This window comes from Lepisosteus oculatus, chromosome 8 (assembly GCF_040954835.1).
Source record: "Lepisosteus oculatus isolate fLepOcu1 chromosome 8, fLepOcu1.hap2, whole genome shotgun sequence".
Lineage (NCBI taxonomy): Eukaryota > Metazoa > Chordata > Actinopteri > Semionotiformes > Lepisosteidae > Lepisosteus > Lepisosteus oculatus.
In genome coordinates this window covers 53,190,012-53,478,369 of record NC_090703.1, presented here as the reverse complement: position 1 = coordinate 53,478,369, position 288,358 = coordinate 53,190,012, and the positions used below count along the sequence as shown (strand labels likewise).

General features: G+C 36.8%; 2 protein-coding genes across 5 annotated transcripts; one reads left to right on the top strand and one right to left on the bottom strand.

The window, feature by feature from the left end:
• Positions 1 to 51,017: 51,017 nt before the first annotated feature.
• Positions 51,018 to 59,170, top strand: ids (iduronate 2-sulfatase). 2 transcript variants are annotated; one of them, XM_006633044.3, is made up of 9 exons: positions 51,018 to 51,305; positions 51,810 to 51,946; positions 52,188 to 52,365; positions 52,626 to 52,714; positions 52,984 to 53,184; positions 53,982 to 54,152; positions 56,011 to 56,137; positions 56,777 to 56,950; positions 58,414 to 59,170. In XM_006633044.3, exons 1-9 carry the CDS (start codon positions 51,188 to 51,190, stop codon positions 58,878 to 58,880), a joined length of 1,662 nt encoding a protein of 553 aa, XP_006633107.2. In that variant the 5' UTR covers positions 51,018 to 51,187; the 3' UTR covers positions 58,881 to 59,170. The 2 variants fall into 2 exon arrangements, with proteins under 2 accessions (XP_006633107.2, XP_015207246.1); XM_015351760.2 differs by having other exon boundaries at positions 53,970 to 54,152.
• Positions 59,171 to 88,656: 29,486 nt separating this feature from the next.
• Positions 88,657 to 281,972, bottom strand: aff2 (AF4/FMR2 family, member 2). Of its 3 annotated transcripts, XM_015351809.2 has the most exons (22): positions 281,763 to 281,972; positions 235,114 to 235,234; positions 226,800 to 226,859; positions 225,435 to 226,319; positions 181,228 to 181,272; positions 172,872 to 172,958; positions 169,477 to 169,513; positions 169,188 to 169,242; positions 153,236 to 153,287; positions 146,644 to 146,681; positions 116,406 to 116,565; positions 113,876 to 114,904; positions 113,379 to 113,494; positions 109,896 to 110,124; positions 108,577 to 108,713; positions 108,110 to 108,173; positions 106,016 to 106,152; positions 103,382 to 103,453; positions 101,311 to 101,404; positions 100,864 to 100,913; positions 97,735 to 97,949; positions 88,657 to 96,509 (listed from the first exon to the last, which is right to left on the bottom strand). In XM_015351809.2, the coding sequence occupies exons 1-22, from the start codon at positions 281,813 to 281,815 to the stop codon at positions 96,388 to 96,390; spliced, it is 3,858 nt and encodes a 1,285-aa protein (XP_015207295.1). In that variant the 5' UTR covers positions 281,816 to 281,972; the 3' UTR covers positions 88,657 to 96,387. The 3 variants fall into 3 exon arrangements, with proteins under 3 accessions (XP_015207295.1, XP_015207297.1, XP_015207298.1); XM_015351811.2 differs by lacking the exon at positions 181,228 to 181,272; XM_015351812.2 differs by lacking the exon at positions 226,800 to 226,859.
• Between the last annotated feature and the right edge of the window lie 6,386 nt (positions 281,973 to 288,358).

The window sequence follows — 288,358 nt, the reverse complement described above, 5'->3', positions numbered from 1 at the left end:
AACTGAGTCACTCAGATCACACGAGCAACCAAGCATGCTTGAAACTCATTCAAATGCAAGTGCTTCTACCTGTTGTCTTGATTGTTTCCCACTTATTCCTGTTGGTTTGGGGAATATGTCAAAATCCCATGCCCAGAGAACTTCAGATAGAGTTCGCGGAAATGCTCAGTGGACAACCCAGGCAGGGTAAGGATCAGCATTTCCACACTACTCAGAGAATTTTTATTTTCAGGGATGGATTTTTAGCCCAATTCAAGTTGAAGAAAAGTGGTTTCGTGAAAATCGCAGAAAATTTTTTTTCAGAAACTCCGGGGTGCCTGGAGGTCGCGGTGCACCACGCGACAGTTGTATTCCAAAACCGAGTCACTCAGATCACACGAGCACCCAAGCATGCTTGAAACTCATTCAAATGCAAGTGCTTCTATATGTTGTCTTGATTGTTTCCCACTCATTCCTTTTGGTTTGGGGAATATGTCAAAATCCCATGCCCAGAGAACTTCAGATAGAGTTCGCGGAAATGCTCAGGGGACAACCCAGGCAGGGTAAGGATCAGCATTTCCACACTACTCAGAGAATTTTTATTTTCAGGGATGGATTTTTAGCCCAATTCAAGTTGAAGAAAAGTGGTTTCGTGAAAATCGCAGAAAATTTTTTTTCAGAAACTCCGGGGTGCCTGGAGGTCGCGGTGCACCACGCGACAGTTGTATTCCAAAACTGAGTCACTCAGATCACACGGGTACCCAAGCATGCTTTTAAGTCATTCAAATGCAAGTGCTTCTATCTGTTGTCTTGATTGTTTCCCACTCATTCCTTTTGGTTTGGGGAATATGTCAAAATCCCATGCCCAGAGAACTTCAGATAGAGTTCGCGGAAATGCTCAGGGGACAACCCAGGCAGGGTAAGGATCAGCATTTCCACACTACTCAGAGAATTTTTATTTTCAGGGATGGATTTTTAGCCCAATTCAAGTTGAAGAAAAGTGGTTTCGTGAAAATCGCAGAAAATTTTTTTTCAGAAACTCCGGGGTGCCTGGAGGTCGCGGTGCACCACGCGACAGTTGTATTCCAAAACTGAGTCACTCAGATCACACGAGCACCCAAGCATGCTTGAAACTCATTCAAATGCAAGTGCTTCTACCTGTTGTCTTGATTGTTTCCCACTCATTCCTGTTGGTTTGGGGAATATGTCAAAATCCCATGCCCAGAGAACTTCAGATAGAGTTCGCGGAAATGCTCAGTGGACAACCCAGGCAGGGTAAGGATCAGCATTTCCACACTACTCAGAGAATTTTTATTTTCAGGGATGGATTTTTAGCCCAATTCAAGTTGAAGAAAAGTGGTTTCGTGAAAATCGCAGAAAATTTTTTTTCAGAAACTCCGGGGTGCCTGGAGGTCGCGGTGCACCACGTGACAGTTGTATTCCAAAACTGAGTCACTCAGATCACACGAGTACCCAAGCATGCTTGAAACTCATTCAAATGCAAGTGCTTCTACCTGTTGTCTTGATTGTTTCCCACTCATTCCTTTTGGTTTGGGGAATATGTCAAAATCCCATGCCCAGAGAACTTCAGATAGCGTTCGCGGAAATGCTCAGTGGACAACCCAGGCAGGGTAAGGATCAGCATTTCCACACTACTCAGAGAATTTTTATTTTCAGGGATGGATTTTTAGCCCAATTGAAGTTGAAGAAAAGTGGTATCGTGAAAATCGCAGAAATTTTTTTTTCAGAAACTCCGGGGTGCCTGGAGGTTGCGGTGCACCACGCGACAGTTGTATTCCAAAACCGGGTCACTCAGATCACACGAGCACCCAAGCATGCTTGAAACTCATTCAAATGTGCTTCTATCTGTTGTCTTGATTGTTTCCCACTCATTCCTTTTGGTTTGGGGAATATGTCAAAATCCCATGCCCAGAGAACTTCAGATAGAGTTCGCGGAAATGCTCAGGGGACAACCCAGGCAGGGTAAGGATCAGCATTTCCACACTACTCAGAGAATTTTTATTTTCAGGGATGGATTTTTAGCCCAATTCAAGTTGAAGAAAAGTGGTTTCGTGAAAATCGCAGAAAATTTTTTTTCAGAAACTCCGGGGTGCCTGGAGGTCGCGGTGCACCACGCGACAGTTGTATTCCAAAACTGAGTCACTCAGATCACACGAGCACCCAAGCATGCTTGAAACTCATTCAAATGCAAGGGCTTCTACCTGTTGTCTTGATTGTTTCCCACTCATTCCTGTTGGTTTGGGGAATATGTCAAAATCCCATGCCCAGAGAACTTCAGATAGAGTTCGCGGAAATGCTCAGTGGACAACCCAGGCAGGGTAAGGATCAGCATTTCCACACTACTCAGAGAATTTTTATTTTCAGGGATGGATTTTTAGCCCAATTCAAGTTGAAGAAAAGTGGTTTCGTGAAAATCGCAGAAATTTTTTTTTCAGAAACTCCGGGGTGCCTGGAGGTCGCGGTGCACCACGCGACTGTTGTATTCCAAAACTGAGTCACTCAGATCACACGAGCACCCAAGCATGCTTGAAACTCATTCAAATGCAAGTGCTTCTACCTGTTGTCTTGATTGTTTCCCACTCATTCCTGTTGGTTTGGGGAATATGTCAAAATCCCATGCCCAGAGAACTTCAGATAGAGTTCGCGGAAATGCTCAGTGGACAACCCAGGCAGGGTAAGGATCAGCATTTCCACACTACTCAGAGAATTTTTATTTTCAGGGATGGATTTTTAGCCCAATTCAAGTTGAAGAAAAGTGGTTTCGTGAAAATCGCAGAAAATTTTTTTTCAGAAACTCCGGGGTGCCTGGAGGTCGCGGTGCACCACGTGACAGTTGTATTCCAAAACTGAGTCACTCAGATTACACGAGTACCCAAGCATGCTTGAAACTCATTCAAATGCAAGTGCTTCTACCTGTTGTCTTGATTGTTTCCCACTCATTCCTTTTGGTTTGGGGAATATGTCAAAATCCCATGCCCAGAGAACTTCAGATAGCGTTCGCGGAAATGCTCAGTGGACAACCCAGGCAGGGTAAGGATCAGCATTTCCACACTACTCAGAGAATTTTTATTTTCAGGGATGGATTTTTTGCCCAATTCAAGTTGAAGAAAAGTGGTTTCGTGAAAAACGCAGAAATTTTTTTTTCAGAAACTCCGGGGTGCCTGGAGGTCGCGGTGCACCACGCGACAGTTTTATTCCAAAACCGAGTCACTCAGATCACACGAGCACCCAAGCATGCTTGAAACTCATTCAAATGCAAGTTCTTCTACCTGTTGTCTTGATTGTTTCCCACTCATTCCTTTTGGTTTGGGGAATATGTCAAAATCCCATGCCCAGAGAACTTCAGATAGCGTTCGCGGAAATGCTCAGTGGACCACCCAGGCAGGGTAAGGATCAGCATTTCCACACTACTCAGAGAATTTTTATTTTCAGGGATGGATTTTTAGCCCAATTCAAGTTGAAGAAAATTGGTTTCGTGAAAATCGCAGAAAATTTTTTTTCAGAAACTCCGGGGTGCCTGAAGGTCGCGGTGCACCACGCGACAGTTGTATTCCAAAACTGAGTCACTCAGATCACACTAGTACCCAAGCATGCTTGAAACTCATTCAAATGCAAGTGTTTCTACCTGTTGTCTTGATTGTTTCCCACTCATTCCTTTTGGTTTGGGGAATATGTCAAAATCCCATGCCAAGAGAACTTCAGATAGAGTTCGCGGAAATGCTCAGTGGACAACCCAGGCAGGGTAAGGATCAGCATTTCCACACTACTCAGAGAATTTTTATTTTCAGGGATGGATTTTTAGCCCAATTCAAGTTGAAGAAAAGTGGTTTCGTGAAAATCGCAGAAAATTTTTTTTCAGAAACTCCGGGGTGCCTGGAGGTCGCGGTGCACCACGCGACAGTTGTATTCCAAAACCGAGTCACTCAGATCACACGAGCACCCAAGCATGCTTGAAACTCATTCAAATGCAAGTGCTTCTATCTGTTGTCTTGATTGTTTCCCACTCATTCCTTTTGGTTTGGGGAATATGTCAAAATCCCATGCCCAGAGAACTTCAGATAGAGTTCGCGGAAATCCTCAGTGGACAACACAGGCAGGGTAAGGATCAGCATTTCCACACTACTCAGAGAATTTTTATTTTCAGGGATGGATTTTTAGCCCAATTCAAGTTGAAGAAAAGTGGTTTCGTGAAAATCGCAGAAATTTTTTTTTCAGAAACTCCGGGGTGCCTGGAGGTCGCGGTGCACCACGCGACAGTTGTATTCCAAAACTGAGTCACTCAGATCACACGAGTACCCAAGCATGCTTGAAAGTCATTCAAATGGAAGTGCTTCTATCTGTTGTCTTGATTGTTGCCCACTCATTCCTGTTGGTTTGGGGAATATGTCAAAATCCCATACCCAGAGAACTTCAGATAGAGTTCGCGGATATGCTCAGTGGACAACCCAGGCAGGGTAAGGATCAGCATTTCCACACTACTCAGAGAATTTTTATTTTCAGGGATGGATTTTTAGCCCAATTCAAGTTGAAGAAAAGTGGTTTCGTGAAAATCGCAGAAAATTTTTTTTCAGAAACTCCTGGGTGCCTGGAGGTCGCGGTGCACCACGTGACAGTTGTATTCCAAAACTGAGTCACTCAGATCACACGAGTACCCAAGCATGCTTGAAAGTCATTCAAATGCAAGTGCTTCTACCTGTTGTCTTTATTGTTTCCCACTCATTCCTTTTGGTTTGGGGAATATGTCAAAATCCCATGCCCAGAGAACTTCAGATAGAGTTCGCGGAAATGCTCAGTGGACAACCCAGGCAGGGTAAGGATCAGCATTTCCACACTACTCAGAGAATTTTTATTTTCAGGGATGGATTTTTTGCCCAATTCAAGTTGAAGAAAAGTGGTTTCGTGAAAATCGCAGAAATTTTTTTTTCAGAAACTCCGGGGTGCCTGGAGGTCGCGGTGCACCACGCGACAGTTTTATTCCAAAACCGAGTCACTCAGATCACACGAGCACCCAAGCATGCTTGAAAGTCATTCAAATGCAAGTGCTTCTATCTGTTGTCTTGATTGTTTCCCACTCATTCCTTTTGGTTTGGGGAATATGTCAAAATCCCATGCCCAGAGAACTTCAGATAGAGTTCGCGGAAATGCTCAGGGGACAACCCAGGCAGGGTAAGGATCAGCATTTCCACACTACTCAGAGAATTTTTATTTTCAGGGATGGATTTTTAGCCCAATTCAAGTTGAAGAAAAGTGGTTTCGTGAAAATCGCAGAAAATTTTTTTTCAGAAACTCCGGGGTGCCTGGAGGTCGCGGTGCACCACGCGACAGTTGTATTCCAAAACTGAGTCACTCAGATCACACGAGCACCCAAGCATGCTTGAAACTCATTCAAATGCAAGTGCTTCTACCTGTTGTCTTGATTGTTTCCCACTCATTCCTGTTGGTTTGGGGAATATGTCAAAATCCCATGCCCAGAGAACTTCAGATAGAGCTCGCGGAAATGCTCAGTGGACAACCCAGGCAGGGTAAGGATCAGCATTTCCACACTACTCAGAGAATTTTTATTTTCAGGGATGGATTTTTAGCCCAATTCAAGTTGAAGAAAAGTGGTTTCGTGAAAATCGCAGAAAATTTTTTTTCAGAAACTCCGGGGTGCCTGGAGGTCGCGGTGCACCACGCGACAGTTGTATTCCAAAACTGAGTCACTCAGATCACACGAGCACCCAAGCATGCTTGAAACTCATTCAAATGCAAGTGCTTCTACCTGTTGTCTTGATTGTTTCCCACTCATTCCTGTTGGTTTGGGGAATATGTCAAAATCCCATGCCCAGAGAACTTCAGATAGAGTTCGCGGAAATGCTCAGTGGACAACCCAGGCAGGGTAAGGATCAGCATTTCCACACTACTCAGAGAATTTTTATTTTCAGGGATGGATTTTTAGCCCAATTCAAGTTGAAGAAAAGTGGTTTCGTGAAAATCGCAGAAAATTTTTTTTCAGAAACTCCGGGTTGCCTGGAGGTCGCGGTGCACCACGCGACAGTTGTATTCCAAGACTGAGTCACTCAAATCACACGAGCACCCAAGCATGCTTGAAACTCATTCAAATGCAAGTGCTTCTACCAGTTGTCTTGATTGTTTCCCACTCATTCCTGTTGGTTTGGGGAATATGTCAAAATCCCATGCCCAGAGAACTTCAGATAGAGTTCGCGGAAATGCTCAGTGGACAACCCAGGCAGGGTAAGGATCAGCATTTCCACACTACTCAGAGAATTTTTATTTTCAGGGATGGATTTTTAGCCCAATTCAAGTTGAAGAAAAGTGGTTTCGTGAAAATCGCAGAAAATTTTTTTTCAGAAACTCCGGGGTGCCTGGAGGTCGCGGTGCACCACGTGACAGTTGTATTCCAAAACTGAGTCACTCAGATCACACGAGTACCCAAGCATGCTTGAAACTCATTCAAATGCAAGTGCTTCTACCTGTTGTCTTGATTGTTTCCCACTCATTCCTTTTGGTTTGGGGAATATGTCAAAATCCCATGCCCAGAGAACTTCAGATAGAGTTCGCGGAAATGCTCAGTGGACAACCCAGGCAGGGTTAGGATCAGCATTTCCACACTACTCAGAGAATTTTTATTTTCAGGGATGGATTTTTAGCCCAATTCAAGTTGAAGAAAAGTGGTTTCGTGAAAATCGCAGAACATTTTTTTTCAGAAACTCCGGGGTGCCTGGAGGTCGCGGTGCACCACGCGACAGTTGTATTCCAAAACCGAGTCACTCAGATCACACGAGCACCCAAGCATGCTTGAAACTCATTCAAATGCAAGTGCTTCTATCTGTTGTCTTGATTGTTTCCCACTCATTCCTTTTGGTTTGGGGAATATGTCAAAATCCCATGCCCAGAGAACTTCAGATAGAGTTCGCGGAAATCCTCAGTGGACAACACAGGCAGGGTAAGGATCAGCATTTCCACACTACTCAGAGAATTTTTATTTTCAGGGATGGATTTTTAGCCCAATTCAAGTTGAAGAAAAGTGGTTTCGTGAAAATCGCAGAAAATTTTTTTTCAGAAACTCCGGGGTGCCTGGAGGTCGCGGTGCACCATGCGACAGTTATATTCCAAAACTGAGTCACTCAGATCACACGAGTACCCAAGCATGCTTGAAAGTCATTCAAATGCAAGTGCTTCTATCTGTTGTCTTGATTGTTTCCCACTCATTCCTTTTGGTTTGGGGAATATGTCAAAATCCCATGCCCAGAGAACTTCAGATAGAGTTCGCGGAAATGCTCAGTGGACAACCCAGGCAGGGGTAGGATCAGCATTTCCACACTACTCAGAGAATTTTTATTTTCAGGGATGGATTTTTTGCCCAATTCAAGTTGAAGAAAAGTGGTTTCGTGAAAATCGGAGAAATTTTTTTTTCAGAAACTCCGGGGTGCCTGGAGGTCGCGGTGCACCACGCGACAGTTTTATTCCAAAACCGAGTCACTCAGATCACACGAGCACCCAAGCATGCTTGAAACTCATTCAAATGCAAGTGCTTCTACCTGTTGTCTTGATTGTTTCCCACTCATTCCTTTTGGTTTGGGGAATATGTCAAAATCCCATGCCCAGAGAACTTCAGATAGCGTTCGCGGAAATGCTCAGTGGACCACCCAGGCAGGGTAAGGATCAGCATTTCCACACTACTCAGAGAATTTTTATTTTCAGGGATGGATTTTTAGCCCAATTCAAGTTGAAGAAAATTGGTTTCGTGAAAATCGCAGAAAATTTTTTTTCAGAAACTCCGGGGTGCCTGGAGGTCGCGGTGCACCACGCGACAGTTGTATTCCAAAACTGAGTCACTCAGATCACACGGGTACCCAAGCATGCTTGAAAGTCATTCAAATGCAAGTGCTTCTATCTGTTGTCTTGATTGTTTCCCACTCATTCCTGTTGGTTTGGGGAATATGTCAAAATCCCATGCCCAGAGAACTTCAGATAGCGTTCGCGGAAATGCTCAGTGGACAACCCAGGCAGGGTAAGGATCAGCATTTCCACACTACTCAGAGAATTTTTATTTTCAGGGATGGATTTTTTGCCCAATTCAAGTTGAAGAAAAGTGGTTTCGTGAAAATCGCAGAAAATTTTTTTTCAGAAACTCCGGGGTGCCTGGAGGTCGCGGTGCACCACGCGACAGTTGTATTCCAAAACTGAGTCACTCAGATCACACGGGTACCCAAGCATGCTTGAAAGTCATTCAAATGCAAGTGCTTCTATCTGTTGTCTTGATTGTTTCCCACTCATTCCTTTTGGTTTGGGGAATATGTCAAAATCCCATGCCCAGAGAACTTCAGATAGAGTTCGCGGAAATGCTCAGGGGACAACCCAGGCAGGGTAAGGATCAGCATTTCCACACTACTCAGAGAATTTTTATTTTCAGGGATGGATTTTTAGCCCAATTCAAGTTGAAGAAAAGTGGTTTCGTGAAAATCGCAGAAAATTTTTTTTCAGAAACTCCGGGGTGCCTGGAGGTCGCGGTGCACCACGCGACAGTTGTATTCCAAAACTGAGTCACTCAGATCACACGAGCACCCAAGCATGCTTGAAACTCATTCAAATGCAAGTGCTTCTACCTGTTGTCTTGATTGTTTCCCACTCATTCCTGTTGGTTTGGGGAATATGTCAAAATCCCATGCCCAGAGAACTTCAGATAGAGTTCGCGGAAATGCTCAGTGGACAACCCAGGCAGGGTAAGGATCAGCATTTCCACACTACTCAGAGAATTTTTATTTTCAGGGATGGATTTTTAGCCCAATTCAAGTTGAAGAAAAGTGGTTTCGTGAAAATCGCAGAAAATTTTTTTTCAGAAACTCCGGGGTGCCTGGAGGTCGCGGTGCACCACGCGACAGTTGTATTCCAAAACTGAGTCACTCAGATCACACGAGCACCCAGGCATGCTTGAAACTCATTCAAATGCAAGTGCTTCTACCTGTTGTCTTGATTGTTTCCCACTCATTCCTGTTGGTTTGGGGAATATGTCAAAATCCCATGCCCAGAGAACTTCAGATAGAGTTCGCGGAAATGCTCAGTGGACAACCCAGGCAGGGTAAGGATCAGCATTTCCACACTACTCAGAGAATTTTTATTTTCAGGGATGGATTTTTAGCCCAATTCAAGTTGAAGAAAAGTGGTTTCGTGAAAATCGCAGAAAATTTTTTTTCAGAAACTCCGGGTTGCCTGGAGGTCGCGGTGCACCACGCGACAGTTGTATTCCAAAACTAAGTCACTCAAATCACACGAGCACCCAAGCATGCTTGAAACTCATTCAAATGCAAGTGCTTCTACCAGTTGTCTTGATTGTTTCCCACTCATTCCTGTTGGTTTGGGGAATATGTCAAAATCCCATGCCCAGAGAACTTCAGATAGAGTTCGCGGAAATGCTCAGTGGACAACCCAGGCAGGGTAAGGATCAGCATTTCCACACTACTCAGAGAATTTTTATTTTCAGGGATGGATTTTTAGCCCAATTCAAGTTGAAGAAAAGTGGTTTCGTGAAAATCGCAGAAAATTTTTTTTCAGAAACTCCGGGGTGCCTGGAGGTCGCGGTGCACCACGTGACAGTTGTATTCCAAAACTGAGTCACTCAGATCACACGAGTACCCAAGCATGCTTGAAACTCATTCAAATGCAAGTGCTTCTACCTGTTGTCTTGATTGTTTCCCACTCATTCCTTTTGGTTTGGGGAATATGTCAAAATCCCATGCCCAGAGAACTTCAGATAGAGTTCGCGGAAATGCTCAGTGGACAACCCAGGCAGGGTTAGGATCAGCATTTCCACACTACTCAGAGAATTTTTATTTTCAGGGATGGATTTTTAGCCCAATTCAAGTTGAAGAAAAGTGGTTTCGTGAAAATCGCAGAACATTTTTTTTCAGAAACTCCGGGGTGCCTGGAGGTCGCGGTGCACCACGCGACAGTTGTATTCCAAAACCGAGTCACTCAGATCACACGAGCACCCAAGCATGCTTGAAACTCATTCAAATGCAAGTGCTTCTATCTGTTGTCTTGATTGTTTCCCACTCATTCCTTTTGGTTTGGGGAATATGTCAAAATCCCATGCCCAGAGAACTTCAGATAGAGTTCGCGGAAATCCTCAGTGGACAACACAGGCAGGGTAAGGATCAGCATTTCCACACTACTCAGAGAATTTTTATTTTCAGGGATGGATTTTTAGCCCAATTCAAGTTGAAGAAAAGTGGTTTCGTGAAAATCGCAGAAAATTTTTTTTCAGAAACTCCGGGGTGCCTGGAGGTCGCGGTGCACCATGCGACAGTTATATTCCAAAACTGAGTCACTCAGATCACACGAGTACCCAAGCATGCTTGAAAGTCATTCAAATGCAAGTGCTTCTATCTGTTGTCTTGATTGTTTCCCACTCATTCCTTTTGGTTTGGGGAATATGTCAAAATCCCATGCCCAAAGAACTTCAGATAGAGTTCGCGGAAATGCTCAGTGGACAACCCAGGCAGGGTTAGGATCAGCATTTCCACACTACTCAGAGAATTTTTATTTTCAGGGATGGATTTTTAGCCCAATTCAAGTTGAAGAAAAGTGGTTTCGTGAAAATCGCAGAACATTTTTTTTCAGAAACTCCGGGGTGCCTGGAGGTCGCGGTGCACCACGCGACAGTTGTATTCCAAAACCGAGTCACTCAGATCACACGAGCACCCAAGCATGCTTGAAACTCATTCAAATGCAAGTGCTTCTATCTGTTGTCTTGATTGTTTCCCACTCATTCCTTTTGGTTTGGGGAATATGTCAAAATCCCATGCCCAGAGAACTTCAGATAGAGTTCGCGGAAATCCTCAGTGGACAACACAGGCAGGGTAAGGATCAGCATTTCCACACTACTCAGAGAATTTTTATTTTCAGGGATGGATTTTTAGCCCAATTCAAGTTGAAGAAAAGTGGTTTCGTGAAAATCGCAGAAAATTTTTTTTCAGAAACTCCGGGGTGCCTGGAGGTCGCGGTGCACCATGCGACAGTTATATTCCAAAACTGAGTCACTCAGATCACACGAGTACCCAAGCATGCTTGAAAGTCATTCAAATGCAAGTGCTTCTATCTGTTGTCTTGATTGTTTCCCACTCATTCCTTTTGGTTTGGGGAATATGTCAAAATCCCATGCCCAGAGAACTTCAGATAAAGTTCTCGGAAATGCTCAGGGGACAACCCAGGCAGGGTAAGGATCAGCATTTCCACACTACTCAGAGAATTTTTATTTTCAGGGATGGATTTTTAGCCCAATTCAAGTTGAAGAAAAGTGGTTTCGTGAAAATCGCAGAAAATTTTTTTTCAGAAACTCCGGGGTGCCTGGAGGTCGCGGTGCACCACGCGACAGTTGTATTCCAAAACTGAGTCACTCAGATCACACGAGCACCCAAGCATGCTTGAAACTCATTCAAATGCAAGTGCTTCTACCTGTTGTCTTGATTGTTTCCCACTCATTCCTTTTGGTTTGGGGAATATGTCAAAATCCCATGCCCAGAGAACTTCAGATAGAGTTCGCGGAAATGCTCAGTGGACAACCCAGGCAGGGTAAGGATCAGCATTTCCACACTACTCAGAGAATTTTTATTTTCAGGGATGGATTTTTAGCCCAATTCAAGTTGAAGAAAAGTGGTTTCGTGAAAATCGCAGAAAATTTTTTTTCAGAAACTCCGGGGTGCCTGGAGGTCGCGGTGCACCACGCGACAGTTGTATTCCAAAACTGAGTCACTCAGATCACACGAGCACCCAAGCATGCTTGAAACTCATTCAAATGCAAGTGCTTCTACCTGTTGTCTTGATTGTTTCCCACTCATTCCTGTTGGTTTGGGGAATATGTCAAAATCCCATGCCCAGAGAACTTCAGATAGAGTTCGCGGAAATGCTCAGTGGACAACCCAGGCAGGGTAAGGATCAGCATTTCCACACTACTCAGAGAATTTTTATTTTCAGGGATGGATTTTTTGCCCAATTCAAGTTGAAGAAAAGTGGTTTCGTGAAAATCGCAGAAATTTTTTTTTCAGAAACTCCGGGATGCCTGGAGGTCGCGGTGCACCACGCGACAGTTGTATTCCAAAACTGAGTCACTCAGATCACACGAGCACCCAAGCATGCTTGAAACTCATTCAAATGCAAGTGCTTCTATCTGTTGTCTTGATTGTTTCCCACTCATTCCTTTTGGTTTGGGGAATATGTCAAAATCCCATGCCCAGAGAACTTCAGATAGAGTTCGCGGAAATGCTCAGTGGACAACCCAGGCAGGGTAAGGATCAGCATTTCCACACTACTCAGAGAATTTTTATTTTCAGGGATGGATTTTTAGCCCAATTCAAGTTGAAGAAAAGTGGTTTCGTGAAAATCGCAGAAATTTTTTTTTCAGAAACTCTGGGGTGCCTGGAGGTCGCGGTGCACCACGCGACAGTTGTATTCAAAAACCGAGTCACTCAGATCACACAAGCACCCAAGCATGCTTGAAACTCATTCAAATGCAAGTGCTTCTACCTGTTGTCTTGATTGTTTCCCACTCATTCCTGTTGGTTTGGGGAATATGTCAAAATCCCATGCCCAGAGAACTTCAGATAGAGTTCGCGGAAATGCTCAGTGGACAACCCAGGCAGGGTAAGGATCAGCATTTCCACACTACTCAGAGAATTTTTATTTTCAGGGATGGATTTTTAGCCCAATTCAAGTTGAAGAAAAGTGGTTTCGTGAAAATCGCAGAAAATTTTTTTTCAGAAACTCCGGGGTGCCTGGAGGTCGCGGTGCACCACGTGACAGTTGTATTCCAAAACTGAGTCACTCAGATCACACGAGTACCCAAGCATGCTTGAAACTCATTCAAATGCAAGTGATTCTACCTGTTGTCTTGATTGTTTCCCACTCATTCCTTTTGGTTTGGGGAATATGTCAAAATCCCATGCCCAGAGAACTTCAGATAGCGTTCGCGGAAATGCTCAGTGGACAACCCAGGCAGGGTAAGGATCAGCATTTCCACACTACTCAGAGAATTTTTATTTTCAGGGATGGATTTTTAGCCCAATTCAAGTTGAAGAAAAGTGGTTTCGTGAAAATCGCAGAAAATTTTTTTTCAGAAACTCCGGGGTGCCTGGAGGTCGCGGTGCACCACGCGACAGTTGTATTCCAAAACTGAGCCACTCAGATCACACGAGTACCCAAGCATGCTTGAAACTCATTCAAATGCAAGTGCTTCTACCTGTTGTCTTGATTGTTTCCCACTCATTCCTTTTGGTTTGGGGAATATGTCAAAATCCCATGCCCAGAGAACTTCAGATAGAGTTCGCGGAAATGCTCAGTGGACAACCCAGGCAGGGTAAGGATCAGCATTTCCACACTACTCAGAGAATTTTTATTTTCAGGGATGGATTTTTTGCCCAATTCAAGTTGAAGAAAAGTGGTTTCGTGAAAAACGCAGAAATTTTTTTTTCAGAAACTCCGGGGTGCCTGGAGGTCGCGGTGCACCACGTGACAGTTGTATTCCAAAACTGAGTCACTCAGATCACACGAGTACCCAAGCATGCTTGAAACTCATTCAAATGCAAGTGCTTCTACCTGTTGTCTTGATTGTTTCCCACTCATTCCTTTTGGTTTGGGGAATATGTCAAAATCCCATGCCCAGAGAACTTCAGATAGCGTTCGCGGAAATGCTCAGTGGACAACCCAGGCAGGGTAAGGATCAGCATTTCCACACTACTCAGAGAATTTTTATTTTCAGGGATGGATTTTTAGCCCAATTCAAGTTGAAGAAAAGTGGTTTCGTGAAAATCGCAGAAAATTTTTTTTCAGAAACTCCGGGGTGCCTGGAGGTCGCGGTGCACCACGCGACAGTTGTATTCCAAAACTGAGTCACTCAGATCACACGAGTACCCAAGCATGCTTGAAACTCATTCAAATGCAAGTGCTTCTACCTGTTGTCTTGATTGTTTCCCACTCATTCCTGTTGGTTTGGGGAATATGTCAAAATCCCATGCCCAGAGAACTTCAGATAGCGTTCGCGGAAATGCTCAGTGGACAACCCAGGCAGGGTAAGGATCAGCATTTCCACACTACTCAGAGAATTTTTATTTTCAGGGATGGATTTTTAGCCCAATTCAAGTTGAAGAAAAGTGGTTTCGTGAAAATCGCAGAAAATTTTTTTTCAGAAACTCCGGGGTGCCTGGAGGTCGCGGTGCACCACGCGACAGTTGTATTCCAAAACTGAGTCACTCAGATCACACGAGTACCCAAGCATGCTTGAAACTCATTCAAATGCAAGTGCTTCTACCTGTTGTCTTGATTGTTTCCCACTCATTCCTGTTGGTTTGGGGAATATGTCAAAATCCCATGCCCAGAGAACTTCAGATAGAGTTCGCGGAAATGCTCAGTGGACAACCCAGGCAGGGTAAGGATCAGCATTTCCACACTACTCAGAGAATTTTTATTTTCAGGGATGGATTTTTAGCCCAATTCAAGTTGAAGAAAAGTGGTTTCGTGAAAATCGCAGAAAATTTTTTTTCAGAAACTCCGGGGTGCCTGGAGGTCGCGGTGCACCACGTGACAGTTGTATTCCAAAACTGAGTCACTCAGATCACACGAGTACCCAAGCATGCTTGAAACTCATTCAAATGCAAGTGCTTCTACCTGTTGTCTTGATTGTTTCCCACTCATTCCTTTTGGTTTGGGGAATATGTCAAAATCCCATGCCCAGAGAACTTCAGATAGCGTTCGCGGAAATGCTCAGTGGACAACCCAGGCAGGGTAAGGATCAGCATTTCCACACTACTCAGAGAATTTTTATTTTCAGGGATGGATTTTTAGCCCAATTCAAGTTGAAGAAAAGTGGTTTCGTGAAAATCGCAGAAAATTTTTTTTCAGAAACTCCGGGGTGCCTGGAGGTCGCGGTGCACCACGCGACAGTTGTATTCCAAAACTGAGTCACTCAGATCACACAAGTACCCAAGCATGCTTGAAACTCATTCAAATGCAAGTGCTTCTACCTGTTGTCTTGATTGTTTCCCACTCATTCCTTTTGGTTTGGGGAATATGTCAAAATCCCATGCCCAGAGAACTTCAGATAGAGTTCGCGGAAATGCTCAGTGGACAACCCAGGCAGGGTAAGGATCAGCATTTCCACACTACTCAGAGAATTTTTATTTTCAGGGATGGATTTTTTGCCCAATTCAAGTTGAAGAAAAGTGGTTTCGTGAAAAACGCAGAAATTTTTTTTTAGAAACTCCGGGGTGCCTGGAGGTCGCGGTGCACCACGCGACAGTTTTATTCCAAAACCGAGTCACTCAGATCACACGAGCACCCAAGCATGCTTGAAACTCATTCAAATGCAAGTTCTTCTACCTGTTGTCTTGATTGTTTCCCACTCATTCCTTTTGGTTTGGGGAATATGTCAAAATCCCATGCCCAGAGAACTTCAGATAGCGTTCGCGGAAATGCTCAGTGGACCACCCAGGCAGGGTAAGGATCAGCATTTCCACACTACTCAGAGAATTTTTATTTTCAGGGATGGATTTTTAGCCCAATTCAAGTTGAAGAAAATTGGTTTCGTGAAAATCGCAGAAAATTTTTTTTCAGAAACTCCGGGGTGCCTGAAGGTCGCGGTGCACAACGCGACAGTTGTATTCCAAAACTGAGTCACTCAGATCACACTAGTACCCAAGCATGCTTGAAACTCATTCAAATGCAAGTGCTTCTACCTGTTGTCTTGATTGTTTCCCACTCATTCCTTTTGGTTTGGGGAATATGTCAAAATCCCATGCCCAGAGAACTTCAGATAGAGTTCGCGGAAATGCTCAGTGGACAACCCAGGCAGGGTAAGGATCAGCATTTCCACACTACTCAGAGAATTTTTATTTTCAGGGATGGATTTTTAGCCCAATTCAAGTTGAAGAAAAGTGGTTTCGTGAAAATCGCAGAAAATTTTTTTTCAGAAACTCCGGGGTGCCTGGAGGTCGCGGTGCACCACGCGACAGTTGTATTCCAAAACCGAGTCACTCAGATCACACGAGCACCCAAGCATGCTTGAAACTCATTCAAATGCAAGTGCTTCTATCTGTTGTCTTGATTGTTTCCCACTCATTCCTTTTAGTTTGGGGAATATGTCAAAATCCCATGCCCAGAGAACTTCAGATAGAGTTCGCGGAAATCCTCAGTGGACAACACAGGCAGGGTAAGGATCAGCATTTCCACACTACTCAGAGAATTTTTATTTTCAGGGATGGATTTTTAGCCCAATTCAAGTTGAAGAAAAGTGGTTTCGTGAAAATCGCAGAAAATTTTTTTTCAGAAACTCCGGGGTGCCTGGAGGTCGCGGTGCACCACGCGACAGTTGTATTCCAAAACTGAGTCACTCAGATCACACGAGTACCCAAGCATGCTTGAAAGTCATTCAAATGGAAGTGCTTCTATCTGTTGTCTTGATTGTTTCCCACTCATTCCTGTTGGTTTGGGGAATATGTCAAAATCCCATGCCCAGAGAACTTCAGATAGAGTTTGCGGATATGCTCAGTGGACAACCCAGGCAGGGTAAGGATCAGCATTTCCACACTACTCAGAGAATTTTTATTTTCAGGGATGGATTTTTAGCCCAATTCAAGTTGAAGAAAAGTGGTTTCGTGAAAATCGCAGAAAATTTTTTTTCAGAAACTCCTGGGTGCCTGGAGGTCGCGGTGTACCACGTGACAGTTGTATTCCAAAACTGAGTCACTCAGATCACACGAGTACCCAAGCATGCTTGAAAGTCATTCAAATGCAAGTGCTTCTACCTGTTGTCTTGATTGTTTCCCACTCATTCCTTTTGGTTTGGGGAATATGTCAAAATCCCATGCCCAGAGAACTTCAGATAGAGTTTGCGGAAATGCTCAGTGGACAACCCAGGCAGGGTTAGGATCAGCATTTCCACACTACTCAGAGAATTTTTATTTTCAGGGATGGATTTTTAGCCCAATTCAAGTTGAAGAAAAGTGGTTTCGTGAAAATCGCAGAACATTTTTTTTCAGAAACTCCGGGGTGCCTGGAGGTCGCGGTGCACCACGCGACAGTTGTATTCCAAAACCGAGTCACTCAGATCACACGAGCACCCAAGCATGCTTGAAACTCATTCAAATGCAAGTGTTTCTATCTGTTGTCTTGATTGTTTCCCACTCATTCCTTTTGGTTTGGGGAATATGTCAAAATCCCATGCCCAGAGAACTTCAGATAGAGTTCGCGGAAATCCTCAGTGGACAACACAGGCAGGGTAAGGATCAGCATTTCCACACTACTCAGAGAATTTTTATTTTCAGGGATGGATTTTTAGCCCAATTCAAGTTGAAGAAAAGTGGTTTCGTGAAAATCGCAGAAAATTTTTTTTCAGAAACTCCGGGGTGCCTGGAGGTCGCGGTGCACCATGCGACTGTTGTATTCCAAAACTGAGTCACTCAGATCACACGAGTACCCAAGCATGCTTGAAAGTCATTCAAATGCAAGTGCTTCTATCTGTTGTCTTGATTGTTTCCCACTCATTCCTGTTGGTTTGGGGAATATGTCAAAATCCCATGCCCAGAGAACTTCAGATAGAGTTCGCGGATATGCTCAGTGGACAACCCAGGCAGGGTAAGGATCAGCATTTCCACACTACTCAGAGAATTTTTATTTTCAGGGATGGATTTTTAGCCCAATTCAAGTTGAAGAAAAGTGGTTTCGTGAAAATCGCAGAAAATTTTTTTTCAGAAACTCCTGGGTGCCTGGAGGTCGCGGTGCACCACGTGACAGTTGTATTCCAAAACTGAGTCACTCAGATCACACGAGTACCCAAGCATGCTTGAAAGTCATTCAAATGCAAGTGCTTCTATCTGTTGTCTTGATTGTTTCCCACTCATTCCTTTTGGTTTGGGGAATATGTCAAAATCCCATGCCCAGAAAACTTCAGATAGAGTTCGCGGAAATGCTCAGGGGACAACCCAGGCAGGGTAAGGATCAGCATTTCCACACTACTCAGAGAATTTTGATTTTCAGGGATGGATTTTTAGCCCAATTCAAGTTGAAGAAAAGTGGTTTCGTGAAAATCGCAGAAAATTTTTTTTCAGAAACTCCGGGGTGCCTGGAGGTCGCGGTGCACCACGCGACAGTTGTATTCCAAAACTGAGTCACTCAGATCACACGAGCACCCAAGCATGCTTGAAACTCATTCAAATGCAAGTGCTTCTACCTGTTGTCTTGATTGTTTCCCACTCATTCCTGTTGGTTTGGGGAATATGTCAAAATCCCATGCCCAGAGAACTTCAGATAGAGTTCGCGGAAATGCTCAGTGGACAACCCAGGCAGGGTAAGGATCAGCATTTCCACACTACTCAGAGAATTTTTATTTTCAGGGATGGATTTTTAGCCCAATTCAAGTTGAAGAAAAGTGGTTTCGTGAAAATCGCAGAAAAATTTTTTTCAGAAACTCCGGGGTGCCTGGAGGTCGCGGTGCACCACGCGACAGTTGTATTCCAAAACTGAGTCACTCAGATCACACGAGTACCCAAGCATGCTTGAAACTCATTCAAATGCAAGTGCTTCTACCTGTTGTCTTGATTGTTTCCCACTCATTCCTTTTGGTTTGGGGAATATGTCAAAATCCCATGCCCAGAGAACTTCAGATAGAGTTCGCGGAAATGCTCAGTGGACAACCCAGGCAGGGTAAGGATCAGCATTTCCACACTACTCAGAGAATTTTTATTTTCAGGGATGGATTTTTTGCCCAATTCAAGTTGAAGAAAAGTGGTTTCGTGAAAAACGCAGAAATTTTTTTTTCAGAAACTCCGGGGTGCCTGGAGGTCGCGGTGCACCACGCGACATGTTTTATTCCAAAACCGAGTCACTCAGATCACACGAGCACCCAAGCATGCTTGAAACTCATTCAAATGCAAGTTCTTCTACCTGTTGTCTTGATTGTTTCCCACTCATTCCTTTTGGTTTGGGGAATATGTCAAAATCCCATGCCCAGAGAACTTCAGATAGCGTTCGCGGAAATGCTCAGTGGACCACCCAGGCAGGGTAAGGATCAGCATTTCCACACTACTCAGAGAATTTTTATTTTCAGGGATGGATTTTTAGCCCAATTCAAGTTGAAGAAAATTGGTTTCGTGAAAATCGCAGAAAATTTTTTTTCAGAAACTCCGGGGTGCCTGAAGGTCGCGGTGCACCACGCGACAGTTGTATTCCAAAACTGAGTCACTCAGATCACACTAGTACCCAAGCATGCTTGAAACTCATTCAAATGCAAGTGCTTCTACCTGTTGTCTTGATTGTTTCCCACTCATTCCTTTTGGTTTGGGGAATATGTCAAAATCCCATGCCCAGAGAACTTCAGATAGAGTTCGCGGAAATGCTCAGGGGACAACCCAGGCAGGGTAAGGATCAGCATTTCCACACTACTCAGAGAATTTTTATTTTCAGGGATGGATTTTTAGCCCAATTCAAGTTGAAGAAAAGTGGTTTCGTGAAAATCGCAGAAAATTTTTTTTCAGAAACTCCGGGGTGCCTGGAGGTCGCGGTGCACCACACGACAGTTGTATTCCAAAACCGAGTCACTCAGATCACACGAGCACCCAAGCATGCTTGAAACTCATTCAAATGCAAGTGCTTCTATCTGTTGTCTTGATTGTTTCCCACTCATTCCTTTTAGTTTGGGGAATATGTCAAAATCCCATGCCCAGAGAACTTCAGATAGAGTTTGCGGAAATCCTCAGTGGACAACCCAGGCAGGGTTAGGATCAGCATTTCCACACTACTCAGAGAATTTTTATTTTCAGGGATGGATTTTTAGCCCAATTCAAGTTGAAGAAAAGTGGTTTCGTGAAAATCGCAGAAAATTTTTTTTCAGAAACTCCGGGGTGCCTGGAGGTCGCGGTGCACCATGCGACAGTTGTATTCCAAAACTGAGTCACTCAGATCACACGAGTACCCAAGCATGCTTGAAAGTCATTCAAATGCAAGTGCTTCTATCTGTTGTCTTGATTGTTTCCCACTCATTCCTGTTGGTTTGGGGAATATGTCAAAATCCCATGCCCAGAGAACTTCAGATAGAGTTCGCGGAAATGCTCAGGGGACAACCCAGGCAGGGTAAGGATCAGCATTTCCACACTACTCAGAGAATTTTTATTTTCAGGGATGGATTTTTAGCCCAATTCAAGTTGAAGAAAAGTGGTTTCGTGAAAATCGCAGAAAATTTTTTTTCAGAAACTCCGGGGTGCCTGGAGGTCGCGGTGCACCACACGACAGTTGTATTCCAAAACCGAGTCACTCAGATCACACGAGCACCCAAGCATGCTTGAAACTCATTCAAATGCAAGTGCTTCTATCTGTTGTCTTGATTGTTTCCCACTCATTCCTTTTAGTTTGGGGAATATGTCAAAATCCCATGCCCAGAGAACTTCAGATAGAGTTTGCGGAAATCCTCAGTGGACAACCCAGGCAGGGTTAGGATCAGCATTTCCACACTACTCAGAGAATTTTTATTTTCAGGGATGGATTTTTAGCCCAATTCAAGTTGAAGAAAAGTGGTTTCGTGAAAATCGCAGAAAATTTTTTTTCAGAAACTCCGGGGTGCCTGGAGGTCGCGGTGCACCATGCGACAGTTGTATTCCAAAACTGAGTCACTCAGATCACACGAGTACCCAAGCATGCTTGAAAGTCATTCAAATGCAAGTGCTTCTATCTGTTGTCTTGATTGTTTCCCACTCATTCCTGTTGGTTTGGGGAATATGTCAAAATCCCATGCCCAGAGAACTTCAGATAGAGTTCGCGGATATGCTCAGTGGACAACCCAGGCAGGGTAAGGATCAGCATTTCCACACTACTCAGAGAATTTTTATTTTCAGGGATGGATTTTTAGCCCAATTCAAGTTGAAGAAAAGTGGTTTCGTGAAAATCGCAGAAAATTTTTTTTCAGAAACTCCTGGGTGCCTGGAGATCGCGGTGCACCACGTGACAGTTGTATTCCAAAACTGAGTCACTCAGATCACACGAGTACCCAAGCATGCTTGAAAGTCATTCAAATGCAAGTGCTTCTATCTGTTGTCTTGATTTTTTCCCACTCATTCCTTTTGGTTTGGGGAATATGTCAAAATCCCATGCCCAGAGAACTTCAGATAGAGTTCGCGGAAATGCTCAGGGGACAACCCAGGCAGGGTAAGGATCAGCATTTCCACACTACTCAGAGAATTTTTATTTTCAGGGATGGATTTTTAGCCCAATTCAAGTTGAAGAAAAGTGGTTTCGTGAAAATCGCAGAAAATTTTTTTTCAGAAACTCCGGGGTGCCTGGAGGTCGCGGTGCACCACGCGACAGTTGTATTCCAAAACTGAGTCACTCAGATCACACGAGCACCCAAGCATGCTTGAAACTCATTCAAATGCAAGTGCTTCTACCTGTTGTCTTGATTGTTTCCCACTCATTCCTGTTGGTTTGGGGAATATGTCAAAATCCCATGCCCAGAGAACTTCAGATAGAGTTCGCGGAAATGCTCAGTGGACAACCCAGGCAGGGTAAGGATCAGCATTTCCACACTACTCAGAGAATTTTTATTTTCAGGGATGGATTTTTAGCCCAATTCAATTTGAAGAAAAGTGGTTTCGTGAAAATCGCAGAAAAATTTTTTTCAGAAACTCCGGGGTGCCTGGAGGTCGCGGTGCACCACGCGACAGTTGTATTCCAAAACTGAGTCACTCAGATCACACGAGTACCCAAGCATGCTTGAAACTCATTCAAATGCAAGTGCTTCTACCTGTTGTCTTGATTGTTTCCCACTCATTCCTTTTGGTTTGGGGAATATGTCAAAATCCCATGCCCAGAGAACTTCAGATAGAGTTCGCGGAAATGATCAGTGGACAACCCAGGCAGGGTAAGGATCAGCATTTCCACACTACTCAGAGAATTTTTATTTTCAGGGATGGATTTTTTGCCCAATTCAAGTTGAAGAAAAGTGGTTTCGTGAAAATCGCAGAAATTTTTTTTTCAGAAACTCCGGGATGCCTGGAGGTCGCGGTGCACCACGCGACAGTTGTATTCCAAAACTGAGTCACTCAGATCACACGAGCACCCAAGCATGCTTGAAACTCATTCAAATGCAAGTGCTTCTATCTGTTGTCTTGATTGTTTCCCACTCATTCCTTTTGGTTTGGGGAATATGTCAAAATCCCATGCCCAGAGAACTTCAGATAGAGTTCGCGGAAATGCTCAGTGGACAACCCAGGCAGGGTAAGGATCAGCATTTCCACACTACTCAGAGAATTTTTTTTTTCAGGGATGGATTTTTAGCCCAATTCAAGTTGAAGAAAAGTGGTTTCGTGAAAATCGCAGAAAATTTTTTTTCAGAAACTCCGGGGTGCCTGGAGGTCGCGGTGCACCACGCGACAGTTGTATTACAAAACTGAGTCACTCAGATCACACGAGCACCCAAGCATGCTTGAAACTCATTCAAATGCAAGTGCTTCTACCTGTTGTCTTGATTGTTTCCCACTCATTCCTGTTGGTTTGGGGAATATGTCAAAATCCCATGCCCAGAGAACTTCAGATAGAGTTCGCGGAAATGCTCAGTGGACAACCCAGGCAGGGTAAGGATCAGCATTTCCACACTACTCAGAGAATTTTTATTTTCAGGGATGGATTTTTAGCCCAATTCAAGTTGAAGAAAAGTGGTTTCGTGAAAATCGCAGAAAATTTTTTTTCAGAAACTCCGGGGTGCCTGGAGGTCGCGGTGCACCACGCGACAGTTGTATTACAAAACTGAGTCACTCAGATCACACGAGCACCCAAGCATGCTTGAAACTCATTCAAATGCAAGTGCTTCTACCTGTTGTCTTGATTGTTTCCCACTCATTCCTGTTGGTTTGGGGAATATGTCAAAATCCCATGCCCAGAGAACTTCAGATAGAGTTCGAGGAAATGCTCAGTGGACAACCCAGGCAGGGTAAGGATCAGCATTTCCACACTACTCAGAGAATTTTTATTTTCAGGGATGGATTTTTAGCCCAATTCAAGTTTAAGAAAAGTGGTTTCGTGAAAATCACAGAAAATTTTTTTTCAGAAACTCCGGGGTGCCTGGAGGTCGCGGTGCACCACGCGACAGTTGTATTCCAAAACCGAGTCACTCAGATCACCCAAGCATGCTTGAAACTCATTCAAATGCAAGTGCTTCTATCTGTTGTCTTGATTGTTTCCCACTCATTCCTTTTGGTTTGGGGAATATGTCAAAATCCCATGCCCAGAGAACTTCAGATAGAGTTCGCGGAAATGCTCAGTGGACAACCCAGGCAGGGTAAGGATCAGCATTTCCACACTCCTCAGAGAATTTTTATTTTCAGGGATGGATTTTTAGCCCAATTCAAGTTGAAGAAAAGTAGTTTCGTGAAAATCGCAGAAAATTTTTTTTCAGAGACTCCGGGGTGCCTGGAGGTCGCGGTGCACCACGCGACAGTTGTATTCCAAAACTGAGTCACTCAGATCACACGAGTACCCAAGCATGCTTGAAACTCATTCAAATGCAAGTGCTTCTATCTGTTGTCTTGATTGTTTCCCACTCATTCCTTTTGGTTTGGGGAATATGTCAAAATCCCATGCCCAGAGAACTTCAGATAGAGTTCGCGGAAATGCTCAGTGGACAACCCAGGCAGGGTAAGGATCAGCATTTCCACACTACTCAGAGAATTTTTATTTTCAGGGATGGATTTTTAGCCCAATTCAAGTTGAAGAAAAGTGGTTTCGTGAAAATCGCAGAAAATTTTTTTTCAGAAACTCCGGGGTGCCTGGAGGTCGCGGTGCACCACGCGACAGTTGTATTCCAAAACTGAGTCACTCAGATCACACGAGTACCCAAGCATGCTTGAAACTCATTCAAATGCAAGTGCTTCTACCTGTTGTCTTGATTGTTTCCCACTCATTCCTTTTGGTTTGGGGAATATGTCAAAATCCCATGCCCAGAGAACTTCAGATAGAGTTCGCGGAAATGCTCAGTGGACAACCCAGGCAGGGTAAGGATCAGCATTTCCACACTACTCAGAGAATTTTTATTTTCAGGGATGGATTTTTAGCCCAATTCAAGTTGAAGAAAAGTGGTTTCGTGAAAATCGCAGAAAATTTTTTTTCAGAAACTCCGGGATGCCTGGAGGTCGCGGTGCACCACGCGACAGTTGTATTCCAAAACTGAGTCACTCAGATCACACGAGCACCCAAGCATGCTTGAAACTCATTCAAATGCAAGTGCTTCTACCTGTTGTCTTGATTGTTTCCCACTCATTCCTGTTGGTTTGGGGAATATGTCAAAATCCCATGCCCAGAGAACTTCAGATAGAGTTCGCGGAAATGCTCAGTGGACAACCCAGGCAGGGTAAGGATCAGCATTTCCACACTACTCAGAGAATTTTTATTTTCAGGGATGGATTTTTAGCCCAATTCAAGTTTAAGAAAAGTGGTTTCGTGAAAATCACAGAAAATTTTTTTTCAGAAACTCCGGGGTGCCTGGAGGTCGCGGTGCACCACGCGACAGTTGTATTCCAAAACCGAGTCACTCAGATCACCCAAGCATGCTTGAAACTCATTCAAATGCAAGTGCTTCTATCTGTTGTCTTGATTGTTTCCCACTCATTCCTTTTGGTTTGGGGAATATGTCAAAATCCCATGCCCAGAGAACTTCAGATAGAGTTCGCGGAAATGCTCAGTGGACAACCCAGGCAGGGTAAGGATCAGCATTTCCACACTCCTCAGAGAATTTTTATTTTCAGGGATGGATTTTTAGCCCAATTCAAGTTGAAGAAAAGTAGTTTCGTGAAAATCGCAGAAAATTTTTTTTCAGAGACTCCGGGGTGCCTGGAGGTCGCGGTGCACCACGCGACAGTTGTATTCCAAAACTGAGTCACTCAGATCACACGAGTACCCAAGCATGCTTGAAACTCATTCAAATGCAAGTGCTTCTATCTGTTGTCTTGATTGTTTCCCACTCATTCCTTTTGGTTTGGGGAATATGTCAAAATCCCATGCCCAGAGAACTTCAGATAGAGTTCGCGGAAATGCTCAGTGGACAACCCAGGCAGGGTAAGGATCAGCATTTCCACACTACTCAGAGAATTTTTATTTTCAGGGATGGATTTTTAGCCCAATTCAAGTTGAAGAAAAGTGGTTTCGTGAAAATCGCAGAAAATTTTTTTTCAGAAACTCCGGGGTGCCTGGAGGTCGCGGTGCACCACGCGACAGTTGTATTCCAAAACTGAGTCACTCAGATCACACGAGTACCCAAGCATGCTTGAAACTCATTCAAATGCAAGTGCTTCTACCTGTTGTCTTGATTGTTTCCCACTCATTCCTTTTGGTTTGGGGAATATGTCAAAATCCCATGCCCAGAGAACTTCAGATAGAGTTCGCGGAAATGCTCAGTGGACAACCCAGGCAGGGTAAGGATCAGCATTTCCACACTACTCAGAGAATTTTTATTTTCAGGGATGGATTTTTAGCCCAATTCAAGTTGAAGAAAAGTGGTTTCGTGAAAATCGCAGAAAATTTTTTTTCAGAAACTCCGGGATGCCTGGAGGTCGCGGTGCACCACGCGACAGTTGTATTCCAAAACTGAGTCACTCAGATCACACGAGCACCCAAGCATGCTTGAAACTCATTCAAATGCAAGTGCTTCTACCTGTTGTCTTGATTGTTTCCCACTCATTCCTGTTGGTTTGGGGAATATGTCAAAATCCCATGCCCAGAGAACTTCAGATAGAGTTCGCGGAAATGCTCAGTGGACAACCCAGGCAGGGTAAGGATCAGCATTTCCACACTACTCAGAGAATTTTTATTTTCAGGGATGGATTTTTAGCCCAATTCAAGTTTAAGAAAAGTGGTTTCGTGAAAATCACAGAAAATTTTTTTTCAGAAACTCCGGGGTGCCTGGAGGTCGCGGTGCACCACGCGACAGTTGTATTCCAAAACCGAGTCACTCAGATCACCCAAGCATGCTTGAAACTCATTCAAATGCAAGTGCTTCTATCTGTTGTCTTGATTGTTTCCCACTCATTCCTTTTGGTTTGGGGAATATGTCAAAATCCCATGCCCAGAGAACTTCAGATAGAGTTCGCGGAAATGCTCAGTGGACAACCCAGGCAGGGTAAGGATCAGCATTTCCACACTACTCAGAGAATTTTTATTTTCAGGGATGGATTTTTAGCCCAATTCAAGTTGAAGAAAAGTGGTTTCGTGAAAATCGCAGAAAATTTTTTTTCAGAAACTCCGGGGTGCCTGGAGGTCGCGGTGCACCACGCGACAGTTGTATTCAAAAACCGAGTCACTCAGATCACACGAGCACCCAAGCATGCTTGAAACTCATTCAAATGCAAGTGCTTCTACCTGTTGTCTTGATTGTTTCCCACTCATTCCTTTTGGTTTGGGGAATATGTCAAAATCCCATGCCCAGAGAACTTCAGATAGAGTTCGCGGAATTGCTCAGTGGACAACCAAGGCAGGGTAAGGATCAGCATTTCCACACTACTCAGAGAATTTTTATTTTCAGGGATGGATTTTTAGCCCAATTCAAGTTGAAGAAAAGTGGTTTCGTGAAAATCGCAGAAAATTTTTTTTCAGAAACTCCGGGGTGCCTGGAGGTCGCGGTGCACCACGCGACAGTTGTATTCCAAAACTGAGTCACTCAGATCACACGAGTACCCAAGCATGCTTGAAACTCATTCAAATGCAAGTGCTTCTATCTGTTGTCTTGATTGTTTCCCACTCATTCCTTTTGGTTTGGGGAATATGTCAAAATCCCATGCCCAGAGAACTTCAGATAGAGTTCGCGGAAATGCTCAGTGGACAACCCAGGCAGGGTAAGGATCAGCATTTCCACACTACTCAGAGAATTTTTTTTTTCAGGGATGGATTTTTAGCCCAATTCAAGTTGAAGAAAAGTGGTTTCGTGAAAATCGCAGAAAATTTTTTTTCAGAAACTCCGGGGTGCCTGGAGGTCGCGGTGCACCACGCGACAGTTGTATTCCAAAACTGAGTCACTCAGATCACACGAGTACCCAAGCATGCTTGAAACTCATTCAAATGCAAGTGCTTCTACCTGTTGTCTTGATTGTTTCCCACTCATTCCTTTTGGTTTGGGGAATATGTCAAAATCCCATGCCCAGAGAACTTCAGATAGAGTTCGCGGAAATGCTCAGTGGACAACCCAGGCAGGGTAAGGATCAGCATTTCCACACTACTCAGAGAATTTTTATTTTCAGGGATGGATTTTTAGCCCAATTCAAGTTGAAGAAAAGTGGTTTCGTGAAAATCGCAGAAAATTTTTTTTCAGAAACTCCGGGATGCCTGGAGGTCGCGGTGCACCACGCGACAGTTGTATTCCAAAACTGAGTCACTCAGATCACACGAGCACCCAAGCATGCTTGAAACTCATTCAAATGCAAGTGCTTCTATCTGTTGTCTTGATTGTTTCCCACTCATTCCTTTTGGTTTGGGGAATATGTCAAAATCCCATGCCCAGAGAACTTCAGATAGAGTTCGCGGAAATGCTCAGTGGACAACCCAGGCAGGGTAAGGATCAGCATTTCCACACTACTAAGAGAATTTTTATTTTCAGGGATGGATTTTTAGCCCAATTCAAGTTGAAGAAAAGTGGTTTCGTGAAAATCGCAGAAAATTTTTTTTCAGAAACTCTGGGGTGCCTGGAGGACGCGGTGCACCACGCGACAGTTGTATTCAAAAACCGAGTCACTCAGATCACACAAGCACCCAAGCATGCTTGAAACTCATTCAAATGCAAGTGCTTCTACCTGTTGTCTTGATTGTTTCCCACTCATTCCTGTTGGTTTGGGGAATATGTCAAAATCCCATGCCCAGAGAACTTCAGATAGAGTTCGCGGAAATGCTCAGTGGACAACCCAGGCAGGGTAAGGATCAGCATTTCCACACTACTCAGAGAATTTTTATTTTCAGGGATGGATTTTTAGCCCAATTCAAGTTGAAGATAAGTGGTTTCGTGAAAATCGCAGAAAATTTTTTTTCAGAAACTCCGGGGTGCCTGGAGGTCGCGGTGCACCACGCGACAGTTGTATTCCAAAACTGAGTCACTCAGATCACACGAGTACCCAAGCATGCTTGAAACTCATTCAAATGCAAGTGCTTCTACCTGTTGTCTTGATTGTTTCCCACTCATTCCTTTTGGTTTGGGGAATATGTCAAAATCCCATGCCCAGAGAACTTCAGATAGAGTTCGCGGAAATGCTCAGTGGACAACCCAGGCAGGGTAAGGATCAGCATTTCCACACTACTCAGAGAATTTTTATTTTCAGGGATGGATTTTTAGCCCAATTCAAGTTGAAGAAAAGTGGTTTCGTGAAAATCGCAGAAAATTTTTTTTCAGAAACTCCGGGATGCCTGGAGGTCGCGGTGCACCACGCGACAGTTGTATTCCAAAACTGAGTCACTCAGATCACACGAGCACCCAAGCATGCTTGAAACTCATTCAAATGCAAGTGCTTCTATCTGTTGTCTTGATTGTTTCCCACTCATTCCTTTTGGTTTGGGGAATATGTCAAAATCCCATGCCCAGAGAACTTCAGATAGAGTTCGCGGAAATGCTCAGTGGACAACCCAGGCAGGGTAAGGATCAGCATTTCCACACTACTCAGAGAATTTTTATTTTCAGGGATGGATTTTTAGCCCAATTCAAGTTGAAGAAAAGTGGTTTCGTGAAAATCGCAGAAAATTTTTTTTCAGAGACTCCGGGGTGCCTGGAGGTCGCGGTGCACCACGCGACAGTTGTATTCCAAAACTGAGTCACTCAGATCACACGAGTACCCAAGCATGCTTGAAACTCATTCAAATGCAAGTGCTTCTATCTGTTGTCTTGATTGTTTCCCACTCATTCCTTTTGGTTTGGGGAATATGTCAAAATCCCATGCCCAGAGAACTTCAGATAGAGTTCGCGGAAATGCTCAGTGGACAACCCAGGCAGGGTAAGGATCAGCATTTCCACACTACTCAGAGAATTTTTATTTTCAGGGATGGATTTTTAGCCCAATTCAAGTTGAAGAAAAGTGGTTTCGTGAAAATCGCAGAAAATTTTTTTTCAGAAACTCCGGGGTGCCTGGAGGTCGCGGTGCACCACGCGACAGTTGTATTCCAAAACTGAGTCACTCAGATCACACGAGTACCCAAGCATGCTTGAAACTCATTCAAATGCAAGTGCTTCTACCTGTTGTCTTGATTGTTTCCCACTCATTCCTTTTGGTTTGGGGAATATGTCAAAATCCCATGCCCAGAGAACTTCAGATAGAGTTCGCGGAAATGCTCAGTGGACAACCCAGGCAGGGTAAGGATCAGCATTTCCACACTACTCAGAGAATTTTTTTTTTCAGGGATGGATTTTTAGCCCAATTCAAGTTGAAGAAAAGTGGTTTCGTGAAAATCGCAGAAAATTTTTTTTCAGAAACTCCGGGGTGCCTGGAGGTCGCGGTGCACCACGCGACAGTTGTATTCCAAAACCGAGTCACTCAGATCACCCAAGCATGCTTGAAACTCATTCAAATGCAAGTGCTTCTATCTGTTGTCTTGATTGTTTCCCACTCATTCCTTTTGGTTTGGGGAATATGTCAAAATCCCATGCCCAGAGAACTTCAGATAGAGTTCGCGGAAATGCTCAGTGGACAACCCAGGCAGGGTAAGGATCAGCATTTCCACACTACTCAGAGAATTTTTATTTTCAGGGATGGATTTTTAGCCCAATTCAAGTTGAAGAAAAGTGGTTTCGTGAAAATCGCAGAAAATTTTTTTTCAGAGACTCCGGGGTGCCTGGAGGTCGCGGTGCACCACGCGACAGTTGTATTCCAAAACTGAGTCACTCAGATCACACGAGTACCCAAGCATGCTTGAAACTCATTCAAATGCAAGTGCTTCTATCTGTTGTCTTGATTGTTTCCCACTCATTCCTTTTGGTTTGGGGAATATGTCAAAATCCCATGCCCAGAGAACTTCAGATAGAGTTCGCGGAAATGCTCAGTGGACAACCCAGGCAGGGTAAGGATCAGCATTTCCACACTACTCAGAGAATTTTTATTTTCAGGGATGGATTTTTAGCCCAATTCAAGTTGAAGAAAAGTGGTTTCGTGAAAATCGCAGAAAATTTTTTTTCAGAAACTCCGGGGTGCCTGGAGGTCGCGGTGCACCACGCGACAGTTGTATTCCAAAACTGAGTCACTCAGATCACACGAGTACCCAAGCATGCTTGAAACTCATTCAAATGCAAGTGCTTCTACCTGTTGTCTTGATTGTTTCCCACTCATTCCTTTTGGTTTGGGGAATATGTCAAAATCCCATGCCCAGAGAACTTCAGATAGAGTTCGCGGAAATGCTCAGTGGACAACCCAGGCAGGGTAAGGATCAGCATTTCCACACTACTCAGAGAATTTTTATTTTCAGGGATGGATTTTTAGCCCAATTCAAGTTGAAGAAAAGTGGTTTCGTGAAAATCGCAGAAAATTTTTTTTCAGAAACTCCGGGATGCCTGGAGGTCGCGGTGCACCACGCGACAGTTGTATTCCAAAACTGAGTCACTCAGATCACACGAGCACCCAAGCATGCTTGAAACTCATTCAAATGCAAGTGCTTCTATCTGTTGTCTTGATTGTTTCCCACTCATTCCTTTTGGTTTGGGGAATATGTCAAAATCCCATGCCCAGAGAACTTCAGATAGAGTTCGCGGAAATGCTCAGTGGACAACCCAGGCAGGGTAAGGATCAGCATTTCCACACTACTAAGAGAATTTTTATTTTCAGGGATGGATTTTTAGCCCAATTCAAGTTGAAGAAAAGTGGTTTCGTGAAAATCGCAGAAAATTTTTTTTCAGAAACTCTGGGGTGCCTGGAGGACGCGGTGCACCACGCGACAGTTGTATTCAAAAACCGAGTCACTCAGATCACACAAGCACCCAAGCATGCTTGAAACTCATTCAAATGCAAGTGCTTCTACCTGTTGTCTTGATTGTTTCCCACTCATTCCTGTTGGTTTGGGGAATATGTCAAAATCCCATGCCCAGAGAACTTCAGATAGAGTTCGCGGAAATGCTCAGTGGACAACCCAGGCAGGGTAAGGATCAGCATTTCCACACTACTCAGAGAATTTTTATTTTCAGGGATGGATTTTTAGCCCAATTCAAGTTTAAGAAAAGTGGTTTCGTGAAAATCACAGAAAATTTTTTTTCAGAAACTCCGGGGTGCCTGGAGGTCGCGGTGCACCACGCGACAGTTGTATTCCAAAACCGAGTCACTCAGATCACCCAAGCATGCTTGAAACTCATTCAAATGCAAGTGCTTCTATCTGTTGTCTTGATTGTTTCCCACTCATTCCTTTTGGTTTGGGGAATATGTCAAAATCCCATGCCCAGAGAACTTCAGATAGAGTTCGCGGAAATGCTCAGTGGACAACCCAGGCAGGGTAAGGATCAGCATTTCCACACTACTCAGAGAATTTTTATTTTCAGGGATGGATTTTTAGCCCAATTCAAGTTGAAGAAAAGTGGTTTCGTGAAAATCGCAGAAAATTTTTTTTCAGAAACTCCGGGGTGCCTGGAGGTCGCGGTGCACCACGCGACAGTTGTATTCAAAAACCGAGTCACTCAGATCACACGAGCACCCAAGCATGCTTGAAACTCATTCAAATGCAAGTGCTTCTACCTGTTGTCTTGATTGTTTCCCACTCATTCCTTTTGGTTTGGGGAATATGTCAAAATCCCATGCCCAGAGAACTTCAGATAGAGTTCGCGGAATTGCTCAGTGGACAACCAAGGCAGGGTAAGGATCAGCATTTCCACACTACTCAGAGAATTTTTATTTTCAGGGATGGATTTTTAGCCCAATTCAAGTTGAAGAAAAGTGGTTTCGTGAAAATCGCAGAAAATTTTTTTTCAGAAACTCCGGGGTGCCTGGAGGTCGCGGTGCACCACGCGACAGTTGTATTCCAAAACTGAGTCACTCAGATCACACGAGTACCCAAGCATGCTTGAAACTCATTCAAATGCAAGTGCTTCTATCTGTTGTCTTGATTGTTTCCCACTCATTCCTTTTGGTTTGGGGAATATGTCAAAATCCCATGCCCAGAGAACTTCAGATAGAGTTCGCGGAAATGCTCAGTGGACAACCCAGGCAGGGTAAGGATCAGCATTTCCACACTACTCAGAGAATTTTTTTTTTCAGGGATGGATTTTTAGCCCAATTCAAGTTGAAGAAAAGTGGTTTCGTGAAAATCGCAGAAAATTTTTTTTCAGAAACTCCGGGGTGCCTGGAGGTCGCGGTGCACCACGCGACAGTTGTATTCCAAAACTGAGTCACTCAGATCACACGAGTACCCAAGCATGCTTGAAACTCATTCAAATGCAAGTGCTTCTACCTGTTGTCTTGATTGTTTCCCACTCATTCCTTTTGGTTTGGGGAATATGTCAAAATCCCATGCCCAGAGAACTTCAGATAGAGTTCGCGGAAATGCTCAGTGGACAACCCAGGCAGGGTAAGGATCAGCATTTCCACACTACTCAGAGAATTTTTATTTTCAGGGATGGATTTTTAGCCCAATTCAAGTTGAAGAAAAGTGGTTTCGTGAAAATCGCAGAAAATTTTTTTTCAGAAACTCCGGGATGCCTGGAGGTCGCGGTGCACCACGCGACAGTTGTATTCCAAAACTGAGTCACTCAGATCACACGAGCACCCAAGCATGCTTGAAACTCATTCAAATGCAAGTGCTTCTATCTGTTGTCTTGATTGTTTCCCACTCATTCCTTTTGGTTTGGGGAATATGTCAAAATCCCATGCCCAGAGAACTTCAGATAGAGTTCGCGGAAATGCTCAGTGGACAACCCAGGCAGGGTAAGGATCAGCATTTCCACACTACTAAGAGAATTTTTATTTTCAGGGATGGATTTTTAGCCCAATTCAAGTTGAAGAAAAGTGGTTTCGTGAAAATCGCAGAAAATTTTTTTTCAGAAACTCTGGGGTGCCTGGAGGACGCGGTGCACCACGCGACAGTTGTATTCAAAAACCGAGTCACTCAGATCACACAAGCACCCAAGCATGCTTGAAACTCATTCAAATGCAAGTGCTTCTACCTGTTGTCTTGATTGTTTCCCACTCATTCCTGTTGGTTTGGGGAATATGTCAAAATCCCATGCCCAGAGAACTTCAGATAGAGTTCGCGGAAATGCTCAGTGGACAACCCAGGCAGGGTAAGGATCAGCATTTCCACACTACTCAGAGAATTTTTATTTTCAGGGATGGATTTTTAGCCCAATTCAAGTTGAAGATAAGTGGTTTCGTGAAAATCGCAGAAAATTTTTTTTCAGAAACTCCGGGGTGCCTGGAGGTCGCGGTGCACCACGCGACAGTTGTATTCCAAAACTGAGTCACTCAGATCACACGAGTACCCAAGCATGCTTGAAACTCATTCAAATGCAAGTGCTTCTACCTGTTGTCTTGATTGTTTCCCACTCATTCCTTTTGGTTTGGGGAATATGTCAAAATCCCATGCCCAGAGAACTTCAGATAGAGTTTGCGGAAATGCTCAGTGGACAACCCAGGCAGGGTAAGGATCAGCATTTCCACACTACTCAGAGAATTTTTATTTTCAGGGATGGATTTTTAGCCCAATTCAAGTTGAAGAAAAGTGGTTTCGTGAAAATCGCAGAAAATTTTTTTTCAGAAACTCCGGGGTGCCTGGAGGTCGCGGTGCACCACGCGACAGTTGTATTCCAAAACTGAGTCACTCAGATCACACGAGTACCCAAGCATGCTTGAAACTCATTCAAATGCAAGTGCTTCTATCTGTTGTCTTGATTGTTTCCCACTCATTCCTTTTGGTTTGGGGAATATGTCAAAATCCCATGCCCAGAGAACTTCAGATAGAGTTCGCGGAAATGCTCAGTGGACAACCCAGGCAGGGTAAGGATCAGCATTTCCACACTACTCAGAGAATTTTTATTTTCAGGGATGGATTTTTAGCCCAATTCAAGTTGAAGAAAAGTGGTTTCGTGAAAATCGCAGAAAATTTTTTTTCAGAGACTCCGGGGTGCCTGGAGGTCGCGGTGCACCACGCGACAGTTGTATTCCAAAACTGAGTCACTCAGATCACACGAGTACCCAAGCATGCTTGAAACTCATTCAAATGCAAGTGCTTCTATCTGTTGTCTTGATTGTTTCCCACTCATTCCTTTTGGTTTGGGGAATATGTCAAAATCCCATGCCCAGAGAACTTCAGATAGAGTTCGCGGAAATGCTCAGTGGACAACCCAGGCAGGGTAAGGATCAGCATTTCCACACTACTCAGAGAATTTTTATTTTCAGGGATGGATTTTTAGCCCAATTCAAGTTGAAGAAAAGTGGTTTCGTGAAAATCGCAGAAAATTTTTTTTCAGAAACTCCGGGGTGCCTGGAGGTCGCGGTGCACCACGCGACAGTTGTATTCCAAAACTGAGTCACTCAGATCACACGAGTACCCAAGCATGCTTGAAACTCATTCAAATGCAAGTGCTTCTACCTGTTGTCTTGATTGTTTCCCACTCATTCCTTTTGGTTTGGGGAATATGTCAAAATCCCATGCCCAGAGAACTTCAGATAGAGTTCGCGGAAATGCTCAGTGGACAACCCAGGCAGGGTAAGGATCAGCATTTCCACACTACTCAGAGAATTTTTTTTTTCAGGGATGGATTTTTAGCCCAATTCAAGTTGAAGAAAAGTGGTTTCGTGAAAATCGCAGAAAATTTTTTTTTAGAAACTCCGGGGTGCCTGGAGGTCGCGGTGCACCACGCGACAGTTGTATTCCAAAACTGAGTCACTCAGATCACACGAGTACCCAAGCATGCTTGAAACTCATTCAAATGCAAGTGCTTCTACCTGTTGTCTTGATTGTTTCCCACTCATTCCTTTTGGTTTGGGGAATATGTCAAAATCCCATGCCCAGAGAACTTCAGATAGAGTTCGCGGAAATGCTCAGTGGACAACCCAGGCAGGGTAAGGATCAGCATTTCCACACTACTCAGAGAATTTTTATTTTCAGGGATGGATTTTTAGCCCAATTCAAGTTGAAGAAAAGTGGTTTCGTGAAAATCGCAGAAAATTTTTTTTCAGAAACTCCGGGATGCCTGGAGGTCGCGGTGCACCACGCGACAGTTGTATTCCAAAACTGAGTCACTCAGATCACACGAGTACCCAAGCATGCTTGAAACTCATTCAAATGCAAATGCTTCTATCTGTTGTCTTGATTGTTTCCCACTCATTCCTTTTGGTTTGGGGAATATGTCAAAATCCCATGCCCAGAGAACTTCAGATAGAGTTCGCGGAAATGCTCAGTGGACAACCCAGGCAGGGTAAGGATCAGCATTTCCACACTACTCAGAGAATTTTTATTTTCAGGGATGGATTTTTAGCCCAATTCAAGTTGAAGAAAAGTGGTTTCGTGAAAATCGCAGAAATTTTTTTTTCCGAAACTCCGGGGTGCCTGGAGGTCGCGGTGCACCACGCGACAGTTGTATTCCAAAACTGAGTCACTCAGATCACACGAGTACCCAAGCATGCTTGAAACTCATTCAAATGCAAGTGCTTCTACCTGTTGTCTTGATTGTTTCCCACTCATTCCTTTTGGTTTGGGGAATATGTCAAAATCCCATGCCCAGAGAACTTCAGATAGAGTTCGCGGAAATGCTCAGTGGACAACCCAGGCAGGGTAAGGATCAGCATTTCCACACTACTCAGAGAATTTTTATTTTCAGGGATGGATTTTTAGCCCAATTCAAGTTGAAGAAAAGTGGTTTCGTGAAAATCGCAGAAAATTTTTTTTCAGAAACTCCGGGATGCCTGGAGGTCGCGGTGCACCTTGCGACAGTTGTATTCCAAAACTGAGTCACTCAGATCACACGAGCACCCAAGCATGCTTGAAACTCATTCAAATGCAAGTGCTTCTATCTGTTGTCTTGATTGTTTCCCACTCATTCCTTTTGGTTTGGGGAATATGTCAAAATCCCATGCCCAGAGAACTTCAGATAGAGTTCGCGGAAATGCTCAGTGGACAACCCAGGCAGGGTAAGGATCAGCATTTCCACACTACTAAGAGAATTTTTATTTTCAGGGATGGATTTTTAGCCCAATTCAAGTTGAAGAAAAGTGGTTTCGTGAAAATCGCAGAAAATTTTTTTTCAGAAACTCTGGGGTGCCTGGAGGACGCGGTGCACCACGCGACAGTTGTATTCAAAAACCGAGTCACTCAGATCACACAAGCACCCAAGCATGCTTGAAACTCATTCAAATGCAAGTGCTTCTACCTGTTGTCTTGATTGTTTCCCACTCATTCCTGTTGGTTTGGGGAATATGTCAAAATCCCATGCCCAGAGAACTTCAGATAGAGTTCGCGGAAATGCTCAGTGGACAACCCAGGCAGGGTAAGGATCAGCATTTCCACACTACTCAGAGAATTTTTATTTTCAGGGATGGATTTTTAGCCCAATTCAAGTTTAAGAAAAGTGGTTTCGTGAAAATCACAGAAAATTTTTTTTCAGAAACTCCGGGGTGCCTGGAGGTCGCGGTGCACCACGCGACAGTTGTATTCCAAAACCGAGTCACTCAGATCACCCAAGCATGCTTGAAACTCATTCAAATGCAAGTGCTTCTATCTGTTGTCTTGATTGTTTCCCACTCATTCCTTTTGGTTTGGGGAATATGTCAAAATCCCATGCCCAGAGAACTTCAGATAGAGTTCGCGGAAATGCTCAGTGGACAACCCAGGCAGGGTAAGGATCAGCATTTCCACACTACTCAGAGAATTTTTATTTTCAGGGATGGATTTTTAGCCCAATTCAAGTTGAAGAAAAGTGGTTTCGTGAAAATCGCAGAAAATTTTTTTTCAGAAACTCCGGGGTGCCTGGAGGTCGCGGTGCACCACGCGACAGTTGTATTCCAAAACTGAGTCACTCAGATCACACGAGTACCCAAGCATGCTTGAAACTCATTCAAATGCAAGTGCTTCTATCTGTTGTCTTGATTGTTTCCCACTCATTCCTTTTGGTTTGGGGAATATGTCAAAATCCCATGCCCAGAGAACTTCAGATAGAGTTCGCGGAAATGCTCAGTGGACAACCCAGGCAGGGTAAGGATCAGCATTTCCACACTACTCAGAGAATTTTTATTTTCAGGGATGGATTTTTAGCCCAATTCAAGTTGAAGAAAAGTGGTTTCGTGAAAATCGCAGAAAATTTTTTTTCAGAAACTCCGGGGTGCCTGGAGGTCGCGGTGCACCACGCGACAGTTGTATTCCAAAACTGAGTCACTCAGATCACACGAGTACCCAAGCATGCTTGAAACTCATTCAAATGCAAGTGCTTCTATCTGTTGTCTTGATTGTTTCCCACTCATTCCTTTTGGTTTGGGGAATATGTCAAAATCCCATGCCCAGAGAACTTCAGATAGAGTTCGCGGAAATGCTCAGTGGACAACCCAGGCAGGGTAAGGATCAGCATTTCCACACTACTAAGAGAATTTTTATTTTCAGGGATGGATTTTTAGCCCAATTCAAGTTGAAGAAAAGTGGTTTCGTGAAAATCGCAGAAAATTTTTTTTCAGAAACTCCGGGGTGCCTGGAGGTCGCGGTGCACCACGCGACAGTTGTATTCAAAAACCGAGTCACTCAGATCACACGAGCACCCAAGCATGCTTTAAACTCATTCAAATGCAAGTGCTTCTACCTGTTGTCTTGATTGTTTCCCACTCATTCCTTTTGGTTTGGGGAATATGTCAAAATCCCATGCCCAGAGAACTTCAGATAGAGTTCGCGGAAATGCTCAGTGGACAACCCAGGCAGGGTAAGGATCAGCATTTCCACACTACTCAGAGAATTTTTATTTTCAGGGATGGATTTGTAGCCCAATTCAAGTTGAAGAAAAGTGGTTTCGTGAAAATCGCAGAAATTTTTTTTTCCGAAACTCCGGGGTGCCTGGAGGTCGCGGTGCACCACGCGACAGTTGTATTACAAAACTGAGTCACTCAGATCACACGAGCACCCAAGCATGCTTGAAACTCATTCAAATGCAAGTGCTTCTATCTGTTGTCTTGATTGTTTCCCACTCATTCCTTTGGTTTGGGGAATATGTCAAAATCCCATGCCCAGAGAACTTCAGATAGAGTTTGCGGAAATGCTCAGTTGACAACCCAGGCAGGGTAAGGATCAGCATTTCCACACTACTCAGAGAATTTTTATTTTCAGGGATGGATTTTTAGCCCAATTCAAGTTGAAGAAAAGTGGTTTCGTGAAAATCGCAGAAAATTTTTTTTCAGAAACTCCGGGGTGCCTGGAGGTCGCGGTGCACCACGCGACAGTTGTATTCCAAAACTGAGTCACTCAGATCACACGAGTACCCAAGCATGCTTGAAACTCATTCAAATGCAAGTGCTTCTACCTGTTGTCTTGATTGTTTCCCACTCATTCCTTTTGGTTTGTGGAATATGTCAAAATCCCATGCCCAGAGAACTTCAGATAGAGTTCGCGGAAATGCTCAGTGGACAACCCAGGCAGGGTAAGGATCAGCATTTCCACACTACTCAGAGAATTTTTATTTTCAGGGATGGATTTTTAGCCCAATTCAAGTTGAAGAAAAGTGGTTTCGTGAAAATCGCAGAAAATTTTTTTTCAGAAACTCCGGGATGCCTGGAGGTCGCGGTGCACCACGCGACAGTTGTATTCCAAAACTGAGTCACTCAGATCACACGAGCACCCAAGCATGCTTGAAACTCATTCAAATGCAAGTGCTTCTATCTGTTGTCTTGATTGTTTCCCACTCATTCCTTTTGGTTTGGGGAATATGTCAAAATCCCATGCCCAGAGAACTTCAGATAGAGTTCGCGGAAATGCTCAGTGGACAACCCAGGCAGGGTAAGGATCAGCATTTCCACACTACTCAGAGAATTTTTTTTTTCAGGGATGGATTTTTAGCCCAATTCAAGTTGAAGAAAAGTGGTTTCGTGAAAATCGCAGAAAATTTTTTTTCAGAAACTCCGGGGTGCCTGGAGGTCGCGGTGCACCACGCGACAGTTGTATTCCAAAACTGAGTCACTCAGATCACACGAGTACCCAAGCATGCTTGAAACTCATTCAAATGCAAGTGCTTCTACCTGTTGTCTTGATTGTTTCCCACTCATTCCTTTTGGTTTGGGGAATATGTCAAAATCCCATGCCCAGAGAACTTCAGATAGAGTTCGCGGAAATGCTCAGTGGACAACCCAGGCAGGGTAAGGATCAGCATTTCCACACTACTCAGAGAATTTTTATTTTCAGGGATGGATTTTTAGCCCAATTCAAGTTGAAGAAAAGTGGTTTCGTGAAAATCGCAGAAAATTTTTTTTCAGAAACTCCGGGATGCCTGGAGGTCGCGGTGCACCACGCGACAGTTGTATTCCAAAACTGAGTCACTCAGATCACACGAGCACCCAAGCATGCTTGAAACTCATTCAAATGCAAGTGCTTCTATCTGTTGTCTTGATTGTTTCCCACTCATTCCTTTTGGTTTGGGGAATATGTCAAAATCCCATGCCCAGAGAACTTCAGATAGAGTTCGCGGAAATGCTCAGTGGACAACCCAGGCAGGGTAAGGATCAGCATTTCCACACTACTCAGAGAATTTTTTTTTTCAGGGATGGATTTTTAGCCCAATTCAAGTTGAAGAAAAGTGGTTTCGTGAAAATCGCAGAAAATTTTTTTTCAGAAACTCCGGGGTGCCTGGAGGTCGCGGTGCACCACGCGACAGTTGTATTCCAAAACTGAGTCACTCATATCACACGAGTACCCAAGCATGCTTGAAACTCATTCAAATGCAAGTGCTTCTATCTGTTGTCTTGATTGTTTCCCACTCATTCCTTTTGGTTTGGGGAATATGTCAAAATCCCATGCCCAGAGAACTTCAGATAGAGTTCGCGGAAATGCTCAGTGGACAACCCAGGCAGGGTAAGGATCAGCATTTCCACACTACTCAGAGAATTTTTATTTTCAGGGATGGATTTTTAGCCCAATTCAAGTTGAAGAAAAGTGGTTTCGTGAAAATCGCAGAAAATTTTTTTTCAGAAACTCCGGGGTGCCTGGAGGTCGCGGTGCACCACGCGACAGTTGTATTACAAAACTGAGTCACTCAGATCACACGAGCACCCAAGCATGCTTGAAACTCATTCAAATGCAAGTGCTTCTACCTGTTGTCTTGATTGTTTCCAACTCATTCCTGTTGGTTTGGGGAATATGTCAAAATCCCATGCCCAGAGAACTTCAGATAGAGTTCGCGGAAATGCTCAGTGGACAACCCAGGCAGGGTAAGGATCAGCATTTCCACACTACTCAGAGAATTTTTATTTTCAGGGATGGATTTTTAGCCCAATTCAAGTTGAAGAAAAGTGGTTTCGTGAAAATCGCAGAAAATTTTTTTTCAGAAACTCCGGGATGCCTGGAGGTCGCGGTGCACCACGCGACAGTTGTATTCCAAAACTGAGTCACTCAGATCACACGAGCACCCAAGCATGCTTGAAACTCATTCAAATGCAAGTGCTTCTATCTGTTGTCTTGATTGTTTCCCACTCATTCCTTTTGGTTTGGGGAATATGTCAAAATCCCATGCCCAGAGAACTTCAGATAGAGTTCGCGGAAATGCTCAGTGGACAACCCAGGCAGGGTAAGGATCAGCATTTCCACACTACTCAGAGAATTTTTTTTTTCAGGGATGGATTTTTAGCCCAATTCAAGTTGAAGAAAAGTGGTTTCGTGAAAATCGCAGAAAATTTTTTTTCAGAAACTCCGGGGTGCCTGGAGGTCGCGGTGCACCACGCGACAGTTGTATTCCAAAACTGAGTCACTCATATCACACGAGTACCCAAGCATGCTTGAAACTCATTCAAATGCAAGTGCTTCTATCTGTTGTCTTGATTGTTTCCCACTCATTCCTTTTGGTTTGGGGAATATGTCAAAATCCCATGCCCAGAGAACTTCAGATAGAGTTCGCGGAAATGCTCAGTGGACAACCCAGGCAGGGTAAGGATCAGCATTTCCACACTACTCAGAGAATTTTTATTTTCAGGGATGGATTTTTAGCCCAATTCAAGTTGAAGAAAAGTGGTTTCGTGAAAATCGCAGAAAATTTTTTTTCAGAAACTCCGGGGTGCCTGGAGGTCGCGGTGCACCACGCGACAGTTGTATTACAAAACTGAGTCACTCAGATCACACGAGCACCCAAGCATGCTTGAAACTCATTCAAATGCAAGTGCTTCTACCTGTTGTCTTGATTGTTTCCAACTCATTCCTGTTGGTTTGGGGAATATGTCAAAATCCCATGCCCAGAGAACTTCAGATAGAGTTCGCGGAAATGCTCAGTGGACAACCCAGGCAGGGTAAGGATCAGCATTTCCACACTACTCAGAGAATTTTTATTTTCAGGGATGGATTTTTAGCCCAATTCAAGTTGAAGAAAAGTGGTTTCGTGAAAATCGCAGAAAATTTTTTTTCAGAAACTCCGGGGTGCCTGGAGGTCGCGGTGCACCATGCGACAGTTGTATTCCAAAACTGAGCCACTCAGATCACACGAGCACCCAAGCATGCTTGAAACTCATTCAAATGCAAGTGTTTCTATCTGTTGTCTTGATTGTTTCCCACTCATTCCTTTGGTTTGGGGAATATGTCAAAATCCCATGCCCAGAGAACTTCAGATAGAGTTCGCGGAAATGCTCAGTGGACAACCCAGGCAGGGTAAGGATCAGCATTTCCACACTACTAAGAGAATTTTTATTTTCAGGGATGGATTTTTAGCCCAATTCAAGTTGAAGAAAAGTGGTTTCGTGAAAATCGCAGAAAATTTTTTTTCAGAAACTCCGGGGTGCCTGGAGGTCGCGGTGCACCACGCGACAGTTGTATTCCAAAACTGAGTCACTCAGATCACACGAGTACCCAAGCATGCTTGAAACTCATTCAAATGCAAGTGCTTCTACCTGTTGTCTTGATTGTTTCCCACTCATTCCTTTTGGTTTGTGGAATATGTCAAAATCCCATGCCCAGAGAACTTCAGATAGAGTTCGCGGAAATGCTCAGTGGACAACCCAGGCAGGGTAAGGATCAGCATTTCCACACTACTCAGAGAATTTTTATTTTCAGGGATGGATTTTTAGCCCAATTCAAGTTGAAGAAAAGTGGTTTCGTGAAAATCGCAGAAAATTTTTTTTCAGAAACTCCGGGATGCCTGGAGGTCGCGGTGCACCACGCGACAGTTGTATTCCAAAACTGAGTCACTCAGATCACACGAGCACCCAAGCATGCTTGAAACTCATTCAAATGCAAGTGCTTCTATCTGTTGTCTTGATTGTTTCCCACTCATTCCTTTTGGTTTGGGGAATATGTCAAAATCCCATGCCCAGAGAACTTCAGATAGAGTTCGCGGAAATGCTCAGTGGACAACCCAGGCAGGGTAAGGATCAGCATTTCCACACTACTCAGAGAATTTTTTTTTTCAGGGATGGATTTTTAGCCCAATTCAAGTTGAAGAAAAGTGGTTTCGTGAAAATCGCAGAAAATTTTTTTTCAGAAACTCCGGGGTGCCTGGAGGTCGCGGTGCACCACGCGACAGTTGTATTCCAAAACTGAGTCACTCAGATCACACGAGTACCCAAGCATGCTTGAAACTCATTCAAATGCAAGTGCTTCTACCTGTTGTCTTGATTGTTTCCCACTCATTCCTTTTGGTTTGGGGAATATGTCAAAATCCCATGCCCAGAGAACTTCAGATAGAGTTCGCGGAAATGCTCAGTGGACAACCCAGGCAGGGTAAGGATCAGCATTTCCACACTACTCAGAGAATTTTTATTTTCAGGGATGGATTTTTAGCCCAATTCAAGTTGAAGAAAAGTGGTTTCGTGAAAATCGCAGAAAATTTTTTTTCAGAAACTCCGGGATGCCTGGAGGTCGCGGTGCACCACGCGACAGTTGTATTCCAAAACTGAGTCACTCAGATCACACGAGCACCCAAGCATGCTTGAAACTCATTCAAATGCAAGTGCTTCTATCTGTTGTCTTGATTGTTTCCCACTCATTCCTTTTGGTTTGGGGAATATGTCAAAATCCCATGCCCAGAGAACTTCAGATAGAGTTCGCGGAAATGCTCAGTGGACAACCCAGGCAGGGTAAGGATCAGCATTTCCACACTACTCAGAGAATTTTTTTTTTCAGGGATGGATTTTTAGCCCAATTCAAGTTGAAGAAAAGTGGTTTCGTGAAAATCGCAGAAAATTTTTTTTCAGAAACTCCGGGGTGCCTGGAGGTCGCGGTGCACCACGCGACAGTTGTATTCCAAAACTGAGTCACTCATATCACACGAGTACCCAAGCATGCTTGAAACTCATTCAAATGCAAGTGCTTCTATCTGTTGTCTTGATTGTTTCCCACTCATTCCTTTTGGTTTGGGGAATATGTCAAAATCCCATGCCCAGAGAACTTCAGATAGAGTTCGCGGAAATGCTCAGTGGACAACCCAGGCAGGGTAAGGATCAGCATTTCCACACTACTCAGAGAATTTTTATTTTCAGGGATGGATTTTTAGCCCAATTCAAGTTGAAGAAAAGTGGTTTCGTGAAAATCGCAGAAAATTTTTTTTCAGAAACTCCGGGGTGCCTGGAGGTCGCGGTGCACCACGCGACAGTTGTATTACAAAACTGAGTCACTCAGATCACACGAGCACCCAAGCATGCTTGAAACTCATTCAAATGCAAGTGCTTCTACCTGTTGTCTTGATTGTTTCCAACTCATTCCTGTTGGTTTGGGGAATATGTCAAAATCCCATGCCCAGAGAACTTCAGATAGAGTTCGCGGAAATGCTCAGTGGACAACCCAGGCAGGGTAAGGATCAGCATTTCCACACTACTCAGAGAATTTTTATTTTCAGGGATGGATTTTTAGCCCAATTCAAGTTGAAGAAAAGTGGTTTCGTGAAAATCGCAGAAAATTTTTTTTCAGAAACTCCGGGGTGCCTGGAGGTCGCGGTGCACCATGCGACAGTTGTATTCCAAAACTGAGCCACTCAGATCACACGAGCACCCAAGCATGCTTGAAACTCATTCAAATGCAAGTGTTTCTATCTGTTGTCTTGATTGTTTCCCACTCATTCCTTTGGTTTGGGGAATATGTCAAAATCCCATGCCCAGAGAACTTCAGATAGAGTTCGCGGAAATGCTCAGTGGACAACCCAGGCAGGGTAAGGATCAGCATTTCCACACTACTAAGAGAATTTTTATTTTCAGGGATGGATTTTTAGCCCAATTCAAGTTGAAGAAAAGTGGTTTCGTGAAAATCGCAGAAAATTTTTTTTCAGAAACTCCGGGGTGCCTGGAGGTCGCGGTGCACCACGCGACAGTTGTATTCAAAAACCGAGTCACTCAGATCACACGAGCACCCAAGCATGCTTTAAACTCATTCAAATGCAAGTGCTTCTACCTGTTGTCTTGATTGTTTCCCACTCATTCCTTTTGGTTTGGGGAATATGTCAAAATCCCATGCCCAGAGAACTTCAGATAGAGTTCGCGGAAATGCTCAGTGGACAACCCAGGCAGGGTAAGGATCAGCATTTCCACACTACTCAGAGAATTTTTATTTTCAGGGATGGATTTGTAGCCCAATTCAAGTTGAAGAAAAGTGGTTTCGTGAAAATCGCAGAAATTTTTTTTTCCGAAACTCCGGGGTGCCTGGAGGTCGCGGTGCACCACGCGACAGTTTTATTCCAAAACTGAGCCACTCAGATCACACGAGCACCCAAGCATGCTTGAAACTCATTCAAATGCAAGTGCTTCTATCTGTTGTCTTGATTGTTTCCCACTCATTCCTTTGGTTTGGGGAATATGTCAAAATCCCATGCCCAGAGAACTTCAGATAGAGTTCGCGGAAATGCTCAGTGGACAACCCAGGCAGGGTAAGGATCAGCATTTCCACACTACTAAGAGAATTTTTATTTTCAGGGATGGATTTTTAGCCGAATTCAAGTTGAAGAAAAGTGGTTTCGTGAAAATCGCAGAAAATTTTTTTTCAGAAACTCTGGGGTGCCTGGAGGTCGCGGTGCACCACGCGACAGTTGTATTCAAAAACCGAGTCACTCAGATCACACGAGCACCCAAGCATGCTTTAAACTCATTCAAATGCAAGTGCTTCTACCTGTTGTCTTGATTGTTTCCCACTCATTCCTTTTGGTTTGGGGAATATGTCAAAATCCCATGCCCAGAGAACTTCAGATAGAGTTCGCGGAAATGCTCAGTGGACAACCCAGGCAGGGTAAGGATCAGCATTTCCACACTACTCAGAGAATTTTTATTTTCAGGGATGGATTTTTAGCCCAATTCAAGTTGAAGAAAAGTGTTTTCGTGAATATCGCAGAAATTTTTTTTTCCGAAACTCCGGGGTGCCTGGAGGTCGCGGTGCACCACGCGACAGTTGTATTACAAAACTGAGTCACTCAGATCACACGAGCACCCAAGCATGCTTGAAACTCATTCAAATGCAAGTGCTTCTATCTGTTGTCTTGATTGTTTCCCACTCATTCCTTTGGTTTGGGGAATATGTCAAAATCCCATGCCCAGAGAACTTCAGATAGAGTTTGCGGAAATGCTCAGTGGACAACCCAGGCAGGGTAAGGATCAGCATTTGCACACTACTAAGAGAATTTTTATTTTCAGGGATGGATTTTTAGCCCAATTCAAGTTGAAGAAAAGTGGTTTCGTGAAAATCGCAGAAAATTTTTTTTCAGAAACTCTGGGGTGCCTGGAGGTCGCGGTGCACCACGCGACAGTTGTATTCCAAAACCAAGTCACTCAGATCACCCAAGCATGCTTGAAACTGATTCAAATGCAAGTGCTTCTACCTGTTGTCTTGATTGTTTCCCACTCATTCCTTTTGGTTTGGGGAATATGTCAAAATCCCATGCCCAGAGAACTTCAGATAGAGTTCGCGGAAATGCTCAGTGGACAACCCAGGCAGGGTAAGGATCAGCATTTCCACACTACTCAGAGAATTTTTATTTTCAGGGATGGATTTTTAGCCCAATTCAAGTTGAAGAAAACTGGTTTCGTGAAAATCGCAGAAAATTTTTTTTCAGAGACTCTGGGGTGCCTGGAGGTCGCGGTGCACCACGCGACAGTTGTATTACAAAACTGAGTCACTCAGATCACACGAGCACCCAAGCATGCTTGAAACTCATTCAAATGCAAGTGCTTCTACCTGTTGTCTTGATTGTTTCCCACTCATTCCTTTTGGTTTGGGGAATATGTCAAAATCCCATGCCCAGAGAACTTCAGATAGAGTTTGCGGAAATGGTCAGTGGACAACCCAGGCAGGGTAAGGATCAGCATTTGCACACTACTCAGAGAATTTTTATTTTCAGGGATGGATTTTTAGCCCAATTCAAGTTGAAGAAAAGTGGTTTCGTGAAAATCGCAGAAAATTATTTTTCAGAAACTCCGGGGTGCCTGGAGGTCGCGGTGCACCACGCGACAGTTGTATTCCAAAACTGAGTCACTCAGATCACACGAGTACCCAAGCATGCTTGAAACTCATTCAAATGCAAGTGCTTCTATCTGTTGTCTTGATTGTTTCCCACTCATTCCTTTTGGTTTGGGGAATATGTCAAAATCCCATGCCCAGAGAACTTCAGATAGAGTTCGCGGAAATGCTCAGTGGACAACCCAGGCAGGGTAAGGATCAGCATTTCCACACTACTCAGAGAATTTTTATTTTCAGGGATGGATTTTTAGCCCAATTCAAGTTGAAGAAAAGTGGTTTCGTGAAAATCGCAGAAATTTTTTTTTCAGAAACTCTGGGGTGCCTGGAGGTCGCGGTGCACCACGCGACAGATTTATTCCAAAACTGAGCCACTCAGATCACACGAGCACCCAAGCATGCTTGAAACTCATTCAAATGCAAGTGCTTCTATCTGTTGTCTTGATTGTTTCCCACTCATTCCTTTGGTTTGGGGAATATGTCAAAATCCCATGCCCAGAGAACTTCAGATAGAGTTCGCGGAAATGCTCAGTGGACAACCCAGGCAGGGTAAGGATCAGCATTTGCACACTACTAAGAGAATTTTTATTTTCAGGGATGGATTTTTAGCCCAATTCAAGTTGAAGAAAAGTGGTTTCGTGAAAATCGCAGAAAATTTTTTATCAGAAACTCTGGGGTGCCTGGAGGTCGCGGTGCACCACGCGACAGTTGTATTCCAAAACCGAGTCACTCAGATCACCCAAGCATGCTTGAAACTCATTCAAATGCAAGTGCTTCTACCTGTTGTCTTGATTGTTTCCCACTCATTCCTGTTGGTTTGGGGAATATGTCAAAATCCCATGCCCAGAGAACTTCAGATAGAGTTCGGGAAATGCTCAGTGGACAACCCAGGCAGGGTAAGGATCAGCATTTCCACACTACTCAGAGAATTTTTATTTTCAGGGATGGATTTTTAGCCCAATTCAAGTTTAAGAAAAGTGGTTTCATGAAAATCGCAGAAATTTTTTTTTCAGAAACTCCGTGGTGCCTGGAGGTCGCGGTGCACCACGCGACAGTTGTATTCCAAAACTGAGTCACTCAGATCACACGAGTACCCAAGCATGCTTGAAACTCATTCAAATGCAAGTGCTTCTATCTGTTGTCTTGATTGTTTCCCACTCATTCCTTTTGGTTTGGGGAATATGTCAAAATCCCATGCCCAGAGAACTTCAGATAGAGTTCGCGGAAATGCTCAGTGGACAACCCAGGCAGGGTAAGGTTCAGCATTTGCACACTACTAAGAGAATTTTTATTTTCAGGGATGGATTTTTAGCCCAATTCAAGTTGAAGAAAAGTGGTTTCGTGAAAATCGCAGAAAATTTTTTTCAGAAACTCTGGGGTGCCTGGAGGTCGCGGTGCACCACGCGACAGTTGTATTCAAAAACCGAGTCACTCAGATCAGACAAGCACCCAAGCATGCTTGAAACTCATTCAAATGCAAGTGCTTCTACCTGTTGTCTTGATTGTTTCCCACTCATTCCTGTTGGTTTGGGGAATATGTCAAAATCCCATGCCCAGAGAACTTCAGATAGAGTTCGCGGAAATGCTCAGTGGACAACCCAGGCAGGGTAAGGATCAGCATTTCCACACTACTCAGAGAATTTTTATTTTCAGGGATGGATTTTTAGCCCAATTCAAGTTGAAGATAAGTGGTTTCGTGAAAATCGCAGAAAATTTTTTTTCAGAAACTCCGGGGTGCCTGGAGGTCGCGGTGCACCACGCGACAGTTGTATTCCAAAACTGAGTCACTCAGATCACACGAGTACCCAAGCATGCTTGAAACTCATTCAAATGCAAGTGCTTCTACCTGTTGTCTTGATTGTTTCCCACTCATTCCTTTTGGTTTGGGGAATATGTCAAAATCCCATGCCCAGAGAACTTCAGATAGAGTTCGCGGAAATGCTCAGTGGACAACCCAGGCAGGGTAAGGATCAGCATTTCCACACTACTCAGAGAATTTTTATTTTCAGGGATGGATTTTTAGCCCAATTCAAGTTGAAGAAAAGTGGTTTCGTGAAAATCGCAGAAAATTTTTTTTCAGAAACTCCGGGGTGCCTGGAGGTCGCGGTGCACCACGCGACAATTGTATTCCAAAACTGAGTCACTCAGATCACACGAGTACCCAAGCATGCTTGAAACTCATTCAAATGCAAGTGCATTTATCTGTTGTCTTGATTGTTTCCCACTCATTCCTTTTGGTTTGGGGAATATGTCAAAATCCCATGCCCAGAGAACTTCAGATAGAGTTCGCGGAAATGCTCAGTGGACAACCCAGGCAGGGTAAGGATCAGCATTTCCACACTACTCAGAGAATTTTTATTTTCAGGGATGGATTTTTAGCCCAATTCAAGTTGAAGAAAAGTGGTTTCGTGAAAATCGCAGAAATTTTTTTTTCAGAAACTCCGGGGTGCCTGGAGGTCGCGGTGCACCATGCGACAGTTGTATTCCAAAACTGAGTCACTCAGATCACACGAGTACCCAAGCATGCTTGAAACTCATTCAAATGCAAGTGCTTCTACCTGTTGTCTTGATTGTTTCCCACTCATTCCTTTTGGTTTGGGGAATATGTCAAAATCCCATGCCCAGAGAACTTCAGATAGAGTTCGCGGAAATGCTCAGTGGACAACCCAGGCAGGGTAAGGATCAGCATTTCCGCACTACTCAGAGAATTTTTATTTTCAGGGATGGATTTTTAGCCCAATTCAAGTTGAAGAAAAGTGGTTTCGTGAAAATCGCAGAAAATTTTTTTTCAGAAACTCCGGGGTGCCTGGAGGTCGCGGTGCACCACGCGACAGTTGTATTCCAAAACCGAGTCACTCAGATCACACGAGCACCCAAGCATGCTTGAAACTCATTCAAATGCAAGTGCTTCTACCTGTTGTCTTGATTGTTTCCCACTCATTCCTTTTGGTTTGGGGAATATGTCAAAATCCCATGCCCAGAGAACTTCAGATAGAGTTCGCGGAAATGCTCAGTGGACAACCCAGGCAGGGTAAGGATCAGCATTTCCACACTACTCAGAGAATTTTTATTATCAGGGATGGATTTTTAGCCCAATTCAAGTTGAAGAAAAGTGTTTTCGTGAAAATCGCAGAAATTTTTTTTTCAGAAACTCCGGGGTGCCTGGAGGTCGCGGTGCACCACGCGACAGTTGTATTCCAAAACCGAGTCACTCAGATCACACGAGCACCCAAGCATGCTTGAAACTCATTCAAATGCAAGTGCTTCTATCTGTTGTCTTGATTGTTTCCCACTCATTCCTTTTGGTTTGGGGAACATGTCAAAATCCCATGCCCAGAGAACTTCAACTAGAGTTCACGGAAATGCTCAGTGGACACCCCAGGTAGGGTAAGGATCAGCATTTACACAGATTTTTAGCCCAAGTCAAGTTGAAGAAAAGTGGTGTCGTGATCCTGAAATTTTTTTTTCTGATACTCTTTGGGGTTTGGTTGTCGTGGTGCACCGTGCAGCTGTTCTATTCCAAAACTGAATCAGTCGGATCACACGAGTAAGCAAGCATGATTTTAACTTATTCAAATGCAAGTGTTGTCATTGCATCATCCAGGCGGATGCTGCACATTGGTGATTGTGTAGGGTAGTCCCCATTACCTGTAAAGCGCTTTGAGCGGAGTGTCCCGAAAATTATTATTGTTGCTATTTTTGTTTTTAAAATTAACATGGTGCTTTTTGTAACAACTTACTAACTGAACTATAAGAATATGTAGTACATGCCTTTGTCAGTCATTGCTCAACACAGTGTAGATTTAGTTCATAACTTCAAACGGTGAAGATCCACATGTGATTTACACTATATAAACTCTTAAAATTAAAGAAATGAAGCCTCTAAACGTTGATAAGACTAGTGCAGATTTTTAAATCTATTAATGGAAATAAAATCCGCTGTAATACATTATCAAATTAAGACCCGCAGCTCCTGTACTCGTTTGTGTCGTTTGGATCGCATTAGTAGATATTGTACTTATCCTCATCTGTTATATTTTTTACATAAATGCTATTAAAGAATTAAATAATTAAATACTACCATTAAATTTTCAGGGACCCCAAAGATCAATGTCACTCAACAACAACAATAATGATGATGGCATTTTAAAGAAAGAATGGCAATTTAATCATGAAAGTAAATTGACATTTTACATGCAGGTGGAACACAGCCTTTCACGTGTAATCATACGTACAGTATAGCCTACAGGCACAATGTACTGTTATCGATTCTTAATTTCTTATTTTTCCAATCAAAATGAAACCTATTTAAAATGTTAGGTCTTAGCCCTCAAATTGCCTTCATGTATGTAAAGCAAATCTCAGAGTTTTTCCGCAAGACACAGTCAGCGAATTGAAATTTGAGAGAACAAATGACTAAGCCAATAAGCTTTAAGGAAAGAGGAGGAGATTTGTTGTGCAACCAGGAAGGCAAAACGCAATGGTGAAAATGTTTATCATCGTCTCCTGTGTTTCCAGTTAAGCCTTCATTCCGAAAATTACTTTCCTTAAGGAAAATGCTAATGTTTCAAGAGAACCCGAATGTATTAGTTATTTAATTTCCGGTCACAGAAAGGACATTAGGATGTCTTTTTTTATGGTATGTTTGTCTTTGCATGGGTTCCTTGTCGTATGCAGCATTCTCCAAATCTGCTTTGCAAACAGGCTTTCAGGGGTCAGCTTGCTCCCGCAGCACAATAAAGGTAACTATATATAATCAACATATTAAAGTTTTAAACTACAGCATTAAAAATTGCGACTGGGGCACTTCGATTGTACACGTGAGCAAAGTACTTTACTCGGAGTTCTCCAGTAAAGGCCGTGAAATAGGTACATTATATTCCTTGTAGCCTACAGTAGTCATTGTAAGATTTTTTTTAGTTGATTTGCTTGTTAAAATTAAGGTGTATATATAAAAACACTAGTGTATGGAACTGACTAGATGCGTTGGCTACTTGCATTTTCCCCACGTGTTAAGTATTTAAGGCAAAAAATCATAATTTGTGAGTTAGTGTTATAGCGTAATGATTAACGTTTCTTCTACTACTAGAAACCACGAAGGAGCATATTCGCATTGTAGAGGTTAAAATATGTGATTTTAAAAGATCTGGAGATGGTAAAATGTTTTAATGTCATAAACTGTCATCGTATGTCATTCCCATTACCACTAGTTTTACTTAAGATTTATTTTAATCGTTTACTTTCAGGCAACCTTTCTGTCCTCTTCATTGTAGCGGATGATCTGCGACCAGTTTTAGGATGTTACGGTAATCCTTCTGTGAAATCGCCGAACATAGACAACCTGGCTTCAAAAAGCAACGTCTTCTACGACGTTTACGCTCAAGTAAGTGAAGTTCACTTGAGTTGTGCTCAAGCTCAAAGAATAAAAAAATGGCTTGCCTTACTGCTGTTAGTGATTTCTTTCCATACCAAATCATTTTCAATTTCTGGTTTAGTCTGACATTTGCAAGTACCTTTGGTGGACTGTAAATGGTACCAGTGTCAACTTTATGTATATTCTTATGAACCTTTGGTGGATCACTGTGAATGAAAAGTTTGTTTATAATTCCTTTTTTTATGTATAGCAAGCTGTATGTGCCCCTAGCAGAATTTCATTTTTAACAAGTCGGAGACCAGACACCACAAGACTCTATGACTTTCACTCATACTGGAGAGTCCATGCAGGAAACTACACAACACTGCCACAGTATTTCAAATCCAAAGGTTACGTCACCATGTCTGTGGGGAAGGTTTTTCATCCAGGTACTCTTACTTCCAACTGAGAGTGTGTGCGTGTGTGCGTGCGTTATACTACAGAATAATCAAAAATTTTAATTTGAAATAAAATTTGGTTACTCACATACAGAAGGCATTTAGATAATGATTTACCTATTAAATATGTTTTTCAATAGCATGTTCTGGGAAGTTTAAATTCATGGGTGTTTCATCGTTTGGTTTGTTCTTTTACATTTTCCATTTGCCTGATGGATGTATTTGTTGTTTCCTCTCTTGTGCTACTGGAGGCATTGTGTCAAATTACACTGATGATTATCCGTATAGCTGGTCTATTCCAACTTATCATCCTTCATCCTTACGTTATGAAAACAAGAAGGTCAGTAACTGAAGTGTCCTTTTGTCAGAAATAATCTTGTACCAGTGTGATAAAGAAAATCTATAATCTGAAAGTTATTGTAGATAGGGTCAAGTACAGTAGCTATCATCATCAGAGTAGCATTTCCCTGTAATTTTTGTTCCAAATCATCATGGGTTTGTAAAATATGAAAATAAGTTTAGGATAAAGATTTTTATGTTGTGTTTCAATAATAATAAAAAAATACTAATAGAAGTACTAATTGCTTTTGAATATATTTGTCCTTTAAGGTGTGTACAGGGAAGGATGGCAAGCTGCATGCCAACCTGCTTTGCCCTGTGAAGGTTTCTGAAATGCCAGAAGGGACTTTGCCAGATATACAGAACACAGCAGCAGCTGTTAAATTACTTAAATCAATGAAAGATAAAGGAAATCCCTTCTTTCTTGCTGTGGGATATTATAAACCTCACATACCTTTCAGATATCCGGAGGTAATCTTTCTCTTTATACTAATGTGTCCTTTAAGGAGGAGGGTGTGAGGGGGTGCTATTAATGTGCACGGTATTCTCTTTAATTTACCAGTAGAAATCTTTTACTGAATGAGGATTAGAGGTATGTCCACACTTCGTGGATTTTGTTAATTTTTTTTTCTTCAGGCTTAATAATATTCTATGATCATTAAAACACTTTTCTGTTGGCTCTAATGGAAATCATACAGTGGGTGATAGTGTAATGAGCTTTGTCAGTACTGGGATGGAAGGACTCTAAGGAGAAACAGGCAGTTTTTTGAATGGTGTTGGTGGACCAGTAAGTGGCGCTCCTCCATTAGGACTGGAATTTTTTAAATTATTGCCGAAGTATGGTGACTGGGAACATGGTGCTTCCTACAGTACAGTCCTTTGGATAAGACATTATACCAGGGTCTCTTGTAGCACAGTTTGGACTAATGGGGATGTTAACCCCATTGCCCTAGCTAAATTCCTATCTAGCCTCCAAAGAATCCCCCTTAATTCAGTTTCTCACTTTTTTCCTAATCTGAATCTATGTATTGAGGCAATGAGCATGTTATGAGTGCCACGTGTAATCCAGATGAGTGTACTTCAGTGGTGAATTAAATGGGTCTACTCCTTAATGTCAAACACAAAACTGTTATAAATATGACAAAACCATAATGAGGATGTAGGGAATACTGCTTCCTTTTTAGGTAAGTTAATATAATTGTTGGACCTCACATCTTTGTTTTAAGGACATATTCTTCACTTTTAATGCAAAGTAGTTTTTATTCCAGCAATACTTAGAGTTGTATCCACTAGAAAACATGACGATGGCTCCTGATCCGTACATCCCCAGTGGAATGCCAAGTGTTGCCTACAATCCTTGGATGGACATCCGGAAAAGGGAAGATGTGCAGGTGCTGAATGTTAGCTTTCCCTATGGACCACTCCCTAAAAAATTTCAGGTAAACATTTGGAAGAAAGGGTTATTGCCATTATTCCTGTTAGACTCAGTTTGTGCCAATTCTTTAACCAAGAAGTCTTTCTGCAAAGACATTGCAAAAATTGTGAGCAGATCCTTTTTAATCTTTTAAAGATTAAAAGAGTGTAATCTTTTTTTAGCCTTCCTATTGAGTTAAGAAATATTCGTGTGCACACTTTTTTTAAATGTGACCAAAATTGTCACCTTCATAGAATGACAATACAACATTTCATATGGTCTGTTTGTATCCATTGGAAAATACAAGATTCTAAATCCAGGTGTACTATACCTGAGAATCCTGTTGCCATTAAGGTGATCCTCTTAAGTTCTAATTATCAATTCCATAGCCAGACATGTAGTAGAAGTAAGATTTATTGGCCTTAATTACTTGGTTCACTTTGTCACCAGTTTATGGATTGGAGTTTTTCAGTCAATTGGTATTTCAACCTGTCTTTTATGACAGGAGTCATATCTTGAAGTGCTAGAAGTATTTTGCTAAAAGCCTATGAGTAATATTACTTATTTCTTTTACGTGCAAGTGGTCATCAGATACTTGAGATTTTACTTACATTAGTACATCTTGAACTTCTGTCTCTGAATACAGAACCCTTTTTCTCATCCTGAAGCATGTTGTTGATTCCTTTGATGTGAAATTAATACCTCAGAGAAATATTGAAATACCAGTCATCTAACATTTTCCACTATTATCCTTGTGCTTCATCCTTTACTGTTCATTTGTTGTGATACAAACTTACACTTCTATTTTGGAATAGAGGCTAAAAAGCCTTATGTTTCGAATTTTCTTATAAACCTTTTTCAAATGTGCTTGCAGTTTTGTGTATTCTGTTTCTTCTATTTTTGTTGCTGCATTTAATATTTTTAGGAAGTGTTTTTTTTTTCTGTTTGTGTCTTAATTGATTTATTAAACCATTTGGGCCAATGCTTTTTGCACTCTGCTTTAATAACTCTAAATTTAATCTGCTCTGTATTTCATGCAGAATGCCTTTAAACTAGTGCCATCTAATCTATCCCTTAAACTCTCTTACTTCTTCATAGTTTGTTTTCCTGAAATAGTAAAGCTTTGTTTTAGACCTTTGCACTTACAGTGTAGCTAGAACGTTTGTGGACCCTTTAGAATTTTCTGAATTTCTGCATAAATTTCACCTAAAATGTGATCAGATCTTCATCTGTCATAAAAATAGATAAAGATTACCCAATAAAACAAATAACACACAAAGGGATATACTTTTTCATTAATTTATTAACTTTCATTATTAAATATTAACTTTATAGCACCACTGTAAATATGCTTCAAATCATGCCATTGTACAGTTCCTAATTGTTCTCACACACCTGTTTTCCTTTCTCTGTATTTATTTGAAAAGATTAGAGGCTTACAAAGTTTTCTTTAGTAGGTACTTTGACAAAGTGAGAATTTAGCAGTTGTTAGTCAAGTGTTCCATCATTAAGCAGCTGTGAGTGGCACTCCCCTAAGGTGTGGTGCAAAATTAACCAATTACCAATGAGTCAGGCTGGGCATGAGTTAACACTTGGTTTCTGGGACATTTCACATGTCACTCCAGTCAATTCCAGCTCCCCTGTAAGGTATGGAAAATATCATAACGGTGATGACCAACATGTCAGAAACTGTTGATCCCAAATTAGGATGATGTGAAAAATACTTGAAAGTGTTTTTGGATCGCAATATACAACAGTTGGCAAAAGTGGACATTATTTAAATTACCATAACAGTACTTTTATATTTTTCTTAGCCATAGAGATTATATTACAGACAAATGTTTTAAGTGAAACATGCTGTAAATAATTAATTTTGCTTTCAGTTGCAAATCCGCCAGAACTATTTTGCTGCTGTGTCCTACCTTGACTCTCAGGTTGGACAGCTTCTAAATGCCCTGGATGATTTGGGTCTGGCCAATGAAACAATTGTGGTGTTTACTTCTGATCATGGTAAGTGCATTGTTCCTTATTTCCATTTTTTTCAAGATCTTTAGAACATTTTATATTCCTGTTATCTTGAGACCCTGGAACTTTTCTTCAGGATGCCCTTTGATCTGTATTAAGGCAATTGTTTTTCTACATTTTTTTACATGAAGGATCATATTGATATTGCGATTCACCTCATATTTGAAATAACAATTACTGTTCACAAAATCTGGAGGAATAGTTCATGCATCAAAATCAATTTTGTACCAAATTAAAAGAATGAGTACCACATAATTCTACATTACTGTGTATCTTATTATTTTTGTGTGCTGGAATCTACATTTTAGAGTTGATTATGGTGTTTGTGTTTTATTTCACTATGGTTAAAACTGAGGACCTGTGCTGGAAGTTGTTTTATGTGAAATCATAGGTGGTACAATCTTATTCATAACTGCCTGGATTTGACAGGAGTTTAAATTCCTCTTGCCTGCTGATGTTCAACATTTGTCTTTTATTTATTTTATTTTTTTCCACCAGGAGCAGGTTAAATCAGAATGAGCAGTAGGAGTTTAATCATTTGAAAGTATCTTCAGTGTTGAGTGAGTGAATTAATCTGTATAAAAAAATTTAATGACGGTTGCTTTTGTTCTCACTGTACTATAGGCTGGTCATTAGGTGAACATGGAGAATGGGCTAAATACAGCAATTTTGATGTAGCAACCCGTGTGCCATTAATGATTTATGTACCAGGATTAACCACATCCACCAAAGAGCCCAAGACAAAAATCTTCCCCTATTTGGATCCGTTTCATTACTCGTCTGACATGTCATTCAAAGGTAATAAAAATACCAGAAGGGGAAAGCACTGTACCTTTTGTAGAATTTCCTTTTCACCCTTCTAAAAAACATTTAAAACAAACTTATAACTATTAATTGTTCTTTCAGACTTTTTTTTAATGTTAAACCTCCTACTTTTCTATAAGTTGTTTTGAAAGATAACAGCAGAATTGACCTCTGTTTGTGGAAAGCACTAGGCTTTACGATTCTCATTTCAGAGGAATAAAGTGGTTAAGAATATACTTTTTCTAGAAACTAGAAAACTCTATTCTTTCCATCACAAGATAATAAGTTCTAACACTTTCGTCTTATTCATTTCCCAAGTGTCATGATTAATGAGAATTTTTTATTGAGTCAGTGTTTAGCCAGATTTAATTATTGTACCCTTCAGTGCCCTGACTTTTATGTGTATTGTTTGTGGTTGGATTGTTTTGATACAATCCACTGTCTCTCCAGCACTTAGTGTTCGATATACAGTACATTGTCTATACAACTAGTAGAAAAGGGCAATTTGTGGGCGGAGCGGTGGCTCTGTGGCTAAGGATCTGCGCCTGTGACTGGAAGGTTGCCGGTTCAAATCCCGCGGCAGGCAGAGGAATCCTACTCCGTTGGGCCCCTGAGCAAGGCCCTTAACCCTAACTGCTCCAGGGGCGCCGTACAATGGCAGACCCTGCGCTCTGACCCCAAGCTTCTCTCCCTGTCTCTGTGTCTGTCTCCATGGAGAAAAGCTGGGGTATGCGAAAAGACGCATTCCTAATGCAAGAAATTGTATAGGGCTAATAAAGAAACATTATCTCATTATCAATGTCACCATAGGTCTTATCTTGTATCGTGAGTAGTGGTGCCAAGCTGCAAACATCAAATACATTTGATGAAATCTCATAGATCTGTCTGCTTAAATCCAATGTGTAGTATTCCTATATCTTATATCTGCAGGAGGAATCATAGAAGAAAAAAGTTGTATGAAATTTCCTGTGGTGAGGCACAGGATACTATAAAAGGAATTTTAAAAATTCTTCCCTTTTAAATACTTTATGTTAGGATCTATAGACTTTCAATTAAAATATCTGCTAAAGATTTCGTGGTTTAGAATCATTTATGTCTTTATCGAAGTTTTTAATTAGCAAATATGCAGCTCCTCAGTTGCTGACGAGTGAACGTCTTCAGATAAACACAAACTGAACTTAATTATTTGTTCATGTTAATTTATGCAGGTGTAATATGGTGTAAATTTTGTGTTATTGCAGAATATTCTAGAATTTCCCACGTTAACAGTGCACAAAGTAATTAGCTTGCATATACATGTAGATACATGCCTGAATGTTGTCTGATTTATACTGTTATAAAGATGTTTCGGTCTTGTTAAGTCTTAAAACTTCTGTATTGAGCTTATTTATTAATTTTCACTGAAAGCACTTAGCTTTGTACTGGTGATAAATAATGTGGGCTGTCAACCTTTGCAGGGAAAATGGTGAGAAATGTCATGGAGTTGGTGGATCTATTCCCCACAATCTCTGAGCTGGCTGGGCTGCAAGTGCCCCCTCCATGTCCTGTTTCCTCTTTCAATGTGGAGCTTTGCACGGAGGGACGAAGCTTGGCGCACAGCTTCAAAACACCTGAAGGGAACATAGACGCAGAAGCTATTGCTTACAGCCAGTATCCTAGGCCTGCTGATGCACCACAGCAGGACTCTGACCTTCCCTTACTCAAAGACATTCACATCATGGGCTACTCCATCCGTTCCTCTGACTACCGCTACACTCTCTGGGTAGGTTTCAACCCAAACACATTTGAAGCCAACTTCTCAGATGTATGTGCTGGAGAGCTTTACCTTATGGACAGTGACCCCAACCAAGATGATAATTTGTTCAACAAAACTAAATATGCGAGTGTGGTGCAAAAGTTCTGGCAGTATTTAGAAATCAAATAACATTTATCTTTATCCTTATCCTCATCTTGCCAGGATATCTTGTCTATCATAGTTGTCTGTAAACCCTTTCCTCTCTACTTTTCAGTTTAATGCAAAAGATACAGTATTACACCTGTAATAATAACGCAATCAGCTGTAAACATCTTAAGTGATCCTGTTGCATTTTTTATATATATTTATCATTGTTTTTTTTTTTCTCTGATGCACTTAATTTTTGTAGTGAAGGTTTTGGTGTGACCCTCTTTTTTTTTCTTTGATCCAAATTGTCATTAATAAATTGTCACATCTCATACCAGTTCTATAACATTCATTTTTCATGATGTCCCTGAAAATCGAACACAGAACACTTGTATCTTTGAATATGTCTAACAGTAGACCTAGAACAGCAAATGAGGCATTTCATTGCTCCATTGTGAAAACACCCTAAATCAGGGTCCAAAAGACCATTTGAATATTGTAGGTTTCAGCCTTTTACTCTAAAGAATAAGTCAAGATTGTCACTCTAGAATTAGACATTCGGTAGTTATAGTGCAAAGGGACAGAGTGATGATTCTGTATTGATAGACCCTTGCTAGTTGCACTTAACTATCCCTTCCTCTATGTCTTACCATTTTCAGTATTTTTATTATTCAGTGCATGTGTACATATTCGTTTTTTATTCCTTCCACAACTTAAGTAAAAAAAATATTTTGTGTGTACTGTACCAGTTAATTACCTATGTCTCACCTAGTGTGGTGTTAGGGTCTGTGTAGAGCCCTCTAGTGGCAATTCAACAGTTTCAACCCATTTTACAGCTGACTTGTCATATTGGAGTAGAACTGATGAATATGGTGAGTATACTTTAACCACAACTATAGATCATGATTTTTCATCATTATGATAACTAAAATTAAGACTAGTATTCAAATCATAGAGAAATCATAGGGAATCATAAGAAAAGTTAACTTTTAGCTATACATTTTCTTCAAACAAACATGGTGCATGGGTTGCTTACAAAGTAGTTTGTACCAAGCTAACAGAAATATTTTACTATTTGTAATGTGGTTGTCAGGTTTTCTTTGATCTCTGTATTGATTTAGAATCCATGAAGTGAAGTGTATGTTTATGCTTTCAGATAAAATAATTTTGGAGACTACAATACAGTGTCATTAACGTTAAGGCAAAGTACATGTCTAATCTGTGCAGTTATCACTCATTAGTGATTTTTTTTTTTATGTTGTCAGTTTACACAAAGTTTACAGGAAGGCCACAAAGTGAGATCCCAGGACTTGATAAATGCAGTGTCATGCAATTATTTTGCCATAAACAATAGTTGGTATGATGGGTTTATACTGTTAATTATTCTCTCATTAGTTTTACAATTAATATTTTTGGGTGTGTATGTCTTAATATACTGTTTAAAGGAAAAGGTTTCAGTGAAATAATGTGGATAAAGAGAGATAACATCAATTTATTAACCCTTTACAATTTCTAGCATTAGGAATTATCTTTTTGCATACCCTAGCTTACTCTCCATGAGACACACAGACAGGGAGAGAGCCTGGGGTCAGAGCACAGGGTCTGCCATTGTACGGGCCTTGCTCAGGAGCCCAACGGAGTAGGATTCCTGTGCCGGCTGTGGGATTTGAACTGGCAACCTTCCACCCAAAGGTGCAGATCCTTAGCCACAGAGCCACTGCTCCGCTCCTGTTTCATTATGAAACAGATGTGGATACATTTTTCCATAAGATAATCTTTATCAAGTGTTTTTTTAACATAAAGACAAAAATAGAGGAGTACTAAGAACTTGAAGAATCTTCACATACTATAGAAGTTCAGGTGGGTAGCTGGGTCAGCATGCGTAGGCTGCAAAGGAGCAAGTAATAGGTTTATTCCATGCTGAAAAAACACGTTTCGGCCGCGGAGCCTTCTTCACACCTGAAGAAGGCTCCACGGCCGAAATGTTGTGTTTTTTCTCTCTCCTTTTTTTCAGCATGGAATAAACCTATTACTTGTTCCTTCACATACTGTAGATATCCTTGCCTTTTCTTTCCATATGTATCTGTAGATGTGTCATTTACAGCTTCATAATCTTGGAGAAGCTGAATTATTTGAATTTCTGTTGTGTGTTAACAGTAGATTGTATGGCAGTTATCTCGAGTGTTGTCTGCAAGTTATCCATCTGTCACAAGGAGTCATTGTGCCTGAGGTCAGAATTTCTGTTACCACTAGGCATAGTCTTTGTGGTCTGTCACAGTTCCACAATTCCTTTTGATTTCCTTTTTGGTTTCCTGCTGCTCTTGATTGGCATTTAGTGTTTTCTGCAGTAAACATACAGATATCCACGGCTTCTAATAATAATCAGCTCTCGGTATTAACTTGCATAGTTTTTTAATTAAACTTTTTTTTTCAGAACTATCATGTGAACATGTTTTATGCCATCTATGCTTCATTATCATATTTTTTGTGTGACTTCTAATGTAATATAGAATGTTCTAAAAATCAATAGGTGACAATAAAAACTTCAGATTTCTTTTCTTTTTTATGCACATCACAAGAAAACTCATTTGAAAATATAACATTTTATTCCAGCAATGTGATGCAGTATATCCATATATATTTTTTTTAATGATTTATCCAATACAGTTATAATAATATACAGTGGTGTGGGGGAGCCAGAGCCTATCTCAGCAAACAATGGCCATTAGGCAGAATACACACCCAACTTGTTGTTAATAAAGTGCTTTTCAATAATGGTAAATTGTTTTACGATTGTTCAACATACAGTACAAATTTATTATACTGGAGATTGGGTGGTGCGGTGGCTCTGTGATTAAGGACCTATGCCTGTGGCTGGAAGGTTGCTGGTTTGTATCACGTGGCTGGAAGAGGAATCCTACTCTGTTGGGCCTCTGAGCGAGGCCCTTAACCCCAACTGCTCTGGGGATGCTGTATAAATGGCTGACCCTGTGCTCTGAACTCAAAGCTTCTCTCCCTGTCTTTGTGTCTCATGGAGTACAAGTTGGGGTATGTGAAAAGACAAATTCCTAATATAATTAATTGCATATGGCAAATAAAGTGACCTTATCAATTACTTTGTTAAAATTAATAAACAGTACAGTTACTTAGTGTAATTCCTATCTGTTATAAATGTTAGAAATGCAATCATCTTAAAATATTACAACCTATATTTCAATAGTAAGATAATCAATTTCATATGCAATACCCATTGCCTAAGGTAACTAATTCATTCTTTCAGTCCAATTTGTCATTTTTAACTTTAAAAAAAAACAGACTTTTGTCTGATATTACATATAATATTCATGTGGAATGAAAAATGTCATGTTTTTGCAGCATGTGAAAAAATAAGGTAAATATAGTTTATACAAGTTAAAATTAATTTAATATATAAGATGTATGATTATTAAATTGATCCATGTAAGCCATATCACTTGTCGATAGAGCACAATTCACCCATCACTTCATTTGATTGTTTGCTCTTTTTTTGCACATTGAAAGTAGTTGCCTTTTGGGATGCCTGGAACTTGACTGATTTTTCACCTGTAGTGTCTCCAGCTAAGACAGGAGTCAAAGAACCACTTTAGAGGCTAAAAGTTCTGAAGAATGAAATGTTCTGTTTTGAGAACAGAACGTCAAAACTCTGAGTCCAAATGAGCATTGGATTAGATAGATAGATACTTTATTGATTCCGTGAGGGAAATTTCAGAATGACATGTAACACCGTGATTACTGGTCTAGATGTTATTTTAACAGTTGGTCAGCAACCAGTCTTAAGTTGGTCTTTTATTCTTTAATTCGGTTTGAGAAAATGAAGTCTCTGTGGACCTTTTCACAAATGTGCAGACCTAGAGCACAGATCTAGTACAAAATACATCATGTCAACTGGTAATATGACGGAGAAGGAAGAAGATAATATTGAAGGACTTCTGCAAAAAAAAGTTGACTCAATAGATGTCTTCCTTCACAACAGGTGCCTGTAAAAGAATAAGAGTGTTAATATCTATTATACATTCTCTGCAGAAGAAAATACACTTTTTTTAAAAGTTATTTACTTATTACAATATCAACTGATGGCAGAACCTTGTACGTCTTCGAATCGTACAGTACTGCTGCATCCCAGCTCTGCAGAGACTGAGATGAGGAAGCTTTATAATATGCGGTGTGCATGTGCAGTATTCCCAGTTACTTGAGGAGTATTTCACAGCAGCAACCACAACTCTGATGAATTTATTTGTGGTTTTTGTACCTGAACTGAATTTCACCATTTCATTCCTTAAGGCTTTAATTTTACTTTATTAATGGTAAAACTTCCTGCAGTGTTTATGACTAATGACTCGGGGGTAAGAGTGCTACTGTATATCAACTTACCATTAAAATATAACTGCTGTATATCCTACTAGGAGAGGGCTGTGCAGAAGAAGGAAGTTGATATTTAACTCCTTTGCATAAGGATTTTCTTCAGAATTAGGAAAGGAAAAAGGAGAGCAGTTAATGTTTATATCTCTTTTTCTGTTTTGGTTGGAGAGATTTTCTGTGTACAATTTTTCTCTAAGTAAGAGGAGGCGAGAGGATTGAGCTACCTAGGATTGTTTTGAACTTTAATTTCATTTATGTAATTTCTATCCTTGAATTTATCTTCCGGTATTGGAGGGGCCTTAACCAACTTCACAAAAATGTATTATTCATTGAACAAGAATAAACTTAATGTTACTTCATGCGTAAGCAATTGCTTTTTGTTTGTCAAATTTGTGAATTTGATCATTCACAATACCTTTAAAACCTGAAAACCAAAAAATGCGCAGAGTTAACCTACTATACTTAGATTATGACCTATTTGTATCCAACTGAAGTGCAGTGCCATCCAGCTTTGTTTTTCCATCCATACCCCAGTAAGCCACAAGATGGTGCTTTAATAACTCTTTACTACAAAACGTCTATCTTTAAGGAATGTTAATCAGGGTTTGGTAGATAATCCAACCTGCTGTAAGTTTAAATAAGGAATATTGCATTACTATCACTTTGTGTCTTCATACTACCTTATGCATTAATAACCATGTGTTAACCATTTAAGTTTTAAATTTAAACAGAAGTTTTTTTTAGGTATAGCTCTTGTAACTTTAGAGCTAAATGGACAATATAATAAAAACCAGATATAATGAAGGGTTGAGCTTGTTTTAAGAGTTGTAAGCCTGTATGTCACTAGTGTGAGATTTCATACTGAACGAGTACAATGACCTGCACAATCATTCAGACCCATGCATAGTTTTCACATTTTGTTGTTTTAAAGCTTGCAGTCATTCATGTTTCTATTAATATTTCTAATGAACATAAGCAACTCCAAACATTTAAAGCAAAAAAACATAGATAGTTAATATGGAAAAGTACTGATAATAGTGGTTCATATTATTTCAAGATAAATACATCTCTATGTACGGTCATTGAGTCATGTAATGGATTTCAAGCAAATGTTTAGCCACGGAGACCAAGACACTTTTAAAACCACTCAGAGATAAAGTTAATGAGAATGTTATAAAAACATTTTAAAGCCTCTTAATATCTCTTTGAGCATGGTAAATCTGAACGTCAATAATGAAGGAAACAGGCAACCATATCAAACACTACCTACTGTAGTTTAGACTCTCCCTTCAAAGAGAGCAGCCAGGCAGGGAGAAGATTTATTCAAGATGCTACTGTGATGCCAATGGCAACTTTGAAAGAGTTTAGTGACTGAGATGGCAGAAAATCTTCATGATTCAGCAACATCCTGGTCACTCCACAAATGGAGCTTTTGAAAAAAGACATCTGAAATCCCACATGGGGTTTACAGCAAATACAGTAGACTTGCATTTTATACAGTACTTTTCCTGACATAACACATATACCTAAAATCGCATATAATCTGAACATCCCCCCTGTATTAGTATGTGTATGTAGTTAAACAGTATTAAGAAAACAGTAATATAACTGTATAGTATACAAAATAATACAAAATTTAATAATACTAAAATGCAGGGAACACTCACATAATCTCCTAGTGATGATGATAATGATCAAGATGAAAAGGAGTGCGCAGGGGTGTGCAGATGAAGACAACGATGATGACGAAGATCCTGCACACTTTCACATCTATTCAGTTGTTCCAGTGAGACAGTTGGAGAGGGGTCTTCAGGGTTGGAGTCACTAGAAGATGGCAAAGGCCGATAGTGATGCTGCTTCCTGTAGTGTTATGTGTAGAAATGATAATCCAGAGGCAAATAGGCATTTAAATGGCTTTAATAAAGTAAATAAATAACATAACACTGGACTGAATGAATAGAGATGCAGACTGCTCTCCTTCCTCTCTATCCTGATCTCTGACCCCAGAACCCAGTCATAAATAATAACCCTGCGCACTGTGTTCTAATAAAGTAGTGCCAACACAACACACTTCCCATAGAGTAGCTCAGGCTCATGCCGTGCCGGTTTGGAATTTGTGAATTTACAACATTTTTTTATTTTTCCATTTATTTATTCACCAACCATGTAAAATATGTGAGTTTGCATAAAAATGTTTAGTATAAGTATACTATACTAAACATTTTGCCTGTTGCCTATAGTATATATACGTTTTTGTGGTTTTCCTCTGGATGTGTTTTTTCCTGCAACAGTCCAAAGACATATTTGTAGGTTAATTGGTTTCTGGGAAAACTGGCCCTGGTGTATGGGTGTGTGCCTTGTAATTACTGGCATCCCATTCAGGGTGTACACCGCTAGGCACCTATTGCTTGCAAAGACAAGCTCTCACTCCGTCGTGACCCTAAATTGGATGGTTAAAAAGGGATAAATCTAAAGCATTACAAACCCAGCATAGTGGACTGCTCAGTTAACACTATTCCTACTATCAATCACAGTGGTGGTATGGTGGAGACATGCTCTGTGTGAATGGCCTGTTCAAGTTCCTGAAGTTAAGCCCTTAAATTAAAAGACTTCTACCACTTTTAAAGAGTTTTGGAGATTTTGTGATTATTATATGATGTCATACCATCATATAATGATATCATTATATGATGTGTCTCCATACAGAAAATTCTGAACCAGGCTTATTCCATTTGGTAGATTCATGATACCAATATATATTTCTTCATATGATTTGAATACATCCTGATGTTCATTCTATCTGTTAACACGTTGCCTTAGTACTTTTGAGGTTATTGCTCAAGTGGAGCTCTTGCTTTTTGTTCTCAGTGATGATTCAGCACTCTAATTATCTCATTCTCAAAGGATTTGGTCAACAGTAAAAAGTAATCCTTCCCATTAGCTGCCTTAGTGTACTGGATAATTACATGTAAGGGTGTTGCCTAGCTAGGCCTCTCTACAGCTCCACTACAGAATCCAGCTGGAGATATAAGAGAGAGCATTGCTTATTACTGATGTTAACTGCAGTTCTCTCAATGTGTTCCTCGAAGTCCATATTGAGTGAAAATGTATGAATGACTTTGGAGAGGGTGTGTGTGCTAGAGGTTGTTCAAGGATGGATTTTGTTCTGACTATGTCAGTATGCAGAATAAGTATAAATATTAATTAAAATGTATTTGCATATTTGTTTTATTAAAGCATAATGCAATTGGAAATATACATGTTCTCCAATGCAATCTTGAGTGCACTCTTTTCCATTGGACAGCATTGGAGAGAGACCCATGTTGTTTGCATGTCAGTGTACTGTATGTTATACCAAAAGAAAGGTACATTTTCTAGAAATGAACAAGTACAACCAGGCAATTTATTTATATTTCCAAATATATGTTGATATCAAGCTAAAATTCAATCAAAGCTGTTCATTATGTATAAGACACACACACATTTTTACACAAAAAGAAAATATTTACTTTGTACAGTATTTGCAATTGTTCATCCTAAACTCTTATCCCTTATTACTCATAATAATTGTTTCGATAACATTTCCTTTTAAATATTGTTTTCCTTTTTTTGTTCCACAGACATACATTTACAGTATATAACATTTTTTAGCATGATTAAGATCCTTTTACTAGTGGTTTGTGTTCAGCTCATTTTCAGACAAAAGCCCAGTGCAGATAAATCTTCTTTAAGAAGTAAACAGTCTGAACTAGTCAGCTAATTCGTGGCTCCTTTCCTAGTGTCTTTGCTGCAGGAATGCTGTTGTCACATTAATTTCACTCTTAAAAATGTATCTGCTGTTTTGTGCCCTTCTGATTGCCATCTGTTCTGATAGTCTACAGTCTCAAAGTGTGAGAGACCATCTGTTAATACTTTGCCAAGGAAAGCCGTTTCACAAAGCTGTGAAGTGGCAAAGACGTAAAACTGCATAATAATGTCCACAGAGAGATAGGGTTAGGAATGAAGATACTAATAGCAAGCAGGACCCTCCTAGAACATTGGAGATAATAATAAAAGACCTTGACATTAAAGGGATTTATTCCCCAAGGTGAGGTTAGTTTTTATGGCACTCAAGTACTGTACATAAGTGGAAAGAAAACTTCATTACAGCAAAGTAAAGAAAACAACATTACAGTGGTTTGAACCTGTCTGTCTATGCATTTATGTATTTATTAAACATGATAATACAATGTTATTTGTAACATTGAGAGCTATGACTTTCAAAAAAGATAACTCTGTATGACTTATATTTAGGTAATGTACCTCATGCATGTATTACACAGGGGTAGCTTGATCCTAAGCCTGCAAGATTTTGTTCCAGCTAATCCTTAATTATCAAAGTCATCTGCAGCACCAAGGTTTACTACCTGTACATTAGAGAGACTTGTAATGGTGTGTTTCATTGAGCACTCAGGTACAAAGCAAAAGTCAAACATAATGTACTATTAACTGTAGTTCAGTACATGTACTGTAAGACCATTTTATAATAACTGTATGCTCTATGACATCTCCATAATACCACACTGCCAGTCTCAGAAACCAGTCTTGCTGCAGATGTCTAAGCCAGGAGACATGTATTTACTGAATTCACTGTCACAGCCCAGTACAGCAGTTATGGATGTACAAAAAAGTCCATGTGGAAACCACACCTGTGAATAACATATTAAAAGCATTTTCATAAATCACTAGGTGACAATATTCTATATTAATAAATTTACCCCTTCCCTGGTTTAAGGTAGTTATGCAGTTATTAAGAATCTATTGGATTAAGATAAATATAATCACAAACCTGTTTGTTTACAATGTAATAAGGCCGTTTCACTTCACCAAACATTTGTTTGCCTCACTTTGAGTTGCAGAATATGGCACTGAGCATACTTGAAAATTTTGTGATAGAAATTGGAGATTTTACATATTACTGTTTACATTTTTCTTTCATTGTAGTTTGAAACGCACTCATCAGTGCTGATTTTTTCTAACCCTGAAATATAAAAACGGTAATGCAGTTCCCCTCTACTGACAGGATCAGACATGAATCTGATCAGTGACCATTCTTCCCTTAACCACATGAAGTTCCTTCCAGGTGAAGTCTATAGTGAAGTTGTAATAGCTTGTTGATGCTGTTTAATTCTAGTCAAGATGCAAAGTCTAAAGAATGCAATGCAACTTTGTAACTACTGACTTCTACCTTTTGTGCAGTGATAGAATAATCCAAAAATGGTGCAATACTTCAGCAAAAGGACCTCCATGAATATTATTTCCATTCAGTGTTATGTGCCATGTTTTCTCTGTTATCTGTAATCACAACTTTGATTTTCTGATTAATGGCCCCTCTTGTAAATTTTCTAGATCAACAATGGTATCAGCAGTGTGCTTACCACATCTTCATATTTGTGGTAGATCAACATCAGCTGCATTTCGTATTCTAATCTGTATCATAATCATATCCATCTCCACTTTGTCATAAAGTTGGGGCAGTTCATTGTCCGTGATAGATCTTATGTTTTGAATCCTATATATGGGGAACTAAGCAACTTCAAAACTATCAGACAAACGTATGTGCAAACTCAACACTAGTATTGCTCTAAGGTTGTCAGAAGTGCCTTTTGACAAATTAAAATGCATTAAATAAATAATGTAATGTAAATATAAGAAGAGTGTTTAACTGCAGCTGTACACTAGGCGCAGCTGTGGGCATCTTTGGTCAGAATCCAAGTGCAAGGGACCAAAGGGTTATGGAGTCCTGAAGAGACCCAAATGTAAGTAAATCATGTACAAGCACTCTAGAACAGCAGAGGGAAAGTCAAGATGGAGTTGGTGGCTAATTGAATAAGTGAACACTGGCTGACATGCTTAGATAGCCCTGTACAAACAGTTGAGCCCTGCGATCCCAGATGAGTGAAGCTGCTAAGAGATGAAGCCGAGTTAAAAGAAAGTGTGAGACAGCAAGAGAAAGGTCTGGGATTGCAGGCGGGATTGGATGGGTTGTGAAGTGAAGGCAGCTTCAGCGATGGAGCGAGGACAGTCTGAGATGAGTCCTGGACGAGTGAATCTGCTCGGGGAGGAAGCCAGATTAACAGAGAGAGTGAGACAGCAGGAAAGAGGTCCAGGGTTCCAGTTAGAAAGACTCCCTGTAGAAAGGCCACTGACAAGGGATCAGATCAGAAGTTGAAAAAGATTTTAGCTTGGCAGTACTGCCTTTGAATGATTAATGATGAAGTGCCGCATTTCATAGAACTACTTTCCACTTAATCAATCAAAATGTATGAACATTTTCACATAATTTGCTAACTGTGCAAAAATGTTAATTTATTTTTTAGAGCAAATTTAAGAATAATATTATTAATGCCAAAATAATATCAATTCCAAAAATAAAAATATATACACAGAATATATATCAAAGGTATTTATTATCTGCCCACCTAGTCTACAGCACAATTTAATGTCAGTGAACTCCGTACACATGGAAGGCATCTTTATAACTGCATACAGTTATCATAAAATGTCATAATACATTCTGAACAACAGTTTGCTATACTTTATGAATTATTTGTAATACCAGATTTATCTTTAATTATTATAGATGCATGATATACAATTTCTAGGCATTATACTGTATTGTGCAAGAGAATCACACTCTGTACCATTAAATGGAAAACTGTCCAATAGAATTAATGGATTCATGATGTTCATTATTGAAGATACAGTTCTAATATGTGCTTTTCTTCAGATGGATGCATTTTGATTTGTTTTGATTCATACCTTTCCATTATAATAGCCATTAGTGTAGCATGAATCATGGTTTGGAAGAGAGATATACCACTTTTTTATAGAACTTAATTACCTTTTTATAATTAACCATTTCTTTATGGTCCTAGCAGGCCAGATGCAAAATGAATCACCCTTTTTGTTTTTCTGTAATCTTTATTTCCATAAAAGTATTTTCTATGTTGCCGGTAGCTACATTTCTCAAATTCTGAGAAGCAGGAATTCTGAGAAAATTATACAGTATGGGGTTTGTGCACTTCAAAATGTGCATAGTCAGCATCATGTTTTCATTGGAATGTGAGAGTAATTAGCACAAAGTGGGTGTGCATATAAAGTAGTCCTTACTTTGCAAACAGATTCCTCTTTTCTAGAACAGTGTAGCAATAACATTCTAAGAAACTGCTAAATAATTCAAGGGGCTCAGGGACAGAGGAGCTATTTACAGCACTGATGTAATGATTTTCAATTCCTGCATTAGTTTGAACATGGTGGCAGCATTTGCTCTTTGAATTAGCCTCAGTCTCCTTATGTTTTATCAATTTTTATTAATAGAGATGAGGTAATTATTGATAAAAATGCACTTCACATCATTTGTGATGGAAACCTTTTATTCCAAAAGATGTGGCAGTTCACCATCCAAGGCTTTCTAAAGTTTTTGATACCAAAGTCCTATAGTTATGCCCTCAATCTGTTAGAGTGCATTTCCATCTACCTTTGATGATTGGCTAGTAACATTAAGGAAAAAACAAAGCTTTTGCAGTCGGACTCAGGCAATACTGACTCAAATCATTCTCTTTCAGGCCTTTGCAATATCAGAGGCACATTAGTAATTTTGTATTGTATTGTATTGTAATAATGATTGTATTAATTGGTCTTAAGCATATTATCATATTATTATCATTTTATTGAATATTATTTTTGTTTAAGTAAATTGTACAAATCCTAGGAAATATGAAAAAACAGGATCAATTTGCAACTAAGGTAACATTAAATGTTAAAAATGTTCAACATTTTGTACTGTATATGATGCCAATTTAAGACAAACTTTAACCTGCATTTAAGAAAACTTAATAATTTATATTATATATTTTAATATATTAAATAATTTATTTTGTTTATTTTGCATATTCAACACACCTAATATAAAATGTTTTGTACTATTTTATGTCATGTAATGGTTTTTATAATTTGATTCAATTCTTTAAAAAATCCACTGTATCATAAAAACACTTGTCTACTGCACGTGTTGCTCACTGTCACATATTTTACATATATCTTTATCCATACTGTATGTGTTTTGTTTAATCATAACTTCCTCTATAAAATCACACAAGGAATTCTCAGCACTATCATTACTGCATTTAAATGTGTACAGGCAGGGATGCATCTTGATATTGCTACTCTAGGTTTAATCATAATGTAATGAATGGAAATCTAACACAGAAACAGTTTGCTATTTTTTGCTGATAATTCATCACATCTGAGGCTTAATTACACCCTTTCAGAATATAACCTTTCTATTAATTTAAATGTCACTCTAAAAGCATATGCACATTTTGTTTCCACAATTTGCACAAATGTGCAAAGAAATTAGGATCTTTCAAATAAAACTATGCCTGCAGTAACATTCTTAAGTCTTAGAACCCCTAGTGACCTTTAAGGTTTATATTATAGTAGGTCTAACTCATTAAAGTTCAAAGTAAACTGTTTTGTTAATTAATTCATGTATTTTTATATTTTGTATTATTTTAAAAAAGAAAGATTTGTATTGAATACCACAAAATGTCAAATCAATTAAATGGCATATTTTATCTGTAACTTAGATTACATTTTGATATTGTTGTTTTTGATGCTTAAACTGTTGTAGCAAATGTGAAATGTATGATGTTATTAGTAATCCATTAATGGTTACTTGTTCTTTTTCTTAGAAGTTTCTTCTTGTAAATAGCCATTTTTAGATACCCGAAATGGTCTTTTTTTCATCTGATGTAAATGTTTTCTATTTGCCCATACCGAGCCCATGCCACCATTCATAAAGGAAACATTGATTAATGGAAAATAATTGTATAATTTTGTACATGTGGCAGAGACACATCTTAAATGGCATGATTTATTAACTATACCAAAATTATTTTATAGGCAGAACAAGAGAAGACAGCATGATTAGTAAATCTTAAATTTGATTATGTGCCTCATTCATTAACTCAATTCTCAGTGCACAGCATGTGAACACCACAACCGAAAGCAATAAAAATGTAAATTATTAAACAACAGTCATTTAAAAGGGATTGAAATAGCTTTTCATAGACTTTATAAAGGACCTTAAGTCAAAATCTGTAAGTGTCCTTTGGGAATCAAAGAATTTTAATATTGTACTGTTTGAGAAGACAAACAGATTTTGTTATCAAAGAGGAGAACTACTGACTGATTTGAGTTATAAAATATTGACTTCTTTTTCTTCTCTAACATGTTGCTGCACTCATTTAAACCTCATTTATAGTTTATTGGACCAACCAGTCTCTCACAGATTTATTACTGATACCTGATAAGAGGATCTCCAGTCTTTTGTTTTATGCTGAGATCAAAAGGAAAATTACTCTAATTACTGTGCACTGGACTTGTATAATTTTTAATTTTTTAGAGCTGGAAATTATTTCATTTCAACTTCTGTTACTGTCTCATCAAGGCTTGTCAAAAGTTTTTATGTTAGAATGGATCATATTAACTTATTTATGTATTAGGAGTAATTAGGAGTTAGAAATTTGAGTTACAGGTACCAAAAGCAGTTTAACTAGCAAAGGCATACTGGTTTATTTGTTCATATGAAAAGTTAATTGAGTGTATCTGAAAGAAAAAAAGTGTCACATTACCAAAGTGTGGAGGTAGACTGTGCCAATCACATTAACAGGCTGAGAAGTTTTTATCATCTGTTAATTATAAGTTGTCAATTCCAGAAGATGGTGGTAAAAAACTAAATCATATTACTGCAGAGGGAACATTATTCTACATTTGTCTTAAGAGTTTTATTAACAATACATTTCTAGTAAGGTGCCTATACTATACTACCCATGTACAAGGAACACAAAGCTAATTGGGCTAATTATTATTCAAAGAGCCTACATCAGCAACTTAGAGCATCTACAGTAGCAGCAAGGCAGTAAAGCTTTTTGAATAGTTATTTTTCTAATTATGACATATCTTTGCTAAGTTACCATTTCTGATTTTGTGAATGTGGATGCTAATACAACTGATCAAAGGTTAAGCATAAAATCAAGGTAAAAAATAGTCAAGCACAGTTGCATTCTTTCTCAATAAAGTTATCAATTTCTTAAACTGGCAGACCATCACAGCATTAACTAAAAGGAAGTCACTAGGTATAGTGATGGTAGTCCGTAATGGCCATCACAGGGACTAGGGAAAAAATGTAATTGTTATTGACAGATGATCTTTCTATTAGAGTGCTTTTCTTCAGTAAATAGTCGGCCTGTTTGTCCCAGAATGTCGGCATATTTGTAACTTTCGTTCTCATGTCTGGCATTTATAGTAATCTACAGGCTATTATAAGACATTAACCTTATATATGAAATGTCTGTCAAAAATAAAATAAAAATCTAATGGTTTATACTGCACTCTCAAACAAAAATCACATTTATCCATTTTCATTCCAGTTTAATTTCAGCTTCCACCAAAGGATGAATGTATTAAATGTATGATTTTTTAATAATCTTTGTATTCTATTTGAGAAAAACATTTGAAAAATGCTATAAATATTCAGTGATTTTAAGTGTTTATTTTTTGTTTCTCAAGAGTATTAAGAAACATTTAGTTAAATCCATCCATTCATGAGCAGAAAGTTGCTTAAGTATGATGAGGATCAAGGCAACCTAGAGCCCATCCTGGAAATCCAGGACCATACCCTCTAAATGATGCCAGTCCATCTCAGATATCTATGTTAACTGATTTTAAAAAGCAGTCATATTGCTAAATTATTAATATATTTAATGTTTAACCTCCTTAAAGTCTTTAAGTATATATTGCAAATTTTGCTTATATTGTATCTATACAGTATATTATGTTCCCTGTTAATTGTTTCAGGTCACAGGTGCATTGCAATCTTTCTTTTAATAAAGAAAACAACATGGCACCTCAACAATATCCTATAATGTGTGGGTATTTTTCAGCAAGTTAAATTATTTGAAACAGTTTGGTACATGTGTATTTTTGTCACTCGTGCACAGCAACCATTGTACTCAGTTAACATGAAGTTCTTGTGATAGATCACTACAGATAAGAAAACAACACAAATGGATTTACTGCATAATACATGTTAATTGATAATGCAAATATACAATGTTAATGTCAAAACTTAAAACCTACTTCATGTATTTATGACTTTTAAAATGGTAACATTATAATAGGTTGTGTTATTGTCTATATTTCTGATTTATTTACTTTATTTAAAGTTAATTCAAATAATTTTGACAAAGATTTTGACAAAGAATTCAACTATGTAATTATTTTGCAATGAGATACTACTAATAACAAGTGACAAGGTACAACTAATTAATACATTTATTTTTGGATCTGCCATTTTCAGAGATAAATATTTTCATAAGTAGTTCTGTTTCATTTATATCATTTATATTCATTTAAGCTGTACTGTGTGTGCAGATTTAACTATCTGATACATTTCCCCAGATGGCTGATCTGTAAAGCAATCTTTTTTTTTTTGCTTTTTATAGTTCATGTTTTTCAAAATAAAGTTTGTCATATTTTCCTGATATTCCTTCAGAGGATGGAATATCTGAAGTGCTTTTTAATAGACCATTGTGTGACTGTATACAGTACATTAATTGTCCTAAATGTACTAAAATGGGAGAAGTTATTTAATGTGATCATTTTAAATGAATACTTTTAAATGTTATTCACTGATGCTCTTTCAGTAATGTTCTAGACATTGGAGACACATGCTAGATATTTTGTTCAAACACAAGCAGTGCTAAACAGTACACAAAATGACAGGGGTGACTTGACACCACAGCTCATGTGTAGTGCCATAACAATTGGTACAGAGGTATAACTTGAATGAGATTTATTCAGTGCTGTTAAAGGTTGAGCCACATGGAATAAAAAAGGGGAAGGCTTTTGTCTTTGTATGAGGCTACAGTTTTGAACTGGTCTCTTTGTGGAGTATAGAAATGTACTGTATTTTAAATCAGGCAGACAAGACTATATTCCAAACTCATTTTTCAATGTTTGACATAACGCTGTGTCAGCATGTGTAGGCTGCAAAGGAACAAGTTATAGGTTTATTCCATGCTGAAAAGAGAAGAAAGAAAACACAACGTTTCGGCCGTGGGGCCTTCTTCTGGTGTGAGAAAGACAGGACAGTAAGCAAAGGTAATGTAGCGGGAGAACAAAAGCTGGGAGTGAGGAGGAGCAAGGGGCAGGAGCAGGGGACAGAAAGAGAGGCCAATCAGGAGGTGTGAAGTCAGGATAGGTGAAGAGAGGTGTGAAATGAAACCTACAATGAATAGAAAAATTTAAGAGGAAAAGTAGTCTGTCGTTAAGAGAAGGGGGGAGGTGTGATCCTAGCTGCAGGATAATTTTAGTTTCTGTGGTCTTTCTGATGTATGAGTCCGGAAAACTGTCTTTGAGAACACAGACGGAGAGATTAGTGTGATCATGGCCATCAGAGGTGAAATGAGAAACAATGGGCTCGGAGAGATCTTTAATTTTCACAGCCCTAACATGTTCTCTGAAGCAGTCTCCTAGTCTCCTTCCTGTTTTTCCAATGTAGATGGCTGGGCATTTACTGCAAGAGATACAGTAAATAAGGTTGCTGGAGGTACAAGATGCCATCTAGCCTTGAATGAATGTGGTGTTAGATATGTACTTGCAGGTGATACAGTGAGCTCTGTTGCAAGGGAAAGTGCCTGGTGTGGATGGTTGCTGAGATTGGTCAAGGGAGCTGTGAACAAGAAGGTTACGCAGATTAGATGGTTGGCGATATGAAATTATGTGGTGGTCAGAAAAGAGGGCCCCAATGGAGGGATCATCTTGTAGGATGGAAAAGTTATCTTTAATAGTCTTGGGGATCGGAAGTGTGTTGGGGTAGTAGGAAAGCACCAAAGAAATGCTGTTGTTACTGCAGGAGTTCCTGATTGAGTTGATGGTCCGAGGGGTATTTTTGGTTCGGGCAAGGGCCCTGTCAATAACACTGCTAGGGTATACTCTGTTGATGAAAATGGAGTACATTTTGAGGGCTTGGTTCTGGAAATTGATATCGTCGCTTCCAGAAGGAAGCCGGAGGAACTGTGAAAAAGGGAGAGAGTCTTTTGTGTGTTTGGGGTGAAATGAGCTATACAGGATATAGCTGTGTAAATCCATAAGTTTGTAATTGACCGAAGTAGAGAGTCGGGGGTAGTTAATGGAGAAGTTGATGTCTAGAAATGGAAGAGTTGTGGAAGATATGTTAACTGTATATTTGAGGGACAGGTGGAAGTTGGTAAAATGATGCAGAAAGTGCTCAAGCGTGTCGTTAGAGCATGTGGTGGCACCAACGCAGTCATCAATGTATCGCTTGTTGAGTTCAGGGACATAGCCAGTGTAGAAAGTGAAGAAACGTTCTTCTACCCAACCGATAAAAATATTGGCATAGCTCGGTACCATTCTGGTGCTCATGGCAACTCCACTGACCTGCTGGTAAAAAAGGTTATTGAATAAGAATGCATTCAGTGTAAGAACCAATTCTACAATGTGTACCAGGGTGTGGGTGGGTGGATCAAGCACTGTGCGTTTGTCCAGCGTGTGCTTGAGGGCTGTAAGGCCGTCATTATAGGGAATTATGGTGTAAAGAGATGTGATATCCATGGTAAAAATGTAGCATTCGGGGCCCTGAAATTGGAAATCATTAAAAAGTTGGTGAGTGTGTGTGGTCCTTGATGTATGAGGGAAGACCTTCAACCAGTGGTCTAATGAGGCTGTCGAGAAAGGGCAAGATGTAAGTAGTCGGACAGTAGAATGCTGATATGATGGGGCATCCAGGGTTGTCCGGTTTATCGATTTTGGGGAGGAGGTAAAATTGAGATACAGTACCTGCAGATGTTCAATGATGAGCCGGTTCGCTTCCTGGGGGAGCTCCTTGCTGCTGATAAGAAGGGAGATGGTGGATACCACTTCCTTATGGTAGTCAGTGGTAGGGTCCTGTTGGAGAGGGAGGTAGGCAGAAGTGTCAGTTAGTTGTCTAGAGGCTTCAAAGATAGATATATATAGGTCCTTACGCCACACCATAACAGCACCTCCTTTGTCCACTGGTTTGATGATGATATCATCTCTGTTGCGGAGAGACTGGAGCGCCTGAATTTCTCCATGGGAAATGTAATTAAATGTAAATTCAAGATAAGATCACTTTATTAGCCATATACAATTTCTTGCATTAGGAATTTGTCTTTTCACATACCCTAGCTTGCTCTCCATGAGACACACAGACAGGGAGAGAAGCTTGGGGTCAGAGCGCAGAGTCAGCCATTGTACAGCACCTCTGGAGCATTTGGGATTAAGGGCCTTGCTCAGGAACCCAACAGAGTAGGATTCCTCTGCCAGCTGTGGGATTTGAACCATCAACCATCCACCCACAGGCACAGATTCTTAGCCGCAGTGCCATTCTCCTTATCCATGTAAATTACATGTTCACATGGGCATTTACCTGTTACCCATTTGGCAAAGAGGAAGAGATTTTGTATGATTTTTTTTAATTGGCTGAGATTTATTTAAATTATTTTAAAGTTTTTATTTCATACATTACTTTTTGTGAATGCAGAGCCTGACAAAAAGGGGTACAGGTCTTTGGAGATGCAGGCCTACTATTTTTTTGGCAGAAACAAAGGCTTGAATTCTTTCTTTTAATTGCTTTGGTTTTCATACCACAAAGCTCCAGGGTGGACCTCTTGAGTTTCATCTTTCATCTTTTTTTTTCACTTCTGGATAGAATCTCAGATTTGGCGACCCTCTCTGCTTTAGTAAAAAAAACATCAAGATCAGAGGTTTTCCAGGGAATTATAGTGAAGGTTTATGATCTAGAGATATGTTCAGAAACACTTTTGATCAATTTTACTTAAAAAGAATTTGGCTGGGAACGTCTAAGTCATTCTTTCATTGCTATTTTTGGATAAACCAAACCTTCCTCAAACATAACTAATCTTCATTGTTTACCATAATGCATCTTAGTAGTTTGATTAAATTTTGGTTGTACTAATATGCTGTACTGTAGGTCTCAGGAAACAGACTTGGTATCCAATGTTCATCTTATGCAGCCTTCTCCAACAGTCTTGAGATGTCAAAAACAAATATCATATTCATCTACATGGTTTACAGAAAACATGTTACCTCAATTTACATACTATTTACTAGTTCAAGTGGGTAGCTGTGTCAGCATGTGTAGGCAGAAAATGAACAAGTAAAGGTTTTTTCCATCCAGAAAAAGAGAAGAAACTTCTTCTCTAGCAGAAAGGTCTGCACGTGAAACATAATTTTAGATCTTTTTGAAATTTTCCAATTAAAATATTATTGTATGAAGTCAGCAACACAGTTTTAATCACTGCCTTTTGCATTGACAAGTGAGTTTTCATCTGTTGTTGAATCATCTTGAATCTCTCCCTGATTTGGTGACTTAAAATACATTCACATTTTAAATATTACCTTTAAAAAATATTCTGCATGTTAAAACATAATATAATATCACTTGGGGATGTTAAATAAAAAAAAAACAGTTCTAGTAAAGTAGTGTAGCTGTATTGTTTCAGTATTCAGTAAAGATTGTATGTGCACTGTGAAGGATTCCTGCAGCTGCAGAAAGCCATCTTGTTCATGATCCCTGATCTGTACTCTCCAAGAACTATTATGTATAAGATGTGACATGAATCAAAGCTATGGCAGCAACCCAGGCAGTGATTTTGTTCCATTCAGGAAATCAACCTGCTTCAGTCTCTGAACTGTAGTCAGATAATGGCAGCTCTTGACTGAAATTTTTCATTTTATTTTCTATACAAGGGTCATCTTTTAAAAAGTAATCATACCAAACTTCAGCAGAGACCTGGGAAATGGTTTAAACAGCCTAGATTTTCTGTTTACTACTTGGGGGTAAAGTAGAGAAGTAGTTCTATCCTTTAAAAAAATTAGATCACTTTTAGGCGAATTGAACTCTTAGAATGATAGTATTTCCTATTTCTGACAATTTTCACAGCTTTATTTTTTAAGCTATTTGAGTGAGTAAACAAAGGAATGTATATGAACTATCTGAATACAGTAGGAGAAGATTCTAACAATTTTCAGCAAATGTATGTTTTCCTTCTCAAAATATGTTTTCTTAAAACTTATTTCAAGTTTTCTGTAACTTGAGATATTGAGCAAAAATAATCTAATTAAAAGAGATGTACTAATTTATATTAAATAAACTGTAAATTTCTTATTTTCTAGTGAATACTTCAAACTATTATATATTTTTCAAATAAATCTGGTTTGATATTATTAATAGTGTAATCTATTTGTCAATATTGAAAAACCCTCATTGAATCCGTTACAATTAATAGCTCATACTTTTGAAATGACAGGCATTTAATAAGATTTAGAAGTAAGAGCATGCTCTTCTCCTTAAAGGTGCTTGTATTTTGTATTGGGACAATGAAAAAATGTAATTAATTAATAATTACTATACTATACTATAAATCACAGGCATGGTGGCTCCAGAAAATTAACCCTGAATCCAACCATTCCTAGGTCTGTGGTCCACATCTAATGCCATGTGAATTGATCTGTCTCTCTCTGGGTCAGTCCTTTGGGATTGGTGGCAGTCCAAATACTTGGCCTTGTGAATTCAGCAGGAGTTTGATAAGATAAGATCACTTTATTGGCCGTATTAGGAACTCGTTTCGCATACCCCAACTTGCTCTCTGACACACAGACAGGGAGAGAATCTTGGGGTCAGAGCGCACTGTCAGCCATTTATACGGCACTCCCGGAGCAGTTGGGGTTAAGGGCCTCGCTCAGGGGCCCAACAGAGTAGGATTTCTCTGCCAGCCGCAAGATATGAACTGGGAACCTTCCAGCCACAGTTGCAGATCCTTAGCTACCACACCACCCAAAACATATGTGTAACGAACAGTTCTTTCCGGACCCTATGAGGATGACAAAATCCGAAAAAGTGGGGAAACACTGGGGAAACGTCATGCAGGAATACGGGGCTGAAAACAGGGGGGCGTGTCCAAGATGCGCTGGTGCACGGGGGAGGTGTGGCCGAGGCAAACAATCCAAAAGAATAATCCTTAGAGGGTATCCAAAACACAAGGGTAAGTCCAAAACCAGGAGATCCATCAAAACACGGAACTAAAACCAGAAACCGGGTCGGAACCGGCGGACAGGGAACGGGAACAGAGATTAAAACCTTAACGGGACCAGGCGCTTCCAGGTCCCGGACTCGCACGGTACAGAAACCAGATGCAGATCCCGGATGAGCGTCAGCGCCTGGCTTTTAAGGTGGGCTGGGAATAGGAAACAGGTGCACAGAATAAAGTCTCAAGTGAAAGGGCTGGAGCACCCTTAAGGAGGGGGGACTATAATCGTGACAATATGGAATGCTTCATGAATTTGTCATATGTGGAGTTTGTCATATGCCTTTCATTCTGTTACTGTCCTCAATCTTTTAGAAGTGTTGTTCCAGACTAGTATTATTTTTCATTACCAGTCATTGTTAAAGAATGAATGCCTGAAATATTGAGATCTTTGCTTTGCATGACCATTCTCCACAGCTACTGCTCTGTTTTCATCACTGTCAGTACAAAAAGAAGACCCTTGCACAGAGAGACAGTGAAGTTTCCCAGAGAGACAGTTACACTACCTTGATCTTATGGGAGCAGCACCTGTTCAATGAGCACTGAAAAGTATTTTAACAATATTTTAAACTGATATCACAGACCAGACCCCTCTAGTGAAATGAACAATTTGGCTGTGACTTCATATTAAATGGTTATTGAAATCTTTATTGTTAGTAACAATGGGTTAGATTTAATTGGGTCCTAATTTCATTCAATCCTCTTCCACTTAAATAATGAAATTCTGCCAGACTAAAGAAAGTGGCTTCTATAAGGAAAACTGCAGTTCTAAAAATCTTAAGTATCATTACAATGTGAATCTTTCTTAGCATTTTCTGAGAAATCCTCTGAGTAATTAAAGGATTTTCTGTAAGTATTGAAACAAAAATTAGGCTGCATTTTTTAGATTTTGAAATTAACCAAAATATGTATCAGTTTTCTGAGAAGGGACTTTTAAAACAATGAAAAGTGATTTTTCATATTTTCATATATATTTCATATATTAACTTATTAATGGAAAAGGCTGAGCTTTTTTTTACTTGATAGTGACAGAAATGATTCTAGAAAGAACTTTGTATTATTCTTTTCTGCTTAGCAGTAAGATAAAATAATTTCTGTGAAGACTTTAGACACTGCAACAGCCATATGAAAATATGGGTATTCATGTTAGTGTGGCTTTAAAAATAAAAGAGCTAGTGTTCTACAGAGGTTGCACAAGAGGTCATGCTGCAGGTTTGATTTGTCAGCAGATAAATGATGTGTTCACATCTGGAACAGTTTGGTGAATAAATAATGTGATGGCTCATACATCACTGCCCTCCTTCCAATCTGCAAGGGGAAAGAGAAAGTAAATTCTTATTATAACCTTGGGAAGTGCGGTAACTATTGTTAAACAAATCCTGTGTAATTTTCAGGAGAGAAAACTGTTCTTTTTCAAGCAAGAAGTGTGATAAGGGTGAGTGAAGTGCCATATTCTAAAGCAGTATTATTTTTTTATCTACAACCTATTTCCAAATTTTTAATCTAGACAAACGCACTGCTGGTAAAGGATAATAAAATTCACCCGTACAGATCCTGTTTTAAACAAGTACTGTACATTGTGAAATTACAGAGGAAAAATGAAAACAAATGGCTATCCATATACTTGTGGTTTGGTAGTGTCTATGTGTGCACCACATATATTTTGTAAAAAGCATAAGCTTATATGTTTTCTGCCTTTTTTGTTGTCTCTAGGTATTCTTTGTTACATCATTACATGCCATTCTTTCTCAAACTTTACTAAATTGAATATTGGATAAGCATTGAATGTCTTCAGTGCTGCAGTACATTCAATTTGTAATAAAATAACAGGCATGCCATCTTTTGGCATCTATTGTAAATTAATACAAGAATATTTAAAATGCTGTCTGGATAGTTGTACAAGTAAACTTTTACTTTTATTTTGTATAGGTGATAACTTGGCATCTTTTAAGAAATGGCAGAAAAAAATCTTGGATCAATGTTATTAACTTCCAAACAGGATGCATGGGCCAGATGGCCTCCACTCTTTTGCAATCTTTCTTAAGTTGTTCTTAACTAGGAAACTAGGAAACACATTTAATTAAAGATATTTCAATTAAATGTTTAAAACCAGTTTAGTTAAAACTGGTGAGTTGAAAATGCATGTGAATGGACCTCACCTTGCATCCATATATACAGCATATTCCTTTATACAGTATTGAAAATGTGTAACAAATTGAGTTTATAATGGGAATTAGTAAAATAGAAAATAGTTACATTTGGTTCCTTAAAACAGAACTTATGTACTTTGAATGAGTATGCTTTGAATACTGTGAATGTGCCATCTACATTCCTATGTACTGCTGTACCAGTAACATGAACTCATCTCATGCACTTTTTATCTGTTAAAACAACCTGTTTTTCAAATCAATTTGAATATTGTACGTTACCACTGCTGGAAAAGAATGCATTTCCTGCAGCAGCAAGACATTACAAATATCAGGTTTAGTCTTTTGTAATGTGGTTTACTTACCATATGAAGGCCATACTGTAAATGCAATTTATGTTTGTCTTTCATTATATTTAATATAAATCTCTACTACTAATCTACTTATCAACCTCAATAGCTATATATAAATATCATTTTGATGTATTTGTTCCCACAACATACATATTAGAGGTTTTATGATATTTGCTCTACCAATATTTTATATTCATAGCAGATGTATTGCACTCTCCCCACCAGGATTTATATACACCTCTTTGTCGTCCACCACTCACATAGATTGTCTGTCACAGAAGATCAATTTACCCCGTGGCAGATTTCAGTGCTCTTTAGGTCCCAGAGTGTGATGTCACCTTCTGTCGCAGGCTTGATGTCATAAAACACTCATCCATTTAGTCATTGATTTGGATCCAAAGAAAGTACTTACAGTAAAAGTTATTTTAGATTTTTCTTTTGCTCAAGAATAGAAAATGCAATATGTTGTTAGCAAAATTATGAAACTGGTATTTCACAGGTTGGAAACAGTTTTGGAAATTCTCTTATAGCTCATGAGAAGTGTTTAAAAATAGTCTTGGTTGTTAAGAGGGAACTTGTGACTTTATTGCCAATTTTAGCTCAAGAGAAATGGAGTAGTTAAGCAGTGAGATGGAAAACTCAGATGTAACTGAAAAGGGCAAAAGGATGCTCTTTCAAATTTGAAACAAAATGTAATTGGATGAAATGGGAGACAGTCAAAAGTTCATTCTCACTTTCCCACAGGAATTTGGAACCACTAGACCTCTAGTGATATACAGATGCAGCCATTCAAAGTGAGCGGTACAGACACGTACCGCAGGTAAGATGACATGGGGTACCGCGGTGCGTGATTGGTTGACCGACAGGGGCACTCGTGGTCCGTTGGTCTGTCGTAGAAAGACTTACTGTAAACGTCTTTACTGTGCCCGTTGTAGATATTGAATTTTACCACTGAAGGGAAATCTTAGTAGCTGAGCATAAAAAGAATAGGAGCATACTGTAACGCATGTGAAGGCCATAAACGATATTAATTTTGGAACGTAAACATACAGTATATAGCTGGTCTTGGTACTTTAAAGAAAAAAATACACACCAGTATTCCATTTCTCCCTAAACATTGTAAGCTTCGAAGTCTTTAACTAACGTGATACCTGAGTCAACAAGCATACTTTTAGAATTTGATTAAAAGGGAATATAATATGGAATCGCGTATCTCAAGTATTTAATAACAGTATGATTATATCCGTGTACTGCGGCAGGGCTGTGTAGGGCTGTTTCGCCTGCCTGTTCACGCAAGCTGTCTTGTAGCCTACTGGTCTAGGTGCGTGACTACCAACTGGCAGGTTGTGTGTTCAAATCCAGCTGGTGCTGGACCTTCAAGTTTTATTTATTTATTTTTTAATCGCGTAACATAAACATATTACCGTATGCAAACTGTACTGTATACAATATGTATATGTATATTTAATGTCTTAACTGTGCCCGTTTAAGTATTGAATATTCATATCTAATTTTACCACAGAAGGGAAATCTTAACATAAACATACAGTATATGGCTGGTCTCGGTACTTTAAAGAAAAAAATACACACCAGTATTCCATTTCTCCCTAAACATTGTAAGCTTCGAAGTCTTTAACTAACGTGATACCGGAGTCAACAAGCATTCTTTAAGAATTTGATTAAAAGGGAATATAATATAGAATCGCGTATCTCAAGAAATTAATAACGATATAATTATATTCATGTTGCAAAAGAACTGCAACGGACATAAAAACTCCCTTGCTTTTAACAGAGCGTTCCATAATTTCTAACTACGAAAATGCCAGGTGAAAGGATTTGTAAACATATTTTGTTAAAGCAAGTCAGTTTTTTCTGCAACACATAAAATACATTTTTCCAAGAAAGTTTAGCCTTTGTCACTAATGAAACCACTAAATAAAGACATAAATATAGAAATCTTAAGATTTGTTTTATTTAATATTGGTAGCAGGATGAACTGTCAGAGTGTATATTTTGTCGCAAAGTTGCTGCAAGATGTTAAGAGTGAAAAAGGTATTTAGAAATGAGTTATTTCAAGATGAAAAAGAAAACATACACGAAACATGGTTTCATTACGACTAGAATCGGTCTTGAGATATTTTTAACTTGATTTACAGTATTTGAGAGGTATGTCTTAACACCGATACTACAGTGCTTAAGTACTGCTCACGTATATGTTTCTAGGTTTATATTATGCATTTCATACGGTCAAATTACTTTTGAGCAACTAATAAGAAGCACGAAACGGTATGCGTTTTACTTTCGTTTTGTGCTGGGACCCGTGGATTGATTAGAGATATCAAGTACATACAAGTCATTTTTTAAATGTTGTAGTTCGTCTTGAAAAAATGTTACGAGTACATCATCTATCAACAATCACACAGGTTCTGTTTCCATATTGCGGATTTTGGTTAGGTATTATCAAATCCAGTGGCGCTGTTAGTTTACTGAGTCCCATGTCACATGGTCTGTGATTGAAACCTGTAAAACCGGTTTAATTCGTCACAGCCAGCACTCTTCAGGTGCGAGGGTCTTCTGCTCAGAATGAAACGCTAAAATGTTTGTGTAAAATTAGATATGAATATTCAATACTTAAACGGGCACAGTTAAGACATTAAATATACATATACATATTGTATACAGTACAGTTTGCATACGGTAATATGTTTATGTTACACGATTAAAAATAAATAAATAAAACTTGAAGGTCCAGCACCAGCTGGATTTGAACACACAACCTGCCAGTTGGTAGTCACGCACCTAGACCAGTAGGCTACAAGACAGCTCACACGAACAGGCAGGCGAAACAGCCCTACACAGCCCTGCCGCAGTACACGGATATAATCATACCGTTATTAAATTCTTGAGATACGCGATTCCATATTATATTCCCTTTTAATCAAATTCTAAAAGTATGCTTGTTGACTCCGTTATCACGTTAGTTAAAGACTTCGAAGCTTACAATGTTTAGGGAGAAATGGAATACCGGTGTGTATTTTTCCTTGTGATATTTTAAGCTCTAGTTGAATGATAGGTGTCACATTTTAAATCATTTTCGTAGTTAGAAATTATGAAACGCCCTGTTAAAAGCAAGGAAGTTTTTATGCCCGTTGAAGTAAAACAAAATGCCTGACAAAGTATGGCTTGGACAGATTCCAAGTGCTTGTACAAATGTGCTAAAGAAATTATACTTTGAGTATACAGCTTGTCCAAAGTCATCCATTATTAATACTATTAGTAATATCTTCAGTAAAGGCTTTGATGCATAAATATTTCTGATAAAGGTAGGTTGTGTACTTTTGTCCAACTGAGCAATCTTGCTTTCATAAAATATACCAACATTTTAATGACTGATGATTAACATGCTGTAATACACAGTTATAAATACATGTTGTAATACATGTTGTAATACACAAAATTAAAGGCTCAAATGCTGTACATGAGAGGTTAAGCTCCCCCTGGCGGTTTTACAAGGCGATGCCGGATAGTTAGTCACGTGACACACGTGAACCGCGTGATACCCCGGTGGGCGTGTCGCGGTATGCCGCGAAATACCTCACCCATTTTGAATGGCTGCATCTGTATTCTTTTATAGATCCTGTATTGATTAAATAGAGTACATTATAACCCCATTACAAATGTGGATTGGCAATGTTAAGTAACATCTACCTTTAAACATTGTTCAGAATACACTAAACGGGAATTCGGTCAAGCCAGAGACACAATAACGTCTCTCAAACAGCTATGCTTTCTGCTCTGTAATATCAATTCAGTTCCTAAAAATTCTGCAGTGCCTTCAGTGGAACTGAGACTGAGTGATTGTAGCATTGCCACTTGGAAACAAGAACAGAAGGAAATGACTCTAGACATTTTTTCATTTAAAAAGACAATGGAGAACAGCAGTATTTATAAATTTTCCCCTCTACATCTTGTAGATGTGCTTTTTGCAAAGACAACATAATCATTCCTTGATTTCTTTCAGACCTCAGAAAAACAGATTTAGGTTTTAAGTGGTTTAAACAGACCAGTAGGTGGCCATCAACCCTCTGGACAAGAGTTGTCCAAAAATGAATGACCCTGTATCTATACCAGTGTGCTGTGGAATCATTTAGGATAAAAATTGTTCTATAAATGCAATAAAATGCAATAATACCTGAATTCTCTTGAACGGTGCCATACCGATACAGTAACTCTTTACAGATTTGCACGAAGATTGTCAGATATTTCAAGCTACAAAATGTGAATGAATAATTTAAATCATTAATCATGCAACCTCTCATCCTTATATCATGATTGTCTAGGTTTCTACCAAGAATGTTCTGGCATTGATTTTTGTTTGACTGATGTGGATCAGAAATGGTAGGTGACTGAATATTTAAAGGTTATTTGCTTTACTTGGAATAGTTCCTTATCTGAACTTGCGTTTATTTCTAAATACAATGGAAAAAACTGTAAGAGAGCTTGTTTCTTTTATATAGAAGGTTCTCTTCAAAGTAAGTGCTTTGAGAATCATAGACCTAGAAACTGTATTTCAATATGTCCGAATTGGTGTCACTACATTTTAAAAAAAATGGTTAAATTAACTTATTTCACATTTTGAAAGCATATATGCACTGAGCCATGATATATATCTATATTACAGCAGGATATAAAATGAATGTTTTACTAGAGTAAGTGAATTCCTGTCTCCGTCCTAATTAAATTTGTATAAATGTTTCATGGGCGAAATACCAAATCTTCCCTTAAGATCAGGTCTGCTTCATTTTTTTTTATTAAAATGATTTTAAAAAACTCCATCCACACAACTTCTCCAAAGCTTACTGCTAATGATGTTTTGACTTAAAACAAATTTTCACCTGTAACCTGTGGAAATATAGCCATAGCAATTGAAAAATGACCTTAATGTTGTGCAATGCCATGAAAATTTATCTTTGAGATTATTTTATTGCATGGTTACCCTAAGCAATTAAATAAATAAATTTCAACTGTCAGGAAAACTGGCTGGTTGCCAAGAATGAATGAAATGATGGGAATCAGTAAATAAAAGATTTTGACACTTCGATTTAGAAATTATTTAGCAGGTGGAATTCATGTTCTACTGAAAGGTAACTGTCTTGTTTTATAAATCTGTCTAAGGAAGCCCAGTGTGTACAAATGTACCAAGCTCATGAGGGTGCTCAAGTGATGAATAAATATCTATTAGGTTGATAAAAGATGTAGTTTTATGAGGACCAGCAAAAAAGAAAACTAATTTATATGAAAATGTCTGGTTTTAGAACTATTAGATATATATTTTTTTATTTTGCCATGATAATACAGTACAGATATTATATTCTAGTTGTCCTGATTGTTTGACACTCATAGTTATATTTCTGGCCCATTTACCTCTTCATTGTTTTTGTCACTGGATTCCTTTATTCATCACACCGGTGAATTAATGCTGGATAAATGTTAATTAACAGGTGTTAGAATCACTACTTAACCATAATCTGGTGGAAATTGAGAATACAAAGGTTTTTTTTTAATTGCAGCACAAGAATACTATACTATAATAACTATGACAAATAACAAATGTAACTATAGAAAAGATATAAAGATTATATAAAAGCTTTGTCTGGAGCCTGCCAAATTTTTTCATAGGGTGGAACACATAAAATTAACCACAGGGTGCCACTTCAAATGGAGTGGGAGCTATGTTTTATTATAAATCATGTTGTCACAGTAAGCCATTCAGAAAGGGTGTTTCAAACTAATGTTTGTTTTCTAAACTAAAGTGACAGTTTTAAAAGAAACCAACAGAAACAAAATAAGTGATCAACGCAAAAACATTTACTGTCATGCCAAGAGCGTAAATTAATAACATATTGGTGGGATAATGGTAAAAAAAAAACTTGGCACTATTACAAAAGAGAAATACTAACCTTCTATGGCTTAACTAGTTCTTCTGGTGTAATAGAATTCCCGATTCAAGAAACATAATTCACCGGCTTACTCAACAAGTAAAATGTTGTTATAGAAAATAAATATGCTAATACATGATGTAATGAATTTGCAGATTTTTTAATAAAAACTGTTTGGTTTTTTAAATTTCTTTATAATCCAATGTTCCAATAGTATAATTGGGCGCTGTTTTAGAAAAGGAATTATACTGCTTCATACAATTTTATTTTTACAGAGACATTAAACATTTAAAAACAACATATCTACTGTTAATTTTTGTACATTACATATGACTGTTATTATAAAATAAACATACAATAGGCAAAAATAAAAACAAAATTAGCTGAACTTGTGCAACACATTGAAATATAAAGCAAAACAAGCAGGATACTTTCTTTGTACATAAAGCAATAAAAATCAACCCTTACGACTATACAATATTCAATCAATAGATTCACAGTTACCCTGCTCTGCAAATAAACTAAAAACTTTACAAGGATAGCATGCCTGAACAAAGACATTATGTGTCATTGCAAATCATGTTTACAACATTTTCCTGCTTTGACTGGCAACCAAACCTCAGTGAGAGCAAAAAGGCTGTTTACTCTGAATGGTACCTCTGTTCATCTCTTGTTTCATCATTGCTAAGCACACGTTTGGGAATAGATTGCAACGGATCGTTTACACTGTACACAGTCTTCGGGTAAACAATTCTTATTTGGCTTACCATTTTAACATTAAGTGTTCTCTGGACATTGCAAAACTTCAGTGCTTGTTGTGAACAGTTTTCACATACTGTGGGCCTAATTTAACTGTTTATTATTACAGATAATTATTTAATTTCAGGATTTCTCTTTGGTTTGTAATACAGCAAAAGATGTTGAGTTTTAGATTCTTATCTTAAAAAGCTGTTGTTCCCATATCAGTTTTTTTTAACCATATTAAATTTGGGTTGGCCTTTTAAAACTGTAGAATTATTAAAAAAAATAATTGATGTAACTGCAAGAAAATGTTTTGCTTAGTTATTTCCTGATTGTAAGGTAAGTTCTTCATAATTTCATGGAAATTACGTATGTCTTGCAGGAAGTACAATCATGTAAAGTAAATGCCCTTTTTGCATCAATAAAAGGGTTTATTTGTCAATCAAACTATACACATTTTTATATAGAAAATAAAAAACAGAAAATGAGACACGCTGGGTCAGCGCAAAATTACATGAATTTTGGGCATCACACTGAACTGGATAAACCTAAAAACCTCTAGGGAATGTGGAATATGAAATGTCATATGTCATACAAGAATCCAGTATTTCCAAGGCAGTGGATTTCCAATTCAGCCATTTACATGTTCCAGGGACTCCCTTATTACTTTTATAGTACAATTCTTAATAGGATAGAAAATGAACCACTTTGTTTCACTGTACACATGTAAACAATTACAACAACAGAAGTATGAACAGACAATTCTAGATTATTTTATCATTGGAAGTCATCCAACTGATTCAAGATAACTAAGGTGCTTTAGGGTTTTTAGACCCAAGACCTTTAGATTAAACCTTCAAGAAGGTTTGCCATATAATGTCTTTAATTTGCGCAAGTTACCTTTGGTTAAATGAAGGTGTTGATACAGCAATGCCATGAGTGTAGTAGCAAAATATCCCAGTATCTACATAAAACAGTGCTAAAAGATGCTGGCATTTAAAAAAAAAAAAGGTTTAATGTTCAATTAATAAAACCTTGCACATGTAACACTTATCAGTTATTTTTGTAGATCATATATAAAGATTCTCCTGCCCAATAATTGTAACACTTTAAATTGTCATGGTACCTATTAAATATTAATTAAAATTGAATTATTTGTCCTGTAATTGACCAACATTGCATGTTATTATATGCTAATTAAATGCTATTTACAATATTTAATTTGTTGTGCTAACAGAAGGTTTCCAGCTGGGACCATTTAATCAGAGATAATTTCTAGTGCTACACTTTTATATCCAAGGAATCAGAAACAAGAGGGCAAATGAAAAGGAATGTCAGGAACACAGATCAGAGAACGTACTGTGCAGATGTTTTCAGTTTCATTTGAAACTGAAGCATTTAGAATTAATAGTAAAAAAAAACATTTTTGTAATTACTTTAATATTATACTGTAGTTTTGGATGTTGTTTATAATACCAATAACAAAGTAAATTATAAGGGGTTTGACACTATATATTTTATGTCATTGTGTCTCCCTTAATAATCATATAAATAAAGAGAGATATGTACTGAGAAGTCAAGTCTTTTCAAGGGTGAAGAATCTATTAAAAAATGATTACGATTATAATAAGCACATATTTTGATATCAGCAATATGAAAGCTGTTAATAAACTAAGGCTAATAACCAGGTTACTGTCTACTCCTATGAAAAGTTATTTGATTCAACTTAGTTTGTGCTAATATTTTATTACGTTTCAGTAATGTTTTTCTGAAGAGTGCGAGTGATGTATGATTTTAAATAGAATCTGCATGGCCTTGACATTGTTGTATTACTATTTCCAAAGTCAAAATTTTGCAAATCAATCAGTCAAAACAAAATGCAATTGCTACAAAGAGAGATTGTGCATGTTTTCAAATCAATAAATATTTTATATTGCAATATGTTTTACCTTTACATTCATCCATACAGATTTCCATGTATAACTTGGTGATAGATCTCCATTGATCTATACAGTATATTATCCTCTAAATCCTATGTCCATGTAATTATACATATATTAAAATAAAAGACTGAGCCGTAATTTCCATAGCAGTGTTTTGTTTTAGTTAAGCTTAAGGTAAACCTTGGGCTAAAAGTTTCAATTTTCAGAGATTACTGTCTTGTGTACTGTCTTGTGTGCCAAAACTCTTTTTGTACAGTTGAAAAGATGTATTTTAAAATTTTATTTCATGGTTCTTTCATGTTTATAAATCAAATGTACTAAAAATATAAAGATACAGTATAATAAATCAAAGATAGGATTAATGAAAACTGAAATGAAAATCTAATGTATTTTCCAAAATAGTTTCTAGAATTCAAATTGATTTGTCAAAATGTTTTAACCTGATCTGAGGAAAAATATTATATCTAGATCATTTTGCTTGTTTAAACTGATGTTGATTAGACATTTATTTTAAAAAAGTCCAGGATGCGTCAAAAGCTGATGAGTTAATTAAATTGTATGTAACATTTGGCAGTTCCAGTCTTGTGACAGATTTTGTGACAGAATCATCCTTTACTCCAATGCATCTTGTTTAAGTACCAAAAAACAAAAACAAAATAATGACTAGTACTGTACAGTATGTGACATTGCCTTTACTTGACTTTCTTTACAACCATCAATTCATTTGTAGCATATCTCTGTTCACTATATCTGGATATTTGGATTTGGCAGATACATTTTGGGATGCTTCTCTTTACAAGTAGTTGGTCGTATAATGAATGAATGTTATTTGTTGCAACAGCTGTTTTATTTATATTGGTTATAGACTTCATTCAATTCCCATATGATTTCACTGTTTTTAGTATTAATACTGTATATTTAATGGTATCATAGGAAATAAACCAGTTAACAGTTCAAATAACCATATCATAAAAGAAATGCAAGGTATTACTTTTTTGCCCTTTCTGTCAGACCATGCTTTTATCCTTAAGTTGGTTTTACCAAACAAAAAACAATGCTATGTGCGTGCTGCAGTGCTGCCAAATTGGCACAGATTTTACAGACACAATGGACTGTTTCTTGTTTGTGCAGGAACAGCTGTGAAAAAGCTACTCAAAACATACAAACCATTCTTTAAACAGGATGACAGTCTATAATGTTGAATTGCGAAAGATAGGATTGGCTTTGTCTAAAGCGAGTGCACATATACAATATTGTATCTGTACCAAATTTATTTGTTTTTGAATTTTTACAATTTCTCTCACTATAGTAAAAAAATCCTGTATGTTGGGAAAATAATGTTAAATGGGCCAAAGGGATGAGTTTATAATTTCAATATTCTCGGAAGGCAATTTTGTGCCTTTTCTGATAAATGTTCCTTAGAGATCTTTAGCTTTTTTCCAGTATTATGTGTGTTTTTTTTATTATAAATATTATATATACATCATGGGACTGTAGCTGACACTATACCTTTTACTCTATGATTTCCCATCAGATAGTCTCAGAAGTATGCTGCATTTTAAATCGATATAATTTCTACTGAAATATATATTAAGTGATTAACGTACAGTACATAATTTGTTTACAACTAATTATCCATAAGGCATCAACATTAAATTATCACACTATTTCATTCTATCTCCAAATTTTTAAAATATTCAGTATAATATGGCACTCTGTAACATAGAAAACTGGATTTTATGAGATGAAATAGAAAAGCTTGCATCTTCACATAGATTAATGACTTGCGAGCAAGAAGTTATTTGCTTTGTATGTTTTTTTAAATTTGATTACTGTTGTCATCTCAATAGATAATAAATTACAAATTTGAAATCAATTACACATTTGCAATTCTTAAAGCCAAAACTGTGTTCAGTAAAAACCGTATATAAATAAAAATGTCTTTATGAAAACAATGTACTATACCAATATGGTATGGAAAATTAATACTTGCTCATAAACATAGAATGTATTTTTTTTCATTGATAACGAGGCACTTTGCTTCATCTCAGAGAAAAAAAAGTGGATCTAACACACATATTTACTGTCTATAACATCCAGCAATCGTTATTTAGTCTTCTGAGATAAGAACTATTTTTAACAGGACAGAAATAATGAATGCAGATACTTGTTTGATGGGAATATCTTTGTTTTCTAGTAGCCTTTCCATTTGGAGTCATTAGTGGGTGATTAACGCAGCTCACTGCTGGCCATCTGATCCAGCTGTGGAGAACTGTGGACTATCTGTGCTGCTCTTTGAAGCATACCCTGGTAATGTTAGCTCCACAGTGCCCTACAGTTAGACAGCACTAACCATTGGAACCATTTCTTTATCAATAATAACACCACAGGCTCCTAGCAAGTGCTGGAGGTTTATGTTGTGCAGCAAAGCAGTGCTACCCTCACTGACAGGCCTTAGTAACCCTGGCTGTGCTCACCCAGCTGTGTGCTTCTGCTCTCAGAATCCTGTGCACAGCTGGTTAACACCATGGCCGAGGTTTGACCAGGCAATGTATGGATCATAGGGTTTAGCTAAACAAACATCTTTACTCATTGCACAGAATGGAAAGCCCCTAGAATGTCCAATTATAAAATATTTTACTCTGGAAATTGCTTCTTTTCAAGACTATTAATCATAGGGATGAGGAAAGTTTTACACACACAAGAAAATAAAAAAAGCATAATGAGAAATTTTACATAAGATTATTCCACCCCCTTGCCAGCAGCTATATCACCCTGCAGCTCTCAACTGTCTTCCCACTGAAGCTCAGCAGGGATGAGCCTTGGACAGTACCTGGATGGGAGACCTCCTGGGAAGCTATGGTTGCTGCTGGAAGTGGTGTTAGTGGGACCAGTGGGAGGCACCCACCCTGTGGTCTGTGTGGGTCCTTGCGGGGACATTATACTATAGTGAGCGCCGTCTTTCAGATTAGACGTTAAACCAAGGTCCTGACTCTCAGTGGTTAATAAAGATCCCTGGGCATTTCTCGACAAGAGTAGGGAGTTATCCCAGTGTCCAGGCCAAATCTTCCCCCTCAGCCTTTACCATAGGCTCCAAATTGTCCCCATTTATCATTGGCATGCACTGGCCCTGCGATGGACTGCTGCCCTCTCCAGGGTGAACCCTGCCTTGCGCTCGTTGCTTGCCGGGTAGGCTCTGGTTTCCTGCAACACCGTATGGTATAAAGCGGTTTGGCAAATGACATGATATGACATAATTCCTCCCCTCCAAGCTCTTTCTAAAAAGTACTGTTTGTAGAAAATACATTTTAAACCTGAACAGTAAGTACAATGTAGGCCACATTTCAGCAAAGTTGAACAAGCAATTACAGATAACAAATAAGTGGAAAGTAAACAAGGTATCAATGAACAGTACAATACAGTCATGTTTCCATGGATTAAAAGAAAAGATTGAAATATTCTGTCAATCTGTGTGGATTTTTAAAGTTGTATTTTTTAATGTTTACAGTAATATAAAAGTAAAACTACTTTTTTTCATGCTATCAATGATTTCAATTTACTGTACCTACCTATGTATACCCACTCTATCATAGAGTGTTTATTGTAGATTTAAAAAAATCAACCTTTCAAATGAGTAGCATATAATTTTTTCATAACTGGTGTTCCCTGTATATTTATGAAGGCCCAGTATGGAGCTATGTACCACACAACTCACAAGATAACATAAGGGAAAATGAGTGCAGATATTTTTGCAACAGAACTTGCAACAGAAGTAAACATATCACAACAATTCTTCATTGCTTCTTTTAATTAAATAAAATATCAGTGATTTATTACAACTAATAATTGTTATGGCGACTATGAATTCATATTTAACCTTTCAGATTTATTTGTAAACAAAGAAACACTCTTTTGTGATAAAAGTCTGATCAGATGATGTCATCTAATGTGCTTTCACATGCTTACTAACATTTAGCAAGTACACCAAATCCCACCAAAATGTTGTTTAGCAAAACAACATATCAGGCACCCTAAACATCTAATTTATGATGTAACATATCAAATGGAGTTCTGTCTTCAGCCATTAATCACCCCAGGTCTCTCAAAAGGATTCACACAATGAATGGAAATAATTTTAAAATGTTTTTATATTACCCACAAACCATTTTTGTGTGTTTCTTGAATGCCTTAAGAAGCAAATGAAAGAAAAAAAAGATGGCCCTTTTATGACCATTGGTGCTAATGATAGTAATGACAATAGCACTGTACTGTCATGAACAAATGTAATGTATCTACCATATGTAATCTGATATTAAAAGAAAATATGAAAGTCAACATTAGAAGCCGCTTAGTTAGAAATATCGTTGGTTACGAGTCTTATGGACAAAGAATCAAAATGGTAGAAAAGGATATTTTCAAGAATGAAGGAAAAATGTATTTCAGTTTTTAACACAGTCTCCTATCCAGTCTACAACAAACAGTGGCTAGAAACAAAAGGATTCTCTTTGACATACATTATACTTCTCCCTTTTTCAATGTGGGACTAAAGCACTTCCAAAGTTTTACAAAAAAATATATTAAAATCAGTAATTAGTAATAATATTCTTATTTCATTGCCTTTAAAAGTGTAAAACTGTAAGGTAAAAGAATGGAATTAAATAAAAATGACCTTCAGTTGATGATCCCAGTTTGTTTGAAGTAGAGGAGTCTGGAGGAACACAGTGGATGGACAGCCAGATCCTTCAGCCTAAGTGAAGGTCCATCGCCCGAGATCTGTATGCTGGTAGAGGTAGTGATGGAGATGTGTCAATATAATGTGTGGCAGTCCAGTCACTATAATAAATTGGATTCTATCCGGAGCCAGTGCAGTCCTTGTCTAGCGTATCGCACCAGTTCGGTCATTGTGCTGTGTTGGGTCAGTGGTCCCATCACAGAGTTCAACTCTTGGAAAAACTCTGAAGAGAAAGGAACAGAAGTTTAGCTTTACAACAACAGGCTGACCTTTTGTCATACATTGTATATAGATTTTTGCCAAAATGTATGGCACATCTGAAAGTGGAAAAAATCTAAATATTTATTGTTCAAGTTACTAACATAAAAGTTACAAACAATAAAGGCAGACACTTGAGCTACAGTATCTTGCTCATCTTGTAGTTTGTAGCTAAGTGTTCTGAACATCTCTTCCACTTATTACATGAATGAAGCTACAGTGTCAGCTTCAACAACATGAGTAGTATTTCCCATAAAATCCAACCCACTTTGCAATTGGTGTAGATTTAATTAAAGAAAGCTTAAATATACTGTATATCAGATGATTGCTTTTGAAACTGACTTACTACTCTGCCAAAAGGCAGACCTTGATTCAGTGGCACTATGACGTTAGCAATCTAAGTACAATAATTGGTCTGTTCTGACTTATTCAAACCAAATACAAAGAACATTGATTCTTAATTGGGCACATTATTACTCAAGACAGAGAGAAAGAAAGGTTGAAAAAGGTTGTGTTAACATCTAATAAGCAATCATACAGCTTTTAGCACTTCTACAACATCCCTCAGCAAAAATCTGGTCTTTTAATCAGGTCTCTTCACTTACTGGATAGGAAGTGTCAGGAAAACACACTTCAAATTCAATCTGCAATTTAAAATTTATCTTAGGGTTTCTTGTGATCAATACTTTCACTCATTACTGTGGAAAAGATGTTAAGGGTCTGTTACTTAATCTCAGCCACTGTACAAAGACCATGTAATGAAATCTTTTAGTATGTATTCAATACATCCTGATTTAATAGAGGATAATTACCCCTCTAGTATTTTTTAGAAGCTGAGAGCATGTAGCTCAAATTTCTTGTAGTCATCAGTATCTTTTTCTCTATATATTCTTTCTTTACCTGTTTATGTTTATTTTATTTTCATACAGCTTTAGGTCATTTGGCCTGCACAGAAAATTTTCTTTCATTAAAAATCAATGATTATGGTTAATGATTCCAACATTCAAATTAATTTATTTCTAAAAGGGCATTTTCAATGAACCTACACAAAATACAATAACTCATGAATAGTAACTTTGTTGTTTGAAAAATACAGCATATGTAATGTCTTTAAGAACCTACTGTAAATGCATTTAACATGTCTCTCCCAGTCATGGGGTAACAGTGGCAGCTTGGGTTAGCTTGGTTACCTTGGCTCTCCCTGGAGAGTTTCTCAGCCGTGTCCCAGTGCTCATAACTGCGCAAGATGTTGTTGGTGATATTGACATGACTGGCAGCCATGTGGTGGATGCGATGAGGAATGGCAATGCTGCCAGTGGAGGAGGATCCCACTGTGCCAGTGGTGCTGCTGACAGAGCCAACCGGAGAGGGACTCAGAGACATGGGTGATGGTGTACCTGTGCTCCTGGGAGAGGATAGTAGGAGTTAAAGAACTAAACAGGACAGAGCACACATCACCAGCCACAACCTCTTATGACACCATACAGTAGTTATTTACTGTCACAGAAGTAGTATTACTTCACATAATTCATCCACACTGTTATTCATTGCACATTCACAAAAAAACACAGGTAGCACCTTGTAAAGATCATGATTTGTTGTTCAACTGAAACATTTTCAGAGCAGTGTTATTTTTTTGTTTTTTTATCAAATTAAGTCATCAGCTAAGGGTCCACTTACACCGGGCTGGCCTTGGGTGACTCAGATTTAGGTTGGCATTTCATTTGCCAGCTAACTCATACTTTTCATTTAAGTTGCCCTTAGGACTTAAGGTGACTGAAATTCAACAAACTGCTTTATGGGAATGCAAGCATTTGCCATACTACATGAAATGATAATGACAGGAAGAAAACTGATATAAACAAGATGGATATTTATTTCCTTGCAACATTGTTTGTACCATAGTAGCTGGACACTGCTGGAGATAAAGTAGCTAAGATGGTGTGATGTTTTGCTTTTTGTCTAAATATGTTTTTATATCCTTTTCCTTCTCCTTAATTTTATGAGTAAAACATGGTAGTGTATTTCTGGAAGATGTGTATGTACTCTGTTTTGTTCGGAAATTGCTTTTGTGAAGTATACAATATGAAATAATGCACCTATTCCTACTCAGATGTTGTTAAATTCACATTGAACTTGTAATATTTTTAAGTTTCCAAATTTAAAAGTGTCTTTATGTTTTTGAAATCAACAGGTTTGGGAACAGTTTGTTACTTGTGATCTTGTAAATATTTTTTGCAAAGGTGGTCAAGAGACATTCTGCATTCACAGCTATTAGGTGGTGTAAATTTAGGGTGGATCACTGTACATGCATGCTACAGAATAGGTGGGCCTGAGGCTGCCCAAGACAGACCTCAAACCCAGGGGTAAAACTGTTCTTAGACATAAAGTACTGTATTATAGGTCTCAAAGTGGGGAGGTCACAGTGCAATTGATAAGTAGACAGTTGTCAGAATTGCTGCTTAAGCTTAAAGTACAAAGAGAAGGAAATCCATATTATTAATGGATTTAACCTTTTGGCCTCTCAACCTGGTCTCAAGATCATTGCTTTGTACTTATATACAGTGTATTTATACTGTATTTCATTCTTCAAGCTTTGCTATGAATCACTAATGTTGAACTGAACTGTTTGAGCATCAAATAGAAGTTTTTTTTTCTTTGATTTTCTGTCAACCGGTTCCAGCCATCAATCAATGAAAATATTAATCAGTCTTTTAGAGCAAAACCCAAACAATCTGGCTCCAGGTCTTGTAATTCAGTAATAAATTGAAACATGTTCACCTTGTGAAGTGAAATTATGTTCCCTGTCAGCACCCCAGCTTGTACCTGGACAGCTGGGGAGTTTGCTCTAAGAAACAATTCCCTAGAAGGATGAAAAATGAAAATAACTTCTCATTCATGATTGCCAGTATAAAAATAAACCTCAGATAGGAAGCTGAACTCTAATTTCCATGCTGATTACATTTCCAGCAGGTAGTGGAGGTGCTATAAAGGGATTAAGAAGCACAATTTATCGCTAATATAATCACCACAAAATAAGTTCATTCTAATGGAGCATGTGATTCTAATTAATTTTGACAGCTACACTCAATACAAAACAGCAAGGCTGGTCAAACTCTTGCCTAAGAGCCAGCCCAAGCCCTCATCAAACAGTTATTTCTTTCTATAATGTGTTACTGTATATATCTTCTTAGAAATTCTACTGTCTGGTCTCCTGTTATGCAATGTTTCCAAACACTTTTGTTTTTTTAGACATTGAACATTAAATAAACCTCAAGTAAAGGCAAAGAAATATATATTTTTGTCTATTTTTTGTATATAAATGTTAGTGGCTGTGTGCTTTTATGTTTTTCCTTCATGCATTAGAAATCTATTCAAATGTTTTTGGCACATACTGTAGGTGCCAACTTTTTTAAGCTAAATTATTGTACTGTATTTGCAGCTATAAAATATTATTTGTAAATATACAGAAATGTTGTAGCCCATGGAAAGATGTTTCCAAATTATATATTTTATTTTTCTTATCATGAATATTAACTGTACAAATTATTGTAAATCGTGTCCTGACTTCTACTGACTCATGCATTGTATTGTATTTTTACCCAATCAGCACCAAATGTTACACATATATGCTGTGTTACGGTGGTGGTTTCAGAAGGTGTATGATGTCCAGCATGTGTTTTAGTGCAGCATTCCCACATTTACGATTCTCACACAAGCTGCATCACATTTGGTACACAGACACAGGTTGGTTTGTTAACTTCTTTTGCATTCCTGTGACAATATCATCTACTTAAGTCAGTCTTACTAGATACAGTTCCTTAAAGGATGCATTCACACATAGGAATATAATATTAAATACCTGTACTTGCCAGGATCCCCAAATGATTTAATTTGTTTTTCAAGACTTTTAAAGCTGGAGAGCAATTTTGACAAATGTGTTTGTCATTTTGGAGGTGAAACACGTTTGCCCTTCTTGAAAGAACTTTAATACAGAAAATCCAGGTATGTGTACAGATTCATATTATGTTATCACTTATATTTAGAATTTAAGAAAGGTGCATGTTTATAAAACATTAAAAAATGCTGTGCAAAATACAAATTTTTGAAAAAAGTTTCAATCAACACTTGGACATCTTGAAAATAAGGGAAACATATTGATTGTATGTTGATAGATGTATGTGAGCCCAAGTACCACAACTCTTTTTTATATAATTACCCACATTAAGTTTGGGAATTACAGACTGACGGGAATGCGTGGTATTCCTACAACCTACTGTAACACGTAATGTGATGAATATAGGGAAAGGCATACTTACTTTCCATTGGCACCCCATGGTGAAGGTGCCTGGGAACTTTTCACTGAGTTCTGAAATAATAAAATATAGTGGTCAAAACTAAGACTGGAACAGAATTTTGTTTTTTCTAAGCTAGTATAATAACACTTTCCATTTAGCAAAAAAAAATAAACTGCTGAACTTCAGCAAGACATGTAACAATCATAATGACAATAAAAGAGAACATACTTAAATTGTATCTTGACATAATGCAAATAAGAGTGCAATTCACTTGAATACTGAAGAAGAAAAGGTGCCGAAGCTAAATAGCTTTAAATTACCAAAAAATAGTAAATGTGCTTTCTTTAGAGTAATAAATTTGTTTTTGGGATTAAATGGAAAAGTCAACACTTAAAAAAGTACAATCTCTTTGTTTCAACTTATATTATTCTGAATTATACTGGTGATGTGAAAGAAATAAATATTTACCTTAAAATATTCCATAAGGGAACGGGAATACTTCATTGCATGATCCTTCTTCAGTTTGAACATTCTCAGGTACAGAAGTGACAAACATCTGTAACTGCAATTAACAACAAACCACATGCATTAACCAAAAATCTGTTTTGCCATTTCTGGTGCTATTATTTAACACAGTTGTGTTATTTGAAATAAGATTTATTACATTTTTGTATCCTGGTTCACTTACATTCTGCTATTATTTCAGTAATAACAATGACATCATAGAACAGAGCACCAAATGGCATACAGCAGTGCACTGCAGGGGTTCCCAATCCTGCTACTGGAGGCTCACACACCTGCTGGTCTTCATTCCGGCTGAGCTTAATTATCAAACTGAAGCGTTAATTAAACTAACAAGTTTCTTGATTGGAATATTTAGTTTTTCTGCTAAAAAGTTTGGGATTTGACTTATGAAATGCCATAGTTAATGGTCAACAGGTTTAAGAGCTGAATAGAGTCAAACAATTCAAATTAATCCTGTCATTAAATAAATTAATGGTTCGATTGTGTAACGGAGCTCGGTTGGAACAAAAACTAGCTGTTTCATGTATGGACCTCCTGGACGAGGACTGGTGCCCTCCACTATATTTTATATTTTACAATTATTATACTGTAATTAGTGGGATGTGTTGGACACTCCATTGATCAAATGACTTGTTGAGACGTGTTACATGTCCATTGATACTGGAAGAGATTATATCACACTCTTTGACATACAGTATATAGTACACTGTACTTCACAATAAACACTGCTATGTGAAAACGTAGTGAACTGCACAGATTGATTGTAAACTTAATATTGTAAACTTAAATCATTTGATGTGTTTAGACTTTGTGAATGTTAGGCAGACTGCATCATCAGTAAACAGTACTGATATTTTTCTCTTAGAAGTAACTGCCTAGTGGAAAATTGCAGATATTAAAGTCTATAGACTTTATTTTAAGTTAAATTTACAATTACGTACTACACTTACAGTATCTTTCCTGGATACCCGTAGGGATCCTCTGAATATGTTAAAGGAAACCATGTCACCAACATGTCTACCACCATGTAAAAATCAGTACATACAGTGTATATGTTCAGGGTCTGTTCAACTTTTAAATATTTTATTCTTAATACTAGCAGTATTTCTAATTATGGATTTTAGTCCGCTTTTATGTGTAAATAGGGTCCTTATTGAAATTGTTTTTGAAAATATAAGCCTAAAATATTGAAAATCCCTGATGTAATAAAAAACAAACTCTAACAATTCAGTGGGCAGAACTTTGCACAAATGCAATAATTATATATTATAATTTATCTAATGTTTAGAAAAAAAACAAGTTCAGTTTCCATAATTTTATAGTATACTTATTTGCAAAGCACAATATTAATTTTCAACATTTAATATGTTTTTTAAATCATATGAACACATGCCTTACAACCAAAATCTAAATATTAATAAGCAATTACAAAAAAAACAACTGAGATATGACAGGCATCACAATTTTCTTTTAACTATTGAATATATGTACTGTATTTAGACAGCTGCTGACAGAAACCATTAGTTATTCTCTAGTAGCTTAATAACATTTGAAATGAAACTTTTTAGCTAATTAAGTAATGTAGCTGGTTTAAATCTTCTCACATTATATGTGGATGTATAATGTGATGGTTGAGTTCAGACTTGCATAATGTTTTAGTAAAGAAAAGAATAACACCTAATATTTTAAAATACTGCAAATTACATACCGTTACAGGTACCACATACCTGCAAGTATTTATGTAACTGTACAAAACAATGACTTAACCGAGGCCTCAAGGTCTGTGCAAAGATAAATGACATGCGATTTCAAATAAGTGCCTGCGTAAACATGGCAAAAACTCAGAAAGAAAACCCATAGTACAACAGGAATCTGTTTAAATAATCGTATTCATTTTGCATTATAGATGCACATACATGTACAGTAGGCAGTTCACATAAAGTACTATAAATGTTTATTGCCTGAAATAACAGAGAACATTCTGCTTGCAAATAGAAGATAGATTCAGGCTTACCACAAAACAGCAAGTTTCTTTTCACCCACCGTAGCAGATTGGCCAGTGAAGTTCTTTAATCTCATTGCATACCTTTAAATTTTAAAAATAAGATTCAGGTTATTCAAGTTTATTTTACAGACTGTATTTCTAAAGCCATATTATACATGCTGACTAAAAATGTTCTCTACTTTCTTATTTATTTTGCAAAATTTCATACAGCATATACAGTAGCCATGTTTTTTTTGTCATCATGTTGAATGTTTTATAGAGCTCCATTTGAAAGACAAAGTTAAAAAGCAAGATAATAACTTTAATGATCAAGAACTTACTCTCTATATTTATCTGTTTTTCTAGTGATATCCAAGTAAAATATCACAATTATAGTGACTGGAATTTCCTCATTGCTTTAAAAGCCATGATAAAACTAATTAAGACACTTTTCTATTTAAATTTGACATTCAACAAATAATTGTACACTGAATTGATTAATTGTACAGAATAAACACTGTATTCCAATGTACTTACAAATTATTTGTTTTATAAGAATCATTTTTAAAAATGCAAATGCAAAACATGAGTTCAATTCTCAGCCCTTTTGTAATTCAAAATTAAAAAATCACAAATTATTTCAATCATCAATAATGAATATCTAGTGGCACTTGTGCAGAAAAGGTCCAAATAATTTAATTTTTCACTATATTACTAAACTAAGCACTGGTCATTTTATCTAAATCAGTGGTTCTCAAAGTGGTACACGGAGTGCCCCCAGGTGGTACGCCAGATGACCCTGGAAATTTGTTGTGTGCACTGAAAAATGGGGAATTAAAAATTGAATAAAAGTTATTTAAAATGTTTGATCTGTAATTTAATTAATCAGTTTCAGAAAGCTTAAAACAGGTTTTCATATTTTAATAAAATTAGTTTATGTGTCAAATACATAGCCTACGTACTTAGTGGACACAAGGGCTGCTATGTATAAACCATTGTATAGGAATGCGTGCTATGAACCTAAGTGACCAATTGTATTAAAAGAAGTGATCTAGGGAGGTAGGAAGATGTGCGTTATTTTGGAACACTGCCAATCTTGTAATAATATTTACTTACACTTATATAGCGCTTTTCTGGACATTCCACTCAAAGCACTTTACATGTAATGGGGACTCCCCTCCACCACCACCAATGTGCAGCATCTGGATGATGCGATGGCAGCCATTGTGCGCCAGAACGCTCACCACACATCAGCTATCAGTGGTGAGGAGAGCAGAGTAATGAAGCCAATTCATAGATGGGGATTTTTAGGAGGCCATAATTGGTAAGGGCCAATGGGAAATTTGGCCAGGACACCAGGGTTACACCCCTACTCTTTTTGAAAAATGGCCTGTGATTTTTAATGACCAAAGAGAGTCAGGACCTCGGTTTTACGTCTCATCCGAAGGACGGCGCCTGTTTACAGTATAGTGTCCCCGTCGCTATAGTGGGGCATTAGGACCCACATAGACCACAGGGTGAGCACCCCCTCCTGGCCCCACTAACACCTCTTCCAGCAGCAACCTTAGTTTTTCCCAGGAGGTCTCCCATCCAGGTACAGACCAGGCTCACACCTGCTTAGCTTCAGTGGGTTGCCAGTTGTGAGTTGCAGGGTGATATGGCTGCTGGTAAGCAAAGGGAAGCATGATAGATAACAAAAAATATTCAAGACTGTTCTAGGTTAATTACTTTGAGAAAAATACACCCAGCATCTATGTGTGTTTTGCTCTCATGCATATGAATTAAAAACTTTTTAACTCCTGAGATGGACTCCTGACTGTCTTTTAAGGTGAAACGGGTAAAAATTTCTCCAACAGCGCCACATTCGCAAACAGAACAATTGATCGAAAATGAATACCTCACAAAAATCAAGTATTATGTCATAGCTGATGGAGCCATGGTAGCTCAGATGGCAAGGTCGTCTAGCTCCTGACTGGAAGGTCCCAGGTTCAATCTCAGTTTGGGGCAAGCGATGTAGCTTGCTCTAATGCCTTCCAGACGGCTCCCAGGTCCACTCAGCCTGCTTTCCAAATGAGTACTGGGGTTTAACTTTTCTGGGGGTAATAAGTCAGCCTGAGCGTGATGCTGACCACATCACCTCCATCTCCAGTGTCAGATGGTCAAGAAAAATGATGGCCCTTGCCCTCCATTCCCCATGGGCCTTGATGGCCTGAAAAGGGACCAACCTACCTACGTCATGGCTGAAAGGAATAGATGCCAAGAGTACTGAAGACAACTCCGATAGATCACGCACACTGTTGAGAACATGGAGGACACTAGATCTGCTGCTGAACCTCACACAGAAAGCACTGCTAGTGTAAGCAAGCTTCGGAAATGGCTACAAAGTGATACGATCCAAATTATCTAAGTGCTCAGTGCTATTTTTATTATATGTATGTATGAGTGTGTGTGCGCACATGCTCATGTTGGTCATTGAGGTTTTCTGTGCTTCCTATGAGAAGATGACTTGGAGATGGTACTTGGATGCTTTGGTTTGAACAGGGGAAGTACTTGGTCCAAAAAGTTTGAGAACCACTGATCTAAATGATTCATTTTTATTTAATCCTAGAAAGTTGTAAAAAAAATTAGGAGAATTAAGGCTGAGATTGCAGTAAGAAGACTAACCTGATGAGTTCCACAGTTTCTGAGTACATTGTGTATGGAGATTTTGCTTCTAACGGATCTCTTTCCATAGCGTTCCCACATTCTATGAATGATAGAGCACCATCTGCATAATTAACAGCTTTGCCAAACTTCTCCATCTAAAAAAAAAAAGAAGACATAAATGAAGTCCGAATACAGTATGTAGTAATCTAAATACATAGCAATATGCTGGGAAAACACCTTAGTCTTATTCAGCTGTGTCAATAGCTTTATCAGCACATCGATAATTTTATTTATATTTAAAAAAAGTGAACATTTGCTGATTGTTTATATGGTACTTGACCTTGAGAAATTTAACTCATGTAATTCTAAGTAATGATGATCACCTGCTTGTTAGCTTGATTTAAGGATTGAATGTCCATTTATGAGAGAAATTTTCCAGAGCATGAGATGGTCCGTTCCAGCAATCATCAGTCTTTCAGAGAGAACAGGAATCCGGCTCTATATAGGACGGGCCATGTTGTGGAAAGTCACCTCTCCAGCCCTGGCTCACTATATTCATCTGTGCAATCATGTTCAGACTGCTGTAACTACAGCTCATACGGTAATAATGTGTGTGTGAAAATGATCTGCATGCTCAGAGCACATTCAGAGGTAGTAGATAGTTGAGAGATCCTGTCTCCTGTGGAGCAGAGAACATTTGAGGTGATGGCAGAGAGAGTGGGGTACTGTTTTATTTATCAGTGAATGTCATTGTAACCTTGGCAGACCTTATCAAAGACTGTATGTGTGAAGATATCATGGTGCGATTTATTCTGACTCTTTGTACAAGCCAACTGTTGGGATAGTATAAATTAACAAGATGAAGGAGATTCCTCCCCACACAAAAACAGCTTCTGTGCGTCTTGAAGGTAGCCACACTGCTTAGTGATACATTGATAACTTTCACAAGTTTAATTTTCAGGCAGGACAAACCAAGAAAAGGCATAGCTAGGAATACAATGGCATGACTTCAGAGAAGATAATAATATCGAGCTCTAGCCACAGCCAGCTCTGGCCATGAGGAGACAACTTCAACTGGCCAACCTTTGCGAGCAGGCTGGGTTGCACTAGAAGTATGATTGAACAATACAGAGGCTGATCTCCTCCATGTGTACTGTGCTGCCAGGACTGTTAATTAATTGTCAGAGAGGTCATACCTGGTTTGAATTTCTGTTTTAGTTTTGGCAGCAATTCAAATTTCTTAATGACCTGTATTTTTATTGCATATATTTTGTGCATTAGTATATTAATATGATGATCAATCAATGAATCAATTAGAAATGAGAAGAAATATCAAGCAATATTTATCAGTAACTTTTGGATATGCTGTATATTTTCCATTATATTAAACTGTTCTATTACATTAATGTATTATCACAGAATGTATTCCTGAAACATATCTCTAAAGCAGTGATACAGAAAATACAGCCTTTTAAATATGATTCTAAATAGGATTTACAGGACAAATCCACAGTACGTATCAATTAACACTACTATCCAGCAAAAACTATGATTTGTATCCTTCTGTTATAACGGTGTTTATGTATTCTGACAATCAATTTCCTGTAATTTGTACTCATCATTGGTTTTATGAGTACATATTTCTAATAATATACATGTAACTTTCAATACAACATATAGGCTGGAAAAATAATCTCTAGAATCCAATTATTACAGCCATATGAGTTTGTATAAATCAAGACTGGCTTTCTGCATTAAAATGTAAGTGACCATTCGATTCAATCAGAGCTGCTGTAGTAACAAAGCAACAGAAGTCTAATGTAAGTCCATTTTAGGGCTTCTCAAAGAAAATGAGAGTTACTTATAATTTGTATCTCCCAGCTGATATGCACAATTAACCTCTTATTCCTCAGCGCATTTACTTATCTAGGTATTAATTATCAACTCAAAATCCCCATAGTAAAGGTAATAAAATGCTTCATCTGATTTAATATTGTGGATGTTGTAATCAAGGGGAATATGAGAGACAGATACATCATGATTCATGCTTATTCCTCTAAAAAAACAGCAGAAAGAAAAAAAAACACAAATTAATTTTATTTTGAAGCATACCAGTGCATCCGCTTTGTGCTTTAATTTCTTAGCTTCTTGCATATAGTGGTCTGCATTTTGAAGTCTGTGGGAAAAAGGGGAGTAACATGGACTGTAACAAAGGCTGACAGAAAAAAATAGCATTTTTAATGAAATCTAAAACAATAAGAGAGGAAAAGCTAACTAAAAGAAAAAATGTGATTCCTATTTGAGTACCTGCCATCTTCACAACATGATAAAACCTGTAAGGTCTAGTATCTGATTAAAACATTTCTGCAAGAGCAGTTTCAATTTTTTAAAGTACCAAAGAAGTCCATTTCTTTTCACTTGTAGTTCTTAAATGTTATTTTTCAGGATGTGCTTGTAATGGGATTGTGGAGTAATTTCTCAGTTAATTCGATTATGTTGCCAGAAATCAACTTCAATCAACTTATTCAATACTGAGTTATTAGCCAGTTTACACAAAGCCACCCAGATGCAACTCTTACGTATCGTCAAACGTCAGCTTGGGCCTTCTTGGCTCCAGGTGGTCTAGTGATGTTGATGATAGGTTAGACCAAAGGTCAGGGTCGGATTGTCCGTTGCCAACCAACCCGCTTGGAGGCTTACTGTGGGCATCTTCTTCCTGCACACAAAAATAATAATTAAGGTCAAAATTAATGCTCAGTTGGTCTGTAATAATACCTTCGATGAACACAATTTGTACTATATAGTATTTCTGACAGTGTCTTTTTTTGTTAAATTCACACATGGATTCCATTTTCTTGTCTTAAATGCTTTTTTGAGTTTCTTCCAAAAAGTAATTAGTACTGGAAAACACAGGAAATGGCAGCAAAAGCCTGAAGCAAACGATTTTGAGGTTACTGTCCATCCAGCTTTTGCAAACTAAATCACACTCAATGAAACTGAATTGGGCTTCTTTACCATTCAAACAGACAGAAGCCAAATTTCTAATAAACAGTCAGTTTTATGTTTATAAACCCAGATCAACAGAAACAAATGAAGCAGAAAATATCAGAACTCCATATAAAAGTGTTATATAAAGCAAAACTACCCTCTTATATATATTATTTAAATTCATATAGAAAGCTTTATACCGTGAGTTAAAAAGTAACAGGCATTAACACAAAAAATCCCTTTTCTTTATTTTTTAACATACAGAATATAACATTTGCTCAAGAAGAAATCGTACTTCATTGTTTTTTTTTCCTAAATATGCCATCTAAAAATGTTATGTTTTAGTTAAGGTACAGTAATAATCTTGACAATAACATTTTTGATAGTCAAACATTGTGCAATAAGTGGCTTCTTCTACCATAACTGATTTTCTTCTTTATTGATTGCATAACTCATTTCTCACAAGGATGGTACATCTAATTATCTGCAAATATATTTAAATTAGGAACAAAATAGTATTTTAAATATATAAAGTTAGCAGTATTGGCGATTTAAAACCAAACCATGTCAGATCTCACAAGCCTAGACTTAATCCCATTCAATACTTCAAAAGGTGTCACCCAAAAAAACCTTTGGCTGCTGATAAAAATTAGTACACCAGCAGGGGGCACTGTTTCCTTTGGACCAGAATTTCCTAACCATTCTCAGTGTTTAACAAGTGTGTGAGGTGCTGTTATTTTTGAACAAATATTAAAAGTAGGCCTTATTCACTGTGGACATTATGTCCACATTCAAATCCAAACAAGCTATAAAAACTGATTTAATAGAGAAATTACTGTTCATGTTGTATTCCTGTTAGTATATTGCTATAGCCTATTCATTTGCAATGAAGAAATATGTTTTCACTCACACTGACAGTTTTGGAATGTGTGACCATTTTGTTCTCTCCTTTGCGGTGCCTGTTAGAGGTGGCAGAGGTGGAATGAGTGGGCAAAGTACTGGTTGAACTGGTGCTACCCTCCTGGATGAACGAGCTGCTTTCAGTGTTTCTCCGCAGGTGTAGCGGCTCGTCTGACAGAGGAGACAGGGGGGGAGGAAGGAGTTTTTCTTCCCGCTTCCTGGGTTGTTTCTTCAAGGAGCTTCAGGTCACCAGAAAGAAGCAGAGGTAGTGGGAGAGGAGTAAAGTGATTAATGAATAAAATGACAATAGATTACCATAAAGTATTCCCTCTTTCAAAGGAAAGAATTTACTCCAAGCCACAGAAATTGCTTACCACACATGTAACATGTAGAATCTTAATGCTCTTCAGCTTACATTTACATTTGAGTGTATCGTGACCAAAAGAAAAAGAGTAAACAAAACAATGAATTAAATATCATTCCAGGAGTCATTAAGTGTACAGAGTAGCTATGCTTACTACTTCTATTATTGTGTAAGATGTCCATAATTATTCTAGCAACCAAGTGACAGCAACATCAACGTTACTGACCTATTACCATTACTTAAATTACCAACAGAGTAATTACAATAATATATTTAAGTAACATTAAAAACTCCCACCTAATTCTGAAATCTCCATATTTTACAATTCATCATTCAGAGCATGTTTTTTTAGAAAGAATTTCAATTCATTCAATTTACAAATACTTCACAAATTGTTTATATAAAAATAATAAACACCTACAACTAGTTACTGCTAGATATATACTACTTGATATATTCTACTTGAAACAAAGTTTAAAACAATTAAATACTATTGAATTATTTTCATTCAGCAAAATTCCCTTGCAATACATTCTCTAGTTATTTATGTAAGTAATTATATCTAATCACTCTTACTGCCTGCAAGAAAAAAAATTTGATCCCATAGGAGGTAAAAAATAGATAAATGCATTTGAATAAATCAAATTCAGGTTTCTGGTACTAAAACTGTAAGATTTCGTAGTTTGCACTAAAACATGACTTTTCAAACTTTAAATTGCCATTCCCCCGGATTAAAGTTGAAAACTCATTCACAGCTGAAGTGGAAGACTGCTAAATATTTGACATGCTTTAGGTGGCACCAGGAAAGGATTTCAGAAGAGAAAAAGAAACTTGTTGGTGCTTCTCTCTGCAGTAGTGCTTACTCATCTCAAACATGGCACAGCACCAAAACAAACCAATGATAAGTGGCAGAATTCCTGCAGCATAGACTGTCTTAAAAATGATAGTATTCTCTTTGAAACAAGCGGTTCTATAATCCTTAAGATTAGACAGTTGAACATCCAATCCTTTAAAAATTTATTTTCAATTCTGTTTAAATGATATTGCTTCTTCTGGAAATACAGACATATTAATCAAACTAATTGAATAAGACCTTAACACTATGGGTACTATTTGTAACTATATTTACAGTACAGCTATAAACCCTGCTGTAAATATTCCACTAAAACATGTTAAGGAAATGAGGGTTTCTATGTGATTCACTAGCTGTGTTTTTCATACTGTAGGCCTATCATTTACTATATGTACAGTACTTCATGATAAAACCAACACATACAAGTGGATAATCTATATTTTTGGGGATAGAAGCCCCTATGGCTATTGTTAAGAAAATATTATTATTTATACCCTTTTTTTGTCATTTTCAATGATTTTGTGGATTATTTTTGATCCAGAACTCAAAACTCAAAACAGAACTCAAAATTACCTAACAAAGCTAAGGATAGCCTGAAGCCCAGTAATCTTACAATACCTGAAGCTGAGACTAAAATTAAAATTTGATTTTCAACATACAGTATAAACTCATAATCATTGGTTTTGTTTAGTCAACCAGAAAATAGTTCCAGCTCTAATGACTTTGGAACTGCTTAAAAGCATTAAAGATGTTGTGCCTGCATGCAGCGATATTCTTCCCAATTTGTTAACAATTCCTAAGCATGTTGGTACTGTATTTCCACCTCATGTATAGCTTTCAAAATTCTTCATAGTGAATTTAATGATTTTACAGAATGCCAAACTTCATAAAGCCCTTTGTCCAAGTGTTAAAAATTACTGTATGAAATATTTAGTTACCTTTAAATGTGTATATGATGCATAATCATATCGCCAGCAGCCATATCACCCTGCAACTCACAACTGGCAACCCACTAAAGCTAAGCAGGTGTACCTGGATGGGAGACCTCCTGGGAAAAACTAAGGTTGCTGCTGAAAGATGTGTTAGTGGGGCCAGCAGGGGGCGCTCACCCTGCGGTTCATGTGGGTCCTAATGCCCCAGTATAGTGACGGGGACACTATACTGTAAACAGGCACCGTCCTTGGATGAGACGTAAAACCGAGGTCCTGACTCTCTGTGGTCATTAAAAATCCCAGGGTGTTTCTCGAAAAGAGTAGGGGTGTAACCCTGGCATCCTGGCCTACCAATCATGGCCTCCTAATAATCCCCATCTATGAATTGGCTTCATTACTCTGCTCTCTTCCCCACCGCTATCTGATGTGTGGTGACCATTCTGGTCCACTATGGCTGCTGTCGCATCATCCAGGTGGGGCTGCACATTGGTGGTGGTGGAGGGGAGTTCCCATTACCTGTAAAGCGCTTTGAGTGGAGTGTCCAGAAAAGCGCTATATAAGCGTAAGCAATTATTATTATTATTATTATTATTATTATTATAATATACTATCTTATATTGAATCCAGAAGTTCTGATGATCATTTTTAATTTATGTTTATTTAATGATTATTGATTTAGAAGCTGTTTACATGGCAACAATGTTCTGTTGCACAGCAATATACAACAGTCCCTTACTAAAGCAATACATACACTAAATACCAAAGCTTCCATTTTACAAAAGGTTAATCACATTAAACAGTATTGAGTTGAGTTCAGTGATCCACTACTGTAAGGGTTTAGGCTAGCAGGATAACCAACTGCCTTCTTCTCAAACACCCACAAATGATAGGTTTTACTTCACTAACTGAAAATCTAAAATTAGCATCAGTGTTCACATCAATGAAAAATTACTTTCATGTAATTTGACAATACAAACAGCTAGCGTCAAAATAGAGCCTGGAGGGTGACTCAGTGTATTTTCCAGCCAGACTTCTTCATTTGCAGCATTTTGATTCACTGCAAGTTTTTCATGTTCTTTAGATCACAACAATAAGAGCTCAGAGGGGTGAACCAGGAATTACCCTTGCAAGACCATGGCAGCCTGAGATAATTGCATGTCTGTTTTACCACTGACTAACAGATAGCTCTTATAACTGTTACTGATTTTAATACGTCTACATAACACAAAAAAGCAACCCCTGACTGTGAAGGTAAAAGTGAAAGGAATATTACTTACAAATACATTTATACAATATACAAAACAAAGATGATAATGAAGAGGCAGGTAGAAGTGAAATACTTACTCTTTTGTGCTGGTGAGTTTGTGGTTATGTATTGGTGATATACAAGGAGGAAGCAGCAAAGTTTCTTTCTCCAGCCGTAACTTCTTGTTGCCATTAACTGCATCACAATTCTCAGACTATGGGTGAAACATATAAACATATATAGTACAATCATCATTGCATAAACTTGTTTGTATTAATATCAATTTGACTATTCCTAATAAAATAACACTAGCATGAATCCCAGACAAAACAATCAGAGGTAAAATTAATAGGTGGAACAAAAAGATTCTCAACTATTAAATTAAAACTTTACTTTCTTTTCATAATACAGATTTAATTTCACGATTTCAAATACCCATGTTACGCATGTTATACATATATGTGTATCTAAGCAAGTTGCGTATCAAGAGGTTGTCTGTGTATTTTATGTAAACCCAAGAAAAAAGTTATGAAATTAAAATGATTATAAAATGTCATGTAATTGGAAATGGCATCTGGCTGCGATTTGCACTTGCCTTGTGTTTCCTCTTGGTTTTGCTGGAGGGCTTTTCAGCAGTAGCTGAAGCTGGGGACTGCCGTCTGTGCTTGTTACTCGAGTCCCGGGGCTCAGCCTTAACAGGAGTTGATTCTGGGGGGTCCTGCCCAGGGATCCGAGATAGGAAGCTAAGTTCAATTTTTACCCACAAAGACTTGATCTCCTCAAAGTCCCTCAGTGGAGACAACAGCTCAGCAACATTTTGAACCATGGGGATGGGAGAGAAGAGGTGATCCTCTAGTAAGTCACCATTAGAAGGGTCTATAGACGCACTGCTGGTGCTAGTTAGGCTGCTGACACTCAATATATTGCTGTTGCAGTCCTTGGATTTAAGTAAACCGATGTTGTTAGGTCCAGGGCAAGGAGGAGGAATTTTAACTAACTCTTCTGGATCAGAATGGCACTCTGAAGATGATGATTCAGTCTCAATGAACTCCTTTGATTTTGGGATAATTTTGGTTGCCCCTCTGTGTTTCTTCTTGTCCTGTGCGGGTCCTGCTGGATTTGATCGAGGTTCTTTCCTGGGGGCAGTCTTTCCATTGCCAGCTTTGTTTCTAGCTTTGGACTGTTCCAGAGGCGGTGGCTCCTTCTCCTTTGGTGTGGAGCTTGGGTTGTTTGGTTTCAGCCAGTTATATTCTTCTGCACTGGGAGGCCTCTCGACTTTTTTGGGCTGTTTTTTTCCCGTTGTTCTCCTGGGTGGTGCTAACTCTATATTAGCAGGAGATTTGAGCTTTGTGATCTTACCTTCTGGTGTTTTTTGTCCTGTCCTGGGTTTAGCTTTATCTCTTATAGGACTGAGCAAAACTCTCTCCTTTGGATCAGGCTGTACAAGTGACATGCTAGGTTTCCCCTTGCCTGACCCCTGGCCCTCAGTCTGGTGGCTGTCATCAGACTGAGAGCTGTTGAGCCCATGACTCTCAGGTTGAGTGTTGATTAGTGTCTTGTTGTGGGGGTTTACTTTATTCAACCACTTATCCAGCTGCCATTTGTTTGTAGATGGAGGTTCAGGCTAAAAAAAGAAAATATAACTGGATTTGCTTGTTTTAGTGAAAAATGGTTCTTTAACCATTGACATATGCATATTTTATAAAACCAAAATTTCTTACTTCCTCCTGTCCTAAACTATATTAAAAACCAAATTTTCAGTTTGTTTCTGCTTAATACAACTACAGTCTCTCATTTAGAAATTTCTCTAACATATCTTATCAGGAAATATATCTAAAATGTTTGCAACATTTTATGGATCTAATTTCTAATAAATTTAAAATAAATACATGTTTTATCAAATTATGTTCTTACTGGTACACAATGAGTTTCTTTCTTAGTTTTCTGAGATGAGGTGTTGTACTACATCACTTATTAATTAATAGCACAAACATAAAAAGTTCATAAAGAATCATAAAATAGTGCTTTGAATGACTGTTTCAAATTGATGTTTAAAATGAACTACCTATTGTATGAAAAAACTACATAAAGCACAGGTGGGTAGCTGTGTCAGCATGCGTAGGCTGCAAGGGAACTAGCAATAGGTTTATTCCATGCTGAAAAAAAGAAGAAAGAAAACAAAAACGTTTCGGCCGTGGAGCCTTCTTAATGTGGAGCCTTCTTCACACCTGAAGAAGGCTCCATGGCTGAAATGTTGTGTTTTCTTTTTTTTCAGCATGGAATAAACCTATTACTTGTTCCTTTGCAACATAAAGCACAGTTAAAATAACGTAATGCAAGCAAATGTTGTCTTCCATTCTTTCATTTAAAAAAGCGTAGAGTATTTTAGCAGTACATATATTTTTTTCTATACTTAACACATTTAATTCTAATTTGAAAGTACCTACAGTACAGTAGAACAGTAAAGAATCAAAAGAGCATGCAGAGGCATTAGCCTTTAGATCCTGTTTAAACACTAGATTGCACTATAAACACTGTTTATAGAATAAAATGAAATGTGCATCCCAGCCCACAAAATGTTCTTTGTCCTGCAGAAAACAAATCTCATTGGCTGACCTACTCTGACATCTTGCTGTGCAGCCCCCTCATGGGGAAGAATACCACAATAGAAAACATGTTTACTCAACTTGAAAGTGCCATAAGCACTTTACTATTGGGCAGCTTTAAAGCAGCCAATTAAACTTTCAGTAGAATTCGTTAGACCGTATTTCTGTATCTCAAGCATTGTATGCTTAGAGCTTGTCAGGAAAGGTAGTGTCTGTCTTTTCTCAGCTGTTGAAAAATATTAATGATTCAGAGTCTGGGGTTTATCAATTTCTTTTTTAAGGGCAGAAGCTGCCATTCTGGAGCTGTACTGTAACACAAAAAAGGTTACTAAAATTTGAAAATATATGAGAATTTAATCTAAATGACAAGTTTCCTACTTGACCACATTTAAATTACACCTCACTAGAAGGCATGATCACTGGGTGTAAAGCTGTTTTTTTAGATATTGTACAAAGTGTATTTCACTGTATAGAGGTAATTCTCTTTTCTTCCACAGGTTATTGAGCATTGAACAGTACCTCAGGGGTGGCACTCCGGGATCCCTCATTACACTCACTGTCACTAGAGCTGCTCTCACTGTCTGAGTCCGACTCAGAACTGCTCTCCGACTCGCTGGAGCTGCCAGAGGCGCCGCTGGAGTGGCCCGGCTCAGCCGTCCTTGCTGTTGACCCAGGAAGGCTATGGACAGAGAGAAGCAGCTCAGGATCAGACACACCAGCTCTGTTCAACGCCTGCATCCCCCGTATCTGTCACTCTCACTGCTCAGTACTACAGCACCAGTTATTAAGTCAAACGAGCTGTCAATCCCAAGATGTGAAATAACATTGAAAAAAATATTTGGATTTTTTTTCTGAAAATATATTGGAAATGCTACAGACCAACCTTATGAAGACTGTTTCTCTCATTACAACTGCACAACTTCTGAACAAAGGAAAATAATTCCTTCCATGCTGAAGGTACTGTCTACTCCAATTGTTTTAGATTTTATATGACCATCATGTATACTGTACACTGATTTAAAATCATACAAAAACTTATAGCTCTTACAATCTGACATTTTGTGCATCTTGTGTTGTATGAAAAAGTATGCATTTTTTCTATATTAATAGCCTGAGTTTGTTTAGGTGCTTGTTTAGGTGCAAGCTAGAAATAAGTAGTATTAACTTCCCTTATGATTTTTAAAATGCACATTTATGGTCTCTCTAGGGGATCAGTCAAAAATAGAAATACATCTTTAGTTATCCACACCTAGTATCTATTTCAGTCAACCATTGATAAAAAGCTTGAAACCTTCCTTGATTACTCTTCACATGCATAGCTATTCTTTTATACCCTTTCAATGCATCTGTTATGGCTGTGTACAATAAATGTATATTTATGGCATGTAGCAATATCCAGACTAACCATTCCAGTTAATATATAATATATATACTGTATACATTATATATGTATTATATATGCATTTTTGGCACATATAATGTGTCACAATGTGTCTATATTGTGGCTAAATACTCTGGCAACTAGGAAGGTGTGACAGGCCTTGCTGGGGGCAGGATCAGAGATAGATTCTGGATTCATGCCATCATGAGTGCATCTTCAAAATAATAAGCGTTAGTTTACATTCAGTCTTATGTGAAAAAAAAACAGTATTTTAGGCATTACAGCGCCTAGACAAAGATGTTAAAAGCAGTTTATAATAGCTAAGTACTCAATTCCTACAAATAATTTTAAAAGGTTAATTTAATTATCGAAAATATGTGGATAAAATCAAGGCTAGTACAGGGCAAAAGAATGCTGATTACACTCTTACTGTATATCCTGCTGGGCTAACACAGTTGTGTGTCCCCCCAGGGCCAGTACTGTCTACTGTCAGTCTGGGCGGGTCTGAAGTCAACAGTTTCTAACTTTAGTGTATCTTGGGATTCAGGCCAAAGACATTGTTGTCTAATTCATTTTTAATGCACTGTAAAGGTATCTTTACTTTGAGGAGACAAGGCAACAACAGACAGTATTTAGTGTTTAAAATTCCATGGCAAGAAAACAATGTCATCAAACTGAGGGGAACTAGCGAATCAGTAGCAATTGTGAAACAAAATATTATAAAGCAATTGAAACAAGAAGCAAAATACTTTAGCTTATTGAGATACTACCAACTGCATTAGAGAAGCAGCATCATTGTTACAGCAATTTATTGTTTTCATAGAAACTGTTGTTTTAGTAAAACTTTCATTTTATCATTTATTGGGTGATCCACTGGGTTATAAATGCAAAGGACTAATGTTAATAAAGACTAGAATACATTTCTTAGTGTTTCATCTGTGTGGCAACTAATTGACTATGAGCCTTTAAAAACCAACAAAATAAAAAGGCCTGTTTGCAAAAAAAAGTAAAAAAAAATGCAATATATTCAATACTTCAAAGTATCATTTGAACTCTCATTTAAACACGTCTTCTCCAGCTTTCTTCCAAGCTCTTCTTTAAAGCAGTCTTAACTGCATTTCTGTTCTATGCTCCATGGCTTGGTACTATGCTGAAAAAAAAGTTGTCGCTGTAAAGCAACACAGATTATTTTTCAAAGCTTACAATAAAAGGACCATCTCACAAAATCCTTAAAAAGGAAAAGAACATTATGTTAACCAAAGAACTGATGTGCCAACATAAGCAAACATTCAATCCTGTAATTAAGAATTCTCTGCTGAAGCCCCTTTTGATTCTTCCTTGCTGTGCGTCTTTATTTATACAGTAACTTATAGTTATTTATTGATGGATAATACATTTATTTTTCTTTAAACTTTTGCTGATGTGCTGATGTGTGAGGGTGATGACATACTTTGTTAGTGCATATGGTTAGTGCCTTAAGAGGCTCACTTGCATTAGGATAATTCCCAAAAAGACATAGCCAACACTTTTCTAATCATAATTGCAAGTGTAAGCAGAGTACAATACAGAAGATTTAGTTTTGCACTTTTTAAAAGGAGAAACAAAATATTCTGACCTTCTATAAATGTCAGGACAGACATATAGTTTATAATGCACACACCTGCTCACAACTGAAGATGGGTCCACAGCCAAAACGTTGTGTTTCCTTTTATTTCTTTTCAGCATGGAATAAACCCGTTACCTGTTCCTTTGCAGCCTACACATGCTGACGCAGCTCCCTACTTGAACTAGTTTATAATAATATTGTGTTGAACTCTCGTTTACAATGACATATACTGCATGTATATAGTACTAAGAACATAAGAATGGTTCAGCCTCTCTATACCATTTGGTTATTAGTAGCTAATTGATCAAAGGATCTCATCAAACTCTTATTTCATTTCTTTAAAGAAGCCAGGGAGGGTATCAGCTTTATTAATGAGCAGCTTTCAATACTCTTACCACCCTTAGTGTAAAGAAGTGCCTGTTATCAGTTTTAAATGCGCTTCCATGTACAGTACTTTCCACTTCTGAGTTGATTTTACCAGTGCCATTGAAGATTTTTAAGACTTGGATCAGGATCCATTGTAGTCTTCTCTGACCAAAAAGGTTAATTCCTTTTAGCTTATCAGTGTAGGACATTCTTTTAATGCCCTGGATTATCTGCATTCTCTTCTCTAGACTGATTCCAGAGTAGCAGTTACGTCTTTAAAATGTAGTGCCCAAAACTGTTCACAATTTTAGAAAGAAGGTTTTATTAGTGAATTTTCCAATTTGATGAGTATGAGGTTTAAAATCATTCAGTGGTAAAACAAAGGCAAAATTATTATGATTGGACAAATTCAATTTTTTACATAAAATGAAAAAACATCTAATAAAATCGAATAAATAGTTTCACAATATAACTACACTTTGTATATTTTGGTATGTTTTTCACCATAAATGTGGCTGTTGCTATTGAATGCTAAAGATTGTGAATTAATAAACTGTGCACATGATAATTTGTGCTTTGGTGAGACTGGGTGATTTTACATGGCAATTAGAGAAATGTCATGAAAAAAACAGTGAAAAGAAAACATCCAGGATCTTAAATTAGCTATTTTAGAAAATGAATAAGATGTCTTAGAGCCAATCTCATAGAACTATGGGAAAGGAATAAAAAATCTAAATGTTATTTAAAGCTATCAACACCATAAATATTCAATTTGATTTATATCAATGTGTGTGTAATAAACGAGTTACTTCATCCAATTAAGCAATTTTCATTACATGTGTTAAAAACAATGCATTTCTGAAGAACAGATACTATGCTATCTTCCCAGTGCTTTGTATCCTTAGAAAGAGAAATAAAAATACAGCAGAATAATTTTCTCTTTGGAGATCACAGGTCAAAAACAAACCAAGTAGAACCCACAGCCTCAGGCTGCTGTATTGGCAACTTTAGTAACAGGATTGTATTGATTTGCGATCTTCTTTTTTTCTATTTACACTGATACCATAATCCTAGATCAATGAAGCCAAAAGAGAAAGCAACTGACTGAATAGATGAACTGAGCTGTGGAAAGGCTTTCATCAATGTTACTCAAAAGATCAGAAAAAAAGGCTTGTCAAACACAGGTTTGCTGCAATCATGACATGTTCAGGAATCTCACGATTAATTTTAGTACATATTTTCTAAGCCCATTCAACAAGAGATAAGAGCAAAGGAATACTTCAGTACGCCGATCAAGTGTCTCCTGCAGTCCATCAACTAAGAATTTTGCTTCTAAAGTCACTCTAAAGTTTTGGTAAATTGAGTAAAGACCCACAGCTACTGTGACTGGAAGACCTTACTCTTTTAAACTATTATAGTAACAATAGAAAGACTCTTTAGGAATTATAAAGTAGAGGTAAAAATCCCTGATTCTTTTTATAATCAAAAGACAATACTGATTTCATGTTATTAGCTGAACAAATATTGGTGCAGTTTAAACATAAAACATTTAAAATGCAACATTTTTTACAGTGATTTTGATGTTATTAATTGTCAGAAAGTTCCTCGTAATATTAATTCTTAAATTGCAGGAAATAGGCATTTAAGGTATTTTAAGTTTTTGAACTGAAAACTGGTTAATGGAAAGCAGAGTACAAATACAAATAAGGATTGAAAGCCCAGACTGGGGTGATTTAATTAGTGGATTACCACAGGGATCTGTATTAAGACCACTGCTGCAATTAATATACAGGATGTCATTGATCTACATTGTAGTATAGTCCATAAACTAGTTCACAGAGACCAAAATAGGTGGATTAACAAAGAAAACAAGAAAAAAACAAGGTTTTGCTGACACCAGGCAGATGACATTTAATGTTGATATGTTCAATGTTCCATTTGAGTACCAGGAAAGGTCTGGATTATATTGCTAGCACACTGAGACTGGGATTGATTGATAGGGACTGCTTTGTCAGTGAGGTTGTTGCTCCTGCTTTTTTCAAGAAATGTATAGACCGGATGTTAGCAAACAAATAAGGCAGAGGGGTCAAATGGCCTTCTTTCAATTATAACCTCTCTGATACTGTATATCTTATGTTTCAATCCATCCATGTGTTTGTCTCACTTTCAGGCTGTGTATTATTGCTGTATGTTACGACCCCAAGTGTCTAGGCGTAAAGGGGTGTAACATTTAGGATAGTTGTTGGACGCAGGTGGGTTCTGGTGAGGGACCTAGGAACATGATTATAAGTGTTGGTGTAAAAGTGATTATTTTAAGGTGAATAAGTGACTGGTACGTATTAAGACGTGGCCTTTTTGGCCTTATTACCACACAGACCATTTAAGTGCAAAACACTATTTTAATAAAACCTCCATTCAATTTGCATTAATTGGTTCATTCTTTAAATATCCTGAGGAAATATGAATGAAATGTCATTCACTTTTGTAGCTGTAACAATAAAGAAGTGCGTGTGTAAGGGGAGATGGGGTGCTGCAGGGGTGTGATGTATAATTTACACATTCTCTTTCAGCCCACTGTGTTATTAAATGATCTTCAACATGACATTTGCTCTATTATTTTAATAAATTGCCCTTACGAACAGCTCACACAGACATAGAAATTATAATGCCTGCTCCTTCTACCTAAATTTATTAAACTCTTTAATTTATCAAATTATCAGCTCCGTACACTTGAAATGTGTAAAATCAACTGTTATTGCTCCTCTCTAATGTCATAAAAAAATCCTCTGAGGATGAGGTTTAGCAGCAGCCTCAAAGCTATCTGCACAAAAATTATGACCATTACATTTAGGAAAACCAATTACAGTGACCAGAATTCCCTTGATCGATTGTTTTACTTCAGCAGTATCCTAATTCACTTAACGCCCTTCTGCTCAGGGAGGCATACTGGCATGATAAATTAGATGCTCACTGCAGGCTTTGGAAGCTAGGCTTTGACAGGCCCTCTGTACATCCTTTTCTGTCCCTAGAAGAGTTCGTTAGATTAAAAAGGTAGACCAAAAAAATTCATTACTTAAAAATGACCCTGGATACAGATTGTGCAGCAGCCTATTTATGATCAGATGTCTGTAGTCAGCTTTTCTATGCTGTTCTCTGTATGGCATTCTACATGAGCTGTGCTCCTCAAACAAGCTCAGAAAGATTCCTGTCTTTTATACCTTCTATAGTGACAAATATGTATTCGAATTTATTCACAGTTTGTAAGCCAAAGTTTGGCATCCACAGGGACATAACTTATGCCATTGTATATCAGGAAAGCAGGGTGTCTGGACTTTAAAATTATCCAATCTTCAATACAATTCTAAATGCCATAGGAATACAAGACTTTTCAGGGCATCAGTAAACACATGTGACTCCCTGTACTTAGAGAAACTCAAATATTTGCACCAAAATCTCTGTCCTGCTAATATTGTGCCTGTGAGATTCTGCAAGAATAGGGTCATAACTTGACAGCTAAGAGTTAGAAAAGCAGTTTCATGTAATGCATAGATCCTTTAAATCTGCACAGTGGTCTTGACAACATTGTCTTGAAATTAAATAATTCTGAATTCTGTTAAGATATCACCTACACATATAAATGCTGTTTTTCTGCATTTTATTCAAGTTTGTTTCTTTAATGTAAAGTAGCATTAAATGAAAAAAAAAACATCACAGTTACTGTAGTACTCACAAAATACCACAAACAGAGAAATATGGCAAAGGTGTCCACTTAAACTATTTGTGTAAAATATCATTTTATGAAGAGTTTGCAGACAGTGTGATGTGACACATTTTATCTGACAATAAAATGTCGCCCTTTCTATCTACTGAGGGAGTTCATCTGCAGACAAATTTCACAAGGCCACTGAATGAATCACACGGTCACCTTAGCAGACACGAGAATACACATCCTGAGGGGGCATTCATCATAGCAGGTGATTTTAATGATGCAAACTTGAAGAAAACAATGCCTAATCTACATCAACACATCAACTGCCCGACGCGCGGAACAAACACTTTGGACAATGTTTACAGTGTTAAGAACCAGTCAACGTTGGTCGGATGAATTTTATGATTTTATATTAAGTCACTGTTTTGATACCATTGACTGGCAGATCTTCTGCAAAGCTGCCAGAAAAAATATCAATCTGTATGCGGACTATGTTACTGGCTACATCAACAAATGCATTGAAGATGTGGTTCGCAGGATTACTGTTCGCACATACCGAAATAAAAAACCATGGGTAAATGGCAAGATACACGCCAAACTTAAAGCTAGGACAGCAGCTTTCAATTCTGGCGACATGGACAGACACAAAAAATCCAGATACGACCTCAGGAAAGTCACCAAAATAGCTAAATACAACTATAGAGTTAAATTAGAGTCATATTATCATGGCTGCAAGACACGGGACATGTGGAGTGGTATATGCACCGTTACAGACTACAAAACGCAACCCAGCTATATCACACAACAGTCTTCCTCTCTTCCTGATGAGCTAAATTCAATCTATTATCGGTTTGAGGTCAGTAACCCATATCCAGCCAGGAGGATTCCAGAAATCCAGGACGGAAACCCACTGATCATATCCAGAGCGGATGTGTGTAAAGTTTTTAAAAACACCAATCTATACAGGGATCCTATGATGCTATTCCTGGCCGTGTTCTGAAAGCATGTGCTGACAAGCTAGTAGATGTCTTCTTGGACATATTCAATCTTACTCTAGCTCAGTCTATAGTTCCTTCCTGCTTTAAGAAAACCACCATTGTCCCCGTTCCTAAGAAACCCAGAGTCAGTTGCCAGAATGACTACTGCCCTGTTGCACTCACACCAGTTTTCATGAAGTGCTTTGAGCGGTTGGTCAAAGCATACATCACCTCCTCACTGCTTGACACCCTAGACCCACTGCAATTTGTGTATTGCCACAACAGGTCAACAGAGGATGCTATTGCCACTGCCCTCTCACACCTGGATAAGAAAGGAACATATGCTGTTTGTTGATTACGGCTCAGCATTCAATACCATAGTGCCCTCAAAGCTTGTCATCAAGCTCCAGGACCTGGGACTGAACACCTCCCTTTGTAACTGGATCCTGGACTTCTTGACGGAACGTCCGCAGGTGGTAAGGGTGGGCACAAACATATCCTCTATCCTGACTCTAAACACTGGAAGGCTATGTGCTTAGCCCTCCCCTCTACTCCTTATTTACCCATGATTGTGTCGCCAGGCATAACTCAAACTCCATCATTAAGTTTGCGGACGATACAACATTCATCGGCCTGATCACAGATGGTGAAGAGTCTGCGTACAGGGAGGCAGTTGAAACCCTGGCAGCAAGGTGCCAGGAAAACAAGAGAGTGGTGAAGTCAGTGCAGCTCATTGCCGTGTGTGAGCCACCAAACATCCAGGATATCTCTTCACCTAGAAGTCTTAAGAAGTGCAGGTCCATTCTCAAGGTCCATCCCAGTCACAAACTGTTTTCTCTCCTAACGTCAGGTAAATGGTACCAAAGCATTCAGTCAAAGTCCAACAGATTCTACTTCCAGGCAATAAAACTCCTACTGTAAATAAGACTCCTAAATAGCCAACCTGCAGTTCCTTCACCAAATCACCTGTAATAGCTACATGGACATACTGTTTTCATTGTATTTGGCATACTGCGCTACTTGGACATAATGTATTGCATACACCCTGGACACATACTGTAGCAGTTCTATTTATATTTTATTCAATTTCTATTGCATTATTATTGATTATTATGTAACCTTATTTTGTAACTTTAATTTTGTGATTTTTATCCCCCCCACCAGTGAGCTCGTAGGAAAGACATTTCATTGCCAGCAACTACCGCCGCACGCTGTATTGCTGTGCATTTGATAAATAAACTTTGATTGATTAAAACTTTGATTGATTGATAGATACATTACTAAAATTCTTATTAGAGAGTTAAAGTTTAAAAAAACAGACAATAAGCAGAGGTTAAAGTGTAGTTAAGTAAATAGCACGTTTCCACATTTTGCAGTTTCAACAAAGGATCATAATTTTAGAAATTAAATGCATACATAGATCTAACTGAATGAAAAGTAGTTTTTATTTAACCCAACCGGGGATTCTTAAGCAAACAAACACAAGAACAATGTGACACTGTAATGAGGATAATTATTTTCACTTGAGTCACTAAGCACAATAGCTGTTAATTATCTTCAAATAAAAGAGTTTCCACTTTCATGCCCATTGAGTTTATTGAAAGGCCAACTTCCCTTAGATGTAGAATAGCAGGTTTAAGGTGTGTTGTAATGTGTAGAAAATTGCATATACAAACATGCACAACATAAGAAATGTTCTATACTGATTTATAAGCTTTTTAATAAACCATGTTGCTTTTATCTAAGTTATGGTAAATCCTGTTCTCCCAGGATAGGTTGATATTGACCACTGCCAGAATAAAAAAAGCCAGGTGTCACAGTAATTGTGTTAATATAAAATCATTAAAAGAAATATGGATTTTTTTCAATTATAGCCATTAACGTAACACACCTGTCAAAATATAGTAAAAACTAGTTGCAGTATATTTTGTAATAGTTCAGGTGGGTAGCTGCATCAACATGTGTAGTCTGCAAAGGAACAAGTAATAGGTTTAGTCCATGCTGAAAAGAGAAGAGAGAAAACACTATGTTTCGGCTGTGAAGCCTTTTTCAGGTGTGAATAAATAAAATAAACTCAGACAAAACTCAATATAAATAGAGCTGCTACAATATTTGTCCAGGGTGTATTCGATACATTATGTCCACGTAGTGCAGTATGCTGAATACAATGAAACCTGTATGTAAAAAAACTGGTGTAAAAAACGTAATGAAGTACTAATGTGTAGTATCATCTCTCACACAAAGGATATCTCCTGAAATTATTTTAAATATAAGGGAGTCTAATATACGTATATAGTCAGTTTTTTTAAAGGTTTTATATTTCTATTTAAAAATCACACCAGTGTTCATCGTCTGAGACACACCAAACTTATTGGACAAATTAAACTGGAACAAACTCCCAGAGGTAAAAACTAGTGTGCCATTTAGTTGTGTATTTTTATTGTATTGTCTATTTTTATTTATTTATTTTTATTTGTCACTCTATTCAACCAAAATAAAATGGTACCCTTTCTAACTGTTGATGTTTTACGGTTTTAGCACAGGGTTCTGTGGTGCCATGTTTTTCATGTATCGTATTTTTAAAATATTTTGCAGATATCCCCGGGTGTGTCTATTTCATTGGAAAGAGTGGCTTACACTAAACAACTAAGAAGTGCAAAAAAGAACGCTGCTTGGCCAGTAGTATGTCCACTGCTTATGTCAGCAGTTGTTAGTAAAAACGGATAATAATCGCTAAAATAGTGATTGGTGTCTTAGAAATGCCTATATTGATCCCAGTCTTTGATACTCTTTAATCAATAGAGTTGCAATTGTCAGATAGAATGGATATCTCATGTCTTTTAATATATTATTTATTTTTACCTCCAATTGTTGACAGAAATTTTTAAAAAGTCATGTGACTTTGCTTGGAATTCCAATATCTATGAGGCTGTGTTAAAACTTAACATTTATAAACTGTTGAAGCTAATGTCAATACTGAAACAATTTGACATACTATTATCTATATTCTTCAGTCTCTAAATATCACTAACACCCAACCTTAAAGAATATTTTTGTTTTTAGACATCACTATTTATGAAAATGGAATTAAAACAATAAATCTAAGCTTGATGATTTGTTTCTAGCAAATTTTCCCATAGTATTTAGAAGTAAAAACATTAGTCTATGTTTTCTTATTTATAGATCTAGAGACAATGAGGAAATTTTAAAAGCCACAATAACTTCAAAAGAATATTAATTACAGTTCTTGTGTGAATGATTATTTAAAATATTTTATTTTTATATATGTTAAGTAAATTTTGAATAAGAAATAAAAACTGTTGCATTTTGATTGGTAAACTTTAGGTTGCCCACAAAATCTTTAATTGTAATTTACAAGTTTCAAAGGATTTTTATAACCTGACCCCCAGTAATCTGAGTATGTAAATCACTGAGATGTCCTCAATATATAATCATGCCTGATGAACTTGTGTGGGTTGGTAACAGACCTTCAAGAAACAGGATATCAATACAAATTTCTCTGAGCTCCTGGCAAGATGACACTGTGTCCCTGAAATAGTCGAGACAAAGTGACCCCTCAGCTTTAATACCTCAGCATTCTGTTCATGTAAACAGGCTAGGATGACAAAGTTAGCCTATTGCTCTTTTGCAAAAGCAGTAAAATAATTCAAGCTGAGTTAATGGCCTTGGCTCCAATTAATTTGATTGTCTGTAAACTGGGATACATGGGCTGTCTCAGTGTGTTTGCCACCTCACCATCCCCTCAAGGAAGCTCCCACAATACACCATCCAGCCTGACAATGCAATAATGCAGCAAATAATACAGAGTGATTAAGCAGAAACCTACCTGGCCTTACTCACATTCTGCTCAGCTGAGGCTACTGCTAATGCACTAATGAAATGTAATTACTGGAATTAAACAATTCCAGCCCTAATGTGTTTATTAAATACTACTGTTCCTATTGTTTCACAGCTGGTGTCTGGCATTTACCTATTCGTGTTAACATCACCAATATACATTTAAAGGTACTTAGTTATTATTTTTTATAATACTCACATCCTTCCAAAATTATTTTTTGAATAAGCTTCATGAAATGGATTTGCTATTACTTGTGTTGATGCAGTTCATTATACTGTACCTGTCCTTGGTAAAAATATATAAGAATAAAAACACTCATAATTTGCTTCATATTAAGGTTTTCAGAATATTATATCAGTACTAAAATTATTACGATACTACTGAAACTATTTATAACTTTAATAATATAAAAAAATGGTAGCATTACTAGATAAAAACAGAGAAAACTAGAAAGCAATACACTGAAATCATGGCAAAATACTTTGAAGCACAGAGGGAGAATGATACAAACTGGAGAAGCCAAGCCAAAGCACAAACAGCTGCATGTTATAAACAGTGAAATATTATGAAGTTATTAACCCTTTCTTTGCTTTACTGTCTGTATGCAACCAGTACCAGAATGTTTTGAAATTGATAGTGAAAGGAATTAAACAGGACTGTCTAATGTTGTTAGATTCCATAGATTTCCATGTTCAAGCCAATCAGACTCAGAGTACCAGAGTTTATCCTGGTTTCTGAGGTTTTAAAGACATTACTGGGATTACCTCCAACAGGTGGCTCTGTGGCTAAGGATCTGCGCCTGTGACTGGAAGGTTGCTGGTTCAAATTCCGCGGCTGGCAGAGGAATCCTACTCCGTTGGGCCCCTGAGCAAGGCCCTTAACCCTAACTGCTCCAGGGGCGCTGTACAATGGCAGACCCCAAGCTTCTCTCCCTGTCTCTGTGTCTGTGTCTCCATGGAGAAAAGCTGGGGTATGCGAAAAGATGCATTCCTAATGCAAGAAATTGTATAGGGCTAATAAAGAAACATTACATTACAGTGCTGGTCAAGATTTATATAGCTCAGTGTTCTAGCACAACTGGTACAAGATACCTCTCTCATTGTACAACACCAGCATCTGGAGCTGGGACTAGTGGCACCAATTATGAGTCCAGGGACTTAACCACTATGCTACATTGCCAAGCTACATTACACTACACTTCAAATTTTATTTTCAATTTATGGCTATTTTCCTTGCATTATTTACAAAGGCTTTTGTAAATAATTAAGAAAAATGTTTTTTTGTGATAGAAACATCAAAATTTATCACAAACAGGTGAACTACATTTCAATGTTATTTTTGTAGTGAATATACTATTGATTTTTAAAAAAATGATTTTTTATTATGCGTGTTCACATTATATGTTGCAAAGGTGTGCAGATGATCAATTTATTGTTATGTTCAATAACATTGTTCAGGAATATTTATTAGTTTTTTTTAGTTTATTTTTTTTAATGGCAACAAGTATTAAGTATTCACTGTTGTTTTTTTCTCGCCATGTGAAATGGGATTTTGAATTAAACTTGTTTTCAATAGTTATTTTTGCCTTTATAGACCAACAGCAGCATATGCAGCTGAGGCTCATTATGGACCATTTGAACCAGATGAATACTGAACAACATGAGGTTCAGAAGGTAGGGAATCCATTTGTGTTGAAAACAAAAAGGCATGATTAAGAAGTTGTTTGGCATAAATTCACCCACTTCCCATCTGGGATTTCCAAAGACACCTGGTTATGCTAGAGCAAACACATTATGAGCTGGTTTCTAAGTTTAATTAACCCGTTTATGGCCTCAACTCAAGACTTGCTTTTGGCTGCCTTTGAGCATGGCATCTGTTCGAACTGGTTACAAATGAATGTTTTGGGATCTTTCCAGAGCAAATAAAATTACTTACTGTGACTGTGTTGGGATTATACCTGTTTATATGGATACGATATTACTTTGTAATGCTTAGATCTATAAAGAAAAAGTTGTTGTAATGGTGAAAGGGAGGTACTGTATCTAAAACAAAGTTTAGGGTTTCTAATCACAAAATCTCCTTCATTCTTCTTTTGAAAACATTTAAAAATCTTTACGTAATAAAATCTAAGAATATACAATAACATGATTTTGGTAAGAAAATAATTAGACATATCTTCTATGGTAAAATTTCAAAACAAAATTTATATTAAAGCAATAAAACACACTTACCTTTAAAAGTGAGAGGCAGCAGTAATCTGGCTTCATAGATTAAACTCTTGGTACTCTCAAACAAAGCCATAATGTAGGTCACACAAAAGTAATGCACATTATCAAAGTTACAACTTAAAAGACAAACTTTGCTTGCCTAGGTTGAAGTATGTCTACACGCTTTGACGTAGTTGTGATTACAATTGAACTGTACGTTGAGGAGAGGGTTTGTTCTACAGTATGTTCTTGTTTATTCTTTTCATTGGAAAAGCAAAGTGAAAGATATACATGAGTATAAATAATTTGGGAAAGCTCACTCACACTTTTTCTTTTTTTTTTAATTTACACTTGAAAAAACCATCTGCCCTACAGACCTTCACCACTTTCATGATCTGATCTGTAAGACAGATAAAGAGGATATTCACCACCCCCCTCCTGAAATGTACATGTATAATAATGCAATTAGAACTGCAGGCTACAATGTGTGGAAGAAGAGAGACATTAAAGTGAGTAGTTGGTGTTCTATCTTTTCACTTTCAGTTAACAAAACTTAAGACAGTTAAAAACACTATACATCTCTTTTCCTCCATATTTAAGTTGGGTGTTCTGTTGAATAAATGCTCATTTTATTTTATTTTAATACTTGTATATGGCAAAGAAACTACATGAACCACAAACTCTCAATAAGGTACTGTACCAATATATTTTTAATTGATTGAACAGTTTTGGAAACTGGTAATTGTAGTTTAAAAAAACATTTATATTTTGTATTCTTGGTAATTCATGTTGTATTATTGTTAAAAGTATTACCATTTTCAAAAATGTTAGGGACTATCTTTGAATTCCCTGCTTACTATAAAAATGTTTCATCCTGAAAATAAATGCAAGGGAAATTTGGACATCAAAGAATTTAAAAACAATTGTATACAGTAATCTACTTCTCTATTCTATCCAGTTATTTTACTGAAAGTAATATAGTAGTCTATTTTCCGTTAAAGAAGTAATTTCAAAATATCCTTTACACCTTTGAAAGTGCACACTGTGATGGTAAAATATTTTCAAAAGATACAAATTTAGAAGGTAAAGAAATGAGCAGATAACTTTTTTTATTATTGGTTCTGATGAATATGTTTATTTCTATGTATTTCTAACATCTTTGTATCTGAAGCTGTTTGACTTTAGGGGTTATAACTAATCTGGATTAAAAGGAAAGCAATCCCAAGTAACATTATTTCATTAATTCTAAATTATTCGACTTCTGAGAATCGAAGGACAGTTTTACTTGTAATCTCAGCAAGGGAAAAATATGTTTTGGGTTAAAAAACTGTTGTGCAGTTAAAGTACTGCTGTTATTACATAATTATCCATAATATTTATATTATGTAGTAATGTAGTTAATATGTATATTATGTAGTTTCTACCAAAATATTACTGGAGGAGCTGCATTATTAAAAACATAAGGTCACAAATGAGGGGACATCATTTGACCCTACTCGTTTCCTTAGCTACATGTAGAGTATGGATCTGAAAATTTAATCTGGCAGGTTTTATAAGGATTTCAGGGAATCTGCTTCACCCAATATAAGAGCACAAAAAAGATTACAAATAAGAGGAGGCCTTTGGTCCCATCTGGACAGGTTGATAGTTCATAGTTTATTGAGGTGGGTAGCTGCGTCAGCATGCATAGGCTGCAAAGGAACAAGTAATAGGTTTATTCCATGCTGAAAAAAAGAAGAAAGAGAACACAACGTTTCGGCCGTTGTTTTGGCCGTTGAACACATTGTTTGTGAGAACACAACGTTTTGGCCGTTGAACACATTGTTTCTCATTTCATCTCTGATGGCCACGACCACTGTAATCTCTCCGTCTGTGTTCTCAAAGACGGTTTTTCCGAACTCATACATCAGAAGGACCACCGAAACTAAAATTCTTCTGCAGCTAGGATCACACATTCTCCCTTCCCTTAACGACAGACTACTGTTCCTCTTAAATTTTCTCCATTCATTGGAAGTTTCATTTCACACATCTCTGCACCCATTCTGACTTCACACCTCTTGATTGGCCTCTCTTTCTGTCCCCTGCTCCCGCCTCTCACTCCTCCTCCCTCCCAACCTTTGTTCTCCCGCTACTTTACCTTTGCCTACTGCCCTGTCTCTCTCACATCTGAAGAAGGCTCCACGGCCGAAACGTTGTGTTCTCTTTCTTCTTTTTTTCAGCATGGAATAAACCTATTACTTGTTCCTTATAGTTTATTGATCCAAGGATCTGATCCAGCCATTTCTTGAAGGAAGCATTGATTTCAACCACTTGGCAGGATAGCTTGTTTCATACTACATACAAGGAAAAAGGAATCTTCAATGGTACTTTTTATTTCTTAATTATGTCCAGAATTTCATTATTCATGTGCTATCTCAAGGTTCAGCATATAACTCCCATCCTCTGGAAATTGCACTGGGTCCCAGGAGTGAAATCGAAGGTGCCCTTATGTGTAAAGCACTCAGTGGTAAAGCTCAAGGTTACGTCAGACTTATTGCATGTGTTTAGTCCAAAACTGAATCAGAGATTTGCTCTGCTGCTCCTATTCTGCTGAAGACCAGCCTCTACACAGTGGTAAACAGAGATCTTGTGTGCAGCCACATACTTGTGTAACTCACTGACCAAATCTACAGTTTGAAATGTACAGATGCAGCCATCTAGAACGTGTCTGTGCATGTGCTGCTTTAGGCACCGTTGTGGACGTGTGGCTTCCCAGTTGTCAAATGCAGGACTGCACAACTCTGTACACACTACAACTACCATGCCACTGCACACGGGTTTGCTCTCAGTCAAGGTCAGGTGTGAGTGTTCACAACTTATATATATAAAAATATATTTTAACCAGTTAGTAAAACTAATAAATACCACTAAAAATCCTAAACATCATCATGTTTGTTGGTTAGGATTTTTTTAGATTATATGATTTTGATTGATGTCCAATCTTGATTAATTCTTACTTGACAGCACATACTACAAATACCAGAATCCTTGGACAGCAGGGAATATTTCTTAAAAAGACAATTATCCATTAGAATAACCAGTTTCCAAGTTTGAATTACATGATTAGGACACCTCTAAAAATTTAACAGCAAACAACTTTTGGCAACTGCTGGCAGCGTTTTGAGTGAGGGCAGGAACTTGAAAGCCAATGCTCTGTTCATGAACTGCTGGGTAATTCTACAAGTGCAGTACGTTTTGTTATATGTGAAGTTTAAAAATCAATAGAAGCAATATGGATATACAACACTTTTTTAACTTCAGGTGTAACTGTTTTGTTATTATTAAAATTGTCTAAAAAAACAGTCAGCATTACAGTTTAATATTTAGGATTTTCATGTCTTTGATATTATGAAAAGCTTTGAAATATAAAATGGTATTTATTCTGATATTCCAGAAATGTTACTAATACAATTATTAAAAAAGGAATTTAAGGAATACATGGATTTTTAACATATTTTGAATTTTAATACTTTTATATAATTTTACATATAGTTGAAATAATTAACATAATGGTTATTATGTTTAGAAGGAACCTCACTAAATAAATATTCCTTCTTGCACTATTAATTACACTGTTTCTATGGTGGATGAGTTCAGTACAGAAACTGCAAGGCAGGCACTGGAACAGACCTGAACACAGGCAACAGACTGGAAACTCTTGCTACACAATTAATATTTCTTTTGAATCACCAAGACAGAAACAGAGGATTTATGAAAGGAAATGACACAGGCAGGCTGTGAGCCCTGACAACCTGACATGCCGGAGAGTAAAATATTTTGCCTAGAAGTTATAAAAGTAAATGCAGAGTGACTGAGTGACACCTAATAAAAACAAATTCTGCTGACTGTGACGGCGACAGAGAAAATGAAATATTTAGTTAAGCAGTTTGTAAGTGGATAAAAAAAGTGTGAGCAGCCTGACGAGACTGTGAAATTAAAATATGTGATGCTTACTGTCAGTGAGGCTGTCAACAGGAAAGCAGAAAGCAAAGTAGATAACTGAGCAAGCTTGTGACAAACCAAGAAACGAGCTGTTGTTAACTCACTTGCGCTAACTTGGCTTGTCAAAAACAAATCTTTCCTTTGGAAAGCAGAGAATCAAAGACTGTCCACAGCCAGTGTCAGTGTTGTCCTCAGATACTGCAGGTACCTAGAGTTACACCTATGATGAATTATGAAACAGTGCACTGACAAAACTATTGCTATATTTCTGTGACAGTGACCTGTGCTTGGATTTACGTCCGGTTTTGAATGAAGAAGCTACTGTACATATTAACAAGAATGTATGTAACTGGCTAGACTCTTTTCTTTCATTTTCAATAAAGAAACTGACTGGAAAATTGTGGGTTTGGATCCCAGATGGGGACAGTGCTGCTATAAGCAAGGTACTTTACCCACCATGCTCCAGCAATCCCAGCAGTATAAATGGGTAATGAAATGTGTGTGGTTATGTTAGACAACTTTATGAAAAATTACTGCCAAATAAATTACAAGATATTACACAACAGATGACACTCTCAATAAACATCCTATTACAATAAACACTAATAACAAGCTTCTCAGATCAGCAAGAATTTATTTATCTGATCTGTATGAAAATCTGCTTGACAGTATTGCTCCTACTCCCCTATTAATGTTTTAGATTAAGACACCTGTGATTCATACATGGTTTGGAATCATAATTATCTATCTAAAGAAATATACTGTAGCATTTTGTGGGCAGTTCTTCATTATTTCACTTAATGAGTTATTGACTTCATTATCACTTTTTCATTTTAAATATGTCTGAACTATCAATGATAATGATAATAATGACAAATATACTTTGCATTAAAATCAACCTTTATCATCCCACACTTTAAAATTCATAGAACTATTTTATTAAAATATACTTTACACCAGGAAATATACTGTATGTCCTGTATGAATTCTGTGACCCAGCATGTGAAAGGGATCAATGGCAGAGAGACCATAAAGTGCAGAGCCATCAGACTGAATAAAAACCAAAGCATCAAGCAGTAGCTGACAGTCAGAAGAAAGCCCTTTGTAACTAGGCTACACACAAAAACCTGCTTTGACACAGGCCTGCTGAGCAGGCACATAAAACTATTAGAAGTGTCATCCTTGAGATGGAACAAGAAACTGGAGCTCAGACTTGTTCTCATGTGCCAGTGATCATAAAGAGTTAGTCAAACCCAGAGCAGGGGGTCCTCTTTCGCAGTGTTTGCCTCCCTGCTGAAACCCAGCATGGGGACCGGACTATCTAAAAACAAGCTCTAAGAGCTCCCTACTCAAATTGCACTTACTGAATTCAGAATTATCAGACTTTCAAAAGTGAAGGACATTTCATTTTGATTTGGAAAGGTATAAGAGGGCTTGAAGTCGAAGAGTTCTATGAGAGAACTCCAATTAACAGTACCATCCTACCAATTCCAAAGCATTAACCATACCTTTACTGTCCTAGGATATTCACACAGTACCTACAGAACCCTACTGAAAATCTGGACTGGATCTCAGTCCTGGGAGCCCCGTATAATTAGTTTTTGAGTTTTAGCCATCTGTTGCCAATCCAATTGCTTAGGATCCAAAAATAAGAAACTGCGGTATGCAATTAGCATTTGCTGATGTAATGCTGCCGCAAAGGGCTATGAGGGTGCTGCTTCTTCCAAAGTTCCCTCACAAAGGGAGGGAATGTAATGCTGCCTACAGCAGAAACACCAATGAGCGGTGCTTCTGTCTATGAACCTTGTGTTTCTAAAAGACATCAGCTGTAGAAAGTCATTATTTTGACTGAAAAAGGTGATTTGGTGACATCTTTTTTATAGTCTGCCTGCTCCCCTAGAGATAGAAATAGAGGGCTGGCAGCAAGTCAGTGCAGAACAGAGAAGAAGTATGTTGTTAATAGTTAACCCGACACATTTGGGGAACAGCATTAAACTGACCAGAAGGAAGCAGAGATAGTGATTCGGAAATACGGTGTGGGAGTGTGTTGTTGATGTGTTGTTTTTCTCTTCTTCTCATGTTGTTTTTAATAGGGCAACTCTTGCCGGGCATGTTGTATGTTAACGGGCAGCTACTAGTAATGCAGCTTAGTAAAATGAGTAATTGAAGAGCCAGCAGTATACAGACAGGAAATCAAAGAGCAGACTGGTTGGGCACAAGGGACAACAGCAGCTGCTACTAGTGTATTAAAGAAAGCCCAACTGGCAGAACCTGGGAGGAGCCAGGTCTGCTAGTGGTTTGTAATGGGTGTGTGAGATGCAGTCTGGTAGGTCAAGATGGCTGTAAGCCAACACAAAGTCGAAGGGCAGCCTGGCAGAGCACAAGGTGAGCCAGCAGCTGCTAGTGTGCTTTACAATTGGTATACCGCAAGCTCATCACAGATCCACAGTTAGGTTATCACTCAGGTAGAGTGAGGAAGTACCTGTTAATACACATAGGCTTTCCTGATATAACACTGGTCACCTTGAGTCTTTCAGTTTTCCCCAGAGAGGGGACACGTAACATGTATTTTCTTAGAGGAGAGTACTAAAAAATTAGTCCAACACTGTGCTAAGGTGTGCTGTTGGCAGGGACCCACCTCAAACAGTCCCGCTAGTGTGAGCTGCCCCACACGGCATCACACTTTATAATGTGTTAATCTTACAATCAGTGAAAAAGATCAAAGAAAAAGGATTGGTTCTCTCCTGAATAAAATATAATAGTTTTGATTATATACAGTATATCAAAACAAAATATAAAAAATACATTAAACATTAAATTTGCTGGATTTCCAATTATATATAAACTGCAACAAAATCCAGTTTCTCTCCTCTGAAAATGTGACTGCAATTTTAGGAACAGAAACACAACTCGAGATAAACAACAATTTCTGTTCTCAGGAACAGTGAAAGTCAGATATACAGCAAGAACCATGCGTCAACCACAGCTTGTTGTCTCCTTAGAGTTGAGGTAACTGACACTGTCTAAAGAGACAGCATGAACAAAAATCAACATATTCAGGGACTTTAGAAACTAAAGTGTACATAATTTGGAAACTAAAGAGCTGGATAAAATCATTGTTACAGATACAGACAACCACTTTAAAATGATAATTCAATCTTATACAATAAGTCTAACTAAGTTATGAATGTGTAAAGGAAGAAGTGTTTATCATGGGAGATTTTAATTTTCCTCACATACGTGGAGAAATTTACAAAGATGTCCACAAATGAAACTAAAATGGTAGACATACTTCTTACTCAGTTTAGCACCTTCAAGATGGAATACCTTTAATTATCTATTTTTACAAATATTCAACACAGAATGAGGAAAACAGGTGAGAAAACCACAGAAACTGTGTTCATATGGAAAGCTTAAAGGTTTACTTTGAAACTACATGGGTAGAGTCTAAAATAAAGTTTTACAAAGGTGTAAGGATAGCAAAATCAGTCAAGATGGCAGCTCTAGCCTGAAATACATTTCTCTGTGGAGAATCTTCTGTTACCTTCAGTCACCTGACCGGTTGCTGGAAGATGATTGGATGAGTGATGACTTAAACATACGAAATCAAAACGTCTAGGAGAAGAGATTACAAAAGATCCTGTAAGGAGCTAAAATTCTGTATGACAAAGTTTTGTTATTGAAGCTAGTAATAGCTTAGCTGCACAGCTATTGTTTGAGAGGGAGAAAAAAACTTTAATAAGAAAAATACACTTTAAATACAATAAAATCACTGTGTTGTACCTTATGGATGCATTTGTCTTCTTTCCTGAGATCCGCCTATAAAAATATTGGTCACTATGACACTCTGACCCCTGGAGGTGTTACACTGTGATTTAAAAAGGAATTGCATTCAGTTCAAGAAATATGATACGATACATTACGAGCGTATGTAAAAAGGACATTAGAAAAGTATCTCTACTTGAGAAAAATATGTGAAAGGAACTTAAAAAATTTTAAGTAATTCAACAGCAATGTTCTGTATTAAACACTATTACAACAAAAAAGTGTTATAGTTATTAGAAGAACAAAAGACATCTCCAGGGTCTTATGACATGTTACTAATTTTATACAAGAAAATATGACGTTATTCATAGACCATTATCAAACCTCTTGTAACAGTCACTAAAGATTGGCTAGAATTGCTAATATATAAATCAATCCATAAACGGGCTACAAAACTGAATGAAGTATTCATAGACCAATAAGACTTCTTTATGTTTTTTTGTGTTTAAGGAGTGGAGATCAAGATTAGAACCAATATTAGATCATGCTCAAGTGAGAGTGACAATTGGAGAGAGCAGACTTTAGTGAAATTAGATCCATCTAATAAACTCTCTATTTGTAATTTATTGTTTTTATAATAAATGTGTTTTCCCAATTAAGAAGAAATACATTGTTTATTCAAAGCCAATATTTTATTAGATTTAATCTTCACACTTCTATTAAGATTATAGACAATCAGTAGTCATTCAAGGTATTCAAGGTAAAGCACAATACATCCACATTGTATACATGTTGATTTACACTGATTTTCTATATCACCCATTAATTTAGACCATAAAAAGAAACATAGAACATAGCAACCTGATTAAAAATCCCTCCTGACCCCTTTCCTTGTCTTAGTTTCACACTATGAGGTATAATTGGTACAAACTGAAAAGCACGCATGCTGTTTTTCCTCAGGAAAGGTAAATTATCCAGGATAATTTGAATTGTAGTATTACTCAACATGGCAGATTAAGTCAATAGGGAATTACTTTCCAAGTGTCTTGGCTGATACCCTTTTCACACAATTGTAATAATACTGAAAATCAAAATTGGATTGTAGTGGAATGTAGTGAATAACAGCCACATGTTTTCAATGCATGCTAATTGTGCCACATTATAAAGAGTTGGAAATATATTTAATACAGCAGAATGTTCTGATTTTATAAAATAATATTATGAGAAGATAGATGGCAAATTAGTACTTTGTCAATTTATTCACATTTTTGATGTGTTGCTTTTTCCATGTTGTAATTGTTGTTTTTCATTGTACTGTGTCATTGTACAATTACCCAAAGCACATATCAACAAAGTCTGAGTTGGTATACTGCATTTTCTTTACAATTTCCAAATGTCAATTTAAGGTTTTCATTTCCAGTGAGAGAGAACAGCTTTGAAAAAAATACATGTTCTTGGCATGAAACAACCACAAGTTAACTAAAAACTGTCGCAACACATTTTCTTTTATGGAAATAATAAACATCTATATAGTGTATAGTACAGCCCCAATGAGTCAGTGCTCACAGAATGCAGAGCATTTAAATTAAAACAATCAGTTAACTTCTTACTGATGTAGACAAAAAACACACCAAAGCTAAGAAGTGTGACTTTTTCTACTACATTGTTAGTGAAGTTCCTCTTTTAATAAATCTTTCAATCATTTAGTGTTTTATATATGTAATAACACCACTGAGCAACATTTCTCCAAATGTTTGAAGCTCACTCTGTGACAGAATGCTAGACATTTGTGGTTCCATGGTCCCCAAAACAGAATAGCAGCTAAATAGCAGGTCAAATTGCAGGTTTATAATGCTGAAGAAACTGTATGCAAAACAATGGTTGGAAGCAGAAATGTCTATATCAATATCAAAGGCAGGAAAATCTCAATTCCACAGCAAGCCAGCTGTGTAGGAGGGTGGCTGCCAAATTCCAAGCAGCGGTTTCCTTGCCTGCCAACTCCTCATCCTGGCCTGACAGATTAATGGGCACCAGATAAATCACATCTTACTTTTCTCTTGAAACAAAATAAATCCAAAGTGACCTTTGGTTCCCTGCCATCCCTCGTTCCTCCTTGTCACTTCATGTATACAGTATAAGTTACCACTGCACTGTTACCTATCGGATGTGTAGTTATTATACGATATACAGTAAGCCCTGTATACACTGTATGCATATATTATTTCGATGCATACTGTATATGGTTACAGATAGCTATATTGTATGGTTGTACAGATATCTTACCTGTACAGGTAAGTACAGGAACAACATCTCTGATGGCCCCAACTCACTCAAACTGCTTGGAAAGTATAGCAAGTCAGTCAGGAGACTGTCTAGTATGAGTTACTATAACAGCTCATTACATTAACAATCAATATCTTTTAAATTTACTGTACATCCATAAGGCATAAGGCAGTTAAGACATTCCAGTATTAAAACAAAGTGAAAACCCTGTTTTAGATTAAAAGTTCCATTATTAAATATCATATTCTACCTGCTTCTTACTGGCAGTGTTTAAGGATGGGGTTTACACAGTTCAGAAACAAAAGAGCAAACAATTCTTGCTGCTCATTTAGGGAGCCTAAATTGTTTAATTTAGTTAATGTGATGGCTAATTAATCTATATAAAGAAGTATGGAGTAAATTGTCTGGGCTTTACTGTTTTTGTTTAATTAAGGTTAAATAATTAGTAGCTGAATATTAGATTACACAATATTCTTTTTTAACATGAAAAGACAAATGTTCTTTGGCAATAACATGGCCAGATATTACCTCAAAATTCAATCGAGACTGTCTGTATTTTTTATTATACAGTGTGCTTTGCCACCTTTCTAGCCTTCCAGGATGTTTTTTTAAATATTCTGTTATTTCTTTTAGTTTTGCAGGGCTGCTGGCACATTAAAATCAAAGCCTTATCCCACCTGCTGATCACAAATTCCAACACCAGGTAGATGGCAGGTTTCCGTTGGGATGAAGAATTAAACCTCTAGCAAACTGAAAGCTAGATTCAAGTACAAGGTTAGCAATTTGTGATTGGACAATATGGCACTTTTTGTATTTAATCCAAGCGCTAATATAATCTACATGTATAACTCCAAATACTCCAATGTGCACTACCTCTGTAACACACCAATTGTATGACTTAGATGTCAAGTGCAGGGATATACTATATATAGCACTTATTTAAGTTATTTTATTTGAGATGCCAGATTTAAACCTCAGACATATAGCTTTTTATTTTTCCATTATACAATTGGAATTATATAAAATATTTCTATTAAAATTAAAATATCAATATCTTAAAAACTATATGGGGAGAAACACCACAAATTGCATTAGTGTTTTTCATTCTTTGCTATAATGCAAAGCTCGTGGAAACTATAAATACTAATTTCACTGCACGTATAACGGTTTAACTGGCAGATGTTTCTGCCCTCATTACTTCACATTTTTCATTTGCAAAACACAGCAGGGGAAATGTGTAGACTATTCACACTTTACTATATAATTAAACCACTGATATATTTTTGACAGAAGCAGAAAAGGATTTTAATACTTGATTTCCAGTTCTAAGATCATTGCTTTTTGCAAGTCAAAACCCCAAAAAGAGGAAAGAGCTCAAAGTGACTGTAGCAAAGCATCAAAATTTCTTGAATGATTAGACAGAGTGTTAAGAGCTCAATAGGTTGCAGACCTTATGCAGATTTTGCCTCAAAAGGGATAAGGAATAGTTAACCAATGCTGAGTTTTATACAGATTTACATAAAATGATTATTAAAGTGATTATGTTCACTTAAAATCACTTGTTTGAACATAAAGAATGTTTTTGTTCCAATATGAGTGTGCGCATGCATGGAACTATCCAAAGTACCATACATATTACTGTATATGGTATGTATTATCTGTATTAGTCTACTGATTACAAATAGAAATTACTGTACCTCAATGTAAAACAAAAATAGCAGTTTAGACCTTGCTGTCCCAGTACTTTGAGAGGGCACTGTATACAGCTATCACTGTGACAATAAGAGCTAAACTATCTGTGTTAGGAATAAAGAATGTCTACCATTATTTTATTGTACTTTTTAACATCATGTAAAGTTTTTTCTTCCCCAATTGCAGAGGCTAGCATTCAATTGTTCAATCAATAGACACTGACAGAGTTGATTTGTAAGAGAAGTTATTTTTATATGACTTGTATTGATCAAGGATGGTGTGCAGTCTTTTCCTTCCACAGGGACATGGTCATCTGAAGGAAGCGCAAACTGATTTGGTTCATATTGTTATGGAAAAGGTGTCACAACAATCAACGTCCTCTCAGTAAAGAAGACGAAAACATTTTCCTTTTCTTTCTCTTAGGACTTCAAAAATGAATTGAGCTGTGTCCACATCCACATCAAAAGAGTATCAGACACCTCTGGAGCATGTGGCTCCATAGCATTGACACATAGTATCAAGTTTGTATAGCAGATGTTCCATGAAAAACCCTGCCAAGTCTTAGATGTAATACGGTTTAGACATCGAATAAAACACTGATTAGGAGGATTCTTCTGTTTATTATGCAAAAGAACACCTTACATATTAAACCATCATCATATTTCAGGACAACAGAAGATAAACTGTATAAACATTATATTAAAAATCATTTTGTGGACCTTCTAGGCAGAATGACCATAAATTCAAAGAACAGCACTTACTTATTAGATTGAAAGCTTGGAAAAAAAACGCATTCTCCTCTCACAGTGCAAAATACTTCTTCCAAGATATTGTAACTGTGCTTGTGAGTGCTAGTACTCTTTTGGTTATCACAACTTGATAAGATCAGAAAAATGACTGCAGACTTTTCAATCACAATTCCACCAAATTTTTTAGGGGAGATAGTTGTCTTCCTCATGATAGACATACTTTGCCAAGGATGATGCAGCAAGAACAGAGAATATCTTCACTAACCTAAAGGTTACTAATTATCAGGACTCTTGCAAGTTATACACTCTCAAGAGTGGAGGGGTAATGATTTTCAACTGCAGGGTCAGATGTGCTGACAAACCAAAAACTCAAACTCCCACTGCTGAATTTGTTTTCTTGGCAAGATTACAGTTCAGTTATCAGGCTATTAAATATGTTGCTACAGTACCTTGCACTCAGCCAATTACATCCTAATGCATAAAACTGCCTGAGGCTTCCATGGTTAACCACACATAGAAGTAATTAAATCTTGCCTGCCTGTGTTACAGGGATGCATCCAGCCTGCAGCACACCAAACAGGTATTGTAATTATCCCCCGACACAGTGCTTTCCTCGATATGATAATTACCTTGCCAGAAATAAACACAATTTACATTTTTAAGGATATGTGTGTTTGTGTGTGTGTCCTGTATTACAATGGAAAATTGTCTGTTAGTAAGCCATAAAGACATAATTGAGCTGACGTCCCTCACTGTCATCATTAATAAACCCTTTATACTGTTATTTGATTACTCACCTGCAAGCTAGTGTTAGGTGAACTAACACAACATCCATGCCCAAAAAGCAAAAAAGAACTAGAGAAAGTATTTTTTCTAATACAGTTTTTCCTTTTCTCTTGCCAGAATAGCTGCTAATGCATTTGCTGCTTGGCTGGCTGCACAGATTGAGATCTGCAGCAGCACTTCCACATTTACAAACGCAAGTGAAAAACAATAACATATTTTCACACCTTCTTAAAATTTAGCTTCTTGCCTCTTTCTTATTCAAGGCTAATTTGTCTTAAAAAAACCCTTAAAATCCAACAAAAACATATCAGGCCCAATACTTCAACAAAACTCAGAAATGCCATAACAAGACGTACTTTGGTATCTACATAACAATGTATGTAGTTTCCTAGAAAAACAATCAAAAGAAACAATATTTAAGTACATAAATGTTTAAATACTGAAGATTACACTACAGGAACAGTGAAGAGTAAAAGGGAAGTAAAATATTTTTTTTTGTCAAAACTCTGAGTATGTGTCTGTGTAGCCACTGTACACCTTTCAGTGCAGAATTAACCTCTGGTAAATCATCAAACAATTCTTGGTTAAGGAGTCTCTGCAGTACTGAGGCAAACAAATCTCTTCTGGGATAAAATCTAGGATACCCCATCATGATCAACACCCTACCGTTAACACACTACCAACGACCTAAGGAGACATTTTACATGAGCTACATCAAATCAATAAACTGAGCAATTTAATTGTTGTAGCATAACATTCAAAGAAAAATCATTGTATTATGATGTTTGTTTTAATGGTGGTTCTTACATTCCTTAGGAATGACATATTTTCTAAGTATGAAGAAAGGGAATCCTGGACATTTCCACAAAAGTGGACATTTAACTGGGCAGAGGTTTAATTAAAAAAAATCTATTTAAAAGGTTGATGAGATAAAGTCACTTTCCTCCCCTCAGCTATGACTTCACTCTTTGGCATGGGATAGAGAAAATAAACACACAGAAGGTTCTCCATAAACATAGGAGGAGAAGGAGAGCAATTCTGGGTTCACACTCTTGAGCTCCTAAGCCCATAGGTCTCTGTTATTTTGAATGAAAGCAAAGAAAAAAAAACTCTTATAAAAATTAGCCAAACTCTGAAACAGGTCAGCTTTCACAGTACTTCACATTCTTGTTTTCCCAATGTAAGTCAAAAGCATTGCCTACTGTACATAAGGTCATTATTATAAAGAAATATATTACCATCAGATCAGCCTTAACATTATCTCAATAAATGTCTCCAACGTTGATGTCCTCTTTAAGTAAAAATGATTATAACATGCATATGCTTAAATTCTATTAATATTTGAACTCTTAGAACATATTAAATTAATCATAAAGACAAATAAACATTTTTATTTGTATTTTCTGATATTTGTAGATAAGTAAAAAGATCTATAACACTAAATCATAAAGGAGCAGATTATGAGCAGAAATTTCTCTTAGTTTCTGTTTTATTCCCTTCAAATACATATCAATAGCACTTAAATTTGCTATAATCTATAAGGATGTGTGTGACCTTTAGGCAAATGGTATTCACATTTGCAATTAATATCACGTTAGTAAGTTAAACGCATTTTAACAATGCATGTAATATGTTGCATATAATAACATAAACCTTTTTGTTTCACATTCTTAATGCATTCCTTGAGTATGGCTTCACAATTACTAGTACTAACTCCATTCTTCTAAATTCCATCTTAAACTGATCTGGAAGTGCACCTTAATAAGAATGAGCATGTAGTTGGGACATTTACTTTACCTTTGGTATTTTTCTGCTGGATAACACCTCCAGTGTTTACAGAGATAAGATAGCCTGTTGACACCTATTTACTCAGTGTGTGCTGCAGGAGTTTGGAAGCAGTGTGTACTGTACCTCCAGGCTGATCTGTAGGCTAGGTTATAATGCGTTAATTCAGCTGCTACAGCTCAGCTCCACACAAGCAGTGTTGACTGCAAAATACAGTAGTGATCCCTTTAGCCCATACATTTTAATTACATGAAGGCACCAAGACAGACACACTATTGAAAAAAAGGCTGAACTCTCATCTAAATTACAGAGTAGATGAATATACATTGCAAACGTGCTTCACCCAAAAACACTGGAGTACAGAGATCACTGTAGACAAGCAGTGTAAGATTCTGTCGTTGGTTAGGGTATCTATAATACCCTGACTTTGAATGTTAAGTACAGCATTTTAAAGACATGAAATGTAAATGTGTAAATAATATAATTTTTGAATTTGCTCAATGTCCTACACTTGCCATATCTTAAATGTCTATCTCAGTCTATCTGCCATAAAAATACAAGAGTGGAATCAACAACATATTACTAGTTCAGAGAACTGATTACTATCCACTTGGAACGATCTTGTATCCTATTATGTGTGCATTCCTTTTAGTAAGTAACTTGTGAATAAGAATTTTAAACTTTAAGAAATTAATAAAAGGTGTTTTAAAATCAGCTACACTCTTGATCAGCACCAGCAACAGATTCTCAAACATTTTATTTACTAAGGTTTTGACAAAATTAAGTCTGCGCTGTTGTCCTGCAGAAGACTACGGACCTGTTAGACTGCAGCTTTTAGAGCTTAGGTACTGTCTGACTCAGCAACTATTTTCCCTGTGGTGTGTGGGGAGATGTGAACACTGAACATACCATACAGAGCCCTGACTGACTGCCCTTCAATGAGCCCGCCTGCTGTCTGCCATTGAGCAGTGGCCAGTATTACAGTTTCAGATTCCCTTAATGGGAAAAGGGTTGCTGGCCATGGATCCCAGAGCTTATTAATGGTCATGTTACATGAATTACACACTTTTTATTATAAAAGTCATCAAAATTATTTAGAAAGCATCCTCATACAACCATTCAATTTCAGTCCAAGGGTCTGTGAAATGGAGAGACTTAGGCAAGCGTGAGAATCCAGTCAACACTAGTATAAACTACAGATTGATGTTTTATGTCGTAAAATCCCCCAAAAATCACAAGCCTAATTCAAGAAATAAATAATGTCCAGTGTAGTATACTGTTGCATTGTCTATTTTTAGTCTCCACTTATGGATATTTTATGCTCTTCTAAAATAATCTTAATTCTAGACCCACTCTATCAAGTTACCATATATATGTGGGAAATAATTAAGTCCAATGAAGATGACATTTGTGGGAAAAATAGTTTCTGCCATATCACTGTCTTTTGTGTGGCCTGTAGCTTGAAAATGTAGCTAATTATTGTCCTGTGATCCACAACTGTAACTGGGTTTTATACTGTATGGTTAAAACAGAACGTCTCTTCTTTGCTAAAGTGAAATGTCAGAAATGCTACATTTTCATCCAGAAAGTAAACAAAGGGAACAGACTTACTTTGGGGGTGTACTTCTGGGCTTGGCCTTTTCAGGAGTCTGTTAAGAAGACAGATCATTTTTAGATTTAGCTAATTGCAATCAACCAGGAAAACATAAAGCATATCACATAAAAAAACATAAATACTGATGCTCCTGAAGCAAATATTCAATACTTCTTTAAATAATGGTTTATTATGATGACATAATGTGTCTATATAAGACCTACAGATGCTTTTCTTCACTACACATTTCCTCTCTTGACTCATAAAATCTAAATGATTAAAAGAAGCAATGAAGTGTACACTGATAGATCAATGTAGGCTGCTGGAGGCACAACTAATAGATTCCTGCAATTCGGCTTTATAAAATTCCCTCCAGACGGTCGAGTAGCTTCTGAACATTTCAGCAGTGTAGCTCCCAGCCCTGCAATGCCCCACAACCTGTGTCTCTAGAATCTTCCTTCACACTTTCTGACCTGTACATACTAAGATAGACAGCTAAATGCATTAAATAAATGCTTACTGCAATTTTACTTCACACAAAAATAATGTATAAAACACCTGTATATTGTAGAAAGAAGTAGCATAAAACATTCAAGTATAAAAAATAGTGTTTACATTAATGCCACAAAAAAAAACAATAAGTAAAAAGTATGCTAAATATACAATCCACAATGTGTTGTTTATACCTAAGCACAGGGGTTTATGATAATTGTTTCCAAACTACTACAGAGAGGGTAATAGAAAATTAATTGCTTAAGAGATGTATACTACTTCCAATAACATCTCAGTGTAAATGATTGTTAGAAATGTATACAGTTATCAGCATAACTAAGCCGTTTTCAGTCAGTTTACAAGTCACTGAAAGAACATACTACTAATATTCCTTTTGTGGTTAAAAAACAAATATTATGTATGTATTGATGGACATTAAAAATGCAAGAATACTCATCTGTTGCATTTTTAATGCCTATCTGTGTATATATATTACTCAAGAGTGTCAGCTCCTTATTTATTTATTGAAACCTGAATATAAAAACATACAAAGAGAAAAGTCTATGTGAACAACTTCTGAAATAGTGGACCTGTTGGTCAAAGAGCCTGCTCCGCTAGAGCTATGGAGCCTGGTTCCAGGTTATTGCTGTGGCCATTGATCTGTGTACAGTCCATTTATCATTCATGAAAGGAGCCAGTGATCTTCACAGTATATTAGATGAAACAACTCAGATCATCTGTCAACGGCACTCTTATTGCTGTTTCCCTCTCCACAGGGATTTTAGCTTCTTCGATCCTTCTTGAATTCACATGTTGCTAGGCAACACGGCTGAGGGGGGGGATTGCTGCCAGTATGGTAAGCATACTCACCCAAACTGTTTAAAAGGTTGGAGATTTTAAATGTTTTAACAGGGCATTTTCTGAAGGGAGATGATGGGGTTCTGCTATTTTTTTGTTGTTTTTTAGGTATCCAAGATGTGACAGACTAAGCAGCTTTGACTGAACCTTTCCACAAATATCAAATCAAATAGTTTGTCACGAATACCAAATGAAATAATAGTTTATATACAGATGTGATGTAAGATTGTTAAGAACTTAAAGAGTGTTAAGAATGTTAAGATGTTAAGAATTTAATATAAGAACTAAGGTTACAAACAAGAATACCCCATCTAGTTTGTTTGCTTGCTTATACCTATTTATCTAACAAAACTGTCAGAAATTATTTTCTTTATTATTTGTTTTTCATACTGTGACTATTTCAAATTTAGCCAGCACTTATATCACCCTGCAGCTCACAATTGGCAACCCACTGAAGCTCAGAGGTGTGAGCCTGGCCAGTACCTAGATGGGAGACCTCTTGGGAAAAGCTAAGGTTGCTGCAGGAAATGTTCTTAGTGGGACCAGTACGGGACGCTATCCCTGCAGTATGTGTGGGTCCTAATGCCCCAGTATAGTGATGAGACACCATACTGTCAGAAAGGCACTGTCCTTTGGTTGACAGTAGGTAAAACCGAGGTCCTGACTCTGAGTGGTAATTGAAAAGCCTCGAAAAGAGTAGGTTTGTTAACTCTGGTGTCTTGGACAAATTTCCCATTGCCTTTTACCAGTCGTGGTCTTCTTATAATCCACATCTATGAATTGGCATCATCACTTTGTTCTCCTCCCCTCTGATAGCTGGTGAGTGGTGAGCGTTCTGGTGCATCATTGGTGGTGTTTTAAGTGTAGTGCTTTAGGTGGAGTGTCCAGAAAAGCATTAATGCGTAAAAGTGTAAGGAATAATAATAATAATAATAATAATAATAATAATAATAATAATAATAATAATAATACATTTAAGGGAATTCTTTAAATATTATTACATTTATTTAAATATTATTAACTTTGAGATCAGAAAGTGAGATGGGAGCTATGTAAAGCTTCTTTGAAAAATATTATACAGCAGATCAGAAGGGGGTGAAAGAAATTACTTCACCACTTGAATTAAGGAGGAAATTCAGGTAGGCCAGACTGAGTGATTCTAAAGTGGCATTTAACCACGACACTAGGGGTTAACAACCTTACTCTTAAAAATATTCAGAATTCAGAAGAAATGCATCTGTTTGAACTGCAATTTGGATCAAGCATAGGAAACAGAAAGTAGAAATATGGGGAGAATTCTACATCTGAGGTAACGTTATTAGGGCAGTACCACAGGGATCTGTATTAGGATCACTGCTCTTCCTAATATTCGATGATACAGTATAAATCCTGGTTAGTTAAATAGTTGAGTTTCCAAATGATACCAAAGGAGGATTAGTAAACACTCTAGGAGCAGTAAATTATATGTAAAAATGACCTAGATAGGATTCAAAACAGGGCAAACACCTGGATAATGACATGTAATGTACAGTAGACAAGAGCACAAGATATCATGCATGTAGCAAAAACTAAATACAAAATGGGAAACTAATTTTGAAGAAGCTCCCTCTGAAAAAAAATTAGAAAAGCTTCTGAGATAATGCTACAAGTTCTTAATGTTGCTGCCAGGTTCACAATGTTTCATATAAAGTTAATCTTAAATACCAAGATTATATTTTTACATGCTGTCTTTGGCTTCATTACTCTTCATTAGATACTCAGTGGGTGGTTCACTTAGTATCAGAATTGCTAACAGTTTCTTGGTCGTATACAGTACCTTTGCCTAAATTTAACTATTGCAGTATATTAGGAGCTAAATCCCTTTTCCTAATCGAACTGTTAGTGGGTATATTGCGTCTCCTGCATCAGTAAATAAAAAAGTAAAAGGCTGCTTTGTCATTTATTTTAAATCAACTCACAGTAGTGTTCTCTTTCAAAGATTAGGTTTTGATTACATAGGGTTTAACACATCAGATAAAATGGCTCCTCAGTCATCTTCCACATTGCTGCAATACGCATTATCTACTTTTCCTTAACAAGTTATGTCATTTAACGTCAGTCCACATTTTAAAAATATCATCAAATGGCAAAACTATTCTTTTTCCCTGCTGAACCAGTGATCTATTCAATCTGGACAATAAAGGGATCCATTGACATATAAACCCATATGCATCAACACCAGTGCTTTGACATAATAATTGTATAACATGACATAATAATTTGAATAATAATAATAATAATTGGGAATGGGCTGGATTGAAAGGCACTCAGAATATAGCCGATTGATTGATTGACAATAATTGACAATGGATAAAACATCAGCTGAACATGCTTTTACTGCTGAATAATATGTTTTCTAAGTGGGATTCTCCAAAAATGCAGGACCGTTTCCAGTAACCAGTGCTTTCTCTTGCGCTAATGTACTTTTACCACCAACCAATACAGCAATGTGCTCAATGGCTCATTCTTTTTTTACTGTAATCGATGATTCCTTACGTACCCATTGCTTACTGTGTGATGTACATTGTTCTCACTCTGCACTGCTATGCACTGTTTGCTTTTCTCATTATTTGCATTTCATGTATTTTTGAATTATTTCTTTTTTGTATTTTTTGGACTGTATTCAGTATTATATTTGTCACCCTGGGTAAGGGCATCTACGAAGCAAATAACAATAATCAGGATAGCTCTACTTAATGTTCACACTGTGCAGTAATCATTGCCATTAACATAATCCTGATTATTATTAGAAAGTTACTTAAGAGTGTTGTTTAATTTAAAAAGAGTTACTTGTTCAAAAAGTGTTTTTGCACAAAAAACAGAATACTTAAATTATGGATACAACAAATGCATAAATTATAGGCACAATGCATCTTGATGCCATGAGTGTTGTAGCAGCCTAACATGATTTGAATGAGACTAAACTAAGGTCTCTTTCCACTGCCATAACTGAACAGGCAATATTAAGTTGTTCACAAACAATATAGTAAGGTAGAACTGAAATAAATGACATGATGATAATTTCTTTGGATACAACACTATGCATGGACTATGCAGAAACTTGACATGGCAGCAAAATTATTCTTACAAACCCCTTCCTCCCCTCTAAATTATATGTATCACAGTATAATCTCAACTGCACAAGTCACATGTTGTGGAACTTGTGAAACTGTATCAGAGACATGCTGATTAAATATTTTCAGAACTAAATAAGGCCAGGTTTAAATAAAGTTTAAATCTCTATCAATTATTGTTTGTAGAGTGGGGAAATGGAAGAGGTGTATAATGTGCCTGAATTCTGTGTGTTAGTTCTCTGTCCTGTTCCTACAGGGAGGCATTTGCTATTTTGATTTCATTTCTCAGCTTTTGTAACCAAAGAATGCACTGTAAGCATAAATGTAGGTAGAAATCAATGTGTACAGTTTAAGCAGAACTCTGAAATATTTTTGAGGGTAATATAGATATGCTGGTCTGATCGAAAATCAAAGTGCAATTTCAGCTACAATGATATATAGCAGTCATATAGCAAAGACAAAACACAATTCAATGTTTAGAACTCTACCAGACAAGACATTTTCCTACAAACTTTCAACATATAGTACATACAACATGTAAGTGTAATTTGTAACATGTAACTTGGTTTTAGTCTGACTACAAAGGTTCTGTCACATTTAAATGTGCACTGAAAGATATTGCTCAGTCTGCTAGATGATACACCTTTCTTAATGAATTAAAAAAATCTGTTCACACAATTATACCTTAAATGCCTGTTGATGTTTATGTTGTTTATTTATATTATTTGCAGCTGCAATGAATTTAACAATAAGAAGAGCAACTATTATTTTTTAGTGTTTTATAATCTTTTAAATTAAGTAAAAATAGTAAATTTAGTGTGTACAGTATAAGTAATGCAAAAGTAGTTATTAACAAGAGATCATTAAACTACTCTGATTCTATTTTAAAAACCTACTGTACATGACCAGACTATACACAGAATGACATTAATCCATTTAAGAAATTCAGCAACACACTGTTAAAAATGAACAGATAAAATATGTAAAAAGTACTGTATTGAGCTCAAATAAGTGTAACCCAAATATGTTATGAGTGTTAGAATGTTTTATAATGAGTGTTATGTTATAATATACTATGAGTGGAAAAAACAGGACCAGAAGATAAATACTGTATAGACCAGCCATAATAAGTATGTGGCAAGGTCACAGCAAGAAAAAAGCGATGCATGAAAAAGCTAAAAAACACACTGTGACATTTTTTGACATAAAGAGAAACATGTTATTTTAAGGCTCAGTTATTTATTAGTGTACACGCCATCATAGCTCTATAAGAAGTGCTATACATCTTGTTTCCTTATAGCAAGCCAACAATTTTTGACAGTTTACAGTACCTCCTTCATACTGATGCATATAAAAATGGACTGTTTCTGAAACTGTCTCGACAAGATGTTATTGATTATGTATAAAAGCAACTTCATGCTTGTTGCTCCCATAGACTAAAATCTTTGTCATGAAAAGCCAGAGTGTCATTTTTGATTGTGATAAACATTCACTACATACCATGATGGTTATTGTTAGCAGGTATGTCTTTATTTTCCATATCCTATCATATTTCTACAAATTATCAGAATATTTGTCAGAGTTTTTGATTGCTTGCTTACTCAGATATTTCATTGTAATATTGGTCAATGTATTGAGAACTTATTCTCATTTCAGCAAGACTGCTACACAGCACATGTTTTCTGTTGTATATTATGTGGTCATAAAACACATATCAGAATTATTAACAAAATGAAAAGAACAACAGCATAAGCATAAGGTACACAATGGTCTTGGATAAAGTTATGGTACTATTGTGATCCTTCCTTGACAGATTTAATTCTGGGAATAAAGTTTAAAACAAATGTAATACACAGTGTATAGAGCATACAACATTTTTGATTAACACTGTTAAATAACATTATTGTACAAGGCACATGTTTATTTTAATGTGAATGATATAAAGCCAACCACAGAGTCATGAGTTCCATTCCAATGCTGATCATCACAATCAGAAGCCATCATTTGGAAAGTCCCATTAAAATACTTGTACAGTTGCAGCTTTTTATGACTGCTAGGATTTATACATAAAGAAAAGACACATACACACTCAGACAAACATTAAATTTGACTTAAAAAATCCTTGATTTATCACATGGAGATGTACCTGCTCACTGTCCTCTTCATCACTGCTGAGTTTGAGATCATCCTCTAGCATCCTGCAGAACCAGACAGAGAACATTAATCAATTACAAAACCCACTTTGAAAAAAATAGCTGTAAAACTACAAAAACAAATGAAGTCTGAATTTAGCACTAGAATTTTTTTTCCATTTCAGCAATTATAAAGGTCTGAGCAATGGAATATGCCTTGGAGAGTTATACACGTCCGGCTACAGAGGGAGCTATTCATAAAAACAAATATGTAACCATAGTGGTAAAAATCTGTAATCGTCTTATTGTCCTTTTTTCTGATTTATATATATGGTTGACTAATGACATTACCAACACAGGCAATGCCATCAAAATATCCCCTTTTTCCTCATTTGCATTCACTGTCTGTGATGCATTAAAGATTATGATGGGAAATGGCTTTTACTAGGTAGAAAATACCACTGTATTCTTTGGCTAGATGTTGAGGCTTATAAATGTGAAAAATATAATATTCTATTAGTGTTCTATTAATTAATGTCCTATTAAATTTTATTTTTTTCTGTTTTCATATAATAGATTTGCTGGTGTCTAATATGATATATTTAAATTAATGTTCATTTAATGTATATGCTGGAGCAGTGGTTAGTATTTCTGCCTCACAGCACTGGAGCCCTGGGTTCAATTCCAAACCTGGGGTGCTAGTATATTTTTGTGGAGTTTCTGTCTTCTCCCTGTGTTGTCATGGGTTTCCTCCAGGAGCTCCAGTTTCCTCCCACAGTCCAAAGACACACTGGTAAGATAATTGGTTTCTGAAAAAATTGGCCCGCCCTGGTATGAGAGTGTACATGTCTGTGTCTGTTTGCACCCTGTGATGGACTGTTGTCCTACCCAGGGTGTATCCTGCCTTGAAACTGATGCTCTCCGACGACCCTGTATTGGATACATTAGTTAGAAAATAGATGGATACAAAGACTAATTATCACTTCTGAATGTCATGTAACTACAAGTTTTGAGTGTAGCAGTTAGGTTGCTGTTAGGAGAAGGGAGATTTATCAATTTTTTTAGCTTGATTATTTGGTCTATCTATAATTTATTATTCATCCGTTTCCAATAATGACACAAGAGAAAGACAAGCTCAACGGACAAAAAAAACTTAAATTTTAGTCAGGATATCAACAGAGAATTACTGAGCAAAACCTTGAGGAAAAGTGCATTTCCTGTGCTTTCAGAACAGGTGTGTAGTTTCGTGAAGCTGGATCATTCCAAAGAACTGCAGGGGTTGTTTTCTGAGGTAAGTTAAATTTCAATGTTTATATGATATTTTACATTTCCCATGCTTTTGGCATTAGTGTTTGTCACTGTAGAATGTCCAGTTATTACTTAAGCATTACCTGCGTACAGTATTCACTTTTCCAATTTATTGATCAGTTCTGTCATATTGTTGGTAAATGTAACTTCAGAATAAAGCATTTCATTATCTTTCCTATCATATCTTTGGTATGACATGTCTTTGTTATGCAAGTCTTTGTTTTTATAAGTACATTACCTATTTTTATAATATATTACACGTCTTGTTTCTCGTTTACTTGGTACTAGAGTTGCAAGGCTTTGTCATACTGACCAGATGTGTTTGTGCAACTCTTATTTCGTTTATCTAAAATTTAATTAATTTAACAAATATATATATATCGATATTTTAGTAACATTAATAATTGATTCATAACAACATTAATTTGAGTATATGGTTAAAATATGCCAATTCCAACAGTGTAACTAAAGTATAATTACATTTCAGTATTAAGAGGTGATGATGATGGGGATATGCTATTGCATTATAGTGAAGTGCTCAGGAGTACTTATGGTTTTTCTCACACACTATTTACCTCTGTGTGTCAAAAACAGGATTTAAGGATAGACACATTTTCCTAAGTGTCCCAAAAGAGAACAAGGTTTACACAAGCTCTATTTCTAAAATAATATATTCTTGAATAGAAAAATTCAGCTTTCTTTGCCTAATTTCTCATACTGTAGTTATTTGAATTCCACAAACCGTTGCCACAGCTCACTTTTCTATCTTCTCCATTGTCTTACCAGGAGCTATGAATATACCATTTCTTTTTCTGGTGAGACTTTTTGCTATATGTCCTGATATTTACAAAAAGATTATAAATATGATTTGTTAAATATAGTTTGATACACTACTTTTCAAATTGGTTCTTGTAAGCATTACATTTCCAATAAACCTCAACAGTCAAAATGTGCACAGGAGGATATTCAGAAGATAGTAAAGTTAACCAGGAATAAAACAATCATTTAAACCCAAGGAATTATAATTCAACTGGAATAATGAGATAATGATGAGCTGACAATTTTAATCGCAATTTGAACCTTTGGAATTTTTTTAATCTACACTGTTATTGAGTCAGATAGAAGTACTTTCTTCTACAGATTTGACCACTCAGTGACTCTTTTCAGTAATGGCAGAATATTGCAATTCTTTACAACATATTATCATTGCATGTCATGCACTGATATCGCAAAAAAAACCTGAAAATAACGCCAGCAGACCTTAGAGCAGCCTACAGTAATAAATGGCTGTTACAGCTAAGGTTTTAATAATAATAATAATAAACTTTATTTTATATAGCGCCTTTAAAGGTGGCTTCTCAAAGTGCTTTACAGGATGACAATAACAATAAATAAGAAGACTACAACAATAATTAAGAAGATTTCACAAGATAGGACACAATTATAATTACAACAATACAACAATAACAATAGAGGAAACTGTGGAAGGTGGTATTAAGAAGAGCAGAGGGGTGAAGAATGGAACCACTTAAGTAAAGGCTTTTCTGAAGAAGAAGGTTTTGAGTCTAGATTTGAAGGAGTTTAGAGAAGGTGACTCTCTAATATCCTTGGGCAAAGAGTTCCAGAGCTTGGGGGCATAGCAGGAGAAGGCCCTGTCGCCCATACAATGTACTTGGGGGACAGTAAGGAGGGCAGAATTTGAAGAGCGGAGGTTGCGAGGTGGGGAGTAGGGCGATAAAAGTTCAGACAGGTATTGAGGTTCCAAGCCATGCAAAGCCTTATAGGTGAGCATGAGGATTTTAAAGTCTACGCGGAATTTGACCGGAAGCCAGTGCAAGGACTCCAGGATAGGAGTAATGTGAACACTTGCACTAGACCTGGTCAGGATTCTGGCTGCTGAATTTTGGACATACTGCAGCTTGTTCAGAGTAGATTTAGATACCCCAGGGAGTAGAGCATTGCAGTAGTCAATTCGCGAGAATACAAATATGTTGATCAGCTTTTCAGCCACAGTTAAAGATAGCATAGGGCGTAGTCTTGCGATATTACTAAGGTGAAATAAAGATGTTTTGACAGTATGCTGTACATGTGGGTCGAATGTTAAGCCAGAATCGAATATAACCCCAAGGTTTTTCAATTTTGATTGAAGCTCAAGTACAGAGCCATCTACAGACAGGGTTACAGGACGGCTTTACGAAGTTGATGGGGGGTACCAATAAGCATGACTTCAGTCTTGTCACAGTTTAGATGAGGGAAGTTTTGAGTCATCCAAATTTTTATGTCAGAGATGCAACTAGATAGAATAGAGACAGCCACATCAGTGTCGGGTTTGGTATGAATGTATATTCGAGTATCTTCAGCGTAAAAATGAAAGCTGAGGCCATGTGATCTTAAAAGCTGACCAAGTGGGAACATGTAAATGCTGAAGAGCAAGGGGCCCAGTATTGAGCCCTGGGGGACACCAGACTTGACAAGACCAATTTCAGACCTGTACCCATTGAGAGATACAAAGTGACAGCGATCAGTGAGGTAAGACTTAAAACATTTGAGGGCAGTGTCAGAGACTCCAAACACAGTCTTGAGATGAGAAAGTAAGATGTTATGGTCAACAGTGTCAAAGGCAGCACTGAGATCAAGAAGGATGAGTATGGAAAGAGAACCAGAATCAGAAGCTATCAGGAGATCGTTGGTGACTTTGACTAGGGCGGTTTCTGTGCTGTGAAGTTGACGGAAGCCAGATTGGTTTTGATTGAAAACCTGAGAATTTAACTAAATTTTGAATGTGGCACAAATAGCAATTACAAATCGCCTTTGCAAGGAAACTTCCCCTAAACGTGGACTTATTATTGAAGAAAAGTTCAAAGTTTGGAGTTTTCTATGAGCTAAGATGTTATGCAGCATCATAGATTGAGCATTACTTTCTACCCAACTACCAGTCATTAACTTTCTAATATTTCACAGATGTCTAAAGTTGAAAATGATGCCAGGTTACAGTAGTTTATTCCTTGTATGGATTTATTGAATGGTAGGAGTCAAGGGAAAGGCTCTAGGTATTTTTTCAGAGAATGGAATACTGCTCAGACCTTCCACCCTACCTAGAAATGTATAAATCAAATAATCTTAAAAATAACAATCCACATAACACTCAACTGAAGCAAACAGACAGGATTTTACAAGGAAACATAGATTACATTGTGGAAAACTGTATACTGTATGACTGTGTAACCTATGTTTGCAATATTATTAAACAACAAAAGCTTCATATAAAATAATACATTCTTAAAGATGTCCTAAGGCGCACATAAATGATAAGAGCTTATTCCATTGCACATATGTTTTAAATAATAATTGCTGGTTAGTCCAAATTAGGTGGTAGTTTCAGATAAGTACCCTTGGGGGAGTTTGTAAAACTTTAAATCCTTAGTTCTGCCAGCACTGTAAAGCTATGGATAAGCAGGTAGTGAAAACATTAACTGCCTCTGCACAGTCATATCTAGGTGAAAGCAGAGTAATTTATCAAGTTAAAAAAAACAATATTTTATTCCTCTTGCATTATATTTGTGGGAATATGCAATTTAAATATTAGAAGTAATTTATCATCATTCATTCCCCACAATTAGCATGGCTTAATTATCTATTAGCTGAGAGACTTGTACATCGGTGACTGTAACTGCCCAAAATGTCTTTAATCATTTTGGTGCTTCACCTTAATAAAAAATCATTAAAGAAACAAGAAGGCAAAGTGAAGCCAAGATGGCAAAGTGAAGAGAAGACAATCTTTATTTAAATTCCAAAAGTGGTAATATTAAATAAACATGAACCATTTTTTATTACCTCACAAAATATTTGTGGTTAATCAATGAACAATTCCAACAAATGAAAACGTCACTGAAGCCATGCAGAAAGGGTTTACTAGTGGACAAAAACAACATAACTAGGGTGTGTCTGGAATAACTTTCTATTCAGAGTCAATATGAACCAGTGTATGGCTAAACAAGTTTTTATTTTAAAACTTGTGCATGAAAATCTTAGTGAAACATGTAAAGCTTTTATCACTGATTTGAAAAGATACTTGTATTAAAGGTTAAGCAAACACATTCTTATCAAGGTGAGTATTCTCACCTCATACAATGGCTCAAGCTGGTTCTCAGCTAATCCTGTGCTGCTCTAATAGTTCACAGCAGGGTAATGATTGGATTAAACTGGGTTTCTAATTTAATTATTGGGGCTGTGAAATCCTTAGCACTAAATAATTATCAAGAGATTATGGTATAAGTGGTAGTGTGCTGCTACCTTTGAAGGATGTTCCTCTCCTTTCCCTTATCAGGAAGAGACAATTTGTTGAGGGAAACAAAAGTTACATATGAACACTACAGTTTTTATCCACAATCAGTGTTTTCTGTAGCAAACCACACACTAATCAGATGCAAACCTGAGGCCACAACTGCTCTGGAGACACTGGGGTATTTATCTATGAAAAGGGTCTCATACAGCAGGAAGAAGCAATAAAGAAGAAACACTGAAGTACACAGATAAATAGTTACGACTACAATAAGTAGGAATGTATTTGAAAAAATAATTTTACTTATAAAACAAATTTACTCAAAAAGCATTTACAGAGATTATACATTTCCTTTACAAGCATGTCTAGTTCACATGCTGAGACAAAATTGTTTATCTATCAACTTTACACTAGTTAAATAAATAGCATTTTATTGCACGAAAGAAGACATTTATGTATTACATATAGTCAAAAGTCAATAAAGAAGACTGTTTCTGCAAGCTGAATATAGCCTTTTTGAACATACACCCGGTTAAAGTACAGTAATGTTGAAGGGTAGTTTCAGGCATAAAGGGAATTATGAAAGAAGAGTGAAAGAATGAAAGTGAAAGGGAATTTAGGATAATACAGGTACTAACTTGTGACACACAGTGGGTACAACCCTGCCTGTTAAATTTTCTCTCTTAGCATCATCTAAGCACTTCATATAATTAAATCTAGTGGGAAACCTATAGGTAAAACCTATGTCTAGTATTCATTACGTAATCAATCAATTCCATTCTCAACTTCCTGATGCATGTTTGCAAAAAAAAGAGAAAATCAGTTTCGTTTTGTGGCAAAAGATTTTGAGGAATTACTGTATAAAATAATAAATCTGTTATGATAAAAAAATGGGAAGTTCATCTGAAAAAAATGAAACTTTGTTTTTATTACCTCACAAAATATTTGTGCTTAATCAATGAACAATTCCAACAAATGAAAACTTCACTGAAGCCATGCAGAATGGGATTACTAGTGGACAAAAACAACATAACTAGGGTGTGTCTGCAATAACTTCTATTCAGAGGCAATATGAACCAATATAACTTAATGAACCATATAACTATAAGCTATAACACATTCCTGTACTATATGTCAAAAATGTTAAACAGGAAGATTCAGCAAGTTTACATCCAAGAAAACTGGAAATAAGCTTTCTATTAATTGTCAAATTAGGTTTCTCCGTTTCACAGTGTTGAATCTGAAGATTCTTCAAGCTAAAGAGAAATGTTTTTTACAGCACAACCCAAATTTTAATGGATTAGCCAAATATAATACAATTTTCTCTTCCTTTCAATATGCCATTGGAGTGACTATTCAAAATGCAATTTCTGCCTTAAAGTCTTCACAATTGCATCTTAAATTAATGATCTCAGAAAATGTGCTAGAAAATAAATTATAACAAGACTAGGAATCTTTCACCATGTTTGACAAGAGTTATTTAAAATAAAACTTTGCAAAGGTGAAATATTTGAAAGGAACTTATCTCATTTCCTAAAAAGCATTTAAGCAAGACATAGGAGATGGTTTAGATGGGTAACAGCTACTGTGATAGTAGTGACATCCCAAGACAGTTACTTCACTGATATTCCTCACCATTCCTATCAAGGGAAGCTGAAAAATTACTTAAGTATTAAAGAAATTAAAGAGTGAGATGGCAGGAGATGTGGCTGTTTTATTTGATTGTACTATAATGTGCCAGGGGAGGAACACTGCTACTGCATTGAGAAAGCACTTCAGAATGAAGTGTGTTTAAAAAATGTGAAATGTAGCAGTAAGGCACATGCCTTGAGTCATTAAAGCCAAATATTGAATGAATGCTCAGTACACTACTCAGTACAATTCCAATAATTATTGCTATTTACATATAGTTTAATTTTAGATTTTAGTATGGCTTTTACCTTGCCGTGACATACTGTATTTCAACAAGATTTCAACAATAAAACAATTTCCTTGTTGAACATGCTCCATGTAGTAGTAAGTAGTAAAAAAAATGGTGCTTTGTGTAAATATCTAAAACAAGGTGTAACTATGAGTTTTTGATTTAGAATAGTAACTAAAGACATATAATATTTACCTAATTCTAGAATACACCTGTTTAAATGGAACTTAAAAGACACAAAACAGATAATGGAACACTTGTCCAATTGCTACAGAAAAGCCCAAACTGTACGTCAATGGCAACTGACACTAATCCTCAGCAGTTTTTTTTATTTTAACCTGTTTGGCCTTAGTGCCTTGTGTTGAACCTGTGTCTGCATACACAGAGCAGAAACTAATGAAGCTCCTCCCTGCTAAACCTCATTCTACACCCACATTATTATTACATATTTTTTATATTTTTTTAAATCGACCACCATCAGTGCCAAATTGCCATTTAAGTGTCATCCTCTGGGTTTTTGCTTGACAGAGATGGTTGCTTTTGTTAACATGAGCTTTCACTTCAACCCATTTAATTCCACAGTTTGACAGTTCCACAATAGCTGCCTTCGACTCGTGAGCAGGCTGTGATTTAGCAGCAGGGGACTGTGGGAGTCCAGCCTGTGCTCCTCCGAGAGCTCTTAGTAGAACACTTGCTAGGAGCAGAGAAAAGGCTGAGGAACAATGCTGGAGAGAAATGCTGGGTGATCCTCATAATTTAACTGAGATGCTTTGTGCCCCAGAGCATTACAAAGTACTGTATCATTATCTGCATTTGGGTAGCTGAATTGGTTTTCATATTAGTGACTGTTCCCAATACAAAACGTCTGTCCATCTCTTAATAATTTAATGTGTCTATTTAACTGTTAGTTTAAATATTCAATTTACCTCATAAAAACAAAAGTCTACTACATATATAATTATAGTTCTGTCTGTTTATTTAATACATTTAAACATTTATTAAAATACTGTAAATACAAGAAATGGCCTCAACCTTGACATGCCTTCTATAATCAGTTTTACCAATACTCAATAATACCAATTTTCTATCTCCTGACAGGCATGATGACACCTAAATCACATCATCCCTAATTGACAGAATTTTTCTTGCATCAATCAGAATTTACTACAAAAGACATAAAGGTCTCTGTTCAGAAAATAGTTGTTCAGTTGTTCAAGAATGAAATCCGTCTCCATTAGATGACATCATCACTTAATATACTGTATGTTCCCTAAGCAACATTGATATGTCTTTGAAATTAAATCTATTGACAGCTCAGCAGAAACCATTTAAATCATGGCCAGAAGTGTATGATGGGGCATATTTGGGAATGTGAAAATGCATTATTAAAAGAATGTTAAAAATGCTGCTGCAAATTGGACCATATGGCAAAACATAATTAATAATGAATGCTGTGTCCATGAGATGATGAAAAGATGGCATGACATAGATGCAATATGGGGGTTCATCACTTTTGTTTTTTTATATTAGACAGTGTTAATCACTAAAAAATCAACCTGTATAGTGGAGCAAAGCAGCATAGTAACAAAATATCTGTGTCATGTCTGCCTAGGTTATTTTAATATTTGTTCAGACAGGACATTTTGTTCAGATTTCTGTTATTGTCAGCAGTGCTTCCTCTTCAGGGTTTCTACCTTTCAAATGGCACAAAACAGTTTTTCCTTGGCTTGTGCTCTTAATATTTTCAGTTTGTGGGGGATCGTAGAATTTTCACCAAGTTTCCCATTCCTCCAGGCAATAAGTGAAACATCTAAAAAAAAACTGCTTTATTACAGAAAATAGAAACAAGCAAATACACAAAATTATGACCAGGTGACAACACTATCTGACTTTTGAGGCTTCTGTTAGTATAGAGCTGACCTCAGGAGGTGTTCAATAATGCCTCGTTATTGAAAGTATGTTGCTGTGTTTGCATTTATCAGCAGCAGGTTGATGTTCAGAACCCATAAGAACAACAACAATAATAATAGTTCCTTATATTGATATGGTGCTTTGAAAATATCATGCTAAAGAGGTGATCGTTAACCATTATCTCAATTCAATTGAAAACACTCCTTTAGAGCCAAAAGTCACTGGGGTTTAACAATACAATCCAGTAACTCCTTAATGAATTACAGTTGGTGTTAAACAAGCAGCTATATCTTATTCTGATCATATTTTCAAAGAAAGTAGCAATTTCTTACTGGTAAGGACGTCTGGAATAAAGTACCTTTAAGAAACAAAGTGGCTTCAGCAATTTTGATCTACTAGATATCTTTGCACATTACTGTTCTCACAATGAACCACACTACAATGCCTGCTACTCCTTCACAAAGTTGCTTAAGTATAGGGAAGAAACCATGTAAAATACTGAAAATCCAAAGGAGCATAAGAACAATTAACATGATACTAAAACTCAACAAATCAGATGTACTAGATTTTAGAATTAGGCATTGGTGTTATCTCACAGTTTATCCAAAACTCTTACAAGTTTGATTACAGACAGTTTTTATTGTAAAAATGTAGTCTCTTAGGGTCTCGTATATGTATAGCAACTGTATGTCTATGTCTATGTACTCAGTTCTGTTCTCTGTGCAGTGACTCTGAGTGTTATCAGAGAACCAAGCAAATGTTCGTTCCAGCTGAATGTGCTCACAGTTTCTAGCCTTGCCCCATCCTTCATATTCAGACAAAATCAGAATATTTCAGATTCCAGAATTAAAGCTCTGAAAAGAGCCTTCTGTGACAAGGAGAGATTATCCATTGTTCACCATGACGTCCAGGCAAGTGGTGAGTGGTTCCTGATCATCACGGTGCCAGTCCAGTGCTCTACTCTGTGACTGTCTGGGTTATGGGTGTATACACCTATATTATATGGGTATAAGAAATATAGATTTAATCGCTTCACTCCAAGAGGTAATATAAATTTAAAAAACGAAACTGAGAGTGTACCTTAAATAGGCAGCATCAATAATTCATTTATTTCTTATGATTCCAAACCTTTTTATGTTCATTTACAGTAGATTAATCTCCACTTATCCATCAGTGTGGATGGATGGAATAGTTTTTCTTGTCATCCTGTCATTTTATGTGTCTCCCCTCAGTACAAGAAACTGTACTTAACATTGAAGTATGAAAGTACTTAAACATGTTGTGCACTTCCGTCTGTTGGTGGACCAACTTATTTACTCTTCTCAGGCTCACTTGCCTCTAGTGCCCTGAGCTGCTACTTTGTTCTAGATCTGTCAGCTGCTGACTTGTCAACAAAACTAGTCAGGTGAGAAAGAGCTGTCATCACTCAGAAAGCAACTTTAAGACCCATTAAGTGTCACTGTGTCAGACATTCAGCTTCATGTTGCCCACTGCCCAGCCAAAACAAGACAGACTGATCTTCAGTAATGTAATAGAGCAGAGGGTATGAAAAAGATTATAATCAGGCACAATGTGTTTAAAATGGCTCTGTCAAACATTTAGCACACATCTGTACTAGCACACACTCTTGTGGGAACTATATTACCTTTTTAGTGACACAAAAATTTGTGTTGTACAGTGCATAGCACTCAAATTCAATTATAGTCAATCATCAGAGACCAAAAAAAAAGATGGATAGTTAAAAACTATTTGGTAATTATGTAAGACAGAAAAAGAAATCTGATAATGTTGTAAAAGGATGCAGATGAAAATCCAATATCTCTATTTGAATGTTTTCACAGGTAAAGATTTCTGGAATAAGGTACATTATTCTATACTAAAATACAGAATAAAGCCAGGATCTGACATTTTACAACTCCAAGTCTACAATTTAAAGCAAAAAAGGAAACAAAAGACACAGTGACTGTTTTATATTGGTCTTGAATGTAAGAAGGCTCCAGCATTCCTGATGCTTTGTGAAAATGACCACAGCCTCTATGGGAGCAATATTTTATTTTCTTTCCCCATGACACTTTAAAATGTACTAATGTACTAATTTCAGTCTTTTGGCAGGTACAATCACTCATTTTTTAAAGTGAAAAAAAATAAAAGAAAATGTACAGCTTTACCAGTTGACAAGTACAGGAATGGCTCTGTCTGAAAAGCTTGACCTGTCTGGGTGAATGGAGGGTGTGTGGATTTAAAAACTAAACAGATCAATGTAGGAACCGTAGTTATCAGAAAGAGTCCTTTTACTCCTTGTAACTGGTAACACAAAGAGCTAACCTGTGATTTAAAACCACACAGACACTATTAGGATCCTGCTATGGGGATGTCCTTGTCCATACTGTACAGTCCCTCACCTCAGCCTTCAAAAAGAGTTATTTCTCCTTTTCATAGCTTATTTAGTTTGGCTGTCAGTCACCTTTTAAGTCACAATCTGTTTAGTGTAAATTTAGTAAAAATTCAACTGCAGGTTTAAGAACTATATTAAATATGTCATTATTATTTTATTTATTTCTATTTTACTTCATCTGTTGAGGTACATGGATTAAATATTTAATTCAGAAGTGCTTGTCATAGTTAAATCACACAGTTTTGCAAACAAAAAAAATCATTTTTCTGAAGTCAGGTGTGACAGAGGAGTCTGTCAGGGGGTACAGATAGCACAGAAAATACAACATTCATACACCTTCCATTAAGGGGTTGATAGAGAAGTTCCTGAGGGTGCACACTCAGAGCTTGATTAGTAACTGCTATTACTTAATTTCATATACATTCACGTACATAAACATACCTAATTTCACATACATTCAAATACTTAAACACAGGTATGAGTGAGTATTGTGGTGTGAATGGAGAGCACTCTCAAAATGGATGTTACTCACTGTTTGTTTGGTGTCAGTACTTCTGGGGTGAGTCAGCCTATGGTGGCCTCAAAAGGCCAAACCTAACCACAGTTCTCAAGGGTTATTTATGGAAAGGGGAAAAAACACTTTGAATTAGAGAAATGGTTTGATCCGGGGGGGGGGGGGGAGGGAGACTTACAAGCTATTTAAGCTGGCTCCTCACCTTAAGAGTTGGTTGGTTGTTGGTGGTGAGATAGAGAGATAGAGAGATAGAGAGATAGAGAGATAGAGAGATAGAGAGATAGAGAGATAGAGAGATAGAGAGATAGAGAGATAGAGAGATAGAGAGATAGAGAGATAGAGAGATAGAGAGATAGAGAGATAGAGAGATTTTCCTTTATTTGAATAATTAGTTTTGTTTTCTGGTGTGGGAGACTGGGAGCATTGTAAATAGACTGCACTTGTTTGCTTGGGTGCTTTTGCGGCGGAGCCAGTTTGAGATGAAACGGACCTACTTTGGCCTTGCTCAGGCCATTGTGAGACATCAGGTTTAGGCATAAACTCAGTATGCACATAAGGGTTTAGAATTGGTTTCATCCATAATGAGCTATCAGTCACCATTACACTCCATTAAATTGGCTGTATACATGATTTTTCAATTCAATGCAATGCAATGCAATTCATTGTACGATTTCTAAAGTAATAATTTATTAAAAACTAGAACAAGAGTGGATAGACTGTTTTAAAAATAGAACATAAAGGATATTATGTTTTCTATTGTTTGAAATAGAGAGGATTGCTTTTTCCAATAATTTTCTACATACTGTATATGAAATTTAAATTAACAGTTATTCATCACACAAAATAAAGTTCCCTTTGCTTTCTACAAAGATCTTATTTTCAAGGTTCTGTTACCATAGCAGCACTTGGAATTTTAATCCAGTGTGAAAGGTCATGAGAGGTTGTCAGACACAGTTCCTCTTTAGCTTTGAGTCTGTGCTGGGATGGAAACGCAAGGCATCATTAAGGGCTGAGGCTGATTTGTTTTCTTGAGATACTGTAGTCACAAAGCAACCTCTTTTCCCTTGACAAGTAGACATTTTATACATACATATACACCAGCACCAAAAACCTTATTACTTATAAATGTAACAAATTCACAAGGTTATTATCAGGAAAATAATACTTTTGTAGTAACTACACTGACATTTTATCAAATAGACTAAACACGCAGTAGACAAACACATTATATTGATTAACATTTGTCATCAGCAGGTCATCAGGACAGCCATAACTAGCAGTGCAATAAATCATGTGTACATTATCTGCAATTTAGCTTTTACACCAGGATCCAGATGCTGTCTTGTGGAATTCTGTCCCATTCCTCTTGTACATCCTGGACTAGCATGGGCCTGTTCATTGTCATCCCAGATCATCCCAGAAAGGTTCCCCATCAGACTGTGATGGGCATGTCAGTCACTGTTGATCCACCTGGATCATGCCTTTTTTGTTATGGCCAACCCTGTAGCCTCAAAATATATTCATCCTTATAGAAAAGCTTAAACAGTTTGTTCACCATAATCAACCAATAATTCATGTACAAATAATTTCTTATGTGATTTGAGTACATTGTAACACATGGTATAATATTCTTTAGACAGACGGCATGTCCAGAATAAATGACACATAGCATTGCACTCTTACTTGTATATGCTGTATATATTGTAACTTCTCAGTATATTTTTTGCATTATACATCTCATTGCGTAAATGTCTTCTATATCATAAAAATAGATCCAAATCCAACCTAGATGACTTCGTGTTAAACTATATTACTGCTCACATTGTTGCACAGTAACTGTAGCAATAGTGATGTTTGGTTGTGACTAATGGCTTTTACAGTGTATATTACAGTGATCATAATCATCAGCTACAATAAAGTGATAGTGCAGGCAAACAGCACTGTGCAGTTTAATTACTCTCTGTAGTGGTAAATTCCAAATCAATGTTTTGCAAATGCATATTAATGGACAACTGCAGATGTTATGGGTAGAATACATTATATACATTTAGTCTAAAAACAGCATTTTTTACAGATCCTTTTAAAGCTTTTTCTTTCTCAAACATATGTGTCCTTTAAATAAAAAGATACAAGGTGAGTGTTTATAATTGTAATCACTATGCAAATAAAAACTAGGTATCCATTTTATGTATGTATATTTAAACATATGTATTTTAACTCTCTCAAAAATAAGGATCTCTCATGATACTGTCAACTTGTTTCATTCTGCAATGGAATGTGGACAAGAATGCCACCTCATACAAGATTTGTTTGTACTGTTGAAAATGTGGCTTGGATATTCTTTGAACTTATGTCTAGATCATTTTAACTAAAGAACAGCCCAATCAATCTACAGAAATACCTGACAAACATCACTTGAGGCATTTAAAATGAAATTGTTAGCATTTAATTATACGTTTTGACATTGGAGCACTGGTCAGGCAATATAATGTCTGCACACTTCAAGTGCAATGTGTATTATGATGGCAGCAACATTAGAAATGATTTATTTATAAGGCACACATTAGATACCTTTAAAAACAAAAATGGCCCTTTACATTTCATAAACATTTCTATACTTCTTCTTCATTCAGTCATTTACATTTGTTTTCTAACTGCCATGACATACTAAATAATCAAATGTGTGCAACCACTCAGTTCTGTAGATTAAATAATAATATCTGTTTAACTGGACAAGACCGATTCCATTTATTGCTGTACAATGCACACATAGTATGTTATACTTTCAGGCTAGCTGCTCTGTATAATATGTACCTAACACTACTGTTCAGCTGTGCTTATTTGGCAGTACCAAAGTTCACAGCAGAAGAACCTGCTTGACCCACAGTCAATGCATTCAGCAATCCTAGACAATGTATTGACAAAAATGCTCTTGCCTAGGGCAGGCATTCCCCAAACATTTAGAATGTTTTAACATTAAATCATTTAAGACTTCATAGAAATACAAAGCTACTACTGGAAAAAATACATCATATCATGAAAAAAAAAGTTGTAAAATGCAGGTGACTGGGATCCGTACAAGATAAATATAATTAGAAAAAAGCACATTATAAATATGCTCTGTGTTGTCTGCCAGATTGCACAGGGCTTTGTTTTAATAGATGAACATACTTTATCCTCAGTTGCACCAAATTTACTTAGATTTATAAATTGACACATATTGCTTGGACTCTGTTCATTGTGCACTCCCACCACAAACGAATTAACCAAAAATATTTAGCATTGAATATTACAATGCTATATTAATGCTTAATATGGAACACACACTTTATGAGCAAACAAATCCTACTTGCCAGAAATCACAAGAAGAACAAGTATAAAATATTATTAAATAATCTGAATATGACTTTAAAAACTACCATACTTATTAATGTTTTAACAATTTTGTCCAAATAAATACACAGATAGTTAAGGAGGAAATTCTTAATATATTTTTGTTTCTTAAGTTAGTGGTCCAGATCTGTTCAGAATTTTGTAGTCTTGCTCTAAGGGACCTGTTTTTCAGTGGAACAAAGAAAAAAATATGACAGCAGGTCCCTGGGGGGTTTAAAATAATTAATCAAATGAATACTCACGACTTCTGTGGCACAGACTTGGTTGCAGGCTTGTTACTGGGAACATTGCACCGTTCTGTAAAGGAATTTACATTTAAATGTCAGAGCACTGTTTTGATTAAACGTTGTCCAGAAGCCGTCAAGCTATCAATTTAACTTTACTAACAACATGTCATATAGCATAACGTTTTAATGAAAATTAACAATGTTCCTCTGTTGCACCATATAATTAATATTTCATTCCTAGATTTAATTACATTTCAGAAGGATTAAGTTGGCATGTAGATTACAACAACAAAGGAAGACCTACTTTGTCCATTGTATCCTGAGGTTAAATGTTGGGAGTCCTGGAAAAAAAAAAGAGAATATAGTGCACTTTGAGGAAATTGTAGTGAAGACAAATATGTAGGATGTGGTTTTGCTTGGAGACTTAATTTATATTAAAAGAATTAGAACACACAAATCACGTGTCAGTCTGTGTAGGCAGAAGAGGAAACAGCTCATTTAAATGATGGCACCATTAACTAAGGACTTATTGACCCTGCTCTCAAAATTGTCAGTAAGATCAGGTTAAGGGATTCTGGCCATGTACCATTAAGACACAAATGAGAAAACTGGGTGATATAAGAAGAAAATCACAAGTGGTAAAAGGAGACTAGGCCCCAGACACATGGGCTATGAACAGCAGGACAGCACAGTGATGGACTGTAAGATATGGAAATGTTAAGCCTTACCTCTGTCAGGCAGCCTTGTGCTGCAAATTTCTACTGCTTACATTCAGCATTTCCAGTGGAGGTGAGTGTGATCATTTTGAAAATACCAAGATAACAGTTTTCACTACAACCACTGACTTATTACTTCTTAGTGTGCTACAAACTACTATGAACTACTCCCAAGAAAACAGTCAAATTGTGTTGGTATTATCAAAGCATAATCCTATTGTTTCCAGATGCTTTTTAAACCTCCACTCAAACATTCTACTAGACCAAACAGTCCACCTTTGTAGATTTTTTTTTCATTTTAAAATAATATTTACAGTATTATCTTAACTCTGACATAAAAATAGGCATGTGCCAGGGGAGCAAATTAAATTATGTTTTCACATAACTCCCCGAACATGCTAATTTCCCACAGATTATACAATGAAACACAATAAAAATTTTCCTGATCATTGTTTGCTGGGGGGGGGGGATCTGGCAGATAAACAGTCAGTGTGACAAACGTTAAGCACTGCTATAAACACACACAAACGTATGTGGTAGAAAATTACATTTTATCATTGATTTATTGTCCTGTTTTTGGACATTTGGAAAAGTCCAAGGTTATGCATTTTAGATTTTTTTTCAAACATACATCTTTTGACTCAACTGCAATTTCCCAGAATACTTTCTCATGGCAAACACAAATCCAGAGTGTCCCATATTCACTGAGAGCACAATATAAAAGGATAGTAGAATAGAAACAATTTGAACAAAAACAACATCCAGTTATAATCTGTGAGATAATTCTGGACCTAGTTCTGGCTCCACTCCACAGCTTTCCAAGTCAATTCTAGCTGCCACTGCATTGTGACCAAACGCAAATGGATTTTAGCATTGGAAAAACATCAATACACTATAATTTGTAAAAAAAAAATTCTGCTTCTATTTTCTATTACTTGCTTCTTTAAATTATACATTTTGCAAGAGTTAAAAAAGAAAGTACAGCAAATTGTCTTCTATATTCATCACTTTCAACCATAATTATTTTTCAATATAATACTTATAATCTCCAGTATCTTTCTTTTCATCAGTGTTCAAAATAATCATATTACTCTTGTTGTTTTTGCCCTAAATGGGTAGATTACTTATAATATTGCAAAAGTGTTTCATTCACTACTCTAATTTCATACTTACAAAAATAAGTTAATAGTGAGCTCAGTTTCTGTCACTGAATGCTGTCTACATGATAGTTACTACAATGAAACCTTACAGCTAATTCTTTGCTGTAGCAATAATTTCATATATCCTCACTGTAGATGGACCACATCAAGTGCACTGCCCCATGGGGGAGCATACTCTTCTTCAGAAGCATAGTGTGAGGTGTGAGGACAGGGGTGCTAAATTCTGCCCAGAAAGTCTCCACTGGGCTTCAGACACAGCATCTGCTAATAATGAAGGGTGAGTGTATTGAGGACTACACTTTTTCACTGTAATACAGTATACGCTAAAATACAAACATTGTGTTTTCAAGAGGATCTTGGCACTCAATTGAAAGTTGTGCTTATTAAGAGGAGATATGTTACAAGTAAGACGCCGAGTAGCTGATAAAATTCCCTTCCACTCACCAACTTCAGTATAGATAGGAAAGTAACTTGATGTGTTCTTTGAAAGTACAATTTTTCTGATGACTATGTTCTCTTTGTTCACTTCTTTAGTTTTGAGGATACTGCCTGTTTTGTTCTACTGGGAACATCTGTATGTTTCAGTTTATTTCAAGGATCTAAAAATCTGACAGGCAAGCACTCCAGTGACTTATATCACTGATGATACTTTTCTCTTTTTTCCCCCTGAGGGGAGTTAATTGTGTCTTCATGTAACATTGGTGAATACAATAAAAGTGAATTCAGGACTTATCATGTGCAACTTCAGGGATGCTGATTGCGTAAAAAACAATTTGATGGCTAGGAACCTTGTAATGTATATCCATGGATATCTTAATCATAATGCTACATTATTTTATTGTTACCAAAGAATGATGGCAACAAAGTTGGATTAGCTGACCAAAGATGAGTCCCATTTCTGTGGCTTATTACAGAAATACAGTACAGATCAAAAGTACAATTTAAAAATTCATTCAAGCCTTAGAGAGATCACATACCATAATCAGCAATAACTGGATTGTTGCTTAATGCAGTACATTCTCCTTCTGCTGACTTTATAGACCTTAAAATGTGATAATACCAAAATTCACAATGTTTTATAATCCCATTACCTACAATATAACTGAAGCTAGTGAGGTTCCAGTGTATCGATCACAGCGATATTGTATAAGCAGGTATGGCAAATTAATGTCTTAATGGATAACTTCATTTAATTAAATTTACAGTCTTCCAATATTTGGTATATTAAACAAGTATTACTGAGCAAACTGCTGGATAACAGTTCTTCCTAAGCACACAATCTATACTTTTACTGTACTTCAATCTATACTATACTGCAAGCTGACACGGATGCAGACAAATGTTTACAGTAGCAGTACAGTTTTTTTAAAAGGTGCATACTATAAGATTTGGTAATAGCTATGTGTAATGTGTCTATAACTATATCTGATCACACTTAGTAAGAAATACCTTACTGGAGGACATAACAATTTGCTGCACATATAAATGTGTCCATCAAGGATAATAATTACAATATCTTGCTAGATACAAAAGGAACTGTTCTAATAAAGTTTATCAATAAAGATATTTTACAGAAAAAAATGATTAATTACAGCATTTTACAAAGTAAATTAATAATAATTTAACTTTTTACTTTGTTGTCTATGGCTTATTACTGTGTGCTTGAGTCTTCTATTTTAATGTGTACACTCTGAAAGAAAACATAAGCACTGTGCTTTGGGTAATCTTTCTTTGGAGTTGTGAAAGATTTTTCTTCTTAAAGACATTAAACTTATCATGTGTCCTCATGTCTGAAGAGTGAACTTTGAAACTTGTTTGCTTACCTTGGATGGGATAGGAAACTTGGTCTGATCCGCTTTGCCTGGTGTGTGAATGGCAGTCAAGGGAGGAGGCCAGGAATGGGTCATCTCCTGAGAGAGGAAAATGATACGTCACCTTCATTTAACAGTACACACTAGTCTCCATCTTAATGCGCTGCTTGGTTTGCCCTGCATGTGCTGGAGCACCATTAATGCTGAAATATATTCATATGAGTCAAGGATGGCAAACAGTTCTATCATAATTACTGCAGCTCAGGCCGCAGAAGGCTCATACATATTAATGGCAGAGACAGAAACTAAAGCATAATGGGCTCCTTAACCTCGCATTTAATTGGTGTATATTTATTTATTTTTTTCTATCTCCCCTAAAATCTACCCCCTTTAATGTTTCACAAGTTCCAAACTTCAAAAAGATCATTATGCCTTGGTGACAGAGCAATATATGAGCTTTGCCTGTAGAGGTTTGTTCAGAGGTGAGATATTCCATGCTATATTAGACATGTGTGGGTGTCTGCAGTATTCTGCTGTTGATAGCCTGGGGCTGATCAAATGTAATCTAGAAAACCTCACAAAAGATTTCAGTTTTCACTACATGTTTGTTTTGATTCACAAGACAGCCAAAGTAGTCCTTACATATCCCATGCACTTCATACATTCCAGTTAATTCATTTTGCATGTATTTTATTCATCACCCTTTCTAAATAGTACTGTATATTTATTTTCTCTCTTTTAATGAGAATGCAAACTGCATAATTTATTGATGCAGGTTTATTTAAGGGAACATGTGTGAAGGAATGATTAAACATTTTTTCTTATTATTTAACATACAGTACAGGCTAAATAATTCTGTACAATAAATGTGGGTATAAAGTACTGTACTCTGTATGTGCTAGTGTATACTGGCAATAACTACAAAAAGTGCTCTAACATATTCTCGATAAAATGAACCCATTATAACAAATCAGTTCTCAGTTGAACTGCTGGTGTAACTGCCTGAAACCTGCTCCACTGCAATCTATCACAACCTGCAGATGAGGACTGCTATTCTCTGAAAGTAACAAGTCTGTTAGTATTACCTCTTGACCTCACAGCATTCAGGTGCTGGGAAAACTTAATTGCATTTCCTGCAGAAATTGCTAGTTCAACCAGAGTAAATTATAACTACATAATAACCAACATTAAGATGATATCATTGTAGTCCATAGATTATTCAGCATTCAAACTGAAAGGTATTTGCCACAGACAATTATCTTTCTGCTTAACGTCAGCTCAAAGAACTTTACGGAAGCCAGTTGCAACAGGGTGCTGGTCTACTGAAATGTGCAGCCACTGTTGCTGCATGCTGGCAATCCAGGAATGATGAAAGCTACAGCAATCTTGCCGTTGCCTCTGAATCTATGATCCTTCCCAAGTGACAGAAGGGATGTGGCTGCAGAAAGGCAGAGTCAAGCTGTGTTATCTACTGGTAGGAATCACAATATTAGCAACAACCAGAGTCTTATTTAAATTACATAAATTGTGGTAAAAATGCATACAAAAAATAATAAAACCAGAGAATATGTAACAAATATTGTAAAACCCAAGAATATGGATGCCTTTACTCAGTTTCCACACTTTTCAAAGATGAAACGAAGAAGGGATGCCTAATTTAAGACTAAAATAATTGTTGTAAAACTAAAATATTGTCAGCCAGAAATACCCCAGAAACAAAATCCTTGGAAATATAAATCCTGTGTATTTTACATATTGTTCATCTACATAATGTGTGGATTAGGTCACTGATCCACACAGAGCCAAAATTAAAAGGAAAAAAAAGGAGGACATGAACAATTCTAAAACATAATGCAATATGTTAAATAGACATTTCTAGGACTAATCACAGTGGATGATACCTAAATAACATTACCTAGTACAACCAAGTACTTATAGTACTAGTACCAAGTTATGTCAGTTTAAATTGAATCAACAGTATATTTTGTTTCCAAAAAAAATAAGGTTTTGTTAAATATAAGGACTACTGGCCATCAAATATTGGACTTTCTTTTAAATGCTAATGACAACAATATTGTAATTAAAAAACAAGGGTTAAATTAATAGTACAAAATCTCAGTTACACACTTTGAGAACATTATATATTAACAGCATTAATGATGAAAATAAAAAAAAGACTTAAAGAAAAAGTTTTTATTCTCCTTTAATGGTTTAAACACACTATTTGTCCGTAGTAAATAGTAATAAAATAGCTAAATTGACACTTAAAATTGTCGAAAGATATTACTTGAATTGTGGTAACATGGATTGCCTATTTCTTCCTGATGTGGAGTAAAATCACAAAATAGACATCTTGTAATATATATATAAATAATTCCTGTTATGCAAAAATATCAGAAGAAAAAGTTAGTTAAATTTTAAGTAAGCATCTTGCCAAAGAAAATATGGAAGAAACAGGATGATATACAGTACTTATTATTTAAAGTACAATGGTAAGCATAAAGCATGTTAATGCTGATTGAAATAATATAAAGTACACATTTTATTGCTTCACAGATAAGAAGATTTAAATTCTCTGGGAAACCCAAAAGCTACCACTGAATAGTACAGTGAAACATTCTGACAGTACACCTGGTTGATAAAACCTGTTTCTTCAGAGATGTCATGTTATCCTTTTTATTCTTGATAACAACTGTAACGAATACGCCCCTGCGCACAACAGGGATCTTGGCTGCCCGGGCTGAAGAAGGTCTTCTTTAGCTCAGCCGGCAAGACCCCTGTTGACCGACTCCTGGGTTCAAGCCCATGCGGTGGAGGGGCGAACTGGGGCGGGAGTGGTGAGGGCACAAGCCTGAGAAAATGAATCCTTTACACAACTTTAACACTTGGGTCACCCTGGATAATGAAAGCTGGATAAGCAGCAGTGTGAGCACTATGCTTTTGATACATGCAACACTACTATGATGTTATACCAGTATATTAAATGCAGTATTTTTTCTTATCTGCCTACATATTTTGCTAAATGGTGTACCATGTCATGATGAATCTGTTTTTCTGTATACTATACAGTATCAACACCAACTAAGAAAATGACTAAAAAATGCATTATTTTAGACAATTCTTCTCTCTGCACATTTCTTTATAATATGAGAGTCTTCAACTAGTAGTTAGCAATTATCATCTTCCCTTACAAATTTGTAAGCTCATGGTTTGCCACTGTATCTGAAATTGCCAGTCCATGAGTCCTATTTTCTAATATGCACAGATGTTATGGCAGTGAGGACATTATAATAATCAAAACGTTTATTCTTACATACTTAAAAATGCATTTGGATTCTTTGCACATATTTATTTAACTTGTTGTTCAGGTGTGAGAAATTTAAAGAATAAATTCAAGCTATTGTTATCAAATAAAATTTACCTAAAGTCTAGAGCAACCACCAAGAAGGAGATGCTATCTCCTCAAGATAGGAGATGCTATCTCCTCAAAATCCTCAAGTAACTCTGTGATCATTATAATAAGGGCAGTAAACTGAATTTTATTAAGTATATAAAATGGAGGGTCAAATTCAAGTTTGGGAAGACCACCCAGTGCTCATTTTCTCATCGGCCACTACAGTGCTATTTATTATAGAAGGCTTCATCAAGCAGTAAGAAGTACCTGTTATTATTCATGTTCATGCTAGTAGAGAGACAGTGTCTGAATAGTTCTTTTGTCTTTTTACCACTAAGCTAACAAAGCCTCACCTCATGTGTTGATTAATGGCTTTACTCTTTACAATTCTCCGTACAATTTGTATAATTTATATGGACACTTGGTAGCACTGTACTATTCCCAGAAATTGTTTGATGTTAAAGACAGAAAAAAACTAACTGAACTATGGGTTTCCATTTGCAGTTTCAAATTGTTTTAGAAGATAAAAAGGAATGTACATTAGGACTGTTTAAACATTTTTTCTTATTTGTATATTCTTTTTTAAAGATGCTAGCAACATTTAAACTTAATGTATACCTTTTAAGCTCAATACTCAAACTGACATAGTGAATTTAGAGCATATATGTACACAACCAAACTTTAACTTAACTTAATTGTGTTTATTTGTGGCAAATTTTGGGAACATCCTCCACACTAATGGAGTGTGGCAAATATAAAAAATATACTGACGGGCCAGGCTGTGACTGTTGTTGTGATAGCTTTTAAGCCTGGGTATCTACGGAATTCTTGAAAAATTACTAAATGATCACAATCTATTTTCCTCACAAAAACTGTATTTATTGAAGGTGTGTAAGCCTGTATAGTGTGCTCACATAACTCAATAACTCATACATTGCAAATCTTCAATAAACATGCTTATACCTGTAAATAAGAAAAAAATAATAATATTGTGACTTTCCCTGATACAAGAATACTGGGTAAATAAACAGTATAGGTAAATAATATATCATTACATGAGCATACCCCTGAGTGTATAAATACAGTGTAAATGTGGATATTTCACGTGGCAAAGCACAGTGCTAGTAACAGAACAGCATGAAGTCCCATTTCCCACCAGTACTCCAATTCACATGACCAGCATGATGAGTCATGGGTAATTCCCTCATTGAAGAGACCTTCATCCTTTAATAGGATTGATAATAGCCGGCCATTTCTTATATATATATACAGTATAAAATAAATCTATATGTATATATATATTGCTTTTCAGCTCTAATCCCCAGTAGCAGTCTCTATTGTTTCCTGCAATAGGCTCCCGACAGTCTGCCTTTTCTCTTTTCTTGGGACTTGGCTTGGGGTTGGGTGGGGATGAGTAGGAGAGGACAGCTCTGTTTCTCAGTCCTCTATTCTGTAAAAGCTTGCCGCTCCAGTCAGGGATTTGTGAGCTACCCACAGTGGCATTTATCTGGCTGTCATAAATCAACGCAGTGGGATCTGAAGGCTAATTATACATATGTGACATGTTTCTAAAGCCAAAAAGCCTCTCCACTATCATGTAGTGTGAATTCCTGCAAAGTGAATGGTAATGGGGAAAAGAGAGAAATTGAAAGATTCTGAAGGAGAAACCAGCTAATGCAAAGGAAGAATCCAGAATAAATCTGTCAACCTAGATTCTACTTCAAAGTTCACATCCTTCAGCCTCCAATCTGATTAATCAAAACACTTCACATAGTCACTTAAACATATCAAATACTACACAAGGATACGATTTTTTTTTTACTTTTATATATTATATTTATTGTGAAAAAAATGTATATGAAATGCAAGAGGAGCTAAACACATGTACTTTCTTAGGGAAGACATGACATAAAAACAAAATATAACATGCTGATAAACTTGCTGATTTTTTTTTTAATGAAAGCAATTGATATAAATGCAATACTCCAAAAATGAAATCTCACCATCTAAAATGAAGAACCTGGATATTTCTTTTTTCTTATTTACTCTTAGAATACTGAGGAAAACGGTCAAAAGCAGTCAGAAGTTCACATACTGTATGACAAACTTCAGAGGCAGTAAGTTCAGTGAGTTTTAGCAAGCACAGTTCTTGGAGATACAATACTGACTAGCCTTCAGTTACAATATTGTAACTTTGAGTGACATGGTTAACTGCAGCTTCTTCACTGAGCTTTAACCAACAGCTCACTCTTCCAAATCTGATCACAAAGTCGAACCACGTACAAATGTGTCTCATATGTAACTAAGAAGATTCAGCATACATAATAAATGAACAAACAGGATAATTAACAAACCAGATTACTTATCCTGCCATAATATAGACATGATTCACATATTTACACCTCTCTATTGCCTCTGTGAGCTGATAACATTTAAATTCTGGCTAGAAACATATAATGGGTACAAGGAGAGTGCAAAAATTAGTCACATGTACAGGAGTCCTGCTCACTGTTAACATTGGAGGGAAATATAACAAATCACCCCACATCTGTCTACCATAAAACAAACACATTAAGGCACACAATCACATAATTATACATTTGACAATCTGATGTGGCTTCACTGTGACAGATACAGTATTCCCTCTTGTTTATGGTATACATGGTATGTACAAGTACAAGATTCTTAAGGATCAGGAATAGGATGTTTTCTGTCACGAAATCTCTATTCCCATAAGTCATAGTGTCAAAAGGCAGAAATGTATCATTCTAAACTGTAGAATGTACAAGATTTCTGAGCAACAGAATATCGGTTTCTATCACCAAGAAGAATTCAACTCTTGGTACTGTGACAGTGCCCCGTGGTCTGAGAAAAAGAATACTTTTTTTACCAAGAACAAGCAGATGAATTATAAAAAAAAAAAAAAAAATTCAATTGTATTATAAATAATATTGTTAAAGGTGCCTCAACTAATACTTCTGTCTTTTTCTTTTTTTGTGTTTTATTAAAAATATAATGTAAATAAATTTTAATATCATGTAAACCTGTTTCTTTTTCATCCACACACAAAACAACCCTGTTTAACAGATTTCTCCCAATTTGTTTGTGTGAAATTTCTAAGTTTCCATTGCATGAATCTTGCCACTGTTTGATGGAAACTGTATACACTGTTGCAGAGGCGCTGAGCAGTGGCGGAAGAAATGTAACTGATGCAGCTACACATAGGTGACCACAAGAGGGCACAGTTTTTTGTTGTGATTGATATTTTAGTAAGTATGTGTAGATGGGGAATTTACCCAACCAGCTAGATGTAAGGGATTTGTATAAGGGAGCCCTGCTAGTTGTATAAGGGAGAAGTCATATTGTAAATATTGTAGTCTCTTCCAGCTAACAGTGAGAACTGTTAAATACTTAATAGGAAAGATGCACATGGTCCTTGGACAACAACGGGAGTGCATGTGTGCCAAAGAAGCAGGAACAGCACAACTTGAACACTGTCTGAAAGTCAATTGCCCCCGAGGTCTGATAAAAGTCCTTTGACTGAATCTGGAAGTCACCAAATATATAAAACACATATAGTTTTTAATAGATATACATATTTTCATAGCTAAAATTATTATTGTGTACAGAAGGTGTAACTGTGAAATGTGTTCCTCATCACTGAATGTCAGGTATTATGATCAGCACAGGTCAGTAAGACAAAACACCTGAAACTTCAACTGAGAAAAGGCATTGAATGAATCACTTACAAATAACACAACATAATGAAATGGTGGTTCTTGTAATTATTCCCCAATAACACATATTCTAGTCTCTCTGTATTGCTGAAGGACTCCAGACACAAATATTGCTTAATGCATATGAGAGATATACTGTAATAGTACAGCTGGTAGAATTTGAAACGCAAATGTAATTACTAATGTATAACCATTCTCTTTTTTAAGACATCAATTAAGAGTGATGCAATGGCCCTTGCTGATCTGTTCAGGGTGAAGGTTCATGCCATTTTATGAAGCAGGAGCCATAAGCCTCTCACATCCTTATATAATGCACCTACAGGCAGGCAAGGATTCAGTTATTTACTCAGCTATTTAAAAGTGGCCTCTCTAATTCATTCTTTTTGACAGCTAAACACTGGGTTGCCTGGTAACCATAATTTGACATCATCTTCTTCCCGACGGGTTCCCATATTTGACAGGTTCACATAATTCTCCAGGTCAGGCAACTCGTTACTTACTCTTCAAATGACGTCTGTTTTATCATTTTAAAATTCCCCTCATGTAAATCCTCCCTGACCATAAACTAGCTCTGTTCAGCAGCTATTTGTGACACGAGTGCCACCCTCATACAGACTCACCATGGTGTGCAGTTACAAAATAGATCCGAAGCCATGAATAAAAGCTCATGAACATGTTCATTTTAATCACCCACGTCAGCCTCAGTCTGTGCACACAAATACAATCAAGAAAGGTGCCAACTTGTAAACTTAAGCAAAATATTAGACACCAAAAACTAGAGACTCTCTGGGGGTCAAACATATCCCTCTGGTGAAAATGTCACAGGTCCCTCATTGTGTGTTGAGCTGGAGGGATTAATATACCATCTATCTAGTAGCAAGACAGCAGAGGAATCAGATACTCTGTTTCCTTGGAAGGTGAAAATGAAAAGAACACTTATTTTTCCTTTTTCCAAAAAAGAATCCCTCTAGGCAAACAGATAAAAGCCTAACATCCTTCAGTGCTCTTCTGGTCTCTTTTGATCCTCTTGGGATTTTTTATATGTAAAGAAAAATAGAATTGAATGTTAAGTCTTTGTCTTTGCAGGGACTAGAATTCTTTACACAGGAACAAACAGTAACGTTTTGCTTGTACCACTTTACCTAGAAACTTTTTTTTTGGAAAGAGAAGAGGCTGTGTGTCCTTAGATATTACAATGTTTAATTAGTGCAGATGAAAGAAAGCAAACCATTCTCACCCGAAGAATTTCTTCCACACAGCTGGATTCATTTGAAAGGCTAACCTGAAGAAATAAAAAAAGGTTGTTTAGAAAAAAAGTTTGAAATGACAGTAGATAAAAAAGTAATCATGTTTCTAATGATTAAAAACATGGTATAATTTTTAAAAAGAGGATACATGATTTATTTCTTCTATGTGGACATTACACTGACACAGACACAGAAGCTGAACTAGCTTAAAAAGTTAGATTTCCCTTACAAAATCTGGCAAAAGTGAACCACTAAATAACATACTTTTAAAGATTGAAATTTGCTTAACTAAAAGGAGACAATCATATTATTTCAATAACACACTTTTAAGAGGGTTACCTTCTTATATTGAAAATGAAACCATTAACAATTAAAAAAGTCTTAAAAATAAAGTGCTCTTATAAATGCTCATATTTGCACTTCAAAACATTTTCATGTGTGCATTTTCCAATCATTTTTCACCGTGAAATAAAGATCTATTTCTTCCATTGAAGGTTGCATACTGACAAAGATCCTCTCTCTAACTCCTTTAAAATAAATGATAAAACACTTAGAAGATTAAAACATCTTACTAAGTAAAACTATTAATACAGTAACTATAGGTGATATACTGTACATGTTATATTTGTTATACTGTACAGTTTTTTTATTGCTAAATCTATTGATTCATCAGACAAACCTTGAACTGCAAAGGCACCAATGAGTATTGCCTTGCCCATCTCCTAATACCTATGTGAATTGCTGATTATCATGGTCAAAAACACAATGAATTCCTACAAAACATAAAACATCATACTAGGGCATGTTTACTGTGAGCTGATGACAAAGCTATGCATAGTTTCCTCCACCAATCAATATACTCTGAGCCCGTGCTCATCTCAAGACAGCAACAATATATCTCTTCCTGAGTGATTCCAGGCTCAGTACTAAAGTTATAGGATTTAGGGTCAATTTATTTGCACACTTACCGAGGTGAGCAAAGTATGGAGTTTTGTCAGTAACTAATTTAAGGCCAGAAGATGATTCCCCTACAAATCAAAGTAGACAACTGACTAAACAAAGCTGTTACTAGAAAAAACTACAGATGGGTTCCTTTGGCATCTTATTTTTTTATGAGAGGTACATGACTTATTAGTTGGACCTCACATGTTTGGGTTTGTCCGGTTTATTCCTGTCATGAACATGGTAAAGTGAAAAAAGAAGATTTACAACCAGCTGAGTCTCTGCTCTCATTGTACGCAACAGAAAAAAAAGTGTGCTTGTGGAGATTTCAGAACCTTGTCAATGTGCACGTTCAGACATGTGGTGACATCACAACCAGCATGTACAGTAGTGGCTTAACCCTTAGATCCTTATATTGATTTTTCAGTTAAAGTTTTAATATTATGGATATCATAGACCTAGAATATAAGTTCCTCATGCATTTGTTTAGAATTACAAAAAAGCTGTCTTAATTCACTAAATGTTATCCAAGGCTTATACATGTATAATATATAATGTGTGCTATATGGTATTATAATGAAAACCAAGAAGAGTTTGTTTTAATCCTGCAATTTCCAAGAAAGCAAGAAAGCTTATAGCCCTGTCGGTAATGACTGCAGTGCAGTCACTAAGGTTCACCGCAGTCAGTGGGCTGAAGAAGCCAGTCTCACACAGCAGTTTGGGTTGTCTTCAATGCTCTTTGAATGATGTCATTGTGCCACCAGCATGAACTGAGGCAATCTTTCTCAGAAAAAGGTCACTTGGTTTTAAGGACAATTTTTAGAAAGGCAGAGAAGTCCGTGGGGGCTTCTGCCAAATGGTATTGTGCCACATTCTGAATTAGAAATCTTCTCTTATTGATGTGTGACAAGCTGTTTACTCATTTTTTCTCAGGCCATGGTAAATGTGAGGAAATAGGGCACCCAGAGTGGAGTAAAATTAGTCACAAATGAAAATCACTCACAAATCTAACCTTATGGTAAAACACTTTCCTTACCCATCACACTCTCCAAAATGCTCTATAAGGAGACTTTGATTGAAAAGTGATATACAACAGAGGATACAGTTTGTGGATCTATGGGGTAATCAACTCAGATATCCACCAGACTCCAATATAACAAGTAATGGATGAATAATTTTGATGAATAATCATGTTATTTTTTTAGATCTACTGTATAGCTTCATTTTACAACTGTTACTGTAGGCTGACTTCTGAATGCAGCTGAGATTATCACCTGTTCAATGGAGAGCAGGAATAGGAATAGGAATAGGAATTGCAAGTATTTATCTACAGACAATAAAAAGTCTACTTATTTTTATTTTAAAATAAATTGCTTATTTTGAAGTATATAATTGTTCATTATGTGCATTATTATAGATTTTTCTTAATTAAAAGGAAAACTAAGGAAACTACCCTGTTCTGGGGATATAGTGTATACCATGCCTGGGGTAATAAAGCTTGAGGCATTAAAATTTCCCCTGATGTGATATATATGCCAGAACTGCATGAGTGGTGTATGTATTGTATAACTTGCCTACTTGTCTCTTAGTAGAAGGCCATTAATTACTATACTTTAAAAAAAATTTCAAATCCATCAATTTTTAGCATTTACTGTATGCATCTGCGATGTTGTATAGACCATCCTGGATTATGCAATTTCATTTCTTTTTCTATTACTTCAGAAAAATAAATTATACATGTATGTTTATTGGGACGTTTTGCATTTTAAAACCTTAAGAAAGAGCACAATTGGATGATGAGGATTGCCTCAGGCCTCACCTTCACCAAGGTGTGGTCTATATTCCTGGAGCTCCATGACCCAAGGCTTATACCTTACTTTTACAAAAGGCACAGCTATAATTTGCTGGATTTGTTGCTGTCAAAGTAAAGATCTAATCGGTGCCAGCGACTAAAGATTTTTATCAATTGCTTGATAAGGCGAGACAGAAACAAGAATTAGAGTGAACCAAAAGAAAACCTAATAACTCATACGTTTTGCAATGACCAACTGACACCCTAGAGTTTTGTACGTAAACACTACTAACACACAAGCCTTTGTAAATCCATAAACTTCCTGTTTGCTGAAGGGCAGCAGTTAATATTCTGTTCCCATGGAAACAGTGTTCATTCTTTTACAAAGGGAATCTTATTAGATTTTTTCTTTTCTTTAATACAACACACCAAGTGTTACTGTACAGAATATTACTCTGAAACTTGTATTTCACGATAAACCTCAGGTGAGCTATGTAAATATATATAACACAAAATAAAAAGTGTTCTTCACTCAATATTAAAAACACATTTCACTAAATAATTATAATACTGTTAATAATTTTAAAAATATGTCTTACTTTGTATGTAGAGAAACTCAATTTAAATCTATGTTAGAGATTCTCTATATTAGATATTCTTCCAGGAAATGGTCTCAATATTAACATCCTTGAATTTTCAAAAGTCTTTTGTTGTCACAGGATAAACTACATTTGCACCTATAGTACAGTGTAAACAAAATAAAAAGTGCTTTTGATAAATTTAATAAGGTAGGAGAGTAAAAGAATATATTTAAGGCTCCATTAACGTTTACGTTTCACCTTCATTTTTTCTTATTTTCAAATTTTATTTTACCACAAATAGCTTATGCAGAACTGTCCAGCTGAGATCTTATTTCCTGTCTCCAGCAGGGGTCCTTCATATACCCTCCATTACAAAAAGATTGAATTGGTTTACAAATGATTTCTCTTGGATACTCAGTTTTGTCATTCAATAGAGCAGGTGCTGGAATCAGGTACCATGTTTCACAGTAAATCATAGAGGCAATTCCAGTGCCATAACTCAAGCAGAACTTTCAGTGAACAGCCAAGCACTACCATACATTTTATTGCTGAGTTTGAGCAAATTATTCTAATCCTTGAAAACTAAAAGCTAATAAGTATTAAAAGGCTGATGCCCTAGAACTACAGTGTGTGATATTTGAAGCTTTGAAACATGTAATATCAGCCTTGGAACACTGGAACATGGAAGATTTGTGACAAAACAAACTAGTTGGTAGGTTATTAATGTGCATCACGCTCTCTCATCCTAGCGTTAATCCCGGATCAACAGGGTCCGCTTGTCGGCACACCAGTCTCCATTTGGCGGTTTGAACCTAATCTTTGAGCTGACGTTGCCATTAAATGCGACCGAGAATACTCCAACCGACACGTCGCTCCGCCTGCTGTTGGGGGGGGAGAACAAAGTAATGTAGCCAATTCATAGAGAGGGATTATTAGGAAGCATGGGAAATTTGGCCAGGACACCAGGGTTACACCCCTACTCTTTTCAAGAAACACCCTGGGATTTTTAATGACCACAGAGAGTCAGGACCGTAGTTTTACGTCTCAGCCGTAAGACGGCACTTGTTTACAGTATAGTGTCCCCGTCACTATACTGGGGCATTAGGACCCACATGGACTGCAGGGTGAGCACCCCCTGCTGGCCTCACTAACACCTCTTCCAGCAGCAACCTTTTTCCCAGGTCTCCCATCCAGGTACTGACCAGGCTCACACCTGCATAGCTTCAGTGGGTTGCCAATTGTAAGTTGCAGGGTATTAGTGTGCATCACGCTGATATTTAAATTTAGGGTGTGGACCCCTTCTGGGGAACCTAAACATATTTTGTGTGCTTGGAGGTACCCATGCTGATAAGGTAAGAAAATTGATGTATTTGGTGCTCATGCTAACAATAGAGGTCTTTAGTGAAGAGATATAATGAGATATAATGATAATGGAGCATGCTAATTTATAAAGTGATATTGCACTATTAAACTGTAATACTATGAAGTTAACTTAAATTAGTATATTCATATCAAATTAAGAAAATAAATCTTAACAGAGGACCAAAGAGGACAAATAGCTATTATAAATTTAAGATAACAATTCTAACAATTATTACATCTTCAGTTAAAAAAAAAAAATTGGTGATTTTAAACATCCTTGGAAAAAGAATAGTGATTTTTAGCCATATGTATCTCATTATGTATTACAGCAAGCACTACATCTGAGGGGTTTGTTTCTTTCAAAAATAATAAAAAGGCTTTTAATTGGCAGATGCAATGATCGCTTCAAGTGGCACTAATCTCTGAAAGTTCTTTTTTCAATGCAGCACTCTGGAAAAATGTGTCAGTCACCTCGTTCTGCAAGACTGCAGAAACCTTTCAGCAAAAAGAAGACCTATTCCTTTGAATTATGTGGAGATCCGGAGAATATTGCACAAGCAATTACTGGGGCAGAAATACGTTTTCTCAGAAATAGCTGTTCAGAAAATGGCTACACGTCAGCAACAGATAAGATTTTTTTTAACAGTATCAAAGTCCCCAACAGCTGCGATATTCTCAGCACAACTCAAATTGTGCTTAAAGAGGTGGCCCAGCAGCTTTAGTAACAAATGGGTAATATTTAATATATAGAAAGAAAGACCTGAAAAGGACTTCTGTGTGTCAGTTTTGTGTAGGTAATGGATGAAGTCCTGATAGCTAAAGACATAATTGTGTCTTTGGTTATGAATAACCAGATGTAAATAATATGAATTACCTGCATTTATAGCACATCTGAGAAAGATCCCAATAGACTTTAGATATACAGTATGAAGGATCCTTATGATGCGTGGCTGTCATACTCTGCTAGAACTTTATGAAGATCAGATTTTAAAAGCCCAGAGAGGTGCAGGGCACCCTTGGCAACATTAGCTTTGGTCTACCCCACAATACTGACCTTTGTGATCTTCAAGCAGCCTGTGAGCTTACAATGTTGTCAGCGAGAGCTGCATCACATCTCCAGGAGATATCAAGTTTTCCTGCACATGCAAGTCCCAGAATGAAAACCCTGATGTGTGTATATTATAGAGGAAAGCACGAATAGTCGTCAAACTCTCAGGCTAGTCTCAGAACCATAATGGTGAACCATTGTGGGAGAGCATAAAACTACATAAATCAAGTTCACAGTTAAAATAAATACAAATTAATCTAAAGTTGTGGGGGTCTGTGGTGAAGAGGTTAATGCAATGAATAGCATGGCAGATTCCAATAACCAATCAATTTCATATCAGAAATTTAATTTTAAGTGATCATTACTTATTGCATAAAATATTAACTTGCAAGGTGCCAGTGATTATGAAGCTCTGCTGCAATTATATATAAAGAAGGAAAAATCTTATTTTTATACAGTATGCCACTTGCTAATATGCTTGTTCCAGCAATTCTGAAATCCAGAACTAATTTCTTAAGACGTATACAAACTCATTTTCTGCAGGATTTTAGTAATCAGATATTTCAGTTAATTCAATTCATGATTCCCTCATCTTTCTTTTAGCTGAGATATTTGTGTTTCAATATTGCCTATTGTTGGAGATGTGTGTGTTTTCACACCTTTAATCTGATTTTCACACTTCATTCCCAGTGCTTTGTCATGCCAAAATCTCCTGCATTTCATATTGGATACTTAAAACAGCACTTCCTGCGATCTGTGAATGTCCTCCTTATAATCTGTGACCCATGTGACAAATACCAAGACTTTTTCCTAGTGTCACAGTCTTAAAATCAGTAATTCTTTCCTCTTCAAAATCAAGCCAAAGGTATTTAGAAGTCATCTTTTTTTCTTCAAAATGGAATGTGTTTTTCACAAGTGTAGTAAATATTAATTGAATTATGTTTTTATTTAAAGATATCTAAAATATTACCACAAATATGGTAACGACACAGGTCACAGAGTCAGTAAATCTGATTACGTCTACTCTGGTGATGTGAACATGACAACTGAATGTATTTCTTTAAAAATTTGAATTATTTGAGCTTTCCTTAATGATATTCCTCATTTAAACAGTTTCTGAATTGACATGCTAGCAGAACTATACACAGTATTTGTGGTTATCTACAAAAAATCAGTTCCAAAATACTCCCCCCACAATCCACAACAGCCAAACACATCTACTGTAGCAGCAGGGGGAACAGAGGGGGAACTGGAATTGCTACACACCAGGGATGGCAGCATCCAGTCTTGACAAAGCCTGAGAATCTTACTCTGCAGGCTCGCAGAGTCCAGTACTGCTCATTTATTGAAGACTGGAGGACAGAGACCCCTCCCTGGCCCCAGTGGGAACACAGCAGCAGAGATGCTAACACACAGTGACAGCAGGACAGGGCAGGAAAGTCCCTGCGGAGCGCTCAGCAGACTCTGCCACCTCAGCTTAGCCTGACTGCTGCCATAAGGCCAAATACCATAGTGAGATTTACTGAAGAGATACAGTACAGTATATCTGAAGTCTCTAGAAATTCTCCAGCCTGAACATCATAAAGGGACTAGTTATGATTCTTTGTTTCACTTATATAATATGTGCGGTATATAGGAGTAACTTATGCAATATATACTGTAAGTAATATATGTATATGGCAGATAAACGCATTCCTAAATTTAAACCCATAGAAATTATTGCAGACCAAGAACCCAGGAAGTGTCAGAAAGCTATTCCTAAACTTCCTAGGTTTGTGTTCTTTTTTAAAGAATATATATATAAGAATACAAATTAGCTGAAAGCCTGAGGGGTGCTTGCACACCTTGCCTTCCTGAACACTCACTTCTCCATCAGCCTCCAGCACTCAATACAGTTACAAGAGGAACAGATGGAACAAAGGGACCTAATTACCATGCAAAGCACAACATCTTTCAGATGCTAGGAGAAGCGTGACTGCAGGAAAAGCTGGTCCTGGGGAAATTTCAAAATATGACCACCCAGGCATAAAGCAGAGGGCCAGGCTTCAGGATGGGAAATATGAAATCTCAAGGTAGTTTAATTCAGCATTAATCTTCACTCACTAATCACTCAGTATGATACTCACACCCATGTGCACAGTTACACGAAAGCACCTATTCTCCCTGGCAAAATTAATGAGCTCAATCTGCATTAACAAATTATAAATGCAGGGGTCACACTAGGGGAAAAGGGCAAATAAAAGAATTACTTTCCAACTCAGAAAGTGTCAGCACTGATCATTTCAAAAGGTGACCTTTTTATTTAAAAAAAGAGACAAGGTGTCAGAGGAGACTCTCTGAATAGTATGTAACTTAGGTTATCAGCCTCAAGTAAGTTAATGATCTCTTAGCTGTTGTGTTATGTATATGATTCATTAGCAATACCACTAACAATATTCTTAATCGGATCTGTGAAGAAGACAGGAGTGCCATCACTAACCACTTTACTGCTATTTCAAGCTATTGCAACGTTAATTATTTCCACCAGCTATGTGGCTCATAGAGGTCCCACAAATGTTACTGAGTCTAATGTTCACAAATGTCTGTTCTGTTTTTATATCCATTATGCTCATTCAGGCTTAAAACATTTGTATTACAAAATACAGGGTTATTTCATAAAAAAGCACAGCAGTGGGTATGGAAAATGTTCAGTACACAATAAATAACTTTTACAATATTATTTCTACCTGAAGAGCTATCCTGGTTGGACAAGATATTTTCTGAAATCTCATCTACTATTCACAAAATATGGAGCTGAAGGACTTGTATTTTTTCTGACCCCTGAGGACAATGCGTGTCTTCATAAGATCTCTGTACTTCCAGCTTTCTAGAAACATTTCTATCAACAGATGTCCGAGATGGAACTGCTGAATAAGCATTCATAATGAATGCGAATAAGAACACAAAGCTTCGGTGGCTTCTGAAATAAGGATAAAGAATGCAGAGCAAACTGCATAACTCTTGGAAACAGACACACCTAAATAGCTAGTTAAAAACAATGTAATGATAATCTTCAACTTAATGATTTTCATAGGAAAATGTACAGATAAAACTTCATAGTCAAACAAACCATAAGCATCATTATGGTCATACTGGTGAACAAACAAAATAAAGTAATCAAGTGTTGAAAACACTACTGACAGGATTGGGACCACAGCAGCCAGATGTAAAAGCTTTTCTACTGTATATGCACATTACACAGATGAGAGTGAAATATTAACAGGAATAATGACACTTGTTGACATAATGTCTAATGCAATCTTCTGACATGTTTTTAGAACTACTTCCTTCTATACTGCACATCTTCCAGGAAATGAAAAAAAAGCAAATATTAAAAACATAAAAATGAACCAAGAAACCACTGCAAATGTTGGAATACTATTTAATTTTAGTGTTGATGTTTAAGATAACAGTTTCACCATAAAAGAGAGATTGGTTTAAACTGCTTAATAAGCAATGAATGTCTATGGAATTCAAACTGCAGGGTGTTTAATGTTATGTACATATTATATACATGCCAGACTACTGACATGGACAGTTTTCTTTACTATTCTACATTAAAATAATTATGAGGTACCGTATCTCTCTGTACTATGGATACTACAAGTCCTACTAACAGGCTTCATATGTATCTGCTGTTCCATACTTAATGAAACTTTAATGACTTTGGAATACACTTATGTATCTGTATTCTGTCTCATAGAATGTGTAAAAATCTGCTATTTACCACATGCTGCTTGTTGTTTAATAATTGTAGTTGATATTGTTCAACAAAAGTAAAAGCAGTAAAAAAGTTTCTTGTAAACCTTTTATAAACAATAGTGATTTTCACATATACAGTAGTAAGCATGAAACCAAAAAAATTACATACTGCATTTCCCAACTGAAATCATGAATATTTTTTTATGAATAATGCAGATATATTAACTTATGAAGCACCCTTGCACACTTTGTAGTCTAAAAATATATCATTTAGTTTGAACATTTTCACATAGCCTAACTAAACCAGCTAGTCTGTGCAGAAAGTCTCAGGCCTTGAAAACCATTCTGAACATGTTGCAAAGTGAAACATACTGCAAGCATGGCAAATCATCCTCTTTGCAACACTCACACACCAGACACCCCTTTAACATCAGAGCCTTCCACTCTCTCATCCCAAGAACCTTTATTCACTTTGACCCCACTATATATGCCACTAACTCTAATTAGATGGAGCAGTATGTTTCACATGCATTCCAATTATGCAGAGGAACATCACTATAAGCATTCTCTCTTATCCTAATTATCTGTTACTAATTTAAATTTTGGCTATGACTCTGCCAAAGTGATGTTAATGTAAGTGTTCCTGTCAGCTGAAGAGTAATTTGATTTAGGCCTTGCTGCAGTCTAATTAAATGTACTATTTATGCACAGTATGCAACTTTATTTCCTGGCCCATCTGTGTTTTATCATTACTATGAAAATGTACAGTGAATTATAGTTAAAATGTTGGAAATATTTAAGTATCTTTATTTACAAAACATTATTTTAGTGTAAGATGTCCCTTTTTGAATAAAGGCAGCAGAAAATAAGTTCCTGGTACTACTGTCACTATGTTTCCTTTATAGCATCCGGGTTTTGCAGTTTTGAAAGAAAGTACTGAAAGTCCAAAATCAGGTTGAAGTATTAAAGTATAATGCATATGTAAGTGGCAAAGCATGTGAACCGCTAAATTTCTGTAAAATATAGGTAAGGAAACACTAAGCAGGATAATTATAATTATAATAATGTAATTTAAAGAAATGCAACAGAGTTGCTCACTCTAATGCCATTAGGTAAAAATAAGCTAGACTGAAGTGTTTCACTAATCTTGCATATCCATCTAACCACATTAATGAATTAAACACACACTCATAAAAGTATCTATATAATACAGCTTAAATTAAATATAATATGGACAGTAGCCAAAGCTGGGTATTTGCCAAAGTGTTCAGACAGTTCACAAAGTGCCCAGATGTGCCAGGCAGATGCCAAATTAGCTTATAAATTGATGTGACTTGGCCAACAACACACAACCAGCCAGGCAGATGGCAAAAAAAGACTTTTCACAGAAATAGAATTACCTTCGTCACCTTTCAGGACAAAAAGCATGGAACCATGCACTGCAATGTTTATTTAAATAACTTCAATACTTTCTGACAACACTAGTTAACAGAAAACACAATACTGCCCAAGATATTTTTAGCATGGGTAGGGGAAAAGAAAAAAAAATCAGAAGTAAACGCAACAATGTTTTATTGATTTTAATCTTACTGTAGTCACGCAAAACAGGTCTGATACTAAGTGGCTTTGTTTAAAAGAGACATAAGACCACAGGCTCGTGAAGTAGAGGTGCTGCAGGTCCATTATTTATTATGAATAAGCATTCTGCCAGAACCTAATATTCAGTTTTTTTCTAACAATCTGTACAGTTTTGCCATGGGCATGCTGCTATTCAGTGTTTCATCCAATTAGCACTGACTCGTTTCTGTGCAGGGGTGGGTGTTCAATCTACGATAGCTTCAGCACTGAGCCTGCCATGTAAGAGTTGGAGCTGACTTTACAATGTCTCACAGGAGTTCAAGTCGATATTATAACTATTTCAGTAATCTGGGTGGATTCATTTTTTCAAATAGATCATTATAACGAACTGAACTACTTTTTACAAATATTTTGTACTTTTCATCTTATAGCCACTGAATTTGGAATTATTTCTTTAGGTCTCAGCTCTTAGCAATGACTACACCCTGAAATGTGTGAAGAAGACAATATAACTCCTCTGTCTCACCTGTTTTTAAAGCTACCTTAAAACACTGGAGAATAAAGAATATTTAACTATTAACATATTTCAATACTACAGTTTCTATAGTACTAACATTCATATTCCCACCTTTATTTTTAGACTTGCGATCTTCAGCATTTTTTTATTCACTGTTTATACACCCTTGTACCTGTTTTTGCAACTGTTATTGCAATGTCCCAAGTTCAGTACAAGATCTTGTACTTCAAATTTGTAATTTTTTTAGTAATGACCAAAAACAAATTATGTGATGAACGAGTGATATTTTGTAATAATAATAAATTATTATTTGAAATTTGCTGTAAGAATTTATCTTGATTGTATTTAATATCTGATTTGCAATATAAGTGTTAAAGCGTTTTGCTCTTATATTAAATGTGGGTTGTTCTGATTTATTAATGTACCATTGTGTCTTTGGTCTCATGAAATTCAGATGGGCTATAGAGGTTTTGGTAGCGCAATGAGAAAAATGCACTCCCCACATATTGCTTCCTGCAACAAATGAGCACCCCTACTCTTACCTCCTAACTCTGCATAAAAAAGGCAATAATACAGAACCACAGCTAGTGCGTAATAAAAAGAAATATAATGAGAGTAGGGGGTCGATGGTCATAGATCTCACCAACAATCCATAATCTAATGCTTTCAAACTTTTCTATGAAGCCTCAAGCATCCTGAACTTCATGGGTGACATTCACAATTTGGACAGCACATTGCCACCTCTCCATTCTCATACTGTAACTCTACATATATCTGCTTACTTGTTAATTTCCCTGTATTACAGGAAAATGACTGTTGAAATGGAAACAACTGTTAAATGCTGTTCCTCAACATCTGCCCAGTTGATCTAATAGATAGATACTTTGCTGGGGCAAATACTGAATTACCTTAAAATGTGAAGCTGTTTTAGCACCTGCCTAGAGAAGCTGGCCACTTCACCAAGTACAATGGCATCATGAAAAGTGCCCCAACTGTTCATACCGTATATGCACAGCATTTGTGATAAATTAACAATTAATTTTACAAATAATGATGTACTGTACTTACTGTATGCCATTTAAAACACCCAAATAATAAAAACCCTGTGCAAATTTACAGTAAATCTGTACAAACAATGCAATATAACCTGGGACTGAATAAGGAAAATGAGGTATGAGTGTTTGCAAAAACCATCCCATACTGTAATTCCATTCATTCATTACCACAGTAGCTTATTCCTGGTATGTCACAGCCTATCACAGAAGCCTAGAATGAAATAAATCCTGTATGGGTTGCCAGTCCATCACAGGCCATATACACACAGGGAAAATTTAAAGATTAAGTGTCACGCCCTCTACAGCCAGAGGGGGCTCCTACTCTGTCCTGTCCCTAGTTTCCTGCCTGGGTGTCCTTCCGGTCCCTCTCTTTCCCTTGAGCTATATATTTCCGGGTCTTGCACTCTGCCCTCGCTCAGCATGGACATTCGGATGTCCTGAAACCCGCCTAACCACCCAGGTCGCCCCATGTCCGCTGCCTGAGGGCAATAGTTTCTACCTGACTCCGGAACTGCTGAGCCCGGGCCTTTTTCCCGTTCTGCCGCCACGCATATGGGTCTTTTCTGCTCTCCTGCTCTCCACAGTTAGTCCCTTTGGACGCCCGTGGCATTAAGCTAACCTGCTTGTCTTCAGGAGCTGGGGGGAAACCAGAGTACCCAGCCCAAATAAGAAGAGCATGTAACCTACGTACAGAACAGAAGGTGCCCCAGTCAAGAATCAAACCCTGCACCGTGCCGCAGTACAGCATCCTTTTATATAGTGTATATATACATGAATTTGGAGAAATTCTCATATACAAAGATTAATCAATTACAATAGAATACTGAAAAACTTCACTTATGTGCCCCTGTTGGTTATGGACCAGTAACCTCACAGAAATGTCTGTTCATGAAGGCTGTGTTGTTGTGTCTAACTACTGTATATTGCAACAGTAGTTTGTTAAATTCAATTAAATTTGTATTTATCCAACACTGACCAAAAACAGCTGAAAATAAGCAACAAATAATATAAAAATCATTTACTACTACATTTATAATCATTTGACTACTAGGAATATGAGTGTGTTTTCTTCTTCTGTTACTTTATCCCATTGTGTACAGTATACTTTTGTTTTTTTCATTTTACAAATCCAATTTTATAGCTAAAAAATAAATACCTTGCTAAAAAAATACCTTGTTAATTAAACAAAAAACCTTGTCAATGTTCAGCTGGCTGGACAAACAGGTGATTGAAGATTGGATATGTAATGCACCACTGTGTGTGTACATACATATTATACAAAGGTTTTCTTCTGAGAATATTGCTTTTGCAATCTATAAACCAGAATGAAGTAGGCCAGAGTAGGCTGATAATGGAACACCCAGGGACTCAGAAACTGTAAATTAGCCACAACTTGGCGAAGACGTGAAAGCTATCCTCCAGGGAGACAGCACACACAGCAAAAGAAGGGCTGCATGTTTCAGTCAGCTCTCTCTGCAGACACATTTCAATCAAATCACTGTCACAGAAAATCAAAGCCCTATTTGGCACAAATGAGGAAACAGAATTCACGCACAGGATGAAAATGTTTGCCCTGTCCACTTCCTATTTGATATGTTTAGTAAATCAAAAATTATATATGTACTGTAGCTTTAGAATTATAAAATGAACAGGTTTTTTTTAGCCTTTTAGTTACACTATCTTTGGTAGAAGTAGGACTAAATTAAAACATCTAGCTAGGTTCACAATTCAAAACATGAAATGCTTACGAAACAGAAATGTCACTATTCACTTCTTAAAGATGTGGTAAAAACAGTGTGTGACTCAGGAGATTGCTATAGATTGGGTTGAGAGTCTAACAGGCACTAGATTTCTACTCTCTGCGTACTCTCTGCTGCCCTGCCACCTAACAAGTGCCAATGAATGTAATGAAATGAAAATGAATGTCAAATACAATCAGTATAAACAGATTTATGCACAGCTTTTTTTTTGTGATCAAAACAGAAACTAACAGTTGCAGAATTCTGCTTAAACTTTGTCTTCCTCTGATTTGGTGGTTAACACATCAGTCCCAGTGTCCTGCAAATTTCCTTTCCTTATTATGATGGCCTCATTTTTGATGAGCAATATCCCCTAGAAGAAATGTATAATTCTAATATTTTTTTATTTAACTCTTTATGGAGAAATGTCTCTGCCCTCAGAGAGCACTGGAGTAGGGAGGTTTGTTTGCTGTCAAAAGTCATAGTTAAGACTGGTTTGGAGTAACATTTAGAATCATCAGGAGGGGGGAAAAGGTTTATGTGACTCGGATCTATTTACTGGATTTATTTAAATGAGGGAGTTCATCATAACTCTGCTTACAAAGCCTTCAACAGTGTGTCTCTCTTGCGAGCTTTTGAACTTAGAACAACAAGATCTTCCAACTCTTTCCCAATCTGACGAGTCCACTTACAGGGATGAAGTTGTACAGCTGCTTAGGTGGTGTCATAGCAATTACCTGGACTTGAACATAAAGAAAACGAAAGAGCTAATAGTGGACTTTCGGAGACACAGGCCACACACTCACAGCCCACTCAGTATTGATGGAACGGAAGTGGAAACATTCACCAGCTTTAGGTTTTTGGGAATTCACATCTCTAAAGATCTAACCTGGACTGTGAACACTGACTCTATCATGAAGAAGGCTCAGCAGCGCCTTTATTTCTTGAGGTGCCTCAAGCGATGGGGGATGCCAATACATGTGTTGGTGAACTTCTACCGCTGCACTATCGAGAGCGTCCTCACCAACGGGATCACCGTGTGGTATGGCAACACCTCTTCGCGAGAAAGAAAGGCACTGCAGAGAATGGTCAATATGGCCCAGAAGATCATCGGCTGCGGTCTCACCGAGATTAAACAGCTCTATGAGGACCGCTGCCGTGGTAGAATTCTGGCCATCACAGAGGACAGTCACCACCCAGGGCATGAGCTCTTCACCCCACTGCCCTCAGGCAAGAGATATAAGAGCATACGGACACTTACCACTAGATTCTTCAATAGCTTCTATCCACAAGCAGTGAGACTGGCGAACACATTTAGCCATCCCCCTCGGACCACACCTACACCATCACCATCTACCTCATTGTAATTTATTTATTGTACGTCTCCAGTCATTGTTTACACGTCTGTATTGTTTACATTCAAACTGTCTGCATGTTTACTTGCACATTGTCTATTGTTTGTTTGTACATTGTCTTGATGCACTGTTTGCACCTTGTTTTGTTTTTTACACTTGTTTTACAATCGAGAGACTTTCTGTAAGTAAGAATTCCATTGTACCAGTACCGGTTACATATGGCAATAAAGTTCAAGTTCAAGTTCAAGTTCAAGTTCATCTCACAGATCAAAGCTACATTCACAGCCTTCTCAGGCTAGTGTTACAGTATGTCATACCTTAAACCCATACCAGTAAATGTAAATAGCAATAATGCCCAAGATTAGAGGGGAATAAATATTTTATTGAAAAAAACTCCCCACACAGCAGTGTGGCATGCAGCCACATGGACAGATCATAGATAAGCTTTTCTGGAGTTATTGAACATTGCGTCTCCCTGTTAAACTTGAAAGCATGTGCTAACAATATCCACAAATTAGGTTAAATATTTTTTATTCAACGTCTGAAATTAAATTAATACACTTCAAAGCGTCTATGTTTTGTGTTATTTGTCATGTCTTTGCCACACATTTTTTTAATCCGAAACAATTTAATGGATTACTGAATATGTACTTCAAGTGCCGGAACCATGTTTTTTCAAGAATAAAAAATGATATAGAACGCTAGAGTTATCTGGAATGCTTCTTTAATAGCAAATTATAATATATGCGAAAGACAGGAATGAAAACATAAAATACCATAATCAAGTACAGTATAATATGCACACTTTTTACATTTAAGAGAAATTCTGAGTTCTGTATTCTCTTTGAGTTCATGTCATAAAGACATAAATGAACAAACAGGTGAGCACATTCTAATAACTGGAAAGAAGGAACAAGGAGTATGAAGATCCCACAGGGATCAAACAGAAATATACAGCAGAAGAAGCTTTGGAATGATGTGGCCTTGACTAACATTTTTACATTTATGAGATTCTTTCACCCAGGCACATAAATATCTGCCAGTAAAGTAGGATGGGGTAGAAAGTGTGGTGTTTCAAGTAAACCACTTGTTATATCATTCAGACCCTTCATATTTTGATACTACATCATTCTGAATGAAAGTGAAACTCAAACTCAGTCTATTCTTAGAAATCGTCAGTCACATTAAAATATGATTAGTACAGTTTGTGAGCCTGACCCCTCAGATCATCTGGTAGAGCCCTAATGACTGCACTGTTAAAAAAATATGAGCCTTTAAAAGTAATTAGGGCATGCATCTGTAGATGTGACCCCTTACATCTTTAATCTAGAGGAATTTGCTGTACCTTTTAAAGCATAAGAAAACAAACAAGCAAAGATTTAAACAGACTGTGATCAGATCACCTCTCATCATCCTGTGATTTAGAAGAACTGAACTGGGGCAGCTCTAGAAAGCAAGTGTCTCCTACTAACATGACACCTGCCAGAGCTAACAGGTCACTGGTTTAAATCAAAACCTAATTTGATTTGTCAGATAAGGGCTGCCGAATGCTAAGGCTGTGGAGACTGAAAGGAAATGTTTGCAGAGGTTGCCATCCCAACGTGAATCAGTCTATTCTCATTACAAGTCTGCCAGTTGAAGAAACAGGATGGCAAACCTGAGAGACAGCTGGTCCCTGCTGAGTGTTAGCCTTCAATGCCATCACACACCAAACAAAAACCACTTGATGTGCACAATAAACAGGTGCAGCTCAAACCGGAGTGATATTGCAGTTAAAGCAGATGGCACAAATGTCATGGAAATTCAGGAACATTACAACTGTGGTTCAATTGCTATGCACTGCCATAAAACCCCACTTGCCATGAAAGTTTTTTTTCCTGTCCTACTTATAATACAAAGAAAACACAGTGCAAATGGCATTATAGTCTCTGGAATTCTAACAGCAAGAGGTACTTTAGCTAAATATTATGACTAGAGCAAATCTAATATTCTGAACACCCTAGCATCAGTGTAATGACCCACATACAGGTTCAATATACTTTAAGCAATCTGGGGAGTAAACCAAGCCCTCAGGTCTTCAGTGTTTGTATGTTCCTGTAATTGTATTCTAATACCCTTACAGTTGCATAGGATGTCTTATACTAATCCAGGTTAGAGCAAAAGCAATCCCAAGAGGGATAACAACATAATGAACATGAACAGAGTTCTGATAGACCAGTGACCTACAACCTTTTATGCTGAATGAGCAAAAAGAAAATCACTATCATGTGTTGACCTAGCTTTTACCCTACAATTATTGCTTTAATAGTTGCCTGTCCATGCTAACATTATCAGCCTTATTCCCCACACAAAGAGGAATCCACTTGAAATATTCCAAAATAAAATCAGACTTCCATTGTAATACAGCACTTGACGTATTTCTTAATTTTCTTTTGCAATTGGAATTTATACAACTTTAAGTTTAACAATTAAACCTACATTTGCATATTTAATTACCAAAAGCAGTTGACAAAAGCTGACTCTTTACTCAGTTGAGTATGAAGTGTGAAGCCAATTGTAATTCAGGATATCAGTTACAGTGGAAGTGCCACTAACGTATACTATATAGAACACTATCTGCAGCAAGGCAGATAAGAATTTGATTTAACATCCAATTAAAAGGCGTCATTGAAAAATTACTTCAAATAAGTCTTTTATTTTCTTTAATCAGTCTTCGATTCAAGTCTTCCTTAGGCCTACTGAACCACGAATCAAGACTCATGAATTTTGATTAAAAAATCTAAGCCCATTTCTAACTAAAGCAGATTTTTTTGTTACACTGTTTGATAGAAATTTAATAAATCTATGAGCCCCTGCCAGCATCATTTATCATCTCTTTTCCACAAGACTGGCCCATTATGCCGAGGCAGTAAATTATGAAGAAGCCAGCAAACCAAAACTTCAGAGGACGATATTGAAGAAGAACTATAATCACTGCCACTGAACCATATAATTGCAATAGAATATGAATAGCTGAAACATTAGCCCTATTTCTAATGTGTGACATCCATGCATTTGGTTAAAGCCAAGTGCTACTAAATCCTAACAATACCTTGGTTGGTGGCAATGGCTTTCTACTATCTGCTTGTGTCCTGCCATTCATCCCTCATGACCATTCGGCAACTTTAGGCAGTAGATGGTGCATGTCAGTTCAGGTTAGGTATGCAATTCATGCTTGAGACTACTGACTCTTTATTCTGAAGATTAAAATTCCCCTCTAAAGATCTCACCTCAGCACTGACAAATGAATTGTCATTTCATTGAACTTCCTTCTCATATGAACCTTGAATCTGTAAAACAAGTAGGCCTATACAAAATAAAAATGCATATAAACCAGCAGAAATTTAATTTACTTATTGACTAAATACTGAGATGAAATTACTTTTTTAAAATGTAATTGATTATTTCTGATGTAAAAACATACAAAAACATTAAACAGTATATACAGTTAAATCCAATGTTATTTTCAGAAAATAAAAAAGACTAAAAGGATAAAGAGTTTGGGGGAGCAGCCACAGGTGTGTATAAAGGTGGTTTTACAATTTTCTTTAATTTACAGATATAAGATAGAATCTTAGTAAATTCACTAGAGCCACCAGCTGCTTCTTCTCACTGCCATACACAATGGCTAAGAGCACCAGGTATTCGCTTGTAATCCCATATAGGGGTAATCCCATATACTGCTTAACATTCACAATTCAAAGACCCTTCCACTGTGGCTATTAAACAGTAATTGTACATGGATCACTCTTGTTAAGCCACAGTTAAAAAAGATGTATTTTATTGCATATTGTGCTTTAATTAAAGGTGAGGAATACACTTTTTAAAAAAACTACAAAAAAAGCAAGAAAAAGACATCACCACAAATGTTTCCGCTGGTTTCTGAGCAACACTCCCATGCTCTTGCCAGGAGCGATGGCATTATGATGCGATGTACCAACTGTCCTACCACATATGCTTGTCATGACATTTAGATGGCAGCCAGGAATCCACTTGTGGTTGTAGGCTATTGGGAAGAGAACAGACTTGAAAGAGGCTACAGAAGAAAGGCTCTGTGTGATCTATCACAGCTAAGCTTCCCCCCTGCATAAAATCCATTATGAGGTTTTTCTAAAGCTGCAGAAATGGCTGCCATCATTAAAGCCAGAGGAATAACATCTGCTTGATAAATTCTGTGTTATTCATAGGGGAGGCCCTAGTGAGCAAACTAGTTTATCATTTGTGTTTTCTGTACAACATAATATTCCTCTCTTATGAGCACTTATGCAAATGGCAAGCTCTGCTAAAACTATAATTATGTTTTGATTTATACCGTAGTCACTGACCATTACACCAGTAAAGGTTGGAACAGCCGACTCCAGTAGTAATTAGTTTGGATGCACTGCTCTAAGTTTTTACACAGTGTCTCTGGTTCAACAGCATAATAATTAAAAGGAAAAGCTCAACATGACAAGTGTTCCTCACAGCATTGCCTTCTGACTAAAGCTCATTTTTACTTTCAACAGAACAGAAAATCACATTTCTGTATGTTTGTGTATGGTTCACACATTGCACAGGGCTTTACAGCATTATCTTGTGCTTAGATTTCCTGCTTTGATAGAGAAACTAAGTATCATCTATCTTTTAAATGTTAACCAATTCTATTCTTAGGGAATACTGTAAATATCACATCTAAATAACACAGGACACCATGTTCAGGACTGTAGAAAAAATAACCACCAAACTTTACGATAGTGAATGTTGCTTTTACATACAGTTCTTATTGTATGTATGAACTATGACCTATAATTTCACATTTCTACCTCACTGAAACAAAATTTAAACAAACACTTCCTGGAGCATGGTTAACTGCCTTGTTTCCCCTCTCCCCTATTGTAATCACTGAATCTCTCAGGTCACCAATGCCTTTCTAAACTGGACATACGCCACTTCTTAAAAGAAAACAATTGCAATAATAAGGCAGGCTTTTCATTGATTCCATTATTCATCCATTACTTTAATGTACTGGCGAAATTTACATTTATTGGCTAAACAGAGCACTACTTGTCCACATATTTATTTACAAGCAGATTCCAGAGTAAAACAACTGTCAAGCCTTTTCTCATCACAAACACCATGTGCTGTACAGAACAAGTAATGCGCTACATTTGTTATAGTGTCTTTGAAAGAGAAGTATGGACTGTTTCAGTTGAAGGAAGGAAAAGGTGTCATGGAGTCTATAGAGCTGAACAGACAGAGACCAACAAGGCACTGCAGTGGAGCACTGTATTGTGCTTATGGAAGTCTGTGTGCAGATGATAGCGGCCCCAGCAGGATAACTAGTTTGGAAAACTGCTCCAGGAGGCTTCCAGTTACCCATTGGAGCCATCATTTGCCAACAACTAGCAGAACTAGAGAGCAGATGTTGTATAGGGATCTATAGGAGCTGCAGAGCAGCAGATAAGCAGCAGGGGGCAGTTCAAAACGTTTGTGGACAAATACATTTTTATGGCTCAAACTGAAAAGTAAAAAAGCAATTGATTGAATAAAATGTAGGAGAGTTGACAATTACACAGAGAGGTAAGTATTCTGTAATAAAGGATTAAATCATCATGAGGCCCCGCTTCAACTACTAGTAGTTAACAACTTCAACTTCAACTAGTAGTTAACAACTACTGTCAAACTACTACAGACCTGACAAGCGTCCCAGATCCTGCCACTATTAACATAAAATAACAATTATTATAATTGGTAACAAAAACAAAAAGGAGTTAGAATTTTTAAATGCATTATTTAAAAGCAACTACTTTAAAAGCAAAAAGGAGTGTTAAGTACCACTACTGCACTCTGAAATTTCTCCCTTACAGAGGGACAATCTCTTGAATCTCTAGATTCTCTTGAGTCTCTTGAATAATGTGGCTGTAAATCCCCTAAACCAGCAATATTGCTGCAAGTGGACTTGGAATTTCAGAGGTTCGTTTATTGGAACAGGGTTGCTCACTCACACACCACATGGGCATAAGAGTGACACACTGCTCCACTTTTAACCATGTTTACTAAACCAACAATTTGGCATCACAGTATATCTTCTTCATATTATAACTTCATAAACTTTTTTGTATTATCAGAAATACCTAGAAACGTTTTTGATCATCCCATATCCCATGCTTCCACTCCCTCTCTCAGAATTTACTAAAAATCAAAACTTGTGAAATTTCAAGACAATTGAGATGTATCTACTGGTGATTAAATGGCCTTAAAACTGGTCAAAAACCTGACATGTAAAAGACAATGAAATGAGGCTCATATTGGTGAACTGTGTTTAGAAATTAATGAATAACCAACCATGCTAGACTTTAAAGCTGAAGTCACAGTGGACTTTTTGGAAATAGGGCACTACTGCACTCTGAAAGACTACATTTCTTCCTTGATATAAGTTGGTTGAGATGTTCATTAAACTCTTAAATCAAAACTATGACTGTCCACTGTTAATCCCTCCACAATTTTCTGAGAAGCCTCATGTTGAATGTAATGGATACTTGATCAGGTCACAAGAGGAGGGTCTGCAGCGCAGACATGAACCAACAACCCTCCAGTCCTGAGTTCAGTGACTTACTTACAGTTAAAAATTAAAAAACTATTTTTGCAACAGTCGATTGTGTTGAATGATATAAGTCAGCAACAGGCCTGAAGGTCAAGTGACGCATACCAAAATTAGGAAGAAAATGGCTTCAGTACTATTTCCCTCCTGCCTCCACATCCCTGGTACAATTTTTCTGTGACAGGACTGAGAACGACATCTGACTGGCATATCATAAAAAAAACCCCGGAGCTTTCTTTTCCATTTCTTCAGTACACATTTATAGAGACTTCTGAATTTGTCTGTGATGTTGTGACTTCATTTTTTTAAATCTCACAGTCTATAGCTACTGTATACAACACAGAAGAAAAGGCCATTTTTGGCAGTAATTGGCACCATCTGTAGCTGTCAGAACACGCACAGGCATTCTAGCATTTACGTTTCTGCAGCCAAGACATACATCACCTATCCAAAACTCAGCCACCTGACACAGGGAGATTAACTTGCATTGATCTGCTTGGGTAAACTCACTTGAGCTCAGTCAGGGTGTCGCCATCCCCAGTCCTGGCCACATTCACTCCTGATTAAATAGCCTCTGCAAGATGTTTACGGGACGATTACTTTTTCATCCTCTCATTTTCTCTTCTCATTAGCCATACTCTTTGACCAAAATGTGCAGACTACACTCAGAATTTGCCTGCGTAAAAACATGCAGTTCAAACGTTTGATGTCTCCACATGATCTGATATTCCAAACACAATAATGATGTGACAAAAGAAGTCAACCTAAGTAAAAACTTTCATTCAAAATAGCTTACATCCAAATATTTGGTTATCAATCAGATACAATGAGTTTATTTTTCAAAATTGCTTTACTGTCAGCTGACAGACAGAACTCTGTGAATTTCTGAACAAGTTTAATGTTTCATTATATGATGGCATGCACAATATCTGTTCAGTCTAGCATCAGTGTTTTTAAGGAACCAAATGAGAACACTGTATTGAAATTCCTTATTAGGTTCAATTCACTTATCTGTCTGAATTCCACAAAAACAGTTGATTAAATCCCCTTCCTTAGAAAATGAGGGCATTGATATTTTGGATATCAGAGGAATCAACTTCACAACTCCCATAACTCTGAAATTTAGTTTTTGGTACATGATATCAAAGATTATTGTGTGCTTTATAAGGGCTTCTGAAACCATTAATACAGTGGCTTTTTTACTGTAATCCAAGTATGGAGTAATCTCCGGGCAGGTGAAACATGCAACTGAAATCAATCAAGACTTTGATCTTCCCATGAAAAGTGCTCATGAGGATTTATCTGGTACTGTTTTTACTCCAAATTATATTCCTGTAAAATTGATACTCTTTTAAATTATAGTCCCTTTCTTTTTCCTGACATTATAAATTGGGTAACAAAAACATCCTCATAAAATGATCACAAATGAAAAATGTGCACAAAAAGTAGAAGTTTTAGTGAACCATAATACATGTAAACAAAAGGTTCCACAATAACTAGGAACTAATTCCTCTTGGCCCTCTGTAGGTCTGCATATTTCCTCTGTAAAGCTCACTCACTCATTTCCTCTCGTGCTCTATCCCAGGTGAGCCTAGACATCTTCCTCACAAAGCAGACAAGTAATTACTACTATAACAAGCTGGCGGTACCAGATTAAAATAAAATCAGGATTGAACACCAAACTGTTATATAATAACTAGTCAACCGAAGTAACAGAGGACACTAATAATTCAATTTAGACAAATTAGCATCTAGTAAAATATTATAGTGTGAATATATTTTCTTTATATAGATATCAATTGGCATTAAAAGTTACTTTATAAATAGTTCTAAAATATAGTTAATATTAATATATACTATGGCTACTAGCCTTTCAAATAAGGTTTTATCAAGTTCTCATAAATAACAGCTCTTATGACTATGGAAACAAGAAAGGGGATTAGTGTGACATGAGAAATTCTTTAAATCCCCTCTTTATTCAGAATAATTACTGAAAGAAGTTTGTTTATAGGTTTTCAGTCTGCTAGGAGACAATGATTGATACATACATCACTGAAAAGGAAGCAAACAAGTTGAAGAACAGAATGCATATACATAACACAGGAGCAAGAACTGATCTGATTAGAGCACACATAGGTTCCGTGGCAGCACAGAGAATACATACACTCTCTTCTACTAATTTTATATACTGAGGCTTAATAGAGTTTTGTCCAAAAATAACAAATGATACTATCAAGAAAAAACACTACCTCTGATGTACAACCTAAAACCATGGTTGATTAGAACGTCTGAAAAATAAGAGACAGCCCATACTGCTGTTACTAAGTGCTAAAAACACAGTTTCATGCTATTCAGAAATGTAAAATCAGTCCCTGCATAAAGCATAAAAAATAAAAGCAGAATAGTGTGGTTTCACTGACTGAAGCTTGCTACAGTAAAAGGCCAGTCATTCTGCCAATTTTAATGTGACTTGTTCTTTTTTATATTTGGTTTGTTTTTACAATTTTCTCTTGTTGTTTTAGTATGTATGCATTATTGTATAGTTTACTATAGTAATGAATTATTATACAATGACTTACCAAATTACACATTTATAAGTGCAGTTTGGCACACTCATACAAAATATTTATTATTGGTATATCATAATATGACCACATGTTTTAAGAAAGTGAAAACAGTATGGCCAATGGAAAGCATATGACTATAGAACCTAAGTCTAAAGAACTTAGATGAAATCTTAGATGAAAAGACCTCAATGAAAAGTACAAATATCTTTTCAAATATCTTCAATGAAAAGTACAAATATCTGAGCCACACAGGCTCACATTAGGAATCTTCAGTAAGGATTGCTTTATGAGTGCCGGCTTGCATTGGTGCATTCAGGTTGGTTTTATTGCTTGATTCTGTAAATGTCAAATCTCCATTGTCCTTAACATCACACTATAATATTATTATTGCAGACTTGTGAAGGTTTGTCCTGAAATGTAACCACCTATTTATATAATTTCAGTGCAGCTCTGTAACTCAATCAGCAAAGATTTACTTGGTGGCTTGGATTACTTCCTGCTTATGATCCTTTTGCTGAAACTGAATGATGGCAGATTTAAGCTTTAGCATCCAAAACCCCTCTTCTGCTGCCAAATGGAAATGAGATATCAGACTGGTGTGCTATCTGCAGGCTCCACCCAGCCCAGAAGTATATGTTTGTTTTCACAGAACCAGATGTGATGTTATGCTGCATATTGCATAGTTACTGTATGAGCTGATTTGACATATACTGTACCCCATTTCCACAACATAAACTTGTGGGAAGCATCTATACCTTTAACATCAAGAAAAATGTGGAACACCAAAGAAATGTGGATAGAAACATATAAAAAATGTCTTGTCTTGTGTTGTGTCTTTGTAAAATTCATGACAAAAATTTTGAATGTACTTGAAATAGATTACCAGTAAGCTCTGCATTTGGAACTTAATTGACCCATTGTTAGCCCTTTTGCATTTGACACAGACTACAATAGCAGATCAAAATTTTCAAGTCTTGTGTCTGTTTTAAAACAACTGTATAATTCATTCCCTTCTTCAGGTCCCGGTTTTGATTCCGTTTACCTAAAAAGCCTGTGTTGTGCAGGTTTCTGTAGATGGCTTCAGTTTCCTCCCAACCTCTGGAAAGGAGGATTACAAATTTAGACTGTTGCTCTGAGGTTTATCCCTCTTAAGAAGGTGGAGGGACAAGCTGATTGCCCATGGTGTAGGGGCATCGGTAAAGAGTTTTTTGTTAAGAGACAAAAAGGAGGAGAAAGGTTAACTTTTTTCAATCAATAAAAGTGCATTTTTCAGGAATGAAAATCCTTTAGGATTGACATGCAGGGTGTTGAAGAATCTTTAAACTGTGGTAAATGGGTTGAACAAATTTGCAAGTTTATAATTATAACATATAAGTACTTTTAGTCAACTCTAAGCTAACACAATAGTACATAAATGTGTTTATGTACATAAGCATGTTTATTGTTCAATACTATATCAAACAATCCTATTGCATAATAACAATATAAATCAGATACATTGTCAAAAAATGTATTTGTAAAGAGTAAAAAGTAAAGACCGTGTACACAGGTCTAGAAAAATTCATTTGAGATTGGAATATGCAAAATATGATTTGCTCATTTTGGTCAATGGAAAAATACAATTGACATTTTTGGGGGGAGGGGGTCACTCCATTGATTTTCCAGTAGTGTCACTGTTGACACCTCTTGAATCTGTTACTTAGAGACAATGTTATCACTTCTTGTCTGAACCATGTCATCAAACTTGAATTCAAAATGTTCAGTTCTGAGTTGTGGTTGCTTGGGATCACAGCGAACACAAAGCAATAAACCAGACAGATCAGCTTTTTATTTAAACGTCTATAATATCTTCAGAAGGCGATAACCTGTGTGTCTGTGTCTTTCAGGGCAAACTCTCAAAGCCTCCCAAAAGATTGGGAGATTCACACACTGGCAGTCTAGCCTGAGGATGTAATAAATCCTTTACCATTAATTAGAGTGATTAACTTTTAAACAATTTGTTAATGTGCAATGAAATCTTTTATACTGTAACATCCCTTGTCAAGAGAAATGATACAATCTTCACAACAATTGATCTTGCAAAGCAAACAAACAGTTCATATTATGATTAGCTAAGCAATTTGTATTTTGGTTCTTTCTGCATTTCGCAGAATCACTGCTTTCCGTATGCTTGGTACTTCTTAGATTTTTTTTCAACTTAGGCCATGTTTTCTGTGTTTTCACCTCTGTGATATACCACAGTAAATGAAGAATAAAACTTAAATTAATATTAAATTAAAGAAAAGCTATGGTAAAGAGATGTATGGAACAGCAAAGTAAATATATGGTAAATCCAAGGTGTGTATGTAGACTTGGGAAATTTTCAGAAGAGAATAACTATCCTTTTGTTTATTTTAGTCCTTAATATGCTAATGGATATGCCTGATGGAACTAAAATTTTAAGTGCAATCTGGTAATTGTTTGAGAGATTCAATAGAATTTCAATAGATTGTGAAATCATCTCCCACTGACATATGACATTAGGAGTTAATAACATCCCTAAGGAACATAAGTCTATGCTTTAAGCTATAATGAGGTTCAGAATATATCCCTACAAAAACTCAGTTCATGACTATTGATTGCATGGCCAAATTATAAGCATTGTGCTATAGAATGAAATAAAAGTCTCTTTAGCAAAAAATGATTCTGTAGTTATAAAAAGCATTAATGCGTTCTTTAAATAACTAATGGGAACTCATACAGCATATTTCAACTCATTCTGTACTATATCAATTTAACTGAATTCAATTAAGCAATAAAGAACACTTGGATATAACCTACACTGTCACAGAAATAATGACAGCAAGGGGTATAGTAGATAAATTCCTTCAATTGCTTTTACTGTTTTTAATATGCGCAAAAGGTGCTGTTTGAGTGTTGTTCAGGCTATGAGAATGACATTTTCTACACGTGAAAAAAACATTAACTGTAGAACGTATATTAAATAATGAGCAGCCAGCATCCCTCCAGCGTTACCTTATTATCCTAACATTCTGTATGTGTTTACAGACAATGGAGGTCACTGTCTAAAAATAAATGGTATGTCCATATCACCGCATTAAAACACAGTGACATCTTTTTTATCTCATTCACAAATCCATCACCAAAATAAATGATGTGATGCTCAAGTCCTACTGGTAAAAGTGATAGAAAATTCTGAGCAAGTGTCAAGCAGCCAATAAAAGTCAGTATGCAAACGAAAGTGTCCAAGTTAGACAATCGAGCTGACAGTAAAGTGAGCTGTGATAACATAAAGGGAAATTCACATTAATATGACAGAAAGTCAGGGAAAGCTGAAATTCTCCCCTCAAGAACTAATTATTATAAAGAGGACCTCGTGGAAAAGACAGATGAATTACTGTATCTAAATCATCTCTAAAAGAGAGAAAACACCTTTAGCACATATAAGCAATGCTAATGTGGTCATAACTGGCCAACTTGCATCTCGTGACTCTTATGACTTGAAAAATGTGAGTGAAACTGGCATTAACACTAAGGCTCTGTAATTATCTTTCATCTCCCTGGGAAATTAAGGCTACTTTCACATTTTGAGTATAGCATACACAGCTAAAAACATGACCGCAAAAAAAGACAAATACTTATGAGCACATTACAGTAATGTAGTGGTCCACCATAGTCATTACCATTTCATAATACAGAAGCAGAGGTGTTTAAAATTTCAGACATACTATTGTATTGTTGTCTTCAAAAATGGAAATAGTGCATTTTGAACCATCAAATCTAATTACAGTTGTTTTTGTGAAACAAAAAAACAATGGGGATTTTCTCTATTTAGTGTTTCACTTAGAATAAAATAAATCAATACATCAACACAAAAATATCAAAAGCGTGTATTTTGGAGGTGGGCAGGGTAACATCTTAAGAACATAGGACAGGTTACAAATGAGGGGAAGTCAACCACCCCACCTAGCTCGTTTGGTTCTAGTAGCAACTTGATCACAGAAACTATTCCAGCTATTTCTAAAAAAAGCAAGGGTATCAGTTCACCAATATGGCTGTAAAGATTGTTTCATACATCCATAACTCTTTGTGTAAAGAAGTGCCAAAAATGTGTTAAAACTGAATTGAAAAATAAAGGATTCAGTTTTTCTATTTCATGAAAATTTAGAAAAAAGAGTGGCACAGATATATAGCTGTTCTGTATCAGGAAACCATTCAGCACCATATGGAGGTAAACAAAGGGAACATATAGTTCACCCATAAACCTTGGGGACCTCTTCTACACTGAAATGGAACCTGTAGTTTAAACTAGGCAACAAAAAGGTCAATAGGTTACAACAAACAAACGGAGTGCTTCTGAAAAATGTTACACTTGAGACTCATTATGGAAAGTAAACAAAGATGGTGTTCTCAAAACAATTACAGGCAATATAACTAAACTTACTTAGATTATTAATAATATGGGAAAAGGGCAAATGGACTTGTCTAATCAATTATAGATAGATAAACAGTGGTGGAAAATGTTAGCACAGCGTGCAACAGAAAAGTAAAATCTTTCATATAGATAATACATTTATCCCAGAATATAATCCCACAGATCTGATGATATAGAAACTGCCCAAATTCACAGAGGTTTTCTCCCTATTTTTGTCAAACTCATAACAGAAAAAAAGTTCCTTTTTCCATTAAGATGAACCCTTAGTCTTGTGTGATAAAACAGCCGGTTAATTTGAAACTATATTACAATCAGAAATTAAGATCATTACAGCTATTTCATGGTTTCTATGACAATATACTGACATAACATCATATATAGATAGATTAAATCAACAATGATTATCATGAGGGATACAGACTCAACACAAATGTAGTGAAATAAGATTAAACTTTTCCCATTGACAAACTTAAACTGTTACCCCTAGACTTTTAGTATCTTCTGTGCTTCTAAAAGCCATTATGCATCAAAGATTCTGTTAGTCACTGTTAGTGTGTGAAAATAAGGTAAAAAGGAGTTTTTACAGAATTAGTTTCCATGACAATAATGCCACTAGCACACCAGTAAATTCTGTTTATGAAATGGAAAAAGATGGTTACAGTCTTTATTGTCATGGTTAAATAGACAGTACATTTTATGAATAACCTACCATGATTGTAGCATCTCACACCACTCTTCTAAAACAAGTAATTAAATGAAAGAATGATAGATTTGAATACAGAGAGGATATGAGAAAAGGTTCTATTTTTTCAGGACTTTTTGCTTTAAAGATGAAAGTGCATGAAATAAAATGGCAGAAGGTGTTATTATAATGCTAGAAGGATTGGCATACATTAATTGGTTAATACTACAATACCTCATAATTTGCTTTGCTGGATTCTCATTTCAATCTAGATTCCTATAAACCCATAAACCACAGCTCTAACATGTAAAGCATGGACACTAACTTGCCAACAATGTTAAACCCCGGACAATCCAACTATTAATCTTCACTGAGCTCTGCTAAATAATTTTCAGTTAAACTCCTAGGAAAGACAGCTCAGAACTGGATCTGTTTGAAGGGTGAGAATAAAGTCAGAGTCTTGAGCTGGAAACTATGGTTGAGATTAATGGTGACAAATCACATTGGGACAGCTATTGTCCGTCTACATTACCTCAGATGTTTGTATTTGTTCAATGTCACCAAGTGCAATATGTTTGTCTAGCCACCATGTTTAAATGAGTATTACATTTATAATCAGCGCCATCAATCACATTGTAAGTTCTGATTCGACTGCATCACACACTACCAGAATAAAAAAACTGCACCTGTGTGAAAACAGTTATTTGTCCTACGGACCTTTTCTGTCTAATTAGAGTCAGGCTGTTTTTTGCTGCCCGGAAAATTGACACAAGAATTATGTGACTCTGAATTTTCACATTGAGCTTTTTAGTTCGGTTCAAACTGTAGCATGCTGCCTAGACTTATTTGACACTGCAGGGTATTTCTTCACAATGAAGAAACACAATACGACTTTAAGGGAAATTTATCTAAAACTACTGAAGGGTATGCTTGGTCCTAATCCTGCCTCATTACACTGCCTTTGGACAAACAGGATATGCACAGAATTAAGGACCACACTGATCGACCGGAGAATTTACAGTCTGCGGCCTTTTCTGATTAATTGTCAGACTGACCTGTTATTGTGCAGCACCAGAAAAACAACAAAATCAAATTAATTTAAACATAATAGTAAATAAAAAATATTTGCAGAGATAATTGGCAAGTGCTGCAATCACATGATCTTACACACAGCTCTGTTTCGGTATTTGATAATTACATGAAGCGTGTTATGTTTGTCTAAATTCTTCAAATCTAACCTAATAAGCAGTAGCATTAAATGTAGAAGAATCACTTCTATTTTATTCATACTTCAGCAAGTTGTTTTCCTTCACTGGAGAAATCCCTACCAATGACAAACTGCCCTGCTAAAAACCTCTTGAGGGAAAGGTGCCTTAATTGCTTTGTAAACCCTTTTCTGTATTCATTCTAATTGATTGGAGCAAATCTTTCAAAAGGACTGAACAACCACATATCAATATAAATGAATAAATAAATGCATGTATACATACCCTTTCTAAATAGCAGTTGTCAGCTGCCTCATGAGTAATAATGCAGATCTGACCTTGATATGTGGCCTGTGTTGAGAGATGTATTAAACTAGTCACATGATGCTCCCATCCCATGAAAACAGGGAAAAACATATCATATCCGTAATAACGTTTCTCATTATTTATCTGCAGCTAATCATGCAATGGAATGCAACATCCCACTTCTCTTCTATCCACACTAAACATTCTTTGCAAAAAAACAGACCCAAAACAACACACTATTTTTTCACAGCAGATAAATAGGGATTTATATTTGGACTTGCCACCTTCGTATTATATATTCATTGATTTCTAAACTGCCTTTAACAGCCCTGCAGATGTGAAATACTCAGAATTCCGCTTTGGCACTTCTGTATTAAATTTGCATATCAGGTCACGCTCCGCTTGACATACTTGCAAAATTGCACAGCGGGTATTTTATTACAAGCCACCGCAGATATTCAGCAACAGCAAAGAGCATCAAAAATAAATTAAAAAGACTAAAGACCTACCAGTAGGCCACATTATGTATTGTTTTGTAGTGCCTAGAGCTATAAAGCATTTTCCAGTCAACAGACATAAACTGAGCTGGGAAAGAGAAAAAAATCATTTGCGTTTCGGGGTGTTATGGTGAATTTTAATTGGCAAGGTGTAGAGACACACCAGATTTATAAAACAGAATAAATGACTTTATTGTTTGTATTTGTCATTAGACATTGGAATTATTAGTGTAATATATTTATATAAAGTACAGCATAAACTTCACCCTCAAAGAGTTTCTCACAGAAAATATTTGTTGATTCCCTTTACATTTTTAAAATTCCGTAAAAAAAAATCTACTGAGAAATTATTAACATTTCAAGAGACAATGAGAGAACACAGTGCAGGAGGAGGATAAAAATAGCCAGCTTATGCCTTTATTTTCTAGAAGCAGTATACAGTATTTCTGTCTAATTTTTCTAACATATTATTTCTACAAAGGATCACAATTTTTTATCAATACTAAAATCAGAACAATCTTAAATTATTAAAATTATATCAATCACTCCAAAAAAATAAAGTTATCTCATAAACTGACAAAGATTGTTGCTAGAATGATCCTTTTAAAAAATAGTTATAGAAATAGGGGACAGTGGACTTTAAGACTGAATTCTTCAGATGAACCAGCCTTGACAAAAACAAATGTTAGTAAAATAATGCATGAGTGATTTTAAACTGTACTACTTACAACATGCATCTGTGTTTATTATGTAGCTTAACTGCAATTACAGTGCAGTAAATCTGTAGTCTAATTATGTTGTTCAGCTAGCTGCCCATATTTATTGCGACTAAAACACATAATAAAAGTGGTGGAGAGAGATTTATGTTATGATCACTTGCATCATCCTTTTCACATGTCCTATGTTTAAAAAGGCAGTACCTCAGAATCTTAATGAAGTATACAGAAATGCTAAATTTAAATAATCAAATTTTCCGTGGCTTTAAAACAGCACAGCCAATACAGGATAGAGTAACACTGAATACCTTCTGTATCAGATAACCACAAATTGCTCAGGGCAAATAGAAACTAAATGGTGAAACTCTAATATAATATAACAAATGTCTTTTTTCACTTCCTCATTATAAAGCACCAGATATAAGTATCTTTTTTGTCCTTTCAGCTTGTAAACATTATTTATAATGCAGGCTAAGGCAAGCCACATTAAAAGATGTACATTATTCCAAACAATAGACATAATAATAAAAATCACAATCTATTTTATTCAAAACACAATGAAAAATCAATTAAATTTTATAAATTAAAATGTACATATTGGAAATCGTTTCATTTTTTGAATAACTTGAAAATTGACTGGCTTAACAAAAGAGTAGATTTAGTGTTAACACACACAGCTGAAGGAACAACAGCCTGGCCACAGGCTATCAGGACAAGGCTAACAGATCCCAAAGGCAAAAAATGCTAAGGAACTGCTGTGAGAGAGGTGATGGGGGACGAGGGAGAGATGTGAAATGATGAACTTGGGAAGGAAAAATTTGGCACCCTTATTTACATTAAGTTAATAACCTGGAAATTGATGAATGGTTTATTCTTTTTCTTTTAACTTCCATTTTATAGACCTCAAAGCAAAAATATATGTATTTTTTTATTTTCACCAATTGCAAATGTATATATTAATAAAAAATGAACCACTAAGAAATAACTAAAGTTGAAACAGAAAAAAACATGGATGCACTCCAATTTAAGTAAACATAGACCTAATTGCTATTCCTGGATGCAACCCAAAACTAGTTAACCAGCAAACCCAACTATCCTAGTTAAATGAATATCGAAAACCCTCCATTTATTGGAGAAATCTTTATTTTCAGTTTGCATAAATTTGACAAGATTTTAGCAAATAATATAATGTCACCAGGCAGATGGAGGAAAAGCCAGAGGGGTTTTTTGAGAAAAAATATAGCAGCTGAATTTTCTGCAGCTATTACACTTCACTTCTGCCAAAAGAATTTCCCTTAATGACAGTGATGTGTGCAGTATAGGATATTTGGCCACACTAGGCACTAGGAGTATATAATTTTTTTTTTTTTATTGTGGATAGACAAGCAGTCCAGGAAAATGGCTTTTGATAGGTATGTAAATTGTAACATCTGTTACTTCTAAGGGGGAAGCCTCCAAATAAAACTTTTTTTAGTGAAAGAAAACATTAATTCATCTTCCAGTTATTTTACTTCTACAAACAGGTGATGCTTCTTTATACTTTGTGGTTAATATTTTAATATGGAGGACATAATTTCAACTTGTGCTGAATACAGTGTTGGGATTCTCCTATTCTCTAGTCATGAATGCAGTTCAGGGTTCTGGCCACACTGTCAGTTTGTAAAAGATTCCCCCTTATAAACCTTATAAACAAACCTCTTTAACATATATCTTTAACTTATAGCTATGTTTCTACCTAAGCAAGTTTGTGCATGTTTTGCACAACAATGAAACAAATTAAATAAAAACAATACACATATATAATAAAATAGCACTGTAATCATTTCTCAACACTGTATAGCACAAATTGGTAAAATAATGGAATAGGCAAGATGACATATCAGTAACAGTATTGCTGCTACCTCAGAGGTCTTTGGTCCTGGGTCCTGGCCTGGTGATTTTTGTGTGGTGTTTGCACCAGGTGGTCTGATTTAAGTGCAAAGACTGAAATTGCTCCCTAAATGTGTGGACTCCTGTCCTAGGACAGGTTATAGTCCCTCTTTGTGCCCCGCGCATGCTGGGTTAGGCTCAAGCTCACCAGTACCTTCTGTGGTACCAGACAGTGTTTGAGTCAATAAAGTGCAAAAATATTGTTTTTTTCAATCTATAAAAGAAATAAAAATGTTAAAACTTAAAGGGTTAACATTGCAGAGAAGCTCAAATGTATAATGTACCGAGGCTAGATATCACAAATAAAGAGATTACAAAACTGGTTCTATATCCTTCTTTATATGATACCCCTTCACCATTGGCACTTCAGTTTTTTGTCTTTTTTTTGTTCAATATTTGCCTGAAGTCTGCTGGGACCAAGTTACAGCACATTCTCTTTATGTTTATTAGGCACATTACTGGCTATATCAGTAATTTTGCTACAAAGACTCGCATTAATGAACTCCAATTAATTCTGAAATGATTTTAAACAAAGGCTGATGAGAATAACCAATCAAGCATGACAGGGTAAAATCTGAGCAAGCTACTGTGACCTAATTTCAAACACTGGCTCTTCACTGTCAATTTACTTTACTGTGCACCAGGCCCACCTACAGAACCACTCGGGTTTTCCTAAATTATTATATGTAAATATATATATATATTTTAACAGCTCTTTTAATCTAAGTTGCTTTCCTTTTTCATTTATATCAAATTAGTAGGCATTAGCTAGAGTCTACAGGCAAACCACCTTGGATTCTGATCTTGTCAGTTCAGCAGTATAACAGGTTTGGGTCTGGTCAGCAATACAGCAACTGACCACAGGAGAAAATCAGGGGCCGGAGGAAGCAGCACTTCTGGCTTGCGACACATGTGTCTTACAGCAGGGTGCAGGAGAGCAGTGCTCTGTAGCACTTTGCTTCTGTCAGATGACACATTCAATCAAGACCTGTAAACAGTACAGACACGTTTCCAACAGAGGCCAGAACTGCAATCCACATCGTCTTCTGTGCAGCAAATCCTAAACTCTTGTCATTCTGCAACTAATATTAAATAAATTAAAGCACTTCAGATACCTTAATTTTGGTACATTTACAGGGAAAGAATTTCTTAATATTGTCACTTTTTTCCTGAAGCATGGATATTAATGCATTGCTTAATTGCCACTGGGGAAGCTGGTAGCAACATAATAAACTTTAATTACAAAGAACACAGGCATAAAACAAGATACGCAAACAATGTACCCATCTATGCAATTTTACCCACACAGGTAAAGTTCAACCTAAAAAAAACATGAAGAGGCCAACTGGGCCCCTTGGCCTTGATATTTCTCTAGGCCAAGATATTGAAGGAGAATTTATTAGTCTTACCAAAGACCAGTGAAAAACAAGATAGAACTCGATTACAGATGTAGCCATTCAAAGTTCGTGGTACAAACCCATACTGAGGGCAACTATGCGTGCGCCATATCGCCGTACCTCGGTATGTGATTGGCTGGCCAAAATGACCGACGGGCACTGGCGGTGCAATGGTCGGTAGTGGAAAGATTTAATCATTTAATGTCTTTACTGCGCACGTTTTAATCCGCTTAGTATTGAATATTTACATGGAATTTTACAACTTAAGGGAAATTTTAGTAGCTGAGCATAAAAAGAAGAGGAGCATAACGCATCTGAAGGTCATAAACTATATTAATTTAGGAACATAAACATATGTAAACTGTATATTGCTGGTCCTGGTATTTTAAAGAAAAAATACACATCAGTATTCAATTTCTCCCTAAACATTTTAAGCATCAAAGTCTTACATGTGATTATTTTGAAACATTTTTACGTGCTCCTTCTGACCATATTACTGTATGTTTATATACTTTGTGAAAATTGATTGTTTTAACCTTCTCTGCGAATATGCTCGGATTAAACAAAAGCACACTTTTAGAATTGGATTAATAGGGAATATAATATGGATTTGCGCATCTAAATAAATGAATAATGGTATAACTATATTCATATACTGTTGCACAAACAGTAGTATAAGACGTAAGTATAAGTGATTAAACAAAATGTTTAAAAAGCGCATTCCATAAAACAAAATAATAAATAATTCAAGTTTCCGTGTTATTTTAATATACAGTATGCTTATTTAAAAAGGCATTCAGCTGTAGGGGTGTTTGTGGAAAAAAATACATTTCTTTTTTTTCACAATGTCATTGTTTCTGTAGTCTAGGAGGTGAAATTTAAACACATTACATTCTGGTCTCTAGCCAAACACCGTGTTGAGTTTGTTATTTTATGTGATAGCTGGAAGGTAGTTCAGCTGCATTGAGGAGGGTGATCTAATATGTCAAAAATGGAATGTTGCCCTTATTCACTATTAATTTAATGATATCTGTACTGAGTATTAATTTACTCTCACAATACCCCAGCTCTTTACACTCTTACATTGTTCAAAGAACTGTTATATTCAGTTTATGAAGCACTTGCATTAACGTTCAAGAACACAAGACCAATCTTTTTTAACTATTTAGTGGCATGCCCATTAAATTACACACAGATTGTCTTGTAAAGAAAAGTGCTGAAATGTGCCAAATGAAATAATAAGCTTCACAGCAGTGCAGTTTCATGAGGTGATCATTATATAAATTTATCTGCAGAAGCTATTGAATGAAAACAATCAGATAGATACATTAATGAAAATCTTCAGCTATAATAATTGATTAGCTTTTCATAGTAAAATTAATACAATAATAATGCAGCAGTTAACCTGCAACTGTGGAGGCTGTGAGTGTCTGAAAAGAACACAAGACAGTGTGAGACTTGTTTCTGGGAAAGCTGAGACTTACACTGTGTCTCTTGGCAGCCGAGTGCAATCAACTGTTCCTGGAAATGGTTTCCTGTCCGGTGAGGGGGCTGACTTCACTGTACAAGCTAGACTTTTCTACATACAGGAAGACAGAAGTCTTTTAATATAGAGTTCTAGGACTGTTGAAGAGACTGCAGGTGTCTAAATATATAGCAAACCCCACAGCTTGGAATAAAAGTAGAAAAAAACATATTTACTTGTCTACACTATGTTACATGTATATGTAAATACATAATAATTAAAAAACAGATTCCTTGGAGATCCTTGGAGAAATGCTGATTTTTTAATAATTTGCTTTGTAAAAGTGTTTTGTCTTGGTTTTAACTAAACAATTTTCAGCATATTTTGAAAAACATTCAAAAACAACTCGCTAGGAAATTTGTTACCAATCAAAACAATGCAACTAAATTAAAGAAGTGGCAAAGCTGGTTACTACAATCACACCAAGATAGAACCTGCTCAGGAAAGAAGTTTCAAAAGGGGATGTACTGTCACAGGGCCTAGGAAGTGAATCCTTCTCATTTAACCAGTTAGGACTCAAATATTAGACAGAAGATGGGCACTGCTTTGAGCCAAATCTTCAGATATCTCCAGATGCCCTGCTGAGCTACCATGGTACAATAAGACAGTAATGTGCCACACAGAAAAATAAATAATCACTCTTCTTTTCATTGCCTTGCATTCAGCATATAATGAAAGGTGGTCTGTTCACTTTTTATTTAATATCTGCTTCTTAAAAAAAACATCAAGCTGCTTACCAATGGGAATTTGCAGGAAATTTTGATAAAATCTCTGCAAATCTGCAAAACATTTGAATCCTCGTGTGATTTATCCCTATATTATCCACATAATCTCGCTGAATCCCTTTCCTAAACATATGCATTCCATAAAGGGACAACCCAAGGACAGTTATATGCAGCTGTTTCTCTGCTCCTCTATATATACTATCACAAAGAGTAATTGATTTCATGTGTGTCAGGTCTATAGATTGCTGTATATATTAATGTGTATTATTACTATTAACAATATATTAATATTAGTGGGTATTAATTACACATACTACACACAATGCCACCTCCATCAACATTTACTAACACAGTGAATGCTTTCCAACTTTGAAAGCTCACAGCAGATCACCTTTATACAGTACATGCCATATCTTGTATATATTTTACATATACTGTAGTAATCAGGGTTTCATACAGCACACAGTAATTAATGGGCAGGAAGTAACAAGAGAGAATGAAAGAGATGACAACTCAGTACAGGAGATCATCAAATACACCACTAAAACTAAACACATGTCAGTCAATTATTACAAGATTTAAAGAGATACATTGATATTGACTCATGCAATGCAAAGAACGTTTTTTGCCTCTTAAAAAATGGGGTAGAAAAAAACAAAATGTGGGTTTCCACTCAGGCATTGTTTACAGTAACTGTTTCCCCAAGGATCACTACAAAACTTCCATCAGCCACAGAGAAAGCAAATTTTGTGAAACAAAGGATTATAAACTGTAAGCATGGACACAAATTAAACTACAGTGTGATGCTGGGGTGGTGAGGGGAAGGAAAGTGTTATAAGGCCACTCCTTCAATGTTTTAACTCCCAAATGTATTGTATGTGGCATCAAAAAAAGATGTAGAGTCAGATCTACAAATAAAGAAAATAAGAGATCAGGTAGATGAGAATTATGATAAGAGGTATTTGAAGAAGATATTCCTTTTAAGCTGTCTCTGCTTTGAAAGAATCTTTAATCCATTTCATTGTCTCACAAAATCTCTACTTAAAGGGATGGTGATAAGACTATTAGTTATATAAAACCCACATAATACCTGGTGCAATAACTGTTTTTGAGGGGATCAATACTGTTATCTGGTTGTCAATGTTTCATAGTCCTGACATAAACCCAAGGCAGCCTTTCAGAGTCACCACAGAATGCACTGAGCTAATCGATATAAGCAGTGATAACAGGATGATTTGAAACTCATTTAACAAACGCTTATCACTTTACCGCATACTGAATCTGTCAAAATATTTTCCAGGAGGCAATGCAGGACTGAAAGTCACTCACATTTAATTTATGACTGAGGAAAACAAGTTTCTCAGTCATGTTTAAAGATAAGGTAAATTTTAGGAGATAACAAAAAGGAAACATAATCTGCGTGCCTACTTGTTTCAGTAAAGTACACTATTTCTCTTTTTTATTCTTAAAAATGTGGAACCTTATTCTGTATTAGGAGTATTTTAGCACACAAAATGGGTAAACATCTACAGTACATACACAACCACAGAGCCTGTTGTTTTTTACATAAGTCATAAAGTTTTAATGCTAACATTTAACTAATTGTGACTCCATTACTTGAATGTTAGACAAATAGAAATTTAAGATTAATTTGACTGAGATGTACTCTTGAATCCTATTTGTGGCACATTGCCATAGAATAAACTGATTAAGCTTTAAGATCTAAGAATTTTTGCAGACTACTTTGTTATAAAAACCCTTAAAGATTTTTTTTTTCATTTAGAGAAAGCTTCCATTCTGATAGAATCATCCTGTAGCCAGTGTAAGTACAGATCTCCAAATGCATCTGTGTCACTGGTGAGGCAACAGCTGGAGCTTTCGTGGCAGGGGGTAAGGTTCCTCATCTTCTTGACGGTCCAATAACAACATCCATCAACATTTTCCTAGGAGCTGACCATTCGAAGAGCAAATCTGGAGCAATTAAAATTCCCCAGGTTTTATTTGTACCACATGCTAAACTGTATGGTGTAACTGCACCATATGTTTCGAGACACGTCTGCGCCATATTCCATGATTTTAAAATTAAATTGCCTTCCACTACACTATTAAACAAAGTAATATAACAGCTGGTTGACTTTCCATGGTTCGATGGCAATATGTCAAACTGCTCTATAATGTATTATTTCATATTTATACATTTTATTTTTTTCACAAAATGGAACAGTACTGGCACACCGTCACTTTCACAGGAGTTAAAATTAGTGTATTTCACATGCTTTCAGAGCAAAGGATTGATGAAATGAGTTTGTTTATATTCTCAGTGAGTACGGAAACAGAACCACAAATAACATCAGGAATGAAACCACGAACGCCATGAAACGCCATGAAACGGGACTTATGTTGAAAAGGAAATTCAGTAAAGTGCTCAGTATCTAGTTCTATTGAGATCAGTTGAAATACTTTCAGGGATTGTTCTTGTTTGGGAACATTCTGGAGAGGATGACCTCTCTTGCTGCACCTATGAATGAATATATTTTCCCAAAGGCTGTACTGTATATCATTAATTTACATTTTTAGAGCAACATCACATAAGCTGAATATCAAAAGCATTATTTGGTAAGCTTATGGTGTTAAACGCCTGAAATATTTGCAAAAACAAGCAAGTACAAAAACAACAAATAATACACAAATTAATTAAAAGCAAATTAATCACAATGAAATATCACTCAAAATCATTCCTCTGAGGGATTGCAAAGCAATGTAATGGCTGAAACCTCATTGATAATAAATGTCAGATTACAGTATTACACAGAAATCAAGACTGTATTTATGGACACCACTAGTCCCCTGCAGATTTCTTCAAGGAGTGATCCTGTGGCCAGTAACAGATCTGACCTGAAGATGTGGGATGGATTTTCATGCAGCAGGCTCTGCACCTTCGCTCAGTGCTTCCTGGCACTTCAAGTAGCTCTCTCTATTGCTGCCATTCTGACTCAGCTCCTCCTAAAAGCCCTCCAGCACAGCTGCAATTCAGCGTTGATTTTTACAACAGCTCCATACTGTGCTCTTTATCGATTTAAGAAGCATCCCAGAGCAACAGCAGCTGCTTTTTGCAACTGCTGGCAATTCTGCTTATACCTAACTTTCATGCAGTTCTGATGTAAAAAAAATTCAGTCAACTACAATACTGCACCACCTTTGTAAGATCAGGATCAAACTGGACTACTTGAGTAAAGACAAAAATTGAAAAATGTTCTCAATGTGGTCCCAACAGGCAATAGTAAGTAAGGAAAAAAAAAATCAAGAACAAGGATCAGCACGTCATTCCAGAAAAGTCAGCATACAAGCTGACCCTTTGTTTAAGGCTACGTCTGGTATGTTTTGTAAGATAAGATGTAAGATAGATTTATCTTATTATTTTATGTTTTACTTAAAAAAGCAGACAGTTCACAAGGAAATCAAGTTATAAAAATAAAGATCTTGGTGGTGCGGAAGGGATTTCTCTTTTTTATAATTGTGTGAACTGCAGGTTCAGGTACAGTACCTAAGTCCACAACAGCTGGGCATATGTGTATTAGTGCTGTTTAAAAAGTCCACTTTCCAGAGAACACCCAAAGGCACACATAAAGTGTATCCCCACATCGTGCTCTGATGTCCACCATTTTCTGGAATGCTTAATAATCTTAGTACAGCTCAGCCACTTTTTATCATCACAATGAATTTATTTTTTTATAAGTAATCATGGCAAATGCATAGAGAGATATATGAGGATTTTCCACACATACTGTAAGACAATGGCTGTTTTTGACAAGGTTATTCCCACTTTTCAGTCATACCCAAAATACAACAGAAGCCTGTCCCTCTGCAAAGAGTAAATTTAGGATGAACCCAGATTATCAGGCCAGATTCTACAGTATAAACATCAGTCTATGAAATTTACATAAAGATAATAGAAATTGTAATTTACAAATTCATAAGACCACTGAAAAAACAGTTCTTTTAAAAACTTACTAGTACTTCAGCCAATCTTTACACTTTTATTTAAATTTAATAATAACACATACCTGTATACAGTATATATAAAAGTCATATGCACAATCAGGAGTAATGATATAAGTATGTTATGGGATCAATAATGTACTGAAATCCTCCACTGGTATTTTCTACTATTATTACACTACTACTCTACTACTTGTTATTCACATGGCTTAGTCTGGGTAAGAAGAATCCATGTTTGTGTATATATAAAGTAGTATATTTCAGTAGACTAAAAACTAATCCTCCTTCATATGTCTATTTATTTTCTTCCTTTTTTGTACACTCAGTCTTCAGTACTTTTTTATTTTGTAACTCAGTCCAGCCTCATCTCAATAATATAGATTAAACACATACAGTATCTTATATTCATGGTTTTCTTCTTTACGACAGGGCTTGTGCAGTCTCTAAAATCTATGGTAGTTAGAATTTAGAGACTGCATAGTAGTGGTCAAACTACTATGCAACGATCTCCTACCCTGAGATCACAAGTTCATAGCAAAAGCTAAGTAAATATTGTTTTCTCACTTCATATTAGCATTGAAAGCTCTTTCTTCCCATATTTCTGGTAGTATTAAGAATCCTGAAAGATTCAGTGTTGGGGTGCTGGACAACAAAGGCTTCTTCAGACACTAGGGACTGTACGCTTTCCCAACAATTCTGTTAAAGAGCCTCTATTCTTCCCCTGGGGGAAAAACTTCTGGGGGAAAAAAGGAAGCTGACTTGTTACGCCTGTTCCAATTTGTGTCTTGACAAACTGAAAGAGCTTTCCTATTTGCCTCTAATTATTTTAAGACAGGCATAAGCATTGACAAAATTGCACTGAGGTGTGAAGAACAGTTTGAAAAAACATGTCTGTGACCTCAGGTGAAAGAAAATAATAACAGCTGTAGTGTAAACTTATAAAGTTAAATTTCAAAGTAATCACATTTCTTACCATGAAAAAATAACCTCAAGCTTCCCACTGGCTGAGAAGAACACTATGTACTGCTTCAGGGCTAAAGCTCCATAAATTCTCCTGAATGGAGCATTAAAATGAACTTTTCTTGCCTTAGAACATTAATGCAAGATAAACAGTCAAAGTTAATCTGCTTCCCCCAAAAAATACCACTTTAATAACAGACACTTATTCTGTTCACTGCAAGTAAGGGGAATGTAATTTCCAAAGTCTTCTGGCAAAGAAAGTTAGAAGTTATAACTGGGCAACAAATAGTAAGTCTTGGGTGGTCATGCTACTTTGATCTAAGGGGATTTAGTTAATTTTGAAATCCTAAACTTAAGGACAAAATGTATGGTTTATTGTTTGCTATTACTATGTATTGAATAGTGTGCTAATTATGTAAGAGTACCAGAGAATCTCAGAATTTATAGACTGCAAACTCCAGTGCATTTTTCTTGAATGTAATGCAATTCTTCAAAACAATGCAATAAACATAACTCAAGTTCATAACCTTGTTACTTCAAGACCCTGTTCTTTGAAAACTCCTTATGCTTTGCTTAAAATTTTGATTGAATCATAATGCACCTAAAATATTTCAATATGCTCTTTTAACATACAAAACTCCATGTAATAATGTCTTGCAAGTCTGCAAGTGTGCCACAGTGAACATTATAAAATATAAAAGGTCAAAGTGGTGGCTATAAAACATACGTATCCATGAAACACCTAATCTCACACTGGTCTTAAGCCAAAACTCGTGTTCAAGGTCAGCCAAGTTAACAGAGACAATGTAGGTTGGCCTGTACCATACTCTTAACTCATAGCTTAAAATCTGCACCAAATATCTGCGTTTCCCTAGTTCTTTTGGCCAGTTTCTTCAAAGTGAAATATTTTAATCTGAGTACTTACCTCTCCAGGCTGTGGCAGAGTCAGTTTTGGCAGCTTGCTCTTGGCATTGGTCGCATTGGCCTTCCCATCTATCATGCCTCCAAAGGACGGGTTATTGTAGCCATCCCCAATCTCCGCTGGGGTCTTGAGGTCAGGAGAGTCATTGGGGACCTGGTCTTGGCCATCCATTGGCCTTACATAGGCAGTAGGTTTTTGTTGGATTATGCTGGGCTTGCTATGGAGAACAGGAGGAAAATTTGGAGTGGAAAGTCCACTAGGTATGAGGGAAGTAGAAGGAAGTGGAGAACTGACACCGTGGGAGCCAAAGTCTTGTTCTGCAGGAGACTTAGAGTGATTGCTTTCTTTGTAAGTTTGATCAACAGTAGAAGACTTGGAAGAATGAACATGTCTTCTGGAGTGGGAAGATGAAGAAGCAGGACTTGAGTCTCCTTTATGCAGGTCTCCTTGGCTACTGAACAAATCCTCATATCTGGTCTGGGATGGCTCATGGGAGGAACTGTTGTGCTTTGCTCGACCGCACTGCTGGCCACCAGCCTGGCTGGGCTGTCCAGTGGCTGAACTGTGGGTGCCCCGAGACCATTCTGTGGATCGAGACTTCTTGTTGCCTTGGTGGCCATGTAGCAGTGTAGAGCTTGAGAGAGAGGTGGAAGAGGGAGGTGGCATAGAAGTTGTAGCACTCTGATGTGAGGGAGCCATCCTGTTCCTCTGACCCTCTGAGAAGAAACTTGACTGTTCTGATTTCTCCACAGGAGTCTGTGGGATGGAATTTTTGGGGATGCCCACCAAGTGGCTCTGGTTTGAGTGGTTGGTCAGGAGATCCTTCATTTCGTCATAGTTTCCTAATGTGTTCTGGACACGGTTGGCTAAGGCATCACCTTTGTTTGTCTGCAGAAAAATAAGAAAAACAGTTCAAATGAATGTCATTTTTTATAATTTGCAGTACATTTACAGAAGAAACCACTGGATCAAAAATTAGTATCCATTGTCCAATATCCATAAACTAATCACTGACTGCCTCTGAGAGGGCACAATCTATTTCAGGGATTACGTAAATATGTTCCAGTATTAAGGCATTTACCACACATTTTTACAATCATTCTATTCTTTCTCTCCTCATTAACACATGCAGTGTAATATAACTTAATATCACTTCATCTATGCAAAGATGATCAAAAACTGATATAATTAAAATAGAGAAAGGCAATCCACATTATTTGGAGGCTTTTAATTTGTAAATACCAGCATCTTGTTAATCCATTTGGGATGGGGGAATCAATGAAAACTTTAGGAAATACTTAAAGCATACATCTCTATTAAGTGTAAAACAATATTTTTTAGGTATAAGGTGGATCTATTAAAATATACCTTTAACAACTGGTCTGGGTTGTAGATCCCCCCCAAAGTGGATTGACTTGACGCTTCTGTCTGTCAGTGTAAAGAGACACATTTATGATGCAATAATAGTGGGGAGTAATAAAACCGATAGGTTAGTGTCACTAAAATTAAGCTTTGGTAATGTATTACATGTATCAAAGTGTTACCATATTAATGATGTCCAGTTTTTCAACTGCCACTTTGTTTAATCAAAAATGTCTAAAACCCATATTTTGAAAATGCTCCTTCTTTATTTTTATTTTAAATTTTGAAGTACACTTTTCAGAGAGCATTTCATGAAAGAAAAACAAACTGAAATATCAAGGCTTATTTGTCCTCTGTTGCTCATATATTGGTATTTTCTGAATATCTCTGTTATCCTAACCTAAACCCCAATAATCTGCATTAGGTCTTTTAAAGATATACTGTACATGATTCTCTTATGTTATTATCTTGCTACTTGCATTCATTATTATTGTAATTACTTTTACCAAAATATGATTAGTATGTGTATATGATTATGTATAATATGATTAGTATATAACAAAACGTAAATGGCTAGATGCTATGAAGACCATGTGGCAGTGTGGAGTAACAGTTCAGGGTTTTGAATTCCTGACTACACTGTCTTGGGTTGAGATTCAAGGAGGAGACACTACTGCTCTATCCTTCAACCAGGTACTTTAACAAGCTGTGCAAACTCAGCTGTGTGCATTTGGAACTAAATTTGTAAGTTAATGAAACAGCCAAATATGATCCCTGTAAATCTTTTAGGTAAAAGTGTCAACCGAATAATCTAGGCTAGAAATAAATAAAACATGTAAAGGTGATATATAAGTGGTATATATTAAAATTATCATAAAAAGATACTTTCTTAGATGTGTTGTATCCAAATAGAATATATAGACCAGATTGAACAGGACCCTGAGATTAATAACAAAAGTTCTGCAATTTCCCTCACAGAATCAATAAAGTATCTATCTAAAAGTTATTTTTGGTGATCACTGAGTGCCATTTTCTCATTTAAAAAAAGTATTTCAACCAGTTTGAACAAAAGCTCATGTCATTTGATAGCATAGCTATTAAATGTTTGTCTCTGTAGCATCACCTTTGTCATATAAGATATTTAACAGGTCATGGTATATGGTCACAGAGAAAATAAAGAGGAGAGATAGTAGCTGGTTAACCAGAGGGGTCTGCTGTTAATGAAAACCGCTCACTCAGCTGTAGATTCCAACTAAATCCAAGACAAGTATACTGTTTGAAGAATCCTTAACTGTGACCCTCTCTTACCCCAAGCTAAAAGGCATTTTAATATGTTCCATAAATCTTTAATGGCAATAATGTTTGCAGTAAAGTGATTTATTACAATAAAAAAATGTACTAATGGACAGTTATCCTAAGCTTCTCAAATTTCTTGTTTTACTGCACATTAGCAGAATAAACAGGAGATCATTACAAGTTGTAAGGAAAAGCAGCCTAGTTTTGTACAATGATTAAATGTGCTGTTGGGATCATTACAGGGCATAAGATGAAACTGTTGCTAATGAAAGATCTGAGTGCTTTCTGTAGATCTACTGTATAACATCATGGTCATCGGCAGTACAGGGCTTTTTGAGAATCACTAGCATATTTCCTTGATATACAGTACAGAGTAGCTGTACATACTTGTATCTTCTTCAATCCAGATGAATACATCTGGTTTCAGAACAATGATGAAACAAAGGGGTCCCCATTCAGAATCTTTCCTTGTCATATGAAACAAACTACTTACTCGCAGTAGTGTAATTCTCCTTCTTAACTTTATTCAAAACTATTCTTACATTGAATGTGAAAAGGTGCTGTATAATCTGTTTCTCCCAAGTCTATTATTTTAAATTATTTTTAAACACATATTATTTTTAATTTTATGAAGTGCATTAGCACCTTAATATAATGTAAGTCCATTACTTGTTTGCTACTTAATGCTAAAAAATGTACAGTAGGATATATTTCCTATGCAATTCCCTTCTATGCACGTTTCTTCTTTACTTACTGTACAATAATAACACAAATACATATGTGATCGGATCAAATGGGTAAGGGTTACACAAAATAATATGATCTCATATCTGTGATTTAAGTACACAGAAGGGGAATGGGATATTCTTCCCAAAATATTTTTACAGACAAATTTTCATATGGAGATTTTCTAAAGTATTTTAAAACAATTGCAGGGCTCTTATTTTTAGTACTTAGGATAAGAAGGCTAAACGGTTAAAGCTGTTAGGTGAAACTCCTCAACGTTGTCATCTTCAGTGTAAACAAATATGTATGTAAAAAGGCCTTTTATACCAACTGTTTACACCAATATGGTAGCTATGCAAACTATCTGAAATGGAGCCAAGACCACATTTTGAATTCCAACTCCTGAATTCTAAGAAGATTTATTGTATTTATTGTGCAGGAAAATATGTCCATTTGATTACAAATTTATTAACTTTTCTGTTTTTCACTGGCATTTTAAGAGTTTTACAAGCTCTATAATACCCTGTTTACAAAGTTTTTCTGTATTAATAGTAGATCGAATGCAGTATGAATTACAAACGTTTTTCAAGACATTTTCACAGATTAATTATTAGATACAGTAGGAGTGGCACAGTGGCGCGGTACTTAGCATTGGCTTTCCTAAAATATACTGGTAGGTCAATGAGCTTCTGTGAAAATCGGCCCTGGTGTAAGTGTGTTTGTCTGTGTCTGTGAATGCCGTGTGATGGCGTCTCATCCACCTTCCACCCATTGCTTGCTGGGACAGCCTCTGGATGTCACACAACACTGTATTTTAAAAAGCAGTTAGAAAATGGATGGATGGCCGAATTATTAGATGAACTTTAATTAATCATTTAATTCTTAAGATTACATAAACTAACTTCTCATTAAGGTGACTAGAGCAACTGCACTGTTTGAGGTGTAATCTTTTATATGAGATGTTTAATTGAGATCCTAACTGCTGGGTCTTTATCCTTCAAATTTGTTTTTAAAGTAATTCAACATGACATTTTTCTTCTTTGTGACATTAATGAACTTTTTCACTAATTTGCTCACATATAAAAGGTTGTAGGAGAAAACTGTGAAGACCTAATGGAATAAGGCACTTAAACAAAGATGAATTCCCAAATACTTCAAAATGATGCTGTCAAAGTTTCAGGTTGTCGGTCTCTGAATTAATGAGTGATCTTTCAAAGAACTGCTTTGTATCTCAATCTGAATAACATGAGATTACTATGGGAATGGACAGGGTTTATACAGTACCTTGAGAAGATAAAAAAAGGTGACCAATGAAAGGAGGGTACTCAGCCAATCTTTGTTGGTCTTCTAGTAGCTAAATTATCGAACTTCTATCAAACTTCATTCAGCTGTTTCCTCAAGGAAGCTATGTATCAGCTTTGACACCATAGCTGAGTAGCTTGTCCCAGATTCTTATAAGACCCTCCTGTTGTCTGTTTCCAATGCCCTTCCCCACAGTTTTAACTTCTGTGCTCTGGTTTGTGTTTTCACTACTGGTTCAGAAGAAATCCATTGAATAGACACTGTCAATGTTGTTCTGTGCTTTGAACACATAATTAACAATTTATTAATTTAAATTTATTGAAACTAATTTAATTGAATTCAGGTTCCCAGACAGCCAAATGATGTCAACAGGAGATCAAAATGTGCAAATAACCGTTTACAGTATACTGTATACTGCTTAGGAAAAACATATAAAAATGTAAACTGAGTGAGAATAATGTAATGGTATGAATATGCAGTATTTGTATTATTGATTTCCATATTAACATACAGCATGAAAAGTATGGATGGACAGATTATGAATTGTAAAACAGATATACAGGTTTTCTGATTTGATGCAGAACTGCACTCTACCTGCTTTTCTTCCCTACCTTTCTGAAGTTATTCAAACTACTGTGCTCATGCCAAGGGTCTATTTATATAGTATATTATTTTTTCAGGTTTCTAGTTTGTATCACATTACCATATAAGAATCCTTGTTGATATCAATATCTTGGTTTAAAAGGCAGCTTGTATTGTAGTGGATGATGTATGGAGGCTTTCGCCTTTTTTTCTCTCTCATGAATGGGCAGCATTTACAATAGAAACTGTGTTTTTCAGCTATAAGACCTTCCAGCCTGAAACTAACAACCAAAAGGTAATAGGGATGCCAATACTGGTGTGTTTCAGAAGAAGGCAAAGAAACATTATCTCCATCCCAGAATCAAAACAAAAACAAGAACTGATTCTAGAATCATTTTGTTTCAAGCATGTTACTGGGCTCCCAGCTGAAGAAACCTTTAGGTTCTATTACTCTGTGCCCACACACATACTATATCTTTAATATACCAATACTGCCTTTAGGATCTTAGAGTATGGACAATCCATATGAGCTTAGTAGAAGCTATGGTAAGAAAAAAACATCAATAGAAAGAGGAAAACAAAGAGGAGAATGTATTTGTAAGGTGCAATTCTTTATAATTTATGCAATGGTATGAATAATGTAAACTACTGTATATAAAAAGAAACCGTCACCAAAAAGTAATGCACAAATATTTTCATACAACCGCGATATATTCTACCTGATAAAGTATCTGGGAAAGCCTACCAGCCATGGAATTGTAAGAAAGTAATTGTAAGTAGAAAATATTTGTTTTCAATGAAGGTCTTTCTAACACAAATTATTGCTGTACAGAAGAAAATGGCATTTCATAAATTAATTTTCCTAAATTGTATTCCTTTCCTTCAACCTTGTTTCAGAATAAAACATTTTTTCTTCAGTGAAAGATGACGTAAAATTTACAGCTACCTATGTCTACTTCTAAATCTATGCAGCCTGCATCCGGACACAGTTTTTTGGCGTTGAAAGGTTTTCGGTTGATATTTGCAGAGAAAAACAAATCTTTGTGACTGAAACCATACAGCAAAATACAGATCCAAAGTCACTAATTTGAACTTTATTTAAATAAACTTTTCATTAATTTAGTGTTCACAGGATTCATAGAAAATGTACAAAAAGTTAATTCTCCACTAACTAAAAGCACAGATACGAGTTTAGCCCACTGCTTACGGCATAAGGTCTGCAGATTGCTGAGAGTACCCAGTCTGCTTTGATAAAGCCGACAGAACTGTAAGCAGTAAAGAGATCAGAAATAGCTGTTAACAGCACAGTTCCATTAAACAGGATTAAAGGAGATTAGCTAATGGTAGCCCAAGAGATGGGTGCAATATGAGAACATTTTTGAAAGAAAAGGGGGCTGTTACTACTTTCTGTAACTGCACTAGAAGGAACAGCAGAATGAGGAGATAACCATTAACTCTGATTTAAATAGGGTCTTTGTCAGTTCCTGCACTACACATATATTTTCTCAGAACACACAGCACTGAAGATATACTACTATTAACCTTTACCCTTGTTTTTCACTGCCAGTTGTTGAATGGAAACACATAAATTAATACATTATTTAATTAACTACCATGAGATTTAAAATGTTATGTGAGCACGTTCTGTGTTTTACATTTTATTTCCACAAAATTTAAAAATTAAAGATAAGCTCAACTGATTAAAAAATAAAATTAAAATCAAGTAATAATCAGGCTGAATAATAATAACTAAACTGACAATTATAACCTCATGCCAATGACAGATCTAATGAGTTGTGCAAAGAGCATGAAAAACAGACAATAAATGTTTTCCAGGATTATCTCCTAAAAGAAAAGCTAGTTTATCGGCCACTAGAATTTCATACAAGCTGTGTGTGTGTACAGTGTGAGACAGTACACTGGAGCAAGCAACTTCACTTGGATTGTTCCCATATTGGCCTTGCTATAGAAATGGGTTTCCAAGTTGTCACTGTAAATGAGAAGTTGTTCTCAATTGATGTATCTAGTGAAACAAAATAAAACTAAAAAAGAAAGTCATTGTTTACAGAGAACCTCTCTTTTTGCCAAATTAGAATAAATGATGATTGTGCAGGTGATTAGAAGCAGGTCTACAGCATATACAGGTATGTGCATATTTCCTGGGATGCAAGAGAGGTGAAAGGGAGACTGACCTGTGCTATGTACAATTCTACAATCATATTCACGTAAAAGGCATAGTGCACACTTCATTCCATAGGGCTTCTTTGGTAGAACCAGATTTACTCTGCATTATGTTCTAAAATGATTATAATTGAAATGTATACTGCCTTGTAAGCCCTGGAAATAAAGTGTATATTCACATATACAAACACACTGAAGTTATAATTCATTACAGGAAGAAAAAAAAAACTTTGTTTGGGTTAGACTACTTACTGTATGTACTCTGAATACAATATTTTCTTGTGTTATGTTAAATGTTGGTTGAAATAACTAGGGGCATTTAAGAGCACACTACATGAAATTAAAACCTAACTCGCAAGGACTGTAGGAGTAACGTGAATGATTTTATTGGAACATTGATTCTGTTTCCAGGGCTCCACAGCATAGCTTATTAGATCCTTCATTAGATATGAACTGGGTCCCTGAGGTGAAGTAAGTCAGGGACTTTCGCAAGGTCATTTTCACCTGCCAAGGGAAATGTCGACTCCTTTATGAAAGGTATATCAATCTAGTCTGATTGGAAAACAACATAAACAGCAGAGAAATGGCTCTGTTGCTTTGGTTGCATTGATCCAAATTTCAAATCTATGAAGAATTTCTTGGAATTGACATTGGTGAGCTTTTCTTTGAAAGACATTTTTCAAAATGGTTTGTCTTGTCATCTGCTGGTTACAGGAGATGGATACATTTCAGGAAAAAATAAAAAAAAAACTTCTGCAATGGTTCAGTGAGGATGTATGTCAGCAAAAGATCATAAATATAGACAAATGGCAATGATAAATGCACATGACAAAAATGAAATAGGTAGAAAATGAAGAAGTCTGATGGAATTACATTAACCTACATTTTACTAGCTTCTGTCAGTGCCTTATAAATAGCTCTACTGATATTTACCATCCAGTGGACAGGATGAGATCTGTGTTTGTTCCTTCCAATATACAGCAGGGAAGGACTCGAATTAACCAAGCTCCCTTTGAATTACCACTAGGCTACTAATCCTCCACACCCAGACCCATGTTTGAAGACTTTTCCACTATAAAAGATACAAGATTTTATTATACTACACCATGGCATGCCGACTACAAGGTCTATAAAATAATATCATTCAAAATTGTTAATCATCTGTAGGATCAAAAACATAAGCAGGTTAGCAAATGAAAACAGGAGCAATACCTGATATAAATTATTTGATTTCTGGAAAATACAGAAAAATAATATAACATACTCAATGGGCTTGTTTTGAAGGATGGGAAACTGCTGAATTTGAAGACTGTCAGGCATCAATTCCCTGATTCCCTGATTGCTCCCTGTTACTGCTCTTAAATTCAAGATTGCAAACCATTACCACTACAGCTTGGTGCATTAATACCTATCAATGGGCTACAACCTCTTTTTAAACATGGACTTACATTACTGATAATGCTAATGTTGAACAATTAAGGATACTGTTTTAGGAGGAAAATACTTGAGTTATTAACTCAAAAATACTAAAATCTATTAATAAAATATGCAATTGAAATACAACTCTTTATGCATTTTGACATAAAATCAGAGATAAAATCATAATAATCAGAGAGCTGATTACTAACAATGTTTCATTTGAAAACCTTACAATTAAATTAAGTAGTTGGTGTCTTTCTCAATGTGTCTATAAAATATGGTGATTAAGTTAATATTGCACTTGCTAAGAAAGATGGCAAAACACAAACATATGAGTCAGACAACACTTTTATTTTCTGTTTTATCTCACTATTATTTACAGTGTTTCTGAATCGGCTAGTAGATTCCAAATATTTTGGGCTCAGGCAATATTGTGTGTATACAGTGGAGATATGAATGGCATTGGATATACTGTACACCCGCTTTAACATAAATACAAAAAAGGTTTTTGAAGACTGAAAAGGCAGTAATATAAATACTGGGGAAAGTTTTCTTCAGATGTAATTGGAAACAAATAGACAAAAAGTGATGGACATCTGTTACAAACCATTTTATGGTAGGTACAGGAAGAAAAGAGCACATATCTTCAGGAAAAAACTTAATTATTTGCAGGCCTAGAGAGTCATGTTGGGCAAAATAACAAAAAAAAGTTCCATGCTGAGTTTCTTTTAACAATCCTGTTTCTTCTAGCAGTATAATGCCTGTAAAAAAGGGAAAAACTGCAATCTTAGATTTTATCTTTTCATACTCTTACCTTGTATGGTTCACCAAATAGGTTAAACCCAGAGGAGAACAAATCTTCATCTTGCTGAACTTCCTGAGTCCTGCGTTCCCATTCTTTTTTCTTCAGTGCATTGCGGTCCTGTTCATAATGACTGTGAAGACAGGAAGAGAAGGAAAAAGGATGGTAAGAATGATTCAACTTGGCATGCGAGAAATAGATGTTGAATCCCTTCTTGAAAAGATTTGACGTAAGCCCTTATCTCTGTCATAGAGAAGTTGACACCAAGCAGATGAAGAAAATATATAGTCAAAGAGATAAAATAAGTAAAATACACTTAATTTTTTTGTTGCAGGCCAGAAAAAAAAACCAAAGTGGTTTTGATGCTAAATTAATAAAAAAGACAAAATACTGCTAAGGCACCAGCTAATCAAGACAGGTTGGTGTTAAAATCTGAGTGAAGAATGCTACAAAGACATCCACTAAGAATAATAATTTTATTTAGTAATATAAAAAATCAAATTGAGAAATGTATTCAATTTTAAGAACAGAATTGCTGAATCTGTTTTGATGTTCTACATAATATGGAGATTGGATCATTACCTTTTCTTTTACTTCAACTGCAGTCACAACTTGTGTTTGTGTTTTCTTGGTTCCAGTGACACAACTTCACTCATGTATCATGCTACTGGTCATGAAAGTATGACTTAAGCTTCCTAGCTTGTTACAAGCTGAGCTGTCTAGTTGAAGATGTGCAATTCTCATGATTTGTGTCCTCTGCTGCTGAATTTAAGAACTGCCTTGCAATATATGTATGATTTTTAACTGGTGTAATCCGATGCCACTTGGCTCTGCTGTGTTTCTCTTCATGATGTCTGCCATTAATTACATTTGGCCTTGGGGTGCTCCAAGGCCCAAAGGCTGGATATAGCTGATTAGAGTAAGGCGTTTCGTGCTAAATCTCAGGAAGAGACGTACCTGGATAAGAAGAGCCACTAAGGACATTGCCAATCAACCCTACACTATCAGACTCCTCATTTGCATAATAAAACACACATTCCAGAATTCTAATGTAGACCAGAGCTCCATCTCTGCTGCTAACTGCCTGCTCCCTCTAGACCTTGAAGTGGTTAAGCAGGCATTAGGAAAAGGACTTAAAGACGTGAAAGAAATTAAATATTTTAATTGTCTGCTATTCCATAGATTTACAGAAAGGCTTTAATAGTCACATAAACACATGGTTTACTTTTAATGTTTATCAGTTTTTAAATGATATTTTAATATGAAAAATACTTTATTCAGTACATGGGAGAGCACCGATAAGAGATCACACTGTTAGCTATTCCGTGTTAGTCCATACTGCACTCCTGCATCTCTCTATGTTCTGATTATAAATTCAGTTGAACCAAATGGTAAGAAAAAGCAGTCTCACTCAATGGAATGGAAGAGTGGAATAAATATTAGATCTTTTCACATTACACAATGATTAAGAGCTAGCGTGCCATAGGTTGTGATAGGCAGGAACAGAGAAAGGGGGTGAGAAAATGTCTTTAATCTGCCCTTGCTCTCTGCACACTTTTGGTACTTTTTAGATTTTCGAAAGCATTTAATCCATCAACAGATTATTTTGGAAGGGAACACAGGGAAGAAAAACGAGGCTGAGCTTGGGAGCGACAGGCGATTCCTTTAACGGGAAAAAAATAACAGAGGGGGAAAGAAATAAATACAAGAAAGATTGATGACGCACCCCTTGCAGTAATGACAGCAAGATGTCAGTTATCTTCATGTCACCTCACTGTGCGCACCTGACAGCCCGACCTGACAGGCTGATAGATCAAATTTACAGCTGTCATGGCCGGCTCTAAAGCACTCTGGTCCCCTGACACAGAACTTCACTCCTAATGCAATGGTGTTTTAGAGGGAACATGGGGAGGGGGGGTAATTAAGAACCTGAGAAGAAAAGAATAAAAAAACAAGCTTCAACTTGCACTGCTGACAGGCCTTGTGTGACATGTGCTCAGGGACACTTGTGAGCACCCAGCTTCAATTCTGTTTTTCTGTCTGTGTTTTTGTATCAGTTAATTAGATAGGAAATTCCAGATGACAATTTAAATAGCAGATTGCAAGACTCTCTGATGCTATCACTCCTGCAAAATGTGGCATTTGCAGGTTTTTTTTAACCCACCTCCTCCTCCTCTTCCCCACATAACATAAAATAGCTAATTCTGATTTCCACAGTAAACGGGATGAATTTAATCTCAACTGAGCTCCACTGCTCTTGGAAGATAACCAAATAGCTCTGACCATTTTTTTATTCCCAGCACTGCATGCAGTTCCAATGAAAGCCTCACATGGTGAGATATAATGGAAAACGAACAGCACCGTTATTAGAATTTAACAGTGAACAACAGTCACTGATTTCTGATTTAAACAGCAATTATTAATTTGAAGCACCAGCTAATTAAAACTACAGCTAAGCATTTAGCCCCTTGTTACAATTATTTCTGCTGTTTATAATTATAAGGACCTGCTTATCTACTCTATTAACGCTAGAATGGTGGAGGTGGGAATCTTTCTAAATTCTGGATCACTTGCTGGACAGACGGGAAAGATGATCACGATTTGTGTTAGTTTACATCAAGTTAACATTAAGTTAAATTTAAGATTTAAAATCTTTTAACACTATATGTTTCAAATCATGAGAGTTTCTTCTACATACAGTAATGGTCAATTTTTATATTTAAGAAAACTTTCACAAAGATTAAAAGCATGTTTTATTTGATAATATATTAACAGAGCACTTACTTACATGCAAAGAACAGAAAACAGTAGACTTTTCTATATTTCACTTTCATTATATACAGTATACTCAATGCTGGCTTTAGGAAAGAATGAAAAATATTTTTCACTTCTGAGTTCATCGGATATACAGTAAACTTATTTCATTTCACGAATATTTAAAATTAATTTTATCATTGTGATTTGATTAATATGTTATCAGGTTTTCATCTCACAAAGCAGTGATTCCTTCATAGGAGGGTGATATATCAGCTTTGATAATTGTTGAATTTTCAGTATCTTTTACATAAACAAGCTTCCATGTATTCTAGCTCTTTTTAAATTGTAGTGTCTTTCATATGCACACCAAGTATAAACATATCAGCATATACAAATTAAATAAATATGAAGTAATATTTCAAAAGTAAAAAAACATGCACAAACCAAGGACTGTAAATATAAGGCTCTTATAAGTCTTTTATCACTTGTGCATTTTGCAAAAATCAATAAAACATATTCCAGAAAAATGTGCACTGCGCAATACAGTTTCATTATGCTATTCAACACACCCCTAGCAGAGGCTGCACACAGCAAATATTTCAAGGGATGTATGCATGCTCCAACATTCAACTGGTTTCAAAGACAAGTTTTAACCCAAGATCAAACATGCTGTAAACGTTTTATAACAAAACAGTAGAACAGAATTTTAGTGACAATCCATATAAAGGCTAATTAGGTCTAATTAGGAAATGTTTGTTACAGCTGTTTTCTTTTTTATCCTGCACTGTTTATAGTTCCTATAAAACCATTAAAACCTGAGCTGGTTCAGATTACACATATACATGTACAGTATATAAAAATAACATGTTCTCCATCCTAACAAAGTATCAGTTTTGCACAAGGTATCTTACAATTGCTCAAAACATAAAGGAGGCCTGCCTGCTATTGTCACGCCCAGTACACCTAGAAGGCGCTCTACTTCTGTTCTGTACCTAGTTCCCTGTGATTATTCATGTCTTTCTGGTGTGTCTTGTTGTGTAGCCTATTTACTTCCTGTTTCGGCTCGGCTCCTCGCTCAGCATTGAGGTTCAGATGTCCTGAGACCCGCCTAGCACCAGGTCACTCCTGTCCATAGCCTGAGGGCATAGGTTTCCATACGACATTTCTTGAACAGCTAACCCCCGTCTCAACGCTACGCATAGGGTCTTTTCCGCTCTCCTGCCATTCCACGGCTTGTCCATTCCAACATCCGTGACAGCTATAACCTTCTTTGCACATAAATGCAATGCTGTGACACATCTCTTGTAACTTCAACCAGACTCACAAGTGAGTGAGGTCAGAACGCCTGTTTTGAACCCATTCAACTACTCTTACCAACAGGCTGGAAGTCCAATGTCTTTGTACTTTACAGTTATGTCACACAGTATGGCTCAGTGCACCATCTGCTTTCCTCTCTTCTTTTTTTTTCTTGTGAGCTCTTGAACTCCCACTTGAACAGTCATTCTGTTAAAACACTACAAACTGACTCATCCAGCCCTGCTCTCCTCTTTGCTGCATATCACTGCTACTAAACAGTTAGCTGCACACCACACTTGTGTCAACTGGAGCACACTGTTAGATCCATTGTTTTGAATGTTGGTTTAAGTGTCCCTAAAATACATGAGTATGTATTACTACTAAAATATCCAAGATTAGATTAAATCATGCTATTTGAAAATCTTCTAAAAAGCACATAAGACACAATATTTATAGCCCAATAGCATACTTCACGTTTACAACTGCCAGACACGGTCACTCATTAGCATACCTTTTCAAATGAATTACAATATCACATTTTCATAGAATAAGTCTAAGAAGTAACCAATCTTTTAACAGCAGTGACACAACATCACAAATTGAACTGCAAGGCACTATTACATATAATCCTAAAAATATGTGGTTACCCCCACGCTAAAAAAAAACTTTAATATGGTTAATTCACATTTTAACAAGAAGTGTAAATGTTCAGAATTGAAAGATTCCATGTCCTATATATTTTCCTCAAATTCAGAACCCAGACTTGTAAAATATATTCAGTTAATCTAATTTCCTTTTCCTTGAAGAATTACTGTTAACAATATGAGAAGCGGTGATTAAAACCAGTAGCAAATTAAGAAAAATTCTGGTATTGCATTACATCTGAAATGTCATGTTATGAATATTTTAAGAGAAACCAAGCCTATTTTTCAGCTCTTGACCCAATTTAGCAAACAGACCTCATGATGTACTGAAACATCCGCTGGGTTCAAAAGCTTAGAAAATCACTTTCAAATTACACAGAAATAAACTAAAAAACAGGAACTGTAATAAAAAAATGCATACCAAATAGTAGTGTACATTTTATATTTCATACACTTAATGCAACAAAAGAGGTCAGATGGGTACATTTAAAAACTTAAGTACAATTCATAAGAGGAAATCTGTATGGCAATATGTAATGTAATTAAAGTACAAGAGCTGTGACATACTCATGCTTGAACATAAAATATAGTACTTACACTCAATTTAATCTACTGACAAAGGCAAGACACATGAATTTACAATAACCAAAGTGCATTCCTTCTCTATTAAATATAATGTTTAAATATAAATAGATATAGCAATAACTGACATATTTTCTTTTACACTTAATGTATTTTATATTTCATAAGGCATTTAATGTTCAACCTTGTGTAATTGCTAAATCTACAAGTAATTATTTAGGTACTTGGATGTTTAGACAGTACAGTGATATTGATTTGTTGTTTTTTTTTATTGTTAAAATGCTATGTAATTTTGTAGGCCTGAGTATGATCTTGATGTAGGTATGATTATGATTATACTTCATTTTATATAGGTCTAGTGTGAAAATACATACAAGAAAATTAAAAGTGTTTGAATAGAATGCTTGGCACTACTTTTGATAAATCAACACCTCAACAACAAGAAGACTCAGACAGACCCCCGGTGAACAATAAAAGACAATAAATAGCCACCTAAGTACAGAACATCAAGGCAATACAGTTCAAGCTAAAATTTCGGTAAAAGAAATCCAGATCAGGTCTTTCAAAGCTCCAATCTTGTGATTTTGGATCATGAAATTATCATCTGTGTATGATGGTCTAAAAAAATGATTGACTAGAATATTCATAGAAATCGGATGCAGCATTTTGGTTGCCTTGCAGAACATTTTTATCTTCAACAGGAGATCGGGATTGAACATTAACTGTCACTAGATACTGTGATTGGAAACAGTTACCAAGAACTAATAAAGGGTTAAATAAGCATTCCTGAAACCTAAGAGCACTTAAACTGCATTGTAATGTGGATGGAATAAAAAGGCATAGCGCTGTCCACTCTATGAAACTCAGATCAGCTTGCTTCATGAGAGATCAATATTACCCATCATTAATTACTGAAATAGCTTAATTTTTTGCAATCAACAAACTGCTATTCAAAGGCAGAGGTGACTCCATTGATGTCATTGTTGACATCTTATTGAAGTAAATATGGACTCTTCCTTCTGTTTGTGTGCAATATGAAGAACTTGCAAAACTGTATAAAACAATCTTTAAAAGTGTTAAGTACACTTGTCATGGAATATAAAAAAGTTTGTGAAATTCTAGAATACTGGTATACTCTGATAGAACACAAGATACAACAGCATATCAAACTAACAACTGTAATTTGTTTTCTTACAGAGAGCTATGACGTAAAATACTCCAATCCACTGATGCATGTGACACTTTATCACACACTAAGCACTACTAAAGAGATAATGAAAACAGGGCTTAATATATCCAAAATGTTCTGTCAGTGTGATCAACTGATGTGATGACAGCAGGCATAGGGGATTTCAAAAGTTGATGCAAGAAATATTGTAACAAAAAACTTATATTTATTGATTTAATCCCCAATCACATTTAGTCTCTGTATTTACTATGGAATCAGAAAGAAGGATAGAGGAATTCTTCACTGTATGTGATTCTCTCAACAAACTCAATTTGCTCAACAAGTTCAGCTGTCACTTTTCACTAAAAAGTGAGAATCTTTTACTGAACAATAATAGACTTGGTCATTACTGTTGAGAAGATGTCATTGACAAGCTGTTAAACAGCCTTTTGATATTTTTTCTCAGAGGCTGAAAATATTCTAGCACACAGGACAAATCTGTAAATTGAGGCTATAGTGATATTAAAAGGAGTAATCTTTGCCTCATTTTAAATTCATTGCATGATTGACAATGTTTGTCAGTTACAGTTCTGCCCTAAACAAGATGCTCAAGGCAGCACAAATGTAACAGCTTTTACTTCAGCTTCATGATCAGACTGTATCACTAAATCACACTCCAACTTTGATAAGCTTTGGAAAAAAACATTTATAAAAACGTCTATTGGTCAGTGAAAAGGATATATTAAATCCAGTCCTTGATTACATTTCAGTATGCTTTATTGAAAGAAATACTAAAGTTAGGGCACTGTCAAGTTAATCTTTTCTCTAAGCATAACACATATTACCTTGAGACTAAATGTAAGCATCTTTCCTTATTGTACTGGTGGAAGGCATCTTCTCTAGCTCATTTTTGGAGTGTGCAATAGTTATAAAGTGACAGAATATTTTGGGAATATTTGTTCAAAATTGTTTTGTATTATTTTTTCCGTTATGTTATTTGTATTAAAGTACTACAGTAATTAGTAGAAATGATTTAGAACACTCTTTAAAATTAAATTCAATGTATCAACTACAGTACATCTCTTTACAGGACCATACAAGATTTTATAGTCCCTGAAATTGAATGTGGATTAGTATTATTTTGTCAAGAAGTTGTCACTGACTTCATATTAATAGGTGACCATTTGCAGAAAACCTTTTTTTTTAGCCAAAGGTGTTAGAGGAGAAAACGTCACTCTTAATAAATCCACAGACAGAAAAAAGTAAACTGTCAAATCTAAGAGCTGTTTTTGTGCAAGTTAAGGCTGATTAACCTGTGATTAACCTGTGTGTAACGAACAGTTCTTTCCGGACCCTATTCAGACACCACAATCCAGAATGTGAGGAAACATTAGGAAAAAAATCATGTAGGAATACAGGGATGAAAACAGGGAGGTGTGTCCAAAGTGTGCTGGTGCAAGGGGGAGGCGTGGCCGAGGCAAACAATCCAAAAATAATCCAGAGAGGGAATCCAAAAACACAAGAATAAATCCATAGCCAGGTGATCCATCCAACAAGGAATTAAAAACATGAACCAGGTGGGAATGGGAACGGAGATTAAAACCTTAACGGGTCCAGATCCCGGGCTCGCACGTTACAGAAATCAGATGCAGAACCCGGATGAACGTCAGCGACTGGATTTTAAGATGGACTGGGAACAGGGGTCAGGTGCACATAATCAAGTCTGAGGTGAAAGGCCCGGAGCACCCTTAAGGAGGAGGGACTATAATCGTGACACTGTGACACTCTAATTACATTGAACTCTATGGACTTGACTCTGAGTCTTTGCTTTGTGTTAAGGGTCAGAGACTGCCACTGATTTCTAAAACAATATCATTAACTTTGCTATGACTCATTTTCATTATTTGCTATGACTAACAGTACTCTCTTGTGCTCACATTATAATGTGAATAAATACTGAAATTAGATTTCAATTTAAAATCTAGAGAGTTTATAACAGACATTAAGTTTTAAGTTTCTTTTCAAGCAAATTGATGATATACTGTATTACAGGGGAAGGAAACAATTTGGGGAAGAAACATTGCGGTATGCATTCAAAGGTACAGAAAGAAAGAAAAACAACACACCCATGCCAGTTTACATTCTAATTTATTTGGGATGCACAGCAAGTTTCTAATTCTTTTTCTAAAATTGTTTTGTCTAGAACTTTGAACAAAAACTTGTAACACAGAACTAAATATTACAGCAGCTTTAATTTACATTCTAATTTCAATATATTATACACTTAATCTCAGCTCCCATCTCTTAGTTAATTAAAAGAAATTAATATATTGAAAATTTAGTTTAGTTAACAGAATTCCTGCCTTAGTTGATTGTCCTTAATCAGATTTCACTGTTCATATTTGCATTGCAATAAAACTGCCCATGAAAAACTGCAAATTGCATACACTGTAGAGGAATCATAATCACTTTCTGTTTTCAATGAGAACTCCTGCTGTTAAGTAAGATAAGAGTGATTGTCCATGTAAACGTGCTTAATAAGGACAATTCTTCATAGAGCACAGGCCATATTGTAATCATACCAGTTAGCAATCAAGTGTTGCTAAGATGTTAAAAGCCACTGTGAATTGCATTATCATGCAGGTCCGCTATCCAAATCCATAAAGATAACTGCAGGGTCATGGTTGTTCACAGTGTTGTCAAAAGAATATTAATAACACTTTATTTACATTCATAATATAGCCTACAATAGCAATAGTAAATAAAAGACTTACTGTACGTTCCCTTGAACAAAATCCATTTTGCGTAAGCTGAAGGAAGGTATCCATTCTAATTATCCATACAAATTTCACAACAAATGCCGCAAATACATACAACGAAAATTTTACTTATGTTTTACTATAACGATATAATTTATTGCACTATAATTTAACCAAACGTATGTTAGTTTGTTAGTAATGTGATGCTTCTTGTAGTCACATTGCATACAGTGCTAGTATGCAGAGAAAGTGAAAATCAGATTTCTTCCTTCACTCTTTCAGGGAAAAAGTGAGTTTCTCGTTGGAACAGACAGTGACATCTAAAATATAAATAAATAAGGTTGCCTTACCAAAAAAAGAGTTATTTAGTAATGTCTAGACAAACGTAATAACATCAACAGCACTCCTCCACACTTGCCTATGTGTACTCTTAACACACTAAACCTACTTTACATTTCCTTTAAAAATGTCTGTAATTGTCCTTTATAATTATAAACTGTGGACGTTCACATTAATGTGGTCATTCCAGTTTCCAAGGATACAAAGAGGCCATGGTCACCACTGGGAAGGCATTACTGTATTAACAAAACTCTTACTCTGGTCTTCAGTTTGACTCTGTTAAAAGGAACATGACACCTTGGCCCTTCAAGCAAATTTTTATAAGTAAAAATTTAAAACATTTTTTGTTTTAGATATATGTACATTTTTTGTGAGATACACTAAAATTTCTAAGAGATAAGTAATCATTTTAATTTTATTTACCAAACTATTTCTATTTTCAATTTAAAAGTTATCAGGAATAGAGACCCTAAAACCTTACAAATTATACCTATTAGACCAGCTAAATACAAGGTAAGATTCTGATTAATTCTTTGCTTTAAACAAAGGAAGGTCCCCAACAAATGGGATGTTTATCTAATGTCAGTATCAAGGTCACAGTTGCCTTATGTGCATTTTCTTGTATTAAATGGCAATGGAAAAGATGGGTCTAAGTCACCCATTTTCACAATTATGCAGACTTCTTTTTTGCAAAGAGTGCAGTAAGTTACTGTTGGTTTAATTTATCTTGATAATAATAATTGCTTACACTTATATAGTGCTTTTCTTGACACTCCACTCAAAGTGCTTTTACAGGTAATGGGGACTCCCCTCCACCACCACCAATGTGCAGCATCCACCTGGATGTATTAAAAAAACTCTTAAAATCTCCCAGAGGGAATGCAAATGACACCAATAGAAACTAAACTGATGAGTGTCACTACTGGGTTTAGTCATTCTCTGGGTCACAAAGCTATCTGGTCAGTCTACATCTCTATCACATTCTTCACACAATGCATGAATTTCTCCAACCCTTCCATGACTGAGTGTGTCTGCCTTAACTTGAAGCCAAAATAGTCAGCAGTTTCGGAAATAAGATAGCATTAAAACTGATGGTGATTTATTTTTTAGAAGCACTCCCAAGAGATAGGAAAGGCACCAAAGGATGAGATCACACTGCCATCAGCAGGGGTTAGCATAAGTGTCTTATTAGTCTACACAAGACTTTGAGGCCTGGAAATAAATTGCTGACTAGTTGAAGGTGTTTTTCACAGAGTTTCTGAGGATTTGTGAAAATTCCAACACATTCAAAGAACAGCAACAAAAATGCATGTGTACATTTTTTTTAATTTTCATAAATCTACTTGCTACTGTCATCAAGGAGGATAAAACTGCAATAAACTACCAAATGAACAATGTATAGTAATGTGAAATAAACATTGAAGATACTAACAAAAAGCCTGTGTCAATGCACAAATCACCAGAGACCCTTAGAGATAAATAATGTAAGTCCAGAGCTCAAGACTGAACCCAAACAGCTTACATGGCAGGGTTATTTTGAAAGAGGTTTGGAGTTCATGAGTAACACTATTCCAACGAAATTACGGAAATTGGTCCTTCAATTAACATAGTTTTGCCATAGCTATGATGAGGAAATGGCTAGGTGAGGAGTGCAACCTCTCTTTTAAAGGAAGGATTTAGGCAAAGGAATTTCATTTAAAAAATAAATAAAAGGACACCTACAGTATGACCAGAATCCCCATTGAGCCACTGAAACTCAATGATTGGCTTGTGACTAGTTTCACACAGTAGATCCCTTCTTAAGCCATTGGAATGAAGTTTCACATAATATAATGGGATACTTCTTTTCTTACACCTAGTTTTTATGTAACAAAAATCTTATATCTTAGACATAAACTCGCATAACTGTGTAGAAGCCTCTCTGTGCTCTTATTTTCTTCCTTAATAAGGAAAATTAATTTCTGTCACCACAAAAATTAAGAGAACATATGTGTTTAGATTGTTCTAAATGCAGAAATACTTTAGGGGGATAATTTTATATTTATATTAGGAAAGAATACAGATTTTTTTTTCATCAACAAACACAAACACCACAAGTTATATATATATATGTAAGTATATACAAAATATTATAAGATTTCAAAGAGTGTTAAACCATCTTTCCACATCTAACTTGTGCAGCTATCCTGAACCTGAACTAAAATTCCTTTTGCAGTATGTGGAAATTGTTGTTTTACAATTAGAAAAATGATTTATTAGAAGTTCAATGACCCATGATGTTGAGCTCAAAGATGTCTGCTTAAGCACTTCAAATAAAGAGATAATAAATGGGTTACAGCTGAGTACACAAACTATTTAAAATATTTTCATCAGGTGAAATAAAGAATCTAGGATAATTACCCAGTCTGATTTATTTTTTACTTATATACTCTACAAGCTACATTTTTTCAAATAAGCTAGTCACTTGTTTTCCTGAAAAACTGAATTATATTTTTCTTCATTACAAAAAGACAATGTTTATGTTCTTCTTAAAATACAGTACATCCATCAATTTTACAACCCCTTCATCCAGTCCAAGGGGTTCTACAGACACAAGGCAGGACCAGTCCATCGCAGGGCAGGCTCACAGACACAAATTCAGACCAGGGCCAGCTTTCCCACAAGCTAATAAACCTAATTAATGAGAATGTCTCTGAACTGTGGGAGCAAACTGAAGCCCCTGGATTAAAGCCCCCATGAACAGAGAGAGAACAGACAAACTCCACACCGATGTACCTGAGGACCTGAACCCAGAGCCCCAGCTCTGCCAGGCAGCAATGCTGACCACTGCACCACCCTGCCACGCCACCTCTTAAAATACACTTACATGAAAATAACCAGAGCAGAATACAATAAGGCTAAACAGCACTGCAATTGTGCCCTTCAAATTGAGAGAAAAACTGAACAGAAGTAATACATAAAAACATTTTTGGTTAAAAAATAACTCTGTGAATTCCTGGAAGCATGGTATTTATATACTGAACACAAATAAATGGAAGAAAACTCTAAAAGTCTGTTTTTGCTATTATAGTAGATTTATTACTCTTTAGCTGTCACATACAATCAACACAAAAGGGGAGATATGGAAAACCCTTCTGCTGCAGCAAAGTCAACACGGCACACGTACTGTGTCTGGGCATTTAAGCCAGCAACAAAAAGGTCTTCTGCTGTACTGCAATTAATCAATACTGCCTGGTTGTCATCACAAAAAGGATGCCAGACTAGAACTACATTATCACATATACTGTATTCTTCCAACAGTCACCTCCAGCACATCCACACACATATATGTACACTGCCACATTCACAAACGAAGAGCCTGCTTCACTAAAGCCTATTTAGATGACTGGGAAATCTCAAAAGTGCCTTTTAAATGACATTTCCAGTGTGTGAGATTTTATCCCTGTTGCTGCTGGTCCTCCATATTGTTAATAGCATCAGATTAGAGGATTTAGGGCGACAGAGCAGCAGTTCTGCCCTGATCCCCGTCTACAGCATCTCTTCCCATCTGTCTAGCCAAGCTTTTCCTCTGCTGCACTGGCCAGTGATTAGGCCTGTAAATGCAGCCTCAATTGATACCATGTGGGTTGGCTATACAAAGGCCTATTTTATTTTGAAATTCTACACAAGACATATTCATCAAGTCTGACTGCAGCTTGGCTCTGATGCTAGCACCAACAGCCTCCCTCTGACTCAGCCAGGATGCACACAGGTGCAAACAATCAAATCCCCCATTACTCATTACACACACTCCCTGACTTTGCATCTTCCTCTATAATGCAAATAAAGTAGCATTTCGTAAAAATATTATTCTTGCCCAGCATACAAACAAACCTTGAAATCTTTGGAATGAATACTGGTTTGCTTTTAAGGATTCTATAAATTCTTAAGACAAATATAACAAACTATAATATAATATATAAATATAATATAGCCATACAGTGTTAACACAGAGCTGCTCTTGTATTTTTTGAGAATATACAGTAAACCATGGTTCCTTTCTCAGTATTGTTGAAATGTTTTTGTCATTTTCTTGATCTGAAAAGCTGCACCTGGAAATGGATGTTTTCTTTCATGAGCGTCTGAGTGTATTTACTCTCTTACGTCTTCATACCACCACATTCAAAGATGCTTCAGAACATTGTTTACTTGGTACCCTTACAAGTTCATAAAAATGTTTGCATCTCTACACTGTGAAATTGGAGAACAAGTGTTATAAGGAGGAAAAGATTGCTTAGTGTAAGTGTCACATTTACACTTGTGTATACACAGATGCAAAGGTCATTTCTCAATAACATACTGTAACTTCTAGGGAACCTAAAAAACTTTCATCTACAGAACTAAAATTCCCCCCAGTTTATAAAAAGGCCTTTAGTAGTTGAAGTATTGCAATATACCAGATTGAATCAGAGAAAATAAAAATTGACACTCCTCCTGTTCAGGTAACCTGTAGTGGTCTTGTCAGATCTAAACACATTACAGTCTGAATGGTGAAAAAAGAGAGAGTAGGTTGTTGTAACAGGATTATTTACAGCTTGGTATCAGATACAGCCTTATATCCTTGCAAAGCAGGTCATTAAAACATCAACCCTTTTCATGTTAATCTACTTTAAAACCAGCTTCTCAAACCAATGTAATATTAGTACTGAAGCAAACTGGGATTTAAATGAATTCTTCCAAGTTCTTGATCTTGAAACAAGTAACTCTGTTTGATATAACTGCTGAACTGTTGACATAGCAGGTGTTTTGTATATTCTTTCCCCCTCTGTAAAAATTGTTTGTGGTTAACATTGCTCTTCTGCAAATAAACCACACATGGCTTCCCCCATTTTATACATAAAAACGGTATTCTTGTATTAAGCAGATCAAATTTATACAGATAAATACAAAATCCAAGACCACACATAACAGATAGCTGTAATACTGGTGGTGATCATTGTTACACAAATGCAAATTTTGTGGGGTTTCCTTGACATCTTCATGCTCAGCTGTACTGACTATTCTAAAAAAGCCTGCATGAATCACTTTAGGTCAGAGGAGGAACCACAGATAAATGTATTCACATAATCAACACTTTTCAATGTCCTTTAACCATTGGGCTCTAAAGCCTTTGCCCTTTCAGAAAAAAACACATTTTGTTTTACTGGACTATTTGGAAAAAAAACTAATGTAAAGTGCCATATAAAATATAATTTATTGTTGTTTCCGTTGTTGATTTACTTTGGGACACTAAACAGTTTTAGTATCAACATATTTTAATTCACCTAGTTGTTTTAACTTTTTTTAATAAAAATAAGTGTATTTTTTTTCTATATTATATTTTCAACCTAACATTTTTAAACAGTAAGAAATTCATTAATCATCAGACTTCTTTAGTTGTTTATCTCCCTTTACAGTTTTGCCCATGCTGTGATGTTATTCTCCTGCTGCTGACAGTTTATGAACTAAAGATGTTCCTGTTTAATACGTGATCGCAGTGCTTCTGAGTATTCAGATAAGGTATGGGGACCAGTCCTACAACTGTTTGATCTTATCCATAACCCATGTTTAGCGATTAGAGGAGACCTGGGAGTCTCTTGTCTAGTCCTACAGGGATTCCCAGCCTTGACCAGGCAGAATTTTATGGCTCTGAAAGTAGACAAGATAAATGCCTTACACATCCCTGCCACAGTTTATCCACCGTTCTGGGCCACACACAGCAGAAACAAAGACACAATGTAAGTTTTTACAATTATTGCGTTCAGATGTCCACCTGAAGAAACTGTGGGTCCCTATGTACTGAATATAAAATAATCACTTCTTATAGGTAATAACCTATGCTGTTTTCATTGCTTTCTTTCTGCTGTTGAATATTTTCCAATTTATGTCCCAAGAGCATTAGAAAAATGAAAGAAAGAAAGCAGATCTGGTGTTATTCTGAAAGAATGTTTTACAGTATTGTTTTATTGCATTATTTGAGCATGCATCAGTGGCTGCCAACACTCTCAGCTTTCCATGACCTTATTAAGTTCTGCATTCAGGCATACTGTGGCACTGTAAACGGACAGCTGGCACTGCATACTGGATAAGTGAGGCTGTAGGAAACAAAGAAGATGCAAATTACTGCTAGGTTATGCCAGCTATAGGGGGTAAAAAAGCTGTTTGGGGGAAAATACTTTTTTTTTGCATTAGCCTTCGTAGGGGAAACATAATCCACTGACACAGACGATTGTTACCAATTTTCAATCAAGTCATCTACAAACAAATCTCCAGAGGATAATGAATTCCTTATTTCTATTGGCCCCATCAAACTGCGTGTATTCTGTAGAATTAAAAGTATGTCTAGCCTCATGAAAAAATAAATTGTTTATAATGTGCATATTCTGAAGCTATAAACACTAAACTATTCATGTATATTTAATATTTATTACTTTTTAAACTATACATTATTCATAAACTTCATAAATAACTTCATATCTAGTATTTAATTGCTGGAAATTGGTTAGCATCCTATGAGATCCAGACATTCTCTGGATAATGTGTATTTCTATCATCTAAATTTAAATTGTATATATTAATATAAATATCATTTTGTGTTACTGATCATATATGTGTATTTTACTGTTTTAATTAGTTCAATATGCTGTACGCTGCTGTAATTATATTTTAAAAAATTATCGGGAACTTTTCAATGTTTTGAGGCAACAATTCCCAGCATTATTATTAGGGAATATATATTTTAACAAAACACTATAATAAACAATTAGATAAGACTGTAATATTTTATTATTGGAATCAAATACTATGTATACTGGTGCTTAATTTAATACTACTTGAATCAAAAACAATGACTTCACTGTAACTCAATAAAACACATGAAAGACAGTTATAGTTAAGTAGAGGATGTCTGATGAACAAGTAAGAAATCAATATAAAGACATAATACTATAAAATGTATAATTTAATAGCTGATGTAAGAAGTATATTAAGAAATAGTGAAAGAAAAAGTAGAGGGCAGGATGTAAGCAATTTACAGGCTGGTCTATTTAAAAGGGTGCTCTCACATATCAGCGAATGTCAAGGGATTATAGTTTTTATCACTAAAGGAATTCCCTACAATAAGGAGCGGCCAAACGGTCAGTGATTTACGGTGCACAAAAACCCATTTTCACAGGCAATGAAAGGCTATCACAGTATGGAAGCTAAGGACTTTCAGACAAAAATGTTTATGACGTGGCAGCCTACACTGATATTGGTTGTACTGGGTTCCAGGGACACACATACAAATACACACAGCCGTTGATCCCTGATAACAAAGAATAACAAGGAGCAGCCACTTTATCATAAAAAGGAGAAAAAGGAGATTAGAATTGTAGTAAAGACTCTCTACTTGTACTGCATGGAAGCTGATAAAAAGCAGCAAAAACAGTGTAGGATGTGTCTTGTTTTCTGAACATGACTGTCAACAAGCTCATTAACCTGTAAAAGGGTGGTAGGATTTCATCCAAAATTACTTTCTTTTCATTCCTTTTTAAACATTTTACATGGGCATGTCTATGATCCCTGAAAAAGCTGTGAGCCATCTACGAACATTAAAAGCTTAGGTTACTAAGGTTAGTATTCTTTTACATATGAACTTATTTTTCTGGTATCAGATACAGCAATTTCTATTCCATGTTCACAGGAATATGTTTCCCAAGGTAAAGATTTGAGAGTTGTCATCTGTCCTTCTATTATTTGTAAATATGTGCTCAATGCCATTAATAAAATAATTGTTGTGTATATATCTGTAACAATCCAATGAAAGGATACATGAAATTAATAAACATTTCAGTTATTCATTATGTTCCTCTTTAGCATTTTACATTATTCCATGTCTGTCTCTGATTTTATGCCCTTATGGTTTTCCATTAATTTTCCAGTCGTTAAAGTTCCCACCATTCTTTTTACTACTGGAAGACTATAAAGGATTAAAGACTGGTTAATTCGCAGGATTTAAAAAAAATCTGGAACATTCATCAGCATGCTGCCCATAATTACCTCCATTCTTTTGACACTGATGTGTAAAAGCCATACAGTCATCTCCCAGGAGTTCACTCTAACTACAAAGGATTTGCAACACAACCAGTGGCCACTGCTAGACTAACTGTTTATCAAAAGAAACGACTTTGTCTGTCCTATCACATTATGTATAAATTAACTGAAGTACTGGGACTCTGTAAGTGTGAGAGTTGTCTTAGTACTGCATTACTATAAAAGCTCTCTGAAGAGATAATGTAACACAGGTGGGGGAGAGCTGTGAAAAGGCTACATCCAGAATGATGAATGATGTCACACCTCCCACCTAAATAAGCACTTTCTAACCACAGTTGCTACATTCAATTAAAATGTTATTTCATTCAGAGAAAATGCTTTTCACAAACAGCTAAAAATAACAGTGCAACAGACAAGTGCCACTAAAGGTTTTGTTTACTTTCCCCTAAAACAGGAGCATTTGTTTTATAATTAATATTAAATTGGAAATATCTGTCACTTGTGGAACAAATGTTTTACACATGGCCTAAAAAACCTCAACTCTATTATATATTATATATTATATAATAATAATAATAATAATAATAATAATAATAATAATAATAATAATAATTGCTTATACGTATATAGCGCTTTTCTGGACACTCCTCTCAAAGCATTTTACAGGTAATGGGGACTCCCCTCCACCACCACCAATGTGCAGCATCCACTCTTCAAAATGATTCTTTGCTTATTTTCATATATTTATTCATTTAGACAATGAAATGTATTTTTCAGTCCCATTAATATTGGTTCTATCATCTTTGCAAAGCCCACAAATCCTAAGAAAAATCTATCGCCTTTTTTATCAAAACCCCTGTCGGAAAGATTACTTACAAAGTATTAGAAGCACTGAAAGATTGCAGAACCAGTTACATAATTATATTACATTATGAACAAATAAATTGTTAAGAATGTACCATGTAACTGGGATTAGAAAAGGCTGTAAAAATGCTTAAAGACTTTAATCTAGATCAATGACCTCAGCTGTGTCTATAGCTCTTAGAGTACCACTGTCTACTCCAAACCCAGTTAAAAGTGGTAATTTCAATTAGTGTATAAGCATAAATAGAAATTCTACTGCTCGCCTCTCTATAAAAATAATACAATTTAGGTCTCCAGTTGCATTAACTGTTCCCCAGTTTCCATGGAAACCTGCTCAGGCCTAGACACCAGGATGAGAATCAGAGGCCTCCAAGGACAGGAGCACTTATGTGCAGCTTCACTCTGCACAGTTTCTGGGTAATTACCCAGCTCCCAGTCTTCCAAGGGTTAAGTTCTTTGTATCTTTTCATCTAAATGACACAACTTCATAATGGATTAAACTAACACAAAAAATATACTGAGAGGTTTCAAAAATGTAATGCTATCGATTCCAACACTAATTTGCTTATTTTTTAATTCCTCTTAATATAAATGTATATTGTGATAGTATGGTAAGTTCAAACAAGATGATAGTTTTTTTCTGTACTGCATTCCCCTGGAAGCTATGGGCAATAACCTGCCACCCTCAGTTACCTGACCATTTGGTGGAAGACAACTGACTGGGTGGCATTTAAGGAGTTTATCATTATCTGTTGTTCAGGTGGAGAGCAAATCTTCTGTGAGAGATCTGTATCACAGGGAGAAGGAAGCAACTGACCACAGAAAAGTGGAAATCTGTAAGTCTAGGAAAGAGTCACTGTTATTGTATTAAAGAGTCTCAGAGACAAACTCTGGGTTTTGGAAAAGTAGGTCTGGATCTTGGTGAAAAACGTTGTTTTGAGAAAAGTATTTTTGGGAGGAGAGTCTCAAAGCCACCAGCATAGGTGCCCATTTACTTTAGAGGGACTGAAGAAGTCTTGTCAAGAGAAACTTAGGTTTTTGTTTGTGTTGTGTGATTCTTTGAGTATTAGTTGGTTTGCCTTGAACTATAAATAAAAGTGCACTTTTTTTACCTAGCTGTGTTTCTGTCGGTTTACTTGTGAGCTGCCTATTTTAAAGCGCACATGAAGACACTCCACTACTGGAAGTGGAACAACACATACTGTACTGTACTGTTCTCATACTTATACACTCTCCCTCTATAGGTTTTATCAACAGCCATTAACTGGAAGACCTGGCCAACACAGTCCTTGCAAATACTTCATCTCCTTCTGCAGCTAGGGCTCTATCATTAAGTGGGAGTTTACAATCAGTTACAATAAGCAAAGGACTAGGTTTTCCAAAGACTACCACTGATTGTTCTCTTACTATGTTCCATTAGCAAACTGAACAACAGAAGAGTAGAAAGACTGTTTAATGATAATAAGGATCTCATCATATATATCTGTTTACTCTGTTTATAGGTTTACCAAGTTTTATGCAGTGTCCCAAGTTAGCAGTACTGAAGTGACATTTATCGTACTTTGAGCAAATAAGCCCATTATGAATAGGAAATGGTAGAAGTAAATGATTATATCCTTTATAATGTTTGTTTTTTTATTTTAACACAAAATGTCTAGAACAGCCACACTCAAGGGGGCCATTCAATCCTTTGTGCCCCTTTATTGCACCATTTTGTGGTTATATTTATGAAAAGTGCTGTTAGCTGGGAAACACAGAGAATGCCCACAATGGAAATTAATTAGGCCATTTTTTAAACTTGACCCAGTGCCAGCTTATTCAATCAGGGCAGGATCTGCAAAGTTCTGTGTGAGAAGGGGAACATGCCACTGCTCTCACATCATCCCACTCACATGGAGAGCCATCCATCCGGTTTCAGAAAGCCGCTTATTCCTGCAGAGAGTCGCAGCAACCTGGAGCCCATCCCAGAAACACAGGACTGCACCCTGTTGGACAGGATGTGTTTGTACACTCACTCACATGTACAAGAACACAAACATATTTCACTCAAACTATGAGACCAAGCACCACATGGTGTGAATACTGTAGTGAATCCCACTAACAGCCATTAAATACTGTGATGAAAAGCACCCAAGAAAATATTTTATTAATAGAATACCATTTTAGAAAAAAACGATCCTACCATTTACCAACAGCTGCGTTATCACATTTAGTCTGGATAAAGTCTTAATGATTTAGCTGTGCTCTATTGTTCTTATAATTATTGTAATTATTAGTAATGATAATAATAACTTCAAGTATAATGTGAAGGTAATTAATAAAGAAAAGGAAGTGGAACAATATTTCCTGTTTTAAATTAGATATGCCTTTATGATAATTCAATCTGCTTCACTTTTAATGCACTGTGTACAGAAAAGCCAAACTCAATTGTCTCAGTTCATAACAACCGAATTCCTACAGTCCTATAGCAGCGCTTCAACACGGAGCATATTTCAATAAGCAGCAGTGATCATCGGCTCTCAGTGGCAGTGTGAACGACAGCATTAGACAGCAAATGAAGAAAGATGCCAGCCGTGCCCCCAGATCTGACAGAAGCAGAGAGACATCAGTCACTCAGCTAAGAGGCTCATAAAAAGTCTGAGCCGTGACACAGGTTTAAGAGTTCAGCTACTGGGAGTCTGTCTTATGTGAAGTTAATGAGGAAATGTGGCGCGGTGCTGGTAGCATGGCCTCTTAGTGTAGACAGTCAGATGCTTTTAATACTGTATGAGAAACTGACAGTGGCTCATGGTTTGTGAACTCATGTTGTCATTGTTTAATTAGCAGGGGAAAAGAGATGAGAAGGCTAGACTAAAAAAGATTTTTTAAATTCCTAAGATAGATGTAGAAATTATATTTTTATCTGATTAAAATAAAAATATAGATTTTCTGAAAATGAATGTAATAAATCCCATAATAGGAAATGAGGACTTGGAATGATAGTCAGAAGGTATTCTTTTGTGGATGTGACCTTTGCCTACACATACATAGGTTATATAAAGATATTATATATCTTTAAAAGTACCAGGAGTAATATTGTGCTTTCAGACTTTAGTTACATACTGTAGCCTTACTCTATATGAAGTGAACAAATCGGTATGGTCTCCTTGGTATCCATTGTCTCTTGTATTTAAAAGAACAGACAAGGTCTCTTAGCTCATCTGAACACTGATGTCTCCCTTGCATTGTAGTACCACTTGGGAAGTGTCATTTTTAGATACATTTGAGAAAAGAAATTAACAGATTAAGTCATCAATGTGACTTTGTTGCTTAATTAATTAAAATAGTGAACTAAGACTAAGGCACCTTAGAGCAACAGAGAGATACAAAATAGCCATTATTGTAAATTTCTCAGTTGGTTTTCTTCTAATCTTCATTTTGGAGGTTCACTGCTGCCTCTTTAGCAGTGAAAAATATCAACAAAATCAATGGTGGAATATTGGGCCTGCACTTTATCAAGGATCCTACTCTCCATAGCTGGGTCACACACAGTGGCAAGAGACTAATCACATGAACAACAAAACAAAAGCATTTGGTCAGGAGGGTAAAGGTTTTTCCTTTTCAAAAACAAACAAAAGTAATACAATATATGCTTACAAAAAATTAAGTATTATAAAAAACAAATATTCCCTTCCTGAAATAAATGAAAGTGACACTATTTAATTGATGAATAAATTAATTATGGCTGGTAATTAACTTGTGCACTTGCACTACTGTCATCATCTTAGGAAGTCCCCATCATTTCTACTGTATGTGCCCTTAATTCTTTTTCTTCCTTGAAAAACATAAATAAATATAAAAAAAACCTTCAGAGCAGATGACCAGGGTTAAGGCAGGAATGGGTTAAAGATGGAGCGGTCCAAAACAGTCCACCTCGTTGATATGCCATCTACACAGGTTCCTGCACAGGGAGGGGGAAGTTGTGGTACAGCGTGGGATTATGATTCACATTCAGAAAGCTGTGTGTAGTAGCCCTAAGGGAGGCACATTAATGATGAAATTTCCTCACGCCAGAGCTGGCATTTTATTGCAGTGCGAAAGGTACAGTCTGTTCAGAGCAGCTTCTTAATTTCTTGTAATTAACCCTGTCAGAAATAACAGCAGTGGCATCAGTGACAGGGAATTAAGAAACTCATGTCTGCCTGGTGAGCCCCAGTTTCCTTCTTTTGTCTGCTTTTACAGGTCTGTCTATCTTGCTATCCATCTCTATACAACAGTAGAACTGCAACACCTCATCTTTCTCAGTTTCTCTGTTCTGTTTCTGTCTGTGAGTCACTGAGGCTAATCAGAGACAGAGAGTTCTGCAATGACTCTCTACATTCATTTAGTAAGATCAAACAGCGATGTACAACACACCTTGCCTTCGTATCTAGCCTCTTACACTGTGATAGATTTAAAAGAACACTACTGGTCTATAGTTTTAAATTAGATTCACCACAATTAAACCTAAAAAGAAGACAATTTTAATAACTAGGAAGTTGAGGTTAACCTGGTCTAGTCTCTATGTGTGACTGTTCAAATGTTAATATTTGTTAGCTACACAGAGTACTGTTTCTCTTCTTTTTTGGAACATTTTGGAAAGCATATTTTGCTTTGCTGCACAGCTAATTCAAAATGAAGCTTAAATAAGCATGTGCAACACTGATAAAGCATAATCAAAGTAAATATTTTATTTGATCATAAAAGACATTTTCAAAACTGTGTGGGGGCAGTGAATGAATAAACATATCAGTTGTACTCAATCTATATCACATTACATTAAATATAAATCATGTTTCTAGAAAGATATTAAGTTAACAGTAATATCTGTCTTTCTTTGTTACAATATATCTAACAGATGGGTGTGTTTAGCTCTTAAATGTACCTTTTATTTTGTTGTTTTCAAAGTAAATTTACATTCATATATTCCAAATGTTATTTTAAATTAGATTAATCCCAAACCCAATCTAGTTTTAAAGTTATGTTTCTAACATTAATAAAAATAACTGCCTTAGTATACTGTAACACAATGCTGCCCACATTTTTATATGATAACAGTGATGTAACAAAACTACTCCTCACTTCAGGCTCTATAATCAAGACATTTGGTGCTTAATTTCTCATCAGAATCAATGGGCATTTAGGCACCTTTGACTATGTTTGACTATGGGCCCTGTCTTACATTTTATTAAGGTACCTTTAATTTACCTAAAGAATGATACTTCTATAACTAATGGGTTTAACCTTAGAGATGTGCTACACAAAGATATATTACAAACTAAATATGAATGTGTATTAATGCAAACATATTACAGTGTTTATATGCACTGTTTGACTTATCTCATGTTATTTGGTGCAATGTTTGCCTTCAGCTCTTGCATAAACACTGGCATAAGTGATAAACAGCTTGTCGCTGTGAAGCTCTGCTTAGACAGAGATTGATGGAGTTTTCTGCTCTAGTGTTAGTATTCCCTATTTTGTGACACCATATAAGTATAGCATTTTATTACAATAATTAATGCTCTGTTCATAAAGTCACTTTAGAAAATAGCTTCTAGCAGTCAAATCATTTATAAATGTCTGTGCTGGAAATATTCCTGTTCTGGGCAGTAAAATAAACAGGTAGCAAATATTAAAAAAACAGTCCAAAAAACTAAATATATTCTATCTGTCAGAAGGTTAAAAAGGCATTATCATATTTAAGAAATGACCATTTTTAAACAATATTAATAAATAATGATGCAGAAAGGAAAATTGATTTAGTTTTCACAGAAACAGACAGTAAAATGCCTAAGAGAAGAAAGTAAAAAAGCACATACTGTATGCCATAAATATTTTTCTCTTCATTCTGAAACAAGCAATCTAAAGAAGCTGTAACTGACAAGTGCTTAATAGTGTGAAATAGTAACTAATAGTGAAAGAAACATTCTCACACCTGCTGGCCTTATAGTTCCTAACAAAGTTGATGTGAGTTCCATGTATGTTCACTCCCTGCTCAGATCACACTCCTCAGCTGCAGACACTTCAGCTTCACATTCAACAGCAGCACATTCAGATACACAGGACTCATTATCCAAACACATGCAACCAGAGTTTTGCCTTTACCTGTTTTAAGACTGTTTCACCTGTTAGTCAGCTAATTGGTTTTCCAATCTATGCCTGTATTTTTCCCTTTTCCCTTATGCCTAATTTTCCCTTCGGGATCAATAAAGTCTATCTATTTATAAGTATTTCTTACTACTGCAGAAAGCAAGTCAATATTTTGCATGATCTAGGGTGCTCCAGATCAAATCAAGAGCACCAGTCCATTCTGGGAATCTGCCCACAATCGCACTAGACTGTAGAGTGTGACTGGTAGCTATGTATAAGAATTCGGAGTAAACCTCCTCTCTTTAAGGGAACCGAACCATTGTTACTGTTTCACACAATAAAAGATCCTTGATCCTTTATGAAACATATTTTGTCTTTGTGTGCATCAGGATCTATTATTACAATTCATCTTGTATATGATGTGTTTTAGCATGCCAGAGACAAGAGTTCTAAATGGGTTGATAACATGTTGTGACAAAAAAACTAAACGCCTTACAACCTCAGCTGACAGGGTGTTTCACTACTGTCTTATTCGTCTTTGCTGGCTTTCTGCTGAGGTTTTTTAGATGAGACAGAGAACTGTCACAGTGGTCCATCAGAGTTTCAAGCACAGTGCAGCCCTGAGAGAACTGGAGAAAATACAAAAGCCCATACCAAAGGACAAGGTAAATAGATTTATAAGACTGTAATGTGCAGAATTGGATAAACAAATGTGTATTAATCTATTTGTACTCCAGCGTTATACACTTAACTCCTATATATGTGTGCATTCTTTTTAAGCAACGTAAATAGGATTAAGATACTTAGTCATTTACCTTACTGTTATACTTCAGCATGGATTATATTTCCCTATTCTCTCAGTTAAGAAAATGTTTTATTATCACTTAACAAAATTAGACAATCACCTCACATTTGTCATGTTTTTCTTCTAAAGGCACCTTAAGTATCAAGATAATGATGCACATGGTGGATGCTGCACATTGGTGATAGTGGAGGGGATCCCCATTACCTGTAAATTGCTTTGAGTGGAGTGTCCAGAAAAGCGCTATATACGTGTAAGCAATTATTATTATTATTATTATTATTATTATTATTATTATTATTATTATAACTAAAAGGTTTTAACTGTAAAAGATAACTATAACCAGGTACAATGTCTTAATTTAAGTAAAAAAATATTCTTTACCTGGTTTAAACAAATATTCAGCTGTGCCAAAAGATGTGCCAACCCCCCCCCAAGAATCTGCTGTGTACCTTACAAAGAGCTGCACTCTGTTTATTGAAATCTATTGACTTAACAACAATGAAAGGAGGTGCCACTTTACGACCACTCAGAAGAAGGTGTAGCATTCCTGGAGGCTCTCCTTCCCTCCCACACTCCTTCTCTCTTCCTCTCTCTAAAGGGATTGTATGGCACAATTTTTCAAACCTTGAATACACAGATTCTGAAAGTATCGCCTTCTCTGGGTAGACGGCATAGCATAATTCTCAAGTACAGCAGGAACTGATACAATTTTATGCAGACGTGACCTTCTTTTGCCAAACCATGTTTTCCTAGGTTTGTTCTAATCTAAGGCTTGTGGGTTTTTTTCTTGACAACAGGCTGACTTTAATCATTATTCTTTTCTTGCAAATAGCCTGGCTTTATAAGGTCTCGTTTGTAAAATGAATAATGATTCAGTAGATGCAGACAATACCTCAACAGATGATATTATTTTAAAGGGTATGAAGTGAAAATGGGTATTTAAGGACATTCTTCAGTTTTAACCTGCCGGGCAATGAGGACAACTGGACCAATGATACAAGCAATGGGCTGGTTCCAGGTCAGTGGAGGCCAGGGCCAGGGGTGGGACGCTGAGCAGCGAGTGCTGACAAAGACAGTCCAGAGCTCTGTGTATAAATGTGAGGTTTGTCTTTTCCTGAAACTGTATTAAGACATCGATTAAAACTGTTGACAATACTGTAGCTCCTTTATTTCAGTAAGTAAAAAAAACTATGAAGCAAACATTGAGGAACAGATAACATATAAGCATTGTACATGTTTTGAGAAACATGTAAAACACCATAAGCACTCTGACGGTATGTGCGTTACTGTTCAATACTTATTTTTCTAGGACCGCTTCCCAGCTGTCTGAACTTTTCCAGGCTTGTGCTCTGAGGTCAGCTCCATGATTCAGACATTACACTTTCTGACTGTCTACCTTCAGTTTCCTCTTTTGGGATTCAATGCCATTTACACTAGATATGCCATACATGTCCATATGCATTGCTCATAACTATCCACAGTATGAACAAGTACATGCAGTTTATTGATTTTCCTATAAAATCGCAATTATCAAAATATAACAAGTTTATGCTACATATCCATTACTAAATTGTATAACGCAAGCCAAGGTTTAATTACATGCAGTTGTAGTGTTGCATAATTTAGCAAGAGGCACTTTATGAAAATATACTTCCTTTCCAGATATTTTGTTTAAATAACATTTTGTAAGCTGAATATAAAGAATAACAGAAATAATATAAATACTGTTGAAAAGCTCTAATTTCAGAACTTCTACCTCAGACCAGTAGCCATGAGCCACTATTACTTGTTTTTACTTGCAAAAGGTGGTAGAAAAAGAAGCTTTCTATGTTCTCCAGCAGCACTGGTTTTAAAAATGATTAGATGAGAGATTCAAAACTCTCATTACTTCGAAGTGACTGAGTTTAAAAAGACTGAAGTTCAAATCAATGGGTTTTAACAGACATTTGTTCCACTCTAGCTTTAGGATACCCAGCAGTGAAAGTCTATGCTTTCTTGATGATATTATTGTCTCTACTAATTGACACTTCTATTTTTCTGTTGTTCAGTTCTATTTTTAAAAAATAACAGAGGAAATACAATACAGAGCATAAACATTTGCTGTGCTATAGGAAATTATAACCCCATCGACATAATGGGCTCATTGTAAATTGTAAATCTGTGAAATGTGCCTAAATGTGCAATATTAATAGTCTTGTAAATGTGTAATAACAATATAAACACATTGTAATTAATGTGCTAAAATAATGATGCATAGTTTTAAAAATTATTATTGCATTTAATCCCTAAGTACAGCTTTTTATGTGCTTAGATATACAGTAATGGTGATTCTCAACAGGTTCAGCTATGTTCTGATAAAGTATTGGATGTTTTTGTTTTTTCTGCTTTGTTATTTTAACAGTAGGATTTAACTGACTGAACAGTTATCTTGTCAAGCTTCCACTTTTTAAGCGCACAAAAGACTAAGACATTTTATGTAGGCAAAATTGTTTCAGCATAAAAGGCACGGCATTGATAGAGCAGACAGAAGAGATAATGTCTGAACCCCCTCAGTTTTCCCTGCATTTATGGTGCTCTAGACGTTGCACTGGAAGCTGGAAACCACAGTAAGTCGTTGAATGAGCTCTGTTTTGTTGATGCATTGTTTTGTTCTGTTTTCGCTGCTGGATCCTGTGCAACCTCTGAGGTGCACCAAAGTGAAACTGCCTCTGCGCTGGGCTGCCAGCTGTGGTTTATCTACAGGCTCTGAGCTCCTCTATCTCACCTCCTTCCACCAGCCCGTGTTTTCATATGCGCATATATAACACACCCTGAGCATTCCTGCAACAGACAGGTAGCACTGAGGTGATAGCACAGAAGAGGAGGCCACAAAAGTGTTTTACCCAAGGGAACTGTAAAGAACTAAAAACATTATTTTTCATATAGTAGAGCTATAGATACAAAATTCAAAATCTGAGCTGAGTATTCTGTTTTTCTTCAGTATCATCATCAGATATGGAAGTGTCTCTTCAATTCAACCACAGAAAGACACTGGGCAACAGATGTGGAATGTCAGATTAATGTCTCTCTTTCATCTATATTACATTAAAAAATATACACCAATCAAATTTAATGCTTTTGTATTTTTGCATTAGTTCTAAACACACCTACAGTATATAGGTTTAAGTATACTTTAAGTTAAAGGCCAATTTAGAATGATAATTCTGTGTAATTTGTAAATTAATTACAATTGAATGAGTTGAGAATTATTGTCAGCTTGTCATTAACACTATAACTCTGTAAGCAAACTAAATTGATACATGCAACAATTGTTTGTGAAACTCTTCTGTGCAAATCTTGTCTGGAACCACAACACAGACATCCCAGTCTGGTCAGCTGCACTCTGGAATGTCAGTGCAGGACTAATTCCCAGGTCTTTACTGGCAAGACCCTGCCGAGACACCACTGACTGCCGGTATAGTAATGACAGCCTTGGGCTGTTAAGCGTGCAAAGGAACAGGCATGCATTTTGGGATATTTAATTGATTTTGCATTTTCTTGGATTCTTAGACATTAATCAGTAGTGGTTAGATGTGGCTAATAAGACCTTAATGAAATTGAACAACTTTAACTGAGAGCATAAACCAGCTTCCTCAGAATCAATATATATTGAGAGGCCCTATTATTGTCCTAACAAAATGCACCTACATAGCATATAGCTAACATACAATGCTGTACACAGTTATCTAGCCCGTTCACAAAACACTGTTCTCCTGCAGTCCTGTTATCATTTTATTTAAATTTTATTTTATTTTTTCCACGTGAAGTTAGCCTTACTGATAAACAGCACAAAGACAAATATTTTGCCCAATAAACACTTAAAACTTAAAACACCTGAATTCTGAGCTGTGTTTTAGAAAGTAATATAATATCCCTAGAGAAAGCTTGGCAAAAGACAATCTGGCTCAGAGAAATGCCATGGTAGGGTCATACCTAATACTCTGATGCTGTGTGCAGTCCCCCCCCCCCCCCAAAATAATTTCTCACACACAGATTGAGGTGACCAGAACCTTAGACATTCCCTGCAAAAGGTGAGATCAGTAAATCTGGGCTTAAAACAAACAGCTGGTGGTTACTGTAATGTTTGACTCTTGCTATAAGCTGCTCTTTAGTTCCCTTGATAGTGGTGCTGGCTCTGCAATACTGGCCTCAGCTTCTGTGGGGGCATCTACACTTGAGGTCATTTTGGTCAGCAACCATCATGTAATACGCCTCTGAAAAGCCAGAATGATTCTCAGACCAAATCCCTACTACCACAACTCTACAGTCAATCAAAGCCCTAAGGGAACATTCACTCTTGATTTTTATACTTTTTTGATGTAACGCCATTGTTCGTATTATATTGTTTTGAAGTTTTCAAGTACTGTTGTTCTGTGTTTATACACAAACCTTTAATGACATTGGCTATGTAACTGGTTATTGATACTGAAATTCTCAGAATTATGAAATATGATAAAGTAAAATCTACAAATCTATTAGATATGCCTTTCCCATTTCACATATGTAAGACTTTTTTATATTTTATATTTTCGATGTCTAAATCAGCATTTGTAGAGTAAAAGGATTGTATATTTTACAACATGGTTTTCTGGACTCTTTCATAAGCAATGCATTTTGTAGAGAGACAATATGGTAATTATAAAATGCATTATTATTAAAACTTTTGTTCTAATTTGATAACTAATGAATTAATGAAGCTTTAAAGGACAGCGGGAAGGGACTAGCACGAAAGAGACTGAGAGCACAGAAAAAAGTGAGAGAAGGTGGTGGATTACGACTTAATGGCTAAGGAATAATGGTAATTTCACCATTCTCTCCACTCGCCTGGACTCTGCTAATGGCTTCATTAACACCCGCACTCTCTTGCGGGCAATAGAGGACAATGTCACATCCATCTTAGTCACATCACAATAAAATTGGTTAAACACAATTCAGCTATCTGTCTTGTGCTGGGAGGAAAGAAAAATGGACAACAGAAATCAATAGAGAAATATCAATGTGAGAAAAGTGATCTGCACACAAAACCCTCCCTGTCGTGTGTCTTGTGCTTGATAAAAAGGAACACAGAATTGATTTCTAACAGGTACACTCACACTTAAGGGCATAATTCAATTGAATCTAATCAGTGAAAATGGTGACCTGGGAAAACATAACTATGCAATAAATCACACAAATGTGGCACCATTTCACTTTTCGTTTGATGACGTTTTAATTCTTGATTAAATTACGGCATAACATGAAATTGTCCCTTGGAAATAACATAATAAACAAAACAAAAATCTGAAATCTGCAATTAGCTCCAAAACTAAGTATATAAGGTATTTTTTTCTCTAGGGAAAAGTTAAAGTGATCAGGAAATTATGGAAATAGAAACACAGTTCCAATAATTGGCAAAAGCAAATGCAACTATATATTTAAATTGACCACATTTTATAAATAGTTGTGGAAATCGCAATTTCAGGCATTACCTTCAGAATTTAAAGGTCACATTTAGATAAGTCCCATTACAAAGTGTGTTGTTATGAGGTAAAAAATACAGCCTGCTACACCAAAAAAACTTAAATCAGGCACCTTCAATGAGTAAAAGATACAGGAGATTATCTAAAATGTCATTTGGCATAGTCTTTCCACAACAGACTGTATAATGCAATTGCATAAGTAATGTTGAATTATTTTTCCATTAACTGTACAATACCATCCCCAAAAATTAGGTATCCAACAAGCCTAGAAAGTAGCTTCATAAAAAGTATGTTAAAACAAAAACTGAATAAGTTCCATTTTTTCATGGAAGGTACTGTAATTGTTTTCATGGCTTTTTTTCTTAACCTCTGGGTTCTTTGAATACTTTTTTCTGTTTGAAGAGTCTGTCTTCTTGTCACGCTCACCTAATTGTTGAAGGGTCTACAGCTCAAGCGCTTCAGAATCACTACAGTAGGAGCTCTCCTTATAATGCATTACACGCTTGATGTTATAGGCTTTTCTGTTTCTGAAGATGATTGCATTTTGTCTCTTACTCCAGTATTCCTTTTGTTACCGACTATACTTAGCTATTCAGTGAATATTTGAACAAGACATTTTCTTAGTCCATTTCATCTTCTTGCGGGCAATAGAGGACAATGTCACATCCATCTTAGTCACATCACAATAAAATTGGTTAAACACAATTCAGCTATCTGTCTTGTGCTGGGAGGAAAGAAAAATGGACAACAGAAATCAATAGAGAAATATCAATGTGAGAAAAGTGATCTGCACACAAAACCCTCCCTGTCGTGTGTCTTGTGCTTGATAAAAAGGAACACAGAATTGATTTCTAACAGGTACACTCACACTTAAGGGCATAATTCAATTGAATCTAATCAGTGAAAATGGTGACCTGGGAAAACATAACTATGCAATAAATCACACAAATGTGGCACCATTTCACTTTTCGTTTGATGACGTTTTAATTCTTGATCTGGCTCATCAGCCCATAACCCAAAGCTGCTATTGTCTGAATTTGTGCATTTTGAGATCTTTTGCATAAAATCCCTATGGCACTTTTTAAGTAAAAGGTTGATATTACATGCAATGACTAGACAGCAAAAATCCCATTAGGCAGAAGAAATTCTGAAGAGCTTTAGGGAATTCCACAAGTGTTCTTTTTTCCATTAATGAGTTGCTAATGCCTGCCACACTTTCCGTTTAAAATAACACATTCAATAAACAGAGCTGAATAAAACATAGAATAGAAATAAAAGTTAATGTATTCTACACAGGACGTCACATTGAAACTATTTTAACTAAAAAAAAAACACTATACCAATAAACAATGGTGTCTGTGTGTGTGCATTGTAGCACCACATGAAATCAAAGGCATTATGAGAGTCTTGAACCATATAGTGTGGCTAAGGCGCTAATGAACGCATTGGTTTCTCTAATGCAGCTCTGCAGCTGTCTTGGACTATGGAGAGTAGATTTAAACTGTTCACAGAGATATTCTAAGCAACATTTAAACACACATCACTGCAAAGCTACAATGAATCCACTTCTATATTTCCAGATTTTTCCATCCTCATTGATGGCCCAGTGCTGGTCTCAAATATGTTTCAAATTCATATATATATCTATGTAAAGAAATGTAATTATTACAGCTGATATCACACTATGTGCATTTGAAATTATTTACATTCAATATCAACTAAAGATATACTGATATAAATAAACAGATTATGTGTTCTGTATAATATAGTTAAAGGTTTCCAATATACAGTAGTATAGAATAAGTAGTTAATATTTTCTACAGACAGTGCTGTAAGGATGTAAAAAAAATACATAATATCAGATTACTGAAGACTCTTTAATATTCGTGTAAACCCAATTTGTGCCACACAGCCAAAGCCTAAAACCATGTAATGAAATACAGATCTTGTTTGGTAAGCGAAACATGCAGTATATATTACAGATTTTACAACTGGCAATGCCATAATCCTGATATTTATGTTGTCTGTTGTTTTATGTGTTTACTATTAATTTTTAAAAGAAAGATGTACCTCAAAAGCACAGGTGGGACTGAATATATAATTAGCTATTATGATGGAAATCATGGGCCAGAGTTCAAGAAAAAATTCTATAAAACATTACTGTAAAGAAACACAACTAGGCAGTTTAGTATACTTCTGAAGAATGTCAATAACCAGGAAAGAAAAACTATTATTTGGCTTTAATCCTGGCCCCAGCATAACCCCAGAATCTACAAAAGTGGAGTCTGTCAATGTCACTGTTAATGTAATATCCCAGACACAATCTAATGACGGCTGTAATTATATATGAATATGTAATGCAGGACATGTCTATACAGAATATGTCTATTAAAGGACAAAAATCTTCCACACAATCCCAATACAAAGGATTGCAATTCAGTGTTTGAAGGGGACTGAACAGCAATACTGAGAGTCCAAGTTCCCCAAATAATATTTTAAAGATGAGATAAAACATGATAGAACTGTGATTCTATAGACACTAATTACTATTCTACTACATTTTTGAAAAGGAAATGTTTTATTTTGAAGCAATGGAAAAATAAGTTGTTACTTCAATCTCTATAATTATGGCAAAGGTTCATAGTGAAGCGGTATTATTTCTCCAATGCAGAAATCTATATCATTGCCATACTAGATCAACCAGAATAGTTTTGAACCTCGTAAAACAGAGGTTTGAGAAAAAGAAACTTGTTTGTTACTGTTCCAATATACTCAGCTTTGAAAAACACAATGTTTTTACATACACCTTGAGTGGCTTCGAACTGAGTGGTCACGTGTATAAAAATGTAATGTTAAAACACAATGAAACATGAAATTAATACATTTTAAAAATATTAATATTGACTGTATTTGACCTGTATGATTGGTTATCAGAAGATGTTTTGTTGTTACAGCCAAAATGTAAAGCAATCCAATCCAACATAAAGTGACAAAAGCATTCAACTCTAGCTTCCATCTTGTATTATTCCATGTATTGTTATAAAATATTATAATAGACAGACTGTATTATATACTGTAAAAAGGTTTATTAAAATTCTTACATTTGCCTCAGTAAATTAACATTTTATTACTAACATTTCCAAAAAAATAGTTTGGGGTTACAAAAACTGATAAAAAAGACGGCATAACATGAAATTGTCCCTTGGAAATAACATAATAAACAAAACAAAAATCTGAAATCTGCAATTAGCTCCAAAACTAAGTATATAAGGTATTTTTTTCTCTAGGGAAAAGTTAAAGTGATCAGGAAATTATGGAAATAGAAACACAGTTCCAATAATTGGCAAAAGCAAATGCAACTATATATTTAAATTGACCACATTTTATAAATAGTTGTGGAAATCGCAATTTCAGGCATTACCTTCAGAATTTAAAGGTCACATTTAGATAAGTCCCATTACAAAGTGTGTTGTTATGAGGTAAAAAATACAGCCTGCTACACCAAAAAAACTTAAATCAGGCACCTTCAATGAGTAAAAGATACAGGAGATTATCTAAAATGTCATCTGGCATAGTCTTTCCACAACAGACTGTATAATGCAATTGCATAAGTAATGTTGAATTATTTTTCCATTAACTGTACAATACCATCCCCAAAAATTAGGTATCCAACAAGCCTAGAAAGTAGCTTCATAAAAAGTATGTTAAAACAAAAACTGAATAAGTTCCATTTTTTCATGGAAGGTACTGTAATTGTTTTCATGGCTTTTTTTCTTAACCTCTGGGTTCTTTGAATACTTTTTTCTGTTTGAAGAGTCTGTCTTCTTGTCACGCTCACCTAATTGTTGAAGGGTCTACAGCTCAAGCGCTTCAGAATCACTACAGTAGGAGCTCTCCTTATAATGCATTACACGCTTGATGTTATAGGCTTTTCTGTTTCTGAAGATGATTGCATTTTGTCTCTTACTCCAGTATTCCTTTTGTTACCGACTATACTTAGCTATTCAGTGAATATTTGAACAAGACATTTTCTTAGTCCATTTCATCTTCTATGCCTCTCTTATCTACTGAAGCAACATTTTGAAATGATCACTGACACAATGCATGTCTCTGATATTAATTGTTCTGCACCAGAAAATATTTGATAGCTGTGCCATATCATCATCAGTGGTGACCAATACTTGTTTTTGTTAATCAAAAATTCTGTATTGCACAGATCAACACTGATCTGCTTTCTCCTTCATAAACTGCAGCCCTATGATAATAATACTATTAACAAAGTTAGTTCAGTGCATCTAAATCAAATGGTTTGGCTGCAGAACCATATTATTATAAACAATAAATAATTTGCCTAATGGTGTTGCATCAATAAGCTAAACATAGCAGCTCTTGCCAAACAAGCCCTTACACAGACTTTATTGCTTTAAAGCCACTGCAAACAAATAAGGTGTGATTCATTCACAGGCTGTCTCTTTTCTTCTGCAGTAACTGATGAGCTCAGTATACTGTTATACCCTACAAAACCTGTACTACATATATTGGCCATACATAGTTTTGATAAAAAAGGTTACACAGGATGATAAAATTACCAGAAACAGTGCATTGCATTCCTGTCTATTAGAAAATACTTTAATAAAAGATTGCTTCATGCTGAACTAATCATACTCATACTTGTAAAACCAAGCAATATGTTTTGCATATGCATTTGCATTACAGTATGCTGAAAACCACAGTTTCACCATTTAATGTCAATTACCATCCACATCTGTACTGTAAACATCTAATGATAAAACAGGCAACCCCTTCTGGATGTTGATAAGATCAGTGACAACTTAATGTTGCCTTGTTAAGATAACAAAGAAATAGAAGTGTAATCTGCTTCTGACAGTGTTGTCTCTAATAGCACTACATTTACATAATGAATTTGTCCTTTATATTTAGCATTTTTACAGGACTTAATAAGAATATAATCACCAAGACTAAGCTCGCACGCTCAAGCTACTTTAAACATCAAGGGTGTTTGTCTAATCACTGCCTCTGTAAAGTATACAGACACCAATTTTCAAACAAATACAGTTCTGTGCACTAAACTGGAAATATGATAACATTAGTATTCCGGCCCTTCACTTTATGACAGGCAGTAGCATGTCTACCATCTATTCAGTGAGATCAGCAGTGTCTGACTGTGGGATTGCAGTCCCTTCATGACAGAGAACGGGTATCAGGAAAACCTGTCAGACGTGTCTAATTCAGCATTTATCAAAGTTATGGAAGTGTGCTGAACATACAAAATGTATGTTAAAAAAATGTAAACAAAAAATGTATTTTTCACATTCCTGTAGTTAACTTTGTATGTTTTATATGTGTGAATACAGAGAGAGAGACATACACATGCAGTATACTACATATATGCTGATAACTAATGAGCTTGCGATTACAGGAACCTGTTTCTGAATCCCACTTGATCATTTGCTTTAATATTGATAATTACATTCCTCTGAGGAATTTTCCTTCCCCATTCCTTTGGGTTGTAATTGTCTATTTTATAAATTTATAGAAATCAAAGGTCAAAGAAAACACTGATATAGTTAAAACAAAAGCTTCTCACCAGCTCCTACAGTAAAACTATTAAATCATCTTATTTGTCACACCATGCTTTCTGCTGAAGCACTGACCTTTGAAGCCGCAGAGTAAATTGTTCAGTAACATTAAGGTAAGCTATTAACTGGAGGATATTCAAATACAGTCCAACCAATCAGAAGACAGATAATTTCTACAGGCTTTCATGCTTCCTAAGTAAAATTAATTGTTCATGGATTTCAATTATTTTTTTTTCTTACACCAAATATTATTCAGAGTAATTCAATTATCCCTTTTTCAAGGTAATCTCAGTAGCTACACTTAATGAGATAGAGAAACACACCAAACTGCAGTTTTATGCCACCAGTATTATGCCAATAATTTATCAAATATTGAAGATGGAAGAATACATCCATGAACATTTATGTACCTATTTCACAGCAAAAACAATTTCAGAGGTGAAATATAAGAAAGTTAATAATATAGTTTAATAAATGTTGTTTTGCCTTACCCTTACATATTGGGCTGCATCATCAAAGAATACAATACATTTCTATGAGACCACATTACATGAAAACATGTTGATCATTTCTGTTAGCAGAACCACGTGCAAAATTAAAGATTGTTTTCTTTTCTTAACACACTTTTACAAGTTTGGATGCTTATTTGTTACATCACTCAAAAAAGGAAAAAATTAACCATTTAATTTATTGAGGAATTGTTACAGAAGCACTGAAATAAGCTATTAACGAACTGACATCAGTAACTCTTTGTATATGTAAGACTTGGTTTGAAAACCTAGTGGTTATCATCATGCAATAAAACATTGGAATACTAGTAATACAGGAAAAGGTTTCATCAGATAAGTAAAGTGTATATTTAAAAAACAAATACACTGAAATTAATATACTTGTACAGCAAGCACATCAAGACCACCATTCAACACCCATTTAGTGAAAACTGGGACAGCGAATGACTTAACCCCCCAAGTCTGATAAAGTAAATCTCTATACGCTTGGGTTAACCGGAGCACAGGCCATGAGTACAAGACTGTAACCAGCAGCACTACATGGATGCGACTTAAAAACGTTTGCTTTTGCCTGGGTTGGTTATAGCAGGGCTCCAGACAATGCCATCTTTAATGTTTCTTCTTTTGTGTACTTTCTTGTCTCTGATTAATGAATGGGCTTGTATTTGCTTTTGCTATTACTCTAAATCTAAACGTCTACCCATTTGTACAGACATTGCTCTGGAGCAGTCTGAGTGAAGTATCTTGCTCAAGGGTTCGACGGCAGTCTCACCCCTGGGATTTGAACCCACAAATATCCAATAACAAGTCCAGACCTCTTACCACTTTTAAAATAATAAAAATTATGTTTCTATTAAATTTAGAATTGTCTTGAGATATTAAATACAGAATTGTGGTTCTACTTGAATTACATTAATCTCATGTAATGAAAGATTATAGCCTGGTTGTTACATTAAGGGATAACTTAACTAAAGTCCATACACCGTACAGTGTTCATATTGGACAAAATATAATAAATAGTCCTTTATGTATTTGTAGAAGGCCTCACAAATACCAGAAATATTTAGTTACAACTTAAATAAAAATAATGAAGTAACACATGAGATGATTACTAGAAATTCAGTTTGCAGTTCTCTTGCACTACAGATTTTGCATTTGATCCTATTACAGATGCATATTTAGAAGTACACAAAAACATCAGATTGCTTGATGTTATTACTCCATTACTTTATCTTGCCTTAAGATACACCCCTGGAGTGCAACAGGAACATTCAACAGAGTATAGCCTACACCATGCAGGATACCTCTGTTCTGTTTCACAAAGGAAAAACTGCATCACTGACCAGACAAAAATAAAAGCATCTTACAATGTTTTGGAAATAAATGGATGGAGGGGTCAACTACACTGTGGTAACAATTTACCAATGCAGACAGACAGAAAACAAAGTGAAATGTCAGGCGTCTGAGGTAACCCTGCTGTTCTCCACTGCCACAAATCACGTTGAAGAACAAGAGCAGTAATCCACAGCCTCGCTCCCTGTTAGCCACCATTCCCAACTTCATCAACATTCCTCTCCCAAGTTCCACTCACCCATTCTTACAGGTCTATTACCCTGCACTGATGGACACAGTGCTAACAAGATTCTGTCAAGCTTACTTAGGCTGTTCTCTGTTTAACTCAGATTTACATTCACGAGGTAATTACTGTAGGCCTTATTAGGTCTATGGTAATTAGCACTCTGTTATTAGCTGTGATGGCAGGAGTGCCAGAGAAAGGCTTAACTGAAGTGTGAGGGTGAGGGCTGGAAGAGGCTTCCTGATCCTCCTGGGCTTTGCTGGCTCTGGGAGTGCTGCCTTGGGCCTCCTCCACCCATGAGGGCTGACATTGGCCAGATAAACAGCGTGTCAGGCAGCAGGGCCGAGGACTAACTTTAGAGAGCACCCGCTAGATTAGCACTCCACTGATAAAAGAAGTTCCTGGGCCGATAAACTGTTTCACTTTTATCAATCGTCCTTCTACACACCATCCACTCTTGAGAAGCACCCTCTTCAACATCACCGGAATTCACAGCTGCTTACAGGAATTGACTAATTACAGTAATTCCTGAGAGAGCAGCTCTTTATTATTTCATTATTATTTCATCTAACAATGTCCTGAATTCAAAAGGTATAGATAGACTCTCTGTTGAGGACTGTTTTATCAGACATTCATGGACTTCATTTTACAAGACAACAATGGCCCTGTTCTAAGGATAGTGTTGGAAATAAAAGCAAAGGTACAATCGTGTGAATCTTTAGTGCTGTATTAATAAAATCATTTTAAAACTCAAGCTGTAAATTTTCCTTGTGTGGAAACATTTTGCTCTAAGAAATAGAAAGGGAAAATTATTGGTCTATTTAAACAGCTCCATCTAAACATGGATGGCTTAATCTAATACAAATTATAAGATGAAAATCTATATATTGGCTAGAACCCATAAATTGAAAGATCCATTTGTTGGTAGAAACACAAAGAATTGACATACAATTTGTAGAGACCGAATGGAAAGATGGCTAAAGAAGCAATGAAAATGGAACAGCTTGGCTTGGAAAAGCAGAATGTATGTCTTTACGGGATATCTGCATATGGAGATTTAATTATGCCTGTGCCCATATTTTAATAATATTTTAATATTAAGTTATTTGTATTTCATTTACCACATGTTAAAATACCTTTGGCTTTTATCTTTACCTTCCCTTTCCTTAAAGAATGGTACTTAAAGACTCTTTTGGAGTTTTTCCAAATTCTCCCCATGCTTGTTCTGATGTCCTCTTTACATGTTAATGTAGTAGGACAGTCAAACTACTGTATCAGTACTGCTTTTGTCTGTTATTTATTACCAACGTTGGCATGCTAAAAAATGCTTTCAATTGGAAAAGATAGGCATCTTCATTTATCATGATCAATTTTTATTTCTTTGCTGTTCTTGCATGATCTCCTTTTTTAATGATGATTGTGGTAATAATAGGTATTTACCATTTTTGTTAGTCATTTGTTTTTAAGACAGAAGTGGTTGATATTTTATTTAAAAATAAAGGATGCAAAACTATTGTTTTAAATTTACCTTTAACAATTTTAGTTTTAGTAAGAAGTATTTCATTTTAAAATTTAACTTTTATTACCTAAACAAATGTAATATTACAACAAATAGAGTAATAAGCAAGACAAAATATCACATAGTAGTACTTGGAAATATTGTAGAGGTGTGCGTCAATTTCCAACCCTATTTGAATTGATTTAGCTGATGTTCGATGGAATACTGAGAAACCAGACTCTGAGATGGCTTAAGCCATGTATTATAATGCTATGATTATAATGCATTATATTGACTGTAATAAACTGCACATCTTTGTGTTTTTAATCTTGTACCTAGATAGCCAAGATAACTTTAGTTGGGTCATCCAAAGAGGTCTGTAGCTCCAGATGAAGCTGGTAATTGAACACGATACCAGAGGGCAAAAATATGAGAAGGCTTCACCTATTCTGTCCCCACTATGGGATTGCTGCAGCTCGGCTTTATCATTCCACAGCATTTGGCTGTTCTGGCGAGTGATAAAATAAGGCCTGGGGCAGTAGACTTGGCAGGGTTTCTGTGAAATGACATGCCAGGAGCTAAGGCGCTGCACCAGTGTCACAGCGATGGAAGTGGAACGAGGTAGACTGGAATAAAATGCCAGCAGGCTGCCTGGCATCAGTGCCTTTTCATGCCAAGCACAAATGAGATTGGCATTCCCTGAGATCTGCCTCTTTGGTGTGTTGCATTGCATATATCACTTAGCAAACGGATACGTGTACACCAGACAAAATACAGGAAGCAATGTGCAATCTGTGACAGGCTCACCTCAGATCAAATTAAAATAAGACAAGTAGATACTGAAGCAAATACATAAAGATTGTCAGTTCTATCTTTGTTAAACTCTGTGTAACTGTTAAACTGATACTAGAATAAGGTGCACTAATTTGTTTCTTAACTGTATGGAAAAAGAGGTAAACATTAATGTAGAATGTTCTGGGCCACATGGACTTGTTTTTGGCTACTACTATTTAAGTATTTGTAGTAATCTTTGGAATCTTTTTCTGCATTTTAAAAAATTTCCACTGTAGAAATGTATTCCCTCCTGTGCTTCTTTTATTATGTCAGACATTTCTGCTCAACCAAATTCAATTGACTGCATATTCCATTCCTTGGCTTTTCCTTCCAGTGTTTCTTTTCTGTCTGTGAGCTTAATATCACAGCAGTGCTGGAAATTATATCACTTATGTTTGCTCGTGATATGTTAAAGATGCACAGTTGTGTCATAAATAACATTTTAAAATGAGAAGTGTTTATATAGAATTTGACATTTTTTCAAGATATTGCTGCAGTCTGTTGTGGCATTAAAATAGCATCAATCTCCTCAGCTGTGCCTTGTTTGGTTGTGCCAAGTGTGTTATGGCGGACTTGAGAGTCTTGCTGTATAGTTTTCAAACAGAAGATAACTATTTCAGAATTACTGTTTATTGCGTTGTGCTTATACTGCTGTCATGTGATCTCTGCAGAAAGCCTATAATAACTACTCAACTAGGGTTACAAAATTACTCCAGTATGTTGGGCAATTCTGTCTTTTTGTTTCTCCAGCAAAAAATGATACTCTGGATGAATTTCTAAGTAACTGCTTTTCATTTACTGTGAAATACACAAAGCTTAGTAATGCACAGTACTGTATATAGGATCTGGAGTTTCATGTGAGATGCTGTATGTACTAGATTTGTAAGAGTACACTTACAGTATTACTCTAGGTGTTTAGTGAACCAAGACAGGGGATTTAAAAAAATATATCTAAACAATGCTGCAGAAAAAGGGCTACACCACTCTGCACTGAGGGTATTTTAAAATTACCTGTGTGCTGCTGTGTTTTCTGATCACTGAATGATTAAAGAAACTGCATTCCAGCCAAAACAGAAGATGGAATTCTGTTTTCTTTAATTACAGTGTATCTCAGTACTGTTTAAATAATTATGGATGTATAATGCTCCTGCATTGTAAAGCTTTTTTCTTATGGATTAAAAATGCATTAAAGACATTCATTCACAGTAACTGTATATTTGTATAATCTGAATGCACAGATAATGTCTTTTTTTAAACAGTATTGTAGATGTTGTCCTGCTCAGAAATCAAGAATTCTTCTGTGGCCATATTTTCAGTGTGCATCAAATGTGGATTGAGAGACATTTAACATTATTAGTACAGTTGTGTCATAATTAACATTATTAGTACAGTGAACAGATGTATCACAGTAACCATAACAGTAAAAAGAGAAGAAAGCCCTGAGGTAAGAACTACTTTGCAAGACTTTTTATGCTATAATGGATCAATATTGAATAAACTGTTAACCTGCATAGAAAATAAAGATACATCTGCAGTACCTTAAAAAATGTTTTTTTTAAAATGGATAGATTTAATTCAGATATACTGTACAGCATATACAGTATACAAATAATCTATTTTTCCTTCTTATAGCTCATTTCGCACCTCGCTGAATTTTTCTCACTGTGCTATAGAATTCTACTTGATTAATCTCAACACTTGTTCTACCTAAACCAGCATGAGTTTAATCAAATAAAAATCAATATCCCTGTAATAAAATTGTCCTTGACATAAAAGGCAACTGTGAAACAATATTATTTTCTAAAATAATTTTCACAATTTTATTTCTTTAGCTGTTTTTTTTATATAGAGAAAGTGTTACAGAGCATCTGCTCAAGGATTTTAATGAATTGAAAATATATTGTTGAATAAGCTTGCTGCATAGCATGTATTTAGAAATGATGCACAAGTTACTTTTTGAGAAAGTAAAAAAGAAAGTGGAATCCATCTTAAAGTCCAATTCTGACCAAAATGAAGAAAAAAATGCCTCCAAATGACAAGATACTATTTTACATTTTTTCATTCTTGCATAAGCAAGCCCCTTCAGTGATTTTATTTATTCTTTCATATCTTTTTCTACTTAACATCAAAGAATTAAAGGCAGTCTTTAACACCTCAATCCAGGTTACACTCCCACCAGATGTTTTCAAAGGTTTATCAGGTTTGATCATATTAACATTAATTCTGACAACTTACGTCCTTAAAATCATAATTACAACTGACAAACACAAATAATAGGGAGTGTTTCAACTATTGCTGTGCCTATATTTTATAACCACATAATTATATAAGAATTCTCTAATTATTTGTATTTGTGTTGCATTGGTTGGCCCTTCTTTTATTTGTGTATTGAATGTGACTGCAAAGAAAACTCAGTAGCTGCGGGACTGAACGTTAAAGTGGAGTGCCTTTTACACGGATGCCCTTCGATTTTTACAGTGAATGCACCCTGGGTATTTGCTTTCAGGGAGCCAAAGTATAAACTATGCAATAGATCAGCAGTAGATGCCAAGGAACTACATCAAAAAACACTTTAATTGTTTGACCAAGTACATTTTAAACATTGAACACATCTGTGGATCACAGCAGCATAAGGATGTTATTTGCAGTAAGAATACTAAGATATCTGTAAATGTTTTGCCTGCCACTTCCAACATTTGTGTTACTGAAAGTTTCTGAAAACAAAACATTAATCCGGTCTATAAACTTCCAAAGGAATTCATTATTATTTGAACTTCAGACTATAGCACTTGATATATAACCAAGTTATATCATTAATAATTTAAATATTCTATTTTAATCAAATCAAATTATTTAGGCTAGCATTTAAATACCCCATATGTTAATTTAGTAGCCAATAAACATTACTTAAGTAAAACTGAATTTACAAAATGTAAGATATTCCTTATCAATCAAAACCTGACAAGGACATCAGGTGAATATATTTATCATTTCAGTGTATTTAAATGCCAGAAATGGACAAAAAATGGGAAAAAAATAATCAATATGATCTCAATTAAAATTCACATAACCATATAAAAAACTATAAAATCAAACTGTGAAAAAAACACAGGTTGTCTGTTCTAGCAGCATTTACTAGCAGCAGGGAAAAAGCACTGTAAGGTTTGGAAGGTTCACACCTATCTTCTCTGACACAGAGTATACATTATATGATCATCTCCAAAAGTACATTGAAGTACAGTACATGCAGCACTGAGCCTCTTCAGAATAAAGAAGAACGCTACAAGAAAAGCTGAAGCAAGAGTCGGCAGAAGGGAAAAGAGAGAGGAAAGTCCATACAGCACAAGCAGAAAGCAGGAGGCTGATTTTTATGAGTAAAAAGGAGAGAGGAGAGTGAGGAAGCAAAAGAAGAGAGAATTCCAAAGAGAAAGAGAGAGTGATCAAGGAAAAGAGGGAGGAGAAAACACAAGAGCAACTGAGTGGGTGAGCCTGGTATACAGATGGTGGAGTCTCAATCTTGATGTCTACACACAGAGACCTTTCAACTTTCTATTAATGTAGCCGTTCATGGAGTGTTTAAGGCCCTTCCAGAAGGCTGACAGTTTGCTGTATTTGCAGGAATAACTATATTACTGAGAGGCCTTTAAAAAAGCTGACTATTGATTAGAAAAGTGACTTCACCAGCATAAAATACATGTAAGACAGAAAATTCTTGCTCTGCAGAGTATGTCCACTTGAGTTTTTTTGCACTTTATTTTTAACTGTTTAAAACAAATTCAAACTTTACAAATAAGAAAAAAGAATAAAAAACAGACTGCTATTTTTGCACCATGCAAATACATTTTCTGCATTGCTAAATTAAATATGAATTAGGAATGTCTTTATAATAATTATTAATCACTAGTAACAGTACAGTTGGTGTTTTTCATGTTACACTAATTAAAGATTACCTGGCACAGTGTATGAGAGTTTACCCCAGTGTCTTGGCTCAATTCCACTCTTGTCTTGAACAATCCGGACTACCTAAGGTTCACCCTTAATTGAAAAGGTTCAGTAAGTTCTCACTCCACCCCCTGATCTGCTATGCAGTGGGGCTGCCGGCACTGAACGGCAGCCACACATCACCCAGGTAGGGCTGCACTTCAGTGGAGGAAGAAGTGGGTTCCCTCTTTTAGGTTAAGTATTTTACAGTCCTTTAAGATTAAATGCACCATACAAATTCAAGGAATTTTCAATTAATATAATGACTTTATTGTATTACAATTATTTAAAATATGTTTTAGTTAAGCTGTTGTTGATGATTTTACAACTGCTGTCAAAAAATTAACTATCATATGGGATTTGGAATGTTCTACAACATAAACGTATTGCAGGGGTTTCCCTTTAATTTTATTACAACTGTTGGCTTCAATATAGTGATCTGTTTCCACAATGACGGACGCAGCTGGTAGGGAGAGACGAGAACAGCAGTAGACTCGATACAGGTCAGAGACCCCGGCCAAGACATGGTCCCACCACAAGGTGGCTCTGCTACTAATTACAAGAACTGCAATTAGTAAGGCATTACTGTAATTCTCCTTCGTTTTTGCAATTAATTGGAAATAAATACTTTTACTGAGACTGTAACAACAAATGCGTGTTAATCAGGATTAACTTAAACTACATCATCCATATAACTGCTTAGTCCAATGCACAAAGTATGATTTATCAACCGTAGATAAATTCATATTGTCTGCCTTATGTTAACCTTTCATTACATTGAAATGAATGCAAATACTGCGAAAAGCACTATTTTATGTGGCCTCTAGAAGTAAATACCAGTAACCTCTGCACGAACAAGTAAAAAGTCCTGTAATGTATTTAATCGCCACGGTATTGTCTGTAAGTACTACCTGATTCAAGAATGTCAGCTTTAGAGATACAACCAGTGTTAATAAATCATAAGGAAATGTTATTTTGGAAATTTCTCGCAACAGATGATCGTTTACAGCGACATGGAATACTGAAAAATTAAACTCTAGCTGCAAACAACACAGAAATTGTTCTAACGGGCTTCCAGTAAAAACGGATTCAAGGGGCTGCAACACTGCCAGGTGAGGTAACAAATTAAAATGCATAGGATTTCCCCATCGGTCATTTATGAAAAAGTTCACACCAATAGTTGTGGCACGCATCTCAAACAAAAGACGTGAATATACCTTTTACATGTATTCTCAGAGAATGACACACTTTCAAAATGCTGTTACTATGTACTGCGTGTCCACTTTTTAAGCAACAGATTTCATGCAGATTAAGTTGTTTGTGCGTAACTATAAAACAATTAACTTAAAAAATGTGATGCAAAAGTACTGCTTAAATTAAGCTACACTTTCGCTCTATACAATAACAGGCACTAAAGATGGATAACTTCTTATCCGTTTGACGCCTATTAAAGACTCATTCTCTGTGTTAAAAATACCAGCCTTGAACTTAACCCATCAATGCAAGGAAGCACTAGGTGTCTCTCTACGTGCATTGAACATTTTTTGATATAGCGCACAAAGATGTATTTATATATATTGATAAATATAATGAAGAAAGAGTAGAAGCGCACAGAAGCGAGAATCCTGATCCCTCTGCTACGTGTACTGCAACCATCACATCGCAAGTTGCCACATAAACGCCGCGTTTCAGAATGTCATACAATAAAAGCCGGTGCATTGATGTAACCAGTTCAGAACGGCATGGATGCTCATAACAAAGGCATAAAAATATAAACACACTTTAACCTACCACTGCTGCTCTAGTTCCCAGTCCCTAAAGAAGTCAAACTCAAATAGGTCCATGTTGGGTCCCCCGCAGTCTGATTCAGTAAGGTGTCCGCTCAACGTATGCGCCAGCCTGCATATACAGCGATTGCGTGTGTCTGCTAACTGTAACCAGCCGTACTGTACGTGCTCAGCTCAGCCCAGCCGCCGGGGAGAGCAGCGCTAGAGCCCTGTGCCTGCCTGGCTGGCTGAGAGAGGCAGGCTCAGCAGCGCACAGCTCGGAAGGCGGGGTTTCAGGCGCCCCGAAGCCGTGACATGGAGCCGACGGTGGAGGAACTAAAGGATCTGGCTGTCATGATATCCAGGTGTCAGTAATAGCGGCAGGGTCAGGCCCTCCCCCTCTGTCAAAATCAGCTGTTCAGCGGTGGATGTGAAAAACGACTAAGTATGTGAATTTGTCCTATGAATAAAACATTATTATTATTATTATTATTATTATTATTATTATTATTATTATTATTATTATTAAACGGGTTTTCTCACTTTCTGCTTTCTACCCATTTCATTCACCTGGAAAGTTTACTACCCCAGGCTAGGATGGACAGGTGCGTACCACACTTATAAAGAATTCAGTGATAAAGCAGTACAAAAGCAATGTAAAAAAAAAAAACAATGGTTGCAAAAGACGAGGTTGTTAGGCCATGATTTCTAATGAGTAATATTTACTGGAGAAAACGAATTTGTTAATAACTTTCTTCATTGGTATCCTATGAGACATGCACTTTTCTTTACGCACAATGTATCCCTACAAGAACCACATTATTTTATATTGTTGAGATAAAATTGTAATATAATTTTGCTTTAAAAAATAAATGAACACATTTATTTCTATAAATTAATACATGTATATATAGAAGTTCAAGTAGGGAGCTGTGTCAGCATGCGAAGCCTGCGAAAGAGCAGGTAAAGGTTTAAGAAAAAGGTAAAGAAAAGAGACGCAACGTTTCTTACAGCTGAAGGAGGCTTCCCAGCCAAAACATTGTGTCTCTTCTTTTCTTCTCAGCATGGAATAAACCTTTTTCTGTTGCCATGTCTATACAGTACATTCCGCATAATAGTTTAGGTTGTAGATTTACAGAATTAAAAGTTTACATAGTATTGGGTTTCATAAAAAGTTGTGTCTGACTTATTGGGTGCACTAACTTTCCCTCTAGATGTAGGTTTGCTTAGGTCAGAATGAGCACATACTTAGCAAACTCAGGGATGTCTGAGAAAGGGGCAGAGAGACAAGCAAGCATGAAATCTCTCTTGGCACCTCTACTCATCCAGAGCTTTTCCTGGGCTGTTATTGGACTACAAAAAACGTTCTCTTCCCAGCCACATTCCCCGATCAGCCATTGTTAACAGAATCCAAAGAGACTCCGTTGAGAGGTAAATTAAAGAAATGTGTGGCTATTTGGCCTTAACGTCATCATATTAATGAAAATTATGGGTTAGTCTTTGGTCAGAGCCAGACATAAATAGATCTTTTTCTTTCTTCTTTTTTTCAGCATGGAATAAACCTATTACTTGTTCCTTTGCAGCCTACGCATGCTGACGCAGCTACCCACCTGAACATAAATAGATTTGTGCTATTAGTTAAATAACAGAACTCTAGAAATCAATCTTTTTTATGATTTCAACTTTACTTTCTACCTGCACAATACAACAGTTCTTATATTGCAACTGTCAACTGTGTATTGATGATATATTGATTAGATTATTGTCAAGCACCAACTATGGGTTTGAGTTTTTGACACATTCAATGATAATTTATTGATCTCTAAGTCAAAATCTTGACCCTGTCATTTGATTGCATAATGCAGTTACATCTGTTTTCATCGGGTGACATTGCTTCCCTGCACGACAATGTCAATTAAATGATTTAAAGGCCATGAACATTAAGTTGTGATGACAGGTAATGACTGAGTTACTTCAATAACATTTAGACCAGACAATTATTGGATATTATTCAGCAATAATGATCCTTTTTAATTTCATGATGTACACAATGAGAATATTAATTAAAATGATTAGCTTCTCATTTGGGGCTTCAGGACATTTTATAATTAACACCACATTTTGTCATTATCATTTTCTTTCCAAATAAACAAGCAAAATCATAAAAAGTGACAAAATCCCAATTGATGGTTATACTGTATACATACACACATATCACTACTGAATTGTAAGTCAGTATTTTATGGAATCATATGCCATTAAGAGTTTTGATCTAATTTTAAGTCCAAAATTTAAATCATTTGAACCAGAGGTCACCAGTGAAAACTATTGCATTCAAAACTGAGAAGTGAAGGTTTTTACACAAAAGCTTGTGAGTGTCTGGAATAGTTACCCAACTGCATTGTTGAAGCAACCTTCAAAAAACATGTGGATAATGACATTATTGGATCAATCTCCTACTAAAAACCAAATGAGCAAGATAGGCTAAATGACCACCTCTTGCTTGTAACCTTTATGTTCTTCTGTTCTGACAGCATGCTTAATGCAGGAGTAGGGGTGTGGCCTTATTCAGACACCACCCATATTTTCCTGAGAAGTGGCTGAAGAGACCAGGGGGAGACCTATTAGGAACTATTATTTCATTCTGCCTGATGTGGACTGCGACTCATGGAAAAAATAAAAATGTAAACACTTTGCACAAATTTTGTGGCACTTTTTGTACTCAGAAAATCTACCTGGATTTTAAGAAAATATATTGAAGAAAACACTTTTTAATTAAAACATTGAGTCTTTTTACATTTTGTTTCTCTTCTGTTTTTGTCAAGAGCAATCTTCAGTCATTCCTCTGTTGATGTCAATATTGTTGTGGGGTTACTGAAGAGGGAAAAAACATCTCACTGTTGGTCTTGTGTCCAACCCCAATACAGTGCTGTAATGCATATCATATTAGTTGTGTAACTGTTAAACCTGATATTAATATTTTTCCTGACAGGAAATTTGTGTTCAGCTCACAGACATTGATGAGAGAAATTCCTTTCTCAGTGCCTGTAGTCTTTTGGAGCTCAGCACTGGCAAGGAATCCTACAGTGTGGGGCCAATAGGGTTCACAGAATCAAGTATTCTAAAGCTCTGCCACAGCCTCTGCGCTTTCCCAATTTCAGTTTAGTCTTGAGCAACAAAAAAAAATCTACTGGAAAGGGCAAAGGAAGAAGTGGTGGTTGTCCTTACATAACCCACAGTGTTATTTTGTTCAGAAACCAGAAACTGCCTCTAGTATTTCCAGAACTGAAGATTAAAAAATGCACTACTTGTTCTCTCTACAGTAATGGTGTTGTTACCTGGTCTAATCTAATTTGTGTCATTTTTCTGAGAATTGTGGATGACAATATTCCTGTGTGACAGAAGCCCGAGCTAAGTTAGACAGCTGTTTTTATGAGAGGTTAAGTACCTTTCTAACTGTATCTGTCTGACTGTGACTATGTCTGAGACTTTTAGTAGCACAATGTGTTTGACACATTGTTGATACTAGGAAAAAAGAGTATTTGACATTCTAATTGTCAATTCATCTTCAAATCTTACTGAGCTGCCTTGGTTCAGTGTATGAAATGGTCTCAGATAAGAAAAGCATATGTAAATAATAAATTAATTTATTAAAAGCTCTGGAATATTACATTATTACAAGAAAAAAGGCAATGGCTGTCAGAACATTAAATGTCAGCCCTGAGAAAAAGTTGCCTAGTTTAAAAAATAAGAGAGGAATATGAGCAATCGGCTGCTATTTAGATGAAACAGATTGGAGTTATATATATATAGTACAACCTTGCACTGACTGAGCGGGGCTGAAGGAGCCACATTGTGGCTGAACAGCCTCCCATCGGTCCAGAGCCACAGGCTGTAGACCCCTGCCCATGTGCCCTGACACCTAGATCGCTATATGGCTCAAGTCCTGAAGTGTTCCATTTTGTTTCCACAATTTCTGTAGAAAAGAAGTGGAGCATCACCAACGATCATCATTTCAGACTTTTCACTTCCTGTAAATGACCAGACAGAATTCAAGAGTCTAGGTTGGCTTTTTGACCAATCTAATCAGGGTTCACTATTATCTAAACAAGAATTTAATAAGTAATAAAAAAAAATACAAGAAAGGGACAAGCAGTGCTTTGTAGATGAAAAATAAAGAAACCATTGTTATAATACTCAGGAATGGCAATACAAATCTGTTTAAATTTGTATATGGTTAAACACCTTTTTTCAATGCACAAATAGATAACAATATTATAATCGTTAATATATTACAATTTATGGTGTGTGTGTGAGATTTTTCCAGTGTAGTCCTCTACAAAGCAATAATAGAAAAATCTCATAGCACTGTCTTCAGTTTTCAGCTTTTTTGCTCTGTGAAAGTGGCTTCAAAACAACTGATGCATGTCCTTCAAACTAATCTTCTGAACTGAAATCCACTTGTAACAAAGAAAAGAGGAAAGGCAAAAACGAGAAGGCTGCTGGTCTACCTCATAAAAAAGCAAAAGAACGGCGTCATTGGCCTTTATCTCTTTGTTGTACAACGAAACTGCATTGTACATCCGTTGTGGCTGTGCTTGTGCATGTCTGTGCATTTATTATTTCCTGCTTCTCACCAGAGATACTGTATTCAGTCTATGCAACTCAAATGCATGCAGGAGGTCCAGGCATGGACCAGTCTGGAGGCTTGCAAAGTTCAGTAGAGTTGACTGTTAGTAATATGATGTTTGTGGTTTTTTTAAAAAATGCACACCAAGCCCAAGGTGTAGCTGTATCTCTCATCAAGTGCAACTAAGAACAGTAATGTTCACTCCAGTGCAATGTGAAAAAATGCCATATACTGTATAACAGTGTAATATAGAACAATAATACACACACCAGGGCAATTTACATTTCTGCAGTGCCTAACCTAAAAACAATCCCATAGAAAATAATTAAATTGGTGTAGAAAGAGGACAATCAATTATTGCCCAGGCCAGAGTTCAGATATGAGTTTTTAAGAGTTCCCAAATGAGAGAACTCTAGAGCAGGAAACTGAAGCCAAAGCTCTCATAGCACTGGACTCCGAGGTCTGCCCATCATTTTGTAATTATTCCCTTTGTCTTTACCTTATATGGGTCGTGCCTTGCACCCGAGTTCTCACGCCTGTTTAAAAATGGTTATATATGTACAGTATGTAGAAAGTAATCAGGCCAACTTTTACATAATTATGTTAGAATTTACAGCACTAGGTTCACATCATTCAGTGATGTCACATCTGGAAATTACTGCAGGCAAAATTCAAAACAATTTCACATAAGCTGTAAAAACAGGATCCTCAAATGTTTCATCAAAAAGGCTTAATCATAAAGTTCAGTCTTCTTTCTTGCTCCTTTTTAATGTCATTGAAATTAATAAAAGAGTCATTATAAGATATGCTGATATGTGCTAAAGGGGATTGCTTCCTAATTAAACTACTGTAATTTCAAAGTTAATTATCCTGGGCAGTTGTGGCTAAACTTCATGCAGAAATTTCATCAATCAGGGGTAATATATGTGACTTGAATGAGGACCTTAAAACAGTCCTTTGTTAACTGAAGCACAACCAAAGGTTTTTGTTTTATTTTCTCTTTTTAGGTACTGCTGCTTTAAGGATCATTCCTTTCCAAAATAAGTATGAGCAATCTAGGCCTCTTAAGTCCACTACTGCAGACACCCTGCAATTGACTGAGGATCAAAGCAATAGCTGAAGGGTATGGGCAAGCTTTTGATCAGTTTAACTGACTTAGAGAGGAGCAGAAAAACAGTGCTGTGGCTAAAATCATTTCCCTTTAAGGCTCTTACATTAACTTTTCTTGTTCCATATAGCATGACTAAAGGAAGTAAACAGCTACAATTGTGATCTATCCAGGATTAATGCTTACTAAAAACTTTTAAATTTTTATTTTATTAAATCTAACATTTTTTTTTCAAAACATGTCTAACAGTGCAAAGTTCTTCAGTGATTATAACATGATATGGACATGATAATGTTTAACTGAAGTGCGACTGGTACAAATGTTTTTTTTTAATGAAAATATAACTAAACAAGAAATAAATGTGTAATACACGGTTCAAACAGCTAATGGAATTAAAAAAGGAATTTCATCTTAGGAATTGCTCCAATTCCTCCTTTCAAACAGCTGCTCTGCTCTGTTAGTACAACTCCAATGTCAGGAATCTCTGCAGCTAATGTGGTCCCTGTAACAGGGCTCACTTGCACTGATGTTGTAAATTAAGGTGACACACCTGGAACCTACAGAATTCTGCCACAGTAGGAGACCTGGTCTTCTGCCGATGCAGTTCATCGGTGCCTGGAGAGAGGAGCTGTAAAGCTCTGAAGCTGGAGGAGCCTGTGAGCAGCCATGGTCAATTGCCAACGGGGGCAAAGATGCACTCCTCACATCTCCATATGGGAAACCACCGATGATACAGAACCATGATAAATGAATGAATGAGCTCAGATTGAAATGGTGTAAATTAATATCTGGCTTTGTATTGGCGTTATTGTTTAATTGCACGGCAAATTACCATCAACCACGGGGTAACAGTAAAATTATTAAATAATATTTATATGACCTC

Coding starts and splice junctions, on each gene's coding strand:
- ids (XM_015351760.2), top strand. CDS start 51,188: ATGTCTTTTTTTATGGTATGTTTGTCTTTGCATGGGTTCCTTGTCGTA. Junction 56,138..56,776: donor GGTGTTTACTTCTGATCATG/GTAAGTGCATTG, acceptor ACTGTACTATAG/GCTGGTCATTAGGTGAACAT. Junction 56,951..58,413: donor GTCTGACATGTCATTCAAAG/GTAATAAAAATA, acceptor CAACCTTTGCAG/GGAAAATGGTGAGAAATGTC.
- aff2 (XM_015351809.2), bottom strand. CDS start 281,815: ATGGACCTATTTGAGTTTGACTTCTTTAGGGACTGGGAACTAGAGCAG. Junction 116,566..146,643: donor CCCAGAAGTACACCCCCAAA/GTAAGTCTGTTC, acceptor CTCTGTCCATAG/CCTTCCTGGGTCAACAGCAA. Junction 113,495..113,875: donor AAACCAAGAGGAAACACAAG/GCAAGTGCAAAT, acceptor TTTCACCCATAG/TCTGAGAATTGTGATGCAGT.